This window comes from Takifugu rubripes, chromosome 10 (genome assembly GCF_901000725.2).
Source record: "Takifugu rubripes chromosome 10, fTakRub1.2, whole genome shotgun sequence".
NCBI classification, from domain to species: Eukaryota; Metazoa; Chordata; class Actinopteri; order Tetraodontiformes; family Tetraodontidae; genus Takifugu; species Takifugu rubripes.
In genome coordinates, this window is record NC_042294.1 from 7,549,411 (window position 1) to 7,765,334 (window position 215,924).

At 48.5% G+C, this 215,924-nt stretch overlaps 15 protein-coding genes and 1 long non-coding RNA gene across 39 annotated transcripts; 8 read left to right on the plus strand and 8 right to left on the minus strand.

Annotated features, from left to right (window-relative positions):
- Nucleotides 1-5,396: 5,396 nt before the first annotated feature.
- Nucleotides 5,397-8,296, minus strand: chst2b (carbohydrate (N-acetylglucosamine-6-O) sulfotransferase 2b). The gene has a single exon (XM_003968022.3). The coding sequence runs from the start codon at nucleotides 7,592-7,594 to the stop codon at nucleotides 6,197-6,199; it is 1,398 nt and encodes a 465-aa protein (XP_003968071.1). The 5' UTR covers nucleotides 7,595-8,296; the 3' UTR covers nucleotides 5,397-6,196.
- A 951-nt stretch (nucleotides 8,297-9,247) lies between these two features.
- trpc1 (transient receptor potential cation channel, subfamily C, member 1) lies at nucleotides 9,248-17,088 on the plus strand. 2 transcript variants are annotated; one of them, XM_029842438.1, is made up of 13 exons: nucleotides 9,248-10,169; nucleotides 10,509-10,663; nucleotides 10,754-10,855; nucleotides 10,938-11,137; nucleotides 11,702-11,833; nucleotides 11,933-12,128; nucleotides 12,198-12,534; nucleotides 13,731-13,870; nucleotides 13,945-14,094; nucleotides 15,799-15,983; nucleotides 16,061-16,262; nucleotides 16,339-16,533; nucleotides 16,615-17,088. In XM_029842438.1, the coding sequence occupies exons 1-13, from the start codon at nucleotides 10,004-10,006 to the stop codon at nucleotides 16,840-16,842; spliced, it is 2,388 nt and encodes a 795-aa protein (XP_029698298.1). In that variant the 5' UTR covers nucleotides 9,248-10,003; the 3' UTR covers nucleotides 16,843-17,088. The 2 variants fall into 2 exon arrangements, with proteins under 2 accessions (XP_029698298.1, XP_003968072.1); XM_003968023.3 differs by having other exon boundaries at nucleotides 9,249-10,169; nucleotides 10,935-11,137.
- Nucleotides 17,089-17,233: 145 nt separating this feature from the next.
- pcolce2b (procollagen C-endopeptidase enhancer 2b) lies at nucleotides 17,234-22,939 on the minus strand. 2 transcript variants are annotated; one of them, XM_003968024.3, is made up of 9 exons: nucleotides 22,677-22,938; nucleotides 22,431-22,539; nucleotides 21,801-22,056; nucleotides 21,022-21,146; nucleotides 20,460-20,596; nucleotides 20,215-20,378; nucleotides 19,595-19,678; nucleotides 18,201-18,368; nucleotides 17,234-17,904 (listed from the first exon to the last, which is right to left on the minus strand). In XM_003968024.3, the coding sequence occupies exons 1-9, from the start codon at nucleotides 22,892-22,894 to the stop codon at nucleotides 17,774-17,776; spliced, it is 1,392 nt and encodes a 463-aa protein (XP_003968073.2). In that variant the 5' UTR covers nucleotides 22,895-22,938; the 3' UTR covers nucleotides 17,234-17,773. The 2 variants fall into 2 exon arrangements, with proteins under 2 accessions (XP_003968073.2, XP_029698299.1); XM_029842439.1 differs by lacking the exon at nucleotides 19,595-19,678 and having other exon boundaries at nucleotides 22,677-22,939.
- A 604-nt stretch (nucleotides 22,940-23,543) lies between these two features.
- u2surp (U2 snRNP-associated SURP domain containing) lies at nucleotides 23,544-31,692 on the plus strand. Of its 3 annotated transcripts, none has more exons than XM_011607964.2 (26): nucleotides 23,544-23,672; nucleotides 24,423-24,521; nucleotides 24,615-24,729; nucleotides 24,922-25,046; nucleotides 25,118-25,188; nucleotides 25,266-25,354; nucleotides 25,491-25,526; nucleotides 25,637-25,719; nucleotides 25,830-25,995; nucleotides 26,078-26,289; nucleotides 26,635-26,678; nucleotides 28,364-28,468; nucleotides 28,552-28,618; nucleotides 28,714-28,877; nucleotides 28,967-29,129; nucleotides 29,216-29,295; nucleotides 29,370-29,457; nucleotides 29,538-29,672; nucleotides 29,746-29,953; nucleotides 30,035-30,115; nucleotides 30,200-30,251; nucleotides 30,331-30,475; nucleotides 30,563-30,673; nucleotides 30,747-30,874; nucleotides 30,956-31,156; nucleotides 31,237-31,692. In XM_011607964.2, the coding sequence occupies exons 1-26, from the start codon at nucleotides 23,628-23,630 to the stop codon at nucleotides 31,370-31,372; spliced, it is 2,949 nt and encodes a 982-aa protein (XP_011606266.2). In that variant the 5' UTR covers nucleotides 23,544-23,627; the 3' UTR covers nucleotides 31,373-31,692. The 3 variants fall into 3 exon arrangements, with proteins under 3 accessions (XP_011606266.2, XP_003968074.2, XP_011606267.2); XM_003968025.3 differs by having other exon boundaries at nucleotides 30,980-31,156; XM_011607965.2 differs by lacking the exon at nucleotides 25,491-25,526.
- On the minus strand, nucleotides 31,693-42,129 carry acad11 (acyl-CoA dehydrogenase family, member 11). The gene is made up of 20 exons (XM_011607962.2): nucleotides 41,763-42,129; nucleotides 41,547-41,646; nucleotides 40,970-41,095; nucleotides 40,670-40,831; nucleotides 40,437-40,601; nucleotides 40,231-40,369; nucleotides 40,008-40,129; nucleotides 39,804-39,910; nucleotides 39,430-39,541; nucleotides 39,105-39,182; nucleotides 38,898-39,036; nucleotides 38,573-38,680; nucleotides 37,777-37,875; nucleotides 33,280-33,349; nucleotides 32,884-32,969; nucleotides 32,712-32,783; nucleotides 32,360-32,514; nucleotides 32,166-32,282; nucleotides 31,988-32,097; nucleotides 31,693-31,919 (listed from the first exon to the last, which is right to left on the minus strand). Exons 1-20 carry the CDS (start codon nucleotides 41,882-41,884, stop codon nucleotides 31,805-31,807), a joined length of 2,304 nt encoding a protein of 767 aa, XP_011606264.2. The 5' UTR covers nucleotides 41,885-42,129; the 3' UTR covers nucleotides 31,693-31,804.
- ackr4b (atypical chemokine receptor 4b) lies at nucleotides 33,746-36,410 on the plus strand. Its single transcript, XM_011607960.2, has 2 exons — nucleotides 33,746-34,175; nucleotides 35,139-36,410. Exon 2 carries the CDS (start codon nucleotides 35,146-35,148, stop codon nucleotides 36,256-36,258), a length of 1,113 nt encoding a protein of 370 aa, XP_011606262.2. The 5' UTR covers nucleotides 33,746-34,175; nucleotides 35,139-35,145; the 3' UTR covers nucleotides 36,259-36,410.
- Nucleotides 42,130-42,163: 34 nt separating the features above from the next.
- uba5 (ubiquitin-like modifier activating enzyme 5) lies at nucleotides 42,164-44,875 on the plus strand. Its single transcript, XM_003968030.3, has 12 exons — nucleotides 42,164-42,484; nucleotides 42,623-42,668; nucleotides 42,807-42,896; nucleotides 42,985-43,094; nucleotides 43,176-43,262; nucleotides 43,337-43,421; nucleotides 43,507-43,611; nucleotides 43,691-43,818; nucleotides 43,904-44,039; nucleotides 44,126-44,201; nucleotides 44,295-44,401; nucleotides 44,521-44,875. Exons 1-12 carry the CDS (start codon nucleotides 42,321-42,323, stop codon nucleotides 44,596-44,598), a joined length of 1,212 nt encoding a protein of 403 aa, XP_003968079.2. The 5' UTR covers nucleotides 42,164-42,320; the 3' UTR covers nucleotides 44,599-44,875.
- Nucleotides 44,876-45,348: 473 nt separating this feature from the next.
- On the minus strand, nucleotides 45,349-52,486 carry nphp3 (nephronophthisis 3). Of its 2 annotated transcripts, none has more exons than XM_029842460.1 (27): nucleotides 52,118-52,486; nucleotides 51,571-51,944; nucleotides 51,378-51,503; nucleotides 51,142-51,292; nucleotides 50,907-51,059; nucleotides 50,691-50,824; nucleotides 50,358-50,518; nucleotides 50,137-50,293; nucleotides 49,877-49,951; nucleotides 49,632-49,802; nucleotides 49,456-49,559; nucleotides 49,262-49,376; nucleotides 49,027-49,170; nucleotides 48,847-48,944; nucleotides 48,675-48,777; nucleotides 48,515-48,597; nucleotides 48,071-48,371; nucleotides 47,887-47,981; nucleotides 47,690-47,812; nucleotides 47,422-47,611; nucleotides 47,082-47,323; nucleotides 46,939-47,014; nucleotides 46,736-46,863; nucleotides 46,410-46,650; nucleotides 46,199-46,324; nucleotides 46,010-46,125; nucleotides 45,349-45,938 (listed from the first exon to the last, which is right to left on the minus strand). In XM_029842460.1, exons 2-27 carry the CDS (start codon nucleotides 51,892-51,894, stop codon nucleotides 45,770-45,772), a joined length of 3,906 nt encoding a protein of 1,301 aa, XP_029698320.1. In that variant the 5' UTR covers nucleotides 51,895-51,944; nucleotides 52,118-52,486; the 3' UTR covers nucleotides 45,349-45,769. The 2 variants fall into 2 exon arrangements, with proteins under 2 accessions (XP_029698320.1, XP_029698319.1); XM_029842459.1 differs by having other exon boundaries at nucleotides 48,071-48,374.
- A 124-nt stretch (nucleotides 52,487-52,610) lies between these two features.
- Nucleotides 52,611-54,270, minus strand: LOC101070593 (uracil nucleotide/cysteinyl leukotriene receptor). The gene is made up of 2 exons (XM_003968040.3): nucleotides 54,139-54,270; nucleotides 52,611-53,721 (listed from the first exon to the last, which is right to left on the minus strand). The coding sequence occupies exon 2, from the start codon at nucleotides 53,701-53,703 to the stop codon at nucleotides 52,819-52,821; it is 885 nt and encodes a 294-aa protein (XP_003968089.2). The 5' UTR covers nucleotides 53,704-53,721; nucleotides 54,139-54,270; the 3' UTR covers nucleotides 52,611-52,818.
- Nucleotides 54,271-54,287: 17 nt separating this feature from the next.
- On the minus strand, nucleotides 54,288-127,018 carry kiaa1217 (KIAA1217 ortholog). Of its 14 annotated transcripts, XM_029842449.1 has the most exons (23): nucleotides 113,335-113,478; nucleotides 113,118-113,250; nucleotides 87,102-87,388; nucleotides 75,128-75,208; nucleotides 74,368-74,563; nucleotides 71,788-71,986; nucleotides 71,016-71,109; nucleotides 67,286-68,079; nucleotides 66,150-66,254; nucleotides 65,742-65,791; nucleotides 64,340-64,479; nucleotides 64,054-64,229; nucleotides 62,704-62,834; nucleotides 62,360-62,507; nucleotides 61,329-61,830; nucleotides 61,032-61,227; nucleotides 60,662-60,957; nucleotides 60,412-60,567; nucleotides 60,072-60,194; nucleotides 59,081-59,161; nucleotides 57,476-58,981; nucleotides 56,740-56,871; nucleotides 54,288-55,842 (listed from the first exon to the last, which is right to left on the minus strand). In XM_029842449.1, exons 1-23 carry the CDS (start codon nucleotides 113,437-113,439, stop codon nucleotides 55,312-55,314), a joined length of 6,162 nt encoding a protein of 2,053 aa, XP_029698309.1. In that variant the 5' UTR covers nucleotides 113,440-113,478; the 3' UTR covers nucleotides 54,288-55,311. The 14 variants fall into 14 exon arrangements, with proteins under 14 accessions (XP_029698309.1, XP_029698311.1, XP_029698313.1 ...); XM_029842451.1 differs by lacking the exons at nucleotides 113,118-113,250; nucleotides 113,335-113,478 and adding an exon at nucleotides 126,698-127,018; XM_029842453.1 differs by having other exon boundaries at nucleotides 54,288-55,542; nucleotides 113,118-113,480.
- A 1,114-nt stretch (nucleotides 127,019-128,132) lies between these two features.
- Nucleotides 128,133-131,534, minus strand: otud1 (OTU deubiquitinase 1). 2 transcript variants are annotated; one of them, XM_011607969.2, is made up of 3 exons: nucleotides 130,849-131,534; nucleotides 130,388-130,480; nucleotides 128,133-129,699 (listed from the first exon to the last, which is right to left on the minus strand). In XM_011607969.2, exon 3 carries the CDS (start codon nucleotides 129,568-129,570, stop codon nucleotides 128,485-128,487), a length of 1,086 nt encoding a protein of 361 aa, XP_011606271.2. In that variant the 5' UTR covers nucleotides 129,571-129,699; nucleotides 130,388-130,480; nucleotides 130,849-131,534; the 3' UTR covers nucleotides 128,133-128,484. The 2 variants fall into 2 exon arrangements, with proteins under 2 accessions (XP_011606271.2, XP_011606270.2); XM_011607968.2 differs by lacking the exons at nucleotides 130,388-130,480; nucleotides 130,849-131,534 and having other exon boundaries at nucleotides 128,133-130,340.
- Nucleotides 131,535-131,698: 164 nt separating this feature from the next.
- tgif1 (TGFB-induced factor homeobox 1) lies at nucleotides 131,699-136,260 on the plus strand. The gene is made up of 3 exons (XM_011607970.2): nucleotides 131,699-132,094; nucleotides 133,704-133,933; nucleotides 134,580-136,260. Exons 1-3 carry the CDS (start codon nucleotides 131,707-131,709, stop codon nucleotides 135,228-135,230), a joined length of 1,269 nt encoding a protein of 422 aa, XP_011606272.2. The 5' UTR covers nucleotides 131,699-131,706; the 3' UTR covers nucleotides 135,231-136,260.
- A 644-nt stretch (nucleotides 136,261-136,904) lies between these two features.
- On the minus strand, nucleotides 136,905-196,817 carry dlgap1b (discs, large (Drosophila) homolog-associated protein 1b). Of its 4 annotated transcripts, XR_003889719.1 has the most exons (13): nucleotides 196,635-196,817; nucleotides 175,848-175,934; nucleotides 166,771-167,905; nucleotides 165,550-165,764; nucleotides 162,823-163,000; nucleotides 161,598-161,859; nucleotides 144,765-145,150; nucleotides 144,614-144,693; nucleotides 141,338-141,753; nucleotides 140,289-140,380; nucleotides 139,748-139,900; nucleotides 139,366-139,555; nucleotides 139,159-139,291 (listed from the first exon to the last, which is right to left on the minus strand). XR_003889719.1 is itself a non-coding variant. In XM_029842462.1 (12 exons), the coding sequence occupies exons 3-12, from the start codon at nucleotides 167,842-167,844 to the stop codon at nucleotides 139,076-139,078; spliced, it is 2,976 nt and encodes a 991-aa protein (XP_029698322.1). In that variant the 5' UTR covers nucleotides 167,845-167,905; nucleotides 175,848-175,934; nucleotides 196,635-196,816; the 3' UTR covers nucleotides 136,905-139,075. The 4 variants fall into 4 exon arrangements, 3 of the variants coding, with proteins under 3 accessions (XP_029698322.1, XP_029698321.1, XP_003968080.2); XM_029842462.1 differs by lacking the exon at nucleotides 139,366-139,555 and having other exon boundaries at nucleotides 136,905-139,291; nucleotides 166,867-167,905; nucleotides 196,635-196,816; XM_029842461.1 differs by lacking the exon at nucleotides 139,366-139,555 and having other exon boundaries at nucleotides 136,905-139,291; nucleotides 196,635-196,815.
- On the plus strand, nucleotides 147,816-152,437 carry LOC115251181 (uncharacterized). Of its 2 annotated transcripts, XR_003889722.1 has the most exons (4): nucleotides 147,816-147,924; nucleotides 149,746-149,829; nucleotides 150,925-151,061; nucleotides 152,299-152,437. It is a non-coding gene; the product is annotated as an uncharacterized lncRNA (long non-coding RNA). The 2 variants fall into 2 exon arrangements; XR_003889721.1 differs by lacking the exon at nucleotides 152,299-152,437 and having other exon boundaries at nucleotides 150,925-151,625.
- Nucleotides 196,818-203,478: 6,661 nt separating the features above from the next.
- On the plus strand, nucleotides 203,479-205,712 carry LOC115251267 (uncharacterized). The gene is made up of 8 exons (XM_029842903.1): nucleotides 203,479-203,593; nucleotides 203,710-203,824; nucleotides 203,893-204,037; nucleotides 204,178-204,291; nucleotides 204,368-204,512; nucleotides 204,909-205,057; nucleotides 205,207-205,340; nucleotides 205,404-205,712. The coding sequence occupies exons 1-8, from the start codon at nucleotides 203,528-203,530 to the stop codon at nucleotides 205,544-205,546; spliced, it is 1,011 nt and encodes a 336-aa protein (XP_029698763.1). The 5' UTR covers nucleotides 203,479-203,527; the 3' UTR covers nucleotides 205,547-205,712.
- A 580-nt stretch (nucleotides 205,713-206,292) lies between these two features.
- Nucleotides 206,293-209,269, plus strand: LOC115251262 (uncharacterized). The gene is made up of 7 exons (XM_029842860.1): nucleotides 206,293-206,630; nucleotides 207,056-207,200; nucleotides 207,540-207,653; nucleotides 207,733-207,877; nucleotides 207,951-208,099; nucleotides 208,169-208,308; nucleotides 208,379-209,269. Exons 1-7 carry the CDS (start codon nucleotides 206,405-206,407, stop codon nucleotides 208,543-208,545), a joined length of 1,086 nt encoding a protein of 361 aa, XP_029698720.1. The 5' UTR covers nucleotides 206,293-206,404; the 3' UTR covers nucleotides 208,546-209,269.
- The last annotated feature ends 6,655 nt before the right edge of the window (nucleotides 209,270-215,924 follow it).

Below are 215,924 nucleotides of genomic sequence, written 5' to 3' on the forward strand. Positions count from 1 at the left end.
ATGCTTTAAATTACATGTTTATGTTGAAAGGGAGGCAGGTAAATGAAGGGGTTAAAGCCATATGAGGATTTTCTTTCTGATGTAAATGGTCAACTGTAACCCTGCCTTTGTAAGTGGGAGCAGGAGAGGAGCAGGAGGGGAGCAGGAGAGGAGCAGGAGAGGAGCAAGAGGGGAGCAGGAGAGGAGCAGGAGGGAAGGAGGAGGGAAGGAGGAGCAGGAGAGGAGCAGGAGGGAAGCAGGAGAGGAGCAGGAGGGAAGGAGGAGAGGAGCAGGAGAGGAGCAGGAGGGAAGCAGGAGAGGAGCAGGAGAGGAGCAAGAGGGGAGCAGGAGAGGAGCAGGAGGGAAGGAGGAGGGAAGGAGGAGCAGGAGAGGAGCAGGAGGGAAGCAGGAGAGGAGCAGGAGGGAAGCAGGTTAACCCACATGCACTCCGGAGGGCGTTCATGCTTCAGTGAGCAACACTGGTCGCCTCATGACCCGCAGGGGTTAAACCACGGGACCATCTGGACAAGGACCCTTTGACTGCTGTCTTCAACAAAGCCCGCTCTCATCTGCTGGCCCTCAAACAGCTAATGCTCACGTCTGCAGGGGCCATTAGTCCCCCGACAGAGGAGAAAACAGACAGTATGATAATAAGAAACGTGAACAGTAGCACTGTATACGCCTGTGAGCCATTACAACGTGAGTCAGGCCCACGTTGTCACTCCCTGTTATGTATTTTCAAATAAAATCGCAAGACGCATGAATTCAAAGTGCAGTATTTCCATGTTCAAGCTGCCGCGTCGTCCGCCACCTGCCGGCATTGGCACGGACGGAACTTAAAGGAGGAAAAGGCTGGAAACGGAATCAAGGGGACCCGTCTGAATACAAGGCTCTTCTGCTGCCAAGTTAGCCGACGGCTTTTACGAGCTTCTCGCAAAAACGCGTCTCACCGTTCCAGAATGGCTTCAACCGGACAAGCGCTCTAAAAATAGCCTGTAACGCTTTAAACTTTGTTACAGGAGGCGTCCGAATCAGGTTCATACTTTATCCAGCCTTTTGTCCAAGTGCCGAGCTTCAGCTGGCAGAATTCCTTCAGCTCTCATTAAAACGATCCTCTTATTAACGTGTTTTCGGATGATTTCCCGGCGATCTGAATTCCTGTAAGCAGAGGACGTTAATCAAATCAGCGGGCCTAAAAGAGCAGCCCTGTCCTCTGCAGTGGAATTTCATCACCGTAAGTTACAGCTAATCGAATTCGGCCACTTATTGGCCCCCGTGACCTGGCCCTGGCCTGGCCAGAGCGGAGGAATCCTGTTTCCGCCGCTCTGAGAAACACTCCAACGCTGGTGCGGCGGCGCGCTCCTTTGTGCCGCTCAATCAAAGATGCACGAGCCTCGTTATCGGATTATAGTTGGAATCGATTTGTGTACATCCGTGATAAATACGACGGGGCTTTATTGGTAAAGCTTCTTCAGTTAACCGCTGCTAAACTGTTTAAGTGGGTTTTCCAGGTCCGGGGGCAAAACTTGAGCTCTTTTGTTGAATATATCGTCGCGCCGCTCTGAAATATTCATTGAGAATGCCTCTTCATTGTTCTCTTCTGTCCTTCCAAGTCTCCGTGTTCCTCCCACAGCCAACGCGGCGCCGCCTCCGCCACATTTTCCGCAGGATGGCGTGGATCCGAAAAGTTGTGCCGAGATTGCCTCTAAATAATGCAGCGATGGAGGAGACCGTCGCCGGCGCTTCCGGGTTTGCGCTTTTTTTCGGATTTCGGCGAAATTCTTGGGACTTTTAAAATCATTCAAGGTAGAAAAGGTGGATTTAGCTGGCGCATGAATCCGCAGCCTTTTAAAAATCTTGGTGCCAACACTTTTCTCTGGATGAACTGCTCGCCGTCGTGATTAGAGGCACTATTTGTCTCATTAAAATGCTTTTAGTTAAAGGAATTGAGGGAGCATCGGCGGCAGAGTCGAGGTGGAAAACCTTGAACTTGCCCCACCACAACGCTAGAACATTGTCCTGACACAGATCTGACGATGGAAGACGTCCTTCAGCTTCTTCAGCATGATAATTATTATCATGGAGGTGTGTTAGCATTTCTGACCTTCTGAAGTTAGCTTGATGTTTCAGCAATCCGTGACTATGTGAACACTAAAGAGGACTAATTTAGCTGTGTCAGAAGCCGCTACGCTAATCTGAGCGCACCGGCCTCTTGGCGATGCTCCCTCAGTAGGAAAGTTGTGGCAAAGGGCGGGGATGAGGCCCCAGATCAAACAATGGACAAACCCAGGCGCAGCACATGCAAAACACCACAACGCTTATTATAGCACTTGTGAGAAAATCTGCGTAGCCATAGTAACCGAGTTCCTCCTCGCTCATTTTGTGGCTCAGCATTGAGAATTGGCACTTCTGAGGGCTGTGTGTGTGCATGTAAATATCAATAACAGATGGAGAGCGGGGCAGATGGTGGTGAGCGGGATGAAAGGGGCATCATGGGGGCGCTTTGATGTGAAGCAGGTGAGAGGGGGTGGCTCGCTCAAGCCCTGCTGCCACCCTCATCGTCTCCCTGACAGAGTGTGTGTGTGGCCCAATAACGGATGTAAAAAGAAGTAATTCTAGACCAGTTATTGTTTCTACATCCTGTCATGTGCAGGGTTTGTTTTTCAAAATAAAAGCTGGAAATGACGCTGACATATCGACCAGTTATTCATCTGAGCTCTGCAGAGAAAGTGTGTGTGTGTGTGTGTGTGCGTGTGTGTGTGTGTGTGTGTGTGTGTGGAAGTTTCCATTATTTGGGTCCAGACAAAGAGGGCGGGGCAAACAAATGCTACTCCTTCATGTGACGGGATGCGATCTGTGTTGTGCTGTTTCACGTTCTTCTTTCTTGTGACCTGAATGAAACTTGGAACCTTTTGGAACGTTTGGAAGGCTGCATCCATTGTGACTGATCACAGTTCCGGAAAAGGTGAACATCAGGAGGAAATGCGCTCACCGGGAATGACGGCTGAAGCAGCAGCTGGGAGCCTGCCCCCACACTGCTACTCAGCATATTTACACGCACACACACACACCCACCCACACACACACCCACACAAAGTAACACTACTGTAGAGCACAATGCAGCTCCCGCAGTTACTGTATAATTAAAGTTTCTACAGCCTTCGCAGGAAAACGCCTCACAGACGAGACGACATCTCACTCCTTTTTTTTTCTGAAAAGACATCACCATCAGGGTGATATTTAGGGGAATGTAAGAAATTTAAAGCTAAAATGACAAATCCTCAAAAATTAAACCCTTTTAAATATTGTTTTTTTTCCACCTGCAATTCATATCCAGTTTCTTAGCAACTCATTTATGTATTTATGTATGTGTATCACTTACTTTGTCCAAGGTCTGTTCCATCCTCTTGCCCAGTTGAATAGGCTCCAGCGCCTCCTGCAAATCTGTGCAGGAATAAATAAATAACCGAGGAGAAGATGAATAATAGTGATTAACCATTAGACAAAATGGATACGGTTGCTTTGACAAAGAAAAAGCAGGTACACGCCTATTAGTGGCCCCTACCTGGGGCTGGGTAACACTTCCTGGCCTCCTCTTTATGGATGGCCCTTCGTAGCACCGCAGGTTTAGCAGAGCAGGTATAAAAGCAACCTCGACGCAAATTACAACATCCCTCTGCGTTTCTACCTATTACACGTTAATGTCATTTCAATATTTTACATTAAAGCATCCCGGAAGGTCTTTGTTGCATGTTTGATTCGAGGCTCCGACGGCCTAAAGCCACAACACAACAACCGGTGCCTGTGCATGGAATATGCTAATAACGTGGAAACCAAAACAGAAATAGCACAAGCACCCAGAGCTGAGTGACTAATTGTCAGTTGTCCAGAGTTCTTCCTGAAAAGGGCCACCGGCACGTTATGACGGCAGAAAAATAGGATTAATATGAGTTGAAAGTTGCAGGGATCTCCGTGAAATGACCCTCCCTTTCGTTCTACCTGTATCGCTCCCCGTAAACACGCTTCATTTGAGCTCCGGAGCCTTTTCACATGAAATATGCTCTGTGATTACAGCTCGCATAGAATAGCAAAACCTACCTGTAGCGACTTGTGATGAATGACCAGCCTGAGGGCATAATTTAAGGGAGAGAAAAAACCCTCTTCTCCTTTTTTACACTGATATTTATCAGGCCCAGTGCACCTTAACGTGGTTCCGGTTCTCAAAGGTCGCCGCGGGCTCCCGGCCCTCCGCAGGATGACTCACGGAGTGTTCGGCGGGCAGCAGGTAAGACCTCCCACCTGTTACAGCACCGTCTGCGAGCGTCTGTGAAACAAGCAATTGTAGCGTCGACGCCGCGTTCCCCGCCAAGCACGCCTCGGTTGACCGGCGGCACATTAAATCGTGGTATAACAGCTCTGGCGGAAATGCAGCAGGGAAGCTTCCACAAAGGCTGGTTCCCGAGCAGCAACTCCCACTTAGAAGTTGCCACTTCACCTTAAACACCCCAAATTGGAGCATTATGCCAGCTTTGCTTTACTCCCCCCCCTCCCCCCCCTCCCCCTCCAACCTGACTTCTTATTAAAATTCTATTGTGCCGTTTTCCTCCACAATCCTCATTCAAAATGTATTTTCCCTGACTTTATTACCTGCTGCCATCCCAGTAACAGAAAACTATGACCATTTTTAAAAACAGGCACTTCTTTGGATTTCCTGAGCAAAATAAATCCCCCCCCCCCTTGTGTGTGGAATAGCAGCATTCCCGCGTAAATGGAGTGTGTGACGATTATCTTTATAAAGGGGTGGACTGTTGTGCTCATATTAATAAAACTGTTGTCCTTGAATTCAGGGGCCTTTGCAGGCGTGCACGATTGCATCAGTGGACCACCCCCATTTTTCTTTTACTCTGTCATCATGTCAGATGGTTTGTTTACGCCAGCGGAAGAGGTCACTTTAGAGGAAAACGAGGGAGTCGGATATCGCAAACAGCCCGCAGTGTAATTTTGAGATTTTGAGATTTGAAGCAGCTTTAACTGCAACTCAAGCAAAGCCTCGGAACGTGGCTTCAAATTTGGCATTTGAGGACGTTATCTGGTCCCGCAGCAGCCACATTTTCTACCCTCTGTCGTTACAGCCACTCGTTTGGGCACAAAATGGGGAATAAATGGGGTGCTTAATGGGCCCCCGAGGACTTATGGGGGAGGGGTGTGTGTCGATGATGCAGTCAGCATTTCAAAAATATTCCAAGACTTTCCAGGCAGCAGGGAAAGCACCCCAAAGCAGATGCACATTGATGGGATTCCAGATATGCAGTTCTTTCCAGGGACAAGAGACTGGATTTCATAATCTTTTGTGCGTCACACAGGGCCAGAGAGAAACCCCCCCCCCCCCCCCTAACATTTCAGCAAATATTCCCCCATCCAGCAGACATTTGGAACCACCTGCCCAGTGCTTTTATTATCATCATGACTTATACCTGTACAGGACATATACAGAAGTGTGGCTTCTTCAACACAGATGCATGGAGTTTCATGTTAACTGTGATCTTTACTCAGGACTGTTCCTGTTTCTTTCCATTTTTTTAGATAAGAGCAAGCAGTTGTAAACACACAGCGACACTGAGACAGACTTCTTCAAGCTCAGGAGCCGCGCCATTGTCCAACAGCGCGTGGCGCCATCCCCGGTGATGTTAAACGAACATTTCCTGCAGCCCACTCATCACACCTCTGGCGCTTATGGCACATCAACGGAGCAATTTATTGATTGTCTCTGACCAGATCGTACAAATAAACATTAACAATGAGACTCCTTTTAAAACCGGGTGATAGGGTTTTGTTGTTGCTGTTGTCCACTATTTTCACTTTTACGGACAGGATGGAGACCGGAAAGGAACAATTATCTCACAGTTTTTAACATTTAGGAACAACAAACCATCCACTATGTAGCGTCAACATATGTGAATTGTACAGATGTTTTGTTGCTGCTAATTTTGTCCTTGTTTACTCTCAAACATCCAATTTCAGGTATTGGTAAAAAATAATATATATAAAGGAGCGGCCCCCGCGAACAACACCGACTGATCTGGGGGAAAAGTGATACATTCCGTGTGTGACCAGAGGAGCTCCTCCAACATCGTTCAGCAAAGTAAAGCTTTCATTCCACAATAAGAGGAAACGGCACTCGATGCAAAATGGACATTGATACAAAGGTCTTTGGTGCTCACAGTCTGGAACGCGTCAGTAGTGATTTGCTCATGTCCTTGGCCTCTGCGGCTGTCCTGACCCTCTCGTAGCCCAGGACGGACATGGCGTGGTGGCAGTAGTCCTCCACTTGTTTGATCTGCTGGATGCTCAGCACCGTCCTCCACGCGCTGGCCGCCTGTGTGGCGTTCCTGGACGAGACGATGAACGGCTTCGAGGACGAGCTGGAGCCGCTGGTCATGTTCAGTGCGAACGACTCGATGTCGTGGTTGGAGGTGAGGTTGGCGAAGTGGTAGATGCCCCGCAAGGTCTTGACCGGGTTGTCGACCAGGTCCTCGTAGCGGACCGCCATGTATTTCCCCTTCAGCCAGCTAGGCGGGTTCAAGGCGGTCCTTAAAGTCCTGGAGGTGCGGTCGCAGATGACTTCCATGGCGCCGATGGAGTGGTAGTCGGAGCCGTCCTTCTTGCTGGCTTTGTGGCCCGGATCCACGAACGGTATCCGTCTGAGTTTCGGATCCCTGCTGCGGACCACCTGTAAATTCTCCCTGATTAAGCCGTGTCTGGATTTAATCCTGGAGTTGGCCACAGCCCGGGGGTCCCTGACCAGGTGTATCACCTTCAGGTCTAAAGAAGGATCCTCCATGAGGGGGGCCAGCACCATAACGTCCAGAATGCGTACCCCTTTAATGACTATGGTGTTATATTTGAGACACTCCTCCTCTAAAAGTCGAAGGCTCTGTGGGGGGCACTTTTTACACACCTTATCGTCAACCATGCCCACCACCTCCTTCCTGTAGGCCGAGCAGAGCGGATACGAACACACTACTTTATTGAGGGTGGCCCCAAATATTCCCAGGGAGGTCAAATTTTTGCCCCCGGGGCTGTTGTAAAGTTGGAACACGGACAGATCGCAGCGGTACAAGGAGCTGAGCATGTCCCGAGCAGCCCCTTGGAGAGACACGGCGTCGCCGGGGTAGAGTTTCTGCCAGATGTGCCACATGGGCTCGTACAAGAAGAACACTTCGGAGTTTTGGTTGAAAAGCTCGCCGAAAAAGGACGAGCCAGACCTCCAGGTGGTCAGAACGTAGATCAGCTGCCTCTTTTTAGCCAGCGAGGGCTTGTACAAGAAGCGAATGTCAGACCTGCTCTGGTACGTGGTGCTCCGCATCTGGTGGTTGCACTGCTGCGGCTCTTTAGTCCATTTGTAATTGGCCAGGTTGAGCATAGTGAGCACCAGCAGAAAGAAATAGGCCATAAATAAAACAATCCTCTTCCTGCGGAGGACCTTCATCACGATCCGGGGCTGTGCTATTATCTTGGTATGATTCCTGTAGGTTTTGAGCTTCCTCCCAAAGCCAGCATCCTTCTCCCAGGGTGCTGTCAACTTCAGAGGTTGATGGTATTGTTTGCCTCTCATCTGTGCCCTCTGAGTGGCTCTCACCACTCCAAGAAGCTCTTTACATCGACTGTGCCACGACACGCTCTGGAGAACGCGCACACGCCTGCACTGGGAGCCGTTATTCCCCCAGCAGAGCACCAGCTTATTATTAGGTAATATTCGACAGCCCCGGCACGATTTTCACTGCACTGCGCAATGGTCTTCATAGGAAGCGCGGGCGAGAGCAGCGATTAAGTGGCCCATCGCGAACGCCGCGGCGGTTCTGTGGGTGGCCCGCGTTCAAAACAAAAAGGAAGGAGCCTTCCTCGCTGCAACAGACGCCCTGTTTGTCCTGCCGAGGCATCCCTGCCTGTTTGCCAAGCGACGCATCCTCGTAACGCTGAATTAAACCGTCCCGTCACGGCGCTCGCGGCGCGCACCCGATCGCTTTCATTCTCAGTAACAGAGGAACGGCAACGCGGGCTGGAAAATATATTGGTCCCCCCGTTCTTCCTGCTCTCTGTTCGTCCAATACAGTCTGGATGGAGTGAATCAGGATGGGAAGGCAGAGACCCTCCCACTGCGCTACGCTATTGGTTGGCGTCACCGCCTTCGCGCGTCGGCGCGCTGCGCTATTGGACCCCGCCGGCGTCCGTGACGCCGCTGCAGGCTCGATTCCGGGCGGCCCCAGTCAACAGCCATGGTCGACGGTGGGAAATGCTGCTCGTTGTGGTTTTGGGGGGGCTACATCACCATCTGCATCCTTGGAACCGTGTTTTCAGTCGATCAACTGCGTGAATTCTGAGTCTTTAATACTTTCCACGCCTCCATAACCGATGTTTCTCTTCAAACTCACGTTTGGCCCTCACGCTCTTATTTGGCACATATAGGCCCTTTAAACCGTGCATCACACTCTGTATTAAATGTGCTTATCCCAGGTAAAGTGCCGCTCGTAACCCTAAAGGCAGGAGGAGGGGGGCATTTTGATGAGCGGTACCACACACGCACTGCAGCAAAATAGTCCTCTCCGAGAGGACATAATACCAAAATAAATGGAATTTAGAGATTAATCTTACTATTGGATTCAGATGATTTTAAGGATGCGGTCAAGCATCAGTGGGGAGGTGACATCTGACATGGATTCAGCGGCTGGAAAAAGCATGTGCTCAACCCCATGGAAGCAAACTGCCTGCAGACTGAGAGCTAAGAGGCTTCCCAGTCTGGGGGATTATTTTCCAGCTACTAAACGGCCCTAAAGGCTGGGAAAGAGGTTGGGGCCCTGCGACCCCCTGATGAGTAGTTTACTCGGTCCAGACGATCTGTTTGGTGATGTCGTCGCTTTGTTTTCCTAGATTGGATATCCTAATCTTTTATTTATTTATGTTCTATGAAAATGTTCGTTTTGTCACCGATTGTAAACAATATTTAGCTGCGCCTGTTTGTGTCAGGCAAAGATAAAACAAAGCTGAGATTAATACTGGATTACAGGATTTATGCCGAATAATGACACTCAATAGCCTGTAAATAAGAGTATTTGCCTGTATTTTTTATCCCAAACATGCTCTCTTTCATCATCCTATGCAGGCACTTAAACAGCAAAAGCTTCGTGTAGGCTGCCCCCTGCTGGAGAGTAGAAGCACACCCCTGTAACCAAACAGACAAGACCATTTATTTTTTTTATTCATTTAGACTGATTAAATTGGGTTTATTTGAAACATATATCTGTAAACAGAAATACAATCTGTCTCCTATTTTTCTCTTTCTTGAATTTATAGCGCCGATTAATTAATTAAGTGCAATTGCATTATTTCGCCTATTTTTATGATGTCTTGGTGGTAAATTCCAGCCATATCTGGCCAGTTACATCCGCAAATAAAACCTTTAGAAAACTAGGCCGCAGAGGGAAACTGTGATGGTTTGTGATGCCAGACGCATCTTAAAATTAAAATAAATGATCCATTTGAAGAATTTGTTCCGTTTTTTGCTGGTGTTTTTTCTTTTTTTCAAGCATCCCAGGCCGGACAAAGCCGAGCTCTCCTGTTATGTAACCACCGAGTACGACGTCTTTGCGCCTGTGAAACGGACGGGAAGCTGGAGGAGGACTCATGCGCAGTGCGCGCCTCGTCAGCAGCATCAGGACCGAAAGCGCTCCCCGGGAACTGGCGCCGCGAGGGAAAACTCCATTTTTAAGCCTCGCCAGCTATTATGTAGCCTCGCACTCCAGGTTTGGTGCGTTTTTTAGCGCGACGCGGCCGGGAAAAGTTGATCGTTGTTGCTTTTTACGCGCAGAGATGCGCCGATGAGGACGCTCGCTGAAAAACGCGTTGATGTCGCATCGCTTTGAATCTCTCTGCGGCGCCGCGACACAATTGAGAACAACAGGGATTCCATCAATGCCCCCCACACACGACGGGCTTTCTTGTGTAACAGTCGCCGCTTCCTAGTGGGATGCACATCAGTGTTTGGCCGTACTCGCTCTCCGTCGTAATGGCAGCTCTGTATCAGGGCACCGACGCCTCCTCCCCGGATAAATATCTGGCCTTGAAAGACGTGAGGGAGGTGAAGGAGGAGACGACGCTGGACGAGAAGCTCTTTCTGCTGGCCTGCGAGAAAGGTTGGATATTGGTTCAATATTTCTATGTCTAATCATGGACATTGTACCGTTAAAGGAGAGCAGTGCGCTACCCCCCCCCAAACCAGATGTCTGTGCTGGCTACCAAATTTGGTCTCCAGTCCCATCAACTCCCAGCAAAACCAGTGCAAACAAACTCACGTGACGAGACCCAGCTCCAGTAGATCCCGCCGCCCTGCTGGCTGACCATATAAAGTCAGCGAACATGGCACCAGATGAGGGAGATGTTTGTGTTCTGACCGCTGGTTCCCAGCATGTTTGGTGCCAGGTTTTGCTAACCGCTTGTCTCCCCCCCCCCTACCCCACCCCCCACCCCCCCAGGCGACTACTACATGGTGAAGAAGCTGCTGGAGGAGAACCGCCACGGCGAGCTCAACATCAACTGCGTGGACGTGCTGGGCCGCGACGCCATCACCATTGCCATCCAGAACGAGAACCTGGACATACTGCAGCTGCTCCTGGATCACGGTTGCCAGGTGACGAAGAGCGGCGCGGCTAAAAGCTGCAGCGGGCCTGCGGAGGAGTGTTTTATTGCTCCGTTTCACTCTCCCTGTTCTTATTTACAGGCCACAGATGCCCTGTTAGTGGCCATAGACTCCGAGGTGGTGGGAGCGGTGGACATCCTGCTCAACCACAGGCCCCGGCGCTCCTCCAAGCCCTCTATCGCCGTCAGTGTTCTCACATTTCCCAACCGGCTGCCGCGTTGTCTTTTCCCGTACTCGCCGACTGACGGCGGTTTTGTTTCAGAAGCTGATGCAGAGGATCCAGAACCCGGAGTACTCCACCACAATGGACGTGGCCCCCGTGATCCTGGCGGCCCATAGGAATAATTATGAGATCCTGACCATGCTGCTGAAGCAGGACATATCGCTGCCGCGGCCCCACGCCGTCGGATGCGAGTGCACCCTCTGCAACGCCAAAAACAAGAAGGACAGCCTGCGGCATTCCAGGTAGAGCACGCGCCGCCTCGGTGACCCCGGGCACGTGAAAACAGAAGGACCCCTCTGAGCCGAAGCCGTCAACATACCGAATTCCTGCGCTTTTCGCATTGTCGGCGGTACTTACAGCTCCCAGACGGCGGTGCCGACAGGGTTCCGGCGTCGTGGAGCGGCCATGAATCAGCCGGTGTGTCAGGCTCAGCCTTCGGGAAACGGCCTCGCGCCTTGTTTTTGTGATTGCATCGCTCGAGAATGTCAGCGGGAGCTTAGCATTTCTGGTTTTACCGGGTCCGAGCGGTGGAGGGAAAGCTGAAGGCCGACTCCTGCGGCGCTGCTGCCAGATCTGAGTCAGGTTTTCGATACCGTCTCAGAGACTGAGCCATTCTCATTCTCCCTTTAGCCTCCCACGTGTGTTAGATAAACGACTTAGCCGGCAGTTTGAGAGGCTAACAACAGGAGAACCAAAGAAAGTCCGAGTGAACTAGGGACAGTGAGCTGTTTATTAGCTTTTATTTGGACAGTTATCCGTCTGCACAGCTCTTTGTTTACATCTGCTCCCATCGTATTTTCGGTCAGGTTCCGCCTGGACATTTACCGCTGCCTCGCCAGCCCCTCTCTAATCATGCTAACCGAGGAAGATCCGATACTTAGAGCTTTTGAGCTGAGTGCGGACCTGAAGGAGCTCAGCCTGGTTGAGGTGGAGTTCAGGTACGCTTGGCATCAATTTAAATGTATCTAGAGAGCTGTTAGACATCCACAAACATCTGTTTTTGCCCACTTTTTGATACCTTCCCTCTTTTGTTTCAGGAACGACTACGAGGAGTTAGCCAAGCAGTGCAAGATGTTTGCCAAGGACCTGTTAGCGCAGGCTCGAAACTCCCGAGAGCTGGAAGTGATCCTCAACCACACGTCCAGTGAAGATCACGTTGACAAGCGAGGCCTCCTGGAGGAGCGCATGAACCTGAGCCGGCTGAAGCTCGCCATCAAGTACAACCAAAAAGAGGTATCCCTCCCTCGTATTCCTATGTTTAGGCTTCTTGGCCCTTTACCACGTCTCTTTTCACCCCTCCAGTTCGTGGCCCAGTCCAACTGTCAGCAGTTCCTCAACACGGTCTGGTTTGGCGAGACGGCGAGCTACCGACGCAAACACACCTGCCTGAAGATGGCCACGGTGCTGAGCGTGGCCGTGCTGTGGCCGCTGCTCTCCGTCTGCTACCTCCTGGTGCCCCGCTCCCGCGTGGGCCAGCTCATCCACACGCCCTTCGTCAAATTCATCATCCACAGCGCCTCCTACCTGACGTTCCTGCTGCTGCTCAACCTGTACTCTCTGGTCTACAACGAGGGCAAGAAGAACACCATGGGCCCCGCTCTGGAGATGATTGATTACCTGCTCATCTTGTGGATCATAGGTCAGCGTTCCCCTCCTCCCCAGCTTCACGCAATAAATAACGTTTATATCCGCCACCTTGAAAGCAAACGGCAATCAGAACGTGTATTTCAGAGCTTTAGATGGCCAATCCCTTCTGAATAATCACTCATCTCTTAATGGCTGCCACAGAGCCGAAGTGGAGGAGGAATCTAATAATACACGCTAAAATTTAATAGTAAGACGCTGCATAGTGGGATGGAAATGAGAAGTTCCTGTTATGGTTTGGATGAAGTCCAGCATTCTGTATCCTTAATCCCATCATGCCCATCATGACAAGCAGCTTTTTATGTGCTAAACGACAGAAAGCCCAGCTAGCGAGACGGGGCTTAATCAATCAGTTCTGCTTGTAATCGAGCCATGTAGATGAGAAACCACAGCTTTTTACCCCTCCCGCGCGGCCCGTCTGAGTGCTGGACCTGGCCCATGCATGTGCTCACGCAACACAAACCCAAACCAGGCTGGATCGTTACCACCGACCGGTGGATCTCTCTCGGGACCGGGCCTCTCTGCCATTAGCATTCAGTTACTTTAATGGCCTCCTGCCTTGGGCACATGCAGCAACTCTGCAGCCACAGTCTGTCGATGCAGGTTTCATCAGCAAATAGTTAAACCTTCTTTAATAATTATATCGCAAGAGTGACAGGGGTTATTGATATATGTCGGTGTAGTTCCCCGTATTCCCACTAGAGGGGGCTAAATTGCAACCATAAATACATATAAATCAACCCAAATATGGTCAAAAATAATAATTAGATACAACTAAGCCTTAATGGGGAAACCATACAGAGTGTGAGGATTGTACCGGAAAATCCATCCGCGTGTATGTGTATGTGTGTGCACACATCTGATACTGTGAGGGGACTAACCTCGACAACACATTTAACTCACCAAACAGAATGAAATAGTCATTTTCTATGAGCTCTGCATACTGTGAAACCATGGCAACCAGTAACAGATGGGTGACTTTAGGCCAGAGTGGATCCGTCGCTCTTTGTTTTATTGCCCGCACTGCAGATTGATAATTTATCATGTTCCATTTAGCTGCAGAGAGACGGACGATGATCTTTCAATTCATATAAATCCGCACTCCCTCCGGCAGCTGACACTTTAGCAGCTGGGCTTTAACTCCCAGTCTGTAGACGTGTGTCATAACGGTCCCTTCCCGCTCTCCTCTAGGGATGGTGTGGTCAGACGTGAAGCGTTTGTGGTACCAGGGGCTGGAGGATTTTCTGGAGGAGTCCAGGAACCAGCTGGGCTTTGTGATGAATTCCCTTTACCTTGCCACCTTTGCACTCAAGATAGTTGCTCATAGCAAGGTAGTGAATCATTTCCACCATGTGTGATTCCTTTGGAGGAACAGTAACACCTCAATCTCGCATTTGATTTCCAGTTCAAAAATGTGGAGGACACAGAGAGGAAAAACTGGGACGCCTTCCATCCCATCCTGGTCGCCGAGGGCCTGTTTGCTTTTGCAAATGTGCTGAGTTACTTGCGACTCTTCTTCATGTACACCACCAGCTCCATACTGGGACCATTACAGGTAGAAAAGCACTCAAACTGGACGAGTGATGAGTTGCAGTTTTTCATTTGGCCGCGCCTGCTGTAATACCAGTGCGCCACCAGGAGGCGCTGTTTTTCGGAGATACGAACTATCAACAGCATGAACTGATTTAAATTGAATTTATTCGATTTGCTGACATCTACGTCATTCAGATTAGAAGAAAAAAACTGTTGCTGTGTGAAATAACATTTTATTGCACTGAAAGCCAGTCCTAAAAAGGCTGAATCCAATCACCGTGACCAACTGCGTGTGTGTGTGTGTGTGTGTGTGCTCCAGAATAATCACCGTATTTCCAACTCTTTGGAGATGCCAAAGGCAGGTTTGCGCAACTTCTGCTTAGACATCACCCAATTCAGACGCTGCAGTCGTTCCTTTTAATTACATTACAATGCTGTGCTGCGCCGAGCCATCTGGCAGTGAGAAAAGGGTGGTGGTGAAAAGCAGGCCAAGTGTGATTTGTTGTCAGTAGAATCTCAGCTCTCTTCCCATCCAGATCCAGCCTCGCTCCGTAGAGGTACGCAGAGAAGCTGACTCAGTCTTTAAGGTTTCTTCCTGTTAGTCATTTACCGTGGTCCCCCTTTTCCACCTTTCAGCTGCAGTCTCCTGGATTTTCCCTGCGTTCTTGCTCTTCCTCCCTCATTTGCCCCCCCCCCCCCCCCCCCCCCCCCCCCCCCCCCCACACACACACACACACACACACATGTGACATCACCGTCTGGCTTGGTGGGGCGGAAAAAGCGATTAGATGCGGCTTACGCGCAGACACACCTCCCGACGAAGGCACAGATATTTCCACGCTCCTGTAATACGTGACAAGCCCCCTGCCGCCCCCCATCCCACTCACTCACACACACATGCACACACACTCACGCACACTCATTAACATGGCGGCTGCGAGCCTCGTTGATTTCATTTCTGCCCCGATGGGGCCAGCTCATGTTTCTGCTCGACTCCCCACCGCAGAGGTTGGAAACAGTGACTAAGAGGTGCGAGGGCGTGTGAGTGGACGTGCACTCTCGCCCCCACCGTGAACTCGGACACGATTCCAAAAAGCCAAATGAACTTTTGCCTCAGCTTCTTTTTATCTGCGTCACTGCGTGAGCTCCGATTCCCAGCCAGGTGAGGAGCTCCTGCTGTTTGTACAGTAGCTAAGAGTGGCGACCCGTCTGGGCGGCCAACAACCCCCCCACCTCCTAAACCAGCCATCTCCGAGGAATACACGGGGGGGTGAGCCTGAGGAGAGAATGACTAACTCTAATAGACGGGCCCTTCTCCTCAAACAAGCTGCCTCAGTCACTGCGGCCATCCCAGTTTAGTGGGAACGCGGCCTCCGTCCACACTGGGAACTGTGTGTCAGATGTTTTTCTGAGCATCTCCAGTAAACAGATAAGCCACTCAGGTTCATAAATAGGAGTTTTCCAAGACTTTCTCTCCTAATTTATTCCGTGTTTGTTTCTCCTCATAAACAAGGCTGAGAGGAGCCCAGGCTGCCAGAATATTTCAGCTTTTTTCCTATTTGTCATCCAATTATGGGGAACGTTGGGGAAAGGTGCACCAGCACATCTTAATAAAAACACCATTCACGGGGAAATGTGGCTCTAGATTTAAAAGCTCTTAAAGTCATGCATTAATGTGAATATCAAAGGAGTCGGTGAGTAAAATCAATGATTTCCTGTCCTGTAGATCTCTATGGGTCAGATGCTGCAGGAGTTTGGGAAGTTTCTGGGTCTCTTCCTGCTGGTGTTGTTCTCTTTCACCATCGGGCTCACACAGCTGTACGGGAAGGACCAGAAAGAACCTGACAAGAACTCGTCCAAAGACTGCCAGGGCATCTTCTGCCAGCAGCAGAGCAACGACGCCTTCCACACGTACGTACGAGAGAGCCGTGACCACAATTCTTCGTCTTATATTGGAACTATAGTCACACGGGTCTCGGTTTTCATAGGTTTATGGGGACCTGCTACGCCTTATTCTGGTACATCTTCTCCCTGGCCCACATCGCGCTCTTCGTCACCCGGATCAGCTACACGGAAGAGCTGCGCTCCTTCGTGGGTGCCCTGATCATTGGCACCTACAACATCGTGGTGGTCATCGTGCTGACCAAGCTGCTGGTGGCCATGCTGCACAAGAGCTTCAGGCAGATCGCCGTAAGGGCCGCCCTCTTCGGCCGTGGAGCTCCTTTTCACAGACCTCCTCCTCACGCTTCCGACCTTCTCTCCGCAGAACCACGAGGACAAGGAGTGGAAGTTCGCCCGGGCTAAACTCTGGCTGAGCTACTTTGACGACAAGTGCACGCTGCCGCCGCCGTTCAACATCCTCCCGTCTCCGAAGACCGTCTGCTACCTGCTGACCAGCATGAGCAAGTGGATCTGCTCCCACACCTCCAAGGGCAAGGTCAAGAGGCAGAACAGCCTCAAGGTGAGACGGCTCACGCCAGCTGCCTCAAGGCGGCGCCGTTTTGATTCCAACTGATGTCATCTGCTCCACTTTCCGCCGCAGGAGTGGAAGAACCTCAAGCAGAAGCGCGACGAGAACTACCAGAAGATCATGTGCTGCCTGGTGCACCGCTACCTGACGTCCACGCGGCAGAAGATGCAGAGCACCGACCAGGCCACTGTGGAGAACCTCAACGACCTGCGGCAGGACCTGTCCAAGTTTCGCAACGAGATGAGGGACCTGCTGGGCTTCCGGACCTCCAAGTACGCCATGTTCTACCCGAGGAGCTGAAGGAAAGACTGGTTTTCTCTCCCCTTCTCACCTCTTTTCGGCGTGTCCCAAGCATGCGATAAAGTCGACCACTTTGAGGCACTGAGGTAGATTTTTAACCCCAAACTTATACAACAGCGTACATATTCTCCACCAAAGCCTCCATCTCAGGCCCCTTAAGTATTATTCAGCTATCCTGCCTTTTTGTAAATAAAGATAGCCGCTGTTTTCAGAAGAAAAATAATAAAATTTCGTGACTTCTCTGACCTTCCGGGGGTTTCATTGCATAAGGGTTTGAATTGTTGACATCCAACAGTGGAAAACTCTTCAGTCCAGGCCCAAATCGCCTAAAATAATGATGCAATTACTGGGCAGCAGCCCAGAACGCTCGCACGGACGCAGACAAAGGAGTGGAAAATCGGCTTCTTTTTATTCAAGCAGAAAAATAGAATATAAATAACATTCACAGATTTTTTTCACTTAAAAATACTTTTCATTTCATACCTGCCTTTAAGAAAAAGAAATTGATGAGATAAAGGAAGAACACTGATGGTTGTGCTTGGCGTCTGTAAACAAACCGGGGGGAAAAAGAGCTATTTTCACATCAAACCAGCGTAACAATTTAAAAAAGAAACCTTGTATATTTTCAATATTGCACTCTTTACGCCTCACTCCTGCATCAACGAAGCTAAACTCTTTGTCAGGTCCGTCTGTTCTAGATCATCCAACTCAATAAAAAAGCCCGGTAAGACCGGAGAGTCGAACTGAATTTAATTAGAACGAATAGTGCAATGGTGGGATGTCAAAACAGATGTGCGCCATCTGATCTTGGCAGCATTTTAACATCTGTGTTGAATGTGGATAAATGTGGAGGATTTGACATCTCTGCATCCAGATGTGCGTCTGGCGCGGCGCTCCAGATCACTGCCTCCGTCGCGGAGCTACCGGAGGCTCAGCACTGCTTATTCTTCAGCACGTTCAGCCCCTTCTGGTTCTTGGTCTTGAACGCCATCACGAAGTGCTGCGGGGCGATCTTGCCCCGGCCGTCCTCGTCCACCTGGCCCGTGAAGACGTAGTTCAAGCCTGGTGAGGTCACACAAAACAAACCTGAATGCAGTGGCGGAAAACGGCAGAGACATTCAGGGAGGCCAGGCGTGAGAATCTGCACACGGCAGCTCTGCGTCATACGTCTTCAGCCCCGCCACAGACATGTTTGAAATCTCTTTGACTGTTTCGGACAGTGAGTTGTGCCGCTCACCTCGCGCGTTCTCTACGGGCTCTACCAACCCATGCCAAACGGGGCAAACTCAGAGTCGCGGGTCCGTGAAAACAGTCAACCGGTGGCTACAGGGAGCTAACTCCACCCGCCCCACACTCACCTCTCCGGATGAAGGGGCACTTCTTGCAGAGGATGACGATCTTGGTGCTCATGGTCTTCCCCGCCTGCTGGATGGCCAGGTTGCCTTCTTTGTACACGTTGATGATGGAGACCGTGGCGTACGTGCTTCCTCCTCTCATCACCGCCGTGATGACGGTGCCGGTGATCACTGTCATGCGCACACACAGACACCAGTCGGCTCTTTAAAATGGTGGCGAAAAGGCGCCCAAGATGTTTTCATTTTCCGATCGAACTACGTTTAGAGCCAAGCTAAATTGGGCAGCTGCTCAGATTTAATGTTGGGTCATATATCAGTGGTCCCCCGTTGTTATCGAAGGTCCCCGAGGGTCACTGAGGGCCAATATGTGGCTCGCATTAGGAATCGAAGCTGTACATTTACAGCTGGATTCATCCAAAAATTCCACAACCCCCTTTTTTCAGCTCTCGATCCAGGAAGTGCTGCCCAGCCGTAAAGATATCAAGATGAATTGTCGGCATTTCCTCTCGGGCTTCCAATGCTCACATTCTAAGTATTTCTGCGACTCGCGAATTTGTGGCGAGTAGCTCTTTCAGAAACGGTCCGAAAAAAATCAAAAGATCGGAAATCGAAACTGATTCATGTTATGTATAATGTAGAGCAACCGCTCCTGCTCATGGTTACATTGTACATGATGAGAAGTCTCCAGACCAGTATACATGATTGCCCGGCCTTTTGTCTCCCAGTTGGGCTGTGCAAAGGTCAAAAGGTCGCTGGCTGAAGCCCCAGTCGTTTCCTGTTTAGTCTAACTTCGTCCCCACCAGGAAAATTGGGTTTAGGCGGAGCCGCGACTGGGATTCTCTTCTTTAGTACGTCTAACCTTCGCGTGCTGTCTGGCCCTTTGACTGGTTCTAACGTGGCTACATCAGGGATCCGAACCATCGAGCTGCTTCTCTCATTCCCAGACTCCAGTTGAGACGTCTACAGTCTATCCGCTTGTGTGCTGCCACATCAAATGAGCTTTTTCTTTTTTCCCCTCCTCTCTTCGCACCACCGTGTTGCTTCCAAGTGAATTCTTTGGAACGCCGGCGGAACGCGCGCGGCTAACGTCTCCTGGAGGAAAACATCACAGCGAGCGGGAGAGCGGCGGAGTCTGAATCAACACGTCTGGTCTCTGAGCCGTTTACCCGCCGCCTGCGTGTGTTTACCCTGGAGGAAACTGGGTCCTACTGTATACACGACTTCACTTCCTGTCAGGCTATCAAGGGAAGCCTTTGAGATGAGCAGAGACACCGACAAGAGCAGCTCGTTGTGGGGGGGGGGGGCTTTTCAGGAAAGAATCTGCCCCCTTTTCATGTAATATGATCTACAATCAATAACCAGCAACATTAGCTGATTTAAATCCTTGACGTCCTTACCAAAATTGCTGGAGCAGTAGTTGCTCTCAAGCGTTCCCCTCCTCTTACATTTCTGCTGGCACAGGGCGACAGAGTACTTCAGAGCTGCAGACACACACACACACACACACACACACACACACACACAAACTCTTGAATTCAGACGGCGATTGATGCTGACTGTATGAAAGCGCGGAGCCAATGGTGGCGCGTGGAGTGGAGACTGATACAGCGAGGGTGATGCGTTGCTGTGGACGCCGTCACCTGCCCACAGTCTATATGAGCCTGTGGTATGTGGGGAAACGCACAAGTTGTGTTTGGACACGCGCTGCTGTTGGCTGTGGTTTTGACTCGTCTATACTTTTATGGTCTTTTTGATTGCTACCTCAGAGACGGGTCCGCGCACACGGTCACGCTGTCCAATCCCAAATTCCTTAGTTAGCCCCGTGCTCTGTGAATTATTTAAGCCTTTTCACGTGAATCTGGTCCAAATCTGCGATTAAAAGCAGATCGGCGGCGCCTCTCGGTTTCCAACTCCACGTGTGCGAGGGAGAATCCAGCACCGGAGCGCCAAAGTGCCTCGCAGCTGCGTCGGCACATGCAGATGTTTGCAGAGGTTCTGGGTGAAAGTTGCTACCTACGTATGGGCCTGGTGGTGACCGGCGACGTGGTGGTGGTGGGCGCTGTCGTGGTGGTGGGGAATTTCTTTGGCCTGAACTTGTAGTGTCCGATGAAGCCGTCGGCGGTCAGGCTGAGGTCGGACAGGAACTGGATCAGGAGCTGGTTTCCGTCCGACAGCACCGGCCTGCGAATAGAGGGTCACTCACGGCGGCAACGAGACGCACGCTTTCACGACAAGAAAACCCTCTGCGACAGAATCACCTACGCTGGGGGGCTGTCTCCGCAGTATTTGCCGATCCGCTTGGCGTCGTTGATTTCGGCACCGTTGAAGATGGAGACGTGGTCGTAGCGGCAGTAGTTGTCCCTCTCCACGTCGAACTTCTCGAACTTGACTTCGATAATCTGGAGGGGGCGCGAAAGACAGGGAAGGGGATCACTTTGACGGCGCCGCCGGGGCAGCGCGCAGGGGTTTCAGAGGCTTGACGGACAGTTTCATTACACTTTCTCTCCTGCCTCTTCATCAATGCCACGCCACAGATCTGGGTTCAGATATCGGGCTGTTTTGCAGGTAGCACCCAATGCAGATATCATCTTTGCCTCAAGCAAAGAGGAGCTGGAGAGATTTCTTTTTTCTTTTTGTCTGTACATTTCTAACCCAAACCTCCACTGCCTCGGGTCAGAGTCCCTACTGTAACCCATCTATTCCATATCTTTGCTTTGCTAGCATGTTTATCCTTGGATTTGTTGGCTGCTTTTCATATCGGGGTCATTTCTTTTGAGATTTTTACTTCTGCAAAGGAAAAGGACTCCATGTTGAATGTGCCCACCTGGTTTTTCGGTGCCACGATATGCCAAGAGCAGGTCACCCCTGCTGGGTAGTCCTTCTCGGGCCAGTTGGGCGTTTTGAAAGTCCCGGAAGGCTTGTCCAGTCGCCCTCCGCAGTACCGCTCCCCTGCCAAGCAACAGGTTCAGATATTTAATCAGAAACATTTCTTTTTGTTGAAAAGTGACATGTCGTGTGGTATTACCGAATCTTTAAAAGTAGTCGGAAAACATACGTAATATCTCATTGTGATGACCAGTGTAAACCCTGCTTTAGAACCACTGTCATTTACAGCAGTCAACTCCTCCGAGCCCAGAGAACCAGCCATTAAAATTCCAGCAAAGCAGTAAATGGTAATCTGCATCCCCGCGGACTGGAGGCAGGTCATTACGCTTCAGGTGGCACTTGTGGCCCGTGGTTTTCTGCCAGAGCATTCCTGAAAACTGTCGGCGTGAAATTCCCCACGGTGCTGTGAAAAAGGGCTGGGAAATCTGCCCGGTTTGGTCCAATCAGACAGGGAAACGGCGCATTCCTCCTTTTCTGCCTGCAGATCGGCTCAACTGTACTCAAGCGAGATTTTCGCCGAGGCTTTACAGCACCGTGCACCGACCTCTGTGCTCATTTGCTTTTCAAAGGCGAGCATGCCTGTCTCAGTTTACTGTATAGGGTGAAGTCATAGCAGAGACACAATCCCACATGCCACTAGATTAGGACCCCGCTGTGTTATTAAAGCCACCACCAGCCCTACAAGCTTTGGCACACTGACGCACATGTTTTTCCTACCTCTCTCATGTGGGTGGGCTGCAGAGAAAACAGCCAGAAAGCCGCTGCCGGCCGTGTTGGCGTCAGACAGCATCTGCAGCAGCATCTTGTTGCCAGTGGAGACCAGGGCCCCGGGCTTGAACGTGCCACAGAAGCGGCCGAGCCTCTGTCCGTTGACATGACCGCTGTAAACGTCCACGTAGTCGTAGCGGCACAGGTTGTCGCTCTCCAGGTCGATGAAGCGGAACGACAGGACCACCACCTTTCCCTCGGGGACCTGGGTGGGAGTAGCGTTGTTGTTTTTAGGATTTAAGCGATAACAGATCACAGCTGGCTTGTTATTTTTATTAAGTTTATCACAAATGTGTTGTCACATGTATTGAGTTTGACAACATATTTTACACAAGCAATATTGAGTTTTATACACCAAATACTTCATCCTAACTAATAAACTTGGCTGTTTAACTTTACTGTAAAGTCAGCAAAAAAAGTGCCCTCAGTTGGCTGCGGGTGGCTATTTTGAGAGGCAAATTGGCAGTTTGGGTAAGTCAACGTGTACCATAGTGTTAGAGAGTTAACAAATCTGCTATCAGCGGGATCACCATATCATTTTCCATGTGCTGTGATGGATACACATGCAGCAGGACTCACTGTGATCTTCCACACACATTTGGTGTTTGGAGGGTAAACCCCCGGGTACCCCTGGCTCCCGATTACTCCAGAATCTGCTGTAATATTTCCGCCGCATGTGAAGACAGGTCTGGAGGGAATAATAATATATATATACTTTTTAAGTATCCACCAAACGATGAAAATTAAATACTCAGACCAGTGCTGGTGAGTACATAAGCCCTTTCCTTTAAAATTAATTCAGTAAAAGAGAGTATAAACCTGTACCTCCGCTGAGATTGTGCACAAACATCTGTCAAAAAGAGTAGAATCCAAGCGCAAAAAACGCCGCACGTCCTCCACATGGTCTGGTTAACGGAACGGGCGCCTCGCCTGGTATTGACCCTTAACATGAATGACATTGTGTTCGGCAGCAACCAGCTCCAGGGGGAAAAGTACTCGGGAGTTCCTGCGGAGAGTTTCTGCAACTGCGAGCCGGAGCGCATGAATATAGCGCTTGTTCTGTGGGGTAGGAGGGACGGAGCAAAGGCTGCTGGCTTTTTTAAAGGAGGGAGGAAAGTTTGAAGGGCGACTCAAAGTTCTGACCGGGATCATACGGATTTGGCACGAACACAACAGATGATATGAATACAGCTGACACAAGTTGCGCATGTAAAATAAGGCATGTCAGTCAAATTGTCTGCAGCTATAAAGTGGTATCACCTGTGCCCACAGCAGAGTAGTGTGTTATCCAGATGACGAATGATACTAAATGTTTAAATTAACTACCAATGAAGTGATTTTGAACTATATAGAAATTGAGCGGAGTGCACGCAGTGATCAAAATGAGAGAAAGACCACCACCTGCTGGAACAAATATGAGATGTTAAGAGTTGGTTTGATCAAAGTAACCCGTTTTAAATAGTCTTATAAATGTCATTTTCTTTTTACTTTACAACGACATTTCAGTTTTATTTAAATTACAAACAAGCATATACGGATGGAAACATTGGTCGATGACAACCTATTTATCTTAAATCATAATTCTACAGTCAGGTTCGACTTTTCAACATCGAAATCGTTCCAAAGTGGTGAGATTGAACCTTTGAATTTGCCCTCCCCCCCCCCGAAGCGATTTTTCGCTCGTCGATTTCATCATCGATTCGGTGATCGATTGTGTCGCCTGAGTTTTTAATTTGCCGCTATCGCGTTATCGACGATCGATTTTAGCCACAAAAGATGGCGGACCGAGCTCCTGGTGGCTCTCAAAAAGCTAGCGCTAAGGTAAATCTACACCGCACAATTATCACCGCCCGCTTTCATCGGCTGTGACCCAAACTGCGCAAATACAAACGGGATCTTTCAGCGCGTCGCGGTTGCGGCTCGGTTGTTTGCAGGGGACGGTTCGGACGCCGCGTCCGCTCCACGGCGGCTAACTTCCACCGCGCTGAAGCGTAGCACAGGCTAATTCAGCAATGCTAAGCTAACGATTGCGCTACGGCAAACAGAAACGTTGATTTTGACCATTTTCGTCCTGTTTATCGATGTCAGCACAGCACATATTAACCAGGAATTTGACACTGTATGTGTATTGATCTAGAAACACGAGTTATTAGTGCGTTGGGAACTTGGGCCTAGCGACATGTCGGGCTGTGGTCATATCAACTCGTTGGCTTTTGCATTCAATCGGTGGTGCTGCAACTGCACGTACCAAGTTTTTAGGCCTCTGGCTATTTAAATCGTTTTTAACAGTTTCATGGTGTCACACGATGGGTGGATGTGTCTGTATATACTGTTAAATGCACGTAGGTTAGGATTACAGCTTCGTGCAATGTGGCAAATTTTAGCTGAAGGCCACACAAGTGCAGCGAGTTGGGTGTTACAGTGGAGCTCCGCTGTGCTAAAAACACAACTCTTAGTTTAGGGAAATATTACGGTTTGGGTCGGCCGATTGCACCCCAGGCGTGTTTTATTACGCGATCTTCAAGTGTCCGTATGTCTAGCTAACTGCTTTGTTTACATGTGGCGTGACAGGCGCTGCTGGAGAGCAAACTGAAGTCTTTCAGCATTGGCAAAATGGCAGTGGCGAAGAGGACACTGAGCAAGAGGGAGCAGAACGAAATTAAGAAGAAGGTAAGCGTGCGGTGGCTTTTCTCGGGCTCATCCACAAGGTGTCCATTTGTAATTTGCCTGTTGATTGAGAGTGGTCCTGTCTGCCCTGTGAAGGAGGATGAGCGTGCTGCTGCAGAGATTTACGAGGAATTCCTTGCAGCTTTCGAAGGTGGTGGCGAGGGCAAAGTCAAGGCTTTTGTCCGTGGGGGTATTGCAAATGCAACAAAAGGTGCAGCAATTTATGTATATATAGTATTTCCCCATCACGCTCTTGGTTATCTTAAAATTTCTGTTCTGTCACTAACTTGAATGCTCTAAATAGTTTAAGATATTTGTTGTAGTGGATTTATCATTTTAGGTGGCGCTAAATCTTAGATTATTACAATTTTAACACAATTCAACAAACAATGTGTTCTTTCAGAAGAGGCAGCTGCTGATGAGAAGAAAGGAAAGTTGTACAAGCCCAAGTCCCGCTTTGAGGGCCAGGCGAAAAGCTTTCTCCCTCTGGAAACCCCCCCTCAGTTTTTAGCCTTAGACAAAAGAAATGTGAGTATTGCCGCGCGGCATGTGCACAGCTATAGTTGCTTGGAGTTTTGTCGACTAAATTTGTGTTTCAGACTTCAAAGAAGAGTACTGAGAAGGAAAAGAAGAAGAGCAACTTGGAGCTCTTCAAAGAAGAACTTAAGCAGTAAGTATCACTTAAAACCACGGTAAATTTGCGCTTTGCGGCGCTTGTGGTCGTCACCTCTGGGCTGTTTCCTACAGAATACAGGAGGAAAGGGACGAGAGGCACAGGTTAAAAGGTCGTGTTAGTCGCTTCGAACCTCTCTCGGGCAGCGAGGGAAGACGCTCCTGTAAGTGTTTGTGAGCAACATCACCGCGTTCCACTGGCCCGCGCGCCTTATTCCAGCCCCCCCCACCCCCTCATCCACGCCCTTTACCTGCACCTATCCTGAAACAAAATTTATACTGCTTTTCTGCTTCTTTTAGCGGATGGTTCTTCAAGGAGAAACCGTCCTTTCAGTGGTAATTTTGACTTAATATAGTGACAGTGAATATCTTTAGCTTGCTAAGAGAACATTGGTTTGCTGTCAGACAGCTGTAGAAAAGTTCTCCTGTCTTTTCTGTGTCCGCAGTTTTGGATGACTGTGCGCCGGGTTCCCATGACGTCGGCGACCCCTCCACGACTAACTTGTATCTGGGGAACATCAACCCACAGGTGAATTAAGCGCAATTTTCTTGGAACCGGGGACCTGATTTGAGTTGGATGCTCCGTTACAGCCTTGAGTGAATAACCTGCCGCCCATGTAACTTTTTGATCCACCGCAGATGAACGAGGAGATGCTGTGTCAAGAGTTTGGCCGATACGGCCCGCTGGCCAGCGTGAAAATCATGTGGCCGCGGACGGATGAGGAGAGGGCTCGAGAGAGGAACTGCGGCTTTGTGGCTTTCATGAACAGGAGGGATGCTGAGCGAGCCCTCAAGCACTTAAATGGTACATTTTTAGGATTTTTCTTTTTTCAGACCTACCTTTTCCAGGCCCGATAAACAAGCTGTGTTTCTCCCCCCCATTAAAGGAAAGATGATAATGAACTTTGAGATGAAACTCGGATGGGGCAAAGGTGTGCCCATTCCTCCCCACCCCATTTATATCCCTCCGTCCATGATGGAGCACACACTTCCGCCACCTCCCTCTGGCCTGCCCTTCAATGCACAACCCCGGGAGAGGCTAAAGAACCCCAATGCCCCCATGCTTCCTCCACCTAAAAACAAGGACGAGTTCGAGAAGGTAATTTAGCACGCCAGCTTAGGATTGTCTCATGGTTATGGCTTTGTTTGCTAATTCAACTGGTAAGATGTTAGAGCTTATAAAGATCAGTTAGAATGATCAGTTCCTGTAATTGATAGTTTAGTGATGATTACTAGTTTACAGTAGATACATGTATGTTAGTGTGTGGGGAAATGCTCAGTATGACAGGGAGCTGTTGTGTTTTTGGTAAATGATGCCAGAGTCAGAGGTGGAACGTTGTAGTGTCTTGCACTTTTTAAAATGCATTTTAAAATATTTTCACCTGTTGCCTTTGTAACAATACTCACATTCTATGTTTATTATCTGATGTGACTTCATATACAGACTCTGTCGCAAGCCATAGTCAAAGTGGTTATCCCAACAGAAAGGTACATGTTTTTTCTTTTTTTTGAAAAAAAAAAAAATTGGTGTACAAACTTAGAAGAAAAAAAAACATCCCATAATGAAGCCAAGTATTTGATCACTTGATCACTGCATGCTACAGGGGGCTGGTCAGTAGGGGTGAGCAATGGTTGAGGCTCTTCATCAAATTAGTGCCATGTTTTCTTTAAAGTAGCAGCAGACACGATCTAGACCAGTTTATTCAACGCAGCAGAAAACACAAGCATCACCATCCATACATTTATTCCTCTTTTACAACGCCATTCTGCCACATACATCCTGCTGATGCGCACACGTGTAGGACTGCAGCTCGGCCCTCTGGCCATTGCTCACTCAGACCGTCTACCCCCTTGGCCTCTGTCACGACCAGGAGCTCAGTAATTCTGGCCCCTGCCTCCAAATCCTGACCAGCCAGCATTAGTTTACATACGACCTTTGACATTGGCCTGGGTGAGCAGCACAAGTTGAACTGTCTGCACCAGCGAGGGACCAGAAAAGCCTCATGGGATGGATTGGGAAAGTATACAGAATTTTACCCCCGGCATTGGTATGATCAGCTCCAATACAAGTAAATGTGATCTGTGTTGTCAGATGAAGGACATTCTTTTGTCTTGTTGGCCACTTTAGGGTAACTGTATGCAGCCCGCACCACACATCTCCTCAAAAACCCACCGGGTTCAAGTCATTGGCACCAGCACATTAGATCGCGTAACATGTTTAGATCATTCGGTGTTGCGCCGCATCCCCAGGAGATGAGTGTGGAACGGAAGGCACTGCGTTGACAGACTTTAAAGGTCCAGTATGTGGGATTTAGGTCAGAAATTGGAAAAAAAAAAAATATTTTTGTGTAAACGTGAGTCTGCCGGAGGTGACAAATCTACAACCACACTCATGGTTGCGGCTAAATCCCACACACTGAGTCTTTGACGCAGTGTCTTTGTCGACCGTTTTCTACCATTTTAAGTTCTCCAGCTTCATCTTTGTGATTTTTTTTTTTTTTGAATGTAGGAAGATATTAAAGAGCCAGTAGATGTTCAGTGTGATTGAAGGGAGCTCCGGTGGAGTTAGGGGTCGGCAATGTGACGAGTGGCACGGCCCAGATCAGCGCGCCGGGCGTTTGGTTTAAGATTTTGGAGTCGTTCAAATGAACACCCAAATGCACGCGTCGACCTCATCGGTCCGGCTGTTTCAGTGTAATAATGGTCTAATCGTCCAGTTGAGAAAAGGACATTTTGAACTCAATATAAGTAAGTAAATAAAGTAAATAAACATTTGCACTTAAACTTCCCGATTGCCGACCCTTAACTGCAACCCTAAAATCAGCCATCGACGAGCAGGTTATGTACAGTCTAAACAGTCTCATGAGACCAGGTACTGGAACATTAGGTTAGTTTGTAATTACATCAGTTAGTTCATCCTAAATCGGCTCAAAGGCGCAGTGCAATTTAATTTATGCCCGGTTCCCCGGCACTTCCCAGACTTATTTCGATTGTTCCCGGTCGTGACATCCGTTACGTTGTGGGGCAACAGGCGCAGCGCGTGTAGGCGACAGCTGCACCTCTGCCCCGTAAGTGTCGCCTCCACCGAGCATAAATTAAATCAAAGATGAGATTTTTAGGGGTCAAGGGACAAACCGGTCTGAATCTTTGCTTTAACTGTGTTTTTCTTGTAGGAATTTGCTCTCTCTTATCCACCGAATGATCGAGTTTGTGGTGCGTGAAGGCCCCATGTTTGAAGCTATGATTATGAACCGAGAAATCAACAATCCCATGTACAGGTGGGTGCGGCTGAGTGCTATTACAAAGTAATAACCTGCATTTTGGCGTACGCCTCTATTGACATATTGTGCTTATTCCTCAGGTTTCTGTTTGAGAACCAGAGTCCAGCCCATGTGTACTACAGATGGAAACTCTACTCCATCCTGCAGGTTTGTGTTTAAAGTCACCAAATCAGTTTTTGGTGTGTGTGTGTGTGGGGAAGGGGGGTTGTCATGACATCAGCTTTACGCGATTGTCCTCTTAGGGCGAGACACCGGCCAAGTGGCGGACAGACGACTTCAGGATGTTTAAGAACGGCTCCCTGTGGCGCCCGCCTCCTCTTAATCCGTACCTCCACGGTCCTTACGATGACGGCGACGAAGAGGACGACGACGAGGAGGGCAGCAAGAAAGGCAGTCTAAAGGAAGAGTAAGTGTCCAGAGCATCGGGGGGGGGAGATGAACCTCCTTGAGTTGCTTTGGGCTTTTTAAACGCTCCGCTGGTCTTCCTCTCTGAAGCGAGCGGGACAAGCTGGAGGAGACGCTTCGCGGTCTGACCCCCAGGAGGGGAGACATCGGAGAAGCCATGTTGTTCTGTCTCAACCACGCAGAAGCAGCTGAAGAGATTGTGGAATGTATCACAGAGTCTCTCTCCATCCTCAAAACCCCCCTTCCCAAGAAGGTAACCCAAACCCCACGAGAAGGAAATGCAGCTGTTTTTTTTTTTTTTAGATAAAATCGGTGTTAATCAGTCCCCTTTTTCCACAGATTGCACGGTTATATCTAGTTTCTGATGTGCTGTATAACTCTTCTGCCAAAGTATCTAATGCATCGTACTACAGAAAATAGTAAGTTTGGGTTTTTTTATTTCAATTTTGTCCATTTGAGATGGGTCCAGGTCAGTAATTTTGTTTTTTGATAGTTTTGAGGCAAAGCTCTGCCAAATCTTCTCAGACCTCAATGCAACATACAAAGCAATACAGGGTCATCTTCAGAGCGAGAATTTTAAGGTACCAAAATACCTGAAATACAATCAAAACGTTAAAAAAGTGGGTTTTCACAGTTAACGGCGCCGTTTCCTTTGTCTCAGCAACGAGTAATGTCGTGTTTCCGGGCGTGGGAGGACTGGGCCATTTACCCAGACCCCTTCCTCATCAAGCTGCAGAACATCTTCCTGGGTCTGGTGAACCTGCCTGGAGAGAAAGAGCCCCCAGCCGTCGTGGAAGTAAGTGATGGAGCGTCTCAGATGCCTGCGGCCACATCCGCACCATCCCTGCTAATATCGGTCCAATCTGCAGCCTTTGGTCCAGCCTGAGCCTGCCGAGGACATCGACGGGGCTCCCATAGGAGGAGAGTATGTTGACGGCATCCCGTTGGACGACGTGGACGGCGTGCCGATCGACGCCGGCCCGATGATCGATGGGGCCCCGATTGACGGAGCCCCTCTGGACGACCTGGACGGCGTTCCCATCAAGCCCATGGAGGAAGACATCGATGGAATACCCTGTGAGTTGTGTAGGATGTGGTTGTGTGTGCGAATAAGCAGACTGGGATGTTTTTCTAGTGTTTATTATTTCTGTTTCATAGTCGATCAGTCCAAGGAGGCGACCTTCAAGGTAGCGCCATCAAAGTGGGAGGCGGTGGATGAGGCGGAGCTAGCATCTCAAGGTGGGAGCAGTCTCGATTATCTTTAAGATGTTTCTGCTAAATGCACTTTCCATCCTTTAATTCACATCGTCTTTGGTCCCGTAGCTGTGACGACATCAAAATGGGAAATATTTGAGCAGCCAGAAGAGACTAAGAAGTAGGCGCGTTCGCATTTGGCTCCAATTGTCGGCCAAGTCACTGTTGCTCGGTTTTAAAATCCTTTTCCCCTTCTGAAGGGACGATGACGACAGCGACGACGACAGAAGTCCTCGATCAGAAGACAATCAGAGCTACTTCAACCCCACGAGGGATGACTCAGACGTGAAAGCCAAGATGTCTGAAATGAACGAGGAAAAACGCACCAAACTTCGAGAAATCGAGGTACTTTATTATCGCCATTTATTTATCGGCACCGTTTGGGGCCTTCCATAAACCTGGTTTTTATACTTTTATTAATCGGTCACCCAGGTGAAGGTCATGAAGTTCCAGGATGAGCTGGAATCTGGGAAACGACCCAAAAAACACGGGCAGAGTATTCAAGAACAGGTGGAGCACTATAGAGACAAACTCCTACAAAAGGTACTGGTGCTTTTCTCCAGTTTCCACCACAGTTTAACACCTGGCCTGGAAATTAAGTCTTCGCTTTCTGCAGGAAAAAGAAAAGGAGAAACTGGAGAGGGAGAAAGAAAAGGAGAAGAAAGAAAAGGAAAAAGCTGACGCACGGTTGAAAGACCTGAAGAAGGACAAAGAGAAAGAGGACACGCCCACCAGGAAGGACAGGTGAGATATCAGGTTGCTAAATGCTCATGGCGTGGAAGTGTGCTGGACAAAACATGATGTGTTTGCTTTCCTATCTGACAGATATTTGTCCCCCGCGGTTGATAGGAAGCGGCGCCACAGCGGCTCCTCCAGCCCCACGCGTAGCAGCAGCAGACGAGGCCGCTCGTCATCTCCCCGCTCGGAGCGGTCGGAGCGCTCCGACCGCTCCTATTCTAAAGACGCGTCCTCTCGCTCCTCACATAAAGACTCCCCACGGGCCAGCAACAAAAAGTCATCTAAGAGGTCCGTTTGAACCTCTTTTTTTTTTTTTTTTTTCTTATTTCAGGTGGAGAACGAGTTTAAAAAACTCTGTCGCTTTTTAGGTCTCCCTCACCTCGCACGCCCAAACGGTCCAGAAGGTCACGCTCCAAGACGCCCAAAAAGTCAGCGAAGAAGTCCCGTTCCAAATCCAGGTCGCCTCACCGGTCGCACAAAAAATCAAAGAAGAGCAAACACTGACAGGTCGGTCAAAACAGCCCGCTCTCCATCGCCGCTCTTCGTTGTCTGGAAGGAAAGATCGAGACTCTGGCGGGGGAGGATCTGCCCGCATGCTTCGACGGTGCAGCGGAAGGGTGTTGCATGGGTTTCCATCTGGTGTATCAAAGTGGATGAAGCCGTTTCTGTTTTATATTGTATAAAAATGTGCTTGTGTTCCTAATTCTTCATCATCATCATCACCCAGCGGAGTCATCCATGTGAAAACAGCGTGTGATGACTACAGTCATATTCATGCTGTCATTTTCTTTTTGTAGTTCACAATAAAATGAATTCCTAATAAACAAGTGTCACAACAATTTAATCTTGCGATTTAAGGTCGTATGAAACAATTTCTGTACAAGATGCAATCGTTTATGGCGTATTTAAGGCGAGTAAAGTTAGCCTGCATTAGCGTTACAGCTTGGCTTGTGCCTTTTTTAACTGATCCCTCAGTTCAAGATGTGCAATGGAGGAGAGGTGCACCTCATCCGGCCCATCGGCGATACGTAAAGTCCGTGCGTACGAGTACCTACAGAAGAAAGTGCTCTTTAAAAGTTATACATGCTACATCGGGAAGGATCGAGGCAAAGGGCTTACATCTGTGCCAGTGGGACGTCTCCAGACACCCCCGCACCGCCGTACACCTGTATAGCGCAGTCTGTGACCTTGCAGACCATCCTCGCCGCAGCCACCTTGATCATGGCAATCTACACGTGGCACAAAGGAGAATAAACGTAACCGATGGCTTAACTGATTTCTAATGTGAATGTTTCACCTGTTTGCGAGCTGCCCGGCCGCCCACCGTGTCCAGGGCGTGAGCGGCGTGCAGCGTCAGCAGACGGGTCTGCTCTATCATGAGACGGCACTCTGCGATCCAGTGGGCGACCGTCTCCTGCAAGCAGAGGGGCGCAGTTCTACAATTGTCCGCTAGGTGGCAACAGTCACGCCGAAGGTCAAAGGCCGGCTTACGTGCTGGTACAGCTTCTTCCCAAACGTGCTTCTGGAGGCGGCCCTCTGGCAGAGCAGCTCCAGGGCCAGCTCTGCCAATCCCACGGCCCTCATGCAGTGGTGCAGCCGGCCCGGACCCAGGCGGCCCTGGGAGATCTCGAAGCCCCGTCCCTCTCCTGGTAACAAATTAGAAGTGCTCTCACGGAGGGAACCAGGACTCTGACCTGGTGCTCTCATGGAGGGAACCAGGACTCTGACCTGGTGAACTTAATCTGACTTTGCTGTTTAAACAATAACAAAACGCAGTTATTGCTTTATAGCTGCTTCTCACCGACACGTAGTGCAGGCAAATAAATGAAACCCAATCTCTCACCCAGAATGATGTTGGAAGCCGGGACGCGGACATGCTCAAAGTGGATTTCAAAATGGCCCCCGTGGATGGCGTCTGAGGAGACATGCGGAGCTGTTAGATGTGGTCGGGGAGCAATAACACCAAGGGATAAACTGGAGGGTTTGAAGAAATCCAGCGGTCTGGACGACCTCACCGTCCTGTCCGAACACGGTCAGCGGTCTGATGAGTTTGACCCCTGGGGTGTCCATGGGGACCAGGATCATGCTGTGCTGTCCATGTCTGAGAGACGCATTCAGAACACAAACAAACAATCAGAATACAGGCTGCTCGCTCCACGCTGGTTTCGGGTGTCACACCGCTGAGAAAAAGGACAAAATGACAAGTTCATAGGTGTGGTCGTCCCGAGACGTTGGTTTTCATAAACATCTTGGACGCTGCCAATTAAGCCAATTATCTTCCAGCCACATGATCCCAGTGACAGGGCTGTTAAATATTTCTGCGAAGAGCCATTTGAAGTTGACAGGAATCAGCAGACGTCCGACACGAAGGGAATCAAACATGTTAACGGTGAAAGGAAAGCCCGGCTGACCTGCTGCTCACGTCCACAGAGCTGCTCCTGCACATCACGATGGCCACTCTGCACTTGGGATTTCCAGCACCTGTGGAGAAAAAGCCCAAACCAGTGGCAGCTCCGTTTGGATCCCGTTAAAACCACAAAGCTTCCAACAAGTCAACATCCCAAACAGAGGAAGCGATGAAGCAGCTGATAGTGAGCGAGGGGATACTTTGGAATTTTCCTGGCTGCCATTCTTCTTGGGCCCGTTGCTAATTCCGCCTCAGCGCCCCCATCTGTCAGATTTCCTGTTTTCACGTGGATCCCAGTGGTAAAGCTGGCGGCACCGGACATGTGGACGGCAGATGTGGCCATTCATAGTCTCAGCACACATCAACACAGATGTCCACCAGACACACAACAACAGTCTGTTTTCCTCCTTTTCACCCCTTACACCCCATCATATGCGATACACAGTAAGATGAAAGCGGCTCCACACGCTTGAGCATGTCCCGTCACCACTGGAATGAAAACTCTGGAATGAAAAAATGCTTCCTGGCAGCATGTCAGCACAACAGCATCCTTTTTTTTAAAGAATTGTGGGTAAGCAAGGGCTGCAATCCAGGAAACCACAACCTTTTCTAGAACCTATTTTTTGTCCACATCATCATATATAATCAAAGGTCAGCAGAGACCGGACTGGAAAAGCTTCTCAACGCGCTTAAAGCTCCAGGAACTCTTTTTTTATACGTCTCCTCACATTCACACGCAGTGAGAGACGTGCCTGCATGCGCGTGCTGAGGAGGGTAATGGGGCGGGAGGAGGCGACGATATCTGGCCGCACTTCTGTGCTGCACACAGTTCTCTGGATACACACACACACCGAGCGCTTTAAACAAGGGCTCCATTAATAAGAGACCACTTAAGGCGAGGTAAGAACATACGCTCTAGCCTTGTTTTTAGTTTGTTTATTTTTAGTTTCTTTACCAGCAAAACTATTTAAATGTAACTTTTTTTGGGAACAAAGTGATAAACTTTGCATTTATCTTGGTGTTTTTCCCCTCCATTTACTGTATGTTAAAGTTAAGATGTGCATTTTTTTAATTTCCTATATATTAAAAAGTGTTTTCCTTTTGTTCCTCATCGTGAAAGGTTAAGAGAAGCAGCCAAAGTCCTGTGCAGTCGTTTTTTTATGGCATCATTATAACCCTACGGAGGTAATCACCCTTACCTCGTGGCACTTCTGTTTGTTCACTTAGTCATCAGCAGTTTAAACTTGTGCGATGAGACACACACATATGTATAAAACCAACACAGCCAGTTTCTTATTTCATCTGTAACGGTGTTAAACACAGATAAAATCTGGTTTAACCTTCTGATATTTGGCAGATTTCTGCCCGAGTAAACACCTGCTTCTCTAACTTTCCCTGACTTACACAAACAGGGAAAATGAATCACACATCATTCCGAAGATGACAGCTGTCATCAGGGACAGCGCTGTGCCAAATCTAGCCGTCAGCCAGCAGTTACGTCATCCATCATTTCGAGTGGTTTGCTGATGTGTTTCTTACATAACACCCGAGAACATTATAGAGAGAAGTTGGAAATATTGATCGTGTTCACCAAGTCAAAGGAAAAAAGGCCTGGCGGCAGATCAGTGCTCATCCGGCTGGATTCATTAGCTCTTTCTCCCCGTGGAGTTCCGGGGGCCATTCAAGCCCACACAAAGCTGAGGTGGACGGGGCTTAAGCGGTTAGCGAATCCATGCAAAAGAAATTCCTCTGAGGCACCAAGCTGACAGGATTCCCTTCTTCCTGTTGCTGTTGTTGCCCGGATAAGCCGAAGTTGTCGTGTTCGTAACAAGAATTTAAATGTAAAGTTTCTTCTGTCACCAGAGGAACCATGGATGACTACTACAACGAGGACGAAGACTCCAGCCTTAACGACACTTACGACTACAACTACGAGTACGGCATTTGCGACAAGGAGGCCGTCCGCTCCTTCGCTGGCGTTTTCCTCCCCGTGATCTACGCCCTGACCCTGGTGGTCGGCCTGGCCGGGAACGCCCTGGTGGTGGTGGTGTACGCGTCCAAGGTGCGCCTGCGGACCCTGACCGACGTGTGCATCCTCAACCTCGCCGTTTCGGACCTCCTGCTCCTCTTCACGCTTCCCTTCTGGGCGGCCGACGCCGTCCACGGCTGGAGGCTGGGCTCGTGGGCCTGCAAGCTCAACTCCTTCCTCTACAGCACCAACTTCAGCTGCGGCATGCTGTTGCTGGCGTGCATCAGCGTGGATCGCTGCAGCGCCGTCGTCCGCGGCGTTCGCGGAAGGACTAGCGCAAGTCCCCGCGTGAGGCGACGCTGGCTCCTGGTGTGCCTGGCGCTGTGGGCCGTGGCCAGCTTCCTTGGCCTTCCAGAGCTGATCTTCTCTACGGTGAAGCACTCCCACCACAGGATGGCCTGTACGGAGATCTATTCGCCCAGCATGGCCCGACCAGCCAAGGCTGCCGTGGAGCTGCTGGAGGTGCTCCTCAGGTTCCTGGCACCTTTCCTGGTCATGGTGGTGTGCTATGGCTGGATGGGGATGGTGCTGAGCAGGGCTGCAGGAGTGCAGAGAGAGCGCAAGTGGCGCGCCCTGCGTGTCCTGCTCGCGGTGGTGGCCGTGTTCCTGCTCACTCAGCTGCCGTACAACGTGGTGAAGCTCTGCCGCGCCATGGACATCATCTACGCCGTCGTGACGGACTGCGAGGTCAGCAAGGGCCTCGATCGGGCTCTTCAGGTGACGGAGGGCCTGGCGCTGGCGCACGCCTGCATCAACCCCCTTTTGTACGCCTTCATGGGGTCCTCCTTCAGGGGACACGTCTTGAGAGTGGTGAAGCACCTCGGGCAGCGACTCGGGAGGCATCCTAGACCTGCGCCGGAGGAGCCGGCGGTGGAGATCGCACTCAAGTCTCCCAATCAGCCCCAATCTCAGTCCGGTTCAGAAGAGCAGGACACCAGCACCTTCAGCATTTAGAGCTCCTGTTTATCTGCAGCTTCCTTCTAAACTCTGTATTCCTGCTCTGCCAGACTAGAGAGGCACCATATCTAACTACATAAAGTATTATGTAAATATTCGTGTATCTAAAGAACATTTATCTTTTAAAAATAAATGCAGCTGATATTCAAGATCCTCCATTATTTTCTCGAGTCCTCAACAATGCAGAGCGTTCTGCACATGGGGATTGCGTGCACTGGATCCATTTGACCCCCTCATCCCCCCAGGCCACATTTTCTAGCCAAGTGCAGGTGCTGTTTAGACTCTTTTGTTTGGGTTCGAGTAAATTCACCACATCTAAACTCTGGATGGAGCGCTCCATTAAAACCCTCACAATGACAGTGAGGGCCGGGTTAATTGGGAAAATCCTTTTCTGAAGAGCCACCAGGGCCTGAAAGTTTAAACAAATCTAATTGTTTGCAATTCTTTCCATTCATGGTACCTCTGAGTCACCCTCTGAGTCACCCCCGCCCGGGTAGTAAACCAGTACAAACAGGCACAAACTACAAGCAGGACAAACAGATCCAACCGTCTGATAACAATAAAGCACGTGTAAAAGACCCTTTTAGTTCACCGAAGCTTTAAGTAGCAAGACGTCTTCACTACGCCCGCAGGAGCGTGGAGACACTCCAGAGATAACAACATCGACAGATCCACCCATCCACCGAGAGCAGCGGAATGCTCCGTTCCACGGTTACGTGAGAGGCCACAGTTTGCATTTTTCTTCATCCTTCCATGTCATTTATCATCCTCATGAAGAAAAAGATGAAAATGTATACACACGCTTGACATTAGGGCATTTTCAATTGGGGAAGATTCAGTTACAGGGTAACACCTCTGGGAAACACCCACTTATGTAACCGACACTTGGAATTTAACTGATTTTCAGTGTGTCCTGGTCTTCCAGAGTTCACTTTAGTGAATGTTTACTTTGATGGTGAACAGGATGATCGAAATGAAATTTCGCTCTCAGGAAAAACAGACGCTCTTTTGCAAGGTTTCGTGCTGATATTTGGGTGAGAAGGCCTAAAAATCCTGGAAGTATTTATCCTCCTTAATGGGCGGGTTGCAACAACGGCTGGGAATTACGTGCCAGGGCACAAAAGCAGAGAGGAGCCCTAACCTCAGACCAAATCTGCCTAAAGGAAAACATCTTGAACAACAATAAACATGCACCAATACCAACTCCAATGAACTTTGTCTCGTGAGAACACGTTAAAACCTTAATGTCCTATTGTGGTTTAAGTCACAGCGGAAGGGAAACACTGACTTTTCCCGCACGGTTTTAAAAGGAACCGTTCTTCAAGGTGTTTTCCACAAGTAAAGGAATCCCTCCACGCAGATCCTCATTATTTAATCCCTGCTTGAGTCATGATTGTTAACTGGTGAATCCTTTTACAAACATCGCCGTCAAGTATCAACTCATCGCTTCCTGAGGGTCGTGTTTAGTCTATAATATATATATTTAGTCTTCCACAAATAAAGAGATGAACGTACCGCTGCTCCACCACTTCTTCCCATTTATGACGTAGCTGTCGCCCTCCCGAAGAAGAGTGCACTCCATGTTTGTCGCATCGCTGGAGGCCACATCAGGTTCTGAGAAAGGGACAAGGTGTCATTTTAAAGCTCATCCGCTGTATAGTGTATTTTTGTGTGTGTTTCTGTGCCTCCCCCTCCCCCTCCCCCCCCCCCCCCCTCCCCTCTCCTCCCCTCTCCCCTCTCCTCCCCCCCTCCCCTCTCCTCCCCTCTCCCCTCTCCTCCCCCCCCTCCCCTCTCCTCCCCTCTCCTCTCCTCTCTCTTTACCCAGCCGGCCATCAGCAGGAGGGTCCCCCTACATGAGCCTGGTCCTGCTCAAGGTTTCTTCCTGTTAAAGGGGAGTTTTTCCTTGCCACTGTTGCTTGTCTGGGGTTAGGCCCTGGGATTCTGGAAAGCGCCTAGAAACAATTTGGATTGTATAAAACGCTATATAAATAAAGATTGATTTTTTATTTATTTATTTATATTTTTTTTAAAAGTAGGCTAGAAGCATTTCGCAATTTATGTGTAGATCATATGACTTTCAGTTACCTCTGGAAATCATTGTTTTATTTCCAGCAAGTGTGGCAAGCAAAGGGGAAAAACAGGGAGGAATTACTCATCAGGGCTCAGTAGTTTAAATTCTAAAAATGTCTTTTACAGTCAGTTGATGCGACCCGGTCACGCCTATGCTTCCCAGAAATCCACCACGGTCAGGCCTTCAAGTCAAACTTTAAAAACGTAAAGAAAAGTGGAGCAATAATGCAGGATGAATTACCTGTCATGCAGAAGCAGGAGCGGAGTTCTCCTCTCAGCAGAGGCTCCAGCCACATCTTCTTCTGCTCCTCGCTGCCAAACATGTGCAGCACCTCCATATTCCCCGTGTCTGTTGACACACCAGACGTTTGTCCAGAACACTATGGGCTAAGCATTGAATAGAATATGGTTCCTCCATCCCAGCTCTGACAAACAAACACTGCGCAGGCTCAGTTTGGGCCGTTTTCCTACCTGCAGCCAAACTCAGAAATGCAGGCTCGCCGCGATAAAGGCTGGAATGTGACAGAAAGGGCTTGTAAAGTGGTTTCAGCGGGCATGATCTCTACCTGGAGCCTGGCAGTTGAAGACTTCGGGAGCAAAGAGGCAGCGCCCCGTCTCCTCTGCAATGTAGGCGTAGTCCAGCTGGCTGAGGCCACTGACTGCCGGCAGGAACAGGTTCCACAGTCCCGCTTCCCGGGCTTTCACCTGCAGCCATAAATAAACGTTCATACGTTGTTTTTCATCATTTCCTTGAGAATCTTCTGTTCCTCTACCTTTAGATCCTCTATTATCCCGGGGGTGTGCCACCTCTGAGGAGACTGAGCATGTTTGGAGTAGTACTCTGCAACTTCCTGAAGAGAAAAGTTGTCACTACACTGCAAATATGAGTATATACCAGATAATACAATAAAATAACTATTTTTCTAACCCTAATTTGCAAGGCCGCCGCTGACAGTCAATGGTGATAAACCAACATGCCGTTTAATTTCCATAACAAACAATCTCCTTGTTCTCTTACTCGCATGGATGAATCAGTCTGTGTCAGAGCTTTTCAAATTAAAAGGCCATCTGGGCAAGAGATTCTCTCCTGTCACTGACCTCCTGAGCAGGGAACACGTATTGTCTCATGAAGTGCTTAGCCTGCTGGAGAACAGCCCGACCCTTGGCTGTCTGCAGGAACAGGACATCTTCTCTGGGACCAGTGACGACACTGGAAAGAAAATACCTCAAGCTCAAAAAATCCAAATGGAAAATCTTTGTACATCTGGATGGTAAATCTGCTGTTAGTTAAGTCAGTGGGTGGAATCTCTTACAATAACAATCTGTTGATACCAGAAGTGCTAATGCATATTATTAAATATAAAAGGGGATTCAATTAAACCCTGCTGGTATCTGAGACAGATTACTATAAAAATGTGGTAGGAAAGTAGATTTCTATCATTGACAACATCTAGGATGAAACTGCCAACAACCTCTGTGCAACCTGCAAGGCAATCTTAGCCAAGGGCTCCACACACTGGCCAAACTGGGCTGCATTAGGGGCACTTGCATTGCCCAGTAGGTGGCGTGCGTAGACTCCCTGACGGAAAAAAAGGAAGTAAATTAGTTGGAAAAGATGATTTTGTTCATGTCTCTTGAAGCTGTTTTGGAATGAGCGTGCAGAATTTGGGGCATACTTGAGCGATTCCTGCCAGTTTAAAGATCGACAGGGCCAGGTAAAAGTTCAGCTGCGGCAAAGCGGACGGGATCCCCCGACAAAGGCAGTAGATGGAGATCAGGTCACGGACAGATGGGATACCTGCACATTTGGCAGGTCGGGAGACAGAAAGGGAAGAAAATTGAACGGTGGCGGCCTGTTTGTGCTCATTTTGCTCTTGTGGGAATAATCTTGACCATCACCTTCTATTCCTTTTAAGCTGCCCATCGAGCCAATGTTCATGTCCAGAGGCCAGTAGTGGTGCATGAGGAAGTACGCAAAGTCTGCCAATGGCTGCCCAGTGGTAGACAGCTCCCAGTCCAGAACTGCAATCACGCGAGCCTGATGGCATCAAATACAACGCTGTTTAAAAACAGGAAACTGGTGGTCATGAAAATAAGACTTTTACCTCTGTTGGGTGAAATATCAAATTGTCCAATCGAAAATCTCCGTGGACAAGCGCGGCTTCATTATCCTCCACTGGCAAATTCCTCGTCAACCAATCAGACAGCTCCCTCATGGCAGGAATGTCTCCGGTCGCGGCGGCATCATATTGCTTTGTCCAAGTGGACACCTTTTAAGACAAAACACCTCTATAGTTCCTCAGCAACATTCCCCTTACAGTTCAGTGTCCTAAGCTACCTGTCTCCTGCAGTAGCCTGATCCTTTTCCAAATCCTTCAAGGTTCAGGGACGCCAGATCCAGCGAGTGTAGTCTTGCCAGGACTTCCACTGCAGCCACATACAGAGCCGCTCTCTCTGCCGCGCTGACCCCAGGGAGACGCAGATCCCGAAATATACGCCCCTGTTCGAACAAGAGAACTCAAAGCTAGCATCATTTCTTGTCATGAAGGCTAATGTTTAGCTATATGGAGTTAACGTACAGATGTCAGCACAGAAGCAGGACTAACTTATGATGACTCCCCCCCCCAAAAAAACCTGCCTTCACATGCTCCATCATGTAAAACTCTGTTCCAATTACTTCAGCATCGGTACAGAGCAATAGAGGCCGAGGAACCGGGAAACCCAGTGAATACAGAGCTTTCTGGACATGAAACTCCCTCTCCACCTGCAAGCAAACATCAAGTCAGAAAAGCCAAGTGACACTTGCGCAATACGTTACAAAAATTACTTTTGATTTATTGATCTGTGAGATATCTCGAGGATCAATGTGCATAATGCACACACACGAATATTGACACACAATTGAAATAGCTACAAGATACTGCATTCCAGGTCCTGCTAAAGTCAAGTACTGGAAAATCTATCCAACAGCTGCACAGGGATAACGGGAAAAAATGAAATGCAGTGTGATCCTTAATGTCAATGACACCTAAATAGGACAGATCACATTTAAAAGGGGCTATTTCAGGATTTCAGCATATTTTGAATAAAAAAATCATGATGTGTAACAGTCTTTGTTGAATCATTAAAGGATTTAATGTTCCAACAGGTTCAAGTGTGTTTTGGGTCATTTTTAGCGACATAGACACGCTAGTAGGTTAGCATTTAGCAATTACCTTGTGAGCTCCAGGTAGCAGCTGACCTGGGGGTTTCTTCCTGAGAACATAGCTCTTTTGGGTAGTTTGGATTAGGAAGGTTGGGTTCGACTGTCCAGAACTGAAAGAAAGCAGCGAATGTCTATAGCGCAATTTTACTCACAATATTACCCCAAAGCTCCCACATGAACTTTTGACACTGTAACACTATTGGAAACCAACTATCTTTGCTCTTACCTGTACTGTCTAATAGCGAGTGTTTCTTTGCTTGACACTTGTAAGTTTGCTGACAGGTAACTCAGAAGTCTGGCAACATTTAATTTGTGTTGCTCTCGAACGGGAGTTGTCAGTTCGTCCATTGCTTAGTTAATGAATAAGGTTGCTACCTCCCATCTGCGCTGCTGAATTTACCTTCGACTTCATTTGTTTGCGACCAGAAAGACACTGCCTTGACCAATAACGAATGCACACCAGGAAGTGATGCCTTGAAACACATTCGCTGCCGTTATAGTTAGGATGGAATCGACCTTTATACAAACTGACAAAAATACAAACCAAAAAAAATGTGAAATGTTGCTTATCGACAGCGCTAAACAACGTTAAAGTCTCAGGACCGTTTGAGGTTTTTGTCGTTTTCTGCACGGAAGATGTTTAAGGTGACACACGGCCAGACAGCTGATTGGACTAGTGAAGACGTGTACTAAGAAGACTTCAGCTTCCAATATAAGTCATTTTTATTGTTCATTTTGAGCTCATCGTATTGTTTACATTGTTTCTTGGGACATCATTTCTGAAATGGCGACAGTTGAGGAGCTGAAGCTGCGGGTGCGAGAATTAGAGAATGAATTAATAAAGTGTAAGCAGAAACAGTGCGCCATGGAAGATGCGCAAAGCCTGGAACTTCACAGACCTAAAATTGAGAAAATGAGCGCAGAAGTTGTGGATTCCAATCCTTACAGGTGACTTTTGCATTTGATTTTTTTCCCCTGTGAATGTATTTTGACAGATTGTAACAGAAAGGGCTACGCCTTCATCCCATATGTTAGTATTGCACTGATTCAAGCTAATCTTAAATGCTTTCAATGTTTTCATTGCAGTCGCCTGATGGCTCTAAAGAGAATGGGCATCGTGGATGATTATGAGGTACTTTTCCCTACAAGTGTCAGCTGATTTACTGCACACCTAATTTTGCAGCCAATAGTAGACATTCCCTGTCAGTGATGCCTTATTTACATGATTTAGAATACTAAAGAATGTGTACTCACCTTTGTATTTTAACAGAAAATCAGGACATTCGCAGTGGCTGTGGTTGGTGTTGGGGGGGTTGGTAGTGTGACAGCTGAAATGCTCACCAGATGTGGTATCGGTAAGGTAATACAACCTTTTTCTTTATTTTTACAGGATTCATGTTGTGCTTTACAGCATCTGCTTTAATATTCTTTATGCCTGTGCATCACAGTTGCTCCTCTTTGACTATGATAAAGTGGAGCTGGCCAACATGAACAGGCTGTTCTTCCAGCCTCACCAGGCAGGCCTCAGCAAAGTGGAAGCAGCAGAACACACTCTAAGGTATTCCGAAATCCCGTAAATTTTCATTTTTCAACAAACTACCGTAGAAGGATTTGTTCATATCTCAAATTATCTCAACAGAAACATCAACCCAGATGTGTCGTTTGAGACCCACAACTACAACATCACCACGATGGAAAACTTTACGCATTTTATGGATCGCATTAGGTGGACATTTCATCTTCAGCAGCATTTGTATTTCACTGATGCAGGACCTTAAACAAAATATTCTGTCTTTCCAGGCATGGAGGAATGGAAGAAGGAAAGCCGGTGGATTTAGTCCTGAGCTGTGTGGACAACTTTGAAGCCCGAATGGCCATTAATAAAGTATGTGCTCCAGTAACACACAAAAAATACCCAGGTGTGTGTGATACTCTTGCTGGTTGTAATCCTTTTGTTGTGTGGTGATCAGGCCTGTAATGAGCTGGGTCAGATCTGGATGGAGTCTGGTGTCAGCGAGAACGCTGTGTCAGGACACATTCAGCTCATCATTCCTGGAGAGACGGCGTGCTTCGCTGTATGTCCCCGCGGCAGAAATATTTTGTGTCGCCACCGCGGTTTTGCACCTACAAACTGTTCCTCTCCTCCTCTGCTAGTGCGCTCCACCTTTGGTGGTGGCGGCGAACATTGACGAGAAGACCCTGAAACGAGAGGGTGTGTGTGCTGCCAGCTTACCGACAACGATGGGCGTGGTTGCTGGCATCCTGGTGCAAAATGTCCTCAAGTAAGTTCAAATGTCGCCAGTAAAACCCTCAACTTGTAAAGTTTTCAAGCTGTGGTCAGGTTAGTGATGGCTCTTTGTCTTCCAGGTATCTGTTAAAGTTTGGGACCGTCAGTTATTATCTGGGCTACAACGCCATGCAGGACTTCTTCCCCACCATGGCCATGAAGGCCAACCCCCAGTGTAATGACCGCCACTGCAGGGAACAACAGGAGGAGTACAAGGTGGGCTGGTCGTTGATAATCAGACTCTCTGGTGATGAGTCGCCATGTGTGGAAGCCATTGTGTACATTTATGGGTTTTTCTGTAGAAAAGAGAAGCAGAATGTCCAAAAGTCGAGGTTGTACAGGAAGAAGAGGAGGTGGTGCATGAGGACAACGAATGGGGTGAGCCACAAATAACAAGGCCGGCGATCCATATCAGACCAGTTTATAATGGGACACCACTTATTACCCTCTTTGTGGGCACCTTAACTGCAGGTATTGAACTTGTGTCCGAGGTGACTGACGCAGAGTTACAGGCCGCTACAGGCGACAGACCGGAACTGCCAGAAGGAATCACTGTGGCTTACACCATTCCAGCAGAGGTCAGGGTGGCTCAACACATCACAGCATCACAAGTGTTGACTAGTTTCTATCATAGAGATTTACAAATGCACTTATGGTTTGATAAGTGAGTTGCCTCTGTTTTGTGTGTTTGAACCAGAGTTCACCAAGCGGCGACACAGTGGAGGACACCGAACAGAGCCTGGAGGAGCTGATGGCTCGGATGAAAAAGTTGTAGATGTATCGTTGATCTCTGATAAGACCATCCTACCGTTTTCTTTTCTTTAACATGGATTCTCACAAATATGTGATAGGTATTCATTTCACAGCTAACGCAAAGAAATACATAAAAAGTGATCCCCGTAGTCTTTCATTGAAACCAGAAAATATGGCCATGGAATTGGAAATAAGTGTATTTTCTACAGTTTATCATCTAACGTGCTGAGCATTACATTCTGCTTTAAGAAAAATGTCCACAGTAAGGCTTGTCCCAATAAAATATTTATTACACTGGATAAAATCCTCATTATTGATATCTAAAGTCATCCTGCACAGGTTTTACACATTGCTACTTGAATATATAAGAATACATTTGTGATTAAATATGGTTCATTTACATTCAAGTACAAAACAACCCTCATGTTAAGTAGCACCCATCACGCTTTTAGGAAATCTGTAGCTCATTAAAAAACCTCAAGAAATGCATTTAGGTTGGATTAAACACTAATGATCTCGATGCCTTTCCTGTCACTATAATATTTATCACTATATTACATAGAAGAGAAAATGCATAGAGTATAATGACTGTTGTAACACTTTAAATCCTTTAAATCCTAAAGGCGTCATTGGTTCATTCACCTTTTTTGTTGCGATTTGAGAGACGAGGGAGCATAAATGTAAACTTGAGTTTAAGGCACAAAAAAAAAAAGATTTTAACTTAATACTCTGAACATGATTAAACTAGAAATAATAGAAATACTTTTTTTGTAAATATGCAGCTTTCACAGATAAGGCAGATGTATTTGACCAAACATACACACCACCATCAACCAGAAACTGTAACAGGCTAAAAATGGAGGAGCGTTGAGGTCAGTGGTGGATGCGCCAGGGTAAACGACCCTGAAAGAAATCTTTTTACAAAAATCAAATATCAGGTCAGGTGTGAAATATAAGATCTTCCTTCTTTAATAACTGTATTGATGGATATCCAAGCATCAATTTTGGCTTTGTTAACCCGATCCATGGTGTTTCGTGGTATATGCTCTGCATCCTCTAAACACAGATTGTAAACAATACTTGGTTCAAGTTTAAGTACCTTCCTTCACTGACTTGGATAAAACAACATGGTTTGATGCTTTTTGCTTAGAGCCGTTAGGGCAGCTTTTGTCCTGTTTTGACGCTGAAACAGGTCACCTCGGGGCGGGTGGAAGGGGAGCAGGCACTCTCAGGCTGAACGTGTCCCCGCTAGAGGAGTGTCGCGAGGGGGCGTTTCCACACACCAATGACGGCTCGGCCTCCTTTATCTCCATCGCACGCTTGTAAAGCTCCGCTGCCTTCTCAAAGTCGCCCTCCTCGTAGCTGTTTGAAAGGTAAAAAAAAGTATGAACACCCAACATTTGCCACAGAATTTTCTGATTTTAGTACTGTACCTTAGAACAGCCAGATTCTTTAGGGTCTCTCCAACCCGCAGGTGTGAACGCCCCAAGCTGTCCTCATAGACTTTAAGTGCTCGTTCATAAAGAGGCAAAGCGTCACTGTGCTTTTTCTGCATCGACAAATCAACAGTTATAAGCAGCTAACAGACATGTCAATCAAAAGTGTGAGGTGAGCATTCTCACCAGCTGGCAGTAGATGACGGCCAGGTTGACCAGAGCCGTGGCCACGCTGGGATGTTTTGGTCCGAAGCTTTTTTCCCTGATCTCCAGCGATAGCTCGTACAGAGGTGCAGCCTTTTCCAGCTTCCCCTGCACATCACATACGATGTGAACAAAAACATTAACCGTTCCACAGACCACCGACCGAAGGGTGATCACAGACCAGGGGTCTTACTCTGCGCTTGTAGAGCATGGCCAGGTGTTTGAGGGTGTACGCCAGCGACGGGTGGTCAGGGGACAAGGCTCTCTTCCGAATGTCGAGTGCCTTCTCGTACATGTCTTCAGCCGTCTCGTATTCCCTCCTCTCCGTGTGCAGTGCAGCCAGGTTGTTGAGGGACTGCGCACAGTCTGGATGATCTGGACCAAGAACGCGCTGACGCATTTCCAGAGAGCGACTTAAGAACACCTTGGCGGCGCTGGAGAGAACAAGAGTTGCCATTTTAGATGTGCTGAGGGCGACTCTGCCATGATCCATGCCTGTTGTGAACAGGGTGGCCTTACTCCAGGTTGTTCTGAAGGTAGTACAGGACACCCAGTTCATTAAATGTCTTTGCACAGTCTGCTGAGTCTTTCCCCAGGGTCAGCTCCTCCAGCTGCAGCGCTCTGCGCCTCAGCAAGCTGAAGCCGTACTGAAGGGATTAGACGTGTACAGTAAAGCTGACAGGTTACAGCGAATCATGTGGGTATCTGTGAAATTTGGGTACCATGTGGCCTTTCTGGCGGGCGGTCTTCTGTCGGATCTTCACTGCCCTCTTTCTGAGTTTGTCCGCCTGTTCGAATCTGATAGTGAAGTAATCCGTTGACTACACTGTCACTGACACGCGCACAAGGACAGAGTAATGCTCACTTGTTTTGTTTCTGATACAGCATGGCGAGGGACTCCAGCTCTCGTGCCACGCTGCCGTGCTCGGCTCCATAGGCGTTCTCACTGATCTCCAGGGCCTGTTTGTACAGCTGCTCGGCGTTGCCGTACTTCTTCCACTGAACGTAGACCCCGGCCAGTTGGTGAAGGGAGCGAGCGACGCTGGGGTGGTCAGGGTCTAAAGCCGTCTCTCTGATCTCAAGAGACCGTTGTAGGGGGGCTACAGCCTATACAAAAGGCAGAATAACTCAGCGCAGGTATGAGGCAGGAATTGCAGATAAAACTTCTTCAAAAAAGGAGGAAGAATAAAAGATTACACTGGTACCTGGCTGGGGAGGCCAAGGTCCTTGAGGAACCTTCCCAGGGTCTCGTAGAGGTTTGCCAGCTTGGTCATGCCGTCTTGACTTTCACAGCTGTTCTCATACCGTTTAAGGGAATCGAAGTATTCACTGGCCATGGAGTTTTTGTCTTTACCCACGTACTGCCAATAGGTGAGCAGCTCAGAGAAGTGACCCCTACAATAGGATGACAACAGCTCAGTATAACAACAATGCAGCAGTTTTTTTCACCTATAGCAGCCGTGAGTTCCACACCTCTTGTAAAGATTCTGGGAGACAAAGAGGTTGAGGAGGCTGAGCTGCAGTTTGGTCCGGTCCTCCTGCTGCTGCAGCAGCCAGGGGAGCTCATCTGCAACACGCCAGGTCACACGGTCCTGGCTACGCACAGCACAAACCCACTTAATGAACAGTTCTTCTCACATTTGATATTAAGGTAGACCCCTCTCGACCACCTGAGTTGCTGGCTGAAGTATCGTATGAGTTTCTCTCGATAAGCAGCAGAGTTGATGCCTCCGTTTAGGAACTCCGACCTCACGGCCTCCCAAGCCTGGCGGAAAAAACCCAAATATGGTCAAACATGTTGACCCTGAGGGGGACAATGACACGTAACGGTCAACAGCGGGAGGGGGGTGTGACCTGTAAGTGTTGAAACCTGATGAGCCCACAGCGGAGGGTTACGACACAAACTCTGGTCAGGCGGTGCAGCAGAGACGACAGGAGCGGCGGCTCCATTTCTGGGAAAAGATCTAGTACCTCTGACTCGCTGACTCCATTGTGGCTGGCGCAGATGAGGCACAACACCTCTTTCATAATGTGCCGCTCTCTGTCTGTGTGCAGCGAGTTAAGCGTCAGCTTCAGGGCCTGGCGGTAGAGCGACATGGTGTCCTGGCACGTCAGACTCTGCTCCAGGCTCTTCTCTAACGTACAACAGGATGAACTGCTGCCAGTGATAAAATATAATGAGTGGACACAGCCGCAGAACCCAAGATGCACCAGTTATAGATATTTGGGCTGGAGCGCTACAGCCTTTTAGACAACAATAACAACACCTTAGTGAAAAAAGGTAACCAGGCAGCTGACCTGATGATCATCCGCGCCATGAGTGTGACATACAATGCGTTACAGGTGGATGCAGAGCGGCAGTGCCGTTCCAGTTTTTTCTCCTGAAAGGTGACAACAATGGATTCAATAAACTTGAATAATTTGACTGTGCTTAAATGTGAGGGTGAGATGGACTGACCTGCTCTTTGGTGAATTTTACATCCACGCTCTGGCACTCAGCATTAACGACACTTCGAACCTCTCTGGGACTCAGGGGGTCCAAGTGAAGTGTGGGCCACAACCTAAATAAACAGTCTCTGATTTAGAGATAACAATATCTGTGGGAGCATACGCCCAAAATTTTGTCCCACCTCCAAGCTTGAGGACACGTCTCAACATTGACGGACACCACCACTCTGACATTGACAGGGAGGGGGTCGATAAGCCACTTCATGTGTCGTTCTGCTTGCTGTAAAAATAGCAAAGTAGCAAAGTTAATGCAGGGAAATGAAACATGTCTTATATTTTATTGAAAAAGGAAGTATGTGTACATGTATTTGGTCAATGGAGTCAATTATAATTATGATGTTTCCCTGATGGCGCGCTGACAATCTTTCCAACCAGCGTGGGAACTCCTCCAAGATCTTACTGGGCTCCATTGACAAACCAGATATGGACCAGAAATGCTGCAGGAGCTGTAGAGGCAGACAGATGCAAGCAAAACCCAATTTCTCAGCAACTTTGTCACAAAGGGGTCGATGGAAAGGCAGAGGGGCCAGACCTTACTTTGACTGTGAGGCGTTTGATTATTAAAACTGGCTCTGAACTTGTGGAAAATGGACGACCAACGAAATGATACAGGAACAAGGTGTTGGGGGACAGCTTCTGCTGCTGCTCAATCCTGAAAATCGATGGATAGTTTAACCATTAAAACCTATTTTAAAAAAATAGGGTTTCGTCCTTATTTATGGCTTTCTTACCATTTGGAGAGGAGGAGAGACTTTCCTGAACCTGGACCTCCAGACACCAGCAAAGGAGGAGTGGGAGGAGGAGCAGCTATCATGTCATTCAGCCGATCTATATACTGCATCAGAGAAAGAGTGAAGAACAAATAAGGAGGCTGGAAGACAACACTTCAACCAAGTTGTGGATTTACCTTCTGAAAGCCTAACTGGGAGGTGGTGCTGTTGCAGGCCTGCTGGTAGGACTCGATTTGTTCCTGCTCGTCATGCACGTCCCAAAGGACATCTCCAGAGTCTTCTTCACATCCTTCCTCTAACCCACAGTCCTTGGAGTCAATGTCTGCACTTTCAAGGCAGAGTAACTCCTACACGATGAAGGACAGCTTCATACATTTCAAACCATTAAAACCATCATACGCCTGCATTCGACTGTCTTTACCTGTTTGATAACTTTCTCCAGCTGACAGCGAATCAGCTCGGCCCCCACTTCTGCTGAGCCCCTGTGATCCACCACCTGAGATAATATTCAAAACACAACAAGCAGTGTGTGACATCAGCCAACCAGGAACATGCAGAAAAACCCAGTTTAAGCTGTGGTTATACTGTGGTGGGATCAGAGGATCACGAAGAGTGGAAAGCAGATGCTTGGGGAGCATTGACAATAAATGAGAGTGGTCTGTGTAAATTCACACAACAAACCTTAATTTTTGCTGCCTTGTCCGCAGCATTGACCCTCTCCAGCAGTTGTCTGGTGGGTCCAGTCAAACTGTGATCTGCATCAGTCTTGAGGTACAGCACTAGTGGATGGCCGTCAGGATTCTTCACAAAAGCCTCCTCGCAATCCTCCACCACAGAGCTACGGGAAAAAAGTTACTTTAAAGAAGTAATGTATTTTAACTTGATGCATGGCGGCATCTCACCTTGTGGCGGTAGATTTGAGAAGAAGCACACACACGGAGCTCTTTTCAATCTCCTGCTTGCGCTCCGCACCATAGGAGGCGGCGTTCTCCTCCGGAAAGTAGATGTTCAGGTAAAAATGGCCGAGACTCTCACACATTCTCCGTAACACAGGAGAGTGTTTCTGGAATTCAATCAATCAAGCGACTCCTTATTAGTATGGCACTTTAAATACACCTTGACACTGGAGCTAAAACCTTTAGGTCTAAAACAATAAAATAAGGTAAAAGACAGATCTGAAGGATTTAGGGTAAATTAAGACATAATCTCAAAGTCTGACTCATTTTTGGACCAACCTTCATGAAAATGTCCACCTCGGCTTTGGTCTCCTGGGTAAAGATCAGGTAGCAGCGTACCGTGTTGCTCCACAAGGCCTGAGGCACATGGGGGGACACCTGAAGTAGACTTGCAACGGCAGCATCCCAGTCATCTGGGGCAAGCACGGACAGGAATCCTCATCGTGAACGACAAGACAGGATGAGATTTCTGCGATACTATACGGACTCCCTTACCTCTGCTCACGTTTGCAAAGGGTCCTTCTACATCTATCAAACTGTGTGCAAACTCGGGCCCCCTGAAGGTCTGTTGCAGCTGCATCATACTCCCCATAGACGGCTCACTTCCCAGCACTCCGCCAGACCAATACTCACACGGCGTCCCTGCGGCTTCAGTGAAATCAATGGATAGATTTTTTTTTTTTTTAATTGAAGGCAATGGGTGACTAAAAAAAGGAAAAGGCGGATTTACCAGTGACGGTGGTGTGGTTGTCATCAGAGTCGGAATCGCTGAGGTCATAGATCTGGATCCCTTGAGCCTGCAACTGTTGCAATTTTGCCTCCAAATCTCTCTTGGCTCGTAGGAGATCTTGAATTTCCTTTTCTTTTGTCTCTCTGAAAATCTGCGCAGTTCAGCGGGTGGGTTAGGAGTGACGCACAGTCAGCGGAGCACACCACACAGTACAACACAAGTGACGCTGCTTTAACCTTAAACTGGCGTTTCACTTTGTCCCTGTCATGTTCAAAGGTCGCGGCCCTCTCCATTGCCTGGTACTTTGCCTCGAGAGCGCTCTCCTTTTCCCTCAGGATCTTCTGGTAGGTCTTTTGCAGAGCCTGTTTCACATTAAAGATGAAGAGGAGTGTCTTATCACAATAACACATGCAGATTCTAGAATCCCACCTGCAGCTCAGCCCTCAGCCTCTTGTTCTCCTCATCCAATTTTGCTTCTTTCTTCTGCATGGATAAGATCTCATTGTTCTTGCTGACGCGGAAGATTTCATACTCTTTCCGCAGCCTCTCGTACTCAGCAGCATACTCCAGATCCACGGATCCAGTGGATTTAAAACTGGCCCCGATCACCCGTGGTCCTCTGCGGAAGGAGCTGCGCAGGAGCCGGGCTTTGGGTTTAACTTCCACCGGGATTTCACAGGCTTCCCCTCCATCGCCTCCGTATCCATCCTCGATCACCTCTCCTGGGCTAACCAGAGACGACGCGGTGCCCATGGTGGCAGCTAAAAATCATAACTCCCCTTCTTGACTGTCCATTGTTGCTCCTGCACGATGACAGAAATACCACAGATGCCTGACGACAACTAATAGAGACTTTTTATTAGCCACACTATTTCTCTGTCCCGTTTAAGTGTTTTTGCAATGTTTTTCAAACGCTAATCTGACTTTTTACTGTGTCCAGTGATAGCCAAGAAGCTAACTTCCGGGAGTTTCTCACCAGGTTTGTAGTTGCCGGACATCTGTGTCAAACATCTGTTCAATACGCTTAGCGTAAGATTTACTGACGTAAAAACTGACACATGAAAGTTCGTCCTTAATTTAGTTTGGCCAGACTGGAAAAAATGACAATTTTAGATAAAACATGAAGCTGTGAAAAAACAAAAGTTGCTCATGGCCGCTTCCCTTCAGAGCTTCTTCCGTGCTACCTTGGTAACAAGTAGAAAGTACGGGTACTCACACGTGTCAAAAAGGGTGAGCTTAAATCGTTTTTTAAAAAGGAATAGGTATTTTAAATATTTTTATATTTTTGTGATATTCTGTGTTCTGGAGGGACTTTGACCTTTGAGCTCAAAGAAAGTCACAAGAGGTGGAGAAATTACATTCTTGTTTCTGCTGTAATGAGTAAAATTTTCAGACCCAAGTATGTTGGCAAGTAAAGCTGCTCAAGGGTCAGATTTCATTCTAATAATTTTGTACCTTAAAATAAATAGGGAGCATGAAAGAAAGTTTTATTGCCACTCATTAATATTGTTGCACCCTGGCTGAAAACACATTTACATTATAAGTCAATATATTGAAAAGCTTAACACCACATGCAATTGCAATTTTACAGCTGTCAGAAATTAAAACAACACGGTAATATAGTAACAGCATGAGTAAAAATGGTTTTGATTATGTTCCTTATTGACCAGCTTGTCTTTATTTGACTATCAACTGAAGCAGTTTTTCCCTGTAACCACGGTTCATGAAGAAATACATCACAGGATCCAGTATCGCACTGACGCAGGTGAGTGCAGATGTGACCCGGTTGGCCCTTCCCAGCAGCACTTGTCTTGCGGCGGTCATGTGGCCCTGCATGTGGTTGGTGATGTACATAACTCTGCTCACATGGTACGGCACAAATGCAAAGAGGAAGTTCATCATGATGAGGATGATCATTGCTTTAGCTTTGTCTTTCACCGTCTGCTGCTTAATCATCCTGAGTTTCACCAGAATCAGTATGTAGGAGACCGCTATAGTGGCGAGAGGGATGATGAACGCAACTAGAGTGGAAAGCAGAGCCATCGGTGACGTCTTCTCCAAGTAAAGATGATAACAGGTGCCAGTAGAGTTGATGGACACATTTTCCCCAGAGATAAGCTTAGGACTCATACCGACCGTAACTACCACCCAGAGCACGATCGCGACCACCTTTGCGTACACAGATTTTCGAACTGACTGGGATTTTATAGGCAGCACCACAGCTAAACACCTGTCCAGGCTGATGAAGCTCATCAGGTACAAGCTGCAGTACATGTTCAGGTAGAAGAGGAAACCTGCTAGTCGGCAGACAATTTTTCCAAAAGGCCAGTGGCCGTCAGAGAGGTGGTAAACTATCCGCATCGGCAAAATAAGGATGTAGAAGATGTCTGCGATGGCGAGTTGCCGCAGGAAGATGTCAGATGGCGACGTGCTGTCGTGGTGATAGAAGGTCCAGAGGGCCAAGGTGTTTCCAGGCACGGCTAAGACGAAAATCAGGGTGTAAAATGTAGAATATATCATATTCCCGCTGTGGGAGTCAAATTCCTCCTCGGTGATGTTCATTTTTCCAGGATTGTCAGCCTGATGTAGAAGAGTTGAAAGTAACTACAACAGCAGATCTGACACATTATTAATCATGTTACTGAATGTCATACTGAAACTAAATGGTCAGCCTGATGAGTGAGTGATCGGCCTGGTGGTAAATCCGGTGTAAAAGAGGAAATAGCCTTGAAAGTGTGATTTTAAGGTGTGAAACTAAATTTAGACTTACATTTAAAAACGAGTTTAAAAAAAAGTCAAATAGTGCACTGAAGCAGTGGAGTAATTTAAATTATTCAAAAAATAATTTAATAACAAAAATCTGCTGCCAAGAGTTTTTAGACAGCTCCTGCGACACATCTTTGATTTGGCAATCAGCTTTTAAGCTCGCTGATTCCTAAAAATTGTTCAAAAACTAAAATAAATACCAAAATATGACATGTGATGTTGATTTCTTACCCGTAATTGCAGCAACACGGTGCCAGGTCAGTAGCTGGAGTAGACAACGAGAGCTGTAAACTGTGCATCTTTATTCACACCCACATTCATCTCAACAGGAACTAACAGAAATAGGACAAAAAAAAAAAAAAATCCACAGAGGCACCGTGAAGTAAAAGCATGCAAATCTTTATTTTTGCTACTCCAACACAGTTTTGTCTTCACCACATCTTTTAGAGCATGATTTAAAGCTTTACAAAATAAAAACCGAGAGAAACCAGATATTTACAAGAATTGGATTTGTGCAAACAGAACTCTTCTTTTACACCACTCTCCTAAAGGATTTGAAAGGCATGCATACAAACAGACTTTGGCATGTTAAAAAAAACTACTTATTCTTTTATTAGAAGCATCTATGTACACATAGGACTCATCACTTTTTTAGTACAGTTTATATTTAGACAACAACACATTAACTTAACAAACTTGCCTACACTCATGAAAGATCCCCTAAAACCTGTGACTGGGTTAGGCCTGAAGTAAGTTATACAACAACTTTGGCAAATAGGCACACTAAATCAATCCAAACCTTTAAAGAGCTGTAAAATAAAATGACACTTCATCCGGGTGACAAAATACTCATAGAAAATAGAACTTAACCATGAATCCCCTCTAAAATGCGTGCGAACTTTGCGTTGACGCCGATAAAAGGCATTTACAGGGGCTGCGCTGAATGCCTCTGAACATAAGAAATATAGAAGATTAAATATACTATGGTTATTTAACATCTGGTTTGAAAAATAAAACACTTTTTACATGGTACTTTGTGATTGTACATCAACTCTATATTCCCTATTCGAAGCTACAGCAAGAAAAATAGATCTTAAACGTCACCGGTCCTCCACTACAAAGTGGTAAAACTACATTGTAATCTTTTTTTTTTTTTAGTTCCATTATAAAAGTTTTTTGTCAGAACATCTACCTTCAAGAAATAAAAGAAAACCGGAACACCACATACTGTTATTTCAGAGATGAACGCGCAAACGGTGTGAAAATGCCAGTGTCGAATGGAAAATAAAACGAATCGTGGGAGTGCACCGCGTAATAAAGAAAAACATTCAAAAACACATCAAAAGCAATAGTAATATTTTTTTAAATGACCAGGTGTACCTGCAAGAGGGGCAAATGTGGGAGCTAGGCAGCGTCCTTAGCTGCTGTGGCTGTTGGGATGCAGGATTTGCCGCTGCTGCCGTTGTGCGACCTGTAGCTGGTGAAGCTGGGGGTGTGAATGGTGCGGATGCTCTTTCCACCTTGGCCCAAAGGTGTGGGCGACAGAGGGGAGGGGGAGGAGGAGGAGGTGGAAGAGGAGGAGGAGGAGGAGGAGGAGGAGAATGAAGAGGAGCAGTGCACTCGACCGTTCTGAGTCTGTGAGGAAAACGAGAGAGCTTTACCGCTGTGCTGGAGGGGCGTGGGGAGTTTGAGGGATCCGTTAGACAGGGAGGGGATGTGGGAGGAGGGCAGGGAGCTGGAACGAGGGGTGTGAGAGGACTTTGTCACAGAGGAGGAGGAAGAGGAAGTATTAATAGGATTAGTAGCATCTGAGTTTTGTACAGACTGGGAGCTGCTTTTAGTAGAGCTAGGATAAAAAGCAGGGATTTTAGAAACGGGAACAGTAGGGGAAGAAGTTTTATGATCCCCTCCCACTCTTTTAGCACTTCCGTTAGCCTGCGAACAGAGATGCCAACAAAGATACTGGTTGTCACAAAGAAAATCAAACACATATAAAAGGAGATGAGGTTAAAGAAACTGCACAAAAAAACCAAAACAAAACCCTGTATGTTAACACACAGAAACACGCTACGATTACACAATGAAATACTGCTAAAGACACAAATAAGAGACACCCAAAATGAGCGGAGAAGCGAAAAGACACAGCAAACGACAGAAACGTGAGCGAGAGACGGTGTGGCAGGGTGGGGGGGGGCGCATTAGACGGCCTTGTGAACAGACAAGAGCAGAAAAGAAACAGGATCCAGAGCGTGGACAGAAACTGGTTAGAGGAGTGAGAGCAGGCAGGGGCAACATGGGCCAACCCGCACCGAGGGAGCGGGCCGCCTCGAGGGGCGGCGGGGATCAATTAGCATTAGGGAGCTTTGCAGCAGCGTCGGCATTAAGCGGGGGGGGGGGGGGGTGAGCAGCGAAGGTGCGCAGCTGAAAATGTCAGTCAGCTTAACGTGAAGCGTCCTGAGGACCGGGAACCGAGCCGTGATGGAAACCGGAGACGTGCTGACAACGTGTGACCACAGGGCGGGGACTCCATTGTTCCAATTTTTTTTTTTTTAAACTTTAGTCACCAACACAGAGAAGACCGTGAGCAGTGTGGACATGCAGAAGCATACAGTACAGTGATGTTATGGGGGTAACAGTCAAGAGTCAAACATGCCTTCAGAGCCACAGTCGTCGCCGCGGCGACGTTCATTTTCTCATAAACACTTTAAATCCCACAGCATCGGTCATCTTCCCCACATTACATGCCTGATATTTTCACTCCCTGCGTGTGTGTGTGTGGATTTTTTTTTATCTCCCCCTGTAGTCTCTGTTGAGGCCCTAGAGTAAAACTACCTGTCGGAACTGCCTTTGAGCATCCTGCAGTTTTTGCTGTTTTCCTGCTTTGTCAGTAGTACCCGGCGCCTGCCTGGCCTTCGCAGACAAAGGGACGGGCATCCGACTAGTGGGGGAAGCAACACTGGCATTCTGCAAGGGGATCCAAACGAAAAAACAAAGAAATAAAACAAAAGGAAGGGGAGAGAAGACACACACCATTGTAGAAAGTATGAAAAATCAAGGCACTGAAAGGTCCTGGCTTAACAGCTGATTTAACAGTGAGAGTGTCATGCACCTCTGTCAGACCCGAAACAGAGTGTACACAGAAGGACATGCAATCAGAGGCCTCAGAGCCTAATCATCATGGGGGGGAAGGGGGTCCTTGATGATGAATGGGCCGCTTGCCGAAAACATCAGAGTTTTAGCAACCGGCTGAAAGAGGAGGACTGTAGCTGGGAACCCGAGAAAGTGCCCCCTAACAATCATGTCGCCATGATTTCACCCAGCGGAGACGTCCCCAACACTTCCAAGCACCTGCAGAGGGGATTATTTGGTGATCTCAGTGGTTAGGTTTGGGGGTGAAAGTAGCACGGAAAAGACCCAAAGCCGCCAAGAGGAGCTAGAGAGAGACCTGCTGCACAGTGCTGGGGGCACTGGGGATAGTGGGAGTGGTGGTAGTAGTAGTAGGGATGACTACAGGGCGAGGAAGGAGCTGAGGTTTAATCTTCCTCTGGAAGGAATGTTTGCTGGGTACCTTTGGGCCTGATACTCTGGACTTGGGGAGAGAGGAGGACCTCCTCACCCCCGCTCCTTCTGAACTTTTCCCATTCTCTGCTTTGGGTTCCTCTGCGACGGCCCGCTCGACCGGCGAGCGAGGCCCCATCTCGCTGATAGTGGTTTCCAGTTGTTTGATGGTCTGCTCCAGGCTGTCCAGGGTCTTGTAGGTGTTTTTACGGATCTCGTTTGTCCTACAGACGGAGTCGGAGTTCTGTCTGTTTAGTGCTGACGGGCCTGGCGCCTTGGGGGTGTCCACGGCGGGCTTCGAAGTCGCGATTTCAAATCTCTTGGCCTCTTTGTGCTGCCTGATCGTACCATCGTATTCCTCCTCGTCTTCATAGACGACCACCTGTAGGGTCTTCTTCCCCGACTTGGTTCCGGTACGGATCGCCTGTGTCAGTGCCGCCAGCTGCTTTTTGGGGAACTTAAACTTGAACTTCTTCTTCCCGTCCTGTTTGGCGTCGCCGGAGGACTCCAAGTTCACGCCGCTGTCGGAGTTGGAAGAGGAAGACGAGGATGACACGCTGGCACGGTCCGAAGCTGCCTGCGAGGGACCAACCCTCTTCCCGTCCACCACAACCATTTCTCCAGGTTTCCCCTGCGGTCCGCCCGTCCGGTCGGTGTCGGACTCCTCGCTCTCCTCCTCGATGCGCTCCTCCGACAGCATCCTGTCCAGCTCCTCCTCGCATTCGAAGATGGTGGAGAGGCGCTTGTAGGCTGAGCGGATGTCCATGGGCTCATCGAAAATGATTATGACCGGCTTTTTGTTCGCGCCGTTGTCCTGCGGCACGTTGGGGTCCGCCGGGTCCCCCCGGGTGGGGGAGGCGCTTCCAACGGTGACCGTCTGGACCCTGCCTTTCTTGGCATTGACCAGTTCCTGGTACTCACCACAGGACAAGGCCTGAACTTTGGTGTTGGTGATCATGAAGGCTATGTTATCGGGAGGAGGAGGCGCCTCTTCTCCAGGTAAATCAGGACTCAGGCTGGCCTCGTCATCACCCTCAGGGGGAGATTTGGGGACCATCTCTTCACTTTTAGGCACTTTCAGTGGAGGGAGGTGGGGTTTGGACACCTCTGTGCCAGCAGTGGTGGCTGAAACTGGTGCAGGCTCTGGCATGATGGTTTTAGGGGAGAGCTGCATCTGGATGACTCTGCCCTTCTTTTCAGTGTTAATCTTGTTGAGGATTTCTCCCTTCTCCATTTCCGCACTGGTCTTCAAGGACCCGGAACGCTTCAGATGTTTCCTGGGAAGTTTGAACCCTTTGAGTCCGGTGGGTTTAGGCGATATGGGCGGAGGTGATTTGGGGGGCGGAGACAGTGGCGGCTGCTGCTGCTGCTGCTGCTGGCTTGGAGAATTGTCATTAAAAGTGACATTTGACACCTGTGATGAAGTCTGGGCGGGCTCTCGGCGTTCGGGGGTTTCCTCCGATCCCAGCGCTGGCGGCTGCTCTTTAGGAATCTGGCCAGTCACATAGTAAATGATCTGAGGGAAGAAGACGTAGGCGTTTCACATCCGCCGAATGGAGAGCTTAAATTAGACATCAAATATCAAAGTAAAGAGATAAATCAGAGTGATACACACCCCCTGGCTCTGCCGTACAGTAGTATTTCCGTTTTCATCAGTGACTGGTTCTTTATCCTCCCGACTGGGTTCTGAACCCTGCTAGAACAGCGTACGGAGGGAACACTATTACCCTGCAACCGGTGTGTAAAGCTGCTGCAAACCAACTGAAAGTTTAGACATATCATTGCCGTAACGACGATGTTAAACTCTAAATTTGTCCCTTTTTTCCCCCCTTTCATGTTTATTTTGATCTCATTACTTAAAATTCTTTAAGATTAAATCGACTTTTAATTAGCTTTAGCATCCCTGTCAAAATTAGCGAGAATATTACTGTACAATAGTAACACCAGACCCAGCTGTAAAAAAAAAAGTCAAAATTTTAAATTGCATTACATGTGATTGTTATTTAATATTTAAATGTACAGGGTCGTGCTGGTTATGAAAAGGTTAAGGCTGGGGAAGCGAAGAGAAAGAGGACAGCGATCCCTCAGTGAAACATGAGCGGTGAAGAGCATGCAAAGTGGTCAGAGCGACCCCTAGCGAACCAAGTCTGCAAAAACCGGTTGTGTCGAGAAAGACTTTTACCGGAATTAGTTGTTTAATGAAAGCGCAATTGTGCAGCGAGTCCGAACAAAACCGCGTGATTGAAGAAAGACAAGAGATCTGGCTGTTAAAACAGTGCCGAAGTCTTTATTGATTTGGAAAAAGGAAAGCCATTAAAACACCCCGATCCAGTGAAGAGAGATCTTTTCAGAGACTTGGTGTCGTGCAGACTTAATCCGGAAAGTGTCGAGCTGTGGAGTCCAGCAGCACGACATTGAGGAGGGAAGGAAACGGAGGCAGCAGAGGAAAGGTGCTTTGTTTTGTTTTGTTTTTCAGGCAGCTGTTAAAGGGTTTCTCTCAAAGCAAGGGCGCAGCGGCTGTTGTTAGGTCACAGCCGGGGACGGGGTCAGGCAGTCGGAAGAGGCAGGCGGTTAGCGCGGTGGCTGTAGGAGGATGCAGGTTTTACCTTTTTCTCTTTGAGGGGCAATGAGGACCCTGATCTGAGCTCTCTGATTTGCGGTTCAACGCGAGTGGTGGGTTCTACTGAGTTTTCTACCCCCGCCTCCTTCACCGCGCACTTCTGGAACACCTGAACAGCGGAGAGAAGGCGATGGGCGAAAGGAGGAAAAGGCTTTTGAGGCCAGAGGCGGCTCGATTGTCTTCCTTCTTTGTCTCACGGACAGTGAACGTGACATAGGGGGGGGGTTGGGAAGTTGGCAAGGTGGTGACCATATGGAGAGTGTTACATTTGGACAAAGTTACACCTTTGGGGGCTTTATGTGTATGTGTGTCGGTGCTTGTCTAACCTGGAGCTCCGCCATGATCTTGTCCCCGTCATCCTCCTCTTCTCCAGCGGCTGAGGACACCACGGGGGGAGGGGTGGCCGGCTTCGGCTTGGTCTCTGGCGGAACCTTGGTGGGCTTCGCTTTGGGAGTGGGGGGTGAGGCATCGTCGTCGCCTTCCTGTTAGGATTTATTAAAGGAAAGGCATTTTCCCCCCCGATCGCAGAGGTAGAATATTGACAAGAATCCTTCGGACAAATCACCGGAGACCGACCTGAGAGGAGACCGACTCTTTCCTGTTGATGTAGACCACCTCCCCGGAGCGCGTAGTGGTCATGCCTGAGCCGGAGCCGGGGAAGATTTTCCTCGGAGGTGGCGGCGGCGGGGACTTGTTGGGCTTTTCGCACTCTTGTTTGCTCAGGCTGTCGGCAGGTGACGGCCTGGGGACACTCCTGGAGGGTCTCTCCAGCACAGGTTTGGCTGGCTTCTCCAGCACGGGCTTTGGGAATTTCTCAGGCCCCTTCTTGGATGATGTGTCAGACGGAGGCTCCGTCTGGGGCTTTTCAGTCCCTAAAAACAACCGATATAGCACCAAGACTCAGACTGCGTTTTAGTCCTTTGATTTTGGGCTTTTTGATTTGTACCTGAAGGCGACTCTGCTGAGTCCTGCGTGCTAGCTTGTTCTGCAGCAGCCGGAGCTCCTGCTGAGCGGCCTTCAACCTCCAGACTGGGAATACCCTTCATCATGTTGGCCTGAGCCTCTTCCAAGATCTTCTCAAACTCTTTCCCATCATAATGACCCATGTTCTGCCTCTTCTCGTCCCACTCCTTCTCTGCTGCCTAAAATATTAAAAGAACACAGAGTTAGTAATGTGTTTTCTAATTATAATAGGGGGAAGTAGAATTTACTCCTGTGACCAGAGCAGGTCAAAATATCATACCTCTATGGACATAACTCTTTTCTTGCTCTTGTCTGGGGAGTTCTGGAGCTCTTCTATCACAAGATCCTGCTTGGTCCCATTTCCATTATTCGCCGAGTTCCTCCGTGTTTTCTTGCATTGTGCAGGACTTGCAGGATCAACAGCTGCTGTCTTGGGAGACTCGCGGCCTTGGCTTTTACCGGGGTTGGGACTCGGTGCGTTCGTGGGGCTCGGGGTCAGCGGCGGGCTGGACCGAACAGTCAAGGCTGCAGACTGCTGGGACTGCTGAATGTGGACCGGAGAGCTCTGAACGTGATGGATCACCACCGGGGAGGAGGGCATCACCTCTGATTTAATGGTGGAACTCTGTGGTTCGAGGGGGGCTGACGTGGGGCCGGGCTGGGTTGATACTGGCAGGGTATTCCCAGGGGATTCACTGGATGGTGGTGAGGGTGAAGGGCTGTGGCTTACTGGTACATTAGCAACCAGATCAGGGCATTTCTGAGATCCCTCAGTAGCACATCTGCAAGAAGGGGGAACAACATACAATACAATAATGCTGAAATGGTTTAAAAAGAAATTAAAACTAGAGATAATTATTATTAGAATATATTATAATAACGGCACAGTCGAGAAACAGCCACTAGATGGTGCTTTGTGCCTTTAAAGTTGGCAGAATTTGAAAAAGGCAGTTTTCAAAAGGGAATTAGGATTTTGTTCATATTAGCACCCGCTAATTAACAGTCATTAAAAAAATCTGTACTGTGTTTTAAGTGGCAAGAGTGAGAGAAAAGTTGAATGTCTGTGACACATTAAAATGGAAATGAGGCTTTGAAATGTCCTCGAAATGAATTCGCTCCTCGGTCGAGGGAAGGCGACGCACGCCACACTCCCCTGTCCACGCAGAATGACCTCATCACTGCGAAGAAGGCCTGGCAGTGTACGGTAATCAAAGGTTCAATCTCACACTCTGCTGGAGTGCTTTCTGTTATCATCTCAGAGTCTCATACACCAGCGTCGCCCTTTACATTATCTCGACTGTATCGGTCTACCTTCTCAGGCTGCCGAGTGTGTCCGTCAGGCTCTTCACCCGTTTCAGCATGCTGTCCAGTTTATGAGGCTCCTCCTTCAGGAACTTTACAGCCTCCACTTCCACCCTGAGCACAGCGCGCATTCGGGTTTGCAGGGCTGGAAACTCTCCTGAGAAAGACCCAGCCATCATTTCAAGCACAGCATTTCTGACCAAACTAACATTTCAAATAGTTATAGTTAAAATATGCGAGCCGTTGACAGGACAGTAGAATATTTGTACGTGATCAATGCTGAAAAGAGAGTTTTTGTTGCAATAGGTGGAGTATTATGGTTCCCAGTATAGGATAACTTTTTACTGTCTCACCTTTTAGCCCCGCCAGAGACTCTCCCACCTTCCTCAGTGTTACGGCCCCTTCCTCCACGTCCTTCAGGGTCACTGCTCTGTTAGTTGTGGCTGAGTCTTTCTGCAGCGTGACTACATACTGCTCCAACTCACTGCAGGCATAAAGATGAAAATCCAATGCTTTCACAAACAATCCTAATAACATTAGTAGAATATAATAGAAAATTATGGTGAATTATGGTGAAAAAACGAGTACTTTTCATTCTTAGAACAAAGTTTTACAGAATCGAGATTTCGCTCTACTCCTCACAGCCACCAGGGGGCAGAGTTCAGTCGTTTTCATAAAGCTTGCAGTGGCACAGAACTTGAAAAGAGATTAGACTTTGACACATCAAAAAAAGAAATGTCCCATAATTAAGTCTTACCATAAATATTTCAACCATGCAGCCCATTTTTTCCGCGTCTATATTAGATTAGATCTCAACCTCAACCACATTTATTTGCACATTCACTGCTGGCTTATACACATGGGAGCTGCTCCCTTTGCTCGCAAATCACAGGCAGCCAAGTGCACGACAACAAATCCATCTCCTCCATATGGTGATGTGTCAAATGATAATATTCTCTTTATTATGATTAAAGAGGTGCCCTAGATACAGTGAAAAAGGCAAGAGGGGTTCAATGTCTTAAATGTTTTGCCCTTCTCTGTTAGGAATGAAGACGGGGAATTCCAGCTAAGGAGAAAGGCAGCGCCTCCCACAAACAGAAATAGATAAAGTTCATTTCCATATTTTGCTTGTCATTGAAACGCTCTGATAAAGTGTTTGTGACACACGCAGCGGCTCTAGCGCAAAGTATGAATCCTCCTTCTTTTGGAGATATGATTCAAAATCTTCTCTTGCAGATCCAAATGAGTTCATTTAGACGACTCACAAATTCAAACTGCGCCTGGATTCTGAGGTCAAAGGTCATTTTAGCCCACCGACTTCAACTGGTTTGCCTTCAAATCGAGGAAGAAAAGTTGCAAAATCACTTTATTACATGCTCAAAACAGCCTGTAAACATGCAAGCTGCTACTCCGTATAAGACCAGGAGTAAGTTTGCTGCCATTGTTGTTTCTGAGCCGCGGCTGCTTGTTTGGCTGCATGAATCTGTAGGATTTGGTGGGTGTTGGCTTGTCAGACTTGAGTGAAAAGCTTAGGTGTGGTGATAAAAAAAATTGGGGATTTCCTATAAACGGAAGCACCTTTCCTTAAACGCACGGGCGCCGGCTGTACTTTATCTCCTCTGCGCCAGGCTCCGTGAAAAGAGCAGAAATCCCACACAATAATCCAATCATAAATGCAGGTAACCGAATCCACCGATTCTCACCTGAGCTGTGCGAGAACATGCTCCTCCAGGCTCAAATACTTGTGCCGGTCCTCCTCTACCACAGCTCTCTGCCTCTGAACGGGGTCTTCCAGACCCCGCATGGCCTCTGCCAGTTTACCGCTGATTTCCTGCTCTGCGCGCTTCAGCTGGACTCGCAGCGCCTCCTGGTTCTGGAGCTGAGGGGGACAGCAGGAATCAGGCGTTAGTGTGACCAGAGGACCCCAATACAGAGCTGTAAAAGGTACCGACACGCTCTAAAGTGCAGTCACGGAGAAGCGGGTCTTGCCTGAATCTGTCTCATTTGATGGAGCTGCATCCTGAGGTCAGAAACGTTCTTCCTGAACTGCAGGAGGTTGACTCTCAGAGGAGCCGAGCTTGTGCCTTTAGGGCCCGGGTTGGTCTTGGGAGCCAGGATCGGGGAACCGCCTGGCAGGAAAGCAGACGCCTGTTTAATATGCATTCTACAGTTGTTACAGAAACACCAGGAACAGCCTAATTGTGATTTACATGCACGTGCTGGACCAAATCTGCAGCCATATTTCCTCTATCAGCACACATATGGTCTGGCTTAGTGTTCTTTAAAGTTCAGTAATAAAGGCTCCAACGCACAAATATACCAGCACTCTCTGCAGCTTCATCTACTAACTTCATTATCCCAGCAGCTGGCGGAGGAGAGATGATTGAAACCATGGAAACCGCGAGAGCTCAAATTTGTAGCTTGTGTACGCTTCCCTAAACAGTTTAAATACTTTCAAAAACTCAACACTGCTTTTTGACTCTGGTGACCTTTTATTTTCACCTGAAAATCAGAATCGGAGCATTTTAAACAGCTTCTTCTTGATTCTTCAGCCGTTTCACTTAATTATGAACAACGACCATCGTGAATTGAACGGACTTCTGAGGACGTGGGAAGCTGTCCTTTTACATGCGAGTGTAATGGGAACCTCACAACAGTTCAAGGAACGTTCAGCGAGCATGCTAAGCCCCAGCTCGCCATCTCTCAAGACAAACCTTTGTTTTCCTAATCCCAAAACCTTTCTGACACGGTCCTTGACAGCTGCCTAGACCTGAAGTACAGGTTAGAAGGGATGCTGACGGCGGTGTTTCGGGAGCGCGCGTCAGTCATGGTAAGTGCAGGCTTTGGGCTGTCAGTGTAAAGTATGTGCGAGGTAAAATGCCACCCCCTCCCAAGTTTCTCTCATTTGACGCGACATGACGAGCAAATCTTCACCAAATGCTACGAGCTGAGATTGCGGGAATGTAGGAAGATTCATGAGTGTAATTCTTCCCCCCCCCCCCCCCCCGACTGCTGGTGAGTGTGTAGATCTCATCATCAAATCAAATTCAGGCAGCTGCTGAGCTGAGATTTAATCATCGAACCATCCTGGAAGGGTTTTGAAATTAATAGTGTCTGGTTTCAAACGGCCCTTTGAGGAGCTCGTGCTAGCGCTACTGGTGTTCATCTCTTATCTCCTGTTAGACTAGACATATGGGGGTGGGGGGTGGGTGGGGGGTTACAGAACTATAGACTGATGACAGACAGAGAACCCAGACTTTTCTGTTCTTTCTCCCTCCAGCGGTGCTCGCTGAAGACCATTTGACTGACGGCGACGCGTGGGCTTGTCGGCGCAGGACGCCGCAGCACTCACACTCATGTTTACAGGAAATAAGAAATGAAATGAACCAACCTGAGCTGTTGGCGCTGTGGGCCGGAGACGCAGTCTTCGGTGGTCTTTCACTGCAGCCAGTGGGGAAAAACTCTTAAGTGCAAAGGTTCATGAGCATTCTAGACCCCTTTACAAAATCCCACGTTAGTAAGAACAAACATCATTACGACAGAGATCGATGGGAGAGACTGACAGAGAGATTAAAATGATGTTAATGATGTTAATGAGCTTCATCGGCCCTCAATGTGGCACAGAAACGTATAAAGTCACTGCAGTCGCAGGCGTTTAGCTGCCAGGCAAACATTACAAAAGGGTCTCCTGGGGAAATGCAAACAGCCGCTGCAGCCAGATAATCGTTACTCGATCATTAAAGAATTCATCGATTGTCCCCTCCGACGCCTCACTCGGTCCCGTACTGCAGTCGCTTACCTTGCGGGCTCCTTGTTGCCACTAGCGTTTGACCCCTTTAAAAGTGCATGCTGAACAAGACCAGTCAAGCTGGCAATCTGTTGCTCCATTGCCTTCATTCGCTCTCTGCAGAAACATCAGAAAATGCTACTTTCAACACTAAAGCCTGCTGGGTATCAGGAAGCTAACTGAATGGGGCTGAGGGGAAGAATGATAGATTTTAATAGCATATATATATGTATATATCTTGTAATTGTGTCCGAAAGCAACAGGATTTGACTGTTTTCACCGCAAAACAGCTCAAGTCCAAACAGAATATAGAAGATGTATGGGGGAAAAAAGAGCCCTATGACATACGCAGGAGGTGTTCTGGGCACATTGCGCCTTAAATAACAGGAGTGCGTGGCAGAAGCATTGAAAGGATGTTGGGAAATTACATCGCCTTTAGAAACACCGTTACCAGGGGAGATAATGAGCGTTGAGGGTGGAAAATAGGACGATTTTTGCTTTTCTGACGCCATGAGTCGTCTTGAGGAAGGAGATGTGGCCAGCCATGGACAGCTAAGCTACACCCAGGAGACCAAACAGTCAAACCTTTATTTTGAAAGTTTCAGAGAGTGTTTTCCCACCGAAATCCCCTGTTCCCGGACTCCTAGATTGAGTTATCTGCTGCTTTATTTCCTCTTCACTTGCTTTAGTTCTGCACTGAATGCATACGTAGATGTCTGTGTTTTCACGCTCGCAGTCACAATAGACAAATCTCTCTCTGCTGACTGCTGCTGTGTCCAATTGGAACGGGCTCGGCTGTGGAATTTGTTGATGGAACAACAGCCACGGCGTAATGGAGAAAAAATACACAGTGGGGGGAAGCTCCAGCGTCCTGCTGCTATCCTGTTTCACGGTGTCGGCTGGTCTATAAATGCCCGACGGGTTGAAAACACGCGAAAAAATAACAGTCGGACGAGCAGAAACGATGTTTCCTGATGCTCAAGACAGTGAACGGGCGGGTTATACTCTGAGAGGATGGAACAGAAGACCAAGCTGGTTAGGGTGACACCAGGATGCAAGGTTAGTCCATGCTTCCATGCAATGACGTTATCCTAATTGAAACAGTCCTATGATATCAGCAGCAGAACATCTGCTCTGCCGCCGCTTACCGTGTCTGGTGGTCGCTGGGAGCTGGGATGGGCCCCTGCAGGTGACCCTGCAGGTCAGCGATCACCGGCGATCCCACGCTGTGGCGAGGTTTAGTCCCCGCCACTTCCTCCTTCCTGAAGGACTGACGCACCGGCGAGCTCCTCTCTATCGGAACACCGTGGGGGGGCAGGCCGTGCGGAGGCCCGCCGTGCATGTCAATCATCCGTACCTCAGCCATGCGGTGAGGGGACGGCGGAGGGGTTTTGGAACCCAGAGTTGGCAGCTGGCTGTTTCTGGACTTCTGCCTGTACAGAGAAGGGTGATCGATGGAGTCCGTGGGGCTGGGCCCGCCGTAAGAGCTCGTGGAACGAATGGAGGCACGATGGAATCCACCTAGTCCGTGTTCTGGCCCATCGTTGGGGTGTGCTCCGTGGGAACTAGCCATGCTCAGCCTTCCCTCCTGGAGCAAGTACGGGTCTGCATACAAGCCCTCGTTCCCCCTGGCTAGACTGTGGCTTTTATTGCTCATGTCCTCATCCGGTTTGACGTCCCGTCGCTCCAGGATGGCGCTGGGACAGGGCGAGTTAGAGCGGGCGGCGGGGTTGGCGGTGGACACTCTCTCCCGCGGGACAGTGGAGCTGCTGGGTGCGGAGCCCTGCCTGGGACTGAAGGGGATCCTCGAGGGAGACGGCGGCATTGAGTTCGAAGCAGCCGGCATGGTTCCCTGAACGGAGTGGTGGAGCGGCGGGCCAATGGGATGCTGTCTCAGGGGGTGGGCATTATCACGGCCGCCGTGCAGCATCTCGCCGTGCATCTGGGAAAGGACAAAACTTCATCAAAATAGGGACCATAAAAAGCAATTAAAGACAGCCGGTTCGACAAAGGTGCCTTTCCAAAGCCCCTCTCAGGAAGAATCGGGGGAGCTGGTAAAGATATCACTAACAGATATGAGACACGGCCAGCAGCAAACTTTTGGATGACATGAGGTTGAAACAGGGACTTTTTCTGACTGATGCCAGAGAGCGAGGAACGGCATCGCTCTAAAGGCTGATTATAAAAGCATGATTACATCCTGCAGTTCTGGACGGAGCTTGCCCTTGAAAGAAGAAACATCCATCTAACTCGGTTTACACTCTTATTTTTCAAACACTGGGGCGCGTCAGCGTTTTTCACCACAAGGCTCAAAGAGCTGTTGGCGTGGCTTTTGTCGGTGTTTACACATTTCAACTGATTTCCTGGATTGTTCAACCTTCTTGCTGCACCTTAAATACTGTTTATTTTGATTTAAAATAAGTGTCTTTTGTCAAATTTATGGTTCTCAACTTGAACCTGCTGGCAAAATCCTGCAAGAACACTGAGATAAAATAAAATTCAGGTTTATACGAGCAATTAAACTGCATTGGGAGTTCAAATCCAGGAGAACTGGACAAGAAAATGGTTTCCTTTAATTGGCTGCCTAATCTTTACAGTACTTTACAGACACAATGGCTGCCCAATGGTTTGACTCAAGCTTTTTCTCAAGCCGGCGCTGCACAAACTGTCCAGGTGTGTCTGATGCTGCTTGTGACATTCATTGTATGCATGTGCTGATCAATCACCAAAGGTCCTCCACTTCCTGTATGTTTTCATGTAATGTTCACATGTCTGACAGCAGTGTTTTGAGGAGTGTCCCTCGCAAGGTTGAATGAAAATCCTCTGTTCTGTTTAACTCTTTATTTGTATAAGCTATTGTTCTTATCTTAGCGCTGACTCATGGCGAATATCTGCAAAAGAAAACACACTAAAAGGTGTTCCCGTGAAGCATTTCCTGGTCGAGAAACAGCACGCAGGCTGTAAACATGGCAGCAGCAGAGCTGACCCGACAACCGGATTTACAGCCGTTCCAGACAGTAACGAGAGCCTGATGACTTTCACTATCAAAGTTTCCAGATTCCAGATGCAGAAAGAAAAGTTGCCTTCTTGCACAGGAATTTCTCTGAAGTGAGGCGAGCGTTCCTGAGTGCTTTGCCGGCGGCAGCAGAGCCTTATAAGTGCAATTTAGCCCCAAATGCATCAACCTGACAATGCCAAACAGATGTTGCGCCTTTGGCAGGGTAACCGTTCTTCAATTATCCTGAAAATGCTCACACCCTATATATAACCTGCAGACAAATTGTTGGAGTTGGAGGCAAAATAAAGGAAAAACAACAAACAATCAATGCATCACATTTAGCAAATACTAAATTATGTACATTGCACAGAGGAGAGTAGAGGGTAGCTAATGTGTTTACAAAATATCATCTGCAGCCCTGTGTACATGATATCCCTTTTGTCAGCCAGTATTGACTTTTCTATGAATACAAAGCACTGCTTTGTGCGGCATCCCTGACAGGGGACAGATTATTCCCAAACTATTTCCTTTTTCATCAGATTAAACTTGCTGGCAGGAAGGTTTTACAAGCAAGAAGCTAAAAAACACCTAACTTTTTCTGCACAGTCATCTACTGCGCATGAGCAGTTCTTGTTCAATCAATTATTGACACCAGATTAGCTTGATTGTGCCGTGAACACACAATCACTGATTAATCACAGGGGTGATAACAGATGACGCCGCCTAATCCTGAAGCCTGACATTCCTGCTAGAAACAGGACCACTAATAACCCAGCTACCCTTCATCACCCCCTGTGTGTGTTTGAACAGGTGTACGCCTCGTTGAGTTGTAGTATTTGCCTCTTTTGCTTGGAGAGGCAGGGGGTTTTATTTCATAATTAAACTGAAAAAAGGAGGAGAAAACCATAAAGGCTCCTTTGTTTCTCTCGAGAAGTCTTTAAAAGAAAAATGCACGGCCCGCTTCGCAGCTGCCGAGAAGAACGGCGCTTACAAATGAGCCCTCTGTTTGGGAGTCTGGCTGTTAAAACCTGGCAACGTGCTCGCCAGGAAAGGGCAACGCGCCACAGTATCAGCACCAGAAACCCTTTTTATTTCACCCCAATCCTAAACCGGCCGCGCCGCCACGCCCTGCACTTTTCCACAGCCGCTTGGTTAAACATCAACAAAATGACGGCAATTCTTCTTGGTTGTTTGGCTTCAAATCCTCTGCCGTGTTTGCACAAAAGCCTTTGTGAAATTCCACTAGAGCTCACGCGATAGAAATTCTCTGCATGGTACGCATAGCATATTTCTATATTTGTTGGGCAGAAAACAACAGGAAAAAAAGGGGTGCCAGCAGAGAACACAATGTGTTTATGAAGGGCCCTGAAGTCACATCAACAGATCTCTGAAATTAAAATCCATTGAAATGGATCATTTACAGCTGAAATGCCACATGTGACGGCAGAGGTTGACACAGTTAAACCTGCAGCCGGGCGGAGAGGTGGGGGTGGGTTAGGTAAAGGGTCAGGGGGATTAGAGAGGTGGATTTGAGGGGAAGCACCTCAGGAAGTGCCTCTTCGGAGGTTTAGTTTGGTTACATCCGCAGGGACAGAAAAGGTGGAAGAAGAACAACGAAAGAGATTTGGGACGACACCGGGGGAAGGAGACGGAAGGAATATTGAGCTTATTTGTCTGCTTTGCAAGCCAAACCAGAGTCCACAGGCGGGTCCCCTGAGAGAACAATATAAGACCCCCGCGGCACAGATTAAGAGGTGGGGGGGGGCATTCCTTCCTACAAATAGGATGTGAGAGTGGCAGGACTTGGAGGCCGGGCTCACAGTTTGCTGTCTGTCCTTCAGCTGTTAATGAGGCCATTTGCATGTGTGTGGAGTACTCACCCTGGCATCGCCGTTGGCGGGTCTCGGCCCGTGGCTGAACGCCTGTGCCGGGTCTTTGTTGTAGACCTTCAGGCAGGAGTGATCCGTAATGCTCCTGGAAGTGAAAGGGGGCAGCACAGGTAAGTAGGCAGCCCAGATATCGCTGTCCGACAGCGGACGGTTCCTCCTCAGCCTGGTTCTCCTCAGGCGCCCCGCCGTGGGCCCATGTCCCAAAAGAGGCTCTGACAGACCGCTGCCGTACGACATGCCTTTAAATCTCCAACTTTAAACCCCAGACGAGCAGAGCAAACCTCAGCCCTTCCTTCAGCCGTTCTCGCTCTCAAACTGTGGCGTAGCTCAAAGGGCACCGGCGCTAACCACATGAAATCACAAGACAATTTTTTACAGCCCTCATAAAGTGTCACAAAGTACACACCGGCCCAGGGAGGACGTCCAGGGACGCCAGGGCAAAGTATCTTATGTCATTAAGATAAATATTTTTCTACGTAGGTGCCAAGAACCTGACGTGTAATTAATATGAAATGTGAGTAAATATCCATTCGGCAACATAAAAGCACCGAAAATCAGCAGCAGGCGCGTTTGCTTCGGAAACAGATTTCAACAAACTCAAGTCGTTAAAGTCCTAAATGTTTTGTGTTTATATAAGAGGCGTGAACCCGAACTATTTCTGCTTCAATGCGAGGAAATCAAACCGGTTTCCGCTCCCCTGTGCGAAGGAAATCAGACAGGAAGTGCTCAATAAAAGGGCTGTCGCAGCAAAAGTGCTCCTCACCGGACGTCGTTGAGCTCGTAGTACATGTTCCTCATGTCATCCTTGACGTAGACGGCCACGCTGGGGGACTCCAGCATCTTCATGGTGAGGTGCTGCGGGAAGGCACTAACAAACAGGGCTCTGACAGTGTCGACGCTGGTGATCTCGTTGGGCATGCGGATCTGTTTGGTCTCGTCTGCGTACTGCAAGTACAGAACACCTGCAAGCAAACAAAGGATTCTTCAACTGACAGGTGGATTACGTAATCTCCAGTTCAGGCAGGGGTTGTTTGCGCCTCCAAACCATGTTGTTGTTGTAATCGGGGGCGATTAAATCGGGGTGGCTGTTGTTTAGCCTGACCTGGATATTCTCTGTAATAAAAGGGGGGGAGGGGCCCTTTCACTATCACGCCGAAGGGTGCTAACACGTAGGAGTAAAACTTTAAAAACCGCTAACACCTGATAAAAATTAATGAATTCCAAATGCACCATTCCTGACCTCTGAAAACACGTGTGGTGCATAGACACAGGCAAGGTTTGAGGATAAAAACGTAAAAAACTGGTGACGACGCGAAAACCAGTTGATTTTCTCCTTTTCTGCCTTCCACTCTTAAACAGTGGTCCAACATGAGAGCAGAAGCTGGTCAGAAGTGGACAACTCTGCCTCCAAAAGACAAACCCCTGAACCCCTGAACCCCCCCTGAACAGTGCCGGTTAAAAAAAAACAACACATGCCTCCGCAGCAAAATTTATGGAAACACCAACCCCGCACTTGTCTAAACAATGCCAGGGAAGGGGGAAAAAAAAATCAGATCTGGCCTGTAATTCAACGCTCCCAATAGTATGGTACCGGTTTAAGGAATGCTCACCCAGAGCCAATAAAGACAACAAAGAGGTGAAATTAAAAAGTTGGTAAAATTCCCGAGACATTTATTGCATTACACGGCTGAGACAAAAGATATGGTTTTCATTTTTGAACCTTTGTGTCCTGCCAGCAGCTGGCTTTGAAGAGGGAGAGTTTGGTTTCAGCTGGTGAATAACCATAAAAGGGCAGAGCCAGTAAAAGCTACCAGATGTTGGTGAAATATTATACAAGACCATGCACGCTCCACGAGACGGCGCGAGGGCAAATCCAGGAAGCCAAATTTGCTGAGTCCATCATTGCTCTGTCTGGGTCTAAGTAGTCACAGTTTAACAAACTCTCCCCCTCTACCACCCCCTCCCCCCCCCCCCCCCCCCCCCCCCCCCCCGGGAGGGTTAACAGTTGACTTGTTTTCTTCCAGGTGCCTGGGTGTTTGGTGACAAAGGGCAGAGATCTGGAGTCTTTAACATCTGACTTTACTTCCTGCAACAAAGTTAGAGTTCTTACGAGGCGGAGCAGGCATTCCTGAGCACGGGGAGCAAATGGTCGCAGAGCCTCCAGAACAAATGGGCGCACTGTTGCAGCCCGCGGGTGCTCCCCATTCACAGCAAACATGCTCCGTCGTTATCGTTCTGCGTCGGAACGTATGAAAACAACCAAACGCGTCAGAAGCATCCCATCCGACACGCTTAACCCCGCTTTTTAGATCAAATCTGATACTCACATCAGGGGTTTTAAGGATTTCCTGTCGTCTGAGGAGGCTCTGGAGACCACGGCGCGAGCAGGAGACACGGAGCCCCCGACAAGAAGCCCCAAATGTCCGTTGGGACCCAGAAAAAGTGCGTGCCTTTGTGTTTGTGTGTGACTGTGGGAGGGACACTGTAGTTAAGAGGTGCCCCCCCTTTTTTTCCTCCTCCCCTTTCAGCATCACCCCCCACTGTCATAATGCTTTGTCCTGATGTTTTTTTCAAACCGGGGGCGTGTTTGAGTGTGTGCTCCGGCATGTGCAGCAACACGTACTTCTCAAAAAACTGAACCCTGCAATTCGGATTTTTCCAGGGTTTTTTTTTTTTCCCCCTTTTTTTGTGCATGCATGCAAGTTGAGCGCGGCGTGTTTGGATAACCCTCCCCCACCCCATCAACAACACCACGCCACATCGTGGATGGACGAGCTAATCTTTCACTACAGAGGAAATGGCTTCTAATTACAGCGGAGCTGTGAGCTGAGGAAGAGCAAAGAGCCCGGAGACAGATGCAGTGAGAGTTACAGAGTTAAGGACAGAAATGAACTCCTCTCTCAGAGACACTTAAAATTAAGTTAAAACAAAATATAAAACTGCACTGTGTAATTTAATCACTAAATACCTTCTTCAGTACACATGCAGCAGTTTGATTTTAGTATTTTTTCAGGATGTTGTGGCCACGCTGTCATTTTTCTGTTTCTAGGCACAGACTCGTTCAAGTCAGGACGATGCCAAGGTCACATGACTTGCTGTGTTTTCAACACATCACCCTGACGGGCGTCCTTCCTCCCGCCAGACAAACACTTCTACTAATGATAAACATTAAAAAAAGTTTGCCCGTGTTTGAGAGCAACACTGTATCTTTGGGGTCAGAGGTATCGAGGAAGTCGTCGGGTCACGGCGTAAAGCTACTTCCTGCGCCGCTGAAACTGATTATTCACACTGCTAAATCAGACGGTCTTTCTCAAGAACACGCTGAGGTGAGTGGAGGTCATACCGAGAGAGCGGTCCTTCGTCTGGTTGGTCGATCGAACCACTGGCAGGCTAGCGCGGACCCGGCTGCCGCGGGTGAAACCTGTGGGCGTGTCGGCCTCAGACATGGTGTCCAGGGAATCCAGGGAGGCCAGAGAGAGGTGGTCGACCTGGTCAGCGACGCTGGACTGAGGGCTGGGGCCGTGCTTCGGGCTTCTGCTCTGGGGGTGAAGGAAGACAAGTTACTTTGGGACGACACGGGAAGCCATTTTGTTAAACTCTTGTCAGATTAGAAGAAAACACTGCACATCCTTCTTTTAATCACATGCTATTGTGTCTCACTGCACTCAATATTTAGCCTCGATCCAAAATGCAGAATTAGGTGATGGTGTAACAGGAAGCACCTGAAGCAGCCTTTTAGACTAATGTGTGAGTCCATTAAGCTATTGTGCGGTGCTGTAAGGGGATCTGCTCCACAGGGATGAGGTTGGGCTACAGCCGAAATGCCTGGGAACAGTGGGCTCTTCTTTCCCAAACACACCCCCATGCAGGCTCTGCTCCTCGCACTCCTGCGTGTGCAGATGGTTCAAGAATTTAAGCACTTTTATTAGCTTCTTCTGACAATTGGAGGAGGTTCCGCTGCACAAACCGGTTCGACGACTCACCCGAGTGAGATCTGACAGCGTGAAAAAAGTGCAGCGGACACGCAGCTGTCAGAGCGCATGCAAATGTGACCACACACATACCAGGACGATGCAGATAAGATAAAGAAAAGGCTGACTAACTCTGTGGGGCAATCGGATTCTCATCAAGTACCTCTGAATGTCAAGCTCAGAGTGAAGGGAGGAGAGCATGCCCTGAAAAGACTGGTGAGAGAAGGGAAAAGAAGGGAAAACACAGAGCAAATGGTTAAGAGGTGCCAGGGGGAGGGAAGAATGGAAGAAGGCCTGCTACCAAAATGGTGGAAGCCAGTCACAGAGAAGTAGAAAACAACTGAAGATGGCTTTTACAAAAGGCTGGATCCCCATCCTTCCTGTGGTTACACACATTGTGATGAAGTATTTCCTGCCATTATTGCTTTAGCCATAACGTCCCCTGATACTGTTCATACATGCTTAGCGCCGCCTTTAATAGCGCCAGGTTCCTCCAGTTGACTGGTCATCTGAAACCAGACATGTGCCAGGGAATTTAATCTGGACGCTGAATGATTTATGAGCAGTGGAGGGTCCAAACGGGTCCCCACGCCCCCCATCCTGTCTCCTCAGACGCCACCTTGTTGCACTCAATCGAGGGTGCTTCTGGAGGAAGGCGCGGATGGACCCAGCTAGGTGCTATATGTTTTGTTCCGAGTTAAGTTCGATTGAGAAGCTTACAGCGTTCCAGATGAACACCAAGGCCGCTCCATGCAGGTGTGTACATTAGTTATAGCTGCAGGCTGATATATTGTAAGTATATGTAGCTGTGATAATGGTAAGGTGTCATAAACATGTCATAAGCAGTAGTTAAACAAAGAGTAGATGTTGCTTAGGGTTCAAAGCCCCCCCCCCCACATACACACACACACACACACACTTACAGAGCGTCACTGGACGTCAGCCAGGAGGGCTTTTGTACACCGCCAATAAAGTTTATGGCATGTTTGCATTAAAACATTTGGAAGTTTTAAGATATTTTCCCCGTCCAAGACGGCCTGCGTAGTAAGACTTTAATATTTCATCATCTATTTTCTAAAACTAATTGAAATAATCACTTTGCTCCGCATCTTTTGAAGATAATTATATGAAATAATCATATTCCCATAATATTCTCCCACTCTAGTAAATTAGCAATAATAATTCTGAGTTTCACAGCGGATAATTTGATTAAAAAAATGCAATAAGGGTTGATGCTTCCTGTTTCTTATCACATTGTAGTAAATGAAGGATTAACTTGCAAATATGATAGCAAATAAAGCCACAAAACTGTCTTTACACAACGATACAAATTACATAATTAAAGCAGCAATGTGCCGCAGAAACGGAATACGACATTAAAAATTCAGCACTAAGATTCGCTGCTATAATGACTAAACACGCATTGACTGACTAAATGCGCTCAAATGTGTTGCTTCAAGGTTTGCCAAATGTGAGGAGAATATTATAGAACATGACAGGTGTCGAAGAACCTGAGAAGAAAAAGGAAGCACAAATAAAAGCAGTCATTAGGTCCACCGCTTCACATTGAACAAATGAGACATCGGCTCCAAAGGTTGGCAGCAGCTACAGGGGCTGTAAAAAAGCCAGACAAAAAACCGCTTCCTGTCACAGCTAACCACTTCCTCAGCTTCGACAAACCGCTGGCCGACCGCTGATTAGTGCCGCAAAAACCTCATTTCGCCCCGCTCCCCTCCGACGGCCGGCTCCACACCGCTGATTACCCACACTTCGGTCAGAACCGGGCCTCTGATTCTGCTCTTTCAGCAGCGACTCGCTCCATCCACCACATTTGCCCTGACAGCGATGATGGATGTGGAACAGAGAGGCCGATATCAGATTTTTACGCCGGGACACATTAGACAGGCGGCAAAAGTGCTCCCTGAGATCTGCAAGCATTTAAATATATATCAGAGTTGCTCGAGTTCTGCAGGGCGGCTGGCAGAGAGAATCAGGAGAACCACGACGCTTTCTAAGAGCGATTAAGAAGATCAGAATTCTGCTGCCTGCGCTGTGCATGCATGTGCGCTTGAAACAGAGAAAGCGGGATACAAAGGGAGGCAGGGTGTATGCATGAGTGAGTCAGGCCATTGTTCCAGAAAATCTGACCCGAACCCAGGACATCCTGAACGCGTTTATGCAACAGTGCTCCTGGAGGAATAATGGCTCCGCGATCAAATCCGAGGCCGCGCCTCTTCCCTGAGACGCACCAGCGTCCCCAAATAATGCACGGACAGCAGGAGAACCTGCTGGCCCTGTCGCAAACTGGGGTTATATGATTCAGTTATATCAGTTAAGTTCTATCATGTGTTCAACTCAGACTCCGACAGACAGACGCTCGTTTAGAGCCAAAGAGGGCAATTAGAGTCAATTGCAACGGTTAATAACAATGGCAGCGCTGGCAGCCTACACAGACGCCTGATTGGTCCCTATTTTCTTACATAACGGAGACAGTCGGCGTTACCATAGCATTCTCGGTACTCAGCCTGAACTTCTTTTTCTTCTATTTTTTGTGTGTGTTTCTGTGCTCTGTGCCTCTCCTCTCCTCTCCTCTCCTCTCCTCTCCTCTCCTCTCCTCTCCTCTCCTCTCCTCTCCTCTCCTTCTCCTCTCCTTCTCCTCTCCTTCTCCTCTCCCTCTCCTCTCCTTTCCTCTCCTCCTCCTTCTCCTCTCCTCTATCTCCCCTTCACTCTACTTCTCCTCTCCTCTACCCCTCTCCTCTCCTCTCCTACCTATCCTATCCTCTACCTGTCCTCCCCCTTCTCCTCTCTCTTTACCCAGCCGGCCATCAGCAGGAGGGTCCCCCTACATGAGCCTGGTCCTGCTCAAGGTTTCTTCCTGTTAAAGGGGAGTTTTTCTTTGCCACTGTTGCTTGTCTGGGGTTAGGCCCTGGGATTCTGGAAAGCGCCTTGAAACAATTTTGATTGTATAAGACGCTATATAAATAAAGATTGATTGATTGATTGATTGATTCTTCCTTGGGCTGCAACAGCCACCTCACAGATGTGTGCATTTGTCAGCCATATATGTCATTTACGTCACAGGTGTCTAGACAATTGTGGGAAATAAGGATGTGTTATTCCCAATGTAACGGAGCTTTTTCTTGTAGATAACAGAAAACAAGGGGGTTTAATGGATTTGAATGCTCCCAATGCGCATGCACCTGCACCAAAAGCAGCTGGTGGCCCACGCCGATGGTGCGGCACCACGAAGGAGCCATTTTTAGCGAGTCAGGATAAGACGCCAGCAGCTTCCATATTCACCTCCATATTCACCTGCACCTGCCATCACGTGTCACCACTTCAACGGGGGAAACTGGAGAAGCGAGTTTCACCCACCCATCGTCTTTCCTGGCATGAAAGAGGGGAGGGAACACCTCGTGTGGCTATGAAAACAAACGCCAGTGTTTTCAGCACAAGGTCCCACTTAAATATTCATTTGTATGCCGCTCTGGTGGGAACAACCTGTAATTAGAGAACATGCATCTTTGTCTTTACTTCTATCTGTGTTCTTTGCATTTAAACCATAAGAAATGAGCACCGCTACCGTGCACGCCCGGTTAGTGCTTAGAGGGAAGTTTACCACTTTTCCTAAACAAGCTCCCCAACACTGGGGATTTGAACCAGTGACCTTCAGGTGACGCGTGTTTGTGAGTAAGATGCTTCTCCTGACTTATTTAGTGATTCCCGAACTGGAATATTCCACAGAGCTTCTCGGTTGTTTGGCATAATTTATGTTATTTGTGTCCTTGGGCAACCCCCCCCCCCCCCCTTTTTTTTTTTTTAAAGTTTGAAATATGCAGATGTAAGTTCAGAACGGGGGCAGAAATCGACGCGAGTTCATTAAAAACACCTGCACCGGACTGAAACCACAGTTTTGAAGAATAAAGCCCCCGTCAATCAAGCATTCAGCACTCCGTCCGTATGCTGTCTGCGGACAGACCATCATCCTTTGTCTCCCCCAGCCTTAATGACATTACACTGAAATCCCCTAGTCATCCATTCTCATTCATTGCCGCCGCATCCCGCTGCCCCTCCCTCCTCCCATGCATTCCTCTTCTAATCCCTTCATTTAAATCCTCCGATGACCTTTCAGCGATGGGCTCGCTCGTTAATTGGTGCGATAACGGCAGACGACACCGTGGCATCCCCGGTCAAAGCCGCCGACGGAGGTGAGGCATACGTTCAGGACCTGTGCTCCACAGAGCAGGAGCCGGGGCCGCCGCCACCTCATTGGCAAGTAAAATACAATCAGGCAGATCTGTCAGAGCGCAAATAAAGTGCATAAGGGGGGGAGGAGGCGAGATAGCTATCTCTTCCGCCACTTGTGACATTTCAAACAATCGTGCTAAACCCGTCCGATTGATTTCGCCCGCACTTCCGCGGGTCTGCCGCAGTTATCGGCGGCAGACATCAGCCCGTCATCCGAGTGAGCGAGCGGGGTCACAAAATAAGTCAACTGTGGGCCGCCGCAGTTCCTTCACGACTACACGAGGCCTCAAATTCTGCTTTTACTCGCAATAGTTTCTGCTCAACAAGCGATTCGATCGATAAATGGAGCTTTTTACCATATCCATGGCGATCTCCCTCCAGCAGCGACTTCTATGCAAGACTGGAAACACCCTGGTCGAAGGGAAACGCGCTCGCTTCCTCCACTGTTATTTCAGCCCTTGCAGCACTTGTTCTGCACTACTGCCCGTCCTGCTAGCTTCCCTTTCTCTTGGACTTTACAGCGGATACCCTTCCATCCAATGCTCTCACACACACACACACACACACACACACACACAAGTCACGCATGTCCTAAAGTGTCAAACAAGCACAACAAAAACACGCGCAATCCAGGCCCGGCAGACTGCCAGGGGGAAAGCTATTGTTTGTACGTCTGCTTTTTGCATCGTGTCGAGCAGAGATTGTGCTAGAGTGCGAGGGACTTATTCCATGTGCATGAGGGTAGAAATGTAAAACGGAATTAAAAAGGTACATTCTGTCTCTCGTACTAATCCCTGCCCAGCACCAGCTGCCATCTTTGACACAGGGATCCTAAGACAGGACGGTTAGAACGTGCAACATATAGAATCTGACACGCCCAATCACGTCCCAGCGGAGAGACGTGCACACTCAGCATTTGATGACTTGACTTTTTGGGAAAGTTTCATGATCCTGTGTGGGAGCATGAAGGGAAGGGCAATTTGTTTTCCCAAGGAGACGGAAATTTATTGACAAAGCCATAATTTAATCCTTTCATTTGCGTCTTGTATAAGCCTGCAGGTCCAGGCTTAGAACCCAACCTGCAGCTTTCGTACCAGTCGTGCATGCAAGGATCTGCACACACCTCCGAACCCTCGTTCAGCCTAATGGCAGACAAATCTTTCTGCCGACAGGAATGCAGAGCCATGAGCCCAGGCCTGTTCTCTAATATCACCTCATCAGAAGCGGGAACGCTTTGCAACGTTGCGACATTCTGTAAAAATGAAAGCTCTGATCCATCAGGGGTGGGAGCCAGAGTCAGCACCCGCACACGACACGGACGGAACCAGGCTCACACCACCTCTGGCGTGTTTTCTGACACGTCCTCCTACAGGGAGGGTCAACCTGAAGGACTCTCTCAAGAGCCTGAGAGGGTCTACACGCCAGAGAAAATGAGTGTGAAGAGAAATCGGAGACCACTCCATCTCCTGTTGCGCCCACAACCATTTACTGGCTGCAAAATGTGGCGTGATAACAGGGTTTAATTCTGCTGTTCTTAATGCTGCTGTGGGGGTGCTGAAGTATGGGTGGGCCACCCATACTTCAGCACCATACAGGCGCCTCCATAGGGTTTATTATTAAACCGGCTCCTCCTGCAGAGTCGGAAATAAACTCAAGCGCTAATTTAGCTTGACATGACTGTCTGTGCAAAACATACATGATTCACCACCCGTCGCTGACCTCATCAACGCCGTCAACAGCGGTCTCTTTTTATTTTTGCCGGGCGTGTGTTTAGCGACATCCGTTGTTTGCTCCCGCGTTCCTTGCAGCTGTTAACATAATGCCGTTTCCTCACTATCAATTTCTGACAAAAGCGCCCTCGTTTTGACCTCTGAGGAGCACGACAAAACTGCCGTTCGAGCACGCACACAGGACTTCGAACCCTCGGCTTCGAAGTCCCGGCTCTCGCTGTCACGGTGGCAGGTGAAAATGTCCCACTGCATGGAGCTCCAGGCTCGTGCAGGACCGTCCCCACACCAGCCACACAGCGTTAAAAAGCCCAAACAAAGCAGGAGTAAGTGCAGAGATACTTTGGATTTAATGGGAACGTTTGTATATGTTTGACACGATGGATGATTAAGATTATGGTGTTGACGGGAGGAGGTGGTGCTGTGAGAAACTGCAGCACGCGCTCCATTTCTGCCCAGGAGCTTAATTTATTTCTTCTTCCATTAGCAGCCAAACTAGAAGAAACTGCATTTGCGCTGCGTCTTTAATCATTTTCCTTCGTTTATGTCCCTTTGTTTAGTAAAAACGTTGTCACTCGGGACTGCGTTTTATGCGGCTGCTGCGTAGATTTGCAGCCAAGGTGCTGCCATGCTCCCCACCTCATCCTCATATCCAAGAGGAGATCAAAATACCGTCAGGGCCAGATGCTCGGAGGTCTGTCGGCGGTGAAATCGGACCGGCGTGCCTCTGTATCGGCCTTTTGAAGTTTGATTCATCCATTTGGCCCAAGGTGGAGTCCAGATGTTGGGCTGCGTGCAAATACTAGCAAAGGTGAAGATAGCGGGAACGTCCTCCCCCCACATCCGCTTACTACCAATTCAGCCCTGGGGGCCAGAGAGCCTGGAATTTCAGTAATGACAATCCATCAAAACCAAAGATCTCAAGGGCCCCGATTGAAGACAGCGCATGTTAAACATCAGTTGGACAAATATGTAGCAGCCCCACCATGTAAACAGAACATGTGCTGCTGGCGACAGGCTATCTAACCACTGCACGGTTTACTTCCTTGAGCCAAAGGATTGACATCATCTCGCCATCAAAATCAGGTCACTCGTGGCAAGAGAATATGTGAAGGTCTTTAGCTTCGACAAAAGACCAAGCCATCAACCAGCGTTCTGGAGCTACGCGGCTAGTCTGCTATGACAATATCCAAATAGATCGGTCGTGTTTTGGTTTGAGTGCTGCGCTTTGTCTCGCATCATGTAATGAGGAAATGAGAATGACTATCTGATTTGCGATGTCTGGAGTCTCCCCTGGGACAACAGAGGGCTTTTAATTATGCTTTGATCAAATAATGGTCAAAAAAGCCCAGAGCGACGTCACGGCGGAAGGTCAAGAGGTCCGGGGAAGGTCTCTGACAACTTAGCCGTTTGACCTGACGCCGCTGACCCGCCTTCGGCTCATGCCGCTCAGTCATGAAGCGGCAGCGCGTCCTGACGAGGGCTCAGACCCGATTAGCTGGGCTGATTAACACGCTGCCCATGCGTTTGAGACACTGTCAAATTCTGTCTGGCTTGACTCATTACCAGATGCAGGTCCATCAGGACCCCCCTAGAGCGGCTTAAACCCCCACAACAACCACCACGACCCTCCTCACGACACTCGGGATTAGACGCCGCCTCGGCGCCAGTCCACAGACCTGTTGTCCTCTTAGCGGGCATGGTGCACCCCCCCCCCCAAAAAAAAAACACACAACCCCTGTTAACTGGCAGGTCAGCACATGCCGTCGTTAACCCCGTCCTCCTCATTTGTGACGCTCCAGGTAGCCCCCAAAGAGCCGCTTTATGCCGAGGTGGCAGACGCGAGCTCCTGGCCGGTGGAGGAGGTGCGGCGATTGAAAACAGATGTTCCTCTCCAGACCTGCCGCGCACACACTGTCCTGATTGTGCATGTGCAGACACAAGGTGCGCACCAGGCTGCAACAAAGAGATGTTTTGTGAAAACATCAGATCCATCCAAGTGACTCACTTCTCAGCCATCTCCGAGGTTCTCGGTACATAAAACTCTAATTATAGCATCAAAGTTGCGTCCAAGGTTGGACGATAACAAAAGGTCATTTTGCTTTGTGCTACTTCATTAGAAGCAGAACCAAAACTCCCTCTCTGCCTCTCTTGGATCAGGGAGAGTTCTCTTGCAGGGAGTGGATGTGTACTTGTTATCAAGCTGACCTTGGAGCCGTAATGAGCCGGGCCAGGAATCACAGTTATCTGGAGGACTGGCCAAATGTTGCAATGCTTCAAAATCAGTCTGTATTATCACTAACGAGTTGCATTTATATGACTTTTTAACACTAATTGGGTACAAAGCGGAGATACCACCCACCCTGCTAGCATTACTGTAGCTATAACTATACAATCTAAACAGCCTCGTTCCTTAAGTATTTACCTCTTCTGATAAAGTCTCACCATTGTGAGGAAAAATAAACTAAAACTAAAAGGTCAGCGAGGCAGCATCGAGTATCATTTTGGGGGATTTCGTGATAGCATCAGCCATCCAATGGCTCCTGCTGTTGCTTGTTGGCAAACGTTCCTGCTGACCACGACACACTCGCCGCATGAAAACAAACACGCAGGTATGCTGGTGGCAACATGCTGCGTGGAAATCCGAACTTACAACGCTATCGCGACCGTCCTGTTTTTATCTTCTACCACCCTGCATGCCTGAAATGAATTAAATGGCAAAAGGTTAAGAAAGCCAAGATAACGATCGAGGCGCGCAAATTGAACCGCGGATGTGGAGAACGATTATTAGCATGTCCAGGGGATTTATTTAAACGTATTCCAAAATAGTCCCACCCAACTGTTTTGGAGCCTTTTTTCCAATCGAGCGATCTATGAGCCTGTTCAGACCTGCTATTTACAGAGAGAATTAGTAGGTGGGATCCCAGGAATCCCTTAAAAATAGGGCCGACGCTAACGTTTTCTGGAATATATTTCAGCCGTGGCTGCATGTTGGCACGTCCACAGTTTGAGTACGTTCAGTAAAGTTTGCCACCTTGGTTCCAAACCAGACCAAAGTCAGAGATTCTGATGCTTAAGCTACACGTAAGAAGATAAACAGGCTTAAAATGTAAACTGATTGTTCTCGCGCAGTAGATTAGTCACGTCAAGAGAGAACCTTGGCATGAACCAGAAGTGGCCAAGTTAACGTGTGCACATAATCCACGTAAAGTGTCTTTTTTGTGCAATATCCCACTTTTGTGCGTCAGTATGCTGCTGAAAAATGTTTTTCTCTTTTTCCAGTCGGGTGGTGTCGTCCGACAGTGGACCATCACGTCTCAGGGAGGATGGATTTATCCGTCTGGTCCTGATGTCGCAGGGTTTTCTTGGGTTTGAACTCCACAAAATGACGCCGACCCTGCGAGTCACAGCTCAACACACACAGACACTGGCACACAGGGGGGGTGTACGTTTGTATCTCTGATCGGTCAAGCGGTTCAGTCCGTGCACGTCGGGGCCCCCGGGTCGGTAAGAGAGGGCGGGGGTGGTCGGGCTGGTGGGATTCTATCTCCTTTTGCTTGGGTGGGATCCAGCTCCTCACAGGGAGGACGGAGAGAGGAGGAAATGAAACCACTCTCCTATGTTGCATGTTTGAGGATCAAAGATGGGGGAGGAATCAAAGCGGGCAGCAAATGTGAGCGAAAAACACCAACCAGCGCATGAGCGTGTGCGGGAGTCGGGGGTGTGGGTGGAGCGCAAGGTCAGGTCAAGCGCGATATCATCTTCCCAACCTCCGCCTGACCTTGATGAATCTCCAGTTCTGTAACTCAAACCGCCAGAGACAATTCTTTCTCACCCTTGAAGCGCGCACGCATGTTGACGCTGCACATGTTTCGCTGCAGCCCCCCCCAAAAAAAGCTGAATAATTACACCTAGCAAAGTGACTATATTTTTCCCGACTGGCTTCAGCTGCCACATAAGACACACATTTTTGTTAATAATTGCATGTTTTGAGACATTCCTGTCACCCGGAAACACGTCCAACAGGGCACAAATAGTTCAATAGAGCAGCAATGCAAGACTAACGTGGCTGCAACTCAGAATCCAAATGAACGCTCATATTTTATATTCTTGTCTTATTCCAGCTGAACGGGGAACTTCAAAGAGCTTACTGTTTAGCCCAGACGTGGGAATAGAACCCCAGACTTTCTAACAGTAAATCTACCAGTTGATAAGCTTCCACCATAAAAGTGGGTGGACCCGGCAATGACCCAAAACACATTTCTCAATGCAATTACGACAACTAGAGTCTTCTTTGGCATTAAAGAGGACATGATTTGTAGCCACAAAGCAACAGAAATACGCCCAATTCCAGATAACAACCACAGCGCATGCAACAAGTGGGAAGGAGCTGCAAACTCCAGGCTGCACCTGACACGGCGCTAAACTCCTAATCTTGCACATTTGGTGAAAGAAGTCCTTAATCCTTCATTCACCACGCTCCAGTTATTACCGGGCCATCCGCACGCTGTTGTTTTTGCAGCAATATCACCCCCCCCTTCGGCTGTTGGTGAATCATCGTCTTATTAAGACCATAAAGGTCTGCAGGTAACTCGATGACTTACTGGCGAACCTGCGCGGCGTCGGTCTGGCTGCATCAGTGAGGAGCAGAATCCTCTCTAACAGTCTCTTTCCCCCCTAAACCAAACAAAGTTTCCAGCACCTGACAGCACGCTGCTGCGCGCTCCGTTGCGCAAACACTCACGGGCGCCCTGCGCTTCGAAGCGCGAAGAATTTGCACAGAATGACACATAATGCTTTTGTGGATCTCGGCGAGGGGCTTCCAAAAATATCCTACCTTCAGTGCGCCTTCGCGGATATGACAAGTTTAATCCTCCTTCGTGAGGGGAAAAAAGTTTCGGGTATTCCTCTACGGACTGCGCGCACGGAGCGCCATGGCTCAAGACAAAATCCTTAGACCCATCGCCTTAGCAACCTTCCTGGTCTCTCCGTGTCTCTTGAACACACGCATAGACGCACGTGCGCGCGCGCACACACACTACACACTCCCGCAGCTCTCACGCAGCCCCTCCGCTCCAGCAGGCACCTACAAGTAAACCGAGCCCCTTTTCAGCGGTGACATCACGGGTCGCCATGGCAACCCCGGCTCCACCCCAGTCCGGAGCTGAACTTACCTGTCTGACTGCTTACATTTTATAACAAACCGTGCAGAGACGCATCTCTGCTACTTTTTTGAGGAGTTTACAAAAAAGTAAACCTAAAAAACACACTTTAGTGCCATTACCGGGTCTTTGTTATTTGAAGGACAAAGTCTCTCCCCCACTCCTCTATTGTCACACACAGACATTCACCAGGTGAGTCAGTGTCCACCAATAAAGTGACACCTCCCCATGAGACACAAACAGCCTTTGAACAACCCCAACATGCATAATTTACACGTCAGACAGCACGCTAGCTCCAAGACAGAAGCATCAACCCAGCCTCACAGAGAGGCTCCGAACTGTTGTGGATGGCCATTGTTTTTTACTCCACCAACGCAAACCGAGTCACTAGCTGACCCGGGGCGAGAGCAAAGAGGAGGAAATAGTTCAGCATTTGAGAAGCGAAGCCTGTCTAAACAAACTAAACAGACTTGTAACTCCACAAGAGCGAACAAAACAAAGAGAATTTAGCTTGTGGGGAATTATTGCCATTATCCTTCGCCCCAAAAAGTCAATCATTTGTTCTAAATGATTCATGATGTCATTTAAGAGCAGAATACATGAGCAGAAGATATAGATAGAGAGATAGAGATAACATTACTAACTGTAACAGAAAACAAAAACATAACACATGCTAACAAGATAAAAGATGCTAACAAGATAGTAGAATTCTCTTCACAAGATAAAATAAACCAAGAATCAAATAGCCGTGTTGGTTAGCGCTCAGCTGCCCGTTGTTTGTGAGACTAATTTATATTGACGTGAGCTTCCTTTACACATTTATGGTTATTTTAGTGCCTGTATAAAATAGTTTCTCTGCAAGAATCAGGACAAAAAATGGAGAAGGTTTAATGTATTTGCATCTAAAGCCTCAAAATATACACATACAATATTCCATCCGTGGAATTTCCAAGAGTTTGATCGACTGACCTGCTCTCGCAGCCTCTCCTGGTGACCCATGATGGCCGACGCGTGATGGGGATACTTCTGCTTCAGGTGCTCCAGGAAGGCCTCCCTCTTCTTGTCCATGTCGGGCGGCTGCATAGCCAGGATCTCCCGGGAGCCGCGGGCTCCCCCTAATGTGTGCCTGCGAGGGACCGTGCGGCTGCCTTTAGCGTCCCCCTTTGGAGGGGCCGTCCCATTTGGCGACAGCTGTCGGCGGCTCAGGTGTTCGCTGTCTTCTGGGGACGTTACTTTCAGGTTGCTCTTGGTCTGTTCTGGTGGGGGACAAGGACAGGGGGTCAAAATGCATTTTTCTGGTCCTGGTTGGGTCCTTTACACTTGAAGCTAAAGAGTACAAAAAAACTACAGCTAGCTTGTTTCTCATGACTAGTACAGCTAATAATGTGAACATTCCTTGGAAAACAAAGCACATATCAAAGAGTCAACAGTGATCAAGGATTCTTTGGAATGGTTTTCCTTGGGTGGGTGGATTAACGGAGAATTCTAAAAGCATCCAAGCACGCTGACCTTTCATTCGTTCACCGTGCATAGTTACAAGTCACGCAGCAATTAGGAAGCAAGCAACATTTCAGTTCGCAGTTGTTATTTCGCACCCCCCCCCCCCCCCCCTCAAAAGCCACAATTCTTAAGAGACGATGAGTCTTGGAGACTCACGATCAAGCCCTGTCACCAGCACCTTCAGTCCAAACCCCCACCCCGCTCATATCCACAGTTGCAGTGCTCTTGTGTACTTCCAGTTCTATTTTTAACTAGCAAACACAGTTTCACCACCGCCGACCACAGAAAACTTCAAACAAGCCCGATTGAGAAAGCTCATTACCTTCCCCACGTGAACAATCTTTTTCCTCATCCGCTATGTCCTCCTCCATTTCACTTTTGGATCAAACCCTCGCAGAAGACGAAAGAGAGAAGCTGATGGGGGGGGGGGGGGGTGTCGGCTAGCTGCTCGCTTACAGATTCCAGACTTGGCTCACGTGGAAAAGGGGGCTTGAGATAGGCCCTGCCCCGCAGCCCCAGGATAGACTGGTGGGGATTTAGAAAGTCAACTGCATTCCAGGACAGAGTGGAACTAGCCCCTCACCCTCAGGCTGAAAAGCTGAGCAGCGAGCAGCGTGAAGCAGGCTCAGTCTGAGCCGCCTTGGCCCCCGGTGAATGCAAACGCCTGAGAAAGTCAGCGCTGCATCTTCAGAAAACCTCTTGGCATAAAGACAATAAGTAATCGAGTTATACGATCAACACTCCCACCAGGGAGCGCTTCTTCCAATTAGGAAGCTCAGGGGAGACGCCGCGGCTTAATTAAAAGCAGCGTCGTCCTGTCACGGTGGCAGTCAGCAAACGCGCGCGACGCCATCATTTATTACACAAACACGTCAGTCAGCGCAAAACATGTTTAGCTACTGTAAGCACCCCCGGGGAAATCCTCTCCACGAGAGCGTATTCCTGCAGCGGCGCGTGGAAAAGACCTGCAATGGGAAGCTAACGTTCCTCAAACAGGAACGCTGATCGACGGCCTCGTTAGCGGGCCGTGTAATTGAAAGGTGGCGGGGGTGAGAACATGACTAAACACAATGCAGCAGCTGAGGGATAATGCGTAACATATGGAGGCGGCGCCGGCGTCCGCGGGGGCTCGGCCTGCTTTCGGCCGCTGGCACCCTCCAGGATGCACAGGCAGGCTGAGGGCCCACCGCGGGGAGGGGGACATTGAATTAGCAAACCAACGGCAGCATTTGTCCGCACGCTGCAAGTAAATAAATGGAAAAGTTCTCATCTGCTGCCCGATATTGAGTTTGGCTTTGTTTCTTCACATCTTTCTCCAATATCGGGCGTGTTCGGGGTTTCCTCCGTGAGCAGATGGCCCAACATTAAATGGGTTTTTCTTTTACATTAAACGCCAACTTATAATTGCTAAAAGCAACATCTAAGTAGTAGAAACCAGGACTTTGGCTATTTCTTTGTTATTACTGTATACTTACTAATATTAACTGATATGGGGGGGGTGGGGGTGAGTCCTTAAACACCAAAGTTTTTGCTTTTTGGCGTGTTGCTGTCCTGGATTGACAAGACAACAACAAATTCATCCTGAAGAACCTGTCTCTCTCCTGCTGTCAACAATCCCGGCTGAAAACTAATCCCTCTCTTCCCCCCTACCTCCCCGACGCCGACACCAGTCCGCGTGTGAAGCGAAAGGATGCTCGTCTCAGTGGAACGACAACGTGAAATACTTGCTGGGTCAGGAGGTTCAGGCTAATTCAGCCCCCCCCCCCAGTATCCCTGTCCCATAACAGACACAAAGCACCGTTGTGTGCAGCACATGCACGGTCCACATGGCAGGGCCCTCACGCCGTGCACGCTGTGGAGTATCTGACAGTACTTCTACAATCCGAGCTGGATATCAGATTATCCGTTAATGTGGAATTCAGCGTATGAAAAAGGATCTCATTTAAATGACCGGAATGGATTTAGCTTGTAATACGCGGCGAGGAAATGCAAATTAATAAGTCATCGCTGGATTGTTATTACCACTTAAAATTGGATTCAAAGTGAGATGAAATAATTATGGGCCATTAGGAAGTTTATGGCAGGGAAGCACCAGCCGGGAGCTTCACTGGGTTTTTCCATGACCAAAGAGTTTCATCCTTCCTGTTCCCGAAAAAAGAAAACCCGGAGAAGCGCGTCAGTAACTTGCACCAGCGTACAAAAACGCTGCTGTGGACTTAACGCATCCGGCCCTGCTGCCACGTTTCTCACGCGTGTGCGACACCTGCTCTCAGGTCCATTTCGGGCTTTGAACCGCGTCTCCCAGAAGTCTCTTATCGATACAAGACCCGGTCTCTTCTCTGGCCCGTGGGCTCGCTGCCAAGGAAAACTGTCCACATGTGCAGACCGCCTGCAGTCACGGCGACCGAGGTGACCCCCACCTCCCACCTCCCCCCCTCTAGGCCGCGGATCTGCTTTGTTTTGGTTTTGCCGGGTTGATGACGGGACGTGGCGGGTCAGGAGGCCTTCATTCCTGCAGGACAATATGCGACATTCAAAGATGTGGATGTCACCGCGCGGCGCTCTCCGGGATGTTTTTCTACTCGTTTATCGACGTTCGCCTCCCCTTTTTGTGCACGAGGCGCCCCGACGACACGGACGTCTCCGAGAGCGTTCACCCTCGTAACCGCGGCCACATTCCTGACGTATCGGAGCACGAACCTCAGGATACGCTGCTAATTACTGCGCGGAACAGTCCGCTCCTTTGAGAGCAGAGGCCCGGGGCCGCATTTTTGTGGTTCTGGTCACTATCAGATGAGTTGTAACTGCTAAATATTGTGACAGTGCCCCCCCCATCCCCCTCTTTCCTGCCTCCTCTCAATCTCTCACCTAATCAGGCATCTCTGAGCTGCTGCGTCGCCATTAATGAGCAGTGATCCAGACCCTGTTAGACCACTGCAACATCTGTCTCTGCTCAGACTTACAGACCCTGTGGCACACACACACACACACACACACACACGATAGCATCTTCGTAGTGCTGTTTTAACTCCAGATTCCTGTGTATTTCCAAATTTTCCGCTCCGTGGAAGCCTTTTAAGCACAAAGGGCTGCCGACCTGACAGGCATCCGACCAAAAGATGTGAGCTGACAGACGTCTTGTCTGGGCGAGCGTTGGTGACAGGACGGCTGAGAAAGTGACTGATTAATATTGCAAAACGAAGGCTAAAGACGCGTCGCACAGGTCTCTCCCAGCAGGTTTTTGAGACGTCCCCGTGGCTCAAGTCAATAATGCTGGTCGAATGCTGTTTTAAATTTAAACCTTGGACTTATTAGCAGGATTGGAGCATGCAAGAAAGCATATACCACTATTGTATAATATGGAAATATGATATTTCAATAAAAACTTGTAATATAGCAGCTGAGGAAGGAGCCAGTGCAGAGCAGGACCAGCCCAGATGAATCCGAACAGTGGACTCTGAATCTGTCCCTCTGCTCTCTCTCGCCCTGTTGCACGACATCCCCTAAACACCAGGGGGTGCTGCTGAGCATCCCTGCATATATATGAACTGGTTGAGGGAGGAAATTGTTGTGTGTTGTGTGTTGTGTGTGTGTGTGTGTGTGTGTGTGTGTGTGTGTGTGTGTGTGTGTGTGTGCGTGTGTGTGTGTGTGGGCATTCCTTCAAACTGAATTAGCTCTGGAACATTTTGTCATGTATTAACTGAGACTCTAAGTGCTTCTTAATGAACCGGCGGATTTGTTGGTCCATCTTCGTTTGCGGTCGTGCACACGCTTGCACCAGTGCTCTTCACTACCTCAGGTGTGAGTCAACCATCAATGGCAGATGTCTGCTGCTCTCTCGTGACTACGGCCAACAGCGAGGACGGCCGGGTCCCGGGGAGACGATGGAAGCCAGCAGCCAGCAGTCTTAGAGGAGGAATTTGCTCCCTCCTCCTCTCTGCTGGGGGAAAAAAGAATTTTTTTTGGAGGAGCTGTGGATTGAGTGCTGCAGCGAGGACCAGAATCTCCCGAGGACTTAAAGCTTGAACTCTCTCCTTGGATAACTCTTGAATGTGCACTGGATTGGAAAATATTTCACTGCAGGTAATTTATTCGCACTAAATCCTCAGTGTGAGTGACTCATCTTTTTTTAACAGCCTACTAGAGGTGACAAAGTGTTCTGGGGAGTGGATTAAAAAATGCCTCACCCATGAGTGGTACGGGGGTGGTCATCTATATTTACTTTCCCACTTCTTGCAAAGATGGCGATGTTAATTGGCAAAGGTGAGGGTCGTCGCCCCGTGGAGGCAAATTTGAGCCCTGAACTCTGACCTCCTGATGTCCATCAGCCTGTAAGAATGTTGCAAACCGGTGCAGATCGAGACAAAGCTAAATTCCCAGGGTTCCCCCGGCGTGCCCTCGCAGATAATAAATCCGTTTTGGGAACGTTTCCGAGCCGACACATCCAAAACTGGGAGTAAACGCTCGTGGCGTCGGCAGCTGTCCGCACCCAGGTGCGGGACAAAAGCCTCTGATTATGTTCTAATATCGGCCATAACTTGATACGAAGGGCACTTGTGAAGATGCACCACAGGCATCCCAGCGAAGCCCCGAGCAAATTAAAAGCCTTTCAAAGGCGGAAATTGACCGTGTGTTGAGCCTGCACATGTCTTCCATTAAAATGCTTTCAGTCCGCCCGCTCCCTCACAAGTTTATTAAAAAGTGATTGCGCTGCAATTGACTCTCTTCGCAGCGATAAGCAGCTTAGGGCCTGGTCTTGCCAACCAGTCAATCACGGGTCCCTCACTTTCCCCTCCGCACTGCGTATCTCTCCCTCTCCCTCCTCTTTTTCTCTGCATGCTAGCAAAGCGAAACCGGCGCAAAAATTTAAAGCTGCTTACAAGCCGAATGCACCGGAAAGCACAATTTCCTCATGTCCTACGAGAAGGAAGAAGAGCAAACCATTGGTGTCAGCATTCATTCAAATAAATAAAAGGAGGGAATTATTAGTCCAATCTAAAAGAAAATATCCGTATTTGTCTTTGAATAGCCGTTTTAATTCAACACAGCCTCTTGTATATCTGCTGTAAGTCTATAACACTCTACCCTTCATCGGCAGCTGGAGCTTTACCGCCTTTGTCAGAACGCATCTATAGCCTAATATAGCCACCTGGGTAGCCGTGCACCTCTCTGGCTCCACAGGTAATGCAGGAGGTGAAGGTCTGTGTTTTGTAGGCCCCATGGAGGAGGTAGAGGAGCGTGTGGAGCCCTGGGAATGTCAGGAAGAGCACTGCTTCTCTGCAAACACAAGCGCGTGAAAATAGTTTCGAAAAAGGAGAAACTGCCCCACAAAGAGGCCGTCATTCAAAGCCCAGCGGAGATTGGGCCGCCAGTGAACAAATGGCAACGGTGTCTGAGAGGGAGAAGCGCTCGGCGTGCCGTCAAGAAAGGTTCCCGCTCACGATAAAACGCTGCCTTGCTGCATGTTGCCTTCCAGCGTTTATTGGCCTCTGTGTGGCCATTTTCTCCAGGCTCTGTGAATAATTTAGGCCTAATTTCAGAAGCGGGCTCAAAAGCTCAGCGGCAGGAGACTTTTGGGCCAATATGAAGCCTTTGGAGCTGAAGCTGCTCTGATGAACCACGCAATTCGATGTTTACCGGCCTCGTTATGGGCACATGAATGCACATATATGCTCGTGAAAATGCTGCAGAACCAGATTTAATGTATGCAGCTGCCTTAAAATGGTGCTCAGAATTAAGGGAAAACATTGGAAAGTGTAAAGTATGAAAGTGGACAGGCACAAAGCCATTCCTTCATGTGTGATTAAGTTTGTTAAATGGTAATACCCCGGGGGCTGAGTTTATGAGGCGTTCTCTTCTATGGGGGAGTCAGCTGCACTTACCCTTTGCTCTATTGCAGAGACAAGAGCGGGTTTGAAATATATTTGTTTGAACAAGAGTCTAAAAATAGCCTCAGGGAAAAAAGGCGCATGAGACGCATCGGCTCGTAGACCGGAGAGCAGGAAACGATCTTTTTTCAGAGACCCCGCGTTTCCAGCCAGGAGCTGGCCGAGGCTCAGGTCTGTGAGGTTTCTGATTGGTCATGGATGACATCATCCCCAGGGCCAGCCCTCCTCCCATCCCGACGATGTCATCAGAGCCGAAGCATCCCAGTGATGTAATGCAGGGAGGGCCGGTTCAAGCAGCACCCACCCCCCTTTTTTCATTTCATTTTTCCTCGACCATCTCTCCTTTTCCAATCAGACAAAAAAAAAGTCCCTTTTGCACCTGTTTATTAGCCCTCAAACACAGGGCGCGGAGATTTGCAGTTAAGCTCAAAAGCCATTAAAGGCTTTTGAAGCGCTCTTAAAAAGAAGAGAAGAGGAGAAATAACAGAAGGAGAGAATTTACATTTAATCCTGCCTGTGTCCTGCAGTGGTAATTAAAATACGGATCAGAGATCATCGCCGCTTCCTTTTCTCCAAAAGGTACGCGTAGCGCCGTGACATCATTAAACTGTAATTATATTTCCGACATTAGAGCCTTTCTTTACACTTGTAATGTAAGCAGTTATAACACTACAACACAGCCCTACATCGGAGGGTTCTGCCCATCTGTTCCCATGTGATCTCTTCAGACCATTTCATCTCGTTTGGCGAGGCCCCCGCATCTGTTTTTTAATCACAATTTTCAAATGTGTGTGTGTGTACACATACAGTATGTGTCCTAGGAAAACATCCAGAGCTCAAGCGGATTAACGAGGGGACTCTGCTCTGATCAAAGCGGCAGAATCCAGCTTACTGGGAGATACTGAGTTACACAGAGCCCCCACGGAAATGATACTTCAAACCCCCGACCGGCCGCTGCAGCGCAGCGAGCTCGCTTTGAAGAGAATCGTCCTCAAAATTTTATATACAAATGGTAATCAGAGCAGTGACATTCACAACTAAAGGCTGCCGTATGAGCCAAGGGTGACGCTAGCTGCTCCAGCAGAGGACGGATTTCATCACTGTTGTTATATTTTCCTACATAATACCCAAATTAAACCAAATAATAAAGCAAAAATCTAAAAACAAAAGGGGGGAAAGGCTAATATATGATGAATTGCATTAACAGTAGATATTGATACTGATATTGTAGTATATCAGTAGAATAAGCAAAAAATAGAATGTAAAATAGATCAAAAGACAAAGACACAGAAACAAATATCAAATGTTTGTGATTCCCCGGCGTCTGAATCATGAGTGGAGCTGTTTGGTCTTCATGGCTCCATTTATGGACAAATATTGCTAATTTAGCAGTTGTGTGGCTTTAGCATTTGCTGTATAAATGAATGGGACTCTAATCAAAATCTAAGGAGGCCTTGTGGATAAACTCCGATGGTTTTAAGCCTAATATTGCTTTAAGGGCTGCTAATTTTGGCGTTTCAAGGATGTTAGCCAGAATTCCTTAGCCTGCATATTTATTAGAACATCAGAAAATCCAATCTCTTATTTACAACTTGCTTCCAGATACTTCCCGCATGAACTCTTGCAGTTGTCTGCGACGATAATCGGTACACGTGCTCTAAATGGGACACCGTGTAGGAAATGCTTCATAGACACACTGGCAGAAGCTTCACATTGAGATACTAGCTGTAATTAAGTCATTCTCCTTTTCCTGAGAGACTCCTCCATCAAACTGTCTGGGCTTGACTGAGACACCAAACGAGATGTGTCTGAAGCTAATCTCTCCTAATGCATGCTGGGATACATCTATCCAGGCTGCACTTGGCTGCAGTATTGATATCTTAATGTGTGACTGAGGAGACAAGGAGTTTATGTGCCGCCACTGTGGTTAAACAGAGTTTTTTACCCCTAATAGCCTAGCATGTAGCTCGCAGCGTGACCTCCAGCCGTCACAGATCCTCGAGAGCTGAGAGGAAGCGGAGCATTGTTGCCCTGCTGGGAAAGATATCCTTTTGCAACAGGAAAACATGATGGGAAGGAAACCTCGAAGCAAAAAGCTAAGAAATGGTGACTGACTTGTGTGTATAGCCGCACATGTGCTGCATTCAGGGGCCGCTTCACCCCTTCCTCCCATTATTTAAGCTAATGGAAATGTTTGGAACTTTCTGGAATGTCCTGGTAGCCTTGAATTTTAAGGACTGAGCAGAGCAGGATCTCGGCGGAATGGAAACTCTTAGCGCACCAATTATAAACCAGAGTTTTTCTCCATTTATGGGAAGTGTAATAACAGGTTGGTAACTCCCGCCGTGCCACAGACATTATCGTTCCAAAGGTGAAATGTAAAAGAAAAAGGCTATCGAGGTAAAAAAAAAAAACGAGCCGTCCCACTGAAACACAGACAGGCCAACGATTTTCAGTGTTAAAGGTGGCTAAATTATGATTAAATATTTTACATCAGGGACTTTTACGAGGTTTTGGAAAGCACTGAACAGGGGAAATGTCAGGTTTTATGAGATTGTGTAGATTTTATGAGAAGACCAGAAGATATGGAGGCAAACCTACAACAAATGAGTTCAATGTTTCAAAACTCTGCCTCCCCTAATATATAATTAACAATTTCTTATAAATAAATGTAAAAGAGGGGGCATCCTGCAAGCATATCTAAAAGCGTGGGTAAATCAGTCTGAAAGCGTGGCCATTCAAGTCTTCGAGGTGTTGCACTTGTCTAATCTACTACATAAATGCAGCCGTCGTGGCAAAGAAACTTGATTCTGCTCCTTTTAAAACGTCACAGAAATAGCAGCTCACATCAATACGATTATATTTGGCCTGGGAGGGTTTGGATTGTTTCCGGTGTTTACAGGCTGCGCACTATTATCAGACGCAGCAGGAAGGAGACCAAAACTGTGTACAAGGGTGCTTTTCCTCAACACTTCCACCCCTGAAATCAGGTAGCTGCTCTTCCTAGAATAGCTGAGGAAAAACATCCTGTGTCACAGACTTAACGGAATCTTTACGGATTAGAAGTTGCGACCAGGAATGAATGGAATCGTGGCTAGAGACACATTAGCGATTAGCGGTCACTGCATTCAACAGAGAATATTTTAAGCTCACTTCTATTTAAAAATCCCGACACCTTTGCTACGGGCAAAGGTCTCATCCATATTTACTGGGATTAGGCGTTAATTCTAACAATTGGACATTTCTTAATTATTTCAGCTTTGCGGGGACAGGAATTAAATACGGCTTCAAAGTCAAGGTAATATAAGGGACTAACACAAAGACCGAAGCTAATTACACCACCCCACACACAAAACGTACAAGTGTTTAGGTGTACACAATGTATGTCTGTCAGTGGAGGAAAACAGCCCTGCCGTGCTGTGGGAGGCGCCGTGTCAAAACCAATGCTTGAAGGAGCAGACACATAGGAGAGGCCTTGGGATGTTTACACTGCGGGAAAAGAGCCGCGGGGGCCAACAGCGACCCAAGAGTGTCAGAGCGGCGTCTGCTCCAGCCTCTCCCGCCTTTGGGTGGGGAAAAATTCGTCTTACCCCCTTTCTCATTATTGCCAGAGAAAGGCGAGGCTGTCAGACAGATGACTCGGCTGAATAGGTGGAGTCAATGAGGCGGGAGGAACTTTGGAAAGGGTCCTATAAGTAGGGCAACGCGATTGTAAGAGAACGAGGAGCTGATATTTTAAGGGAAATAATCATTTCCCGTCCTTCAGATGCTTCGTTAATCGCTGCATGCTTGTGTCGTGGCAATTTCCTGGTAGCATTTAGTCGTAGACGTATGAGAGGACGTAAGGATTTGTTAGGACAGGGTGCTGGAACCTATGACTTTTCCCAGCGTACTTTCAGCATTTCCATGGAAAATGATTCGGCCGACAATGAGGCAGAAGTCAATTATTGGGGTAGAGATTCCGTCTGATTGCACCTTGCAATCACCTATTAGCCTGGTGTTGTTTGATCCAAAAGCTGCTGGTACGATGGTCTTCCAGGATGGGATCAGCTTCTTGAGGCTAATTGAGAAGATATTCTGATACCAGCCGGAGATGCTGCACCCTGACCTTGAAAACTGGACTTACAGAATACCAAAAACCAGAAAGTAATTGCTTACTTTCCCAGGTTTGGGATCAGAAATCTCTGTCAGCCTACCATCATGTCTACGGTGCCTTCAGGGTCGCTCGTGGTTACTGACATAGTGTTGGTTCAGGGGCCCCAGCTCATCACTGCCTGGCATCACGCCACTGACCCAGGGGTGTTCCCAATGAGCCGGCGTCCCCCGTCAACTGCCACATTCCCGGATTTGCTTTAGAAACGTGGAGTTGTTCCTGCTCGGATTGAGTCGTGTTTTTGTTGTGTCTGAATTTAAGGTTGACCTCGGGGTCAAATGACATCACACAAATGTGCGCCTGGGCTCCTGAACGCGCTGACAGGATCATTGTATGCTAACGCTAAACAAATAGCTTGGCTGAAACAACCTGGCAGCCAAAGCAATGGCTTCTAGTTAATAATAGTTTTGTCTGAGCTGGAGGGGTGGGTAGGTGGGGGGGCACAAGTTGCTGCATAAGCACAGCGTAGAAAAGGGAGACAGAGAGACTGTTGTGAACATGCTGGAGCAAGCCGGGAAAGATGAGGTTCAGGGTTCTGGAAGGGGGCGCAGGCTCATTTGTCTTTGGGTGAGGCGCTCCTCTCCAGCCTGTAAAATACTCGTTGCTGACGCTTAACACCTGATTAAAGACTCATTAGCACAGGTGCAAACGCAAAACATGACAAACTGGCTGAACGCGGCGACTGTTATCACCATTTTTACCGGCTTGCCCTGGAAACCTGATGATTTAATGGCAGCATTAATAAAGCCAAGCTTGACATTCATGCGATATGACAGACATAAAACTCTGAAAATGATTTCTATCGTGCGCCTGTGGTGGGACAGAGAGGTCCTCTCCAGATGTAAATCCACTCGGGTGGAAAACGTTAAAGCTATTCCAGAATTAATGGACTCCAGACAGGAAAATAAGCTTGTTTAGACTTGCAGAGCGGTGACAAAGAGGCGCAGGTCTCGGATTTAAAGAGGAAACTTTTAAAAGTGCGCTGACTGGGAGCGCGACGTTCCCAGTTTCCCAGCAAACTCCGAGTTTAAGGGGAATTCAGCAGCACCCCGGTGGGAATATCTAATAATCTATTTGATTCCGCAGCATCATACTCGGAAAACACACGGTGAATACGCTCCCTAAACAACCTCACTTTTTTAATGGGGGCTGTGGTGTTTCAAAGTAGAGCCTCACAGGGTCTGACCCTCACCACTCATCTCCCCCCATTAGCTTAATTAGACGCAGCCACACACACATTACCCCCCCCCTTTTTTTTTTTTTGCTTAACACAGTGAATGGCTGGCCGCAGTTCAAGGCCCTACAAAAACAGCTCTGCAACAAACAAGCAGCATTCAGAGTCAGGAGGGACCATCAGCAGGCAGCACACAAGGAACGAAGGCTGCGGTGAATACCATTCAAGCCCCCCCCCCTCCTTCCCCCCAGAATGTAAAATGACATTTCGTGCAATAATGACTACAAGTCACTTCTGAAGTCATGCGAGAATATTCGCCTCGGAATATATCAGTTCGAATCAAGCGCGGGAACCAGACGGAGGAGAAAATTGATGTTGTTTGCAGTCACATGTGTGTGACTGAGCATCTCTGCGCTCATTGGAGCCACTTTGTGTGTGTGTGTGTGTGTGTGTGTGTGTGTGTGTGTGTGTGTGTGTGTGTGTGTGTGTGTGTCTTCGAATAAGATGCAGACACTCACCTTTTCTTCAACTCTCTCTGCTCCGATATGTTTTTAAGAAGGAACGAAACTCAGGCACAACCACAAAACCCCTCCGCACTCCCAAACTTTTCTCGCTCTATCCCACCAGAGCTGCACACCTCCCTCCTTCTCTCCCTCCCTCCTTCTCTCCCTCCCTCTTCTCTCTCTCTCTCTTACTTCAGCACTTCCTGCGCTGCTGTTTATGCTCCACTCGGGCCGGCTGAGGACCCTTCCAGCCCCTCTCCCCTCGCTCAGCCGGCAGCCATTGTGTGGAGGGGGCTTGTCACATGTGTGTGTGTGTGTGTGTGTGTGTGTTCTCGGTCAAACAGAAGTTGGGAAGAAGAAAAACAAGCAGAAGTTGGAGGAAGAAGAAAAGCACATCCTGCTGGAGCGCATAAAAGCAGACAGTTTGTCAGACGTGCGGTAAAAGTGGCTGGGGGTGTGTTTGTGTGTGTGTGTGTGCGTGTGTGTGTGTGTGTGTGTGGTGGGGAGGGAGGGTTGAGAGGTCTTAGCGATCACTATATCTTCATCACGACTTCACCACTGAAGGAGGGGGTGGTATCAGGAGTTTAAATGAATTGTTTGTCCGGAGTGTGTGAATAAAGTTGAATTCAAACTCTTACTTCCTGGAATTCTCATTATTTATACTTTTGGATAAACACGGAATGTTATTAATGACATGATAGTGACGCTTGTTGTCATCATAGCTAACCATCAAAATGAGCAATAACCTCAGATTACACTATTAATAATAGTAGCAATGCTAATGACAGTCCTTTTATTCAGGTTAAAGCATCAGGGAACTGCCTGGAGCCGTCTCTCCCGATCCAACTTCCTGTTGAAACCACAGCTCATCACAAGCTGCAGAGCCCTCTGACGTCTGTCTCCACATCCCAGTCTGCCAAAGGTTTCGCCCCGATCCCTAAACCCCAGACCTAAACTCTCAAGGGCGGAGGTGTGACGTGGGGGGAGGAGGCGGCGCTGACGGCAGCACACTGGGCCTGATACCAGCCCCACCGTCGCATGATGGCAGCACCTGGTGGGCTGTAGGTGGTGGTGCGACTTTCCCCAACCTGTTGGCTTACAACAGGAAGTACGCGGGCATGTTCCAGGAGTTACACCGATGTTGCCGATGGAAACGGAGCCCCTATTAAAATATATATTTTATTTTCCCGACTTGTAATCCAATAATTCTGCTTCCTGGCTTCCATTTGGCTCAGCGGAGTCAATTTGATATACCCCCATGGCACAGTTCAAGCCTCCTTTCAGAAGTCGGTGCGTACTTTTCGAACCCCGTCTGACTGCTTTTTACAGGAAATGTGGCTTTCCGAGCACTCAACCATCAACTGAGGGAACACGGCACTATTATAACAGATAAAACTAGAGTCCTGAAGTATCAGAATTAAGCCCAATTCATAATCAACTGGGATTACGCTTAAGATAAAGCTACTGTGATGCCTTTCTAACCTGAAGTGAAAATAATGTTTCGCATGTGCCCATTTATTCTTTGCTTTCGTGTAACCTTTCTTTTATTCTGTGGTTGGTGCGACGCATTTAGCTGCTCGGGAAAATCTGGGGGGGTCTCCACGCCAGGTGGGATTCATGAAACTGTGGTGCAGACGCCGAGGCTGCTCCTTTCTCGCAGAAAACCTCGACTGGACGGCAGGCACATCAAAGCGACAGCAACACAAACGCGAAGAGATCAAAGAAAAAATCCATTCTGCCACATTTTTGTGCTTCAGGTAGGAAGATGGAGGCTTTGCGTGGAACTATTTCCTACCTCTGCCGCTCTAATCGGGTAATAAAAGAAGCAGGAATAGATGTTGAGTCTGACTTATGGAGGCTAATGAGCCGCAGAGCCGTAATACCGGAGCTGCTGTGCGTGCGCGTGTGTGTGTGAATGCATTCTGGGCTTGTGATGCCAGTGTCAGAGGACACATCATCTTGCCATCGTCTTCCTCCAGTATAAACAGAGCACACTTTGTCTAATCCCTCAGTGCTAAATCCCTCTTTAGCTGAAAAGAAAACCCCTAACAAATGGAAAGCGCACAAAATAACTGGAAACATTCGGGATTTAGGAGCGAGGGAGCCGGCGAATATCACACCTGATGCTATTCGCCTTGATAAGTCGGGCGGGGAGTTTCCGAGGCTCTGATCCTGCAGGTGCACGGCGACTGAGCCACCCGTGACTCTTCGAAGGCGCCTCGTGAGCGCGCACAAGTGATTATGTGGAAGACGTTTGAGTCACAAGCTCCTTTCACACATGCGCTGCAGCACCGAGATTCTTTCTGGAGGAGCAATATGGGTGAACGCTGATGTCTGTTCCGTTCGGATTTAGTCACGCTGGCAGCTTCCTGCGAGAGTCTCCTGGGGAACCTCCGCAGCAGCCGCACAGCAATTGTCATAGAAAGAACCAATTCTTACAGGTTGAAGGCAGCAAGGTCTCTTCGACCCGGTGTGATGAAGTGAGCAGGTTCTGATTCTGACTCTGTGCCACCTGCAGCAAGCCCCGCCCCCTCTCGCCTCTCTGATGTGGAGAATCTCCTGTGAACAGACGGCTGTGGGAAATCTCCTGAATCTTCCTGAGCGCGCGCGTGTGTGTGTGTGTGTGTGTGTGGGGGGGGGGGGGGTACCTTAAAGCTCCCAGTAGAAAGCAGGAGAGAGACTGACAATAAGTAGACAGTGTCACGACATATTTGCTGGGAAAGCAACGATAAATGTTCCCTACTAAGTTATACTTTTCTAAATCGGGGCTGCACATTATCTCTGTTTTGACATCATTTCGTGAACGCGTGACTGCAGGACAGGCAACGTCAAGCGGCGCGCGGCGGTTCTAACTAATGCGTTCCGTGTCCATCTGGGTGGAAACGCTAGCTGGCACTGGGGTGAGGAGAACTCAGATCAGCTGACATGTCAAGCACATGGCCTCCAAAGGCACCGCGGGGGGGTGTTATGAGCGCACAGCTGACCAACGTGCTAATGACCACAACCTGCTAACTGATAAAAGAGAAGGTAGGTTTTGCTTTCAGATGCGTTGACAACCGGGTGCAGGAGATCCGCGTCTGGCAGATGTCCAGCTCGCGCTTTACCCCGCGGACCAGCGTGCCTTTTGCCTGAAATCACCCAAAGCCCGCGCCAGCCTGGAATGCTGGGGTGGCCAGTTAGCTAACGGCATGAGCAGGCTCGCTGGTCCGGAATGATTTCTGAGTCAGAATCAAACCTTTCAAAAGCCGCAGATCGAAAAATGTGAGGAGGATTCGCAGTGCTAATAGGTGCATCTGTATATCATTTTATTTATTAGCACCAATTACAAGCACATCCTGGTCTTAAAAAAGAAGAATTCTTGCTGCCATGAGCTTGTGTGGCAGCTCGGTCCGTGTGGGTGCCATAATGGATTTCTGGCAAAGGCCATTCAAACAGTGATTGATTTAATAAATTAAAAACAGACCGAAGTCATACGAATGGGAAGTGAGAGGTGTGAGATCAGATCTGGACTGGAGAAGTGAATGTGGCACTATGAGGACAGTCTGATTCTCCCATGGCTCAGCACATTAGTGACAGAAGGGAACAATGAGACATAACTCACCCAGATAACACAGCACAGAGGGTCAGAGGGGCCACATGACCGTGCGTCAGTCCGCCCGCCTGTCCGTCAGCCTCTCCGCGTCTGGGTGGGCCCGGTCCAGCCAAGTGGCAGCAGCAGCAGCCGGGAAGGGTTGAAACAATTATAGTGCATCTGATGAGCGATTGCCAGGTTCGGAGGCAGCGCGGCTGCCAAGCAAATATTCAGCCTGTGATCTGGAGATCACAGGGACGAGCGCGCACTCGAGTCAGTAACGAAAATAAGAAAAGCTGTCGGGATGCTCTTGAGGGCAGCTGCCAGTACAAAGGATCCACATACAGGGAAGAAAAGGAAAGCAGGGGGCCTTAAACCCAGATAATTGGCAACTGCTGTGCAGATTAGTTACTGTTTATGAGACGGATGACTTATTGCTAATATCGCTAAAGTAAAGTCTGTTTCGGTGGCGGCTGTGGGAGGTGGGGGGTGCTGCCAGGGCTCCAGCTGCCGTCGTTGGCAGAGTTAGCATGCTAACTGCCACACGAGGCATCCAGAATTATTTTTGTGCATCAGCAAACACTTGGCATGTGACGGTCTTGTGTAACCACGTTGTTAGCGATTGCTAAAGGAAGTCCAGGACGCGGCGGACTCCAAGACGAACCGGTTCCCATTATTCTTCAGTGAATATGGGAGCAACTGTAGTTTATATGAACTGATTCTAGCTCCTACAATTCCACTACCACCAGTGACATTAGCCTGCCTTGTTCCAAACAAAGCTCCACTGTGGAGGAAGGCAACAGCAACTTTCTTTCTAAACAGACGGAGGCTTTTGGGGGCAGCCGCTGGTTGGTACTTCGTGTGTCCTCAACCACCAGCAACATATACTGTAATTACACATGCTTTCCCAGTGCGTCATTGCGAGCTGGTGCGCTGGTGGAGGGGATGGAAACGGCGAGGCGGCCGCATTTGTTCCCATGGTGATTTGGAGATAAAGTGTCACAATCCTCTCAGGTCACTCTCTCCCCTGCCATCAGAACGATCTCCAACATCTGTTTACCTGGTATTTAAAGCCAAACTTCAGCTTGTTCCCAAACTGATTTCTGGTTTTTGACCCTTTTGTTCCCCATCCTTGGTTAACATTCCATGGAGCCTTAATTCTGGCCTTTATTTGCTTGTTTGTTTCCACCCTCTGTCAGTCTGTGTGGGTCCAGTTTCCACATTACAATAAAGCATCAGTCATAAATGGCCGGGAATAGCGCCGGCCCGCCAGCCGGTGGAGGCGGCGAATCTGTCCGACTGGCCTCCTCTCCTCCACCATCTGTTCTGCCCCCCCAACCCCCATCAATTATGCACTTTTTAAAAAAAACAAACAAACCTGCATTTATATTCTACGGTGTTCATTACGCAACAAGTGGAATTGAAATGTACTATTTCGAACGTATTGTTTCCCATGGAGAAAGTTCCGCGGCATCACCTATGCTCCTTTAAATATTAATGAAATCACCCCGATCACGATTAAAAACCCCAAAGCATGAAATCCTGCAGCCAGAGGGAACAGCGGAACATGCGCCAACCGTGCAGATCCGCAAACGCATCTGTCAAATCATTGAAATCGTCTCGTCGTCCGCTCGCAATTTCAAAGGCTCCTGCCCCGTATGGATTCATGAGTCGGACTATAAATTTCAACTGCCTCTACAATCGCTTCCATACAATAGTGCCCTGCATCATTCCGCACGTGGGACCAGTTACCCGGGAAAGAAAAACTGGATCGATACGTTTGAATCGAGCCTCGCAGAAAAGCTGCAGAGCCCCTCTCAGAGGCCCCGAGCGGGGCACAAGCAGGTCGAAAGAGCATCATCTGCATTTTAGAGACGTTAAAAGTCAACATGACGGACGCCCGGAGTGCATCTCCAGGCTGCACCTGCGCATGCGCTGCGTCTCTCGGGCTGGAACGTTTCGCCGTTGAAAAAAGAAAGAAATCAGGCTATACGGTGTCCTCGTTTCCAGGATGATTACATGCGGTTTCCATCCTCGTTCCCCCTCCGCCTGTTGTATAACGTCAGAATGTTTTCCATCTGCTCTGCCTTGCATTGTCTTTTCTGGGGCCCGTCTGGTCACAATGAATCAAATATTCAGTAAAACGGGACTTTAGACGAGACTCTGTGATGCCCATCTGCATTCTTCTGCTGGGCGTCTTGCAAAAATATTGGCAGCGAAGGATCATGACAAAGCGTTATTGATGTGAGGACAATGCGAGCCGACAGCTGCGGCCGGGGAGGAACAGGCTGCACGAATAAAGGGGGGAAACGATCGACTTTTGCAGCCAGAACAATCTGATTGTACAATCCGGTCGGGGTGGAAGCGATTAGAACTTTTTAATCGCGTTTTTTCGGGGTTTTTTGGAACGCTCTATCACGTTTGCCCTCATCAAAATGTGATGACGCATCCGTTTGATTCTGTTATTGTCTAGAGCGGGAAAAAGCTGTCGTCGATATAATAATGAAATAAATCCAGAATCAATAAAGCCGCTAACACACTGGCCTTTAAAAGTCTTGGAACAGCGAGGCCAGTTCTTGTTGGAGATTTGGAGGTCGACCTTTCGCTGGTATTTACATCTGGTTCTGAAATGCAACCAAATTTTTTTTTCATGGCAAACATGTGACCGACAGGTGCGTTCCCTTTCCCCGAAGGAGTCACGTTAGCGGCCACGTTAACGGCCAATGGCAGCAGCAAAATGAACTTTGGGCTCTACTGGGATCTTGGAGAGGCTGCAGAAGACGCATCACACCAGAAGAATGCAAAGGTTCGGTGATGTCATCAGGTCACAGGCTTGATGCGGTTACTGCAAATAAAGGACTTTTCTAAGTTGTGCAGCTTCGCCGGTTTCGCCGTTCCAACACTTATCGAAGGGAGCGTTCATCCCGTTTGCGTTAAAAATTCAGCGCACGCCAGTCGGCAGTGTTTATTTTTATAACTGAATCATCATAAATCGCCATTTTCCTCAAGGAGCTTTGCATCCGGTGCAGCAGAATACAAAATGATCTGCCCTTGGGTCACCCCGGCAAACACGCGCAAACTGACACAAATACACAGCAAAATTCTGCCTGCAGCTCAGGCTGAAACGCTGCATCAGTCTTATGATGCTTTGGCTGCCGAGCCGGGAAGCATGCGCGTCTTACCAGTGACTTCATCATAAATCCAGACCGTATTATTCTCCTTTCTGAAAAATCCCTGGATTTAGGAGCGAGGCGGGGGAGGGGTGTACATCTGATCCCCGAGTCAATGCCTCTAATATTTAATACTGAAGGAATTCGCCCATGAGGCTGAGGACGGCTGTCACACACGTCCTGTTTCATATTTTGGGTGGAAAAGTAACTTTTTTTTCCCTCCTCTCGTCACGGTCAGATTGAACATGTTGCACCAGCCGGGATGAAAAAGCATAAACGTCAAATCAAAAGTCCGTCAACATGACAGAGGCAGAGAAAACCTGCAGGAGGACAGAAACTCGGGCGACTCGACGTGAACTCCTGTAATCTGCGCTGATGAGGGGCGCGAGGAGCTGCTGCACTTAAAGCCGGAGGAGATTTGATGTCACAGCGCGTAATTATATAAACGGGTCGAAAACCTGCTCAATATCAACGGCTGGGATGGAAGCGTGTGCAGGCAGACTGCTTTATTTCCCCCTTCAATTTCCATTAGATTGCAGCATCTGTGTTAAATTCTGTGTTTTAAAGCTCGTCTGAGGTCAAAGACTGCGGCTGTTTAGTGACGAGCGCTGAAGAAAATGCAGTTAGATGCTATAGAGAAAAATGGTCGCCTGTGGGATAAATGTGTCAGAAGCAGGAGTGTGTTACTGCCTGCGCGAGGATCCCGCTGATACTAACGGCTCCAGAACAGGGCAGAGCTGTTCTTTATATCTAATGGTAATGACCATTAGAGGCTGACAGTTATGTCACAATGTGTCATAAAAGGTACATTTAACACCGTGTTACACCCTGAACCTGGAGCTACCCAATCAATTAGCTAAACTTTGCCCAATTGAATCTGGCTTTTACTGTTGCGGAGTGTCATTTTAGTGCATTTCAGACTTGAAAAGAAGCCTCCTGCCTTGGTTTAGCACCATCCGGTGTTATAGATATGTGACCCTGGAAATATGAAGCTGCAAATACGAATTTGACTTATGAGTAGCGAGCGCTCGTTACATTCACTTTTGAAAGCCTGAAGCAGCGCGCATCGTAAAGCAAGGAACTAAAAGTCTCCGCACTCTGGGTGCCAATTAAAGTACAACACTGCTAAAACATTTGAGCTAGTGGAAAATGGAAGCGTTTGCAAGTAGAAGCAAACTGATTTTTGGGAGGAGTTGGCAAGCGAGTGCAATAGGGGCCTACCTGCGGCGCTGCGGTGCTACTTGGGCCATTATTCCTTGTTCCAAACATGAAGCCATGCTGTGCATATTCCTCCTAAAAGGGTTAATGTCCTCAAACATGGCCGCACTAAAAACTGCTGCAACGAGATGCAAAAATCCCAAGCTGACTGCAGTTCAGCTTTATTTGACAACTTTTCTTCCTGCGGCCACTTTAATTCACTCACCAGCCTCCCCGTCCCAGCAGAGACAGACAGACAGACAAAAGGGACGATACATCAGTAAGATTTAATGATGCCTGAGCCTGCTCTGTGCTAGTTAATAATCTTTACGAGCTAGCGCCTTGGCTAAAACACACGGGTAATGTGTGGCTCCAGAAGGAGCCACAAACTCCCAGCCTAGGAATTTTGGAACTTTACTTTCCACCCTGTGTTTAATTGCATCATAATATTGTTCAAAGCTATTGAATATTTAATACACGTCGCTCGAAAAGTGATATTCCGACACAGAAAGCCGAGAAACCGATTTGGCACCGTCGTTCTCCGCCCTGATTGACCGTGCAACAGGAGACGCGGCTCTAATTTGTGCGCCGCCGCCATCTCATCATTGTGGGAAATTAAAGTATCATTTTATCCGCGCTGTCAAACGAGAGATTTTGTTCGCGGCCTGTCGTCGTTCGCCACTGGAATCTGGGACAGACTTTTTGAGACTTGCTGCAGTTGCAGCAAAGTGGCAAAGAAAACAAGTGGAAAACAAAACCCTGAATTTATGAGAGAGTCCATGAACATGCACGCACGCATAGAAAGTGCACAGCAAATGAACACAGGGGATAAAGCAAAGTCGTACGGTTTAGACCTGAAAACAAAAGCAAATAAAAGAATGACGCAGATAAGAGAGGGCAGTGACAGTGCAGGGATTTCAGCAGAGTGAAGTTCAGACTCTGATGCCAAGGGCCGAAATCACACAGTATCACAAGCACTTGGTTTATCCACCGCTGCCTTCAGCCAAATCACATGTCTGATAATCATCTGGCGGTTCAGCCTGCAGGAGCGAGATCCCCTGTAGCGGATCATGTGGCCTACATTCGGGACGCTCAGTGGTGCCCTGTTCATTCTCCATGTACGATAATAAGGACACAGCAGCGTTTGCTGTGTCCGCAGAGGTCAAAGGTCAAAGCGCCCCATCACAGGATAAGTAAATATCACTGTTTCGATGGTTTCGCATCCTTAACTGGATGCGAAACCATCGAAACAGTTGATACGATTTTGAGGAAACAAACAAAACAAAGTGTCAGCACGTGTTTTCTACAGATATGCTAGCGTTAGCGCACCCCGCCTGAAGTATTCAGGTCGAAAGCTACCATGTGTTGAAGCATATGTCACCACAGATGTGACAAATGGACAGACCGAGCAAAGGGAGAAGGTCTAGAGGGGTGACTTCTTTAAATAAATCCTTGAATTAATCAAAACCTCTCAGCCACTGAACTACAACCCAAACCCCTCATTAAACAGAAGCGAGGGGTCCGGTTTGAAGGAATTTCACGGTACATTTATTAACCGGCCACGCTGGAGAGCTGAAGGATGCAGACACAATGAAACCGGCGCGGCCGATGAGGCATCGGGGTGGGCTTTAAAGAGATCACGACTTTGTTTTATGTGCGATGCAACGTGGGGAGAAAGACAATCCCTGTCTGCTGCCCCTCATTATGCTCCGCGCCGCACCAGGAAACAGGAAGAAACAACTGCCCCGAGCTACACCCAGGAAGAAAAACACACACCAGGCTCAGCTCGGGGGATTTACAACACACACTCATGAGCGGTCACATTACTGAGGCTCTTTCTTCTTGCTCACTGGCCCGATGATTGTCTGTTTCTTTTTGACGGGTGAGTCACATCCACTGGGTTTCTGAGCACAGAACACAAGTCTCACCTGCACCGCATACTTTTAGTGACTCACTAAAGTCTCTTGGGTCACTGGATACCTCACGTTATGTTCGCAAGAAACCTTACAAAGACTTTGGGGAACGAAAGTGCCAAGAATCTTAAGAACTAAAAATCATCACACAACAGGGGAAGAAACACGACTGGGGCGGGGAAATAAGTGCGTTGCTTCCACTTTTACAATGTGTTCTCTCGAAAATTCATTTTAAAAAGTTGTTGTTTTGGCTTTTGAACGCTCACATCTGCATTTTCCTGCGTCGATTTGGTCTAAAGAGATCCGCAAATAAGAAGGAAACCCGACTTGGGCTGAAGCTTTGATCAACTGGGCAGCAAATGTTGCAACAAACCGACCAAAGCCTCACAAGAACCAAAACAAAAACCTCGGGTTTGGACTCTGTCCTGGGATTAGCACGTGTGAAAGTGGCTAAATCAGGCCTACGAGATGGGGGTGAAGAATATCACTAGAATAATTCGGCCAGATGTTTCTAAAGAAAACAGAATTCCCCGTGAACAAGCGGAAGAGCGGATTGTGCAAGGTTGCCTCGGGATTGATGTGGCTGGATTGCAAGTTTCACTTTTACTCTTTCGACAGTCTAATTCACACAGGTTTTAACTTGTATTAGCTGCGAAAACAATGGAAAACAGGCAACCACGGAGTTTCCTCACATCACAGAAGGACGGTATGTCGACATTTTCAGATCATCTGTGAAATAATGCTAATTAAATTTTATGGCCTTCATGTCTCTATGAACACTTTCCCAGTTCAATTTTAAAAATGGGAGAGTTTGGTTCATCTGAAAATTCCCAAACAGCGTTTTCAAAACATTTCCAGGCCTGTAGGGAACTTGTAAAAGATCCAATTGTCTGACTGATGTGTCTATAAAAAGGTAATTAAAATGGATTTCTGGATTTCAGAACTCCCCTTTTTAGTGGGTCAACTGACGCATCTGCGAAATGTTTGGAAATCTGAATTGGATTTGCGGTGTGGGCCCGATACTTGTCAAAAAATAAATAATAAAAGAAACACGAGGAGACAACTGGGGGTTTAAAGAGTCACGAGAAGCTGCAATTAATGTAATCCCCAGTCTTGGCTTCAATGTCAATGAATTGGGCGATCACATCCCAAATCCTCAAACTCATTCCAGTCACACTAAGCTGTTTTTAAAACTTTCTCCTAAAAGCAAGAAAGAAAAGAGGCCGTCTGTGGATAAAAGCCTGACAAAACGCTTCGGATTCGCTTGCAACAGTGTGAGCGAGCGTGTCAACGCACGTATTCCAGCCGGTGATTCATATCCATGTTCTGTTGTCAAGACTGCGTACAGTAAACATCCATTTTTGCCGGCTGACAAACGTTGACATGAAATCAGGATGGAGGAGGTCTGGACATACACTTAAACTGCAACAGGGAAGATGAAGGGTTCTGGAGGGGCGTCTGGAAGGAGCGAGCAAAATGCACACGAAGCTCACGAGCCCCTTTGTTTCTCCAAGTGACTCATTGAACCACAAGAAAGTGAGCTCACCCAAATATCTGAGCGGTGACTTTATTGTAGCCTGAATCTGAAGGGATCCTCGCACGGGGGTGATCAAAGGAGACGGCGAGACGGCAAATCCAGCTGATTCAGGCTGAGGAAAGTGTCCAGGAGGCTCGGGGACAGCGGAGATGGCTAGTCGAGCAACAGACAGGGATGAGTCTTTCACATTTCCAGATGTTTTCATCCACGAGGTCTCGCTTTCCTGCAAGTCTGCACTGGCGTTCAAATCAGGGTGGATAGAGCTCTGTTTGTTTTGATTCCGTAACTCCTCGGAGAGGAGCTAGCTCGGCGCTCTTGAGAACAACCGCTGTCATTGAAGGCAACCGTTGCAGAGTTTGCCAACGTTCTTCTTTGCTGCAGATACAAATTCAACAAAAACACAGCTAAAGGGTTTAATTTATTTTAATTACAAAGCGAAGCGAATCACAAGAAAAGAAAACATTCATATGCCGTTGTGTGACAAGCGAGGTCTCCGCGGATCCCCCAGCCGAAGCCCGTCCCACATCTGGGTGCAAACAGCCTGGTTTCAAATCTTGACGGGAGCTTTTCAGAGCCTCGAAAAAAGTCGGTCCTAAAGCTTCAGCAAATGTTGCAGAACATTGGTCTGACGCTGCGTCACCCCGCATCCTTCGAGCGCCGCGCTACGCTCAATCTGGACACAAAACGTCAAACGGATTTCACTTCCATCGGGAGCCGTTACTCGGGGACTGAAATTGGGCCCTCTGGCCAGCAGCAGTCAGCTCTGAAGCTTTCACACAGTGGAAATGTCACCTGTCACACGCGCTTAGCGTCTGCCAGTTAGAGGGTGTATCAGCTCCCTCTGACCCCCGTAGCTCGGTGCGTCAGCTGCCGTCACGCCCTGTAACATGCGTTAGCACAGGAGATGGAGAGCTGGCACAGCCTGAACCCCCCCTTCATTAACCACGTATGTTTGTTTCCCAGCCGTAAACGCATGGGAATATGAGGAATTCCATAGACCAAAGACCTTCACTCAAGGGGTTCTGAGAGATCTCCACAAGAGTGTCCATTACTTCTTCAGACTTCTGGATCTCTCCATACTCACACTTGAAAGCCAATGGCAACAAACGCACACAATGCGCACAATGCCTTCATTCTGTCTGATCTCTTTGTGAGTCGACTCATGTGCACGCGTGGGCAGTGGCGGCGTCTTTCAACCACTGACGGAGCCGCTGTCAAAAGACGACACGACGCGAACTGAATTGTGAGGAAAGAGAAACAAAAGTGGAGCAGATACGTCTGGCATGAGACGTTTTCATTTGGTTTTCAGAGGCATTTGCATATCGTCTGATGTTTAACCTCAACCCACCCCCCCGATTGGTGTTGAAATGGCGATAGGTGAATCAGCTTCGCCAGGCTGCTTATTTGCAAAGAGACGGGAAGCTGCGCGGACAAGAACATCTGGTTTCCAGTGCAAACCTGCCCCCTCGTAACCCAGAACCTGCCTTTATAGCGGGGGGGATAACACACAGGCGCAGCTCAAGACCTGTTGATTTCCCAGCATCCCTTGCACACATTCCTGACCTCCTTCTGTCACTCTGTTTCTTGACTCACCCGTGTTGCCTACAACTACACCCCCCCCACCAACCCCACTCAATTCCTCACGTTAAGCACAAGCACGACGGTCAAGTATGCAATCAACAGGACGCGTCTAAAACAGCCCGAGCAGCATTTTCGCTCCGTCAGCCTGATCTCCGAACGGTCTCGCTGAGGTTTCCTTGGAGCCCCAGGTGACCAGACAAAGCCTTGAAAGTTGACACCCTGCCGGGTCGGGAATCTGGTGGGAGGGGGCGAACCGAAAATGATAAGACCACTTTCCTCAAGCTCTGGTCCCCCTTTTTTGGTTCTTAATCCGCCTCCCCGCGGAGACTGAGGCAGTGATGGATGTTCTGTTATTACCCGCTCCTCTGTCCTCAAGGCCATGTTTATGTCCACAGCATAGCCAAAGATGCTACCGCGAGATGCGATAAATGGCATAAACACAAGCATTGTCTTCAAAGTTTTCGCTGTCGAGCTATTTTTGGCCTCCGTGCCTTTTCTAGTCGAATCCCACTGTTTGGCCCGGGGCAAGAAGACAATCCCGGACAAAGTTAAGCAGACGTAATCCATATGGTCCGCAACACAATGAGCTACCATTTAACGGGACGCACGGCGGAGCTAAACGTCTTTATCCTCTACATGCTCGCTCAACGACTTTATGAGGGCAAATCATGTCGGACTGTCCAGAAAGAAATGAACTGGTAATACACAAGCGCTCGGATTGAACACTAACATGTTTCTATGGAGATAATACAGGTCATGTGACTCACGCTGGCACTGAGATTAGAAAGCATTACTTACTGTGCACCGGGTCTGGGTTGTGGGTTTTAGGTGGGCTGATTCTGCTCTTGGGAGGGACCATCTCCACAGTTTGGCCTTTCTCACCTGGGAACTGGCTCGGGGCCCGGATCTCAACCTCCCGCTGGTTTTTGTCCTGTGGCGAGGCACCGGTCAAAGGCTTCTGCCTGCTTAGGACCCCGTCGCTCCCTGCCCTCATCAGCTTTTCGCCCACACTCACCACCCGGGCTCGGCCGGCCATGCCCGGGCATTCCCTCCTGGACGAGGGCAGCTTGGATCCGGTCCCTAATGAAGGAGGGCGGGCGAGCCTGGAGGACTTGGACATCCTGCAGGTCGGCGGGGAAAGATAGAGCTCCTCAGTTTTCCTCTGCCAGTGTGGCTGAAGTCAGAAGGGGGCAGGTCCGTGGGGTGGGGGTGGGGGGTGGGGGGGGTTCACAGCTCTCAGCAGATGTGATGTGTGACTCTCCAGCTCCAACACGTTGTGACTGGTTCAGGTAGGCTGCACGGGCCGGAGGGAGGGCACTTTGGGGAAGTCTGGCGGTGGGAGGGGAGCTGAGGGTGATGGATGGGAGGGGGTTAATAGCTCTTTGGAAGGTGTTCTCCTCTCCTGGCGTGGCCTCCTGGGATCATCCTCCAAAGCAAATAGAGTGTGTGTGTGCTGGTGAACTGGCGTGTGTGTGTGGACAAACCTGTAGAGTGGCAGGACACACCATGATAAAGGCAAACTGAAACGTGGGTCTCCGATGTCAGCGCATTCTGGGTTTTTAATCCTCTCTTCTTCTTCTCTCTCTCTCACACTTTCTCCTCCACTCCTCTCTTTTTTGGATCTCGCTCCCTCCCGGCTTCGCTGGAAGTCATAATAAGGTTGTCAACTCCTCCCACTTCACGGCAAATAATTCTCCTCCGTGTTAAGTGTCCTCTTGTGTCTTCCCTCTCTTCTTTTCCATTTAACCAGCTCTCCTCTGCTGACGCTCAGTGGGTTGCCATTCCTGCGCTCCGGCGGACGGGTGAGATTTACTGAAAGCAACAGAAAAAGAGCGGGGGGGGGGGGCAGAAAAGTGCACGAGGGAGCCGGAGAAAGTGCCGGCGGAGGCTCGGCGAAATAGCCCGTCTCTTCAGGTGCAGCTGCTCAAGCCGTTCCAGATGTGCGTGCGAGCCCTTCGCGTCATCAGCCGACGGCTCAGAGCCACACTGTGGCACAATCACCGGCTCCAACTCGTCCTATTTTCTCTCTTTCCGTTTCCTTCATTTTTTTTCCCCCCCTCTCCCCCCTTTCCTCTTGCAGGCTGCGCTCCTCACATGTGATAGACTCTTCAAGACGCCAGAGGCAGAAACACGCACACACACTCACACACACACGTGCAACACAGCAAAACCATTCATTCACTGCTGGAATTTACGGAGAATTAAAGAGGAGGGAGCATGTCCGTGTGTGCGTGTGTGTGTGTGTGTGTGTGTGCGCAAGGGACACACTATGAAGCCGTTCTGCTCTGCTCTTTAACAACACAAAAAAATGCACAAGTTGGCTTTTAGAAGAACAAATCAGAGTTGTCAGACTCTTCCCCTTGACCCCAAAATAGTACCGTTCCTACGTGCTACGGCCAGAATTCCATACGTTAAAGAGTCCAGTGAAGACTCAACGGCGATTTTTACCCAAACACAACCTGTGTTTCCAGCCAGGTGACCTCATGTTCCAGCCTGTGAGCCGGTGCCGCTTCTTTAACGTGCATGTGAAACGGACATGTGACGTAACACAAAGGGACGCCATTGCGTGCTTCCTCCCCGAACACCAGAAAATGGATTACAGTGAGCAAAAGGATAAAGCGCGTCCAGGCAACACGTTATAAAAGAGCAACAATCCCCCGCAGACCGGACTACAGGCTTAGCTGTGTTTGGGGATCATTTTTTTCCCTCTCTGAACTAGTGCTGTGTCACTCCGATATCATTAAATATTCCAGTTCAAAAGGCGGCCGTGTGGGAAAGCCAGATTGGGCAGTGGTTGGAAGAGCGTTTCATTTGGAGCTGCGTCATGATGTGGGAATTCTGATGTAAATATTAAGCACTTATAAAAAAAAGGGGGGGGAGGGGGGGGCAGATCCGATTGACAAACAAATTACCAGAAAACTTTACAAGTGGAACTTTGTAGGACCTGATGAACTTTTGGGATGGGGGGTGGGGGGGGGAGTAAAGATTATAGATTTGCATAACATTAAATAAGCAGAGAGATTTGTAAAGCAGCGAGGATTACGTCAAACTCTGCCTTAAAAAAAGAATTTATATGTGCACCCGCGTGCGTGTGTGTGCGTGTGTGTGTGCGTGCGTGTGTGTGCGTGTGCATTCTGAGGGTAAATGAAAGCCCTCTGTGGCGTCGATGCCTTGCAGGCTTCACGCCAGTCCCAACTGCAGGCATGCGAGGGCATCTTGGTGAAAGGGTTTAAATAACATAGCATTTAGAGATGGATGGATATAATTTGAGTTTCCCCAATTAAGCCTGTGATTTTCTGCCATGCCAAGGATGATAAAGGGCATCTTGTGAATTACAGAAGTTGAAAACAGACGACCGCAAGCATTTTAGCTAAAGAAGCGGGGGGGAGGGGATCTGACACACAAGCAGTTCTAGCTAGCGATGCACGTCTGAACGCTGCGTAAACAACACCCTCACTTTTTGGGGGGGCGGGGGGAGACGGGACAGAGCAGTTTTAGACAGTCGGAAAAGTTGGTTATGGAAATATGGTGTCGATAATCCAACAGAGGAGGAGGAGCTATTGGAGTGTATTTAGGATGGGAGGTGGGCCCAGCAGGAGTTCACCCAGAGCCTCTGTGGTATTTCTCTAATTAATAGACTTTTCTGCCCGAGGGTTATTATTAAAGTCCAGCCTACAAATGGCTCACTTTCCCCGGGGGGGCTGAGGTCAGCCGACGGTTGGACTGACTGAACAGCCCCTCTTGTCTCAGGCATATTCCATGGTGCGTTCAAGCACGCCGAAAACAACCTTTGAAGCCACTAAAGCCATTTTTTGGATGGATTAAAAAAAAAGGCAAATTGGTGATTTTCTCCACTCTGCAGCGCTGCTCAGCTGGTAAAACCATTAAGGAGCAACAGAGAAGAAGAAACTACTGTAAAAACCTGCACAATTACACTCAGGTTGAATTTGTTTTATAAGTGCAAATGGATGTCAGGTCCATTAAACCAACATCTCTTCAACTTGTGGCCACAGCCTGAAATAAACCCACACGGTGTCAACAAACATGCTCCCAGCCATGAATACGTCCATTATTCAGATGCCTCCAAGTGCCAGTTTGCTCTTTTTGGTGGCTATTTAGCAAAGTCCAATGTTTGAGTGTAGTTTGGTGCCGAGCAGCTTGTTTTAGCACAGCTGGAACAGCTGCCTGCTGCATCTGGACTCAAGGAAAGTGCACGAACAAGCCTGAAAATAGGAGAAAGTAGCAGATGTTGCTGTCTAATTAGCTAATTTTAGTCTGGATTTTTTGGGGGTTTTTTTAATATAAGGGCTTTCCCAAATCTGCTGAATGATCCCCCCCCCAACACACACACACACACACACACACACCGATTCAGCAGAGCACAGAGCCAGGTGCTGCAGGTCTGGGGGTAAAGTGTGATCCGTGTACGTCTGGGCTGAGGATGAAGGTTGAGTATGTTTTCTGAGACCTGGGGGGGGGGAGAAGGGGGGGTTTGCTTGTTCTTTTTTCTGCATTCCATCCCAGCACTCTTTTCCAACCGTATCATTAGTCATTACTGACTGTAACATTCGCTCTGCATCACCGGCAGAAGCAAAATCACAAGCGTGCACAACGGTAGCGCAGCAGAGAGGGCTCGGCGGGGGGGATGGGGGGGGGGGGGGGGGCGCTGACACTGAGGTACAAGCACCAGAACTGATTTGGTTTTCTCGGGAACACACAGATATTTCTGCCCTCCAAGAAGCAAATCACAGGACTGAAAGTCGACCTGGGTAAAGACCCCCCCCTGGGAGGTGTGGCCGTTGTCCTGATGCCCCCCCAGGCCCTGAAAAAGCAACTCAGGGAGCCACTAAGATGAACAAAGTCAACGACAGTTTGGGACCAATTAGTCCAAACAGCCCCCGAGGAGAGCCGTAATGTCTGGTGGATTAAATCACGGGAAGACGGCGAGGGCGGTCGGAGCAGGGAGGTGTCTCCCCCCGTCCTCCTCGTTAGAGAAGAAACAGAAGAAACGAGACTGGTGGTCTCCATCTTTGGGCCGTGTGGACGCTTCTTTAGCGCCGCTGAAATGACGTGAAAGCCTTTTCAAAAACTTTAGGGAACAGAGTTTCAGCTGAGCTGAAAGTAGGCGCTTCTTAACGTGAACCTATAAGAGGATTCCCTCCAACCGGCCGTAACCATCTCGGCAGCGCTCAGCGATGGCGTGAGACGAGAGGCGGCGCCGTTTGTGAAGGATAAATTGTGAAAGATCAATATTCCGAAGTTTTATTGCTTTAAACCTTAGAGACCTTACATGAAGCCTCAGAGGCCACTCATGTTCTGTCTCTGGAGCCCCCCGGTGGCCTCACGCGTCACTCCTGCTCTCCACAGAGGTCCACATGTTAGCGTTCAGGCCGCTAACAGGCTCGGTTTGATGAGATGCAGCTGAGGTTTCGTATGAATCCCCTGACAGCAGCAACAGCAGCAGCGGCGGCGGCGGGTCAGAGCTCACGACCTTTAGACATCTGTGCGGTTATGAGACTTCAGCTTCCTGTTTATCAAGAGCATCATTTGAGGCAAATAAATGCCGGAGTGGGACGATGTAAATAGCACTGCTCGTCATTCTCTGTATGTCCTATTGATTTTTTGGTTCATTGGTTGTCTGCAGACAGGAGCGGAGGAAGGAGGGAGCAACAGAGGGCAGCAGCATCTCTGTGGTAAACAACAAGTTCACAGCACTCACAGAAGGGGCGGGAACCCGCGTGGCAACGGGGTGAAGCACGAAAGAACGTAAGCACACCGTGTTTTCAGGGTCAAGTCTGGGTTGTTTGTGTTCCGCGACTCATAAATAGGCTGCGCGGCCGCGTTCGCAGCCAAAACATTCACGTCAGCGTGGGGATAAAGGTTAACGCACTGAAACAAATTCCCAAGATTTCCACTCCACGGAGAAACACAGCAATAGCCAGATGCCATTTGGACTTCTAAAGGGTCTAAATCGGGTCAGTATATCACAGCCTGAGTGTTAACAATGGCTGACAATGTTTGTGTTTTGTCAGGCTTAGTGAACAAAGTGAGTATGTAAGCCATCATAAATAGAGATATTGTCACACACACATGCTAATATACATTTATACAGGAAATAAAAACACTTCACTGGCCTTATTAACCTAATACCCATGATGCATTGCAGAGTTGGGACAGCTGGCTCTAGAATTAACATGCTAATTAATGAGCTGGAGTCAATCTTTTCCTTTAATGCAATAGTGAATCAGTGTTTTGCTGCTGCTAGCCACCAGAGAAAGGCTCATGTTTGAAGGTGCTAATCCACATCAGGTTGTAAACAACAATCTAACACTCCGAAATTTTGGCAAAAACGGCGCGCAAACAGTCACAAAACAGTTCCCCAGCATGTATAGTTGATCATATTGCATCTTGACGTCTGGTTCATGATGTGAATGATGGTATCAAGTGCTGAAAAACCTGTTTTTAATTGATTTTCCTTAAAAATTAAATAAGGAAATGTGATTTGAGGAGTGTTTGAATGTTTTGTGAGTGAGAGGCTGCGCTAATTAGCACTAAAATTAGCATCAAGTGTGACTTTACAGACTGAAAAACCTGACAGTTTTGGGTGTGATTTATTATTATTGGAAGTGATTTATTAACATGCTGCCTGGATGACATGAACAGATACATTTTACCAGCAATTAAACATACAATAATGTCGCTCCGCTATTGTAGCTGTACACCCGCCACAATCATGCTAGCAGCGGCTACTTCTTTTTTGACCTTTAACATGTGAAAATGCTATTTATGTAAGCGCTCTCAGGGAGATTGTGAATAGGTAATCTGCATTTACCCGCGTTGGCGTCTGTGTGTGCACTTTATCCGTGTGTGCGCACGCTTGCCAACAGAATAGATTTTTATTGGAGGCTATCTTGGCTGGAGTCCCTAAATCAAGCTGACAGCCTTCAAATGACCGATTACCGTCCTCATAAATTTGCATAACTTCGCCGGTGAGACGGCATAGAGGCGGCAGCCTTTCCAGTTATATAACGTGTTGTAAGGCATCTGGAGCACATGTTGGGAATTCATACAGTAGCAGAAATCTGTCACTCACAGGCACAAATGACAAGAGAGTGCATTTCGTGGTACATAATGTGCCATTTAATGGGGCCTATTATAACCAGTAAATTATTTTTAAAGCCTGGTTTGATCTGTAAAATCTTCATAAGCCACCTCTGCTCAGGCAGGAAATATTAGCTAAGCCATGCAAAACTATCTCCAGACCATTTAATATGAAATTGCTTTCATTCTTCAGTGAGCATCTCTGCAGAGGGGCGCCAGACGTGGAAGATGATGTATGAATATGAAGCCTTTTCCAAACTTTTCCAGACATGAGAAATGATGGGTGTAAAAACCAGCCATATGTGTGCTGAAACTGGCTAAAGCACGAAGGACTCAAAGCTGAAGACTTGATGCTTCAAAACTGAAGAGATGAACGAGCTCAAAAGCATTCTGGCTACTGCTGTACTTTCCCATCTGGCTGCAAAAATAATCAAGTAAAAAAAAATCTACATCCTCTACAGGCTGCCAGCATCTAGACCCTGAAGAGAAGCCATTCCTGTTGCTAACTTTGCAACCGCTTTTTGCTACGCGGCACGTGTACACCGGCTTCGACTGTCTGCATGCCTCCGCTCTGCTGTTCACCGGTTTCATCCATGCAGCCTGCTTCACCCGCCAACAGTGACAGTTCCCCACCCTCATCTGTCACACACGGTTATTTTAGCTACACAGATGTTGTGTTATCCCCCGGTACAAGCTACATCACCTGCTAGTCTTGCATGCTAACAACAAATAACCCCCAGCACTGTAAACAGACCTGTAGGCAGTAATAAGCTGCTTGTAAAATAACGTATGGGACAAGAAGATCAGCTGGAGACTTGTTGTCCATAAAATTCTGACCCTTTGAGACCAAGTCCCATCATACTGGAAGAAGCTGATAGCGCCATATCATCCCAACAGACCACTTGGCTCTCGGAGTGTTGGTTTACTCCTGGCGCCCAGAATCTTTAAAAGGAGGATGGGTGGCCTCCTGTCATATGACAACAGTAGGCTGAGGCTTCCTCTTCCATGGCCAAGGTCATTATTAGCGCTACGCTATTGCTCTTAGAAGACGGTCAGCTAACCTTTAGCATGAGCTAAGTCAATCTCAACTGTGACAGAGGCTACCCAAATAAAGTTAGCGTTGAAGCTTTTGTGTAACACACATTCATTCCTCTGCTGGTTATGTTCCACGGCAGGAGACAAGAGAAATAGAGTCTTAACAGTCAATCAAGAACAATGAGACTGAAAGGACAAGCGAACTGCAAACAGCAGCGTCTATGTAAGAATACAACGGAAGCGCTATTCCCGCACACAGAAATGCAAGTAGGCAGGCGCACGGCCACAAAAACACACAAGGCTTCAGTCAGCAGCAGAGATCTGCTGAAACGACAACTGCACGCCCGGGACCGGAGATAAGCATCTGATGCATCGGAACACAGAGGGATGACGGCACGGGGAGCGGCGCACGTTGACGGCGCTCAACGTGAGGCTTGAAATAGCGTCGCTGTAAAAATAAAGCAGCGGTAAAAGGCTGGGAATGATGGAAAGGAAGGTGCACCGCTGAACGGCGTTAGCGGGAGGCATCTTGACAAAAGGGACTGTTTCTCCAGCGTCTTCTGCTCGCACCGTGGCCCTGCAGGGATAACAAGCTCCTCTCCCATTTAGTCATAAATTAACAAGTGAGCTAATTGGCAGGAAATCACGCTAACATGGAGCTGCAGGCGACGACTTTTAGCCAAGCCTGAAAACAAGCAAAGAAACAGGGAAAACAATGTCTGACAGCTTAACCGGTCACTTGAGGTTCCATCCAGAGGTGTATTTAAGGGTTTTTATCAAGACTCTTCTTTAAATTGGACCCCCCCCCCCACCCTCATATTCCCCCAGTGTCACCAACAACCCATGCAAGAAGTTCCATCACGAAGCAAAACATAGTTCGCTAGCTAAATGCTACAATGAGTTTCTGCCAGGTTCTTTCATCAAATACCCAACAAGTACCCAACATTGGTACACGTGTTTTTGATCGGCCTTGAATTCCAGGCCTTGGGCCAGAGGTCGTGCCTCCTCTGACATCTGCCCCGACCCCTCGCTTCGCCCCTCTTTAGTAAACACGAGTTCTGGTATTCAGCTGGGACCGATGAGGCGACGCCGCTAGAAACCGACAACCTCAAAAGGCCCAAAAAAATGAGTGGAATGATGGCAGGAGCTCACCGGGTTCTGCCGAGTTCACGAGGATCCTTCGCGTTCGCATTAGCGGTCGCATTCATCACATCAGGAATCCAGAAGGGACGGACGTGATGAAGTGATGAAAGCACCAGAGACTGATTAAAGAAATAAATGGAGGGAAGAGGGGAAGATAAATGAGGAAACGGAGGGGGGGGGGGGGATCCCTCGGTGGAGCCGGTCCTTCAATCTCAGCTGTCCCTCTGGTCGGAGTGAAAGGTGGTGGTGGTGGGGGGGGGGGTGGGGGCTTTGACCGAAAACTTCAGAGTCTGATCCTTATTAAGAACATCAAAGAGCGAGCACAGTCTCTATCAGTCGCCCACAATCCCCCCGATATTAAAATTCTCCAGCGCCACTCAGAGCCCAGATCTGAGGGAGGCGCGGGGCTCCGGCGACGCCGAGGCGGGGGGACTTTAAGGTCCGAAAGGTCAACGGAAAGTTTGTGCTTAGCTCTCCTCACCTCTGCGCTTGGCTGCTGCCACATTGGTGGGGGGGGGGACTGGGGGGAGAAAAGTGGCAGCTGTGGTTCCAGAACAGCAGCAAAAAGAGCATTAAAAGCTGTTTCACTTCCTGTTACTGATCATTTTTGATGCAACAAACGGTCAAAATCAATAGAAATCCTCCGTCGGTCTTAATTGTGCATTTAGTTAAAGGAACTCCGGAGCACCAGGGACCAGCACCAGTGGTTCTGTGGTTTTGGGACACCATTTGGTGATGGTCATTCTATGTTTGTCCAGAGGGGCGCTAGAGTTGTCAAAAACTGACTTTAACCTGTAACTTTAAAGTCAGGCAGAGGTTTTAGATTCAAGTATGCACATTTTCACATGCGACCGCAGCTAACCAAGAGTTTCCTGTTATGTTTTCATGATTTTGGCCTTCTGATGACAAACTCTGGAGCGCTGCTGCTCCACACACTCGCCGTAAAGTGGATTAGCCTAGCTTGACCTGAACATTCACAGGAAGCGCTGAGGAGCGCCCATATTCACTTCCTCATTCACACACAGCTGTGTGTTGATAAAGAAATGTGATGCCGCTATTTCTGCCACTGGTCAAAAATAGAAGTTAAACAATCGCCGATGTCTTTTTTTTTTAAACGTTGAACACACGCTGAAGGCTCGATGCAGAACTTCTCCGCCACCCTGCGCACGCTGTCACCCCACAACCAATCAGCGGCGCCCCCTACGTTCCCAAGCTCCCGCCCTGCCATTTATCACACTGACAGGTGGCTGATGGCTATCGACTGGGCTCTTTCCTCATCCGTAAGCCGAGTCATCAAGTAACATACTGCAAATAAATGTTCGGAACGCCGATACAGGGTTGAAAATGTAAAGAAAGTGAGCAGAAATGATTCAGATTTTAGCAAAACACAACTACTACTGAGACTTTTTACAGAGTTTGGGGCCACATTACAGAATTATATCATTAAATCCACCACGCTGGTGATTACTCGTTTAAAATTAAATTAGCTTGTTCTGTTTTTCCAAAGTTCCGAATGTTTTCGCGATGAATAAGGACGGGAAGTTCATGTCGGCCTTACACGCTGCGATGCACGTGCATGTTTATCAGGCCACAAAGAAATTGCCCTTAAGAGATTGCCAAGACCAGGAAGTCACGTTTATAATCATGATAAGGCCCCGCCCCCTTTTGCATTGATTAAACGATCAATAAGAATCTGGTCCGTTTCCGCTTTGCTCAGTTTTCTAAAGGAGGCTGTCGGCTGTTAGAGAACAATATTTAGCGAAACGTGAGAAAGCATCTAAACTATTTCAAAGTTAAAACGGAACTACAACGCGGGATGGACCCTGTGTGTGTGTGTGTGTGTGTGTGTGTGTGTGTGTGTCCAGGCTGACCTCTAGGGCGTTGACCCACATCCTCTGATTGATCCGTACAGTCATTAAAATCACAGCTGGTGAACGAGAAGCTCGATGTAGTCAGGACGAAGCATAAAGAGCAGACCCCCCCCCCCCCCCCCCCCCCCCCCACACACACACACACACAGTTTTACCACCATCACTGAAATTGGGGGAAATTGAAGTCAATATTCTGCCCTTCGCACCGCTTCCATATATTCCTTTGAACTAGAGTCCTCCGCCAGATCAAAGGCATTCGGACTCGTCGTTCATTTCTCCTACTGCCATTAAAAGCACCACTGGCGGCTGCACGTGTCGTTAACACTCGGGGGGGGGGGGGGGGGTGTCGCCGTCTCCCAAGAGTGCAGAAATATTGCCAGATTGTCTGTAATGATCAATAAAGCGGGGCGGATATTTCAGGCTGGATGCTCGAGGCGGGTGCATGACGACCACAGAGGGATGGGGGGGGGTCCCGGGCCCCCTCTGGGAGTCATCACTTTAATCCAACAGTCTCAGATCTTTCTGGAGATGCTGATAAACAAGACAGAAGTGTTTGTTTGCGCCCCAAATGGTTCCTGCATCGGGGAGGATGCTGCCGCAGTGCCTACGGGCAGCAGAGCAGCAGCGGCTGACGGCTCCGCCCCAACAGGTGATTTCCATGAGCTCCCGATTGTTTAGCGCGACAGGTGGTGCAACATTCGCCCCGCGCTCCGCCGCTCCATACTAGCATATCGGAGAACGGCTGACATCATCGCTCTCTTTCCGGGAAGGAGCTCACCGGGGGGGGGGGGGGGGGGGGGGGGGGGGGGGATCAATTAGGAGAAGAAAGTGGAGGGTAAAAGAAGAAGAAAACATCTGGCACTTCTTCACTCTGTGGGGGTGGGGGGTGGGGGGGTGATTGCTGATGCTGAGCCCTTCAGCCCAGATGGGAGCGATTCAAGGCAAATTGCCTTTTGTGCGTTCAGTCTCGGGAGAAATCCGGAGAAATGTTGCTCCGCTCCACAGTCCGATCTTTGATCTCAGAAGTTTGCTTGAAGACCTTTATCCACAGTATCTTACTCACAACAATCTTTTTGACAGTTGGCATTTCTATTTCCTTCTTTTGGGGGGTTTGTTTGTTTGTTTGTTTTAATTGCCCTCTTATAAACGGCGGCAGAAACCGAAATTGCCACAAATCCTGTGTACAAACCAGAACCGACGCGAAGAATCTGAGCGACGCTGGACCGAAGTTGACATCAAATCAAGGCTCGAGCGGTTTATCGGGGCCCAAACTCCCGGGTTTACGAGACCACGGGGGCGCTTCGGCTTGAAACCTTTGAGTTTTACTGGATCTTAAGGGCCCTCCGGGGACGCCTTTTAATCTGCTGTGAAAACCCGCTATTCGGTCTCATGGGCGGAGCTACTTCCAGAAGGGCCATCTTGAGTCTGCGTGGACGGACGGCTAGCAAACGCGACATTTCACACCTCACCCAAGTGGACAGCAACTTAGCAGAACGATGACATTCACAGGAGCGACTGAGCTATAAATAGATTATAATGTCAGCAGAAATTAGGACCCATTTCACCCACGGATTTGGTCCGGAGGGGGCTGTAAATGCACTGACGCCACGTTCTGGGAGACTGTTGATTATTTAGCCCCCCATTCCTGCAAAGAGAAAGAAGCTAATGTGTGATTACAGCTGTGAGGCACGAACAAGGAGTGGCGAGACTCCCAAATGTTGATGGGATAAAGGAGACAGCTGCACGACTGAGGCTAAGACCAGCGCAGCCTCCAGCCAAACGGGAAGCTTTTAATCCGCGGTGCCGCTTTTCAAACCGGCCCAAACGACCGGCCAGTTGTGTTTATTTAAAGCTGCGAGCTGTCACTTTTCACACGCCGTAGCCAGACCATGTGGTTAGCGCGCGAGCTGCCTTTGGGCGGTTATTGTTCTCAGCCAATTAGCGCTTTGATCAGCCAGGGAGGTGAGAGTAACGAAGGAACACCAGGAACGCTTTTAACATGTGATGGAATATTCAGTAACCTTTGCAGGGGAGCGCATCGTTCTTCAGGAATACGAAGAGAGGCGGAGGCCCTGGCTGCACCGGGCCGACCGTGCAGGGCGACGCGGGGGAAATATGAACGCCGCATAAATAGAGATGAATTGAACTGGATTAACCAGAACGTGGTGGAACTGATTAAGCAGCAACGAGCGCTCCTTTAATCCCAGTCACAGGAGTGGGAGCCTCACCCATGAGCTAAACTCAGCCGGCCTGCTGGGTTGAAGGAGCAACTTGGCCATTTTTAGTTTCCTCTCCAGAATCCAAGGACTTCTGTGTGAAAGGTTCCACAGCGCACGATTAGACAGGCTAATCAAGGCTTTTTGTGTTTAATGGAGCTTTCCTGGAAACTCTCCCAGCCAAATAAGTAACCTCCAGCTAGCAAGCGGCTGGTTGTCAGGCAGCACCAGCCGCCGCAGCGAGGTAAGGCGGGTTCTGCTCCGATGTGAGGTCTGTCGAAGCAGCCGCCATCCTGTCTGCAACCTGAGCCTGAGCCGCGCACGTCAGCCGTTTCCCCCCTGCATGCGTGTGACAGGTAAACGCCATTTCGATGCCACAGCCGCCAGCGTGGCCTCGCGGACACGACGCACCATTGCGTCACCAGACAAGCGGAGGGTGCTGCACATGCACCCTCCTGGAAGGCTTCTGATGCGAGCGGGAGACTCTCCATCGCCCGTGTCCTGTCATTCAACCCCCGTCGCCATGGAGATGAGCTCAGCATCTCCGCGCTCCATGCTGTAATGCACACACTGCAGCAGGCAGCAGCAGGAGTGCGTCGCTCCCTCTTCGGAGCTATTAACGTGACAAATGTCAAGGTGGATGGAACATTTGGGAGAGAGCGTCGCCCCAGGGAGTCTTTGCTTGATTATAGAAAATGGTTAGAAGCAGATAAAATGGAAGAAATGTCACTTTAGATAGGTCTGAAGTGATTATTTCTACAAACCAGCACCACAGGAGGAACATCACATGCTTCACAACCTGTTTAATAACAGAAGCTGAGCAGATTTAAGGGGATAAATGCATTATTACTGCCACATTAGTAGTTCAAGAAGCCTAAACTCTGTAAAAGCAGAGATTGGGGAAAGAAAAAACATCTTATGAGACAGCTTAAAAGGCTTCAAAAGTTCCCCCACGTGTATCAGTTGTTAGTTGTATCAGTCTAGTTCTGGTAGAATCCGATTAAAGCCTTACTGTGAAATTTGGGACCTCCTTTCTGGTGGTTTGGAGGGAGGTCTGCGAACTGCACCCGGTGGCCCGACATGTCCGCCTCCCCGTCCCCGGGTCAGATCCGCGCCGCCGCCGCCTTCTCCGAGTGTATCCAGTAACTTCTGCACCGATGCCGCGTCCGTTTGGTGGTGGTGGGAGGAGGGGGTTTCCTTCACACCCGCGCTCCGTCATCGACTTCTCCGGCGGCTCCCTCGGTGTGTGCGCGCTCAGCGTGCGCCGGCGGCTGCGGGTGAAGCCGTCTGCCAGGTCCGCTGTGACCCTCAGCTCTGAAGCCTAAATACTTAATGGCCCGTGTGACGCGCACCGGCGCAGCGTGGGGACGCTCCCCTCCTGCGCGCAATCTCTTTTTTCTTTTTTTTTTTTTTAGTAAGTTTTTGCTCGGCAACGTCCACATGACTGCAGGGTTACGTCATCCTCTGACGCCTGCAGCGGTCTGTTATAACCCCATGATAAAGTTTTGATCAGCAAAGGAGCCAAGGTTTCATGAAAGGGGCCAATTGTGGCAGCTGTGTGCTTTGCTGTTCTCATGATTGGGAACCTGGGATAAAGATCAGACTTGATTTGTTGTTGTTTTTAACACATGTAGTTTATCAATCCAGATGTGTTGAGTTTGGTGCTGATTGTTCTGTCTGATGAAGTCAATGTTGCTCTGAGTTGACAGCAACTTTAGCCGGAGCTGCGGGACGCTACACTGCCCCCTACTGGTGAGAGTGTAAAAAGAGCCGGGGGCGATGGGCACCAGAAGAAAGGACTGGCTAAAATCTAATAAACACATAAATAATAAAATCTTAACGAGGCTTATTGAATCTGTGGTTTTCTTTATTGGTATTAAAATTTGCTTGGCAGTATTGCTTATTGAGATTTGGAGTGACGCATCACAGCTGAGTGTTAGTAAAATAGTAAAATTAAATCTAATGATTTAAATGGTTTAGTTTTCAACCCTTCATCCCAGAGCTCTGTCCTACAAGGTTTTTGTTTTGTTTAAATAAAAAAAGAATAATCGGCTTTTCTCCATTTTGACAGAATATTGAAAAAAGGTAAAAAGTCAGAACTCAAATATACCAAAAATGTAAATATTGAATTATTATTTAAAGTCTGAAGAGTTGTGCAGCTTTACTATTGCGATGTCTCTAAAGTGGTTTCTGGGGGCTGAGAGCAGCAGAAAGTGATGTGGATGCTTTGATTCATAGGGTCAAATGTTTCCCTCAGGAGAGCCAAGACCAACACTTTAACGTCACATCGGCAGCTCGGCCACGGTGGAATCTAGGATTTCAGAGTAAAAGCATGCTCTTTATTCCAACCCCCACTTTTCACATTAGGAAGGGAAGAGGTAGCAAACAAGTGAGACAGCAGAACAACCATCATATCTGAGTAATTCAGCCAGTAAAAAACAGGCAAATACTGAAACACAATATCCTTCAGGACTTTATTTTGAAAACGTAGTAAAAGAACCCAAAATTTTTCCTTCCAAGCACAAATGGCAGTTTTCTGATTGGACTTTTGAAGCTCAATGTGAAAGAAACCCAAAAAAAACCAAACAGACAACCCAAGGACATGTTTTAGGATGCAAACATAACATATTAAAAAATAAGAAGAACCAGTCTGTAAAATAGACAAATAAATACTATTGGTGTTCAGTGAATGAACAGGTCCACACACTTTCAGAAATATACAAAAATTCAGCGTGCACTGCACTTCCCTTCTCTCCAGCTCATGGAACTCATATAAAAATCTGCTCTGCCGCAGCTCTTTCACGCACATCCGTTCTGCTCAGAGTACATCTTGGACAAGGAGGCCGCCATGGACTTGGCCAGCTCCTCGTCCCTTTTCCTCTGCATCTGCGAGTGCCGGCACCAGTCCTCGTACTCGGGGTTGGGGAGGCTCTTGTCCAAAAGGACGTCGTAGTGACCGTTGCTGAGCCAACTCAGCCAGATGGCCGGTCTGGAGGGGTCGTCCTCGCCGAGGTAGTGGCCCATGGTGGAGACGGTGGGGCTCTCCAGGCTGCCGCCCGTGGTCAGGTAAACGGTGGTGTTGAGCATCTGGCTCATGGCGAGCAGCTCGGGGTAGCCGGCCCAGGTGCCGTCCTGCGCCGCGCTGATCAGGAACTCCCCTACGTCCCCTTCGATGATGGGGTTGAACTCGTCCAGGTGGTCTGCGATGTGGTGCACCGTCTCCTCCCTCAGCTCGCCGTGCCGCCCCTGGTCCCCGTACGTGGCTTTGCACACGGCTCTGTACAGGCAGTTGCCGTCGGGGATGATGTGGTATCTGTACTTGCGCCTCTCCTGGAGGTACTGGTTCTGTGTCTCTACCTCCGCCAGGTACCTGGTGACCTTATCGTCGGCGTCCTCTCGCTCTTTGCATCTCTGAGGGGGAGGCTCCCGGAGAACGCCGAGCTCATCCGACGCCGGAGCAACTGGCTGCGTTGGTCTGGAAGGAAGTGGAGCTTCTCCGTTCATTGAGGTCCACTCTGCTCTCCTGTAGTCGACGTCCATCCCTGCATCGGCACCATCCTCGCTCTTCTTCTCCTCCTCCGTTCTGGACCTGCAGGCGGTGTTGGCGTGCAGGAGGCGATCTCCAAGCAACTCAGGAAAAACCTCCTCTGGCCCAATTCTTAGATGATCGATGAGATCCATCAGATCAGAGTCACGGTAGAGGAAAGTTTCAGGCTCACGGGAGCCCGAACAGGCCGCCTTGCTCTTGGATTCTCTCACGATGTGCACGGGCACGGACCTCTCCTCCCCATCGGGTCGGCGGATGGAAATCTCAGCGGTGGAGGTGAAGTAGACCGGCCTCACCGAGGAAGCCTCGTAGCAGGAGAACTGGTGGTCCGCGGGCATGTTTGCGGAAGGAGCGCCCTCTCTCACCGGATCTCCGTTGGTCGTGGAAGTTGACGCTGGGTGTGGAAATTCCGCCTGTTCGGCCTCGCCCGGGTTCGGCCCGGCTCCGTTCAGCGGCTCGGATCGGGCCTGTAAAGTTAGCGTAACTTTGCGGGACGCCCTCGGGTAGTGTGTGAGCGCACTGCTGTACAGCTGCATTTTCCCAGTCCTTTATAAAGAGCAGCGCGGCCCGGCTGTTACGGCGAGATGACAGCGGCAACCGAAAATAACCTCCATGTCATCAAAGTTGTAGCGAGCGTCCCCATGGTTCCGATATCAGTGGACACCAACAGACGGGAACACGGTCCAGTTTAGCCCCCTCGCGTCATTCAGTGTCGGGGTGCCTCCCTAATTTTAGACTTCACACTGTTACAGGACACTGACTGACTGCTTCTTGACGGGCGAGTTCGGAGATGTGAACAGGCACTGCTTCCGCTTGTGCGCTTTCAAAGTAAAAGCGTTACAGGCTATATAACGCGCCAAAGCTGCCACCTCTATCTTAATATCTCCGGTAATAAAATAATTAAATATTTAACAAGCGGTCTCATTGAGTAATGCCAGCGCCGCCACGTAAATGGCGATGCTTAGATTGTGGTGTTAATTACGGTGAAGTCCTCGTTTCAAATAGATGTACTGTCTAGTCAAAGGCATTAAAATGCCATGAATGTCCTTAAAACTCACTGGCCAATACTGGCAGTAAAATGTGGTAGCGTTCAGATTTGCACAAGACAAGAAAACAGTTTGCATGAACTTGTTGGAAGCGAAGAAAACAACTTACCGGCTTTATTGTGAAAGTCAACCCGCGGGATATCCGGTGCCAGGTGCGCTGTGTGCGGCCAACTTGACGCGGCTGCAAACTTTCATGTTATGCCTGAAATGTTGGAGCCCAAGGGCGTGATGACTCAGAGTCACAACGTTGGGTGATAAAACAATAACAAAGAGACTTTTCTTTGTCGATTCGTGCTAAAATGTTCCAGTTAAATTTACGATTTTATAAAACGTGCTGTATTCAGTTACCTTAAAAATAGGACAATAACTAGATAAAACATTTCTTTAAAAAAATATCAAGTTGGCTTTCAACAAAACTGTAAAAGTAATAAAACAGGAGTAGTTGATGTTGACCTTTATTACATGTTATTGTGTTAAAAACAGTTAAATTTAGGCTGTTTGAGTCATATTGACTGTGTTTAAGTATAGGTGGGTTGTATCATATTGAAAGTAAAAAGTTAGAAAATTTACCAACAGATGCGATTCTGCATGCGTACACAAGAGGGCGACAAAGCACCTGGCAGTTCTGGCTTGGTGGTGCCTTCACGTGCATTTCGAAAACTGCACACAAGGTGACGCCATTTCGCTTCCCAGACAGACATGAGGGTGTGTGGATTAAATGTATGCAAAGATTCCCCAGCAGCTGTCGCAGGGCTGCGCGCAGCATACAAATGAGGACATTGATCGTTTCCTTTTCTGTACTGTTGTCTTTAGAAACCTGAACTGGTGCACTAACCTTCAGATGCAACAAGGTTACCCCCGCTACGCCTCCCCGTTTCCTCAATCGCCGCGTAATACCGAAAGCAAAACGAAAGAATGGTGTCCAAAACATTAAAAAAAAAACCCAACCACACTCTCTCTATAATTAGCAGACGGTTGGCTATTTAAATAAAGAGAGCGCTAACTGGAAAGCACTATTCATCCAATTACCCAACGCAAACGTGTTGAAATTTAGCATTTTTCGGCTTCTTGACGCATTAAAAAAACTGCTGCATGCAGCGTTGATCATAATCTGAAGAAACGCAAAATCCCGCAGCCATAATAGGTGACTTCATTGAGTGTTTTTTTCCCCTTATTATTATTTACGTAAGACGCAACCACGAGGTCCGCAGTGCTCCAGAGCAGCCTGTTGTTGTGAATGCAACGTTCGCCCGCCCAAATCCAGCCGACTCCCCGCACCCCCCGCACCCTCATTGCATTTTCACGCAACACAACTGATCGACCCATTCCTTTCTCCCCCTTATTTATTTATTTTTGCTTTCTATTCGGGGTTTGCGGCGATTTAAAGTAAGCAAGTGCGTATTCATGTCAGTGGAACAAGGCGCGCTGATGTCAGAGACTTTTTTCCCTCCCTCCTGCCCTCCACGGTGGGAGGATCTCCGTGCGTTGAGTCACGCAGCTGTCAAAGATAGCTGTCACCCAGTTTCAGGATCAAACACACACACACGGCAACGAGTCAAAGGCTTTGAGGCGACGGGACGCGCACGGACTCCAGGTAATAACGCTCAACTGTCCAAAACAAGGAGGCGCAGGACAGGCTGCAAACGCACGAAAAGGAGGCGAAGAAATTTGATGAGTAAGGAGTTTGGATACACATTGTGGAGGAAAAGAAGAAGGGGGGAGAGAGAAAAACACCGCACCAACACAAAGGCGATTTTCATCCGCGCCTGGCGAGGGAAAAGTGGACATTTACCCCCGGAGATGAAGACCAAAAAGGGTAGGTGGGCAGCTTTTCTCAGCAATTCTGTCGAGACCAGGGGGGAAAAAGCAGAGAGGAGAGCGCAGAAAGGACGAATTGAGCCGTTTCCCCTCATGTAAACCACGCAGTCTATTGTTTCCTTCCCAGACGTGACAGGGGGCTTTTTCTCCTGCCATGTGCTGGCGCGATGTCAGATCATACCTTCACCTTTCGTCCAACGTTCCCAAAACCATTTGATGAGGCCTTTTTCTTTTTTTAATCGACGCGTTGACACATTACGCGCGGGTGCCTCGACGTGCGTGTTGTTTTTCTTGTCACCGTGGAATTAGGTGAACGCAAAACGTCAAATAAAGAGGAAACAAACGGAGCTTCCCTATTTTTTTTAAAAAAAGACTGGTGAGATTTTTGAGGTAAAGTTGGGGGGAAAGTGAGGATAGAAGTGAAAAGTTGTAGTTTTAAACCAGGCTTCTGAGCTCTAAAATGTTTCTAAAAGCACGTAAACTCTTATGATATTAAAATAAGGGTCTTTTTTTTTTTAATAACGGCTGGTATCGAAATCAATCACCCCCAGCGTCTTCAAGTGTGTCTAAATCTTAAAAGTAGGCTAATGTTCATCCTGACCTCATTGTGGGAAGTTGTTGCATTCACGGACCTCGTGGTGCAGCGCGCACGCACACACAATAGAAACCCCTCATCCAAGTTCTTAAAAACTCACAAAACCGCGTCAGCTCGTGGCTTTAACGCACATTTTACCCACGGCTCCGCCGTGCGGGGCTCCTGCGTGTGCGGGGTCGTCGGCGAACTCTTAGTTGGGCCTCAGAAACTTTTGAATCGCGCACAAAGAAGCACGCAGCCTTGGATTCTTTTGTTTAGTCTGGAGACGCTGATTTGCAACAGGTCTCCCCTCCCCCCGTTTTTTCCCCAGCCTACATAATTACCTCATCCTGTTCAGACTTTGGGAACTTTCTTATTTCTTTCCCACTACTTTGGCTGATCGCAAACTTGGATTTTCCTCCTCTTTTCACCATTCTTCGCAGTGACCTTGAACTACACGCCTGGAAAAACTCAACATCTTTTTAATTATTATTTTTTTAATGTTGCTAAATAACAGTCTGTCCAAAACGGATTCTGTCCCTCACTTGTGTATGCCTTTAAACTGATTTTAAACCCCGGAAACGGATCCAACGTCTCCCTATTTTGTGATGTTATTTTGGGTTTCTTTCTCTTTTGTATAAGCACGATCCTGTTTTGTGGCTTTGATTAGACATGTCTGGATCAAAGAGAGCCGCTCTGTGATCGTCCCAAATGCCTTGTTACCATTCCAGAGTGATTGGTGCTGCTGTGGGCCGCCTGGTTTACTTTACTTAATCCAAGTTTGTGCTCTGTGTCTGTGCTCTGGACCTGGTTTGTGTTTCACGGGGCAGGTTCTGTAACTGTGACACACACACACACACACACACACCCTGCCCCCCCCCCCCCCCCCCATCACACGCCCCTCCCCTCCTTGTATGAATCACATGGCCAAACTTGACAGCTTGCCTCTGACACATCGGGTGACAGAAGATGCCCGTTCCGCTCCCCTCCTGCTCGTCCTCATGGCCCCTCCCCCTTTTCTGTCTTCGCGCAGGTTTGATGATGCTGTCGGGGAGCGAGACGGAAGACGAGGACAGCGTGGACACCCCCCTGGATCTGTCATCCAGCGGCGGGAGCAACGGAAAGAGGAAGCGGAGGGGGAATCTGCCTAAGGAGTCGGTCCAGATCCTCCGGGACTGGTTGTACGAGCACCGCTACAACGCCTACCCGTCGGAACAGGAGAAGGCCCTCCTGTCCAAGCAGACGCAGCTGTCCACGCTCCAGGTAAGCACTCCAACGCGACCGTGTCTCGGAGTACGGACGGATTTGTGTAAGAGAGGAGAGGAGGAAAGTGTCGGCCTGCCTGAATCACTTCCTGTACAGATGGCTAACAAGCGCGTGACGCACGAGTAGCCAACTGAAGGTCGTCCCGATGTTGCAACTTTAAAAGCTCGCGACCGTGTGAGTAAACTCACTCCCTGTGTGCTCTGGGCTTGGCTGAGGCACTCGGACAGGAATTTCCCTCCCTCCAGCCTCATTCCGTCCCAGCTGTCTGGGAACAATGCAGAGTCAGAGCTGGGAGCCAGTTACAACTAGCCTGGAGGAGTGAGGAGAAAAGAAGAGAGATGGCTGTGATTACTGCCATGACAGGGGAGATTATTTTGCTTTGAAAACCAGTTTGAAGGCTGGATTAATTAATTCCAAACTGGACTTTTGTTGGAAGTTAATGTTTAGCTTTTTGTAGCGCGCGCTCGCTCTTCCAGGCCTGTTTTTTTTATTTATTTACTGCAATGCTGGTGTGAACCCTGCTGGTGTTTACAGTTCCAGTTTAATTCTCAACAGGTGTAGACCACACCCCCCCCCCCCCACCCTTCCCCACCCTTTAGGACACGTCTCACAGCAGGGATCTCTGTCCATGTCCCCTCTGCAGGTGTGCAACTGGTTCATCAATGCGCGGCGGCGGCTCCTGCCGGAGATGCTGCGGAAAGACGGCAAAGACCCCAACCAGTTCACCATCTCCAGGAAAGGCAGCAAGGCCGGCGACAGCTTCTCCGACAGCTCCCAGTCGCCCAAGCACAGCAGCCCGGCGGCGGGCGGCGAGGACACCTACGACAAACGCGCTCTCCACCCCTCCAGCTTCGAGCCGGCCGTGCCCGGCGTGCTGAGGAAGGCGGCGTCCCCTTCTGCGCCCTCCCCCACCTCCGTCTCACCTCCTTCCGGGCTGGTGCCCACCCGCCCCTCGGTCATCTGTCACACCACTGTCACCGCGGCTCTGCAGGCCAGCCCCACGGCCCCCCACCCGCCCGGCTGCGACCGGACGGCGGAGCCGCTTCAGACCACGCAGCCGGCGCCGAGGTGCCCGGAGGACGGCCCGGTTATCCACCCCGCCGCCGCCACCACCACCATCGTCAGCAGTAGCAGCGCGGAGGGCAACCTGAGCCCCCGAAGCGGGCTCTTCAACACCCCTCCCCCGACCCCTCCAGATCTGACACAGGACTTCAGCGGCTTCCAGCTCCTGGTGGATGTGGCCCTGAAGCGGGCGGCGGAGATGGAGCTGCAGGCCAAACAGCTGGTCTCCTAAAGGGGTGGAGGAAGAGGAGGAGGGGCGGGAGAGGGTGGAGGGGGGGCGCCCCTGAACTCAGCAACAGAACTCTGCAGAACTCACTGACTTTTGAACAGAGAACAAATCCACACGGAAAGCCTGACCATTTCTATTTTTGGTATTCCAAATCAAGTCGATGACGCTCTTTTTTTTTTTTTTTTTTTTTTTTTTTTTTTTTAAAAGAAAAAATAAGAGAGAAAAACCGTATCGAGGTGCCTTGGCTGTTAAGTTGTTCTTCATTTCACAGACGTGCGTATGTATCTGCATGTGTATCTTATTTGCACACAGGGACCAAAAATGATTTTCGAAACGCCGCCCGTCTCGTTCCGCGACCCCCGCTGGGCGTTTCGGAGCGCCGGTCAGCCTTCCTTCACGCACGTTCACCGTCGTACATTTCAGAGATCGGCTTGCGATTGTTCTGCCTCTTTCGTTTGCACACTAACGGCAGAAGATTGGTCATCTCAGTGTCTTAAACATACTTTGCTCTTGGCATCTATGACAAACTTATCCACTACTGTAGTAATGTTATGTGTTTTCATGAGTACAAGTATAGTTTTGATTTTTTTTTTTTTTTTTTGTAATTTACTTTTAGCTGTTTTAAAAGACAAAACTCTATGATTCTCTTTGGGGTTTTTTTGGATTTTTTTTTTTTTTTTTACTCCTGTACCCCTCAAGGGATATTTCAGATGACCAATGTAGCAGGTTCTTAGTCGGAGCCTCCATCCCATCACTCAGCGGACTTTAAAGAAAAACGTGACGGCCAGTGGACTGGAAACTTAAACACTACAGATGTCTTTTTCTGCATTTTTACAGACTTTACAAAGACAGCATTTTTGAAACCACCAAAAAAATAAATAAAAAAAAAATCCCGAAAGCTCCATGTATAATAGGACCATGTGTATAGTTAATGTGACACGATGCCCAATGATGTGATTTCTTTTCATACTGTGCAATGTTTGTGGCAAAGAGGGGGTCACATGGGATTCAAATAAAGTTTTGTTTTTCTACATCTCGGACTCGGATCTGGTCACTCGGAGGAGGTGCGAGGCGGCTCCTGCCAATTAGCATAATCCTGCATGAATTAGCGCCGGCCCGCAGCGGAACAGACGTCAACAGTTTCTCGCCAGCAGGGCTTTGTGTGTGCCTGCGCCTCAATTGGGTTCCACACAAGGCAGCTTAGAACCGAGCGTGCTGGCTCGTTCAAGGCGAGGACAGCTGTTCCTCACGGCTCCTCTCAAGCCGTTTAATTAGCCTCAGTAGGGTTCGGCGGGTGGTGTTTAATTTCATCTTAAATTTCCTTTCTCAGTTTTTCTCTCCAATTGGGACACAAAACAGACGTATCTGTATTATGAACCCACTTCGGGACTCTTGGGGATGTGATCAGCAACTGAAGAGAGTTTCTGGAACCACTTCCGACCCTTTGAACTCTGACCGCTGAGGTCAGCACGCCTGCTGTCCACGTGACCCATGTGCCAGAACGGTGTACGCGGGAGCGCCGGGGCTCAGCCGAGGCCGGACCCGCTCGTCTAATTATGGGGACCCGCCCCAGCGGAAGGCCATCGCCCTGACAACACGCCACCCCGGCCTTGTAATCTATTTAATTATATTCCAATTGGAAACATGTGGAGACATGCAGGAATAAACAGGGCAGAATTATGGCAACGATATATAATTTATTAATGCTGATAAGAGCTCATACACATGCCATAACATCAAGAATGTAATAACATTAATTACAAAATGTATATTCGTTTAATATGATATTTCTTTTTTTTTTCTTTTAAGTTTACATTTACACAGGGTAACATTCAATTATGTACAAATGTTTGATTTTTTTTAAATATAACTACATCACAAGCTTCAGAACTGCTGGAGTGTCCAACATTTCTACCTCCCTGTTATATCAGGAGTGTTATACTGATATGTTAATATCATAAACAGAAACAAGGAATCGGACACTTCAAATACATGTTTCCAAAGTAAAAAAGTACCAAAATGAGCCATCCTCCCCATAAAATGGCATCAGGTTTATGCACCGTCTCCTCTTTCACCTACCTCGGATAAAGGAAACATAAACGACTCCGCGACTGTTCAACTGGGACAAACAGCTTAAGTGTGGTGTTTCGATGGCACCGAAAAATAACGATCAGACCTAAACCAGACACCGAGAAAAAAAAGAGAAAAGAAAACGGGGGCGTGACGGCTAAAGTGGCTCAGGATTGTCTCCACATTCGAGCAGCTTACAGAAATACCTTGTTGAATCGACGTTTTGGGGGTTAGCATCGGTCAAAAGATGGCATGGACGCTGTTTCACGTGGTGATCGGGGCTATTTACAATAAAAGCCAAAGCCATGGCTCTCTCTCACACACACACACACACACACACACACACACACACACACACACACACACACACACACACAGACACACACACACGCATCTTCCCCTGAGACTGCTGTTGTGCTCAACTATCATATAAGAAATTAAGGCTGATCACTGAAACTGAAACAGGAAAAAGTGCCCATCATGCAAAAGAAGGTAAATAAACAAACACAGTATAAGGGCCTTGTTGTCAGTGCATAAGAACAATAATCACAATGCCAAGAAACAGTCATTGTTCTCCCAAACCCAGAAATGAAATCAGCAGTAGTAGAAAATATCCCAAATTGGATGTCTGTTTTCGTGTGACCTTGGAACGATTGCTTCATCCGGAGGCAGAGATAGTGCACACACAGTGAGGAGGAAAAATAGTCCCTTTAGTTTCAACACGGTCATAAACCCATAGTGTCTAAAAATGACATATTAAGATATAGCACAGCTACCGATTAGCCACGATTCGCGCCTGCGTCACCGAAGAATCCGGATGACAAAAAGGTTGAACGTGCTTAGAAAAGACAAAAATAGCATTTGCCACGGCGACCCTCCGGTTGTTTAAAGGTTAAATGGGATGGCTGGGTTGTTTGTTGAACGCGGTTGCTGCTACCTTGGGTGTTCAGTGACTGGGGCCCGTGTGACCTCGAGAAAAAGGAAGCACTTTTAAAAGGAACATCTGGCTCACACACACACACACACACACACACACAAGCGCACAGACACACGTGCACGTGGCCTTTCTTCCATGCAGATTAGGCTTCAGAATTACTCCTGGCTGACTTTTCCCAACCTTGAGGAGCGATATCAGACCTCTTGGCCTTTACTCCTCCAGCCTCCTGCTGCCGTGGAAACCAATTACAGAGGGGGGAATTGTGTCGCCGACACTGGTTTCCTTGTCTGGTCCGCACGCCATCATTTTCAAATGTCTGACCTCTTTTTCACAAATAAATAAATAAATAAAGAATACAAGCTTGTGTTGTCGGATCGCTTGATTTCGTGTGCAAGTCTAAAAATAACAACAAACGAGTCCCTCGGTCAGATCGGTCTGGCTCCAGCGGGGGATTCTCGTGCGTGCGTTTGTGCCGTGCGCAAATGCGCTCCCCGCCGCACGTGCACGCTCCACCTGTGTTTTCACTCCGGAGTAAATGGCTCACACACCTGGCTCCCTTTGTAATATTAGGCCACTTGAAAAAAAAAAGATAACATCTTTGTCGAGTGTGGGGCCGCAAGAGGAAGAGGAAGGACTGCTACATCGAAGCTGGGGGGGGCGGGGTGGATAGATGGGTAAATAAAGAAATAAATATATAAATAAATGTACATTTCTCTTTCAAGCGCCATGGCTGACCCAGTGTCCCGAGAACTCTGGATTAGGATTCGTTGGCGTTAGCGCCCACATTTTAGCATTCGGTGGCCGTGCGGGCGGGACGGTGTTCTGGGTGCACGTGTGTGTCTCATAGTCTGGTTTGAGCTTCGGGGATATAGATCTCGATACTGTCGGCGCTCTCCGTGGCTGAGCTCTGCCGTACCGAGGCGGCACGTTTGGCGGCGAGCAGCCGCTTGCGTGCTTCCAGGCGCTGGCGCTCTGAGCTCTCCAGCGAGCGGTCCCTAGCCAGAGGAGGGTGGCCCTTCAGGGGCTTCTTTGGCACAGGGGGGGGCATCCGTCTCTCCTGGACAGGAATGATAAAGAGTCTTAATGACCGGGTAGGCGTGGCCACAACCAGGAACAACAAAAAAAAAGAACCTGCAAGGAGGTTAGAGGTGCAGCCACGCCGCCAAAGCATGCAAGTTAAAGCAATGTTTCATGGCGGCGGCCATTTGTGCGGGGTAAGAGAGCACGGCGGTGGCCTTTAGCATGAGGTAAGTTTGGCCATTGGAGGTGGGCAGGCTCCAACGGTGCATGGCAGGTAGAGTGGCTTCTCAAACTCAGCTCACTGTCAACAAGACAGAACAGAAACAAAACAAGACAAAACACAAACACAAGTGACGTCAGGCAGGCGACGTGACAGCAGACGGCACAGGTATGCATGCGACGCCGGCGCTTAAGCGAGCAAAAAAAAAAGAATACAGGAAATATCATGCAGGCTGATAAACATGATTATTTAGCCTGGAATCTGCGTCTGCACCTGAATTTCTGGTGGGGTCAGAGGTTTCCAGTGGTTGGCCTTGAGCTGGTGGAGTTCGTCAAACTTCAGGCTGATGTTCTCGATGGACAGCTGGAGCATGTCCCAGAAGCCTGCCAGGTCCTGGGAGATGGGCCGCGGATGCGCGTTTGGGTTCTGACCCAACAAAAACACACACGTGAGTGACAATTGTAGTTAGGAGTCCGAAAGCACATTTAATAACCTTTAATACCTTTAATAAAGACCGTGCGTGATCTAAAGAATTTTCTCATGAAATAAAGAATATTCGACTGTCGGTTCTAATAATAATCTGATGAAGACGTTATGCAAAACAGCTGCGTTTGATATTCATGTAACTGCTGCTTCCCTATGGATCCGTCTCGGGATGTGAAAGAGAAAAAGGGGCGTGTGGACGCTCTATACATGCATAGCAAATGAGCACAGGGCCGTCCTGTCAGGATGATTTGTGCAGGATGATGTCAGCGTGGAGGGGTGGGGGGGTTGGGGGTTGAGGTAGGCGTGCAGAGGATGAGGTGACACACACCAGATTCTCCTCACACAGCTCCCGGAACTGCTGGAACTTCTGGGACATCAGCAGCTGGGCACTCCCCACTGCACTGCGGATCTTCCCCAGGACTGCAGGGGAAGAAGAAAAAAAACACACACAGGAGCACATGCGTGTGTGCGCACGCGCAGGCACGCACGCGGGATGCAATTACTCACATGCTGCCGCATACTGCAGCCGTGTTGCGGCGCTAACGGGAGACGCTGTATTTGTAATGCGACAGAACCCCCCCCCCCCCCCTCCCACGTCCACGGTGATGTCCACCTCTGAGGGATATAATTCACTTAAGGAAGTCAAATAATTACGTAAATCTACCTCTCCGGGATAAAGGTCTGCGTCGGAGCCGTTAATTCGGTGTCTGGAAGACGGATGGATGAGACGGAGGTGCTTGTGAACATCCAGAGTGACTCACATGAGCCCGTGGAGCTCACGGTGTCAGCACGTCCCTCATGTTCTCAAAGAAGACAGGAACGGGCTCTGCAGCACAGGAGCCGTCCCGCCGTCCCAACTCCCCGGGGCGCGTTTGAGTGCGCGTGCGCGTAACCTTGAGACGGCCTCCCCGTTCGAGCCCGTCGTGCTCCCTGTCTGCATAAGCGATGATATTTTTCCATTAGACACCCAATCAGCTGCTCCGCGAGTGCGCGAAGGGCTCCGGGTTTTTACCGCCTGGAGCGCCGTCGCGTGGGAGGCTGCATGTTTGTGCTATATCAAATGGTCGCTTCCAAATGGAACACTCCCTCACTGTTTGAGTAGAGCGGCCATTCCATACTGTTAAAGGACAGATGTCTGGCCCGGGCTGGCAGAGAGCTATTGATAAGTATGCGCGGTATGTCCGTGGAGGCCAGAGGGCCTGAAACTGGAACAAGAAGCTTTTGTGGTATGAGAGAGGGGGGGGGGAGCGAAAGTAAGGAGGTATCATAACACGAAACCATCTATTCCATTATATTCGATGTCAGCATCCTTGGTTTGAGAGTCCATCAGTTGAGTAAAGGCTCATTTCTATATTAAAGCGTTGTGGTGCTACTCACTTTCGTCTGGCAGCTCGTTCTCCCTCTCATCCTGCTCCATTTGTCTGCACCAGCCCTCCATGCGCTCCGCCTCGGCCTGCAGCAGCTTGAGGAACCAGCGACCGTCACGGGGACACACCGACCGCGCAATCGCCTCCGGAGTCTCCGCCTCCGCCTCGCCCGCGCCGTCCATCCAAGGGTCTGGAGGAGGCAGGATGGAAGGGTCGAAGCCCGCGTCCCCGTAGTCATCGCTGGCGCAGGCGTGGTAGTGGTTCCCTGAACCCTGGATGCTGACGGTGGAGGTCGCAGCGTCGCGGGAATGCTGCCGCGGCATGGTGGCGAAGTGGCGCGGCGGGAGCTCCGGCGGGTCTGTGCCGTCGTCGAGGTCGGCCTGCACAGCCGCGGTCACGCTGTTGGAGCGGGTCATCCGACGATAACTGAGAAAGGAAGTAGAAAAGAAAGGCCTGTTAGCTTTAGCATTTTAGCATTAACTGTAATACTACTGCTCACATTCAGGTCCTGGATGAAAAAAACATGAAAGGAACACAGCAATCTCCCTCCACAATGATGGATGGTCTTCTAAGAGGGTGTTTTCTTGCCCAACTCATTCAGAGGTGACAGAGTGTGCAATCCACTTCCACACCATGAACCCTGATATGGGACACTCATGTATACACACACACACACACACAGCTGGGACCCTTTTGTACAGGTGTGTGTGCCATCCCCTCTTTGGCTCGCAGGGTTTTCTTTTTTCTTTGCCTTTGCCAACTCCCTCCATGCTAAACACAACAGCAGACACTCATGTGCACAGATTAAATCAGAGCGCACATTTGGCTGCGTTCTCCAGAGCACCATGAATGACACCACAGGGTGTTGGCGAGGGGGGGGGGGGGGGGGGGGGGGGAGGAGAACCTAGCCACATAAATGCAGAAAATGATGACATTTCTCAGGTTTGCTTGCTAAGTGATTACAACTCTAAACTGATGCCTGACTCGGAACAGAGCTTTAACGCGCCTAAAATGCAAAACTTTAATGAGATAGTCGACGTGGAGCTGTCAAAATGATGAAAACAACAACTTTGCCAGGGCAGGAGAGATAGCGTTGGTAGCCTGTAGCCTGTTCTCTGTGCTAAGCAGCCCCCTCAGCTGGACCTCCCTGCAGCGCGACACACAAACAATCACCCTCACGTCTGGATCGACCCATCTCCGGTCGCATACTCCTCTGCGGCGCTAGCCATTCATCTCTGCAACTCCCCCGTTTCCTCATTCATCTCTCCTCTTCCATGAACGGCCCCCAAAGAGACAGAAGGAAGGCAAGAACAAGGGAGGGGCTTCGGGGTCAGACCAAACACGGCGGTTCGCTCCAGCGGCGCTCCAAATGTGCGAGTGTGTGTGATGAGCGGTTAAAGAGTAACTCCTCCGAGCAGGTGTTGGTTTCTAATGACCTCAGCCTGCTTTCTATCAGCGCGTTAACAACTTCCTGCAGGGGCAGAGACGGGCAAGGCCAAACACAACCCAGACAGAAAGACAGACATATCAAAGGACGAGGAAAGGGAAGAGAAATGCCAGCGTGGGGAGAAAGAAGAGGCTCTTAAACACCAGAATGGAATGTTTGAGGGAAAAAAAAGGAGAATGGAAAAACCACAGAGGGCTGCTCTAATGACATTCACATGGTAAAGACGGAGGCAGGCTGCATTCGGTAGGTAGCTGCAGTCAGAATTGCTCCCCTGCCAGAAACAGTGGTTACCATGACGATCGCATTTTTATTAACATAAGCAGCGTTGCCCTGGCAAGACGTTTTAATGCCATCAATAATGTCATGTAACCAACCAGTGACACACAAACCCAGGTACGCATCATCACCCTTACATAAGGAGCGGCCTTGCACAACGCCGCTGTGCATTCCAGCGCCACTCTCCTAGCAACCATTTTCTACCGCCGGAGCCAAGAATACAAATCTGTCATGTCACCTGTTATTTGAAACCCAGAGAGAGGGGACGCTGCGCCTTCTGACGCGGCTCGGGCCAGTCAGGACATAAAGACAACAGACGGGGAGGCCCAGATGTCCTTAAATGTGACTTTTCAAGACGTGTCCGCATGTGTTTTAGTCAGCAAAGCTCCGCTCCCTGTGACTGCATTACCATCTGGCCCGCCGACCCTAAACACAGACCATAAACGTCTCAACCCACAGAAATCAGTGAAAAGGAGAGACGATTGCGGGAAATGTGGCGAATCTAAGATCTGAAGTGTGTCTGAGGGGCAGGCGTGAATCAGCGTTCCCTCGCAGCGCGTCTCCCTGTTGTCATTTCGACTCTTCAGTTAATCTTAGTTCAAACATCACGCCGAGGTTATGACCTCTCACACACTCTCTCTCTCTCTCACACACACTCACGGGGGAGTTTAATAGCACCAGGGTGGCACTCTCACTGTCTGGGAATCTACTGGAAGGGGCATCATGCCGAGACCTCCAAGGTACACAAAGACACCGGCTGACAAACAAGAGAATTTGCATCGTTCTATTGTAAGCATTAACCAGAGAAAAAAGCCTGCATGACTGAGCAGAACAGAGCATGATGGGATGAGTTAATGTTTGGCCTGACGACTCAGAGATCCTGTCCAGCCAGTCGTGACCTCCCAGAAAGCCGCTCTCATACCCTGAAAGTGTTAATGTGCTGGATCAACTCTCCCTGCGACCCCCTTCCCCCCCTTCCCCCGCCGGGTCAGATTCCCAAAGTGCTTCTTGACTACGGAACCGGACTGGCGTTATTGCCAAATGTGTCATGATTCCTGGCCCCAAACAGACGGTCGGTGTTTTGACAGGGTGAGCAAATGTGGACAAAAACACCATAAATGCCTGCGTGTCCTGCCAGTGTAGCATAAGGCTCCTCCTCCTTTAACTGTCTCAGAATGAGGGGCAGCGGATGACGGCACAGCGGTCTCTCAGTGCTTCTAAATCAACCCAATAAACCCCCCCAGCCCCCCCATAAACTGAAGCAAACTACCCTGAATCACAATGGTGACTGGTGCAACAGATGGCTGTCAAATCACCCCCTCCATCTTTTCCAGCTACCCTCACCACATCCTTTGGCCCAGCTGTCACCCGGGGCCCCCCGGCTGAGGGGGCTTTGACGCCAACCTCCCCTGAACCAGTGACAGCTGCTGCAAGTAAGCCAGTGCGGGGGGGGGGGGAACAGCTATCCAGTCAGCACAAATCCCTCTCTGTCTCCAGAAATCCTCTTCCTGTCTTATCTCCCCAATCAGCCTCCGTTTTCAGTTTTGCACCATCACCACTCACCAGCGCTCATCCTCCACCTGAATTCCTATGGACTGGAATTTGGACTGCTCCTCCGTCGGCCCTCCTTCCTCTGGGTCCACCTGTCAGATGGAGGGAAGACTGTCAAACTCCCCGCCAGGGCGTCAGTTTCAAGCTCTGCACATCCACAAACCTGGATCCCTATAGAGAGGCACTTGCGGAGCGCTTCCCTCTGCGCCTTGCTGTCCGCCGAGATGTGCGCCACGGCAGAGGTGGTGGCGGTGGCAGTGATGGTGATGGAGCTGTTGGTGACGTGCTGGCTGGGCGGCCCGTGCACCTGGGCGTTGGCCGCCTCGATGGCCGCCGTGAGGGCTTTCATGCTGTCGATGCTTTCAGTGGAATTGGACAGGCCCGGCTGGGAGCTGATGCCTGCCCGCGGGCCGGAGCCCCCGTCCATGTAGGCATCCTGCGCCGATTCGGTGCTGCTCTGAGCCGTGATGGAGATGAAGGGTTTGGACGGCGTGGTCCGAGGCGGGACAGGGGGAGGCGTCTTCTTGTAGGTGGTGATGCATGATGACACTGCAAGGACAACAGAGAGAACAGAGAGTGTGATAAGCACATAGGCGGGGTCGCTGTCGAGATTTTAAGAGTTTGGATGCCACAGATTGAGGCAGCAAGTAGAAACAAGACAGGAGGGGAATCGAAAACGGACAGTAGATTAGGACCAACTTTGACAAATCAGGGCCTCGTCTAGTAATAGGATTATTATGTCAGCCACTCGACCCACTGATCTACATGGTTAAGCCCTCCACGCACTTACACTAGAGACACAGGACACTCTGGAGCAGCCAAATATAGCCACGTGTGTTTACGGGTAGCATTTGAAAGCTAAGCTGGAGTTAAATACTATTATTGGTGAGGACACAGACATCATCATGCAGAACCTGCTTAAAATACCAGAAAGCTGGTACTGCAAACATCATGTCTCTGCTCAATAACGTGCGCCCCTTTCCTGTCTCTGTGTTCTCAGGTTACAGCTGCAGGCTCTGCGCAGACAATGGAGCCTCTCACAAAGGCACTGACAGACATCGACGCAGAGAAACAAACAAAAAAGGAAGCAAAGAAAGGCCGAACCGCCACCAGCTAACTACATTAAACCCCGGAATCTCCTTCCTGTTCGGGAGCTATCATTAGAACTAGGTCGCTCTCTCGCTCTGCTGTGCAGAAAAGTAGGACAGCAGGATTCCTGGATCTCTTTAAATCCCTGCAAAAGATAAACACGGGACCGCTGGAAGATCGCTGCTCTGTGTAGAGCAGACAACTGTTGATAGCCACACCCAGCACCGACAGCCATGTCTAAAACTATTAGAGTCGGATGTTGTCTGCTGCCTGTCTCACCCTCACTGACAGCTAGAGAGGCCTTCGCGGACCGGAGGTGGGGAGAGAGGGCTGACTTCATCCTCCAACCAGCCCTCCCTCGCAGAGCTCCCAAACAGGCTCTCGGTCAGGTTCTGACAGGCTGGAAAGCCATCAGACGGGACGAATCCCGCCTGGAGGTTAGATCGCAGTTGGTTCGTGCGAGTTTCTTTGATGGTCACGTAACAAACCGCAAGAAAGGAAAAGACGACTTCCTGCTGTCCTTTTTTGGGAAACGCTTCAGACGACATGTACGAATCGTCAGAGCACGCCGAATCGCTGGAGCGCCGTCTCGGCTTCTCCCAGGTGTCTGGGGAGTGAGGCTGACACCCAGGGCTATTCTGTAGAAAAGGTCACCGGGTATGGACTCACAGGAGAGAGAAAAAAATGCACGGTGAACACGCACACGCACTCAGAGGTCCTGCCCCTATCAGCCAAGGAGGTTCAAAGGATAGAATGTCATCTGCTTTCAGAGCTCCTATCCCCTGAAGTCAGTTAAAAGTCACGTCGGATGACTCTGTGTGTGTGTAAGTGTGTGTGTGGGTGGGTGTGTGTGTGGGAGAGGAGGGTTAATGAACCCGGGGTTTTCATCCGCTCAATAAAGCCCCATATGAAACAGGAGACAGCCCGCCGTGTCCCACCTCGCTGTCACCGCCAGGGCCGGACGCAGGAGCGAGAAGGAAGGGGTGGGGGGGTTTTGAATAGCGTGATGGGTTAAGTAAACACACTCAGGAGCTGGAACACACCGGCGTGCAAAGGCGTGCGCACATGCAGGCGCACAAATAGCACTGACACGGTCCCGCTTATCGCTGCGGTCTTTCCACATCAAGGGAGACCACAGACTTCCTGCCACGATATCTGTCTACCAGGAGCGCAGAGTGATGCTGCCTGTCGCGGCGAGCCGGACGCATCCGACCTTTAAACGGATGGATTTCAGTGGGAAAACACCGTCTTCTTGCTGCAATGGCGTGAAAAACAAGGAAGAAATATCTGTTTTGAGGGGGGAAAGCTGTCCAATTCCCGCATAAATAATCATTAAAAAGCTCCGCCATCCATGAAAGTCTTGGACGGCTACCCTGCTCTGGACCTCCCGCGCAGACAGACAGTCAAGGACGGGACGGAGTAGGAATGTGACGCAGGATTCCATCAGACCCTTAAGGAGGAATCTCGAGAGCGCTTTCCTCCAGTAGACACAGATAAACACACTCAACTGCACACAATCATTATTTATGCCACTTTACAAATTTGGGCCGGCGGCCCTTTGAACACAAGGGCTTGAATCACCTCTCTGCACGATTACTTCCTCAATCAATGGAGGGGCGATTGAAGAATCCTGGCTGCCTGTGCTCCTGGAGGACAGTGCAGCCTGCTGCGAGCATTGTCATCCCAGAGAGAAGAAGTTGTGAATGACAAAAACTGGCTGGCTGCCAAATCCCTCTTTTGACAAACACTTCAAAAGTCCCATGCCGACAAGTTGGTGTGAATAGCAGCGCTGGATGGAGAACGCTCCCCTCCCACCTCTGGGCTTGATAATATCAAAGAAAGGCCTCCCTTTCCCTCCCTCCAGACAAAGAAAAGTCTCTCCGTTTCTACCGCCTTCAGAACAAAAACCTTTGCCAGTTCCCTTCCTCTTTGTCTTCCACGGATCAGTGGTGCGCCATTATCTTTGCAACAAGGAAAGATGCCTTTAAAATCTCCAATTTATGTGTTATCTTGTGATGGGCCACTTCAAAAACTGCGTGATGGCCGATGGTAGCAGGCAGGAAGGGGCTCCCCCGCGTGGAGGCCGACGGCAAATCCGCCAGCCAGCCAAACAAACCCAAAGGCCCGGAAAGGGGGCGGTCGGTATGGGAAACAGTGACAGCTGAGCCCAGCTGCAGTGTGTTTGGGACGAGGGTCAGCCAGCGAGGACGCCGCAGAGGACGGAGGAGGAGGAGGTGGGTAAATCAGACAAATACCATCCCGCTCCGCCTGCTTGCGCTCTGTCCACTTGCCCGTCTGAATCATACAGGCAGTAGACCCAGCTGGAGTCCTTTGTGGCCGCGTCGCCATGGCGACCCATCGCGAGGCGAAGTTTGGCGGCGGTGTGACGCCGCTGCTGGCTGCTTGTTTACCTGACAGGGCGCACCGCAGCTGCCGTGACGCTCGCTGACACACCAGCCTGACAGCAAACAAAAGGCGCAACGCGGGTAACTTCAGAATCCAGGGTAACGGCAAAGAAAGGGCAACTGGGAGCTGGTGGGTTGGGAACGAATATCCAACACTGTTTACAAGCCTGGAGCTTTGGCTTTTGTACAGCTCTGAACTCCACCAACCTGTTTCCCTTGGAACCCTGTCAGAAGCACTTGTCACTAGGTCATGAGCTGACAAGAATCGCGTGACGCTGCCGCGCCGTTGCAAACAATGCGCATCTTAAATTACTCGTCCGGCTTCTGCGAACCGCCTCAAAATGCTCCAGTGGCAGGTTTGTTGTTTGTCACCAACGGCCGAGACTGCGGAGGCACCCCCGCGCACAGCGCCCCTTTAAATGTGGCCCCGACTCACCTGAAAGCCTCCCGGAGACCCTCGCCTCTCTCAGCCACTAAAGGTCAAAGGTCACGGTAGCAGGTTTCTGCTCTCCAGATGCCTGAATTCCCTGAGATACAATAGCATCCCTGTTTGTGCTTGTGTGACTCAGTGTGTGTGTGTGTGTGTGTGTGAGGGAGACAGCGGCTTTTAAGAAGCGTTATATATAGCATGTGTGAGTGTTTGTCACTAAGTTTTCACTGTAGTTGTCAACATACAGCGACATTAAACCGTAGCTTTTTTTTTGTTGTCAGCACCAGAAACATTGGTTAAACACTTTGCGCGTGTCCTCAGATGTACAAACTGCTTGGCGTGCCCTTCTTGACAGTGTCAACAGCGGGTAGCTGCTCTGGCACACTCAATGAGCAGATAAGGGTTTGTTTACAACTGTCAACCTGACGAGCAGCTGCTCGCTGTTGGGCAACGCGCTCACCACGCTTAACCCACTTTCCAGTGTTTTAAAGTTCAAACAGGCAGCCGCGGTTACCTGCGTGCCTCTTTAGTGCCCTGGTGCGCTCTTTGTCCCCTCAATGTGTGGCAGGAAGGGAGGCGGGCGGGTGAGAAAATGGAAGCGGGCTGTAAAACTTACTTCACAACTAGCACAGATTACTTTGTGTTTAGTCCTGTTGTAGCAGCTGCCGTATATCAATATATCAGGTTTTTAGGATGATATGCGATTAGGGGAAAGTGGACGCTTGTGTGTGCAGTGTAAACATGAGGAAGTGATTCACAAAATGTTATATTTTATCGTTTATGTGCATTTATTCCTACTTTGGTACAAATGTTTACGGCCTAAAGACTCCTGGGTTTGTTGTGCTGCAGTGTTTATAGTGGCAGAATTAGTTTAGACCCCTACGGAAGTCTCAAAGTAATATTTATTTTTTAAAAGTAGGCCAGTCGTCAACACTGTAAATAGCAGCCAGATGACATTTGCTGCACTGTCAGGTATAATTATTCCGGATTTGGCATAAATATGTAATCCCAAAGTTCCTGCCTGTACAGTACAGAAGCACGCCAGTTAATCTCTTGCAGACTTCGCTTCCCCGACGGGGGTTTTTCCCTCATTAGATCTGCCTTGTGACGGCTCCGGGGCCGCCTTTCATTGTTCTAAACCGTTCCTCGGTGAGGGCTTTACTCTGACTCGTTCGCAACCACATGAAGAGGCACCTCTTTCTTTTGTTTCTGTCCAAAAGGTCCTGCCTCCAAGGGGCTGAAAGAGGGAGAGAGAGCCGAGTCACCGCTCATAAAGGGAAGGAGAAAAAGAGGCAAAGAGATAAGTAAGAATAATAGGATGAGAAGTGAGAGGAGACGGGATAGGTTTACTGTGGTGTGATATTTCCTCCGGTTCCTGTACATTCCAGCTGCTTCGTGAGGCATAAACCTGGGCTTTAGCCCTGACGCTAAAGCTAACACACCCACACATCTCACGCATGCTTTCACTGCTCTCATTTCCCACCGCGTTGCTCACCGGCTGACTGAGACTTGGACAGCAGACTGTACGCAGTGACGCACCATGTGCAGACAATGACAGCTCGGCCTCGGCATAGTCAAAACTCCAATCACGTGTCCAGGGGAGATCGGTTAGTCACATGGGAAACTGGTTTTTGTGTTGTTAAGTGAAGAAGAGAGTCCATTCAGATCCACGGAACTAAAAATATCACGACAATTTTGCCACTACTTTTTCTGCAGGAGGCTTTCTGAGACCACAGAGGGAGCAATGGACTCTGGGACAGAGAAGAACTCAACACACACCAACACAAACTCGGGAATTCGCCTTAACTCGGAGGACTGCAACACAATGCCGGTGTCATGCCATTACATGAAGGATGGCTGCTGCCTCAGCAGCAATTTACATACAAATGCAGCTAAATATGTTCAAGGGTTCAATTCAACGAGGGCTCCAAAACCCCAAATAGGAAAAAACAAGAAGTCATAACATGATTCATAGGGAGAAACAGAACAGGAAAGCTGTTCTTTACAAGTCTTTGAGTTTGCTCTTCCAGGAATGCCGTGAAGCATCAGCACTGGATGTTGTTTCACAGCACTGGAGTTTTTCTTTCCTCGCATTCCTTCCCCCTTTCCCCCCCCGGTTTGACGTTCTTTGTCCTGACCGCTTGCACATGGAGGCGAAAGGAGACACTGGCGGCCTAATCCACTGCCAGAGGCATGCTAAAGCCATCTGGGCCCTAAACCAAACGTTCCGCGTCTCCTATATGAGATGAGGAGTGGGGGCAATGGTGGGAGGGAAGGGGGTGGAAAGAGGGTGAAGGAAAGTTAAGGGGGGAGAGAAGAAGGAAAAAAGGGGGAGGAACAAAGGTGGGAGGTAAATGAGCCAGGCTATACTGAGGCATACTGTCTTTTGTGGTTTCCAGCCCTGACCTGCTGACCCTATACATCCTGTGGAAGGAGTAACGGGGGCGGAGAGAAAGAGGAGACGCCAGCCATAGGCAGCGGCTGCTGCTATGTATGCAAGTGGGCATCTAAGGCAGCGCAGACAGCCGGCATGGCGGTAAATATGGATAAATATACAGATGCTACAGTGTTTCTCACAGGTGTGAATTTTCCCACTCCTCTTCCTTTTTTCTTTCCTCCCCGAAGAACTGTGTGTGTGTGTGTGTGTGTGTGTGTGTGTGCGTGTGTGTGCGTGTGTGGGAGGGGTGTTAACAATGGTCTCAACATTCCCACTCTCCTGCCGAGAGCACTCGTTTGTCTCACGCATTCCTTTCCCCATTCATCTCTTCCCTCCTGGACGGAAAAAAAACTCCTGCTACTCTTAACACGGGGGAGGGGTCTGAGCGAGCATCTTATAATGTGGATCCCCCCCACAACCACCACCACAGTTCCCTGTTTTACTTGGTTAGTGAAGCAGCAAAGCTTCAAGAAAAAAGGGGGGGCGATGTAACCCCTCCTTTTTGCCATGTGTGTGCGCGAGTTGTGGCTTATTTTTAATGACTGGTTGAAAAAATAAAAGAGGGAGGACTGCACTTGCACACTGGAGCTGAGTCTGGGACTTTCACAGAGAAGTCTTTAATTTGCACTGGGGCCTGGCCTCCCACACTGCTGAGCCCAAACCACCCACTTACACAGCCATGCACCATTCCTGAGTTAGCTCCAACGCACCCCCACCCCTCCCTGACAGCGAAAGCGACCTCGCCGCCGCACAATTTAGCAGCCAAACTTTCAAAAATCAAAGAGCGACAAGAGAGGAGCAAATGCTTCAAATGTTTTTTTTGTTTATGCTCGTGCCCCCCCCCCCCCCCCTCCCCCCTCCCCCCTCCCAGTCTGTGTTTTTGGTTCACTCTGGGGGCTTTGAGGTTGCGAGCCCTGCCTTGCCCAGCTTTACCGTGCAGGAGCCACGAGGATCATCCCCAGCCAGCACGGAGGAAATCCTTTGCTTTTCCTGCGCCCCTTCTGATACCAAAACACAGAGAGGAAGAGCTAAAAAAGGAGGGAGTTGGGGGGGGGGGCGGACAGACCGCACCTGATGGAGCGGCCCCCGCACCCGATTGATCCCACACGCCAAGTCTGCTGCGACATTTTAGGAAAGTAATTCCTTAAAGTAAACCATAGGCTCCTGTTATGGAGTGTGTTGTTGCTGCAGAGTGTGTGCGTGTGCTTATGTGTGTGTGTATGGGGGGTTGCCCACAGGGGTCCACTGCTGCAGCCATTCTTTGTGTTTACCATAGTCCTGTCAGCTCCTCCCCGTACCCCTCTCCCTCAAGTTTCCCCTGTCTTGTTTCAAACAGGAGGGGAAGCATGAATGACATTCTCCCGACTTCCTGTGTCAAAGAAGATCCAAAGGGCTCTTCCCCCCGAACGGCTGTAATCAAAGCATTCCAGGCCATCGCAAACTGGAGCCAATTAAGTCATAAGAAGGCCCAAACAGCCACAGAGCGAGTCCCACTCGGTTTCATTCCTGTACAGACAGGATGGGTGCTCAGCTGATTCAGCACAGAATTATACAGGTGATTCACGTTGTGATGCGCCAGTCTCGGCGCGAACACTCTGCGATTGTTTGCAGTCACACAATCAGTAGCAAAGGTCACCGCGGATCACGTTGCATCAGAGCTTTATATTACACTAATTGGGCCACATTCAACGCAGGTTGAAACAGATTACACAAACCTGAGCTGCAACATGTTGCTGGAACTGCGGTGACACCTAGTGGACACTTTTATATTGCAGATCAAGAGAAATAGTTGAGGGGGGGAGTCTTTATAGATTAAAAATGAGTAGATGCAACACGGATCCTTCCAGGTTCACACTCTCAATCTGAGTTGTTTTAAAAAAAATGCTGTTTTGTTGCTGTGTGAGTGAAAATGAGCGACAGTGCAAGTTCCCACTGGCGTGCATTCTCAGACAGTCATGACAGGCTGAAGTAATTACTGAGTGGTTGACACACCAGCATGGCGAGGATTTATCTCCTCCAGGAAGGGAGATAGCCAAATCACAGTTTACCCACATCCAGCTCCCAGTTTGGGCTTGATCCCAGCAGATGCGAAGCCACCCGCAGACACTCTGACACTGCTAACATTCCCGCGCATGCACACATCCGCACGCCTTCAAAGCTCGGCTGAGGCCCAGCCACGGGCCACAGCCGCTATCTGCCTCTTTGCTCTACACGTGAGCAAATGTGTTACCACACGTCTTGACCGAGCCCTTGTTTCCTGTCAAACACACCTTCTCGCGGCATCAAAGCGTGCAGAATGCAGCATAATGCAGGTGTGTGTGAGGGAGGCAGAGAAAACAGAGAATAAGAGAAACAGATGACACCAGGCTAGTATTTAATTCACATCCCCGCTTTGAATAATAATTCCACCTCAGAGGATTGCAGCTTTGATCCGCCGACACAGGTGTATTTCACATGCAGCAACATAGACACCTAAGTCGGGGCTTTACGGGTCCCTGTAATTAACACAAAAGCAGGAAATGGAGAATTATCCGAGTGTGCTGAGGAGCTGACATGCTTGGAGGGATGGATGGAAATAAAAAAAAGAGCATTCCTGGGCAACAACTTCCTGGTTTGATGTCTGTGTATCTCATGCACATATAGATCAAACTAACCATAAATGTCACTCATGATTAAGGGGCCCCAGTATCTCCCCGTCTCAAACTTCAAGCTGTCTTTTCCTGCCACTTAGACACACGTCATTAAAGACACTGGAGACACGTGTTGCAACTATAAAGATGGTGTCTGGAAGCAATACCAAAGGATAGAATGGACACAACCCCATGTGCTTCTGTTATCTGTTCCACAGAGACAGGGAAGGATCTGGAGTTCTCAGAGTATAGATATAGCTCCCCCTAGTGGCCAGTCGGGATATAAAAAATGCCACAGGCCTGATTGCTGCTCTGTGCTTGAATTTGCCATTTCAACCACTTAAACAATGACAGTTATTTTTCTATAATCACGGCAACACTTCAGTGCACTATTAATTACAAAACTGAAAATTAGCTTTTGAGTTCAGTGTGCAAGAGGAAGCAACTATTGCACAGTTCTCATCCGACAACCCCAGATTTTCATTTCTATTCTTACATTCTAAGATGTTCAAGGGTAAAACAAAGGTGTTTTCTCAGAGAGCGGCTCGGACAGCCTCCACTCTCAGGCTCCACGGCGCTTAACAGCTTTGCACGACAGTCTTAATGAGCGACCGTATTTTCTCCTGACCTCTTTACCGTCGTTCTTTTGTCTCTGTTCTGCTTTTCACACGGATTACTTTAAATCTGGAATTAGCATTCCCTACAGAACCAAATAGTTAAAAGACCGACAAAAGAGGAAAGTTAAAAGTCAAAATGTGGGAGGAAGAAAAGGAAGAAACAGCAACATTACTTTAATATTAGAAGCTCTACACGATTACCGTAGGTGACATTTGTGTTTGTTTCAGGTGTCGTCGACAAGACTGATAATGCAGACATATAAAAATAAATGTGTTTCCCCTATGGCAAACCTGAATATCTTTAACTTCATAATTGCTTTACAAAAAGGCACCGTGAAGGCCAGATGAGGTCGGCAGGAGTATTTGCAGCTTTTATAGGAGAGAATGACAGCAGGTAATTGACAGCGTGTGATATAATCCTGGCAATGCTGTCTCCCGTCTATTGCACAGAAGCGTGATAAGGTGATAACAGCAGCCATGACAGCTGCTAAAAACCTGACCAGAAAACTGAGAGGACTACTTTTTAAACTACAAAAACAAAAAAAAGGGGCAATGGGGCTATTGCATTAAACTTGCATCATTGATTTTTCCTTCCCGCAACCAGAAATCCACCACGTTAGATGATTAATCAGCCGTACGAGTGGAGAGCCCGATGATGGAATGTTTGGAATCTTTTTTCTCCGCTCTGTGCCAACACATTTAACTCAACGCCGCCTCACATTTAAAAACTGGTGCTTCCTTCAATAAATCGTGATCCTGGTCCTCGTTTGACACGCCGAGGCTGCAACATATGGTTGGGGTCCGGAGGATTGTGTTGTGACTTGGCTGAGAACCTGCTCCCAAAACAGCCACCGAGATTTTGCGTCATTATTTCGATGGCTTCGCGTGAGATCAGACTCTTCCGGCAGCTAAAAACAACCAAGGGAGTGGTGTTATACAGCTTTCTGTACAAACACAACCGGGGAAAGGAATGCTCTTTGAACCTCCTCTGTGTGCAGACGACTTGGACTTCTTGGACGAACGTGTCAACAGCTGAACCTTCGACAACTCATCTCCAGTGGCCTCTGTCATCCTGGCATTATCGTGCTTGGATGACCTCAGCGTGTGTGTGTGTGCATGTGTGTGTGTGTGTGTGTGTGTGTGTGTGTGCGTTAAAGTGTGCCTCCTCTTTTTGTGTTGTGCTCAGGAGGATCCCACAGCCTCTGCTAAGAATAGAAACAGGAAGCTGCTCGGTGAGTGGGCAGACGTGGCTCATATGAGTCACAGATGAACGGCTTGGATATGTGGGGCCACAGATTTCTTGTCTGTCACACAGCAGGCTGTTAGCTGCCCTCCACCTACAATCCACCTAAGGGGCCTTGAACTGGTAAACGGCATCTGTCATCTCTTTTTCAGTCAGACTGATGAGGCCTGGTGCCGTTCCCTCCTCTGGAAGTTCATTTCACCACGCACGAGTATGCAATGGTCATTCATATGAGTCCAGAAGGGCTTAGAGTCTGACCCACATGCACGACGGGGGCCACACCTGTCAGCCTCTCATCAGAAATATGATACTGAAATAGACCCAGGGTTGGAAGGTGATCAACATTTCCCAGCTGCCAGGACTGGAGGGGCAGAGCAGGGCAGAGCAGAGCAGAGCAGAGCAGAGCAGAGCAGCACAGAGGTTAATCTCAGCCTGCTCTCCATCGAGCGTTTCAGGACTAAATCGTGTTTCAAGGGACGTGGAATAAAATGATAAAAACAATGGAGGAAAATAAACACGACAAAATTGCTTTTCAGTCTAAATCTGGATCGCGTTTTAAAAAGAAATGAGGGGCGGCGTTTAAAATGGACACAAAAACAGTATGCAATCAGTTTGAAAAGTCTGAAACGCCATATTTAACAGCGCCGGGAAAACAAATCAGGCACTGCAAGCGAGAAATGTCATTGTTTTCCAAGATTACCTCAGCCGTGTCTGTGAAAACAGGCGTGTGTTGCCACCCTGCTGGATGAGCTCATCAAGGCTCAGCAAGTGTTCAGGGACTGAGGAGTCCAACTGTTATAAGTGGAGGTGGAATCTTTTCATAATCTTCCATGTCTGCGCTGTAATTTGTCAGGTTTTACACTTCATACTACACAAACCATGAATGCAAGCCGGCAGGTTGGCCTATAAGGACAATGTGGTCATCTTTGAGGTTGTGTCATCTTGTAGCAATGATGTCTTTTTATCACAATATGATGCTCCAAAACGTAAATATTGTTATGTTTCACTGTCTTCAATGCTCCCTATTCTCCGAACCCCAGAGGTGAAGCACAAGTAATTCTATTTTGACACATCAGGGGTCGAGCCCTAAACTATCAAATTTATCAAATTAAGATGCTGTGAACAAACTTTCCACACAGCAAAGCACCCTGTGGCAAAGTTTAGTGGGTTCTTCTGTGCCGTATGACTTTTAAAAAGCCTCTAGGATGTTATTTTTATTTTATTATTAATTTGATAGATAACATTATTCACAAGTCCAACCTCTTAAAAAGTTCCTGATTTTGAAGTTGTACAGTATTTTTATAACCTGCCTTTGTGTTTTGTTTTTAATTATTAAAATAGGGGCTATTAACTAAATCACATTCTGTGGAGTTTCATAGTTTTATTGAAAATGGGGGTGTTGAAATTGAACCAAACACATAAACAACACATTATATTGGTTGAATTGAGCACTGTAATGAGCTTTATTCTTTTGAAATGTTAGTTTACTGTATAATTTTAAAACTTCCATTTGGAGCATGAATAAGCAGAAAATATACGCGTCCAAGCCCTACCATCACGTTTTCCGGTTGACACTTTCAAAGTAAAGGAGAGTGACGCACTTAAACTACACGAGGAAAATTGGCAAAATCGTGCCTGGCATACAAGCGACATTACACAATCTACTATTAAATATCTTAACTCAAATATAACATTATATTGCTGGGTTACCACAACCGTATTTAAAGAAGAACCGCACGTGCCCTCCAGGTCAGCGAGCGACAATTTGGGCTTTTAGTCTGAAGGCTGCACCACTGACTTCCGGTCACCTGCTCGCGATCGAACTGCGACATCTTTACTTGACTCACAGCAGAGAAAGATGGGGCTCGTGTACTCACAAAGGCAGATCCAGTTATCACAGAAGCCGAGCAGCGCCCCGTAGAGACACTGCAGCACCGACATGGCGACGTCTGGTCCACAACAACGAGCTCGAACCGACTGAGTGGCCAGACCGCTTCTTTTCCCTGGCCTCGCCGGGGATATTGGATCCGAGCGTGGACGCGCCCCATTGACGGTACGCGCTTGGATCGCATCCCACACCCACCCCGCGTTCAGCGCCTGGTGGGACGGTCCCGATCACACTCATCTGGAAAACTACAGTCCCGATTTAGGAAAAGGGGATTTTCCGCCCTCAAATTCCAGGACGTTGATAGCGAAGGTTAAAAATAAGTGATTTTATCGCTGTCCTGCTCACTCGGTCTTCAAGTGACATTTAAAGTAATTAAACATATGGTATAAATCTATTATTAGAAAAAAAAAATTCTAATAAATGGACGTGTTTTTTTGTTTTTTTACTTACGCCCCCCAATTATTATTATTTTTATTATTTCTCAGTAGTAAAATCCATGCAAATGTGATCTTTGAAGATTACAGGCCTGGGAAATAATAATCTAGCCATGCTTCCAATGGTTTAAAAACAAATTTCCAGTGAGAAAAACACAGGGACTGGTCCTTCTTATCATATTATCATAATTTCCAGCACATGAGTTCAGATGCCTAATCAATGACTACGCTGATAGCTAGCAATAATTGTTATTCTGCAATAATGGTGACTGTTTACTTTCCCCACCTTGATGTTAACTCATCACAGAGTCCACAGACACACCAGATGGACAGATGGTCGAATCCCCAGTAACAAACGCTGCAGCAGCGTGATGCTTTTAGGTCCTGTAGTCCAGTTGACCCTGTTGTCCCCCTCAAACCCACCTTGGGAGTCAGACATGATTATTTTCATTCTGAGCAGCAAAGTTTCGGCCTTGGACATTTTGTGCCGCGGTAACCAAAGATGTTATTTCCTCTCAGGCGTTCTCAGAACAGGAGTGGAAAGATGCCAGGGACAAGTCTTTCATAATTGGGTCAGGCCGTCTGGCAGTTTTTCATCCACCCACTGGCTCTGACTGGAGAAGAAAGGCCAGGGGTGCAGTGCTGTGATGCTCTGGGCCCCTGGGGGCAGCATTGCACAGGTTTTTTAAAGACTGAAGCAGAGAACACAAGGAAACCCCCATGTTGCATAAAAGCAGACATTGACTGCATTATATAACTTCCCTCTTTCAGATTCAAAAGAGCAAAATAAAACTGATTAAAGCGATATTTCTTTAAAACAGCCATCTGGAATTTAAATAAATCCAACTTGGAGAGCGCATATTAAATCATGTATAGTAGAAGCAGTACTATAAAGTCCTTCCATTATTTGGCAGGTTCAAAGGGAAAGAGGCAGGAAGACGCTAAGATGGAGACGTGAGATTTCGCTTTGTCTCCCAAAACCATCCCCAACACCAGCTACAAGCATGCCTCAAACACTTAAGCAATGTTTTACAGAGTGCCAGCTCTGTTCTGGGGCTGCAGGGAATCCACAGTCACTGAATTAGACATCATTTTACAGCAACTAACGGAAGGAAACAGGCTTTTTCTCCCTCGGCCGATCCCCACGCACCTCTGAAAAATAGATGTTGGGAAAATGAGACCGGGTAAATGACAGAAGGTCACAGAGCAGCGAAAGGCTGAGGGGACGTCAATCGTGGCGAAGCTTTGGATGCGTTGGTGCTAAAATCGTCTTCCCGCTAATTAAAGTTCAATATGTCTTAAAGGAAACGGCGGGATGATTTAAGTGCTGCTGTCTGCGCTTGTTGTGCAAGGAGGTAAAAGCAAAGAAGAGCGAGGAGGTGATTAATACGTTAACTGGGGATGACTCAGGGTGGAGGAGCTTACAGAGGCAGCAAAAATCCTCACATTACCCGATTGCGGTGGATTTTCCCAAGCTGTAGAAAGAGGATCTGCTTTAGATTTTATTAAACCGATCCAAAGGAGCTGATATTGGGGCCAACACGTCCGATGCTGAGCAGTGATGCGGCTGTGTGTGTGTGTTGTGTGTCAGCCCGAACGCACAAAGGCGGACGCTGGAAGCCGCAGCCTCTCGACATTCAAAGAGAGGAGATCAAAGGACAGCCCTCTCACTCGAGTCTCCTTCCTCCGGATTAAAAAGATCATCAATAATAATGGGTTGGATCAGCTAAGCGAGCGAGCTGGAGAGCCTGAGCTCGAGCTGATAGGTGAAGCTCCCTTCCCCTCGCCCATTTGTGGGGACGTGCGCGGCGTCTTGGCGGGTTGCCACGGGGACAAACGGGAGCAGAAACTGAAAGCGCAGGCTGCTGCCTGAGCCGTCCCGCTGAAGCATCATGCAGTATTTACCACGACAACGTCTCCACTTCTCACTCTGCGCTCCCGGCTGGTTTCAGTTTGTGTCGATGCATTCGTGTCTCTGTTTCTGCACCACAGGATAAAGAAACAAAGTTGTGATTGTTTACTCGCCTCACCCTCGGTGTTTTTCTTCTCCGTGTAAAGGGAGGGAGAATATTCCAGACAATTTATTTCATTCCCAAGGGCCCACGTTATTTATTCAAGGCCCATTGGAAGGTGCCACTTATGGAATTTATTATTTAAACCACAATCATGACTGAAATCATTTTAAACTGGGGCTGGTGGTGTGCATTATTACAATAACACGCAAAATGGAATCCACCATTTTCCATCTCTGCTTCTCTGCTTTACTCCACCAAGAAATTCCTCAAAACTCTGTGAAACGCCTCAAAGCTGCGTTCATTTTCATATGACGCGCTAGAAAAACAAGCAGACAGAAATACAAGAAAGAGGGTTATCCTCCAGATCTTTTCTCATCCTCCTTCCCTGCTTCCCCCCCCTCTTCAATCACCTCCTCTCATGGGGAGGAGAGGAAGGAGAGGTAGCTAATTAATTACAGTGACGGACGACTCGGCGGCGGAGCTCTAAGGACGTGATGAATTGAGCGGCGCTGCAACTATGACAGTAATCTGAAGTAATCCCCTACCTTCGCTGCGCCGGCCACGATGGACTGCTCGCCACATTGCCTTATAATCTATCATGCGCACCCACTTCCTTGTCTGCTCCTTTCCACCCCAATGGTGGACAATAGAGGTGAGCGATGGAAAAAGTCCAAAATGTTCCCAAGCTTCCCGAGGAGCAGCGACCGCACGGCTTTAATATCCAGGTGCCAAGTTCATTAAAACAGCTCTGAGGCAGACAAGTGTACAAACACACACACACTTCCACCAAGTCACTTATCGCCTGACATCTCCACGTTATCGGTGAATAGGGCCGTTGCAAAGCATGCTGGGGGACAGCTTGAGGTGAAAGAAAGACTTCCTGTATCAGCAGGAGCAAACAGCACAACTGTCTGGGCTCAGAAAGCGCTTAATCCCTGAGACACTACACCTGATAGATGGTGTTCATTATCTTCTCCTTCCTCTGGGGGGGAAAGAAGTCACACTCCTGATCCCTTCAGTCATTCATGGATCACCAGCTGCCACACAATGGAACAATCAGGAAGATCCTTTACAACCCTCAACTGCGTTGTTGCCCTCAATTGTCAATAGGTGTAAAGTGATAAAGAAATTCCAGGAAGCTAAATGTTATTAACAGGAAATAGTAGCAATCTGAAGGGACTAATAGCGTTCAGAAATGTTCATTTTGTTAAATTAATGACCTGAATTTATTGAAAATTTGATCGATGACGAGAAAATGGGTTTAATTAGCATCGCCGCGGCTAGCTATCGAGACGGGGGCGACTTGTGATTAGTGCAATTTACGGAGAAAGACAACGTGTGCGAGGGCGGTGTGAGGGAGCGGCGTTTGGGAGGAAACGCATGGACACCCAGTGCTGCCTGCCAGCACAACTCAGCATCAGCGGAGCAAGCGGCGACGCCGGAAAAGCCAAGCGCTCCGGACCATGAGGGTACACAAGAGGACTAAAATAAGACCTATCAGTCACTAAGCCTGGGGGGGGAGGTAACGTCTCTGCATTCATCATATTGTATTGCACTGGGTCGGATAAATAATAATACACAGGCTGGAAAATAAAATTGTTTCCCTGTCAGTCACACACGGGGGCTAATTTCAATATGAAAATAACCCAAATCTCCAATAGAAAAATCTGCAATCTCCTTTTTTTAAGGACATGCTGTATTTTTCCTGCTGCTGCCACATCACGTAAGTTTCTCTGTTAACACTGCAGCCCATATATAATACATAGATTCCGACCACGTGGGAATTTATTATGCATGGTCACACTGACCTGTGCTGCTCTGGATGGTCCTGACGGTGGTGGCGGTGCGCGGGGGGGAGCCGGTCCTCCTGTTGCCGACCTTGGCGCCACCTCCTGCCTCCTCCTCCTCCTGCGAACAGCCCTTCTCGATGGCGCGCACGTAGCTGTGGCTGCGCATGCGGAAGCAGCTGGGCACGGGCAGGTCCAGGGCGTCCACGGCCTGCGACTCCATCTCGCTGAAAACAGACTCACACACCGCCTCAATCTGCCCGTTGACCTCCACCTCGCTCACCTGCGGACGTGAGGAAAACAGGAGATAACAGCAAAACAAGAGCGGGGACACCGGAAACTAAATTCCCAACCCTCGCAAGCTGAGAACGCACTGTTCCAGTTTTCCTCTAATTTGGAACAAGCACAGATATGTGGAAGAAATACTCCACTGATTGATATCAGCACACAAGAAATGACGAATGCCGATGCGACGAGGCGTCCCTTTATTTTTACTCTAACCCAAAAAAGCAGCTGAATTATGAATTTGCAGAACACCCGATTAAATGATTTATGCTTGGATCCTATCTTCCCATCACGTGTTCTTTCCTCCTAGTTTCCTTTCAGGAGGGACAGTTATGCAATATGAAGCCATGAGATCTGTGTGATGGAGCCGTCACCCTCCGACTTTACATCCCAATTGGAAGAGAAACGCGTCCCTGGAAACTATTTTCAACACAAACTGCTTTTTTTAAGGACAAAAAGTCTCACTTTTCGAGGTATTCATCACCTTTTTTGATGCAACACATCAAAAGTGCCCATAAAGCGAAGGTAATGGGACAACAGCCTCTATAGAGTGAAACCAGGAAGGTGCAAATGAGGTGTGAAAAGGAACATGTCAAATCCATTTTTGACTACTGGGACTTGAGGCGTGACTCAAAACTCCTGGAAATGGGAAATCCATTTTCAGCCACTAACGACATTTTCTATCAGAACACGTATGCAAAATGCATTTTGATTCCCAAATTATGCTGAAACAGAAGGAAATATAAGGTTAACGAAGTGGAATGGGCTGTACGGGTCAGTGAATTAATCATCTGAGCTCCAGAAAACACGCTAATTAGGAGACTGGGGGGGCTTTAATGGCCGGATGGTGACCTGATTGTTATTTCGCACTCGATGGCGAGACTTTCTCCTCTCCCGTACGACTTTATTGGCATTGAAGGAGAACAATAAGGCCCAATGACGAGCAGCTGCCTCTACTGACCTGGCTGATGGTGCTCATGGCCCTCATGTAGCTCTCGTTCCGCGAACGGAATTTTGGTGAAGCCAGCAGCCCTGCTGGGTCCAAGCTGTCCAGACTCCTGTTGATGGAAACCTCGCTCACTGCCCGCAGATAGCTGTGGCTCCGGATCTGCAGCTTGGGCGAATGCTCCGTGGAAATCCTGCAAAAGAAGTAAGCATTATACGCGGAACAATTGAACTGTAGGTGATGTGATGAAAATGTGTGCGTAGATAAAGCTCAGTGCAGGGAGACCACCTCATCTGAAGAACAAGGGCCTCACAAACGCGCTCCAGTAGCTCAGGTAGTCTGTTTTGGCAGTTGCATGGGAACCTTAAAAGTGTGAGCTTCTAAAAAAAGCCACCTAATCAACACAGAAACGCGTGTGCAGCAAAAACATGTCCCCATCTCAAAGGAAGATGAATAGGTGTCTCATTAGCTCTCACCTGCCTCCAATCTGATCGCTCAGCATGCTTCACGCATCTGTGTGTGTGTGTATCTGTGTGTGTGTGTGTGTGCGAGCAGTTGGAGGCCCCAAATTAATCGGGAGGAAGAAACTCTTAAAAGCTCACTCGCTTTTCCATAACAGGAAGCCGTGCACAAGGAGATGGGAATGCAGATTAGAAGTTCTCGCCCATTTCACACTTTTGCGAGTCCATTCGGACATGTAAATGCACAACTGTCACGGCTCTCAGCCCCAAGGTTGTTTTCGCTTTAATTATGTATCTCCTCCTAAAAATAGAGCGCGGTCACCGCAGCAAAGCAAACCGGATTACTCATTCTTGGATGGAAAAGGAGGGGAGAGCAGGGGAATAAAGGTGAGGCTTTTTCAAAGAACAGCTACTAAATATAAAACAGATGCGCGGTTCTGAAGGCTTTCTGAGCGGACGCTGCGACAGCACAGGCCTGAAAGTTGTGCGAGAGCATTTCTTCCCGATACAGAGAAATGTACAGATCATGGCTAACAGTTCCAGGAACAATGGGTTTGATGTACAGAAGATTCAAGCTGCAGAATAATCAATGCACCCAGGTCGCTCTCCCAATCCACCTCTGCTCATTTCCCTAAGGGGCTGATTACAGGCGGAACAAATTGCATCTTTTGTGGCAACTTGAATGGCAGGAAAAGCCTATAATCAAGACCACCTACAGAGGAAAGTTCAGCCTGTCCCTGGGTGCCCCTCCACGGAACAAGTGACAGTAATGAACTGATGTTCTACTCTGTCAGTCAGGAACCTGAGCTGAAGCCAATTTCTTATTGCTCCATTACAAGATGTCACCATAACCCCGTTCCTTTTCTTTCGGTCAGCTTTTTCAGGGATTTTCCCTCAGAATGTACCAACTCGGCATCAACGTTCACCCTCCGTTCTTTGAAGGGATCCAAGGACTTATGGATCATAGCATAAAATAATGGACAAAAGAAAAAAAGTTGCCTGTTGACATTTTCTCCCGGAGCTCGTCTGCAGGAGCGGACACGGGATGGGCTCTGTGATGCCGGAGAACAAAGCCGATTATTGGAATATTGCAGCGTTCCAACACAGAATCACGCATCACCCAAAGGCACAGCGTGAAAACATCATCAGCTGCTTTTGGCTACTGCTTTATCTTCTGCGTGCAGCACCGCAGCTTGGTTTGTTCCACTGGGTTCCATCTGATGATGATGGAGTTGGAGCCAAATTCAAGCCATTAATGGTCCCCATGACGGGCTGCTTGCACTTACATAAGGGTGTGTGTGTGTGTGTGTGTGTGTGTGTGTGTGTGTGTGTGTGTGTCCTCACATTTACTACATATTGGATATCAATGTAAAGAGGGGCCATGTTTGCGATGTGGGGCCATTTTACTGGGCTCTACCATGCTAAGGACTGTTTGAGTGAAGATATGGTTTCAAGGTTTAGATTAAAATTGGGTTTAGGTTCAGGTTAGGGAGTTAGTTGGGCTGGTTAAGGTTCGGGCACGGACCTGGGACCCAGTGTATTATGACTATGAATGTCCTCACAAAGATAGAAATGTGAGGATGTGTGTATCACACAGTTAATTACTTACAGGCCTGGATGTTGCAAAGTAAGACTTTAATCCAAATTTTCCAGTCTTCCAAGACAGAGTGTTGCAAAACGTGATCACTAAATATCTTCTCACATCATCGACATGTGTTGCATTTGCTGTAGACGGGCTTTTGAAGTGTCCGTCTCTTTAGCGCGACCTAAATCAGCATCCCCGATGGAATTTGCTTGCATGCCAAGTGTGGACAAGGCTGTCAGGAATCTCGATGGAGTCTAATACCGCTGAATGTTTCATGAGCTCCCACTGTGAATAATATGCGGCTGAATGGAAAACACTTCACGCAACAAGGAGCAGCTTCATCAAAAATCTTTAAATGGCGGCACCGAGCTCGCACGTTCAGAGGCCATGTGTTGCTTAAGAACATTCATTTTTGAAGAGACTTCAGTGCAAGAATCGTGCATTTTCCATTACAGCTTGGCCTATTCTGTGTGTGTGAGTGTGTGTGAACACACCAGGAGAAGCGCCGATACGAGGCTTTAAAGCCGCGTCCCCGGAGATTGAAGGACAGAAGCTGGAGTTCTGTCTGGATACCAGCCTGCCTTCATCTTCTTTTCTGTTGGTTTTCTGACTTTTTCCTTCTGTCTGCAGCCCTACAACAACTTGATTACTCTGTGAGTCACTTTGGACTCACAGACAACCCCCCCCCTCACTCACTTCAGCGTGGTCATCTCCGTGAGGGACGGCTGTGTGGCCTTCAGGTAGCTGGCGCGTCGCGCCTGGACCTTGGGTGAGAGTTTAGGGCTGCCGTCCGAGTCGCCGCTGTCTTCCTCCGCCATGGCTTTGATGTAGCTGCCGCTGCGCATCCGCCGGCACGGTATCTCATCATCTTTCCCCAATGGAGAGAAACCACTCCAGTCATCCTGAGGCACCTGTAAAGGGGGAAGCGGGTTAAAATGAAAGAGGGGGACGGAGAGAGGATTGTAGGATTGAGTGGATGTTGTCTGTCCTCAGTGAAATTAGCTGCTCCTGTGACTTTTCACACACTAATAAAAGCAAACCTAAGATACCTCTTGGATCTAATCTCATTGAAAGGGAGTCGGAGTGCCAGACATGGACAGAAAGAGAAAACAATGAGGGCTTTATTTTGAAAGCCACTCTGGTACTGATGACAGTGGCTGTAATGCTACCAGCACCGAAATCAAAGAAGTACAATCCAGAGTGAGGATGTATCGAAGTATTTAATAGCCTGGTGAAGGACATCAACCTTGGGTTTATTCTCACTGAGGGAAAAGTCAAATAAATATATAAATAAACTCCTTTTTTCTAACCTTCTCTATGGAGACCCTGAACACAAAACCTGTTTTCAGTAAACGCATTGAAAAGAAAAAAAGAAATCACAATCTGAACATTTCACACCGTTGGCCACTTTTCCACGTGGTTGTTCAGGGACCCTCTACCTATAGCTACACAACCGCTCGAACACATTTGTCACTTGTCTTTTGTTGTAGTCTCAGGTCTTAGAAGAGGCTGACTGCTCTTTTATGCTGGAAGAACCATGGTCGCACTATGGGAACGACATCTTTACGTTCTATTTTTCCTTTGCTCTTTTAAAATGCACGACCCTATACAACTGTCTCCACTCTTATTCACAGCCCCCTTCCGTTAGCATATATTTCCCTCTATGGAGCCCTTTTCCTACAATTTCCTCCTCCCCTCACCATCCCTCCTCCCTCCATTCCACTCTGATCTGCTGCTTCTTTGTTACTTACACCACTGAGGAGAGAATGGGGATGTGAAGCTATGCAAACATGAAGGATGATAGGATGATGTTTGGATCCCACTGCACAAACACAGACGCGTGATGCGGATGCGTGGAGCAGCAGCTTGAACTGGTGAGTAACATGCGAGAGGTGGGGGCTGTTGTGACGGTCCTACCTGTAGGAAGTGGCAGGTGCGTCCCTGCTCGGCTTTCACTAGAGCTTTATCTAGGTTGACGGAGGCCTTCTGGTAGACCTCCCTCGCCCTGCTCACCGTCAGCGTGGAGGACCACGAGCTCTTCTTTAGCTGCACTTGACCGTCCATGGAGCCCGCCGCCAGTGGGATACTCCCGCTGCTTCCGGCGGAGCACGTCGTGCACTTCACGTCATTGTTGCTCCGCGACGTCTTGAGGGAGTGGGCGCTGATGGTGTTGTAGGACTCCATGAAGTACTGCGACTGGGATTTGTCTGGGTGGCGTCCCATGGTCATGACCCCAGAGGGCAGGCCTCCGCTTCTGCCCCCGTGGTGGTGGTGGTAGAGGCACGCGTCCCTGTCGAGCGTGTCGTCCGAGCTCCAGTAGCCCGAGATGGCGGTGCGCATTTTGGGCTCCGATTTCGAGCGGTCTTTGCTCTTGCTGCGCTTGCTGTGCTTCAGGGTACCGGATGTTGAGGGCGGGTCGTCGGGGCTGGATTTGCAGCCGTTCACTCTGCCGCTACCACCTCCACCAGAGCCCGAGGGCCCCTCCAGGGAGTGTGACTTGGTAAAGAGCTTCTGGACCGAGTGCACCAAGTGGCGGATCCTACCGGGACTATCACTGCGTTGATGTTCCACAGCGGTGCGTTTGTACTGTAGCGTGTGATAGCCTTCACGCCGCACAGGTGCCTGCCGGTCGAACTGCTCCAGCACAGCAGAAGAGACACGATTGTTGCTTCCTACACCTCCTCCATCTCCCTTACTGCTCCCTGTTGGGCCCGTGTAAGGCACCAGAGCGCCACATTCCTCCTTCAGCTCATGGTGAGAGCTGAAATGTCTACGGGGAAAGGTACAGCTGGCAAGATCGGGGTAGGTGCTTGACTCAGACGGGCAGGAATTGTGCTGTGTGTAGAAGGGGTGGTCGGCAGGATGCGCCTCCCCAGGGTTAAGAAAATAGGGCCGACGATCCGGGTGCCCCAGAGTCATGGAGTCATAAGAGGGGTCACAGGTCACCCCGTGGTGGTGACTTCGGCTGCTGGACAGGCCTTTCATTGTCATGGTGGTTGGGTTGACACGCACATCCAACTGCTCCCAGAGGAAGTTTGCACAAAAAGCAGCTCTGCAAAGAAAACAGGGGGAAAAACAGTCAGGAAAAATAGCACTTATAAATATCACAAATTAAAACAAGAGTGCCTCCTTTAGACTTGAGAAAACATGGTGTTGACAGAAGTTGGGCTTTTCAATTTTGCCCTTCAAAAGTTCAAAAGATGGAGCTTCTAAATATAGCGTGCACTTAGCATGTGGTCGCTGACATCCAAATCTGTCCGGGAGCTTTCTCCTGCACTTCTCCATCCCCCTCGGTTTATTTGAGAGGGGGAAAAAAGATGTATAAAGGGTGACAGAGAAAAAGGAAAACCCAAGAAGAAGGTAGAAGAAAAGAGGAAGGTATTAAGATGTGGGCCATCTATTTCCAAGCCGACAGCAGTAGTAGGGATCAAGTTTCCCAAAGAATTGTGACCCTCTGACAGTCATGGCTATGGTGTTAAAATAGGCACACAAATGCTTATATTGCAGAACCTGAACAGATTTAACAAAATTTGCATCCATTTTTTCCCATTATCACAAAATACTTTTTGTGCAATTTCTGCTGGGAAAAAAAGCCAATCTTTATTCTGCAAGTATTTATGAGGAACGCTCTAATAAATTAGCTGTCCAACACACGGGGACCAGAAAGGACAGGCACCTATCAGCCTCCTTAAATCTCTCCCATTCAATCGGGATTGTGGCTGGCTACTTACAGAACCCACGCTGTTTTTCCAATGGACTGGAAATGAAGCTAACGAGACAATAATAAGAACCCACGCGCCCTGGCGCAGCACCACGGCAGCGGTGCGGCCGGGCTGCCACGAGGAATTCATTACCGCGATTTATAAGACGCTTCCAAAGGGCATTGTGGTAAATAAAAAAGGGATAAAATGAGTGGTAGGAGCAGAGGAAATGAAGGGTGTAAACACAGAATGAAATATTATGTCAGCGCTTTACGAACAGAGGAGTCAATATAGGACATGAATATAGATTGAGTCAGCTTTTTTATTATCTTTCATGTGGCTGGATGCTGAATTAATTGAAAAATCAGGGAAATACTCATGCAATATTTATTCACCGCTGTCGTTCCGTGATAAACCGGGGACTCAAATCACTGGGAGATAATTAAGCCAACTGTATTACACTGTTATTAAACTGCGAGTCAAACACAGAGCGGCTGATCCCCACAGCCATCGGGCCGCGCTGGCGTGGAGGGAGATCACACAAGGCGCCTGCGCCGCAGTCGCACACTGCCGCCGCCTCATGCAGGGCGCTGAGAAGTGGACTCTGTCCAGCCAGAGCTATTCATTGCAGTTGACAGAGATCCCTTCTGTTGGCCGCTGAAGCGCAGAATGTGACCTAAATAAAAAGGCCTCGTGGTGATCCACGGCAGCGTGTTTGTGGCACAGCTGTCTGCAGCATTGCACTAAAGCTGAAAAGCTGAAGTTGGGTCATGTTGGCTTCCTGCCCACTGGACGCACACACACACACACACACCGGTTAGCAAATGCAGATCTGACAGGCTGCTGAATTCGGTCAGGACGGCCTGGTGATGTGCAGTTTATCACCAGGAGGAGGATCTGCCGGTTCCTCCGTGTCTGCCAGGTGAACCCTGCATTGACATGAGGGACGCTCATAGACAGTGTGATACTGTACGGACGCCCACTGACCCACTTGTGTCTCTTGTGATTCCGCTGGCGGTGACCTGAGTGGACTACGCCAACAATTGGACTGGCTTTACTACTGTACAACTGCAGCATATTTAATCTCGGCCTGTCCTTTAATATGTCCAATTTTCTGTCCTAATTTCCATTCATAAACTGTTTTTTTTCTCCCTTAAAGCCTTTGAAGTCCACACAATTCAACCATTATTACATCAGTTGGACATGGATACGGACAGTTTTCTATTCAATCAGAACAGGAACCCAACTTATATCACATCTCGTTTAATTTCATGAGTCAACTGATGCAAATAAATGCACGAGCCTATAAAATAAGTCGAGCTTTGAATGCTAATACCAATTAGCAGCAGCGGGACTGTTATGGGCAAAGCAGGACTTATTCCTGTTCCACATAAAGATAAAAAGAAAATCTATTAAGACAACATGATTTAGTGCATGCCATCTTTTCGGAAATAAAGGGAACCTGGCATGGCTCACAGAATATAGAATATAGAATATAGCATCACCTTCTCATGGAGGTTACATAAAATACTCTAAGCCAACATCAAATACTTGGTCTTCATTTTTTTCCCCTTTCCTCTGAAATCTGGGAGCTGTGAGTTCGAAGAAAAGATGAGGCATACGTGCAGGTTAACTCCAGTCGTCAGGTTTGTCTTTGCGTTGGGCCTCTGCAGCAAAAATGTTGTTGTTTATGCCGATGCGGCGGGAACGCGAGCGGCATTTTGTGCATTTTTGATTCATGTGACCTAAATTCAACAGCTACGTCATCCTGAATGGAAAAGGTTGAAGCACCGCTTACATATCACATGAGACCTGGATGTTTCTACATGGTATACATGAATAAATCGGATTATTTGGGTTGAAAATGAGGCATCGACCACCGAGGCCGCACAGTTTAGACTCAGAGTAAATTACTGCAGTAATGAGCGCTGAGATACCGATACTTAAAGAATTAAGAGAAATTACATTGTTGCAAAATTACAATGTTGCAAAATAAACAAGATTAACATGAAGCTTCTTGCTGTGGAAGGACTCTGACGTCACTTCAGTGTGCCTCCAAGGTCTATAAATATGTAATTACATGAATATTTGACCGTTTAATACGTGATAATAAAGCAATCTCGCACATGCAGGCGGGGAGGGAGGAGCTGCTGCTCGGGGAGCAGCAAAGAAGTGAGCTTGTAAATTTGTGAACTGCTGATTTGTCATAATAACCCCTCAGAGAACATTTTAAAGGCAGCCGGGGGACAAAAATGGGGCCACTGGAGGGGAAGTGGGAAATGTTTGTACCTGTACCTTGTACCTGAAAAATGGCTTTCGGGGATTTCTGCAGATGCTGACAAGCACTGACTGTAACCTTAACTATTAAAATGATCTTAAATGAGAAGTAAGCCGCTCTGTTCCCACTCTGGCAGCGACAACGGAGCAGGAAAATACAGTTTTTTGGCCTGTGTGATGGGACAAAAGTTTATTCCAGGAAACATATGAAAATGGATTCTTATGTTAATGTAATGCTGTTGGTGTTCCTCCATGATGAGGAAACACCAGGACGCCTGATGTTCCAGGTCACAACAGGGCAACTCCTTTGTCAAAACTAAACTAATTAGGCTGCTGTCGGGGACCTGTCAGGACAAGGCAGAGAGATCCTGGAGACAAAATCTCAGTGCAATGAGGTCTGTTTGATCAAGGCAAACACATTAACGCAGACATTAAGTCTGACTCACAGTCGGGCTGCATCGGGAGATTCAGCAGGACAGAAACTGAAACACTGGCTGATATAAAAAGGTCCCACTCTGGACATTGCATTAGAATAATAATAATGCAGTGTGAAAAATAATCAGATCCTTCTGGTTTTTCCATATAGATGAGAGCCGTTCAAACACAAATCCCATGACCTTGCAAAGGAGAAGATTAAGGTGAGCGAATTCACTGGTGATGAGGGTGTCAGGGTCACAAAATGAAAGGAAATGCAAAGAAACAACCCCAAACTACTCATTTTAAAGATAATCTGTGGAGCTTTTTTGAGTGATCTACCAGCAGGGGGCATTGGTCTATACATATTTTTACAGCCAGAGTAAATCTGTGCCGATCCCAATGGCGTCGTATCTGAACCCTGTCTTGGAGAATAAATGCATTCCAAAGATTTGGGGAATTTATTTCCCTTTTTTTTGCAAAAGAGAATATCATAGAAATGAGGGGCTGCCACTCTATTTATTCAAAATGAACCAGAACCCGTGAAGGGTATTAAAAGAATAGTCCAATAAAGCCATCCAGAAAATACAAGCAATGAAATCTGACATGGGAGGGCAGCATCGCCATGGTAACAAATGGATTTTTCTGGCGGAAAAACATTGTCTTCAACCCAGGCTAATGAGAACTCCTGTGTACCAACAGCTCTGGGATCAAACGTGCGTGCGCAGCAGAGTTAGCCGTTGCACTTTCATGCATCAGAAAATTGAGGAAAACCAAAACCCTGACTAGTGACCAACGCTTCAGAGACAGAAGCTGACTGTCAGCACCAAAAATATCCCGACAGCCTACTGCGGATGCAATTATGTCTGTTAACTGTCAGAATAATAAGTGGATGTACGTCTGATGTCCTGTAATCCAGATGAGGAGACAAGTGAGATGATAAATCTGGGCTGGAGATTGAAAAATTCTATCAGGAATGAGCCAGATGCCAGGATTGCATCAGTTTAATCTAAAGTGATCCTCTACAGATAGATGAAGTTGGTCCATTTGATTTTAGTGAAATTCGGGAGCTCTATACAAAAAAAAATATTCTGATAAGTAGACTGTGAGGCCGGCGCCCACTGAAGAACTGAGGACCTGTCAGCAGTTTCTGGATACTTAAAGGATCTGCAGGGATGTTGCTTATGTTTGAGCCTGTGAAGCAGGGTCGGTACAGACCTTCCACTCCCTGTTACACGCACAGGCCGCCAAAGATGGTATTGGCGGTGCGAGGCGCTACTCCTCCCATTTTCCCCTTTCTTTCTTTACGCGCTGCGGGATAAAATGTTCTGCTACTTCTGAACAATGAAAGGAGCAAAAATAAAGCTAAAATGCACCACAACCAATGCACAACAATGCTTATCCTCTCCCCGGCACAGTGAATGTGTGGCGCCTCGGTGCACGGAGCGCTTTGTTTATATTTAAGGAGCTACTGTATGCACGTCCAGGACATAGACGCAGTGCAGTGAGTTGCCCCTGTCAGGCAGCATCAGCATCCCGCAGCTGCCCGGGGGCATCAAGAGTGTGGAAAAGCAACTGATTCTATAGTTAATTACATGTGAGGACAGAGAGCTTCAGTGTGTTCATATGCTTTTAGCAAATGTGTTCATATGCTTTTAGCTGCTGCTGTCTAAATACTGGACCTTGACGGATTTTTGCTGAATAAAAGTGGAATATTGAATGTCGGTTAGAATGACTTTTTTTTTTTAAAAAACAGTTGATCTGTTTAGATTTGTCTGAATAGGAAGGAAAGAAGGGGAAGAAAGAAATCAAAGCTGATGAGGCTGGACGACGCCTCTCTGACCAACGCAAGGCTATTCATTGAGGGGCAAAGGTCAAATGCTGCTAACAGGAGGTATTTGGCAAAAGCAGCGCGGAGAAGCTGGTTGATTTGTGCGTCTCCATCGCTGAGGGTGGCCTGTCACATCGAGGACGCGTCAGCACGCAATGACGGATCTCGCAGCGAGATCCATCTGAGCAAAAACAGTAGGGATGGGATGGGAGCCTGTCTCGTCGCATGAGCGCTAGCAGAGGTACAAAGCACACACTCAGAGGCTGGCATGCAGTATTCCAGATGTGCCCGTGCCCTACGGATCCTCAACAAACCCTGCAGCCCACACAGGGAGCAGGTGTCAGACCAGGTTAGCCGCTAGCTAACTGACTTCACAACGGATCCGGGTACCACGGAGAGAATGTGAAATTTACGACCTGAATGGTATCGGCAAGGGTTGTGTAATGAGACTGGCCTCAATTATGTCATCTTTCAAATCATGTTAAGCCAACATCAGTCCAGGGATGGAGACATCGGCCTCAATTCTCAGAACCGAACCCAGTTTCCCCTCAGCTGGGATTGGTTGTTTTCATTCCCAGAGTGCTCAAATTGCGAGTACATAAAGATGAGAGAGGTAAGAATGAAAGACACAATCCCAGAAGATTACGAACCCTAACCGACCGGCTTCAGAAGATTTCTTTGAAGAAAAGGAAAAGCTGGTGATCGTCTGGTGCAGATGAAGGATTACAGACGACAGGGCTCCGTAACCGAGGGCAACTCGACACATCAAACACTGACAAGGGCAGGAAAATGCCAAACTGATTTCACAATCTCATAGTAACACTTTAAAACTTTTCTTTAAAAAAATTGATAAAACAAGGCTGATAAGCAGACGAGAGGCCCGCGCCCTGGCTCCAACCTTAGAATGTAAATGAGAAAAATTAGCATTGCATTTGAATTACAATAATCCACTTATTTAAAGTTCTGCAGTAATAACAGAGTTCCTGACACTATTATATACATTACAAGACTCCAAGTACATCAAATCAGTAATTTGATGCAGAAAATCTATCCGCCTCTAGCGCTCCATAAATCTGTGAATTTTCCCGCCAATCTGACCTTTAGCCGCAATAATGTTCAGAATGTTCAGTTATTTTGTTTTAAAGGTCAAACGCCGACTTTCTGCGGAGAGGGAACAACGAAATCACCTTTTACAGGCCGTTATAAATTCCCACATTTTCCCGAGTAAGCTAAAGAGCACACAGGTCAAACTGAGCCATAGAGCTTCCTATTTTTTTTCATATTTTAGGCCAATTAAATGGATTTATAGGAGTATACGCCAGAGTCTTGGGCTCAATGATGACTTTTTAATGTCAATATGAAGAGTGTGTGCTATAAAGTATATTAAATAATTGACTTTTATTTGCTGCCTCGGTACAATCAAGTGTTAGCATTAGAAACAGCGCTGATAGCGTGCGCAGAGTGTTTCACCAGCAGGTAAATGAAGCGTGAAATGCGCTGCTCATCGGTGAAGGTAATTTAGCTTCCCCCTTCATAATTTGCTCAGGTGCGCATGGATAATGGCCCCCGACACAGCTCCATCGAGGGGAGGCCCCTTGCGGTCGATAACAGCCACGTTTGGACTATCTGACACAACGGCGTGATGACGGGAGCGGAGGCAACAAAGGTTTTATTATGGATCGAGGGGCTGAGATAAGACGGTTCCAGCTGGGCTCTTCATTTTAAAGTTTAAAGTACAGTTAATATATTTTGCTCGATGAATTAAATTTAAATTATAAGTGACAGGACAAACATTGGGTACAAATCTGAACCTAGAACCACTGCCCTGTTTTTTTTATATAATAAATCGCCTCAATGATACTCCAATTGTTTCAGAAAACGTCCCAACATTGGAGGTATTTTGGGTTCTGGTAAAACACAAAAATACAAATCAAATGTGTTGTTATTAAATGAAAGGACAGTAAAACACTAACTGCAGCGTCAGCCAATCGATGCTAATTTGTGTGTGGATAAAAATAGCCGCTTCAACTTGCCCCCCTCGTGTTTGCCGTCTGTCTCAGACATTTCAACCTCGCAGACATGCGCGTTTTCATGCTATTAAGGACGTTCACACGTTCAAAAACTGTTAATCTCGGGGCCCAATCTGTCCAGCTATCGCCAAAAAAAAGGAGGAAAGTCACATTAGAGTCAAACCTGTTACTCTGCTGGTGCCTCCCCTTCACCCTGCCCCTGATCTGTTTGTCCTGAAATCTGACAGATGGGTTCACAGATGTGCACCAACCCAGACATCGTGCCAAGCTTGTTCCTTCCGGAATCTTCCGCTTCGGCCACCTGTGCGTTGCATTTAAATGGCAATTCAGCTCAACTTTTCTCTCTTCCGTTATCGGACTATTTCAGTGTTTTGGTTCATAAGAGGAAATTGAGAAAAGCTCGTTTGTGTTGCTGCATTGCAGAAACAAGACATAGTTGACTGCTTGTTTGGTTTGGCGGCGGGAAAAAAAAGATGGCCGAAGCCGGCGTCAAAATGAGACCGCGGCGACGTCACTCAGGCTCCGCCCACCAAACAGTCTATGGTCATAAAAAAGAGAGAATGCTGTCCCCCGCCTCCTTCAGAAGACAGATGTTATCAAGGGCAACTTTTTAAGGTTGTTCAACATGTCCTGATACAAGAATGACGTCATCGCCCCACTTTGGAATCAAAAGTTGGGTTCCTCCGGGTTTCAGATTAGCCTGAAGCTAATCTGAGCATCATCAAAACCATAGAAACCCACCTTTTATTGTCTCCTCCTCATGGTCTCTCCACCACGCTTAATTCCCAGCTCCTCTTCCTCTGTGCGTGCACATCCCTGCACCTCGCACTGCAGAGAGAAAGAGAGGGCGAGAGAGAGAGTGTGTGTCCTTGGCTGCGAATTCGTCACAACACATCAAAACACTCCCGCGATGCCCTGGTGGCTAATGCGCCGTTCCGTGGGCCAGGCGCTCCCGCTGTGCTGCTGCTCCCCACTGCTTTTTCCAGACACACTTAAGCCACACACTCGGGCACAGAGAGCACTTCTTTGGAATTAAAATATAGAAGCTACTTTCGTGCAGAGCGCGGGAGGAAACGGTTCCCCGGGATCCTCGCTGATCAGCTGTAAAATCACCGACACGTGCGGCTTCATCATAAACGTTGTTTTTTAAAAGGGAGGCAATGTTCCGGGAGATAATGAATTTTAAGGCTGTTCGAGCGCTTTCAGGGCAACGGCTCGCCAAAGACATGATCGGCCCACTTCCCTGAGGACACTGCGGGGGTTGGACACGTTGACGGGAGACACGTTTGGCCCGACAGTTGCAGGTCAAACCCGCTTCGCTACAGCGTCCCTGAAACTTTGACTTCCCATCGTTTCCTGATACCCCGGGAAGGTGACGAAGAGGTGGTGGCAGGTAGTTCAACGCTGGGTCACGGAGCAGATGGCGGGCTGTCACACACACACACACACACACACACACACACACACACACACACACACACACACACACACACACACACACACACAGCCCAAGGGAGGTGGTCTCCACATTAAAGCAATATAGTTCTGCGACATTTGCTCATAATTTATGATGATGGTTTTTTTTACAAATATTCTGCTCCAAACGACATCTCAAGCAAGGTCAATTAGCAAACCTGCTCATGTGATTGACACCGTAAATCCTGACATTATAAAGGAGGAAAGAGTCGTGTATCGGCTGCTATCAGCAAATCACTTCATAGGGACTAGTGGGAAATGACAGCAAAGCTGTGATTCTCCATCTAATGTGTGTCTCTATCAATCATGTCACATCTGCAAGTGGAGAATTTCAATTTCACACTCTGCTGGGGTGCATAAAACACACGTCACTTAAACACAGAGACAGGGCGGGGGGCGGGGGGGGAGTGTTTGTGAGTGCAGGTAGATATGCAAAATATGTATTTATGAATGACTAAACAAGCAGGGAAGAAAGAGCAGAGGAGGCAGGAGGTGGAGCGATGGCACGCTGATGCACCATTTGGAGGAACAATGGGACAAGCAGCAGCTGCAACAGTGGAAAAATACACCCGAAGGACCCATTTAAGGGCTTAATCTAATCCATCGCCTGAATAGGAGTAAAAACAAACTTGTGGAAGCGGATAAAAAAGCAGTATTTCATATAGGGCCACCTGCATCATGCTCCTTCAGCACAAATTCACCGTCCTCCACCGAGGAATAATTCATGACGACAAAAAAAAAACTTCAAAATGGTGGTGGGGGGTGTCAAAAGCAGGAAATTGACGCAGCCTCGCTTGCAAATTAAGTGGCCGTCCACGGAACGATCATTAGGAGACGCAGGAGGTGCAAGGACGGCGATGAGGAACGGTTTGAGGGAAGAAAAAGAAAAGAAAACCAGGTCATAAAATGAGTCTTTCAGGATGAAAAGCCTAAAAGTGGCCCCTCTCATGAATCTCTTATGGTGCCATCAATGAGGTGAGCGATGCATAAAAGACGAGGCTCAGTATGACCTGTGCGCTGAAGGACGGGGGGGAAGGGGGGGGGGGGGGCTTAAACTTCATCTTCACTTTGAAGTTTCTGCAGACAAGGACGAGCTGTGGATCAGCCCCTGCTGCATCAGCCCCCGGAGCTCCAGCCTGGCTGGCCTGAGTCAGCAGCGGCGGCGGCGGCGGCGGCCTGCTGGTGCTCGTGTGCGCAGAATCTCCGCACCAGCACAGATCCATTATACAAGAGTCATTATTGGAACCTAAATAGTGATTTGCACTGGGATTTATTGCATTTTCGCAGCGGCCGGACTTCACGCGGCTCTGATGTCGGAGGTTTTTGTTCCACAGAAACTGGCGCAATCGCACCATCGAGACGCGCGTCGACCCGGTACGCTGGCAGACAAGCAGCCGTAAAAAACAGGCCAGCTGCATTGTTTCTGCCTGTGGGAACAGTAGTGACAAACAGAGCTGCGTCACATCAGAAAGAGGATTAGAGGGGCTGTGAAAAAGCAGAGAATTATTGACGGAAAAGAGCAGGATTTAGATTAGGCTCTGCTAGTCCTCAACAGACTCTTCTCCCCACCCCCTCCACACACACACACACACACACACACACACACACACACACTATGACCTGAACTTGTGATGACTTAGACAGACTTTATTTTGGACTGGCGCTGCTCCGGTAAACTATTAATCCAAGCGGCAGCCAGTTCAGGGCTGATTTGATATCATTCCATCGTGCGCAGGCGCCGTGCACGGCTGACCCAGGGCCAGCTGGACGAAGGAACACGTGGAACGTCACCAGGCGGCAGAAAAACACAGCGTAATCCATTTAAAAGGCTCCCGGATCGCTGCGTGATTCCCGTAATTCCAGATTTCAAACAAATTGCGGGTGATTGAACTAACATGGACACACACATGCAGCCACAATCCGAGTCTCGCGCTGAGGAGTCGCCACCAGAAAATGCCCCAAACATCAGCTAAGATGGTGAAATCAACTTTCTGCAGCTTTGTTTTTCATCTCTGTGCATGTGAGTTTATACAGAGGCTTCGGGGAGTTTCCAAGGGCACCACGGCAGGTACAGTATTTGCAATTAAAATGCAGTGGGGGGGGGGTTAATGGCACCCCACCTGGTTGGGCAGATTTCCAAAGGGCATGCTAAATGAATTCCGGGCGCTGGGGGCTGACAGGTATTTAATTATTAACGCGCCACTGTTTGTGTTTTTAATATATGTGCTGCGATAAAAGAAGATCTGAGGAGTTGCAGAGGAGGGCTGTCAGCGTGGAAATGAAATAAAATGGGCAATAAAACATGAAAACTGTGACAAACCAGGCCTATTTAGTATTCACTAAATCAAAAGAAATAGGTGTTTCGGGGTACATTTGAATATTTGCCTCTTTCGGGCTTTAGGAGTTACTTAATCTTGCTTTTATTAAGGAATAAAATGCCACCTGATAACTTGATAACGTGACATTTTGAGTCGGCCACATCAAAACCCACCAATGCTTCAAGAAGGATGTGTGTGATGATTTATAGATGAGAAGGCTTCAAAAAGGCAGGTTGGAAACGACGGAATAGAGTTTTCGGCTTCAGCGCTTCACTTATATTCTTTTAAAGATATTTGCTGGTGAGGAACCCGGAATATCGCTATCTTTTGCAGAGGTCAGGGAAAGACAGCGGACGCGATGCCTTTTGTCACCGTCTTTCTTTTCCCGTTCGTCTTTCCGACATCGTTGTCGCGTCACATCAGAACGCCGTTTGGATCCCAGCCTGGAATCCGTATGAAAAGCTGCCAACGCGTTTTCGGATCCGAGCAGCCGCGGCGTCAACGTAGCCGAAGAGCAAAGGGGACGTCCGTCTGAAATTCTAGTATAACAGCGGCTCTATACGTTCTTTTAGGGTCTTTTGTGCTGACTGGATGGATGTTGACAGCCCAGATAAGCCGCCTACTGCCTGACTGTTGCATTCTGCTTCCTTTCACTCACCCCCGGGGCATCCGCTGGCATTTTCACCGCTAACCAACGATGACACACGGTTGACCCAGCTAACAAGCTGTGCGATAATGATAAAAGACTTAAAGTTGGAATCCTCCATAGGAAGGAAGTGCGAGTCGCTCACATTTTGTGGAGCGTTGCCACTTTTGGAGCTATATTCTTGCTTTAGAGCTGATGTTTCACAGCAAAAAAGGCTCCAATCTGAGGCTTTGCTCACCCACAGGAGTTTTGAGACCATCAGGCTCTGAGATCATGGGCCTCCAGGGTTGTAGGTCAACTCAGGACCACCTTAAGTACAAACATTAAGAGATCTTTTACCTCCAGCCTGCTGCACGATTCGCTCCATCTGGAGCGTATTTTACAGCTGTTTATACCCTTAAATTGCCTCTGCGCAAATGTTTCGATGACACAAAAGGTAGTTGTTTCCAAACGATCCGTTCTTTGGTATCACGCCATCCCGGAGGCCGGATCTAAGGCCCCTGCAGAGTTTTCCCACACCACGATTAACAATTCCCAACATTCCAAAGCCGAATCACCTCATGGCCATTTCAATTAAGGCCGGAATGAAAAGAAACGTTACTCATTTCCGGCCGATTCATTCGGCAGAAAACGTGAATTAATCCAGTAAATTGAATCCTCGGCGGTGGCGATCGTCAGTCTCGTCACAGCTCCACTCCGTCACCTTCTTATCTCCTCTTGGCTCCCACCTTTCCAACCGCTGATTCCACCACCATTGCTCCCTCTTTCCCCCCCTTCCTCATGCATGATCCACGTTGTCTCTGGCGCTCCGTCACTCTTCGACCCAACCACACATTTCTAGGCACCACATTTCCACGCTACCAAGTAGCGTAATCTGAAGCCGTGATAACACCAGGAGTTCAGATTAACACGGCACAGTGTGTCTGTGAAAATGCTGCAGCAGCAACAGCAGCAACGCTGAAAACCTGCTAATGGCAGCATGCTAATGTGTGAAAATACAGGCTGTAAATGAAGCTTTGAGGGAAAAACGAGAGGGGAATTCGGTGATTAAGGGAACACGGGCTACAGGGACCCATATCAGGCCCCTGATCAATGTGAACCAATCATGAGGCAATTGAGACCTGACGGTCCGACGGCCGGGATCTAATTCAATTTATGGCTGTGAAAAGATTGACTGAGAGTCCAGGATGGGAGCCCGACAGACGAGAGGACGCGGTTATCAGATGCTTTTTATGCATCCAAGAGTGCGGCTACTTAGAAGTAAAAGGCTTTCAAGTATTGACCCCAGAATCGAACTCTGTTCTACTTTAAAGAGAGGAAGTTGGAATAAGATGGCGGCGGCGCTAATGAATGGCTTTTATTCCCTCTGATTAGCATCTCTTTGGTGTTATCTGTCCTGCTATTTCCCATGATTGAATGACAACTGCAAGAATTATTGCACTTATTATCTTATTTGGTGGCAGCTGAAATTAGATATGCAAATAGAATCGTAGTCGCTCCTGGTGGTCTGAAAGGGTTGAGACTTTTTTGTATCATCTCAGGTAAACTTTGTGTGTGTGTGTATATATATATACACATAATATCTGTTCCCAAACAGGAAATTGTGAAAGGGGAAAACAAAAAAGTAGCACAATTTACAAAAATACGGGCACATTTTCTCCAAATATAACCCTTCTCTCTCTCTCTCTCTCTCTCTTTATGCTTTCAGCTCCTTAAAAGCATTTTTTTTGCACTGTGAGATGAAGGCTTGGACATCAGAATGCAGCAGGAGGGGGAGGAAAATGTACTTTCACGTTTCTTTTATCCTCCTACGGCGGACGAGCCAATCAGCTTTCACGACACGCGGCCGATAAATAGACCTATCTGCTGCGGAGGCAATTCATCTTTAGCGGCTATACCGTCATTACCGGGCTCCGACCTCTGCTTGAAAGGTGCAGAGTTCAGGGAGAAACTGGTCTGAATCTAATACACACACACACACACTGTACGTACACACACACACGTCCATCTCCTTTCACTGTCTTATTGTGTGTGATCGTTGTGATCCGTTAACCTCGCTCTTAAAGGGCATTTGCTGTCACAAGCTCCAGAAGGCCCCCCCACCCCACCCCACCCCCCTCGTCATCGGGCTGGTCTCGCGCGCTCACTGTTGGAGTGTCTTGTGTCATGTGCCTTCATCCCCAAGTGCTTATTCCCAGACCGATTTCACCTTTATCCGACCCGGTCTGCTCCTCATTAGTTTCTGTCCAACCTGGTGTCTTAAAATCTTATGAATCAAAGCGAGTGCGAATGTTAGCATCTCCGGTAGAGTAAATCTGTCTTTAACTACAAAGTGTTGGAATTACAGCTCTGGATGACTGATGCTCCACTGTATTTATTTGATTCTTTTTTGCAGAAAATCCTTTCCCAAGTGCACAAATCCAGTCCCGAAGTCACTTTGATGAGGACCTTGGGCAAAGGTTTTAGATGGTTTTCAGTGCTTTTGAGTATTGGGAGCTGTCTCACAGCTGGCTGAGGTGCACGTACTCGTGTCAGTGATCAATGCTCAGTATTGGATCAAAAATCCAAATGCATGGAAGGTTATTCAGGGTCACTGCTCACACACCTGCACGGTTTTAGCGCTGGTGATGCAAGAGCACCTTTTTGTCTCTCATCATTCTTGAATCAATCTGCTCCAGACACAATTTTAAAGGCTTAAAACAGAATCTAAAAGGACCACAACCAGCTTGGGCTCTTCCTACTCAAAGTTCCGATCCTTGGCAGATTACGCCACAGCGAATTAATTGCATTAAAAATGTTAATGAAATTATTCATGCGTATGAATAAAGTTATCTATAGCGCAACATGTGCCAGAGGCGAGACGTTCCACACCGCGTTATTTTAGCCCCAAACTTAAATTGAGACGGCCTGATTATCTAACTTATTTCCTTTGAATCCACAAAACTGCGGCAAATCTTGGAAAGCATAATTCGCCGATGTTCCCTTGACCTAAAAACAGTTTTAAGATTATGTAATTCGAGGATCCCAATGATGGTTAGAAGGAAACTGTAGGTTATCTGACGTGGCGGAGAGGATTTGCTCGATAAATTCGCAATCTTGAGGCGCCGCGCTGTAAAACCCTGTCACTGAGTCAGAGCAGAGAGCAGAGCAAATCACAGCGTTATCCACTGAAGAGGCGGGGAGAGGCGGAGAGAACGAGGAAAACGGGCCCGCAGGAGCATCCAGACCTCTTGGATGAGTTACAGCAGAGAGACAGATGCATCGCAGAGCTCAGAGGGCCAACAAAGGAGCCAACCGACAACAAGCTGGAGACAAAATGAGGATTGCATGAAATCCACATGGGAGACAGTCCAGTTTTTTTTTTCTTCTTTAACTCTGGGAGCAAAACAGCCACAGCAAGTGAAGGGTCGCCCTGCTTTTGTGTGTCAGGACACAAACACGTGTTAGCTGAGCCGCAGCTCTTATTGTACCCTCCAACAATCCTCAAATTCGGCAGCCTATAATCACATTTCTCAGTGATGTCGCTCAGTTGCCTGAATCCATCAGCAAAAGTAATCTTTACATCTCCGAAACAGTCCCACGATCCACTGCAGGACACGAGCCCTCTCGCTACTTTATGCTAACGTTAGCAACTTTAACCCTTGCTAACTGTGAATAACAGAAATAAAGAAGGATTGTGATGCCTCTCTGTTAACATCCTGTCTGTAGCTGAATAAAATGTAGGATTAATAAAACATCAGGGTGTGCTCTCTCGCTGCAAAGTCGTTACGCAACGCTTTGCATTATTTGGCGCAGCTCTGAACGCATCCTTGTACAGTAGCTAATACGGCCTCGGGCTTGGTGCTCGTGTTTCAGCTCCTTTGATACTCGTTTTCTCCCCCCGCTTGCTGTCAAAGTCGCCTTATCCTCAGGCTATTCCACCGCTGTGCCACCTCAGCATCTTTGCACCGAACATGCCTGTGAGTGCAGACACATCGAGTTATTATGAGTGTTTACGACAGGGCGGAGGCTGACGGATCAAACAGCGCAGCTACCTTTGAATGTTTCCCAGAAGTGTCCGAGAGAAAACCTAAAATATCTGTAGAGAAACGAGGGTCTGGGCAACCAGTAATTCAGAAAACAATCAGAATCTGAACCTTTTCTCACAGCAAACCCAATTTAAATTCTAATTTAAATACATGGTCACAAAATGATTAAAAATGGAAGGTGTAACCTTGCTGCCTCTATGGAAAATGCTTCAGTCAAAGCATCATCATACAGGTTTGATTCAGGATTCACAATGATTCAGAATGATTTAGGATATAGTGTCACAGCTCAGATAGACAACGCTGTAAACTCCCATGATGCTCCTGTGATGCTCCTGTTTATTCTGTTGCCCTTCAGCTGTGGACTTGCTGTGTTTCCTGCAGCAGCTGCAGTTCTGGTCCTCTGCAGGTTTGTGATAATTGAATAGAGAGATCTGTACGATTCGAGTGTTCCGGCGCCGCCGGAGCCTCAATAACCCCCCAACCCCAACGCCACCATCACGTTAAACTCAGAAGATCGGCTGTTGTGCTGCCGGCTCACGCAGGTTAGCTGCGTTCGCAGATGTAACAATGTCAATAACGGGACGCCGCAAACGCGGGAGACGCTGTTTAAACCCTCATTTGTGCAAGAGGCTGAAACGACGTCCCGCTGCAACTCTCACGCGTCCATCTGTCGGACATTATCTGGCTCACTGAGGCGTCGCACAAGGGCCGTCCAAAGTCATCGAATCCGCGCACGCCGTCTCCCATTAACTTCTTACCTGGAGCTTAATTGGTTGTAAGTTTACTGCAGCGTGCGATCGCTAATGCTAGGGTCTATCAAAATAAGGGGACCCTCAGGGCTCGTTGCAAAGTCACATCGAGTTGATTTTGGTTTCGTTTGAAGTTTGGCAGCGACGGGCTGCGACGAGAGGAGGCTTGAATTTGGTCTTGGCTGAAGCAGCCAGACTATCAATGGGGAATTGAGGTGATTACACATGCTAAGCCAATAGAGGCTAGGCAGAGTAACCTACTTCCACTGGATCGCAGGACTAAACATGCTATGTGTGCGCAATTTTGCCAGAAAAAAAAATGGCTGTAAGGTCAGGGGAGGTAGTGGAGGAGCAGAGAAGGGCACAGCAAGGTGCTTTTGGATCTCCTGCTTGATTTCTAGATAAATGCTTCACAGGCTTTGGGTGCTGTGGCTGCAAAAACATCAAAAGATGCAGAAAAATTCATTTATTTCTGGGCCCAGGATGTTGTATTCTGCCAGAATCCAGCCTGCTTTGGAAAACAAAAGCACCCCTTAGCTTCTATTTTCGTTTTCAGGTTTCCTCCTTCCGCATCTCAAACGTCAATAACGAAGTCAAGTGCTCTAATTTCGCTCCACGTCTTTTTCTGTGCGCCTCTAAAGGAACGAGTGGGGTCGAGTCTGTCTAGGTGAGCTAAACGTGGGCTTCCGTTGGCAGCGAGTGCGCTGGTTACATCACTGGAGAGAACCAAGAGTAAGTGTCATCATCTGAAGAGAAGCTGGTGTTGGGAGGCCGTGTGCAGCCAGCAGCACCACGCTGAGGCAGCGGCTCCGTGCGACGGCGCGCCGCTCTGAATGTGACACAACAACATGCCCGTAAGGCCGGGCTCATGCATGAGAGCACCGTAAACACGGATAACAACAAGAGCATATGTGGGCGGGATCGCGCGTCACCATAAATGACGTCACCGATTCGAGGATGGAGATAAATAACCCAGAAGACCTTTAGCGATGCAGGCTAAAGACGATGACGATGTTTTCAACTTTTAGGCCATGCGGAAGACAAAAATAGGACGGTTTTCCAGCAGAACGACGCCACGGTGTGTTTATTAACGCCGACTGGTGTGGGAAAACAACACGCCTCCGGTGGCTGGGAAAAATAACACATGTAGCTTCTTTCCTGCTCTCAAACACAGAAGTCAGTCAGTCATTTTTATTGACGTTCACTTGGGGGCAATCAGGAGATGTTGATGCATCACTGCGGTGTGGTCTAGTTTGTATTTGGTCCATGTTCGGATCAATAGACCCTCATTGATTGTGAGCTATCCTATTACTTCAGCCGTGTCGCTGCGGGCGCAATTTTTACAGCCAACTCTGAAAGCAACCTGTAATGTGGTTCATTTCTTTGGGAGGAGTGATGATTTAGCCGTTAGTCTCGTCGCTAATTAATGATTTGGTCCCCCCCCCCCGCCCGATAACAACGGCCCGCCCTCGTGAAAACGCCATATATCACCACTCAGGAAGGTTTGGCAATAACAGGAAGCTTAATTAGACGCCTAAATGTCTGGCAGCGCGTTTCGCAGGACGACTTGCTCCAAGAATTTTAGTGCGTGGCATGTGACCAAACGCAACATGTTTTTCATCAAAGCGTGAAGGGGATGATGCATTATGGGCTGGCACGGCGCGGCAAATAATGATTCGATTTAAGGAGCAATTACAGGCGGAATTACTGATTGATTCCAGGCGTATCGGGCGCCTGTCTCTGATCACAGCTTAGCGTCAGGGCTAAAAGTCTTCATCTAATACCAAGGCATCGCCTGCATATTTCAGCGTGTTGCCGTATTCGTCAAACGGAAACGACTGAGGGTCTAATGGCGCGAATCGTGCAGGGGCGCTTTGTTTTAATTTAAGCGGCCGCATAAATTTCATGATGACTCACTCATCAATACATGCAGGAAAGGACGGAGGAGCAAAACGAGGAGCCTGAACCACGATCCCGGTTACCCCCCCCCCCCCCTCACTAACCTCCCCAATGCGCCAAATCTTTATGACAGCAACAGCTCATCCCGCCATCCCCATCACTGCTGTCCCAGATTCCACCAGATTATGTTTTGTGCATAAATCAGCGCAGTATGTCGGCATTTATGTCTCTTTGTGCCATATGTGCTTCTTTTTTCGCTGTGTCCTACTATAGCGCTCCAACGCTCGCACGAGTGGATCAGACTTCATTATGCCGAACCGGCTTCGGCGCCACGGCTCGCGTGCCTGTAGACACAGAAGGTACATCTGTTGTCCTGCGGGCCACTGAACCTCACCATCCACACTGTGGGATTTCGTGCATCTTTGGTGGAAGGGGGGAAAAAAGGGCACTTTGACACGCAAAGAACAATCCCAGCATGCAGCATTAACCTGAGATGTGGTGACTGGGGTCGCCTTAAACCACACTGGGGGTACGGAGCTCCTGCCCCCTGCTGTGACGCTGCATCACGCTCGGGGAGGTTGTAGCATTGTGGGTTTAGACACAGATCAGGCTAAATGTAGCATCGGTGCAAGGCTATGTGTGTTAGCAGTGGTCTTGAGAAACAAAGGTCTCTTTATTTGGCAGAAGAATTGTTTCCATTCATCGAAGCTTGAAGCAAGCTTAGCAGCAGCCAACCGGCTCGTTTCCTGCACACTCGGAACAGCAGCGTGTGTTCAAGTTCTGTTGCTGCGCTACAGCAGAGATCTGGAAAATGCTGGGTAGGGCCGGGCATGATTCCCATCAAGGTTTGCTGGGATGTTAAAGTTGAATATGAGAAGTGTACAGTTGGTTGGAGGGGCTTCACTCTTCACCTGATTGATCCAACAGTAGATTCTGTTGAATTGTAGCCAACAAATGTGGGAAAAGGGTCTGAAAATGCATCTCCCAAAATCAGGAAAAAGCAATGGTTAGGAATTAAAGGGCAGCTGGGTGGGGGGGGGCATTAATTTTCAAATGGGCTTCACTTTGCCAGAGCCTGGAAACGTCTGTAGGGGGAGAAGAAATGCAGTCACTGTAACTTTGGCCAATAAAAGACCGTGTGAAAAGGGTCTGTTGGCAATGGCGCCTCAAGACAATCTTTCTCACTTAACTTCCTGGAGCCTGAGAATATGCCCCGGCATGTCGCAGTTATCCCAAGCTTTTGGCCAGCGATGACCCTGACTAAGCCATTTTCTGCTGTCTGTGCACTTCCCGCTCCCTCCCTCCCCAAACCGCCAAGGAGATTTGGGGATCCTCACAGATGCCACTAATTCATGCTTTCGACATGCAGGCTTTCGCTGTCTGCCTGCTTGGCAGCGTGAAAACGCATTTAGGGCAAGACAGAAAACATCCGCTCCTTGATAACTTGCTAATTATGCTACAAAAGCTCGCTGGTTGTCCAAGAGGCAGCAACATCTCTTTCCACAGTGGTAGAACGCCGTTCTCCGTGCTCCTCTGTAGCCTTCTGGTAAGTATGGACTCGTTTAAGCAGTCGTGATTTCAATTCAGGTAAATGAATATGTTTAAGGAGGCAGTAAAGTAAGTGTGAGTTAATCCCATTAACTGCAGAATGTTTATCCCAGTGCTATTTAAAAGTTTAAAGGGCCCAGAGTGTCCCATGTTCCCCCTCTCCTCCTTTCACCATCCTGGTTTATATCTGACTGTTATCAGTAAAGGGTTTATATTGCTTGAAGTGGGTTGGTTCAGGTCGACTCGCACAAGGATTCTGATGCAGCCTGGTGCTTTTTTGTTTATTCACTTCACTTTTCCATCCATTTTGCAGCAACTTGGCAACTTCTGGCTGATTGCTGGAGATTTGTTCCTCAGAGTTCCTGCATCAAATGGCTTTCTTAAGTAAACTGTCAGTCACTTCATTTCAAATGATCAGTCAGAGCCGAGTTGTGGAAGATTAACGCAGCGGCTGAAAAAGATGCTTTCAGAAATTAGACCAGGTCGATTTGTTGACTTGCAGGAGCCAAAATAGAAACAAATTCATCTAATTTTTGGTGTTTTGTTTTTGTTGCTATGGCCAATAAATAATGTGTATGTGTGTGTGTGTGTGTGTGTGTGTGTGTGTGTGTGTGTGTGTGTGTGTGAGAGAGAGAGAGAGAGAGAGAGACCAAAAGTGCTGTAATGCATCAAAATAGACCATGAGACGCTGTCCATGGTGCTGAAATCATCATGCTTGTTGCGCTAGCTTGGACCATTTTCATGATGTTCATCATCTCAGTCAGTCAGTCAGTCAGTCAGTCAGTCAGTCAGTCAGTCAGTCAGTCAGTCAGTCAGTCTGTCTCTGTTTCTGTCTCTGTCTCTGTCTCTGTCTCTGTCTCTGTCTCTGTCTGTCTCTCTCTCTTTTTCTCACTCTCTCTCACCCTACTTAGCTTCATCCAAAAAAAATCTGATCCGGGTGCAAATCTGGTTCCCTGAACTCAATCCCAAACCACTTTTATTATGCGCTTCCAGATTATTTATGCAAAAAAAAAAAAGACAAAAAAAAAAGGTCACTGAAAAGGCTCAGCTGAAACAGTGGCTGACCTGAAAAAGAAAATGTGACCAGTAAAAGAGAGAGGCAGTGGCTAATTCCACCGCAGCCCCATAGCTGGGCCCGCGGGCCCTGGCGGATGCCTGGCCGCCACTTGTCTGTCCGTTTTGTGCTCAATTAGCAGAGAAATCGCTTGACACCGCAAACGTATCTCCCCCCTCAGTCCTGACCTTTACGTGTTCCCAGCTTATTCAATTATTAATACATTTGCAGCCCAAATTCTTCTGTGATAGCAGAGTGGGTGAGGAAGGTTCAGGGAGGGGAGGAGTCCAAATGAAAACCAGGCGTCAGCAGAGGGGCGTGCTGAATCATCCCCCTGCTGGTGCTGCCACAGGGGGGCACCGGGAAGGCCGGCGAGGTAATACTCACTGTCACAGCTGCCGGGGCAATTTGTGCTTGTAAAGGATCAGGTGTGTGTGTGTGGGGGGGGGGGAAGGCCAGACTTAGAAGCATCACACAAGAAGGGGTGTGTGTTTCCCACCACACTTGGTCATCAATTAAGTGGGTTCTGTAACCCATAAAGGCCTCATTTGATAAATGATTGTCCTCATTAAACCACGGTGGAGATAAGCCGCAAATCACAGCAAACAAACCAATTTTTACACAAACATTGTCACCGCTAAGGCAGCCAGGCTTGAGATACGAGCGACAAATTACGAGAGGGTGAGCCTGTTTTTTTTTTGTTTTTTTTTGCAGCGTGCTAAATATAAATGTTCTATCTTTGGAAGAATACAACACAAACAAATTATGATGCCAAGATGGCAAAAGAGCAAAGAAAAGGCCCCGTTTTGCTTCCGAGTCAATATTTGTGACTTCGATTTTTTTTTTTTTTAGAGCAAAAACAACACGGAGCATTCACTCGTTCACACACTGACACACAGTCGCCATCTGCCATTCCCTAACCTCTCCAAGCTCACGTCCCCCACCCCCGCCTTCCTGCACGGACACATGCTCGCTAACCATTCCATAACTTTGTTACCGGCTCGTTACAGCGCTTAGTAAGTGCCACAGCCAGATTTACCTCGTAATTGACTCATCTGCTGGACCGCGGCATCGATTCGGCCCACGGTGACCAGCTGAAAGTGCGCCGACCCCCGCCTTCTCCCCCGCCATCACGATGTCCCCGAGGACATTCTGTCCACGTCTAAACAGCGTGGGACAGCTTACGGCTCCGCACTTGAGGAAACATATTTGAAGAATTCGGATTAAAATCCACGCTGCTTTCTGCGGTGAACCAGTAAAATCGGAATGAGTGTGTTTACACACACACACACACACACACACACACACACACACACACACACACACACACACACATACAGCGTGTAAACACACTAATGGTTTCACTACATGGGAAAATAACCAACCCCCATAATTAAGTGCTGCCAGGGACGCACGAGTAAAGCAACACACGCATATGGGTTTCCTGAATTTTAAGATCTGTTTATCGGAACACCGCACAAATCACGATTCTTTCCCACCACCACTCCAGAATCCCGTCTTCCAAGATCAAAACCCAGACGTTGGCGGAGACGTTGCCTACACATCCCCCCGGTGTTCCATGAGCTAGTCCTCCATTTCAGGAGTCCACCGTCCTCTGTTACGCTTCAGCTGGTCAGCCATGTTTGTTTTTATTCACGCCTGCTTCCTCAGTCGGCTCCTTGACTGGCTACATTCCGTTCAACATCACATTTCACGGAGTTCTGACTCCACACATGAGTGAAGACGTTTAATTTTTACGATTGTCAGCCCCAACAATCGAGCCGATGGTCGGCAAATGTTGTAGGTCAATCTTATAGACATAAGATAATTAGGTTTTTTGCCATCCTTAGTCAGGGAGGAGGGGGAAATCGGGGCAAAAACAGCCCAATTATCTTCAAGTGCGTATTCCATTTTATGCAAAAGCCTCGATTTAAAGCAAAGAGTGAGTGGTTTCACTGTAAAAAAGACGTCCAAAAGGACCCTAAGTGGGATTGTTTCAGTGGAAGAATCATCCTCCAACCTGTGCAGTTGCTCTGCTTCTTTATTCCCCCTACTGAGGGAAAATCTCCTGGGAACCAATAAAGGAGAGCAGATCCAGCGCGGAGCTTGGCAGGGCTGCTGGTGCCGCCTGTGGCAAGCAACAAACCGCGGAGAGTCAATCAGATTAGCGAGGGATGAGAACGCCGAGGCCGAATGGGAGGAGGGGCTAACTACAACATTCAAACTAGCCTGATGGCCTTTTGGTTAGGAGAAGACCAGTAGGCCACTGGAGGAGATAATCCCTGGAAAATCTGGTTTTACCGACTGAAAATCAGGCTCCTCCCCCCCACCCACCCACGCAGACAGTCAACACCACTGCTGCTCACGCACGGGTGCACGTGTGGCGTGAGTTTGCAGCTTTGCAAGCAGGCGCACAAATTACCATGTGCAGACGTACAGAAGCTACATTATCGCTGCATAATTCATATTTTTCACATAACGTTTCAACAAGCGGCCGAACTCAGGCTCCCTTTGTGCATCTCCCGCCTTCGGCGCCGCAGAAAGCATCTCCTCCCTGTTCTCTGCATCCACCGGCCCCTGTGCTTGATTTAGCCGGTGCCTTGGGCCGTCCGCGGCTGGCGGTGCTATAGAGGGCCATGTAAATGTCACCATCTCAGCGGCTGTGCTCTGCAGAGCGTGAAATGAAACCTGGCAGTGTTTTAGGGCCCTGCCTTCCCTCGCTTGGACATTCCCGAGTACACAGAGCCTCCAGTGCATGTCATGATTGCATGTGACCTGCCGCCATCGCCACCTCCTTATCAATAATTCCAGCGCCATGTCACAAGGGGCGCGGTCACGTTGGACTAAAATTCCCATCAACACGTTTAATGGTATTAGTTAAAAACCAGATTACCCTTGCCATCGTGGGAAATTAGATAGTTTTGATAATCCCACATAATCGGTGTAATTAATAATTGGTGTCAAGAATTGCGGCGTGTTCACGTCCTGTACTATGCACGTAGATGGAATGGCTGAGTGATACTCACCTCTTCAAGGGGAGGAAAAAGGGCAGAAAGCACGGCGCTGCAGAACAGCACCACGCCGAAAAGTACAACAGCAGGTAAATTTCCCCACAGGGTTTCGTCCTGGGAAGATTGGCAGCATGATTGAGGGGCTTGCTCGCCATTACATTCAGGAACATGAAAGGGGGCTTTCAGTGTGCACCTTTTTGGCTCAAATAAGCCTGTTCAGCCAGCTATAGCTCAGACCATTGTTTCTGGGCCGTTATGGAGCATCCCAGGCACATAATATTGGACCATTGATTCATCAGATTTCCACTTTGATATGGAAGCCACGTGCACCGTCCTTCTCATCATTACCCTCGCTGGAGTGACAGAGCGCCCTCAGTCTTTGGATGAGCTCAATAAATCCCCCGTCTTACAGTCCATTCAAAACAGATGAGATCAATTAAAGGCTGTCATCGCCGCACGTCTACCCTTTAAAAACACCCCATTCTGGATATTCCCTCCTGTTTATTGCCTCCATTCATCTCCTGGAGTCCGCCACTGCTGGACGTTTCGAATAGGTTCTCTCAGTCCATTTTGAAATGCACCTTATGCAGCTTATCTTGTGTAACAAGCTCTTAAATAAATCTCCCCGGCTTAAAATAAACAGGAGCCTGTGATCGCCAGGGCTTTCCTTGACGGCCGGTCACATGACAGGGAGGACCTCCCACAGAGGCAGGCTGTGGAGGGAGGGCAGGGGCTGCAAAAATATTTATTTCTACTAGCTGAATCTGACCCATGAGAACCCTGGATTCAAACACCACAGGCCAGCTTGGAGGGGTCGGCAGGGTCGGCCGACTACAAGAGCATCGGTGGGGAGAGCTCTACACAGTCACTAAGAATCAGCTCTCTCGAGACAGCATTGAGCATCTCTCGTAATCACCTACAACTCTACCTGAGATGTCTCCAGTGGGGGCTGGACTGTACTTATCACGACAAATCGGTCAAGTCAATTCCTGACAACAGCCCCGTCCCGGGGTTAAAAATGCTGGCACGGCGCTGATTGTGGAGGACGGCGTGGCGGCAGCCATCCCATTCCATCATCGAGACAGTTTTATGAGCCCCTCACTGACAAAATCATTCACACGAACCCTCTCAGGAAGAGGACGCCGCTATATTGCGTTGGGTTGATAATAGAGGCCGTTAGCAGCCGTTACAAAAGGTCACAAGTGCAACAAACAATTTCTGCTAGAAAAAGTTGTTTTGGAGTCCAACAGCCTATTTACATGGAGTGTAATTTGAATTTTACTCATTTTTAAGCAATAATCATATAAATTAGGATGAGGCTCACCTTTGACCTCCAGTTTATTGCCAGATGCAGATCAGTATTTCATTTACTGTCTAAGCCAAGTCTCCCAGTTTAATCCTGGAATTGTGTTCTTTTGCCAGCTGTTCTGCTTCGAACACTTTCCTCGTTCCTGTCTGCAGTTTGCTTCATGCATCAAAACGGTATCCATGGTAATCTTTCTGTATATTTGGTTTGGCACAGCCCATTAGAGTTAATCTCGGATTGTATGCGCTTGCATATTTGGAGTGGGAGACAGGAAAAATCCACCCGAGCTCCAAAGACTGAGCTACTGAAATTGACCAGATCTGGACAGAATGCCGTGCACATCGCTTGGACACCTGCCTGTCAGAAGGCTCCAGTCAACCAGTATACATGTTGCACAACCTCTCTCACCATGATGCTAATCCTATGTTTATTGCATTGCAGCTAACCCGACTCCTGTCCGGGTCTGAGCCAATAATCTCACCATTAAACCATAAACACACACACACACACAGAAACAACTCCTGCAGGTGCTTTTACTTTATTACAGTGTTTTAGAGTGTTACGTCCCCTCCCAAAGGAGGTATTGTCTACAGTTCTCCACTCTGGCCTCTGGACAGTCGAATACCTGCCGCGGTAACGGCACTGAGCGTCAGCGTGCACCCTCCGGTAAGTCTATGTGAAGTCGCTTAGCATTCATAGAAGGATTCCAGTAGGGAGATTGATGGGAATCTGGACTAAGAGACTGAGCACCCCCCCCAAGTATCTGGCTGAAGGCCTGCCTCCCGGGTGGATAATGTTTCCCAACAATGGCAGCGGCCTTTCACAGTCAGGCCATGCAGCAGCGCCTGAAAGACACACAAACCTTCCGGTTGTTCTTTCATCTTTTCATTACATGCCTTTACGTTTGCAAATGAGTGCTCTGGATCCATTTTGCCGCTCGCAGCAGCATGACCGGCGTCACACATTGGTTAATATTTGAGAAGAGCATTTAGCCCACCGTGCTCCTGACTGATGCACGAGGCGTCGGTGCCGCTTCCTGTGCATTTTTAACGCGCGTGGAGGTACAAACAACCAAGTTCGCCTGAGGCGCAGACTGTGGTGAGTCCTGCAGGCATGAAGGCGATCTGCTCCAACCGCCATCCTCATCAGTCGTTCCGTAGCTGCGCCTCACATACAGATTGTGTTGTACGTGAAGCCAAGCGGCGTGGCTCCAATGTGCTTTGCACAACATCGCCGTCCCCATGAATCAGGACTGGCATCGAAACCAACACGTGACTGCTGGCATTCAAGGGTTTGGACGAAACGGCGCAAACCAAATGAGTAAGAACAAATCCTATGAAGTATAAAGTGATTTTTTCCCCCCAGCCTAAAACTCCTCAAAAGCCAGATAATCTCAGCGGAGAGGGATTAGTACATTTATTCAAGTGCTGGGTCTTACGCGCGCTCAACGTGGGTTAGAAGTCGTGGGAGCCTCGTGAGATGATAAGGTTGAATTAAAAAAAAGCGCTCGGACTGACAGAGGTGGAAGCCGAAAGATACAGGAACCGGACGCGTGCCGCTCCACAGAGCCGTGCGATTAGAAGCTAAACAGCTGTAGCATATCACAGCTGACTCATCATGACCGTTAGACGCCGCCGCCGCCGCGCACGACTGCGGATTCTGACCTTCCCCGACGCAACCCGAGGTGGCACAAGCTGTGAGTAACAGCCGGGTCATCGAGGCGGCCGCAAAATCTCCTCTGCCGTCATCATCCCTTCGTTTTATTGCAAACCCTCTGGGTGTTGGAAAGCAATATTTGTGCCACTGGCCTGATCCTGTCCTCCAGGCTGCTCGGATCAGACGCGCTTTGAATAAACTGACTTTAAAAGCAAAGTGGAAACAACACTCATTTAGCTCGGCACACTTACATCCGGCTGAACTACCTGCATAATTACGTGGCAAAGACTTGTGGGATACGAGTGAGAGATTTTCAAATATTCAACGGCCCTTATCTCCCCTAGGAAGCATCCTAAATACTCCACGTGCAGATCGTAGGACGGAGGAGTTGAAGGTGTTCTGGAGGCGACTGGATCTCGCTGTTTTAACGGCGGCGCCGCTTCAGTTTATCGCCGCTTCACTACACGCTCCGAATCGGGATAAGCCCTGCGTTAACTGACAGGGGAAGAAATAAAGGAGAATCTCAGGCCTGTGGATAAGTAATGAACTGAAATCTGCTGCAGGTACGGGGGTCAGAGGTCAACCCCGACTCACCCACTCCTGAAAACAAAACAGGAATAGCAGATCCCGTCGTCACGTGCACGCAGTCCCTCCCGTCAACGTTACAAAGGGGATGCGAAGCGACCCCCCCGTCGGATGGTTGTGGGGGGATGGGGAGGAGAGAAGGCAACACGCTGACGGTCGAAGGAAGTGACACAGGCAGCGGAAGGAGATCAACAGATTGGGAGACTGTTCTGCTGCTGCTCCCAGATAAGCCGATGCCTTTGCAGGGGGAAAAACTGCCAGCCGTGCAGTGTTTCTTCACTCGGAGCGCGCAAGATAAAGAAGAAGAGTGGGGATCATTAAATATGCATCCCAGTCTGCAAATGACCTCAAATCTTCAGTCAGTTTAGTCAATATTATAATTACTGCATTATTGAAAGGCCGGATTTATTTCCTGCAGGATACTAATGACTTTTTATACTTGGCTGACCTCCTCGCCTCACCCGGAATCCTCCACTGCCTCTGCTGCAGTCGGAATACCAACTGTATTGGCTCGCGGCCCCTCCGCACACAAACACGCAGCGATGGTCGCTGTCCATTCCGATGGAATCTAATTGTCATCCACACCAGAAGTCATTAGCGCAGCTTTGTTGTAGGGGACCGGCAGCGAGCGATCCGTCCACGCTGCAGCTGGAGACGGCCTCCGGGGAAACATCCAGATGTGGCGTTGGCGGATTCATACTTGTGGCACTGTTTTAATAAGTGGGGTCACACAGAATGCAGGAAAGCACCTTTCTGATGAGAATGGGGGAGCTGAAGCCCAGACCAGGAAATCAGCCTATAGAGCAGTAAATATATAGATGCTCATCTAAAAAGTGGTATGATGATGCATGTTCTCAGCCTCATCCATCCCCGGATTACTACAAATTATCTGCTTTAAAATCCGAATAATAGGAATACATTGAAAGATTGCCCGTGCATGCACAGGGCTGTTTCATAAAACACTGGTGACAGTGACATCGTTGCAGTGCGGTGCAGAATAGCAACTTTGAAAGACTAAAAAAGGAAGAAAAAAAAAAACAACCTTTCAAGTGGGTGCTGATTTATGAGAAAGTTCTAAAAACGGGGTCCTTCAAGCGCGGTCGCGTTGCCGTCAAGCGGGTGAAGAAACGTGCGTGTGGACAGAGGTGATGCATCTCTCCCGAGTGGTGATAAGTGCAAGTAAATTGTCAATGGGTAATGATAGTGAGGAGGAAAAAATGAAAGATTTCTACTGTATGTTTTGCGCTCCTACCTCGTCAAGACCAAGGAGTCGCCTCGGGAATAATCCTTTTGGCTCTCTGATGATGCAGCGCCTTCGTCTCCGGGAAAAGAACAATTCGGAACTGATCATAGAGGATCGGTTAGATGGTAAAGTCCCACACTCGGGAGGATCTTCCTGTGTGGCTCCGTCTGTGAGCTGCAGAGGCATCGCTGAGCGAATGTACCAGCGCTTCGAGCGGAGGGAGCGCCTCAAATCCAGACATGGAGTCCTGGGAACGGGAGTCGGCGCGTACCTTGCCTGTGTCCGCGATCTTTGCCTAGTTTTTCATCTTAGTTTCAGTTAAATCAAATTTCAAGTCTTAAAACCTAAAAAAAAAACCCCAAAAAACAATGTGATTCACGGTAATATTCTGCTCAACCGAAATAAAACGTGGAAATGTTTGCTATTTGGCGACGTCTAGTGGCGTGGGCACATACTGCAAGTGTACACTGACCCTAATGCTAACAGTTTGAGCTTTCAATAACGCCTCATTAAAACAATGTAAATATGCGTAAATAGTCGTGAGACTATAAATACCACTAATTTATACTCCTGCGGTTGACCTCAGGTGGCCTTTTACCTATCACACACCTAATATGTGATGTGTTCATATATAATACAAATATGTTATCGTTAAGCTAATAAAAACGTGACCTCCAGTATGGTTTAATGTATGTGCATGTGTTTCCACTGCTCATCTCTAACGGCTGCAGAGTAACAGATTTTCATGTGCAGCCTTTTGTACCCTGTCACACCCGCCGCGAAAAGACAAGAGACTGTTGTGCAAGGCGGCGCGCGAGCACATCATAGACTTCTCACATCAGTCGCTCTGCCTCTGCGCTGCAGCGATACCGATAAATGACTGGAGGCGAGTCTGCCGGGAGAGAGCGAGGGGGAACGAACCAGCACGAACGAGCCGCTCTGTTCTGCACCTGCCAGGCAGCCTGGATCTGATAGAACGGCTGCATACTTCAGGAGCATAACCCTGGCAACAGAAACAGGCTCAACTTCCTGCGTGAGCCTTCGGATGATGGAAAGAAATAAATCAGGATGGAGGCCTGCATGAGGGAAGGACTGTATGGGGGGCGTTGATGCAGCCTGAAGCCTTTTCCCGCAACTAGTAGTCGACAATTTATCAGTGCCAGTCAGTCAATAAAGGCATCCCCTTAATGTGTCGGGGAAATCAATAGTCCACCACCATGCACAGCACACTGACCCTATAGGTGAGCTGTAGAAGGGGGGTAAGAAGCAGAGCAACACATATGCAACCGTGGTTGATCAACCGAGGCGACCGCCCAGCACAACCTGGGTCAGAATCCAGAAAAGTCGCCAGTTTGCGCCCTCCTCTCGGAGGAGGAAATGCCTGATCGGAGGGACAGAAGCACATCCTGAGGCTTACGCGCTGCCATCTTGTGTTCGATCTGGCTTCTGTTCGGATTAATTATTGTCTCCCGTGCGTGGTGCCTTTAAATGAAACCACGCCGGTGCGTTGAGTCCCTCAGGAGGCGCTTTAGTTCAGTGGAACGCATGCCTGCACATCAAAGTGCATTAAACAGCTTCGGTTGTCTCCAGGCTTGGAAAAAGAAAACACACGTTGTGTATATGCTGAAGGATATAAATAAAACTCATCCCTGGGGATTGTCAGCTGCACTAATTCATGCTTGTTTGTTTGCATTTAAAAGAAACAGCGAACGTTTATTTCAAAGCAAAAAAACCCATCATATCTTCTGATTCAGTGTTACAGAATGAATCCAGTCCGTGTTTTAGCTCCGCCCCTCTCCTCTGGCCCAACATGCAACAGCTACTTATCAATAATTCATACCAAAGGAGCTCATGCAAACATATAAAAGATGACACAGAGTCACCAAACAGATTCTTTTCAATGTCACTTGCCTGATTGCCACGGCGACAGAAGGATCAGCTGATACTCTGTGTTTATTTGATTTCAATAGTTTTTAAAAGGCGTGTTTGTGCGCCCGTGTCAACAAAGCTTGTAGTTTATAAATGAGCTGCAATTGACTTGATTAATGAACATTATAATGCCAGCAGATGAAGTGTGAGAGCGATTAATGCAAATTATTTATCACTCGCCATCATTCGCCATCATTCCGAAAGTCAGCTAACGTCAACGCTTCGCCACGTCAAATCCAAGTTTTTTTCTCTTTGATGTTGCAGGGGTGATCAAAGGAATTTCCAGATGCCTCTGTAAGAGGCCCGCCCTCCTTCTTGAAGTGTTCGCGGCGCATGGATCCCAGCTGCTGCCCGCAGAAGGCAGAACAACCCCAGACCGGAGGGATCAGCCCATCTCGGCCGGCGCGGCGGCGTGAAATCGGATTCCACGGAATTCTCCCACCCTGCGTCTGCGATCGATGCCGATGAAGCAGCCCAGAGGAACGCCTCACCCCTTCTGAAGTTGCCCTGAAGACCCAAACCTGGTTCATTCAGGCCACTTTGCCTCCAAGCGAATTGATTCCAGCCCGCGAACAGCTGTCGTCCCGACCCCGCAGGTTCTGTTGACTCCACGTGTCTGATGTTTGTGCCGACGGGACACGCTGTTGATCTCATTTGCAGAACCGCGGGAACCGCAAACCACATGTTCGGCGCTTTCTTCCGCACGCCACCCAAACATCGGCGGGAGGCCGCAGCGACAGAGGCGGCATAAATCAGACGCAGGAGGGGGAATCCGCTCCTCGCTTTCCTCTGAGCTCCAAATAAAAGAACTAAGAGGGATCGAGTAAGTCTGAATCGTTTCCAAAGTGGAGAATCGACGCTTGTGACATCACGGCGTGGCGCTGAAAGGCCCAGTCATCTAATCAAATCTGAGCCCTCTGTGAATCAGCTCCATTTAAGCATTCGGGAGCGATGAATTCATCAGAATATTCATCAATGATCCATACTGCACAGCCTGCAGCTCCCCTAACAGCTACGTTTGTCCGACGGCGGCGTGTTAGCCCCCCCACTATGAACACCCCCCCCCCACCCCCGTGAATTTGCACCGTTCACACTCGCCTGACCATCGAAGAGGGAACTCACAGATGGGTGGAATTAATATTGAACGGCGAGAAGGCCGAAGCAACCTTGTGGCGACTGAGCGAGATGGAACCAGACTTGTGAATTCAAGCGAACGTCAGAGCACGGAAGCTAACACGGTCTCGTGAACGCCACAACTCTGGGGGGAAGGGGGGGGCTGGCGGCGTTATCTACTTAGAGATTGACGTTTGCAGTCTTCTCGCCGATCCCGTTAGCGGTTTTGCACCAGCAGCCACATCTGAGCCTCGTTTAAACCCCACAGAAGTGGCTTTGGGATTCATCTTTAGCACAAAACGTTCCAAACCAGTGAAACCAACCAGCACGGACGCAACCGAGGGGCCTTGACTGGACCCACGTGGGTCCGTAGCATCAGTAGCATCATGGCAGCAGGGAGCAAACGGAGGTAAGGACCCAGGACTGTGAAGGAGGACGCTGGTCCAACCCACATGCTGGCCCTTCAGGGACTGTCGTTAAGGTTTCTCTGAGAAGCTTTTGCTGGTTTTACTAGAGAAACACTGTTCATTTGTGCCGATGAGCTTCGGTTCTGCAGCTGGGAAGCCCAGCGGGAGCGGCTCCTGCTTCAGTGGTTCGTTGGCAGGTCGAAGGCGCTGAGTGCATTAAACAGGGAATACATTACCTCGGATTGACTACCCCCCCCCCCCTCCAGGGGGGTTTCAGACCTTCGTTTAGCCGTCGGGTGAACCAATAAAGAGAACTGAAAAGGTTTTGTTTTTTGTAAAGATGTTTATTGGACGGAAGCCATTCCGAGTTTGAGAAATGCTTTAGCGATGCTGCTAACGCGAGCGCTTACGTGTTTATGGCTGTCGCTCCTGGATTCAGAGAGATGAAAGGGTGGAGCTGTGTGTGTGTGTGTGTGTGGGGGGGGGGGGGGGGGGGGGGGGGGGGGGGGGGGGTCTACTACTATTCCAGCAGGAGTGTGGCACCTTTTTTGTAGCACGGTAGAATAACGAGATTTCATTTCCACCTGGTCTTTTTCATCTAAACTGGTGCACCTAAACTGGTCTCTGTGTTGTTGACAGCCTGGTTTTGTTCAGCAAATCAGACTGGGACCCATCCGCTGCCAGGAACACAGACTTCATTCGGTATTTGAGTGAAGTCGCAGCCAGGTTTTGTCTCCCGCTTAATGGAGGATTTTACCTCCGCGTTCCTCTTGTGTTTGCACGATTTGCATTTGCAATTTAATTTGGAGACGTCGGCACTCTGCGCTTGGAGCAGCAGCCGACAGACAATGTCAGGGGGTTTTAAAAACTGACAACCTGAGAATTAAGAGCGAAACCGCGTGACAGGAGTAGAATTTCAGCTGAGATGACATTTGTGGAGATTTCAGACCTCTGAGGAAATCCAGGATCCTGACAGAGAGACTATCAGGAGCTGTTTCTCATTGCATTTCGCTGTGTTTAGGAGATCTACATGAAATGATTAAAACCAAGGATTTAAAAGAGACGGTAATTTAATGTGGCACGCTAACCAGGATTAGACAAGCAAGTATAAAAGGTCCAAAAACATGTACCTTTAGCAGTAAACCTCGTACATCTCCATATATTGGTGCAAAAAGATGGCATAGACACACAGACGCATTAAAATACTAACCTAGATTGTGTGTTTGCAGGTGCAAAGTTTGAGAAACAAAAACGCATCGCATGCCTATCAAAGCCAGATTGATAGCACTAGCGATGGTTAGCATTGCTGCGCAGAGCTTCCCTGACTCAGTCAGCTGAGCCAAAGATGCTTCTAATAGAACCGTTTGGCATCAGACTCGATGTTTTTCACTTGCAGGGAGCCGTGCCGGGCTCTGGAATGTGGCGTCTCTCTGGGAGCAGTTGGTGCGGAGATGACTGTCCATCGGTGAGAACTTCTGTTGACATTTGAGGCAACCGAAGCCTGGAACGCGCTCCCCGTCCTCAGCTACAGTGACTCATTGTCACATGATACCGCACAGAGAAAGAAGTCAGTTGGTTAGCATGCTAACAGTAGCTTCCCCAGTGCTAAGATTGTGTTGGACTGGGATTAAAATCCCCCCCCACCCCACTGTCCAAAGATACACAGTGTGTGTTGTGTCTTCACTGTGATTGACAGCTCTCTTAACCACAGGAAGTTCTTGATCCACCATTTCCAGCCTCCAGACTTCTGACAGTATAAAAATCCACCTGGAACGGTACAAACACTCAGATCCCCAGTACACACATGAGTTTTAAAAAAACAAACGCTTGATCCGGAGTGCCAATACAACACAGCGGTTGACAGCGGTGGTTACCGGGGTCTTTGGGTGGGATGAAAATGTTTTGACAGCCTCTTACAGAGGAAAGCGGCTTCATACGTGGAGATTTATCTGTTGTGATGGCTTGTCTGAGGAGAGGAGGTGGCGTGCATGGGAGGAAGATTGGATGCGATCCCCGCAAGCTTCCACCGAGGCTGAAACTATGCCGCTGAAATTAGGAGATTACTTTTGATTCTCCTTCCAAAGATCAGGGCGAGATTATTTTTAGAACCTAAAGAAGTGGACGAAGAACTCTCAGTGGCGCTAAAATGACGATTCCACCACTCAATAGGCTTGATTGCATCGAGCGTCTGATGCTCTCCTGCCTCACCTTTGCTGTCCTCTGCCATCCTCATTTATAATCCCGTCGGCGCCGCCGCCGCCATAATTGGTCACGGCAGTTTAATTGCGACATTAAGCAGTACTCAGGGACCCACAAATGTCAGCTGCAAACACAGCGTGAAAGTCACAACACCTGACTCGAGGTGGAGAGACACTCCAGACGTGCGTTAGAATGTTAGCTGGGGTTAGCAACGGGTGCTTTAGCCTGAAAGTCTACGTTTGATTCTCGAAAACACGAAATCTTGATCTCATCGTTGCCAGGACCTGCGTGAGTCACGAATGAATCATAAATTGTTGCCAAAGTCACGCTGATGCAAACGTCTCCCACAATACCAGCCATCAAAGATGGCGGGCGTGTAATTGGATATGATTTAATTCATTATGTAACGGGAATGACAAAATGGGCCTTGTCCTCTGTGGGTCACAGCCATCAGCCGGTGAACTTGACAGACCGTCGCATAATGTGGGACCGAAGCAGAGAGACAGCTAAAGACCAGTTCTTCTCCTTTTTTTCATTCTTTTAAGTCTCCTCTTGGTAAATTTAGCCTTGGTTAAGTGTTGACAGGACAGTCATGGAGAATTTTGGAGCATTTTCTGGTGTAAAAATCCCCCCCCCACACACACACACACACACACACGCACACCCACATGGACAGAGCTCTTCATTAATTATTACAGAATAACACACACACTGCAGGGCACCTTCCAGAGGAAACTGGCAGGGAGTGGGCTTCCTTGGTTGAGCTAATTAGAAATATTAAACCTTCTTCTGCCATCCTTATCATCTCACCATCCTGCCTGTATAAAGCTGTATTTTAAAGATCCCCCCCCCCCCCCCCCCCCCCGTGTTAAAACTGATGGACCAAGCGATGGATTAAGCCCACTTCTGTGAAACAGTGCCACCGTGTGGAAGAATGCGGTAAACACAGCGCTGAAAGTGGACCCCTTAAGAGGTTTAAAGCCTTTTGAAGGAAAAGCTTCTATAAAGTCCAGCCATTAGCTGCATTCATTAAAATATATCACTAAAACTGGATTATAAATGACATTAAGGTGTGAAATCTGGTTTTATTTTGTTCAGTTTCCCATCTATTCCTCCGCAGTCTCCACCCTGTGGCCTCTCTTTTCACACCTAACAGGCTGTTTATGGCCAAAGATAAGAGATGCTCAGTTGAAACCTATAAAAGCGGGGACGACTCGCAGTACATCCTGACACTGCAGGTTATTGCTACAGGAAATGTCACTGTCATGTCACGCCAGCACATACCGGGCTTCATCCGTGGCGCAGGAACGAGCTGAAGAGGTTTGTGAGCGTTAAAACTCGTGCTTTTGCGTGCAGGACAGCCCGAAACGCGCGTGTCGTCCTCGGTTTTCTTTGCCGAAGTGGAAATTCTGTGTTTTGCGGACCTTTGCCCTCAGATAAGGAGCATGGCTTCCCGCAGCCCACCCCGCGTCGCCCTGATGTTTGCGGGAATGCTGGCCTTCCTGGCCGCGATCACGTTCAACACCCTGTCGGGGATCGGGGCGAAATCAGGTGCCTATTTCACGTCATTTGACAGCGAAGCGGGCGAGAAGTGGCTACACGTGCTCGTGTCTTCGCAGGCCTCTTCCAGCAGAGCACGGAGGAGGTGACCCTGAAGTACGCCACCCCCATAACCCCGGCTCCCTGGGTCCTGTTCATCTGGGACTACTCCTATATCTGGATCTCCGCCATGTTCATGTACTTCATCGTGGGTCTCTGCAGAAGGTTCCCGCCTCACCTTAATGCCTTAATCCTGCATCGTGCAGACGTTCCCTCCTCCGTCTCTGACTTAACACAGTTATTTCCCCACAGGCTGGCGTGTTTGCCTCCAGCAAATCTGACAGTATTATCTTTGCTCCTGACAGGAGCGCGTTCGACTGGATGTACACCACCCCCGCGGCGCTCCCGTACGGATTCCACATCTCCATTATCGTCAATATTTGCCTGAACATCACATGGACGTTTCTGTTTGACAGAGAGTGAGTGCAAAGAGCCGAAACCTGGGAGACGTGGCGACCGCTGCCGCGCTCCGCCGTTCAATTGTGCTGTTTGCAGGCAGCTGCTGGCCTCGCTGATCATCTCCAGCGCGATGATGCTCACAGATTACGCCATTTTGTTTTTCTCCTGCTGCGGCCTGAAGATCTACGGCGCCTGGCTGAGCAGACACCACAGCGTCGACCTCTGGCTCATCCGCTTGCTGGTAACGCAAACGGGAAAATCAGCTTTGCGGGTTCTTTTGGGGCCCAGTTTTCAAAGGAATGCGAAAAGGGAAGTCTTATGATTTACAAGAGTAAGGAGAACACTCGTAAAAGCTGTAATAAATCCAGGCCGGTAAACAAAAGTGTTCTTTGGACAGCAGGGCTGCAGAAATATAAATAGAGTGGTTTTTACTAGATATGACAGCAGGTCAGTTCTTTTACTGCCCGTTAAAACTGGAAGTGTGTCGGATCAAAATGACCCTTTATTTCCATATGGATCCGCCTGTGTGTGAGAGGACACGTTCTGTTTGATAGCACGACTCTTCGGGAGGGTGAACGAGCGCTGTGGGTTCTCAAACTTGCTTTATTTACCTGTTATTCTGTTTATTCTCTCGCAGGTGCAGAACTCAGTGGCCTTGTACACCACGCTGGGCTCTCTCTTCACTGTCCTCAACCTGACGGTGTTTCTGCAGCACCAGACCGGCGCCGCCCAGTGTGAATGCGCCAAGCTGGCGCTGCTGCTGCTGCTGCTGGCTCTGCTGGTCTGGTGAGCCCCCCCCCCCCCCCCCCCCCCCCCCCCCCCCCCACACACACACACACACACAAACACACCCACCCATCCACAATATCTAAAAAGCTAAAAAGCTAAAAAGCTAAAAAGCTAAAAAGCTAAAAGCGCCATCTGTGTTTGCTCAGGTTCCTCTTGGAGAACTTCAGCCTGGACAAGCACGTGCGCTACATCCTGGTCATCTACCCCGTGGTCATCCTGTGGATGGCGGGCGTGTTGAGCAACTCGGGCGCTTCTGACAGTGACGTTTACATCTTCGCAGGTACGGTTGCACGTCGGGTACCTGTTGGCACGCCGATCGCTGACCTGTCGTCTCCTCCCTCAGCCTCCATCTTCGCCATCGCCATTCTCTTGTTTGTGGTTCGGGTTGCCCTGGTTACGTGGAGGCATTTCAAACATCCGCTTTACAGAGACTGCAGCATGTCCCCGGTAGAAATAGCCCTGACGCAGAGAAAAATGTTTTTATAGCTGTTTTTATAATTCTAGTCAAGAGCTTTGGAATTTTCTGTGTGTGTGTGTGTGCGTGTGTGTGTGTGTGTGTGTGTGTGTGTGTGCAGGTACTGCAGAGAACTGAAGTGTACTCATGTAAAAAGATGTTTGCATTTGTTTTTTCAATAAAGTTTGCAACAATAAATGTCTTCTGTGTTTAATAATTGGGCAAATATTGAAGCAAACCACACTATTGCAGTGAAAGTGCGTGTGTGTGTGTTATGCTATTGTTCTGGGGGCCGTCTGCTCTTCCACGTGACCTTCCGTGGCGCTACATGGGAGGACCCAACCCAGACAGACAGCGTCAGGGATGGGAGCAGGCTGGAGGAGAGGGGAGCCGACAGGTCAACCGCGAATGCTAGCGCCTGAACTTTGACCTTCTCACCTGACAGCTGAGGAGCAGAACGGATGGAGAAAATTCCTGACACCTCCCGAATGTGGACGGACACACAGATCAGTGCATCTTATCAGCCGGGAGGCGATTAGATGTATCAGAACCCTCTGAGATACCAGTCGGCTCTGGTATCTGCTGATCGGGCCGCGATAGCGAGCTGGGAGGTTTCCACAGTTTGACGCGTCATAAAACCGAGATAATCGGCGAACCTGTTGACTTCCCTCTCACCGGTCGTCTTTACGCGAGGTGAATGAGTCGCGGGACCCAGACAGGACAGGTCTTGTGTTAACTAGCATGTCTAATGTCAATGTCAAACTGATCGGGCCAAATCTGGGCGCCGCTTGGTCACCAAAATTGGTACCCGCTTCGCCGTCGCCTCGCACAGGTCTGACTGGTATCACAAATCCAGGGATCAAAGGTCAGCGTGCTATCAAGAACTGCGAATGCAGCAATCCAAAGTCCACGTTATTAGACGGCGGCGAGACCGTCTCCAGCCTCACACTCCTCTGTGCCCGTCAGAAGCGATGGAGAGGATCCAGGTGTCTCGCCGACATGCGGGAAACAGCGGCCACGTCGCCCTGCACGCCGGGAGCATCGTCTTGGCCGTCGTCGCCCAGGTGATCTCGGGGATCTTCTTCCTCCTCACGAGCGACCACTGCGTGCCCAATGGTGAGCGACTCCACATCTGCTCGTGCACCAACAGATCGCGGCTGTTTCCAGTCGATCGCAGTCGCTGCTGCAAAGATCAGAATGAAAACAAAGAGGCGCCACGCTGACGGGTTAATAACGCGCCTGACTCGAGGGGGATTTACAGCAGGAGGTCCTTGGCCAGGTATTATTTCATAGCAGCCTGACAGCTGCTCACGTGGAATAATGCCTGAACCCAAGGCACACACACACACACACACACACACACACACACACACACCACTCCTCCTTCTCCACTCGTGTTACGTAATGATGCAGACTGACAGCTTGGGATCAGACATCCCAGCAAATATGTTGGGAAATCAACAAAGATCAACCGTGGAACCTCTTCAGAAGACTCAGGACGTGTAGGAGCCTGTGTCAGTGATCCAACCTGTCCTGTTCAGCTGTGTTTCAGACCTCCTCCAGGAACGTGTCCGAGACCTTTCCCCTGGACGTCTCCTTGGACTGGTGGTCCCGCTGGTACTGGAACTTTATCGACCTGTGGACCACGGCCTGGCTGCTGCACTCAGTGCTCGGCGTCTTCAAGAGGTGACTTTAAACGCCAGAAAAATGCCTGATTCCTGACTTTGTTATTGTTATATACGTTGACGTAATACCAAACACGCACGAGTTCTTCCAGCTGAGGGGAGGAGAACTTTATTATTGTTATATATGTTGACGTAACACCAAACACGCACGAGTTCTTCCAGCCGAGGGGAGGAGAACTTTATTATTGTTATATATGTTGACGTAACACCAAACACGCACGAGTTCTTCCAGCTGAGGGGAGGAGAACTTTATTATTGTTATATATGTTGACGTAACACCAAACACGCACGAGTTCTTCCAGCCGAGGGGAGGAGAACTTTATTATCCTCTAACTTGCAGAAACGCCCTCGGTCCTGAGTCATGCAATCCAGAAGTCCACTCTCCTTTATTCTACCTGACATGGAGCATGATCAGCATATTTAGGGTGTGCAGCCTGCTGATGTGGGACCGTCAGTAAGTCCTGTGCTTCACCTCAAACATGCGTGAACGCGTGCGCACGCACGTCGTAAAAAGCTGCTCTTGCTCGTCGCAGTGACGTCCTCGGAGCCGTCACGGCCTGCTGGATGGGGCTCATCCTCGGCGTCTGCATGCTCTACATGTCCTACTCTAACCTCCACTTCTATAAGTCCTGGCTGCAGATCAACAACCCCGAGATGATCTCGTGGATCCGTTTCCTGGTGAGACCGAACACGCACGTCGACTGTAATGTTCATGCGTTCACCATCGCTGCGTGTCTCCCGTCCGTGTCAGACCCAGAACGGACTGGCAGCTTTTGTCTGGTGGACTCTTGTGAATGCTTTGCTGGGTCTGGGCATCATATTCAAGTATAGAATGGGAGTGGCGGACCCGCTGGTCAGCACCGGCGTGCTCATCTCCGTCACCATCTGCATCATCATCTGGTGAGTCGAAGAGAGCTCGTCTGTAGGTCGTTTAGAACGTGTTCTGAAAGGCTGCTCGTGTTCCCCCAGGTTCCTCCTGCAGAGGGTTCTGCTGAAGAAGCACCTGCGCCACACTTGCACTGTTTACCCCGTCCTGGTCCTGGCCCTGGGTGCAATGTTCACCAAAAGCTACCAAGCCCTGCACATCTCCACAAACACGGTCTTCTGCGGTAGGACCCCCACACTTAGGATGAACCCGTCCTAAAGGTTCTCCTCTAACGTTTCCTGTTCCGTCTCCAGGCTTCCTCATGCTCCTGGTCACCATCATGAGCTGCTTTCACTTGCTCTGCGAGTGTCTGTACATGGAGGAGCCCAGCAAGCCTCTGGCCACGGAGCCCAGCATGAGAATTGAGTACTGCCACACTGTTTACCAGTTCACAGAGAGCAAGCACAAACCTCAGAAGTGACCACGGTGCTGATACGTCTGATAAGATTTTACCACGGGGGGGTTAGAAAAGACGGATGTGACACACCAGCGCTAGATCGCGCATGTGCAGTTTAAATTAACCACCACCAGAGGGCAGGGTTTGCTCAGTTACTCTGAGCCGGAGGGGTTTAGTCGCACCGGGAGATGGCGCAATGGATTGAGAGGAGTTTAATTTATCTCTTTCATCTCCAGAACACGCAAATACGGTTTTAAAAGAACAGTTCGAATGTGGCCTTTGGATATTTATGATTCTCATTAAAAAAAAATGTAAATATGAACCGAGGAGCATTTAGAAGGGTAAAAAAAAAACCTGACATTTTCCCAACTAATAAATGTAAATTTCCAGATTCGAAGACAATCAAAGTTAATTAAAATCTCCTCACTCTCCTCCGCCCTATCTGCCTACGTGATGTAGAGCAGCCATAATCACACACGCTCAAGTTTATAAGTGGCCTCTTTCTTGCCGTGGCCTAAAGGATGGAATATCAAACAAGCCCGTCGGCTGAGAGGAAGAGCGGCGCGACCTTTGATGAGGATCCTGGGCTGAATGGGAACAGACATCAGATGAAAGCAGAGCTGGCTTAGAACAAAGAGAGACAATTGAGATGAAATTAATGTGCTCCTATAAAGGACACGCTTGACCACAGCCGGGCTGGACTACATCTGCAATAAGGCGGTGATTGATGGGGCAAATAAAGTTAAATGCAAACAGTGAGTTCAATCAGTCTGTAGCCTCCACGGAGGCGGCTTGTCGCCTTTGTCTCCTTGGAGAAGTGTTATTTTCAGTGGTTGCGGGAAAGTGTCACCTGCTGTGGGCGGATGTCTGCAGCTCACCCTCATAAATGCAGAACCGCACGATCCTGCAGAATTTCATTATCTCCAGGTCCGTGAACGCACACCCCATCTACATTTGCCGGTGGAGGCGAGTTGGGGAGCGGGAGCGGGAGAAAAAATCATCAATTGCAAATCTTGTTAGAGTTAAAACGCACTTTTCTTTGCATTTTTGAATGTCAGGGATCCGGATGGACTATGTAAGCGTGCTAACCGCTAATGATGCTCCTCCTGGCTCAGCCTGGAGGTTTGACCTTTGGAGGCCTTTAGCAAAACAGAAGTCTTTCGGGAAATGAGGAAAGAATTTAAATTGTGAACATTTTGTGTCTGCTGTGATGAATAAGCGCTTCCAATCTCATTTCCCTTCCAACTTCCAGCAAAATCTTTCCCTCTCCCCACCGTGACCGATAATCCAAGTTAAATGTGGCTGCGAAGTCCAATAACTTGCTTTATGGGTGCGAGTCCTGCCCATAAGTCACTCTAGGGTGATCACATTTCTGCTGCAGGACTCTAAACTCTTCTCTAAACCGTCCCTCGGGCGCAGCCCCAAGGGGGAAAGATGGCGGCGTCGCACCGCCTGCTGAGATTGTAATTGTTTCTAAACTCCTCGATGACATTTGTCCCCCCATAAGAGAAATAACCTAGATATGCAAATGTGCAATTCCAATTAATTGAATTCATATAATTATGTAGAGAACAGAGAATGAGTCTAAAAAAAAAAATTACCTGGTGCCAAGTTCTCCTCCCACTAAGGCCCCCACACTCTGCGGGCTACAGCTAAATTAGCCCGGAATATTGAGGCGCGCTCGGCTCCACCGTCGAGCATCAATTATCAGTGACGTTTTAATGACTGGTCTTCCACCGGCGGAGGCCACAAACAGCATCGGCGGTGCAGACGGAGGTTTCAAAGTACTGGCTGCAGGTACCAGCGCGACCCGGGGGCCCGTGTTTATGACCAGGAGAACGTCATCGCGATGTGGTTAAAATGAGCGATAACGTGAGAAGTCGCTCTTATCCGGAGTGTTGCAACAGTGTTGCGGTGGGAGGATTAGGGCCACACAGGAAGAGAACTCTTTTGATCCTCCATTTTCCAATGAAAGTTGGGAGCATCTTTCAATTCCGGGTTCGGACCCTTGCCTTCGTTCCAGTCAGGACATGTCCAGTTTTGGTTTTCCAACGTGGTGATGTGACGTGTGTCGACAGAAAGGCCAACTTTTTCTTCATTTGTCACGATTTAATCCATATCTAAATGGAATTCAGGTAGAATCAAAGCATAAAAAGGTCGGGTTAATGTTGGAGCTCCTGTTATTATACAAATTGTGCTCATTCTGGGAGATTTTAAGTGATTCTGATCCCTCTAAAACCACATAAACCTCAATTTTTGGGATAAAACCCCTGACCCGAAGGCCGAGCACAAGTTCCACGTGTCTTTAGGTGCTGTAAATGTTTAAACCTGGTTGGTTTAAAGTGGATTTACAGCACGGCTATGCCAATTAAGTCGGCGAGACAATTAGGATCTATGAGAATCCCTCAGATTAATTAATCCCATGACACAGTTGCAATAATTAGCCTGTGGTCCCCGACTCCTGTCGCTCCATATTTAAGGCAAACCCACTCCAGTCCACATAACAACAGACAGCCAACTCTGCAGGAATAATTACAACTTTAAATTGATGATTTCTTTTTTTTAAAGCCCAATTTGACTAATTAGCAGCGGAGCCCTTTTTTTTTTTTATGTCGCCACAGTTGACAGATGTATTCTTCCAGGACGCCGACAAACCAACAAGGAACACATCCATGTTAATCAAAAGCAATAGGCTTTAATTTACAGTTTTAATGAAGAGAGCCATAATTATAGGCAGCGTAGTTCTCTGGTGGTCCGTGAAGGAGCTCAAACAGACTGAAATAGTCTCACGTTTACCCCCGCGGTGGCGAAAGGGGTCCACAAAACACACAGACGACGAAGGCCGCACTTGATTCCACCGACAAAGGAGCACGATGACTCGCATCCGAGCGGCTCAGCGACCGTAATTACCCAGGTTCAGATGGTATTTGATAGAGTTATTTGGCCTGGTGGAGAGTGCAGGCTGTTCCTGAGCTTATTACGCTGCTACAAGCAAATTAACCTTAATTTCTATATACCAGAGAGCTTGCCTACTCATTTAAAAAGAGAAATCAGGAGAGCGGCCAATCATGCAATATTCATTAACAATTACAAAGTATTATATTAATTAGACCAACGGGGATCAAGCTCCATATGTCGACGTCACTGTTACTGATGAATATTCCAGCGATGGAGAGGCAGCCGCTGAAACCAGACGTTCCCTTTAAATTAAATATTAGCATGATGAGCAGATGACCGTCAGCCACAACAGCCACTCAGGGTTTCAAATGCAATCATGGGGGGGCAGGAGGCTGGGCGGGCGGCTTTGAACCGCAAAGTCCTGATTACAAGGAAATATTCATCGCAGGGGCCTGTGAGAATCACACAATTGTGTTTACATCCCTCCAGCTCATATGTAATGGTGCCCCCCGCTACAGAGGGAGGATTAGAGGAACCCTTTGAAACAATGGAGGTACAGAGCAGAACAGACGTACGCGTCAGATCATATTCAAACACGAGCAGGGAGCAGAAAAAGCACGTTCTTCAAATAATTCAGCCCGAGCAAGTCGATTTTTCAGCTTGCAAACTTGCAGCAACGTTAGCTAAGCTAGCGGTAAGGGAGGCCGTGCTCACGCCCTCGTGCTCACAAGCCACGGGGGCCGCCATCTTGAACTGAGAAGGTTAACCGACATCACGACCAAAATCATGGTTAAAACCGGACCTATTTACAGGAGGATTCTGTTCCGGCCCCGACGGTGACCCCCTCCTCCCTGAGACGTGGGTCGGGCTGACATTGTGTTAAAGGTGAACGAGCCGGAATCCAGAATCAGATGTCTGACGTCGGTAAAACTGATCAATCTGAAGGACGTTCTTCATTTTAACCCAAAGGTCCAGGGTCTCTGATTGCAGCAAATTACAGATTAAAGGGCCCTTTGCGCGCTCAGCAAGTGGCCCTCGTGCAGTGTTTGGTGCCAGAGACGACATGATATGACGCGTGTGCGCCCGTTTGCAAGTGTGTGTGTGTGTCTGTGTCTGTGTCTGTGTCTGTGTCTGTGTCTGTGTCTGTGTCTGTGTCTGTGTGTCTGTGTCTGTGTCTGTGTCTGTGTCTGTGTCTGTGTCTGTGTCTGTGTCTGTGTGTCTGTGTGTGTGTGTGTTGGAAACCTTCCACGACTTTCTGGACACAGGAATACATCTGTGTGTGTGTGTGTGTGTGTGTGTGTGTGTGTGTGTGTGTGTGTGTGTGTGTTTATTTGTTACAAATTGAATTGTAATTGTAATTGAATACTCTACTAGCAAAGTGAGGACATTTTTGTGAAATGGGCTCATTTTTGCGACTAAAGGACAGTTTAAGGGTTTAAGAACTAGTTTCAAGGTTGAGGTTAGAATCGGTCAAGACTGGGGGGGTTAGTTGGGTTGGTTAGTTGAGTTGGTTAGTTTGTATTATGTCCCCACCAAGTTAGGAATACAAGTGTAGTTTGACTTCATATCTGATCAAAAACCAGAAAGACTTGGACAGTTCTGGACGATGGTGCCTGCAGGAGCGATCAGAGCGATATAAATTCTCAGCCACACTTCTTTATTGCTCTTGAAAATGCTAATACCGCTTTAAAGATATATGAAGCCTTGGCCCGTTTTACCTTGGTGGGTCCCCGGGAGCAGCCGTTGGATGTCTTCTCCCTGAGTTTCGGCGCGTGACCTTGAGTACTTTATTAATTTCCTTTATTTTTTTAGGGCAAAACCTCAGGCTATTCACCTAAAAGATGAGTCAGGGGATCACTCCAGGCAGGAGATGTGAAATTAGACTATTTCCAGTTAAAAAGACCTTAACAATTCATTAACTGTTTCAATTAAAAATTCCTCTTGAAGAATAATTAAATTAAAATGATCAAATTAGCTTTATGTTTTACTTTTTTCTTTTTCAATTATTCAAGGGGGCTGCAATTATTTAAGGTATTTAGTGGGGTTAACATCCAATCATGCCTTTTTTTTTCTTTGATTGGCCTCCACTGTCTTTTTCCCATTTAGCAAGATTGCCAAAGCACTTTATAATGAGTGGTATTTAAATTAATTCAAGCAGAAGCCATAATTACGGAGAAACCATCCGACAATGAGAGTTTCCTTGGAAGCTTTATGTTACAAACTCTAATTGTTTTTTGAGGGGGGATTTTTAACAACTTGTTCTCACAAAGGGAGCCATGCTAAGCTAACATCCTCCTAGAGGTAGAAATAGAACTGCGGAAGACTTGATACTGAAACGGGAACCCTGGGGAGGCGATCATCACTGAGCCACACTAAAACGCTGTTTTTACCTGCATAAAATCTAAACAACAGCCCCCCCCCCTGAATAATTTAGGACCGCTCCCTTTAGGTTTGGAGCAATTGTAACAAACTCCAAACACATTACTTCTCTTTCCCCCCTGCATTATAAATCTCTATTATTTTAGTGATATCTGTGTTTACTCCTGTTCTGAGGTAGCCATTAGCTCCCATAACCCACCCGCAGAGGATCTTTGGCTTTAATTCCATCAGAGTTGACAGAAGACGACAGGTCTCCACCGGCCAGCGGTGGGTCCAGACAAACCCGACGGATGAAGATGGATGCTGGGATGTATTGTCTCTCCTTTTTTTTAAGGCTTAACGTCTATGAATTAGCCTCCCTGGCCGGCTTGCGCGGATCATTGTGAACAGAAGGAGGCGGACGGGCTTCGGCCAGTGATAAAGTGTGCGGTGATTCAGACAGGACCTCTGGGAGGGCAGGAAAAATAGGCCCGGGCGCAGGAAACCAACGTGATGGTCATGTAATTGGAAAGGCAGAATTAGAGAGAGCTATACGGCCCGGCCTCCCGAAGCAAAGGCAACATCGGCAATAAGATCTCAGATCGATTTAGACAAAGTAAATTTGAATTTATTACTCGTGACTCACCTAAATTGGATAATCCTATGTTTGGATTATCCTCGCAAGGCGGCGCCAAGGCAGAATGCTGCTCTTTGAAGAAGCTGGCACCATTTACATTTGCAAACCCACACAACAGGGACTGGCTCTGCATCTTAAATAACTTCATGTGTGGCAATTAAGGGTGTGAAATATCCTCTTTGGCGACCCCCAGAAGCACTTTTTCCAATAAAAATTAGAATATCTCCCAATCCAAACCATGTCTCTCAACAGAAAGGGAAGTAACCACAAAAAAACCCCCAACTGATACTTTATTTAAAGCTCAACAAAGAACCGGTCAGTCTGCCTTTGTGAGCCGCCCTGGTCAAATAAGCAGCACGTACGTCGGTCTGGCGGCTGCTTTCCTGTTCCTCGAAAGTCTCTTTGGCAAGAACAACGAGACCAGAGCTCCAGTCATTGACAGCCTCATTTAAAATTCTCCAAAGGCAGCGACCCGCTAAAATATTAGCCTTTGGGAGTCCACGGCGCGCCAGGTCGGAGCCATTCATCAAAATGATTGCTGTCCGCCAAGGACACCTCTGTGCAAGTGTGTTTACTGCCTAACAAACAACCCAAACACATGTTGTTGTTGTTGTTGTTGTTGTGTAACACCCCACACATAACAAGCCCAAGCAGGGTTGCAGGTTCCCTTCAGCAAAGCCAATTATGTCGGATTAAAAACTCATTAAAGGTCCAAACTATTTTTTTTGTGTCTTCCATTACTTTCCATGAGTAAGCCATTGAAGTAAACTTGATGCCCCCACGAGCATCATGTCTGCAGCCTGAAACACTTCGTTATTCTTTAATATCGCTCATCCTTTGCAGAAACTATGTCGTAAAACCCAAGTTCCCCGCATGGTTTCTAAATATGTCTGCAGCACTAAACCACTGGACTGGAAGTACTTGAGGTTATATTTTTGGGAAAATCAATCTTATTTCCCAGCTGATGGAGGCGCAACACAGAATTACGTTGATTTCCACAAATCGGAAATTGCATTTACCTGCTATATTAAATTAAAAATGAATCAGAAAAAGATTTACATTTCATCTGCTTTGATGGGATATAATCTAAAGTCTGTTAGCTTCTGCAGCTGTGCAAACCTCATTTATTTGCTTTTTTGCAGCAACATTGAAGGACATGAGTCTGGTAGAGCTTCATGAGCTTAGCATTAGCATGCTAAGTCTAATCAAACTCCTTTCAATCCTGCAGGAAGCAGATTGGGGTATAATTCCAAATGGGTTTCTATCCTATTTATGCTTAGCATTAGCAGTTTAGCACTAACGGAGCCAGGTGCAATATTCATCCCAACAAATTTAGGCTGTCACCTTAACTCACCCTGTGGGCGTCATGGCAACCTGACGGAGACCTCTTAAATCGAAATCAGGTGGTTTTAATGTGGCTCACTGTGTGTTCGAAAAACTTATTGTTATTATTTCCTGCAGCATTACATATTGGAGACAAACGCTAAGATTCTTTTCTGCATTATTCAAC

What these genes read in the sequence shown, in the direction of transcription:
- chst2b (XM_003968022.3), bottom strand. Translation starts at nt 7,594, where the DNA reads ATGAGAGGCAAACAATACCATCAACCTCTGAAGTTGACAGCACCCTGG.
- trpc1 (XM_003968023.3), top strand. Translation starts at nt 10,004, where the DNA reads ATGCACATCAGTGTTTGGCCGTACTCGCTCTCCGTCGTAATGGCAGCT. An exon ending in CCTCCAAGCCCTCTATCGCC is followed by an intron (nt 10,856 to 10,934) that starts GTCAGTGTTCTC and finishes GTTTTGTTTCAG; the next exon opens with AAGCTGATGCAGAGGATCCA. An exon ending in AGAGCTTCAGGCAGATCGCC is followed by an intron (nt 16,263 to 16,338) that starts GTAAGGGCCGCC and finishes TTCTCTCCGCAG; the next exon opens with AACCACGAGGACAAGGAGTG.
- pcolce2b (XM_003968024.3), bottom strand. Translation starts at nt 22,894, where the DNA reads ATGCGCTCCGGCTCGCAGTTGCAGAAACTCTCCGCAGGAACTCCCGAG. An exon ending in TGTGCACAATCTCAGCGGAG is followed by an intron (nt 22,540 to 22,676) that starts GTACAGGTTTAT and finishes TATTCCCTCCAG; the next exon opens with ACCTGTCTTCACATGCGGCG. An exon ending in CTACTGCTCCAGCAATTTTG is followed by an intron (nt 18,369 to 19,594) that starts GTAAGGACGTCA and finishes TGCGCATGACAG; the next exon opens with TGATCACCGGCACCGTCATC.
- u2surp (XM_011607964.2), top strand. Translation starts at nt 23,628, where the DNA reads ATGGCGGACCGAGCTCCTGGTGGCTCTCAAAAAGCTAGCGCTAAG. An exon ending in AACTCTACTCCATCCTGCAG is followed by an intron (nt 28,619 to 28,713) that starts GTTTGTGTTTAA and finishes TTGTCCTCTTAG; the next exon opens with GGCGAGACACCGGCCAAGTG. An exon ending in AAACCCCCCTTCCCAAGAAG is followed by an intron (nt 29,130 to 29,215) that starts GTAACCCAAACC and finishes CTTTTTCCACAG; the next exon opens with ATTGCACGGTTATATCTAGT.
- ackr4b (XM_011607960.2), top strand. Translation starts at nt 35,146, where the DNA reads ATGGATGACTACTACAACGAGGACGAAGACTCCAGCCTTAACGACACT.
- acad11 (XM_011607962.2), bottom strand. Translation starts at nt 41,884, where the DNA reads ATGGACGAACTGACAACTCCCGTTCGAGAGCAACACAAATTAAATGTT. An exon ending in GGATAATAGAGGATCTAAAG is followed by an intron (nt 39,037 to 39,104) that starts GTAGAGGAACAG and finishes TTATGGCTGCAG; the next exon opens with GTGAAAGCCCGGGAAGCGGG. An exon ending in GGAAGAAGCTGTACCAGCAC is followed by an intron (nt 32,283 to 32,359) that starts GTAAGCCGGCCT and finishes CTCTGCTTGCAG; the next exon opens with GAGACGGTCGCCCACTGGAT.
- uba5 (XM_003968030.3), top strand. Translation starts at nt 42,321, where the DNA reads ATGGCGACAGTTGAGGAGCTGAAGCTGCGGGTGCGAGAATTAGAGAAT. An exon ending in GCATCGTGGATGATTATGAG is followed by an intron (nt 42,669 to 42,806) that starts GTACTTTTCCCT and finishes GTATTTTAACAG; the next exon opens with AAAATCAGGACATTCGCAGT. An exon ending in CATTTTATGGATCGCATTAG is followed by an intron (nt 43,263 to 43,336) that starts GTGGACATTTCA and finishes CTGTCTTTCCAG; the next exon opens with GCATGGAGGAATGGAAGAAG.
- nphp3 (XM_029842459.1), bottom strand. Translation starts at nt 51,894, where the DNA reads ATGGGCACCGCGTCGTCTCTGGTTAGCCCAGGAGAGGTGATCGAGGAT. An exon ending in AGGTGGACATTTTCATGAAG is followed by an intron (nt 50,519 to 50,690) that starts GTTGGTCCAAAA and finishes ATTGAATTCCAG; the next exon opens with AAACACTCTCCTGTGTTACG. An exon ending in ACTCCATTGACCAAATACAT is followed by an intron (nt 48,945 to 49,026) that starts GTACACATACTT and finishes CTATTTTTACAG; the next exon opens with CAAGCAGAACGACACATGAA.
- LOC101070593 (XM_003968040.3), bottom strand. Translation starts at nt 53,703, where the DNA reads ATGAACATCACCGAGGAGGAATTTGACTCCCACAGCGGGAATATGATA.
- kiaa1217 (XM_029842446.1), bottom strand. Translation starts at nt 113,439, where the DNA reads ATGTCCAAGTCCTCCAGGCTCGCCCGCCCTCCTTCATTAGGGACCGGA. An exon ending in TACGAGCTCAACGACGTCCG is followed by an intron (nt 71,110 to 71,787) that starts GTGAGGAGCACT and finishes TTTCACTTCCAG; the next exon opens with GAGCATTACGGATCACTCCT. An exon ending in CATGTTCTCGCACAGCTCAG is followed by an intron (nt 62,835 to 64,053) that starts GTGAGAATCGGT and finishes TTATGCCTGCAG; the next exon opens with TGAGTTGGAGCAGTATGTAG.
- otud1 (XM_011607968.2), bottom strand. Translation starts at nt 129,768, where the DNA reads ATGCAGCTGTACAGCAGTGCGCTCACACACTACCCGAGGGCGTCCCGC.
- tgif1 (XM_011607970.2), top strand. Translation starts at nt 131,707, where the DNA reads ATGTCAGAGACTTTTTTCCCTCCCTCCTGCCCTCCACGGTGGGAGGAT. An exon ending in GGAGATGAAGACCAAAAAGG is followed by an intron (nt 132,095 to 133,703) that starts GTAGGTGGGCAG and finishes GTCTTCGCGCAG; the next exon opens with GTTTGATGATGCTGTCGGGG. An exon ending in CGCAGCTGTCCACGCTCCAG is followed by an intron (nt 133,934 to 134,579) that starts GTAAGCACTCCA and finishes TCCCCTCTGCAG; the next exon opens with GTGTGCAACTGGTTCATCAA.
- dlgap1b (XM_003968031.3), bottom strand. Translation starts at nt 167,844, where the DNA reads ATGACAATGAAAGGCCTGTCCAGCAGCCGAAGTCACCACCACGGGGTG. An exon ending in CCATGAGCACCATCAGCCAG is followed by an intron (nt 161,860 to 162,822) that starts GTCAGTAGAGGC and finishes TCACGTCCGCAG; the next exon opens with GTGAGCGAGGTGGAGGTCAA. An exon ending in CAGGTGGAGGATGAGCGCTG is followed by an intron (nt 141,754 to 144,613) that starts GTGAGTGGTGAT and finishes TTCCTTTCTCAG; the next exon opens with TTATCGTCGGATGACCCGCT.
- LOC115251267 (XM_029842903.1), top strand. Translation starts at nt 203,528, where the DNA reads ATGTCACTGTCATGTCACGCCAGCACATACCGGGCTTCATCCGTGGCG. An exon ending in ATCGTGGGTCTCTGCAGAAG is followed by an intron (nt 204,038 to 204,177) that starts GTTCCCGCCTCA and finishes TGCTCCTGACAG; the next exon opens with GAGCGCGTTCGACTGGATGT. An exon ending in TCTGGCTCATCCGCTTGCTG is followed by an intron (nt 204,513 to 204,908) that starts GTAACGCAAACG and finishes ATTCTCTCGCAG; the next exon opens with GTGCAGAACTCAGTGGCCTT.
- LOC115251262 (XM_029842860.1), top strand. Translation starts at nt 206,405, where the DNA reads ATGCAGCAATCCAAAGTCCACGTTATTAGACGGCGGCGAGACCGTCTC. An exon ending in CTGCTGATGTGGGACCGTCA is followed by an intron (nt 207,654 to 207,732) that starts GTAAGTCCTGTG and finishes TGCTCGTCGCAG; the next exon opens with TGACGTCCTCGGAGCCGTCA. An exon ending in CACAAACACGGTCTTCTGCG is followed by an intron (nt 208,309 to 208,378) that starts GTAGGACCCCCA and finishes TTCCGTCTCCAG; the next exon opens with GCTTCCTCATGCTCCTGGTC.